The sequence below is a fragment of the Diuraphis noxia genome, unplaced genomic scaffold, assembly GCF_037042655.1.
Source record: "Diuraphis noxia isolate RWA-SAM2 unplaced genomic scaffold, SU_Dnox_SAM2 contig0004, whole genome shotgun sequence".
NCBI lineage: Eukaryota > Metazoa > Arthropoda > Insecta > Hemiptera > Aphididae > Diuraphis > Diuraphis noxia.
The window spans coordinates 66,207,311-66,457,293 of NW_028301714.1; the positions used below are offsets into that span (position 1 = coordinate 66,207,311).

Consider the following 249,983-nt stretch of genomic DNA (forward strand, 5'->3'; position numbering starts at 1 on the left):
ACAGCTAAATTACAAAAAATATGTTTTCGTCACTTTAGCTTATACTCGTATAATACAGAGTGATTCGCCAAACATAATCATCTCCTTTCTTCTTAAATTTTGCAGTTGTTCAAAATCAGATTTTTGGAATTTTTAAATTTACTTAATTGAGAATATTTTTGAAGTGTTCAAGATTTTTGTACTACATAAGGAGTATTTTGTGATCATAGTGATTTTTGTTTTGTTACTTTTAATGTTAAAAATAACTGCTAAAAACTCATTTTTTAGTAGATAATTTTTCTGTAAATGTTGGCGTATTAAATTTAAAATCCTAAGGAGTAGAGTAGCTTTTTAGCTATTATAAATTATTTATATTAAGGAAAACAGTCTTTAAAATGGTATTACAAGAATATAATATAAGTGTATAATATTGTATCAAAAAAGTATTATTATTATACTTACAAATTAATAATATTTCTATTGATGATATAGAAATATTAATTAGTGAAATGTTCAAATAACCATATCCCTTCCAAATCCATCATCATAGGCTTATTTTCCTTTGTAAACAAAAATAAGAATCCTAACTGAAAACTACTCTTTCAGATTTTGATTCTGATGAATCAAAATATTTTTTTTAAAACATCCGACAAATAATTTAACCTATAAAAGGGAATTTTAAATTTAATAACAGAAGTTTGCATCTCCTAAGGACATTCTTTATTTAGTTAGTACCTAAAATGTAATTTACTCTTGAGGTGTACTTAAATATTCCAAAAATCATATTTTGAATGACTGGATTATTAAAAAATAAAAAGGGGGTGAGCAAAGAGTATATTACTCTATGAAACACCTTGTAGACATTGGATGGTGACTGATAAGTTTTAAAATCGTGATCTGTGATTTGCAGTGAATGGTTACAAATTATATTTATATAAAATAAAAACTCGTCATCGACCGTCTGATATATTTTATACTATAAAAATTAATTAATTAACAACAAAATAAACGATTAAAATTTAAAGACCAGTTGAACGACACACGCCTTCGTTCGAATTAAATATAATTATTGTGAGTTTTTCTTGATCTTAAACTATATCACAAAAATACATTCTATTTTCATTTAAAATGCTGTGTTTGTTTTTTTATTCATTATTACAAATTAAGGCGTTACCAACAGAAATTATAAAAATGTATAATCCGGAACACGATCCTGTAATTTATTTTTTTACAAAATATCTAAAAAGGCCAATAAAATGCAATTTATTATTATTAATCAATGAAATTTTTAAATTATACCGATTTCGTTAACGATCATTGAAATGCTAAGTATTCTGTGGTATTGGAGTATTATCACTAATAATTGCATATACAACGTTAATTTGATTATTATATATTGAACCGCATACTCATCATACTATAACATCCAAAGTCTTAAAAATTCCTTTCTTTTTTTTTTTAGAAATTTTCATTTTATGAACGTATCGTAACCTATTGACTAAACTTAACTCAAGCAAATTTTTTTCGAACTTCAATGACGATTTGTTGAATTGTTTAATATGTTTATGTAATTGCACCAGGGGCGTTGACAGCAATTCACCAAACAATTATCTTACATTAATGTACAATAAATATAATAGGTGAATATTAAAAATAATGTTTGTTCAGCTGTAAATTACATTTATTTATTCATTCCATTTTGTTAGACATAAAAAAAAAAAATAAAGATTACGGTTTAATAATTGTATACGTTTTAAAAACCGACGGAAAGTCTATTTGTCACACGGTTCGTCGGCGGCTACCGATGCGGACGAATAGTATTTTGGCGCAGCCGAATAGTATTGAGGCTCGAAGGATGCGGCAGACGAGTAGTACTGAGGCGCGAAGGATGCGGCAGACGAGTAGTACTGAGGCGCAAAGGATGCGGCAGACGAGTAGTACTGAGGCGCGAAAGATGCGGCAGACGGGTAGTATTGAGGAGCGGCTAAAAATTTGGACACGGTTGAATAGTATTGAGGTGCGGTGTAAGACTTGAGGTACGAAGAGGCATATGTCTGCGGGACGTACGAGTACGAAGTGGACACGGTTGGCAGTGGCAAGACACCGGTGGACAACGTCGTGGCGATCGGAGCCGACTGAACGATCTTGGACTCGACTTGCGGGGCGGCGGTGACTGAGGTGTATTGGGTGTGGACCGCGGGCATAGCGTCCAATCCGGAGCTGATGATCGTAGATCCCGTCACTTTCGCGGTTTTGGTTATCGTCCTCAACGCCATCGGAGCCGGAGAAGCGTTTTCCTGTACACTGGCCTGCCACGCGTTGGAGTCAAAAGTCGCGAGCGCTGGACGGAAAGCGCTCAACAGCGGGCTAGTCGCGATCCTGGTCTCCAACTTCATTGGAGCGGCGTTGATGATGCGGGCGGGTTCGATATCAATCGCGGTGCGCAGGATCGGTGCCGGAGAGGACACGGAGACCGTGGAAAGGATCGGCGATGGGGTTATGGACATGATGCTAGCGGGTTCGATCTCGACCGCGGAGCGCATGACCGCCGGCGCTGCAGTCGAACCGGTTACCATGTAACTGGACGTCAGAGGGTCACAGTCTTTGATTAACCCCAGTGCAGGTGCGTCCAGCTCGACGGTTCCTAGATCGTTGGCGCTGTACCCGAACTTGTACGACGTCGGGACGGCCGAAGCCAAAGTCGTGCAACACGCAGCCAACAGCAGACATACCTGAAACACAGTCACACAGACAATGCGTCAGAGCTGAATTTGAAAAAATCATTTGAGTCACAGTAAAAGAACGTAAAAATGGAATATCTACTAAAAAATTATGTCCCGAACAGCGGCGTGTCCAGCACAAAATAATTTGTTGACAGTTTTGGCTGTTGTCTTTTTTGTAACATGGTTTATTCAGAGTAGTATACTGGGAAATATGACTTCAGTCTTAATTCTTTATTGACTTTTAAAAGATAACAACTTAAAAATTAAAATTAAAAAAAAAAAATCATATTAATTTATACAGTAAAGGACATTTACTGTCTAGCTTATTTAATATTTATAATAACATTTTTACTTATGATAAAAAGAAAAGTCAAAAATAATCAGGCCCGGCCCTAATCGGCCTTCCCCGTAAATACACCATAGCTCGAGCTATTCAGGATCCTGAAGATTTAATGACTAGAAATATAATAAAATTGTATAATTTGATAAAAACTCAATGATGATTACGCTGAATATAAAATAATTAAACCTCGTGCAAGTGTATTGGTATTTATGGGTGGACTGGGAGAGCCTAAGTCCAACACCAGTTAACATAATTGATTGCTTCCCTTCAATATATTATTATAATATAATTTTATGAATACTTCGTGGTTTAAATATATGAACCACAAAATCAGCTCGACGATTTAAAGTTTTTAAACATCAGAAAAAATGCATTCATTTAAACTAGATAATAGTTTATAAATGTTTTTTATAGTTATATTGATATTGATTGAAAATTATTAATTGAAGCTTATCTTATATATTTTTTTCCATTCTATAAATGTATATCTATGTTTACCCGTCACGTATATACGATTACAGTTACAAAATTAATTCAAAGTCGTTTTAAATCTAATTAGGTACTGAAATATACTCAAGAACAATAATGGTCATCACTTACTTGGATACAATTCATTGCTGATATCTTTGCTTGTCGTCGTGTCGTTTACTGTTGAATAACTAATTATATTATTGAATAGATATAATCATATAATATTATGTATTGCGCTGTTTGAGTATTATTATTATTTGATTTGTGCGTTGGCGGGCTGCGAGACACTAAACTCAGACTATGCTCAGGGAGACAATTGCAGCCATTTATATACCTACCACCGAAGAACCCCCAGATGAAGATGTTTTACTGGAGACTTCGAAAACATGAATACGACCTTGTTCCCTTCTTGACGACATCTGACAAGTGAAACTGCAACAACACCGGTTGACATTGGTTGCATAATGACCAAGAGCGGTTGGTGTTAAGCGTTGTCTTAATATTGATGTCCGGCAGGCCTCAGGGATGCACAAAAACAACGATATAATTATTATTCTTAAACTCCATTAAAAGCGACATCAAATGTACACTGTTACATTATTTTCATGTTGACGTGATATTATAATATTATATTTTGGAAAACATTTCGGCAGAAATCCATAAAAACTTATTTTGTGATAGTATATACAAAGTGTTCAATAAGTGTTCGGTTGAGAAATAAAATAAGTATTTCATTTCAATAATATATTTTGTTGAAATCTCTGACGTAAAAAAGTATCTCGAATTATACAAAAATAAATTAATTTATGACTTTTTTAATCACAATATTTTATTTTTATTTTAGAATTTTCAGCATAAAACTATTATAATTCGACAGTTTCAAATTACAATGTGCAAAATATATAATTAGTCTTTAAGTGAACATTATAAAATCACAAAAATTATTATAATTAATTATTGATATCATGATTAATCTAAAAATTGATATGCATGCATCATACTTTTAATAAGCCAATATGAAAAACACATTTTTACAGCGTTCTAAATTTTTGGATTTCTACAAAATATTACCCATATGCATGTCTCATAAAATCAAATACAATTACTAGGGCTAGGATTTTTATGGATTTTTATGTTTTCTCTTTAGTCTTAAGTGATTGGTTGTCAGATATGTCTATGATTTGGATTATACAATAATTTATATTCAACAACCTTATTTTTGCATGTTTTAAAAATAGTGCATATAATTGCATAGTTAATTTTTTGAAAATCTTATGAATTTTAAATAATACTTATTTATTTATTTTTAAATATTAAATTATTGTATCTTATTTTGTTAGACGGCCGATAAGATTATCCATACATTATTTTTATTTTTCATCAGTACGATAAGTTTTAGCCAATATAAATTTTTTCTTCTTTCCAATCATCAGTAATTTGTGTCTTAAATTGAAAATAACATACCATCATCACAACATTATTGAATGTAATAATAACTGCTTACAACAAATAATAATTACTATAATTAATTGTATTAATTATTAATTAGTAGTTTATGTTTCAACTAATTATTGATTTTTATGCAAAAATATCAAATTTTATGTATAAACAAAAAAAAATGTTTAAGAATATTTCGGTAAATAAAATACATATCATACATTTTATATTGCGTAAAATTCTAGGCCTAAAAAATATTAATCAGTTTAATACTATAATAATATACTGAACAAATTCAGTAGGTAGTCTATAGAATAAACATTCATCAGATTAATAACAAATATTTGAATAAAAAGTGATTACCATTGTTGAACTTTATTTAAAACGAAACATAGTAGCAAAAACGTAACGATACCTATTAAAGATAAAAAAAATTAAACGTTAAATATTCTACAATATACGTACAGTAAATAAATATTATTAAGTAATTTTTCAGTAAAATTATTTTTTTAAAGTCTTGATTGAATGGATTGATACAAAAATAATAAAATTGTCAAATGTTAGCGACTTAAGCAAAAATGTATGTACCTATACAATACCTTATCCGTTCGTATTTAGGTTCATGGTTTAATCTTTTTATTGTCATTCAATCTGTTTTACGAAAAGAAGAGTATAAGAACTTCATTCCACACATTTAAATTTTTTTCGTTAAATGGACACTTCTTAACTAGCCATCTATTAATGAGTTATTAAACGTATAATATTAGAACGTCCAAATTATGGCTTACAATAATAAATTGTATAAGTCGATTACTTACGAAATTATGAGAATTTCTAAAAATATAAAACAGAAAACAGTTGTTTACCACATCTGTGCTTCACATTTGTTCATTTAAATGTAAAAACATAACAGCATATATCAAAAGTAGTAAGATATTTTAGAATTGGAAATGCTTTTTTTTAATTTAAAAAAAAAACGAATATCTATTATAATCTGTTTAAACAAATACAATAAGTAATATATACATGAAAAATTTATAAAGTTTGATGGGTTTATTGAAGTTGGGAAAAAGTTAGGACAAAATATTTATTGTATAGTGTGCATAATTATTATTGTAGCCTGTAGGTAATGATCTTATTGAGTGGCCACTTGAAAAGTCGAAATTTGAATAGTTACCATAACAATGCAAGTGTGTATGCAAATGAAATAACATTGACCATCAACATTTTTAGCACGATTTATTATACCACTAACCAATAACCATAATGCTAGATGTGTGAAAATAACGTTATCAGGTGTACCTATTTGTTACCTAGTATATAAATTAATGAATTCACTCGATTAATTTTTGTGGATAAATTTAATACCGAAAACAGAAAAACTTCATAATATTATTATGCATTTAAACCATTTTAAGACAACCGGAAATAGTATATGCTCTTTGTGATCACTTTAATTTCATTTGATATATTTATAGTATATAGAACAAAGCGCGTCTTGGCGTGATATGGAAATAGTTCCAACCGTACAACGTTTTGTAATAATATTTAGTGCGTTTTGCTGCATTTTTTTTTTTCAATACCAAGAATAGATTTAACACAGAAAATACAAGGTTTTGTTGTAATTTGCAAATAATTCGGTTGCCCTAACGTCACGTATGAAAATAGTACGTTGTAAAACAATATTTATTACTCATCTAAAAACACCATTTAACGTACGTTTTGACACTATAAAGGTATTGTATTTCAACCGCAAACCATTCGATTTCCCGTAATTTTTTCAATAATCATTATCAATTTATAATGTTTTGAAATGTCACCCTTAAATATTGCATCCCGTTAGTTCGTTACATATTGTAAAACAAAATGCGATGAATTAATAACTTTTTGCAGATGATAATTGTTATTAAGTTTCTAAAATATATACCTAATATTATATTTCGGTTACCTATGCAAAATGTATTAGACTGTATTACACTGATTTTTTATCACATATTTTGTGTATATAATATTATTAACATTAGTATTGAGTGAATCTGACATCCTGTTGTTGATGTTTTTTGTTTCTAACGTGAAGTTATCAGTTGACTCGGTGTTGTTTGACTTGAAACCTTTTAAGTGGCTCAATAAGTACCTGTTTGTTGTACTTATGTTTTGACCATTAAATTACCATTAAGCATAATTATTATGCCTACCTACAAATGATAATTATGAATTAGGTAAAAAGGAAGACGGTAATATTTAAATTTCATTTTGAGCAGTTCATTGCTAAACAGATTCGAGAATTATTTTTATTGTAAAATGTGAAACATATATACAATATCGCGAGTAGCTAAAAGGATATTTTTCAAATTTATTTTATATTAAACGTCGTCTGTAGTCATAATATTAGATGTACACGTTTAGACCCATTTCAGTCCTATACGATACTGTTGTTTGATACATTATTACAATATTGTTAATTTAAAAAAATTAAGTAAACTCTTAGCGATATAGTAAAACACAATCCTCTTTTTAGCTAAAATCTAAAAATAAATTTTCCCAAGTCTATCACATCGCAATAATAACATTTAAAAAAAGTATATACCACATGAAATCGTTTACCGTATCTACCTACAATGTTTTCAACGGATTATGCGAAGGTTTAAATGAATACGTCATCATCAATATAGTTTAACTACGACGTGTTTATGAGAACACTTATTATCTTAATACAATTATAATATTATACACCATTGAGAATAGATATTAAAAGTGCAACAGCTATAGTGTTAAATGTTATAATTTAAAAATGTGCATATAGATTGCGAAATTTAACCTCTTCATAAATAAAGATACTGCAGCCAGTGCCTGATATATAATATTACTAGCTAAACCTATGCGCTTTAAAGCCCGTTAAAAATACTACCTCTTATTATATATGTCACACAAAACAGTTTATGTTTATACTACATATAGATAGATAACGGTACTAAGTAATGATCTTACAGCGATATTCAATTTAGTTTATCATTAAGTAAATTTATTTGTTCTATCAAGAAAGGTCTGACAATATTCAAGTATTCAATAATTGAATGATATATTTTATTGAAAGGCATTTGGATACGCAATATTTTTTGTTCTTCCTTCTAGTGCGTACACAATTAAGTCAACTTTATCGACACGTGAACCTGCAGCTATTCATGTGAGAAGCACGGATTTTTCAAAATCAGTCCATACACTTGTAGCGACAATCCTTGTGCTTTGTTGAAGGTCATTGCAAAGGCGAATCGCGCCGGAAACTACAAAAGTTTGAATTCAAAAGGCATGTTGGAATCATTGCATCGGATGCGTGGTAACTGCGGTAACGTACATCTTCGCTTTAAACTTTCTGCATAGGCGGAAATCGGGGGGGGGGGGCTAGAGGGGACTAAGCCCGCTCAGAATTTTAAAGTACAGGTCTTAGCCCCCCGGCCCTCACAATTTTTTCTACAACGAACCGAATAAAAACTTGGATGCGATCTACAATGGTTGAAAATAGATTCAATGGCCTTTCTATTATCAATATTGAAAAAGATTTGGCAAAACAGATCAATAATACTGATATAATTAATGCTTTTTCTAATAAAAACCGATATATTGTGCTGAAATAAATATATAAGTACACTTATTATGTTATATAATTGGCCTCTTTGTTTTTTAACATCTTATATTAAATTGGTTATAATTCAATTAATTTAATACCTTTTTTTTTTTTTTTTTGCTTTATTTGTAATACACAATCTGTACACAATCGGCACAATAAGAGTATGAGCTAAGACAATAAAAAACATGAAATTATGAGCTAAGAAGCCACCCACCGATGACACTTATGTTTTTAAATTATTTGTTTTAACTTAATTATTATTAAATTTAATAACTTAATAATAAAATTAATTCAATGCTATTTTTGTTTAGAATAAAATGTTCAAGGTACCAATGGCACATTATTGTTTTTGTACTTTATTAAGGTTAAATTGTTTAGTATGTCAAACTTTGTAAATTATCTTGTTTAAATAAATAATTGCAAGCGACTCTAGTACAGTAGTGCCTATATAGGTACAATGAGAAATATAATGATCAGCCCCCCCAGTAATTTCACCAAATTTCCGCCTATGACTTTCTGTTTAAAATTGTAGCGTTGATAATGCTGTTCAATTTTTCACTGAAAGCCTACTACTATTGCAGAGTCGTGGTGGATTGATGTTTCGTAGAATAATGATGGGCACGCCAATTTTAATGTTAGAACGTGCGGTGGCACGCCTGGAAAATCAAGTGAATTTAAGAATTCAGTTGGATATTTGACAACTTCGTCTTGATTCATTACGGTGTCGATGGACTGGTACTTAGTCGTATCGCCTGAAATTTCGTTTAAAATGGTGATATTGATTGTATTTACATCATAGTTTTTGGCTGCAAATAAAGCCCGTGCACTGAGCCACTGAAGATTCCTGCAAATTTGTGGTAGATTTGGGAAAACTACATTGTCAGTTAACTCATTGGTCGTTGCTATTATTTTACAAAAATTTGTTCGCAATGTGGTGAATTGTGTTGTTTAATCGATATCGAATATTTTGTTATTTGGAGGTCAGTCCAATAATTGAATTACTCACGTATATTATTATAATTATTTTATATACGTTTATCATAATAATAATATTAATAATACACAATTACTTTTTACAATATTGTATTATTATGTGAAATTTCAAGTGTAGGTACTGCATAATAGTGATTGTAGGCGTAGAATGTTTTCGTAAAACAGTAGGTATATAGGTAGGCACTGCAATTTATTATTACGTTGCCTGTGTTAATTTTTTTTTTTTGGGGGGGGGGGAAGAATTAACCCGCTCGTCCATCTCCCATTCAAGGGATTTACCATCGTCGATACAGATGTTAATTTATTTACTTCTCGCCGTGGCTCATCTTGACAGAGAAATGTACCCCAATAAAAATAAAACAAAAAGTTGCAGAGCTGCCCATACAAATAAGGGATTTTGTACGATTAATTTTTTTTTTTTTTTTGCAGTCCGACAAGACTAGCTCAACGATACGTCACCGGTGTAGCGCATAAATCGCAAAATTTTTCATCGTGGTATATATAATATGGTAAAAACTACGTGACGTAGATTTTAATTTTGGTCGCACAGCAGCAGCAATTAGGCGTTTTGAGTTTTTTTCATCATATATTGACACTAAAGTAGAACTTTAATTTCCGAATAAACTACGGTTAGGCTCGGACTCATCGTGAATATTTAATTTAAAATCTACACACATAATAATATAATAATACCTTATGCACAGATTTCGATTACACCATTTAACCAAAAATTAATTTTAATATAATATTTAATTGACCATGATAAGTGGTTTAAATTTAAAATACTTCAAAATTACTAAATTCACTCTTCTTTTCTTCGCTAAAATTCAATAAAATTATGGTAAAAATAATTTTTTTTTATTCATTTTAATAAATAAATTATATTAGTTTATTGATCAGTGATAACACGTCGAAAGAATTGATAATGAATATTGAATACGATCAGGTATCTAAAAAACGCATTATTAAAACGATATGGTAGTGATGAATGATTTATCCTAAAGTTAATTAGCGTACTGGGAATTTATGTGCCTCGAAACAACTAAAAAATGATTTTATGTACTAAAAATACAAAGTAATGTGCTTGATAAATACATTTAAACTATAACAAAGATGGATTGATTCAGATTTAATCAACCTTAGTTTTAATTTTATCATTTATCACTTATCAATTTTAGGTCTAAATTAATCATTATGCTTTTTATAGCTATACTTTGGAATCAACATTTGTAATTTGTATCAAACATTACTCTATAGCAGTATCGAGTGTTAGCTTTTGTGTATTACGTATGTGGTTTGTTGATGGAAGAAATTAGTTTAACCTACCGTGATAAACTTTTTTTTTATTTTGTTACAATATTTATTTATACAATTTGATAAAAAAAAATTCAAGTGATGCGGGAGTTGTTGGATAGGAAACTTGATGGAAAAATCCATCCTGTGATTTTTTTTTTTTTTTAATTTTTAATTCTTGACAGTTAAACCGTATTATACTAATAGCAAAATAAATAACTCATAGCAACATAAACATAATATAATAAAATATTATTAGAAACGTAGGCTATGATTCTGTCTGTCTCCGTTCAGAATCGTTTTTCGTGTGCAATATAATTTATCGTTGAACTTAAATTTAACATACTCGTAATGGGCATTATAGCCATGTATTATCACAGTGATAGTGCCAATATGTAGTAGACTACTCATTGCGAGGTACTCGAAACCTAATAAACTACAGCTTCTACAATTCTTTACTTCTGACACGCCAAAGAACAATTTTTTACCAAAAACTATCTTAAAAATTGTAACATTTTTACTGCTCCAAAAAAAAAAAAACACTAACTTAAAAAAAAACTACACAGTATAATTATAAGATAAACACATTCATCGCTCCACTTAAAATTTAAAATTTTCGTTAAATCAATTTTTTTTTATTCAATATTTATTTTTCTTTAGTGAAATATAAAAAAAAAAAAATGTATTTCATACGTATATGAAATTAACCCTCCTCTACATTGTGCATTTTTTTGAACAAACTGTAAATAAATGAATAATTATAAATTTAACTCCCAAATCTGTAAATCATCAGAGAACTCAAGATGTACAAAAAAGTTTAGATTGTGTGGGGGGGGGGGAGGTGGCAGCTTTTGGCCGATCGACTCCAGATCAATTTTAAAGTATAAAATTTATATTTTCATCATTTTGAATACTTAAAAAGCAAAATCGGGAGTGAGAGCAATTTTAAGTTTCACCCTATTTTGGCCGATCGGATTTGACACAATTCGGCCAACTACATATTGGCTAACTTTGAGTTATTGAATACTTTAAAATAATTGAATAAACTATTTTAAAGAAAAAATCGTCCAACTACTTTTTATGCTGATAATTTAAATAATTTATCTTTTAGTAATTCATTTTAAAACTATTTAACTGAGCCACACTCTTCCATCGTCTATACGCGGTAAAATATTTTTTACCATTACGTATTTGTATTTGATATTTATTGAGACATTGAATGGTCTTTAAGCTGTTTAATGATGGTACTACTCAGACATTATAGATATTCAGACCTGTAAATACTACAAGTAGTACCATAAAAAATGTGTAGACCATTAAAAGTCCAACTTTATGCACGTGTATTATATGACATATTTTTAAAACTCAGTTGTCTGATGAATTCAGTCCAAATAGTATATCTATAGTTATGTTATCCTGAAAATTCCATCCATTTCTGTTCATATTTTAACTAATGCCCTATAAAGGGTTAAAAATCATCTTGGTGAACTGATCGTGGTGTCGCTAACCGTTTTAACCTTTCAGAAGCAACATATTTCAGCGCTGATTTTTTGACCTGAAACATAAGTATTTTTACAATTCAATTATTCTAGTCTTAAAAATACTGTTAATACTATTGTAACGATTTTTAAATCATAACATATATTATATTAACATAATATGTACAATTAATAAACACCTATATATTATTATATATACATTTATTTATATCTATACAATATCTTTACTATAAGCATATAACATGTATGTTATCCTGAATATTATTATTAATATATATATATATATTAAGTGTTGATTACTAATAATATTGAATATTCTGTATTCATGTATATCTGCTTTTAGTTATTTTCCCAGTTATTTTAGTTATATTCAATAAAATGCTAAAAACTGTTATGGAAAGCATCTTCAGGTATGCAATTGAAAAAAGTGACCATGTTTGTGGTCATTGAGATGAAAAAATTCATATAATATTATAAAAGATGAACACATACATGTATTTGCGCTTTAGTCGATAATCGATGTTTAGTAAAATTTGGTCATAATACTGTAAAATTAATACTTACCGAAAATGTGTCCGTCTTAATGTGTTCGGCTATGTCAGTCCGTTTCTGAGCTACGGACAATTTTTTTAACCTCGGCAACAACATCCATAAAGGTACTGTGCAACAATTGCACTGAAGACAAGTTTAATAATTTTATCATAAAAATACTAATGTAACTTATTTATTTTAGAAACATGTATTGGGTGATCCACGTAGGTAGGATCTTAAATTGTTAAAATCCATAATTGTTTCCCCATTTTGTACATCGTTATAATTTGTATAATAATTATAAAATTTGAATTCCTAGCTTATACCAAAGAAGATTATTTTTTAGATTACTTTGATAAATGTAAAAATTGAATTTTAGACAAGTAGTCTATAAGTATTTATAAGTATTTCAAGATTAGATTGCCGTAATGGAGTAATACAGCCGATAAAGGGTAATCCGTAAAATATTGGTCCAACTCTTTGATCATCTAAACTTTAAATAATATTTATCTAATAAATAACAAGTCCGAAATTGTATATTGAAGTACTTATTAAAATAATCAAGCAATATCTTGCTTCGAAAAACGTTGTCTATTAAAAGAGTAAAAACTTAGTATAAGATGACGATAAAAAATATAGTAAAAAAAAATTTTTTTTTGAAAATGTTTTATTGCAATGACTTAAAACTATATAAAAGATATATTTCTGAAAACGCAAGTGTTTTCTAAAGTTATGAGTGTCTTGCGTTAAGTGGATCACCTCGATATACAGCGGATGATTGCTCATGAACGTAATTTCTGAAAGTATTATAACCAGGACTAGGATTTGTATGCAATACAAAATTATAAAATATGCATTTCAATTTTTATAAAATAAACTCAAAAATATAGTTACAAAAAAAAATTAATTATTGAAATACATCAGTAATTGGCTGTTGTCTTAATATAATGTAATTGAGAAATAAAAAAAATTAGAAACGAAATTTATAATTCGCATTCATTATGTGTGTTAAATGTTACGACCATCTTGTATTAGATTCGGAACGGAGTGATGAATGTATTGATTTTACAATGATGTGTGTTTTTTTTTTTTGTCTGTGTACAGCATAACTAGTCAAAATAATGCTTCAATTTCAAACTTTGATGGTGGTTTCTGATGTAAAAGTGAATATCCTTGGAGCATTATAGAGGTCAAAAGTAAACATTTTCCAACAGTTTTCAAAAAAATCGAGAAAAACAAAAAAAATGACAGAAAAACGGGAAATGTTTTATGCAAAACCATTTTTTGACCAAATCGATTTTTTTATATGGTTGTAATTCAAAAACTAATCACTGTAAATACTTAAAATTTTCACCAAATGTTTATGTTAGTGTTATCTATATACAGTTTAATTTTAAAAAATTTTGACTCTTTTTGAGTTATATATAGATAACTGAAATTTTCAATTTTTATGAGAATTATCTTTACTAATAAAGTGTAGGTAAAAAAAATTTTGGATGACCAAAAAAACATGAACATTTTATACAAGGTTCCTTATGAGTTGTTCTAATTGTAAATAATAAGCGTTTAAATTTTTACGAAATCTGTCGAAAACGCGAAAATTTGCAAGTAATTTTGAAGTTGAAAAATCATAAAAATGTTTGTGTTTATAACTATGGATTAAAAATACAACACTAAGTTTTCCGTAAGTTTTCCTTCAAGTAGCTATAGAGAAAAAGCGAAGCATCGTTACAGAAAAAATTTTAAGTGCGTTTGAATTTTAAATTTTTACGAAATAGCGTAACGATAACGATTTATTCTCAAACGATTTTAAATATTTGTTATTATTCAAAAAGTATAAGTCGTAGATACTTGGAAATTTTATCAGTTATTTAGATTGGCATTTTCTTTACATGATTTAATTTTCAAAACATTTTGACTTTTTTTGAGATATTTATAGACGTCTGAAATTTTCAATTTGTCTGAAAATTTTTTTTTGAAGTTTCGATAAAATTTTTTTGGCCCCATCAAAATACTTCAAAATTTAATACAGAGTTCCTCATAAGTTATTCTTATAGTGAATAGAAAATTATAAGAATATATAGGCACAATTTTTTTTTATTAGCATTTGAAGTTCCAATATTGACAAAAATTCGTCAAAACCATGAATATTTATTTTTTTTGTGTTTGTCATTCCATTTTGGGGCAGTAAAAATACTTTGACTTTTAACTGAAAGTACCTTGTTAAATCAAAAAGTGAATCTAGTTGATACTTTGGGGGATCAAAAGTAAAAAATTCTTAATATTTTTCTAATTAATCGGGATAAACAAACTAAAAGTTAAAGGAAAAACAGGAAATTTTACGTACAATCAGTTTTCGATAAAATCAATTTTGATTTTTTATGTAGGTCTAAAACGATGGACCATTGATACATGAAATTTTCACCGAATGTTTATATAAGTACCTATGTTCTATCCACCATGAAATTTAAAAAAAAATTTGACTTAAATTGAACTATTCATAGGTATATGCAAAATAAATTCATAGTTACAATTTTTTTTTATAAGCATTCAAAGTTTGAATTTTGACAAAATACGTAAAAATCACAAAAATTCACAAATTATTTTAAGCTAGAAATTAATAAAAAAATTTCTTTTCTAAACTAAGATTTAAAAATTTAATATAAGATTCCTTACAAGTTTTTCAATCATTATCACAAAAAAAATGTCCACCGGAAATGCAAATTAAATTTTTATAAGCATTTGAATTTCAAATATTGACAAAAATTCGTCAAAACCATGAATATTTGCGAATTATTTTATAGTTCAAAATTCATAATATTGTTTGTATTTTTATCAAAGGTTATAAAATTCAACACTAAGTTTTCCATAAGTTTTGCTTCAAATATCTATAGAGAAAACTTGAAGCGTCATTATAGGAAAAATGTTTTGAGCGTTTGAGTTTTAAATTTTTATGAAATCGCGTAATGATAATGATTTATCCTCAAACCAGGTATATGTATATCTATAATAATATAAGGTATTATGAATTATGATAACTACATGATAACTACACTAATTGATTAACCATGCCTTATGCAAAATGCGTCTTAATTGAAAAATAAAATATTTGTTTCAAAATAGAATATATGACAATATTTAAATATAATATAATATCCTAGACTGACAAATCATCTCCGTTCAGAATCGTTTTTCGTATACAATGATACCTATCATTGCATTAAAATTTAATCCCATTCATTACAGTAACCTACTGTACAGCAGAATGACATCCACGACTTACCCGCTTTTTTTATATTGACTTACATAATTTTATTTGTGTTTATCTTTCTCCGTCAAACTATTCAATATTTTATCGCATACCTATCGTATCATAGGATTGTATTTATAAAAATAAAATGTATGTTTGACAAAAAAAAAAAAGTTTCACTGAATATTCTATTAGACATTCAATTTTCGCATTCTTTTAATCGAAAAATGCAATAATATTCATTTTTTTTTATTATTATTATTAGAATTAAGCCTCGGCAATTATGGCCATTGGCAACAATGGGTTTAAATCTAAATTATTTACAAGTTATATAATTTACATCTTAAATACTATTGATAAGGTTGGACTTAGTAATAAAGGTTATTCATTTTATTCAATATATGCAATAATATGCATTTTATCCAATATATTCAAAAACATGCAAAATAAAAATACCACCATTTATCTCATCATGAAATAATTCGTGGACATTACTTATAAAAATAAACAATCAGAAGTCGCAAAAAAAAACATGCTTTTGCATATAAATCCTAGCACTGATTATAACTAATACAACATTATCGAAATGTTATTTTTAGGTGCAATTTAAAAATGTTCTTTAATTTTTTAGCCCATAAAATCATTCTTTTGTTCCACTGTCCAAGTATCAATTTATCATTTTTAAATTCCCATCGCCAATATTTTTGTTTCATAATTTGAAGCAGCTAGGTTTATGAAAATGCTGACGTATAAATAACGTTTGAAGAGTAATATTACGTCTCATTCATCCTTATTGTTTGTCTTTTATAATTTTAACTAACCGATTGAAAATATAAAGCAGTTACCGATATTATTTTAAGAAGTAGCTGTTTCTATACTTTCTTTGTAACAATATGGGCGATATTTTTGGTAGAATTTTAGAAACTTATGAAAATCGTGTTTTCTCCATAAACCCTTAACTTAGCAATTACCGTGTAAATACATATATCTATTATTATAATATTATATTCAAACACACCTTATGCGGAGCCTGTTCAACACCCGATGCCGTCCTCCGCGGGGTGGCCAAATCGTTAATCCTCGCAATGTTTACACGCCGAAATCGACGTCTAGTTGTTACAATTTCCTCTCTGAAATCGATTCCAATTCATAATAATGTTTTCAAATCAACTCAAAAGTACAAACAAACAGTATTTTACACTTAACACATTATTGGACTATTATTATCATATTTTATGTTTTTACTTAGACTAAGGTTAATTCTTCTGCATGAATAAAGATGTATTTTGGAATTACAATACACTTAATAAGGGATTTCATCATCTTTAATTTTACATTCCATATTCCATGTTAAAAAAAAGCGCATCACAATTAAATTATGATATTGCAACTTACTATTATTTCATAACAATAATAATTAAAAAATATATTCTAAAAAATAATTTAATTAGAAATGCCTCAATTATGATGAATAGAAGTAACTTGAAATATTTATCTATTTTCAAATAATTTATTATTTTAATTGTATATGTTACCGAAAATTTTGACATTTAGGAAATGATAACAGTTTCTAGGACATTTTGACGATTCCTAATAGAGGAAGGAAATGAAATAATTGCCTAGTACATGTTATCATTTCCGAACGATATCAGACAAAGATGCCATATATTTTTTTATTATAATCTGCCCAATTTAAATATTATAATTTTGAAAGTTTAGGAAATTACGAAAATTCCAAATAGCGGAAGGAAATGATATCATTGCCTTGAAATTATCATCATTTTTGCATTTTATTAGGCAATATATCCTTATCACGCATCGCTTTATTCTTACACGAAAGCATTGGTGATTATAATGCTGCAGGTCATGTGGACCGGCTTTACATATAACTATTAGAACGATCAGTACCTTGAAACCATGTAAAAAATATTTTGAAAAAAGTAAATACTTTTCAAGATAATTAGTGTACCCACTTAAAAGAATCACGCTGTATATAAGTACTAGGCAGCTATATAATTATAACTAATAGTCATCAGTTGATATTTCTTATATCATAAATTTAACAAAGTCAAATAATAATATGAACAATATATAGGTAATATTAAAATTTTTTTTAAATATTGATAATAAAATAAATTTTATTTGTTGAATATTATTATTTTCTTATACTACGAATACGAAAATATACCAGCCATAATTCTAAATTCAATTTTCTAAAAATTACATTTGGTCTTAAATTCCCCTCTTATACTATTATACTATAGCTTCATACAAGTCGCAATAATTATATCATTTTATGGTTTTCAACACTTATTCAAAAAAAAAAATTTTTTTAAAAGTCAATTCATGTCACTTTTGAGTTTCTCTAAAACTAGGAACCAATTATCGATTTTACCCGTAATATGGAATAATATATTATGCCCATATTACCTACATAATATTATATCAATATAATTTGGGTCATTATGTACTCACGTGTATTCGTAATAATCGATTCTGGGCTTGGATAATTCGTTTAATCGATTGATATCCCATGACTTTTTTGATACGTTATTATTGTTCAGTCTAAAATATAATTTATTTTCAGTATTTATTAATTAATTAATATTTTATTTATATATTAGCAGTTGTTGATAAAAACACATTTATGCAAACTATCAATATTTTTTAAACATACAACAGTGGTACACCAATTAATTATTACTTATTTTAGTTATTACATGCTTGGTATAAATATGCATTTTCATCATTTCACCAACTATATAAAACCAGAAAATGATGCGACAGGTATAAAATATAAATAAAGTTATTCATTAATTTAATTGAATTTACGCTGTGATCAGGGTATAGATTCATAAAGAAATTAAAACAATATCATGAATGTAAAAAATTAAGGCTGAATAGTAAAAACAAAATTATGGTGTAATATTATGTAATTTAGAGTAAGCGAAGTTGAATCCCAGAGAGATGGCGAACACGCTATGCAAACGATTGTGAAAATCAATTGAATCTATAAGAGAGGAATTAATAGTCAGATCATTGAAATAATTAATGATTGCTATTATTGTGGAAGGGTACACGGAAAGATATAGATTACAGAGAAATAGGGACGTGTATCAGGAACACTCAAAGAGCCGAAAAGCGATGTGACGAAAGAGAAGTCGGCATCAGATCGGTGGGTGACAGATATATGTAGGTGGACTAAGGATGGATCGGATAATATTCTAATTATGCCGAGAGTTGATTTTCAGTACAAGGCAGCAAAATACAACAGTATTTTTGTACTCTCTAATCCAGTGGCATATCCAGCATTTTTTTCGGTGGGGGGCGGGGGGTTAAAAAAATATAACATTAAATTGTGTTGAATTTAATTTATTTTTTATAATTTTCGATTGATCATTAAATTAATTATACATTGAATAATTTTCGAGGTGGGTTTCAACCCCATTACCCCCCCCCCCCCCCCACTGGATACGCCACTGCACTAATCTATATACAGAGTTGATAATCAGAAATCGGTAATTATCGGATATTGGGTATATGCTGCTTATAGAGTTATAATATTTATGAAAAATTGGCCTCATAATATTATGCTTTAGGACTGTGAAATAAAAACTCTAAAGTCGGGACTATACAGTGATCCGTACGTATACGTGTTTTACACTTGATTTGTAATTAAAAATCGTAACAAACAAATTCCGTGTTCAAACAATAAGTCTTTTGCAATCACAATTTATTAGGTACTCAGCAAAACGTGGTTTTGTTTTACAAGAATAATATATTATTTCGGGCTTTATAAGGTACCTGTAACAATAAATCCAACGCAGAAAACCGCACATTCACAGTCCGCGTTTACAATAAATAACTCCGATAATTTACCAATAATGGCGAAAATCCCTCGGAGTAGTGACATGGCCCCACTCAATCATCGCTCGAGATACTCCTAAAGTCCCTTGAGACCTATGCTACAATAATGACACAATTTCATAATGATATCTATACTATATAACAACGGCACATCGATATTATCGCAGAAATGTTACGAAATTGTCTATAAAATATATCAAGGGCGACAACATGATTATGTTCACGAGTTAAGTACATATATAAGTGCATATATATATATATATATATATATACATGCAATGATACCAAGAGCAAAATATTTGTAAATATGTTTTATAATTTTGAATAATTTGATCATTTTGATCTAATCTGTACTTTTATAACAGAAAAGTAATAAAGATTGCTAACAGCAAAAAAACATATCAAATTACAAATTATACTTATATGCTAAAAACAATTTTTTTTTTTTTATAAATGTATAAGAAAAAAATTAAAGTTTTAGTTTTTGTAAATAAGACACAAGCCGCGTACGACCTTATGTGAGCCGAAAATTAGCCCATGAAATATATTATTAATATATATACGAATACGATTCAGCGTTGTGGAGAGCAATGGTAGAAAAATATAAAACTAACGAAACATAATCTTCTTTTATTGCCTTCTCGCCTTCAATAGAAATCCGGACCTCCCGTATCACTAAATAATAACCTAATCCCTAAATAAAATCTGAAGACGGATCCTTTGGTGTAATCTTTCGTAAGCGTTTAATTTGACAGCCAGATTGGGCAGATTGTCCTCGTATCGCTCTACCAGCGATAAACCACTGCGTAAAAGAATCAAACGATACCAGTCAAAGACAATAAACATGACTGCATAAATAATATTCACTACGGTTAGACTGCAGTGGCGTAATCAACTACTTTTTGAGCAGTGGCCAAATACAAAACTCCAATCCATCCGTTTTCAAAATTAATATTCAACTACATTACTTACTTATTGTATATGTATTACTCCTTATTAAATTATTATATTTTCACTATCTTCCCAAGAAAAACATATTTCAAACAAACACATAATTGCTGTATTGCACAGTTGTTTTAATTAGCGAAACATTAAGGTGAGTTTTGGGTGGGGCAACATTTCAAACAATTTTAATTTTTAATATGCCAAAATGCACTAATGATTAAATATTAAATAAATATGTATAACAGGTTTTATACTTTGATAATTTAGATACTATTAAATTATCTATATTAATTACCTGCCAAACGAAAGTTCAATAAGGAAGTTACGATCATTCTTCCAAATAATAATAAATACTAGGAAGAATTAACTTTTAAAAATAAATACATACCTACCAAGGTAATGAAATATTTATTATGTATTGACTATTGTTTTTTTATGAAAATAACTATATAGTTTTCAAAGAATTTAATCATTTATTGCTGCATATTAAGATTAATGTACTTTCTGTATTTTAAGAAAAAAATTATCATTATAAAAATAAATAACCGAAGATAATTTATTACATTAAATTTAAACAATACTGTAGCCTGCAGTAGGTGTATAATTAATAATAAATGTAATATTACCACTGATTGACTAGTCGCTAAATTTCTGTACAGTCAAGTCTCGATAACCTGAATGTCAAGAGAATAAATATAAATTTAGGACATGTATTTATCAAAATGCAGCCCTCAAACACAACTTAAAAACACTTCAAGAGACAAGAATTCGAGTTATTCGATAATTAAATGTATAATTTAGTATTTCAATTGTATTGTAATATTATTACTAATATTTGTGACGATTACGTGTTTAAAATTTTAAAAACAGCATTTATTTATATCTTTTTATTTTTTTATTTTTATGTATCAAAACTTTTAGTAAAATATCTCGGTTCAGAATAAGAAATTTAATGTCTCGTCATTCGAAAAATAAAATCTTAAAAATTATATCAATAAAATAGCAAAATTTAATTTAAAAAAATCATTAATACTTTCCTAATAGTGCTAGTTTTTAAAATAATCCCAGTATTAGTAGGTACCGAATATAATATAGTAATATAATTATAAATCGAATTTTCCAATAATATTTTATAACGTAATTATCGTAACATAGAGTGATAGGCGAATAATTTATGTGATATAGTCACACGGACATGGTTAATTCATAATTTATTATTGTTATAAAATTCGTGCATAAAAATGTATTGCATAGAGGTGTAATTGAAAAAAAGTGCAGATAAAGATGATCATTGCTTCAGCATAGCAGAAGGTTGATATATACATGATGAACATTAATATTAATGTTATTCAATTGAATGTTATTATTCAACGGCATTTTGATACACAACGCTATGAATAAATGTTCGTATAATAAAGGCACACTCTCGACAAAACTTGAAAGTAAGCGCATTTGAAAAAAAAAAAAAAAAAGACATCTGTACCTAATCCAAAAAGGAAGTTGAACCATATTAACGGCTATTAAAATGTATTATTAAATATATCTATATAAGTACTCTATAGCTGATTGGTTTTCTAAAATATTGGTGTTGGACGGCAGGTAATCAATTTTGTATATATTTTACAACCAGACGTATACGATTTAAATTTCAAACTTAACCTAAAGTTTGGCGTCACTATACAAATGTTTCATATTACACCTATACAATTATAATACGTAAACTTCACTTGTAGACTATTGGTTTTGTAGTTGTAGACGTTTGTATACATTTCTTCGTTGCCAAACTGGACAAATACTCTTTTTTTTTTTTTAAATACAATCGTAGCAATTTTTTGGTTTTGTCTTCTACTTGTGAAACGATTGCCTATAATATGTATAAGTTTATAACTGTGTTGTATAATTTAATTTTATATCGTCTACAGCTAGGTGATAATCAAACGACTATAATAATATAATATTGACATTGATAAGTTTCTTACGTCATTTATTACTTCATCCCTAGGATCGTCATCTATTTTTGAAATAATACAATTTTCAATTAAACACCTTGAACACGGGTTTATGCGCCCTGACATACTTATATATAAAAACAAAAATATACCATTATATATGTAACGAATAATCTTTATAATAATATTCTATTTATATTTTGAACAAACGTATCTTAGTTACCTCATTTGTAAAGTAACTACCATTGATTGCAGTAATGCAGCGCAATATAGCATATTAATATTATTACCTATATTATTTTGCTGTTTTCATATACGTATACATATATACTTATACAAAAGTAAAATATGAATGCATGTTCACCCATAAAATATTCAATTTTAATGAGCACCTAATTAAAAATTATACAAATTAGAATGCTGAACCCATAGGCCATAGTTATTTGCTATACAACCAATGAATTTTCTATGATTTGGTAGGTTGTGATTCATGTAGTATTTACGTTATACTCGCAGTGGTGCATTTAATGTATACATGCCTCGGGGCAAAATAACTTACGTTAAAACTAGTGATGGGTCGAACTGTTTGAACCTCGAACCGAACCCTTAATGTTCGGTTCGGTTCGAAATTCGAACTCGGTATGAAAAAAATTCGAACCGAACTATCAAGCATATTTTACTGTTCGAAAATCAAACTTAAAAATATTTGTTGAACTAGATTTTGGACTTAATAGCTACGATAGTTCAAAGACTAAATGTTTATACAATTCAAAAGTTGTTTTTGAAAACTAAAAATGTATAGTGGTTGTTTAGAAATAGTTACTATATAATTATTAATTAATGATAATATTTTATATATGTTTTGAAAACGAATGATAAATATGTTAAGTTCAACTTAAACTAATTCTAGGTTCGGTTCGGTTCGGGTTAAAAAAAAATGTTTAATAACTCTGAAACTAATCGGTCGGATCACATCAAATAAAAAAAAAAAATCATCTACTTAATAATTTTAACGATACAAAAATTAGAGCAAGTAGATACTCAAAAATATAATCTACATTTAAATATAGTATACCTCCTTTTAAAAATTCCCAAAATCAGATTTTGAATAATAACTACGGTAGTAAAGAAAAATGGATGTGGGCATAGTGAATCATCCTGCAGTATAATATATAATATTCTTAGCCTGTATACTCTTTTAGTCTGGTCTGATGACGTTTCAAACCATAATATCATAACGATTCAACAACCATCTTTGTGGAGGTGTGTTCTCTATTATAAGACCGCTGGCATAAGTGAAATGAGCACTTCCGGTGATTTGTCCTGTGTATTATACATTTATAATCCCACTACCGGAACCGGATGATGTTATTCATAGTCCATCGACTGTGTGATATATTATTATGTGACGTGTATGATGTATGTCATATTTCCAACGATGTACCTTTGAATGAACACCACTTTATTCTTATTTGATCCTAATTTAGCTTATATCTTTATACTACAATGCAGGTTTTTGTTCTTATTGAGTAATATCTAACCTACTATATGTTTATGTACTGTATAATAATTATTTAACTTTTTCTTTAACCATCGTTCGCGAGCTCTAAATTCAAAACCTGCAAATAAAAACCACAATATAAAATTAAATTGAAAAATTGGAAGACATTTTAAAACAGACGAATAAAAAACAAACAAAACTAAATGATTATCAAATCAATTAAATTTCAACAAACTTTATAAGCTTCATTTCTAAAATTTAATTAATATGCAATTCTTTCTCGAAATATTATACCTCAGTAAAACATAATATGTTTATTATAAAAATGTGATTATTAATAACGCAATAAACAACAATATCTAAAGATAATGATATTTTTTACTTCAACGAATTTGATTTCATTGCATAATTATTGTTTGATATTTAATAAAAGTAAATCAGTTTATAAAGGTAATTATTTTGAAACATTAAATTAGTACATTATAACAATCAGGTAAACAAATCAAACATGTCAAACAATATCTATTATACAAATGTAAGAATCTGGTGTCCCGATACCTATAAAAAACGGAAACAATACAGAAACATGTATTAATATTACAATGATTTGAATTCAATTTTGATTAAGGTAACCTGCGATGACCTTACTGATTACAGCTGTTACTCTTGTTATATAAATTCTGTACTGACTAGATGAGTCGAATATATTTTTATATAAATATATAACAGCCAATAGGTAGGTCATAAGTTTATATTATAGAAGGGGACTATTGTGAAGATTTTTCTTTCAAAAAATTAAATGCCTACGTAAAAAACGGAATTAAATAAAAGACTCGTCATGATTATGATACGATGAACAATAACATATTACAATTATTATGAATTATGATGATAATATTTAATATTAGGTACCTACATTATAATATAGTGCAGAGGCCTATAGATTTATGGTTCTATACAGTCTACACGATCATTATTACAGTACATTTAACGTAAGACACTCATTGTTTCAAAAACCATTAAACGTTTCTAAAAATTATTATTTTAAATAATTTTAAGTCGTTAAAAAACAACTTTTTTAATAAAACTGTACCTATGTCTTACTATTTTATGTTATCATTTTTTATTTTTTTGCATTTTTTAATGGCAATAACATGCATTTTTAATTACTTAATTCAAATCAAAATACTTTTTAGAGTATGCCCACCGAAGACGTATAAAAATCGAATTTTAGATGAGTAATTTGTGAGTAATAAGTTTATTTAAGGTTTTGATAGCCGAATTGGAATAGTACAAGGTTATGAACTCCACATTACTTAACTTAAAATAATTCTTAACTATAATAAGCTACCTATATCCTTGTCCGAAATCTGATTTCTATGGAACAAAATAACCAGGATAAAATTGTGCTTAGGAATTAGAAATAGTTAGAGATTTAAAAAGTATGTTGTCTTTTAGAACAGAAAAAACTTAGATAATTATAATTTATAACGATATAATACTAAAAATATATATTTTTTTTTTTGAAAAATGTTATTTTGTAACGACTTAAAATGGTTTAAAATGAATATTTTTAAAACTGTTAAAATGGATCGCCCATTTACCCCAGATATATGGTATATAATTTATGTAATATACTATAATGTGTATGCATATTGTAGCGCCATGCAACCTTTTTATCACAATGTCTCTCGCAGGTCTCTGCGGTTGTATACAAAACTAGAACATTGAATTGTCCCGTGTGAAATCCAATATTTTAGAATAACAATAACAAAACGAAAACTAAGAATCACCTTCCTGCAGTTGCAATTGTGTAAAACCTATGTATACATTTGCCTAAATTATTTATGGAAAGATTAACGTCTTCGCGGTGCCCGAGATCGTACAATAATAATAATAAAATGTACACGCAACAACGATACCATAAACGACGATCGTCTTCGAGTAAACAAAATATGTTAAATTTAATAAACATTTATATGCGCATAAACCCAAAACATATGTTATATAGTCGCATGCGATGGTGCGCAAAATCCGCGTCGGAGCAGTATCGTTTTCCTGTGCCCGCGGCGCAGCCATTGGTCCGCTGCCGGCAGTGAAGGTGAGCCGTATGACTCGTGCGATTTGGGTGACAATTTAGTACAGCGTACTATGCGTATAAAAATTGTAGAAAAAAGAACAAACGATTGTATATTATATAATAATGTAATATCGCTGCGTGGTATATGCACTGTACTGTACATAACATATCATATTATATTATCGTACGTATATGCGGCAAAATAAAAAATATCTTTATTATTGAGTAAGGTGTTCAGCGTGACAGAAATGCTTTCTCGGCGGTGAGTTTCGGGGCAATCGCACGCACACAATTTTAAAAGACCCTGTATAACGTTATAATGTATTATTATCGTGTGTTCGTGGGCGGTCTGTGACCCAATTATTAAAAAAAAATATAAAAAAACAGTGGCAGTACACACGTATTTTAACACAAACTAATGTATACTATAATGGGTACTCGTATGTACGTATATTAATAGGGGGCGACCACGATAACGGCGCCGGCGATAATAATAATTATTTTACAACGTTTTATTATTTATACACACTCGGTGGGTGCACGTCGCAAGGCCGACTGAATGATGGACGGCGACCGCGGTGCACCCGCATCAAGTCCAGACCAGTTGCAGCGAGGTTGTAGAACACGGAGTGTTGATGCGATGATGGTATGTGGCGAAGAGTCGTAGCACGACCACGACGACTACCGCGACTGTGGTATAATATCAAGCGCGAATAATAAATTATAACCGTTCGGTGCATAATACCTAGGTATAACCGGGGTAACCGGGCCGCGCACGCACGTAAGTCGGACGGACAGCAATCGGTGACCCGCAGGTAGAAAACAACATATAATATATAATCGAAATAATAATACCTATGTATAGGAGGACTACGGTATGTGCCACGCGCTGCTGTTGTTCATGGGCAACGCGATTTCTAGTGGTGGAGGCAGCAGAAAAACAAACGAGTCGACCCGCAGTGGCGTACCCGACCTGAAGATGACCACCACCTCCACCACCGAGGCCGTGAGCCAACTGACCAGAGATGTGGAGCTCCTCAAAGCTGCCATGGACGAAAAGGATCGGACCATCGAACAACTGGGCAGGGCCGTCGAAGACATACGAGTGAGTCTGATACCGTATAACAATATTAATATGATCGAGCACCTGGTTTCGACGCACGCGAACCCATCACCCACCACGCATGCATTGATGGTGTGCCCGACTCGATGACGATAATCGCGGTGACGTACAAATTTTAAATCTCTGTGGTACGGTCGCTTATACAGCAGATTATATTTTAGCGCACACAGACATTATCTAATTCATTGTATATAGCTATGGCATTTGCAGATATATACTTACTCATTCGTACCGGATTCGCGAGTTTGAAAACAACACGGAATAAAAAATATTTTGATAAATAGGCCAAAAAAACTTAGTTTGATTTATTCTTAGCCCCATTCTACAATCCTGGTTATACGCCACCGTACACTACTTTAGCCTAAAGTGACCAGCAAACGCTCTTTAATCTATCAAGACTAAAATGGCTGTATTACTATTAAACAGCTAACAGAATTTTGTTCAAAATTTAAAGCGAGATGAGAAGATCCTATCATACCGAATCACTCTTTTAAATGAAACAAACAGAGACTGCGTGAGGACTGTGAAAAGCCTTTTTTGCCACGTTACTATTAAACACTAATATAGATGCAACGGATATCTAAAAAGTAAATACGCATAACAGTGAGGGAGCAAGTATACATATAAATATTATATTTATTATTTATACAGTATCGGAACTCGTAGAGTCTATAATAACCACGATTATGGCCAATCTCAGTTTTTCCAACTTTTCGGGTGGAACAAAAAACTGTTTCGTTGCTAATAGAATGTTTTTATGTCTCTTACCAAGTACCTATATGAATGATGTTCTATTTGAAAAGTTTTATTTATGATGTCGGCTTTGATAGTGTAGTGCAATAATATTAGCACTTAAGATGGGCCATGATACCTATTTAGAATTTAGATTGGCCATCATATACTAACAAAGTACCTACTTTGGATAGGCCATGAATTAATTTTAATTTTTCACACGTTCACGTGTTTCGTTCTAACCACTCATTTAAGAACATGGTCACGCTCGTCTTATAGAAACGCTAATCCGCCGAAAAATAAAAAACACAATTTTTTTTACAACGGTCATGATGGTGTTAAAAGCTGCGAGGTACGTGGGTTCACACGTTGTATACGCCGCCACACTTAACATCAATGGCGAACTTTTCGAGTAGGAACTAAAATCGATTAGCCTGGCACCGCAATTTTCTTTTATTTCGGTTGACATTGTTAAGTTGTCGAAACACGAACGAATATAATATATTATATATTTCATACGCACGCGTCTAGTCTAAATAATAACGTTTATTATATACACGTGCTGACCTCGTACAAACTAAAATACCGCGAGCCACTATAATGTATAAGAAACGCGTTTATATGCTAATCATATAATAGTTCTAACTCGAGGGGTACAATAATGCAGCTAACACTATACGCACTCTTTACCAGGCTTTCATTATTATTTATGTTCGAAGAAAAAGTGTGGGCCTTGTGGTGTTTTAGTTTATTAAAGCAATGTGTTTGTTCCGTACAATATTCAGATATAATTTGTTTGTACAGTATACCAACTTACTACTAAATCTTTCCTATAACGAGTAACATTGTAGGTAATATAAAATTATTCGATGTAATGCGAATCAAATATTGTATATAATATAATAACATAGGCTATGCGCGCATATACAAACTTTCGGCTTTTATTATATTACCAGTATTGTGTTTTATCCATTTGTATGACGTATCCTTTGTACACATTGGTACACCCGGCCACCACTATCGTGTTTATAGTGATAAGTGGTATATGGCACAAAATAGTTTCCTGCACTAGCGCGTATATTATTATCTAATAAATACTGAAGTTATTGACCCACTTGATAATCACCGAGTTGGGTGTCGAGCGATAATGCGATCCCACAACGCATAAAAACATACGTGACGACTACGTCAGAAACAGTGAGTGAGCTATATGGGACAGCTTGTCGTTTCCCTTCTGTGGTATAATTATGCAAGTATTGTATGTAAGAGGGGGCAAAATTATCATTTCGCTCTCCCCCAACTGAAATTACGAAAAAAAACTACAATGATATATGCAAACAAACCTAATTAAATTAAAATCAGTGATATATGCTATATCAGCTACACGAGCGTTGATCGAGTTTTATATAAGTGTTACTTAAATTCTACCACGCGACTCGGGTGATGTCTGCAAGTCGAACGCGGAGAGTGACGTTGCAGGTTTTTGATAATTACGTCTAGGGGGATTTATTTATAGTAGTAAATACTAGAAAATTTCCTCAAATATAAAATGAGGGTGGGCATGGGATAAATGTAAAAAATATAAAAAATATGTATATAATGAAATACATAAATTCGATTTTGTGCTTTAAAAATAATTTATAGTATACTATCCATAAAAATTTATAAATATTGTCGTTTTAGGTTTATTTTTAGGCTTTTAGCACTTTAAATCCCACTGAAAAAAAGTTAAATGGACTATTGTCTTATCTCAGTTTTACCTTAATGCAGCCGTAGAACCATCACCTATATTGTAATAATTAGATAATAATTTATTTTAGAAAATAAATTAAATTTACAAGTTATACAATGTGATACAATGGAAACACTATTTTTTTACTAGTACTACATATTCGGATACATTATTATTTTTTAAAAACATTTTTTGTATTAAAAGTTTTTTTCTATTTACAAAACTGACCTGCGGGTTAGAGTAAGCCAAAGTTTGGATTTATGCATAATTCGTGTTTAATGAAATTTTCATTCATAACCACTGAAAATAAGAAGATAAGAGTGAAATAATTAGACATTATTTTTAGAGTATGATATTTCTTCAATTGTATTAATTAAATGTATAACAAAATATTTATACTGATAATAGTAATGTTAATATTATTAATTTTTATATTTTAAAATCTGAACCCTATTCTTTAATCTTTTATCTTTTATCCAACCCAATAGATAGGACTATAAAATATGAGTGGATCGAATATTCGTATTGTTATGCTTCGAGTTTCAGTTTCAATATAGATCATGATTTACTCTGACAATTTCCTCTTTCAGTCATTCTATATTATTATAACGAGGGTGTACTTATCATATATTTATGTTTATTTGGATTTTGTTTGAGTAGAATATTCTGGAGAACGCGGTATCAAATCAATTACTTGTGCCATCGCCGCAATCGTCACCACATCGACTGGACAAAAAGAAAGGGGTGTCGGGAGAATGTTCGACTTCGTCAGAAACGCCGATGCTACTTCCTAAACAGTCCAAATCCATCAAGTACGAAAAAAGTTGTTATTTTTAATATCTTACTTTAATAATTAAAAATATTAAATTGTTTACCTATGCACGTGGTCACATAATGTATCGGATGCTTATTTCAGAACCAAGCATCTGATCAAACAGGCCCTGTGCAAAAATCAGTTTCTGAAGAATCTAAACACCAACCAGATTTCCGAGATTGTGGACGTTATGTACACGAAAGACTTTGAAGCTGGGGCATATGTCATCAGGAAAGGCGATCCGGGTACGGATATTAGTGTTCATGCAATTTAAAAATTTGCAGTCTAACGAGGAAACTTTGAACTGTTTTTAGCCGTATAACGTTTTTGAAACGGTTATAAATAATATTTAAACGCCATTATTATACTGCTGCAGGGTGTTGTTTGTATGTTTCCGAGGAAGGAATGCTCGACGTGATCCAGAGCGGACGGGTGGTCGATTCCATCGGACCTGGCGAAGTGTTCGGCGAGATGGCCATTCTTTATAACTGTCCGCGTACCGCATCGGTGAGAGGTAAGTGATTGTATATTTATTATACTATATATAATGTAAAGTGTCTTTAAATTTTATGGTTCTCCAAATTTTGTATGTGCTTCTAGCCGTCCAAGATGTCAAAGTGTGGACTTTGGAAAGAGTGGCATATCAGCAAATCATGAAGACTTCTGCTATGAAGCGATTTGACGAACGAGTGGGATTTTTGAAAAGCGTACCGTTGATGAAAGATCTCAATGAAGAGTTTTTATCGAAAATCGCTGACGTCTTGAAAGAGGTACGTCACTCAATGATACAAATTATATAACAAATTACAATTAATTCATATTTTTTTTAATCAATCCCAATACGTAATAATATCATGATATCCTACTCATAAATTATTTACTATTTGGTATAAATGTTTTAATTTTAAATTGTAAATAGGTAAGCAGCTTCATATGCTTGTATATTACATCAAAAATATAAAATAAACAACTAGTATATCAACTAATCAATAGTTAGGTATTTAGATACGTTCAAAATACATACATTATAAGGATCAAGAAAACGAAATCATAAACAAGATACTATTCAGCTAAAATTGCCTAATTGTCATTATAATTTATGATGTGGGTATAAATTCCTTATTCAGTTTAGTGAAATTAATAAACTTTTTAACATTATAATTAATTCATACCTATACATACGTATCTTTAGTAACTGCAATGACTAATAATTATATTCTGTGCTATTTACACGAATTAAAATATTAATTTTCAAAACTTTAAAAGCCATCAAACAATTTTAAGTAATTTTTCATATCATATTATTATAGGGTTTGCATTCGACTATAAAGTATTTATAAATAATAACGTAACTATCCAAGTGGTGGTAGTGTTTATCACCAACTCAGTAATATCTACTGACTACCAGACATAATCATAGGTACTAATAGTTTGATACTATATGATAAATTCGCTAGTCCATCATACTTATGTCGTGTCATAAACTCATAAAATCATCATTAGAACCTTTAGAATATTATTGAAATGGGGCTACAATGATCTTAAACGAAGTTTTCTTAGTTTAAAAATAATATGAAGTAGCACCTGTAATATTACAACTTAGTATTGATTTAAACCACTGAAATTACGCAAACACAAATTATATAATAATTTAACTTTATACCAGTACACCAGATACCAAATACAAAGATCAACAGATGAAAAATGTTAAATAAAAGAGTTTGAATAGGAAAATTGTTATAAGATATAAAATTATGAATTTTCATTTGTAGGTGGATGTAAATAAACTTAAATAGGTATTAAAAAAATAATATAGTATGATGTTCACATCATTAACTCAAAACTTCACGAATTGTCAATTATGCTGGATTGCTGGTTCCAAATCCCAAGTAATTCAACTCAGCGCAAATGTTATTAACTACATTAAAAAACAGAGTTTCTGGTTCCGAGAATATTTAAAATCAAATAAAACGGTTGTGAATAGATCGGATGTGTTTTTGATCGACTCTGCAATATTAGCGTTCAGCTTCACGTCGTATTATGTCTCGCTCTTTAGATATTTCAGCAGCTCTCCTGGCTTACAGCTGCAGCGCATATTTTGGTTTAAACTACCAATATTTAGTTGTTAGGTGCGTATGCGATACATCCATTAATTATAATACTGATAATATTAATGTTATGTGTAAATGACAACCTCATAAACCTATTTATAAGGCATAAATAGGCTCACTTCATTTTTTGTGAGCCTTACACTAAATGTATGTGTGAGCTACCATTAAGCTACCTATAGAAGTTGAAGAGATAAACCAAAAACACCATCCAGACTTCAAGAAATTTAATAATACAACTTTCATCGAAAACAGTTAGTATGGTTTTTGAGTCTCTAGCTATCAAATAGACAAACATCGATTTATATATATATAATACATATTATTATTATTATGTCTAGCTTTTTATTAATAGATAATTTAATTTTTAAATATTACTGGGGCAATAAACAATTATACATAAAATATTTAAGATGATCAAGATTGTTTTTTTTTTTTTTAATTTACCCTGTATGATGTATGCTCTCTATCATAATTCATATATAACTAATAATAATAAAATATTTAATGATAACGGAGAAAAAAACTAACTAAATTAATTTATAAACAATGCAACTTTTTAGAGATAATATCACGATCTACGTCAGGCTTATTTACGATATTTATTATTTGCGTAATAATAATAGATACAATATATGTATATTCTGTGTGAACAATTAATATAACCTACATAGGTACTACCTATTATGTATTTTAAAATGAAAATTCTTTGAATTGTATGATTCATTTCTAAAAAAATATTATATAATACATAGATATATAGTAGGTATTAAATCGGTTTATATTATACTATATATATATATAAATATATAAATATATACAAATAAAAACAAACTTTGAGATTTACTCATGCCTTAACAAAAGGTCGGAAATCTAACGACCTTTTGGCTTATAACTTTCCCAATGCACACAGAAATTTGTCAGACTCAACGCATTTGACATTTTTGAAAGTTTTCAAAACGTGTATAATACACATGTACTATGGGTGTACCCAGGAATCCATGCAATAACACATGCTGGATATTAAATACACAATTAATTAACCACCGTAATTTTCTCATAAATCTGAAACCGTTTTTTTTTTTTCAGGAATTTTATCCGGAAGGGCATTATATCATAAAACAGGACACTCTGGGCGACAAGTTCTACATACTGAGCGAAGGGCGAGTGAAAGTCACAAAGACCAATAAAGGTTAGTCCGTTACATCACTTAAAATGGTATAATATAAACATTTTGTAAATTAATATTGATCAAATACATGAAAACTAATATAAGCAGTAACTAAACACTCAGTCAATATGAGTACTCGACATGCCGGTACAGTTTCTTAAATGGTCAAAATTCCTAGGTAATTAAGGATTTGTTTTATGGGAATTATGGGTAGTAGTCCTCCTTAACGACAAATCGCAATAACTGAATTACTCGTTTGCATTCCGCGCAATACATAATATATCTAAGTATTATTATATAAATCGATATTATATTTGCATCATAAATGAAAAAACAAAAAATTATTTATCATGGGAGTTCGTGGTTATATTCAAAAAAATCCTATTCTATTGTTAGTCCTCATATCTGCAGTTCGGGTTCATTACAACAAATATGCAGCAATGCAGGTATGAGTATCGATATAAAAATAAATAGGTACGTTATATTGTGTACGAGTTCACTTAGAAAAAATTTCAAGATAAAATTATAATATTAATATTTTAAGGCGAAGACGAAGAAGAAGAGTTTGGCGTATTGGAACAAGGGGAGTTTTTCGGGGAAGTGGCGCTGTTAAAAAAAGACAAGAGGACTGCCAACGTAGTAGCCATGCATCCGGGAGCAGAATGTCTCACGCTGGACAGAGAGTTAATAGATTTTTTTTTTACTAAAAATATGATTGAATATTTTTATTATTATAATTACACTTTGGATTTTTGCGTTATTATAAGTAACCGCAATAATAATAAATGGACAGAAAATAACAAAATTAGTTTTTATATGTGAATAGGCCATTTGTACATTTCATCGGTAATCTAGAGGAACTAAAAAACAAAAAGTATACGGAAGTTCCGCGAAAGCCATCGGCCCAGTCACCGGTAGAAATCAAAACTAGTAAGTACAAATTATTGTTCGGTCAAAACATCAGATATAAATTTTAACAATTTGTGTAAACATGTACCACGTATACAAATCGTTATTGCGTAAAAATTTAAAATACATTTTAGAAGTATTTTTCTAAATATCGATCAAGAAATTATAAGTGCAATATTTGAAATATTTCTACTTCTGAGTGTACCTATAAGTTCCATTTTTCAGAAACATTTTACCCGGAACTGTTCCGCGTGGAGCTGACAGATTTTGAGACAGTCGCCACGATCGGCGTGGGCGGCTTCGGTCGGGTTGATTTGGTGTGTCTGAAATTGGACAGAAGCCGATCGTACGCGATGAAGAAACTAAAAAAACAAAATATCGTGGACATGCAGCAACAGGAGCATGTGTACAACGAGAAGACCATTTTAGAATCGTGTACGAGCCCGTTTATCGGCAAGTGAGTAATAATGTACAAATTTACAATACATTAAAATATTAATTAATTATAATTATTACATTAACACGTCTCACTCCCAAATGTTGTAAATGTAGAACACTTTACGGACCTATTAATTTTAAATAGTAAGATATAAGATATGATCACATTTTTGACATTGCAAGAAATTAATTTTCTTTATTAAAATATTGTAAAGCAGGTACTTTTTATAATAAGTACTTTGCATAATACTTTTTAGTTTTTAGTGTAATATACTAATCTATCAACCATATTATAGTTATAATTATATAAATAATCGAAAATTAAATTACGCTGACGTCTACATGATTTTTTTTAACAGATTCAACCACCCACCACAATGCCCTATATACATCACACTACATGATTATATAATCATTATTATTAATTAGAGTTTGAAAATTTCATGAAATTTAAAATTGTGAAAATGGAATATTTCAATTATACATTTTTTTTTTTTACATATAATTATCATAATATTTAGAAACAGAATTTAATTATATTATTTTTAGAAAGCAATTAGTAACTAGTAATTACTCATTAATTATGGTTTTCTTTGGTTAGGTTATTGATAAATATAATCATAATTTATATTTGTATTGGAAAAATTTCAATATTTCACGTTTTTGTGAGATATTTCATACTTCAATCACTATAATAATAATATTATCATCAGTCATCATATAATATAACTTACACGATACTATTTATTACTGTACAAAATAAAAAAATAAAAACAATAGCAAGTGTTACAAACGAAATACCTGTAACTGCTAATGAAATTTATTTAATGACATTAATCTGTGGATCGTTTTCCATAGACTTTACCAGACGTACAAAGACAGCAGATACGTGTACATGCTGATGGAGGCTTGTCTGGGCGGCGAGGTGTGGACGCTCCTCAGGGACCGGAGGTGTTTCGACGACAACGCCGCGTGTTTCGTGATCACGTGCGTCGTGGAGGCACTGGACTACTTACACGGAGTCGACGTCGTCTACAGGGACTTGAAGCCGGAAAACCTGTTGCTCGATCGACAGGGTTTCGTGAAACTGGTTGGTTTGTAATTCAAATATATAATGTTACCACGACTTATCACTAACCCTGCAGTAGAAGGGAGGCTCAATGGTTCGAGACAGGTTCACAACCACCGCGCTGCGTATAAATTCCAAAATAACATTTCAATTTAATAAATATACTAGTATAATATTATTAGAATCATAAATATTATCTAATCAATAATCAAACTAACCAAAGTGTAACTACACTGCCAAAAGTTGAAACTTCGAGGTATCATGGTATTATTGGTATCTCGTGTTGACACGCTTACATTTTTACAGCCACATTTTGGTAAGCCAATAAAAAAAATAATATTTTACACGACATGAACCGATATATATTACCAGTGGTGAGTGAACCTCTCCTCTCTTCTACTTAATGGTAAGACCAAAATAAATTAATAACTATTTTTTTCAAATGGGACAAATGGGTGTTTTTATACCATCCTCGAGTAAGTTATGAGCATAACATAAAATACCCATGAGAAAACACAGATACTATTTTCTTCATTTCTTGCATTTAAGTTTGCAAATAGATCAATTCACTCTATCATAAAATTGTTGTTATACACAGAATTAGAATTGATGAACACAAATGTTGCTATGTCGTTACACGGAAATTCCATGCGGTTATAGAATCTATTCATTGTTATTTATTACGGTGCATAATACTGATATTTTGTTGAATTATTTTTTTTATCAGTCCAAACAGGACCTTCTCGTATAATTATTATTATTCATTGTGCATAATATATAATTAAGAATTTTCTCTTTCGGCGACAGGTGGATTTCGGATTTGCGAAAAGGCTGCAACCGCGAGGCAAGAAGACATGGACGTTCTGCGGCACGCCCGAGTACGTGGCCCCGGAAGTTGTGCTGAACAAAGGCCACGACCGGGCTGTAGACTTTTGGGCTCTGGGAATACTCGTGTACGAGCTTCTGGCTGGAATGTAAGTACAACTTATCCACGCGTTACATCCTATAGATAGATAATTGTTAAGTTTGGAGACTATAAAAACGAACCGACAAGAACCGCAGTAATGGTACCGGTACCGGAACTGAACCCTATACTAAATGTCTAAATGGTTGTAAAAGCCGATATTTAGAATTTAGATGAACCGTCATCAGCAGAAAAAGGATAAGTCCGTTTTTATTAATTTTTATTTTATTATCATTTTTCACTAGCCACATGTAAATCCGTCGTTTAGTGCAAAAATAGTAATAATTTACAAAAAAAAACGGTCACGTCGATATTTTGTTTTTTGTCTCTCTTGAAAAGTTATAAAAAATGATCTTATCCACTTTCTACAGTTAGAGCGATTCAGATGTGATGGTTGGTTTTTATGTTTGTTTTCAAAATGAATAACAAAGTTTACATTAAATAAAAACAACAATAATAGTCATACAGCATTTGGATATATAATTTGAAATCTTACGTATAAATATTCACCGTAATAATATGACTTAAGTTTAGATTACATGAATATCTGAGTATTATGATTAATGGATTTATGGTTACCGAGTGTGCGTTGAAAATAAAAAATATCAAAAAGTCTTGTTGACCTACACGCTGCTAATTAACTACAAAAACTCTGATAAGAAAAAAAATGTAATCGAAAAAGTAACTTTAGTATAACGTAAAACAAATATATGACAAGTGACGAAAAAATACCGATAAAAAAGGTAAAAACTAAAAGTCAACAAAAAAATACGATAGGTATGGAATATATTTAAAAAAAAATTAGAAAATTACATCAATGACTAGATGAGACATGCGAATTAGATTAAAATTGATTGTTTCTTTTTCTACACAGTTAATTCATGTATATAGACACGTAGAGTGTACGCTGCAAATACGGTAAGAGTAGGCATGATATGAGCGATATTATTTAATTGTACATTGAACAACTACTTCCGGAATGAAACGACCCACATAGGTGACTTTTTTATCATAATAAATTTATATTAAACATGTACACAATTTACGCTCTGGGCGTCTTGGAAGATTACCAAAAATTGCATTAGTTGAAAAGCTTTAGAAAGGAGTAAAAGTAAGAGCGGAAGATTGAAATTGAAATATATTTTTATATGATGGTAAAATTAAACTATATTAAATTTGTAAATTCATAAAATTTTACGATGACAAAAAAAATTATAAATAAATGCCAGTATAATATTTTAATTTAAGCTATCTAATGTTATGTTTAAATGTTTGCAAATCTTTCCTCTACAGTACCTATTATTTCCTATTTTTCCCAAAACATAATCAATTTAAAATATCATAATAAATATTTTGGTGACGAAATAATTTCAGATAAGGAGAACCTATTATTATGCATTCGAAAAGTATAAAATTCGTTATAGAAAACTGTTTATATTTGAATAGTTTTTATTATTTTTTGTGTAAGTGCTAGAAAAATACAAAGACTCTACTTCCATACACGTTACTGATTATATATAGGCCGCTAAAAAATAATATACATCATTAAATGATTTTTATTGGTTTACACTGTTTACAGACCTCCGTTCAGCGGGAAAGATCCAATGGACATCTACAACGCGATATTGAAAGGTATCGGTGCTGTAAACTTCCCGAGACAAATGAACAAAATGACTCAAGGTCTCGTGAAACAGCTGTGTCGAAGCGATCCGACGGAAAGGATAGGCTATCAAAAGGGAGGCATACAAGACATCAGACGGCATGAGTGAGTAGGCCGTTTAGAAAGATGCTAACTTTGTTTGCTTTCACTTTAAATCCACTTTTAAAAAAAGTATGGGTGGCAGATAGGTTCTAGAAACACGGACTAGAATTTGCCTACCACTCGGCAACGAATATATTTTTATTTTTATCGTTTTCGCGCAGATGGTTCAAAGGTTTCGACTGGACCGGTTTGAGGAACAAGAGCATAATTCCACCCATCATCCCCCACGTAAGTCTACAGCTGCAGCGACGGTCAAACACCGTGTAGCTCACGTATCCGACATATATTTTATATAGTTTATGATCGGTTTTTTATCGTATTTTTAACCTTATACAGATCAACAATCCGCTAGATTCGTCAAATTTCGATAGTTATCCCGAAGACGGAGACGTGCCACCAGACGAATTGTCCGGCTGGGACTCGGAGTTTTGACGCAGTCAGCTGCAACGTAAAGCAATAAATACCTCCACAAAATCTTCGGCAACTGTTGCAGGACTGTTTGTATTACTACTATTATAAATTAATGTTGAAATCGAAATGTGACAATAAGAGTTCATTGCCTAGACTTAAGACTTCGTTGTGAAAACCACCATCTTTCACAATTTCCTAGGAGGAAAACAATCAATATAGGTTGAGTATAATTTCATATGTATAACGTTCATACACTGTGTGTTTAACATGTTATAATATCTTCTCTAACTTCACTGTTTATCGTGTATTTTTGTTAAGACTTTATTTTTAATTATAAAAAGACAGTCAAGCACCCAATTGTCTTCCAAACAATAAATAATTTATCAACGAAATAAATATGTGTGTTGTACTAGCAGGGTACTACACAATAATTACAATATATATTTTTTTTAATCTTTATATATAAATAAATTATATTATATAATATATAATATAAATAAATAATTTAGAATTTCATTATGCACAAATAAATAAATTAAATAGAATTTAGTACTTAATCTTTGTATACAAATTAAAAATAGACAAGAAAAAAAAGAAAAATTGATTTAATCAAATAAATCCTAAGATATAAATAATAACAACAAATTAAATGTAAAAAAAGGTCACGAACCAGTTGTAAAATGTTAACAACGCAAATACAATATTTAGGTAAATAGTAAATACATATAAGTCTAATATCAAAAAAGAAAAGAAAAATGACTTGACCATTTTATAAATCAAGTAGGTACTTTTGATACAAACATAATTAAGCAGTTAAGTTTGGTTAGAATATAGTTAAATAGTTTTCTACAAAAATAAAGAAAAGTAAAAACAATCAGCATTAATTTTTTTTTTAAATCTTGTGCATTAGATTAGCAAAAAAGTTTAATTTAAGAGTAATAATAGCTCATAATATTAGCTTACATTTTTGTTATGCGATCCTAATAAATGGACATAAATTACCTAATTACTTGATAGTCCATTTGTTACAGAATATTCTCGTCAACTACTTCAGACACATCACTGTCATAACTATTTGAAGCAGCTTTGCCTATTAAAATATTTGAAATAATTTTCAATAACTTTAAGAATTACCTATATTAAGTTTACTTTTCTCAGTTATATTAGATTGCTCAGCAGGGCTTGGTGGGGGTGTCTTTACTTTGAATGATACCCCATTGGATATCTTTGAATCATACTCTTTAACCTCCGCAGCATATTTATCATCTGTTAAGTATTAATAGATGTAACATGTAAAGAAAAATAACATCAATAAATCTTACAACAACTTACCTAGAATTTTAGGTTTAACCTCAACCTTATCAACTACCATCTGTTTGTTTAGAGCATTTATTAACTCCTCGTCAACATTTATGGGTTGATTAATATTATTTACTTCTCCTTGTATGACTTTCTAAAAACAAAATATTATTATAAGTTTATCCAAAAACAAATATAAGCAATTAATACCTTATGGTTAGAAGCAGATTTTCGACCAAGAGATCCATCTCTGGATGGCCCTAATTCCTCTTTTAGAGAATCAAATCCAGACTGATCTAATTGTACTTTAGCTACCGCTTTTTCCATGTCATCAGTTACAATCTCAATATTGTGAATACACAGATTCACTATATCCTCACGATTTATTGTTCGTAATGCCTTTTCTAAAGAATTCCCAGTTGCTTGCTGTCCAAACGTTTGTAACCATAATCTAAGCATGACCATAGCCTGTCTTTGGGTATTACCAGGATATTCTGATTGGATAATACTGATGTCTGATTGAAGAATCCCTAATTCAGCTGCTAAAGACGGCCAATCATCACCCAGCATATTTGAAATATCTGATAAACGGATATCTGCTCTACGTATCGTATCAATTTGTTCTGTAAAATAATAATAATTATTATTATACATATTTGTGATGAAAATTTAGATCAGTAACATACCAAAACCATTATCATAAAAATTGTAACTTCGATCAAGGCTTAATAAATCTGATTCAGATTTGGTAGTTACATTAACAATATCTTCAGGAATGGTTACGTTCAACACACATAAAGGTGTTTGAACAGGATCACCTCGATTTACTTTGGGCTCACGCATGAACAAAATCCGCGCGACATTAGTATCTTCCAGGTCTCGAATGCGAACAGTAAATGGTAGACGATTTTCACGGAAAGCAGTAAAATTTAATTCTAGTTGTTCACCAGTTTTAAATATAGGTACTAGATTTCCAGCAAACTCAACAAATATATTTTTGTTTTGCAGCACTTCGACATCTCTACTTTTTGCTACTTCAACAAAGTGCTCTTGGTTTTCTAATGTCTTTTCTTCTTTATCATCTGTCATACAAAATACTCTAAGACGTGCCTCCATAGTATCTGTTCTTTTAGCAAACACTACAAACCTAACAAGCAATAATAAAATAGATAAAATAAACACTTAGATGAGTTTGTTGTTATATTATTTACTTTGCCATGAATGGAACGTAGTTGGCTTCAATAAAGAGCTGTGTAGCAATATTTTTAACTTGACTGACATTTCTGCAGTCTATCAACCAAAACCTTGCAGATAAAGTTGTAGTAAAAGTTACACAATCCTTGACAAAAGTTAATGGTGTTCCTCCAGTAACATCATCCCACTGGGCTTTTGACTGACCACCTGCATGTATGTAATATTTAGTGTAAGTCCAATCAACTAAAGAATACAACTTGAAGGTAGATGTTCACTGACCTGACATACTGCAAAGCAATCTCAATGTAGGAGCATCACCTGAATACTGATTTATCATTCCTTTAGCAGTGGCTTGTGGTAGAGGAATAGTCAGAGTAATAGCTTTATGAAACTTTCTTCTGCGAGGTTCGATGGTAACGACAGGAGACACCGCGACACGATTGCCAAACAATTTTGTTACCAATTCAACAGGAATAGGTTGAGCCTAGATAATTTTAATAAAACTTTACATTATGACCATGAGAACCATTATCAATTTATCATACCTGCAATCCAACTTTTATGCGTTTTGTTAATGCATTGGTTGGAAATAATGCTTGCACCTGTGGTACAACAGTAGAAGACATAACTCCACCTTCTGGACCAACAGGATGTATTTCTTGACGTAATCTTGAAACAATAGCAAAGTATTGAGGAAAATCTAATGTCAGGATTCGTTCAATGCGACTAGTTCTGAGGTCTTCAATCTGCCTGAGTTCTTCTCCTTCAAAACTATCATTAAGTACCTCTTGTACTGCTTCTTCGTTAGCTTCCAAACTATGTTCCTTCCAAGTCGTTCCATTTTCAGACCTTAGTACAATCAGTTCTCTTTCTCTTCCTCGCAATGACGCAAAATGAGGTACTTCAATAATGACAGGTCTGTACAAAATTAATTATTAAAATTTAAAACAATATTAGGTACGGCAGTATGAAATCTGAAATATAGAATTATAACTCAAGAAATACCCCAAAAATTTGGCTCCAGCTGGGCCAAGTTCAAGGATTCTACTGGCTAATGCTTCTCCTTCCATCAAAGGTGGTGGATTTACCATTTTATCTCTCCGCAAATATCGACATGTAACTCGCATAGGACTTGGTGCCTTTCGTGGTGGAATAATCACTCTTACACCTGATTGTCGGCATCCTCGCATTGCTCCTCCACGGGCGTCCACCAAAAAACTAACTAGGAAACTAAAATTAAGATTAAACAATTAATATTATTTTTTAAAAATGAATATACAAAAATAAATAAAACAGTGCACTAGAAAATTAAGAGATAATGTGCTAATTAAAGTCAGTACGATTATTAGGTATACCCTACAATCAACTCATGCCCTAAATGGTTCAAACATGCTAAAAAATCAAAAATTAAAAAATTAATATTATTATTTTAAAAGAACTATTTGTATTTTACAACACATTATATGCAATGATAAAATACACAACTCAATCTATAGAGTACATGGTAATTGTGTACTTTAATTTAACTTACTTTTTCCAGCGGCTTTTTCTGTACAAATGCCAATGCCGTTCAAATTATAAGTTAAAAACATACAATTTTAAATTAGTGCTGTTATTTACATTGTCTTATAAACAGATAAATTTTAAAATTTTATTTTTTTATAAAGTAGTTTATAAATATATTCTTTTAGCTTACACAATGTAACTTAACGTTAATTATTAGTTAATATTATAGTACATATTATCTATTTATAATTGATTTTTTAGAATAATATTTATAATTAATGGCAAAAGGTTAATATTTTAGAACTGTATAACACAATTATAATAAATATAACCAAATTAAACATGAGAGAAATAATAAAAATTATAATCAATACTTATAGTAAATTTAAATTAAATTATAATAAAATCTACTCATGCAGTGATGTTAGAGTAGTATTATTGAAACTAAAAAATAAATCAGTACACTACTGTGTTACCTTACCAATCAAAGTTCCTAAACTTAATGTGAAAATATGATCAATAAAAATGCTAAATAGGTGTTTTTAAATATAAGTTGGTTAATTTAAAATAATAGGTACATAACAGCATAAAACATAATGTATTAAATTGTTCATAGCACGCACACCTATAGTATGGCATTAAGAGCACAGCAAAATAGTGTTAGAAATTTAAAATAAATGTAATATAAAAACAACATATAAATAGAGCATTAATAAAAAATGAGTAAGAAAGAAATAAAAGATTTAAATGATTTATCGAGTTAGTGTTTGTTGTGTTTCATTCAAAAACATTCACTCAGTCTACCTTTCGCGCCACATTCCAGTAGTATTTCCACGAGGGCCGAGCATTGCCAACGATCTCTCAAGTCTATCCAACCTGTCGGTATAAAATGCAAATGGGTTTTCTCCAATGCACAAGATGCACATAAATAACAATGCATTCTCATACACAAATTAACAAATAATAGTTATTGTACATAAATAATTACATAGGTAGTTATTATTATTAAGCTACTTATAAACAACACAGCATGCTTTAAAAATAAATAATGTATTTTAGAAAATTTGTCATAATATTCTATTCAATTACACTTATTTTAATATCATATAATAATAAAATATTTGTAGTCTTATGATTATTACGTGTTATCAATATTATAAAACTAATTAAATTATTCTGATATAATTTTAGAAGCAGTAAAAATGCCTTGAATTTCAAATAAGTAAATTGTGACAATGTTACTGGTAAATGGAATTGGTACTAGATTTAAAATAAAAAACTAGCAGTACTCATAAAAATAACTGAGAGAACAAAAAAAAAAATTATGAAAAAATTTTGAATTTCTATACCAAACCAGTTATGGATTTCTAGTTTTATTTTTATGAAAATCTAAACATTGAATTAAAAATGTTATATAAGTTTTTATAGTTGGAAATTAAAAACAAAACTCATTAAAAAACCACAAACATTTTTTTGAGTGTTAGAAATTTAAATTTTAAATTGAATATTTAAACATGTAATAATGAGTTATCCAACAACAATGTTTGGTAATTCTAAAAATTGTAATTTCAAAATCTTGAAATATTCCATTATTATTTAAATTATAATTTTCTATACACATTTTCGAAATATTTATAATAAATCACTAAATTCCTAATAGTAATATAAATGATAAAATATGCTCAGTAATAATGGCTGATAAATCATCTCAGTTCAGAATCATTTTCTGTATAGAGTGATTAATTAATCCAATCACAAGGCATACTCGACACCAACTGAATAGCACAGCAAGTTCCTAGGAATTTAGTTTTGGTTTATGCCAGCATTTTATCATAACAGTGTTTTAATTAGTTATTTTAATAACATTAACTTCTATATAATACTATAAATGATAAATGTGTATAATGAAATTAATAACACTTAAAATGAACATATTTAAAAATAAATATTTTTTATAATTACCACCAAAGCTACATAATATATTATATTACTTATAAATAATTTATAATTTCATCTTAAATTTATTAACTAAACTGTTGTGCTCAGTGCTCAGATAATGCCATAAATTTAACCATAGGTGCAAAATCCAGTGAAATAACAAATAAGCTTTATACAAAAGATAATTTTGAATTAAAATTATTGAAAAAGAATTTCCATTGTTATAAATAAATATGTTTAAGGACAAAATTTAATACATTAATATTAATTGATTATAATTTATCCTTAACATCTTATTAAGCCTTATTCTATAATAAGAATTATTTTTTTTAAGATATAAAACTTACCCAATATTTACAGGCGAACGGCAGATGTCAATATTATCAGACAGTAAGCTACCTCCAGAGGGGTTGGGTGAATACTGCGGTGAAACATAATGTGTGTTACTTACATACTCGTTGGCAACTATTGTTAAAAAAAAAATGAACAAATATATTAATTATAATAAAATGCATAAAGTATTTAATCAGATAAATAACAAGGTAGGTATATAAAAGCGATTTTATTGTTAATTACTAAAAATGTTAATCAGAATAAGTGATTGTAGTTAATAACCTAATAAAATATAGGAAAAATTAAAAATAATATATAATGGCTTGATATAAAGAATGCTATATTATTATAAGATTATGTCAATACGTAATGATTATGTAATTTTTTTTTGGCAATTATTATTGAGGTTCCACAATTTGAAAAAATTTTATAAATTAAACCATTAAAATAGTGTAGAACATAAATGATAAGTTTAAAAATGTTAATAATTGTGAATTTACAAAAAAATACTTTAAATTTATTAAATAAAACTTTTAAACACTTACAGTAAAGTAAACTCGCAAGAGTAAAAGCGAAAACAAATTTAAATTAAGACAAAACTTACGGGCTGAATCATTAACTACATCTGTTTTCTCGTCCCTTGTAACATCTATTTTCAATGAATCATCTCCTAATGATTTCATATCATCCACTGTCATATAACGATATTGGTGTTGATCATTCAACATTGGATCTTCATCTATCAAAAATTAATTAATATATGAACATAAGCACAATATCATACATTGGATATAAAACATAAATCCATATTATAAGAAATTAAATAAAAAACATACATTTATAAAAAAAAAAAAATGTTTTTAAAATGTTCTACATTGCGGAAAATATTTAACATTCACTGATCGTTCACTCAAATCATTAATAAATTAATATAAACATATCAAATATGAAACATTCCAAGAATAAAAACAAACAATAAATTAATATAAATCCAAAACAACATATTATTATAATGCATGTTGCAATTATTAATAAAACTATTGTCGATGTTTATTTGTTCAGTATTATATCTTATCTTGAAAAGTAATATGAACATTAGTTAATTTAATCCTAAATTAGAAAAAAATAATTATTCTCATTGGGACAATTTCATCCACTATACAAAATAATACATTAGACAATTCTTTAAAGAATATTGCCGATTATGGCGATAATATTACCATATATTTTTTGGAAACAAAGCTGTTTTCGAAATGTAATTTAAGATTATTCATACCAATTTGGAACTTTACACAAATATTACTCTTATTGGCTATTGTCTATATGTTATAAATGTATGCATAGATTTGTAACATAGTAGTCAAATTTGACATTTGAATAGGTTTTGACTTAGGAAAATAATTTTGATAAAAATGCACATTTTGCATAGACAATTAGTTAAAATATATTATCGTTTATAAAATCTATAAATTCAAACAAAAAATTAAATAAGTCATCTATTTATTTTACAAGTTGTCGATTACTTGAAAGTTACTAGCATTAGATAAGGTGTCAAAAAAAAAATTATAATTTTAATGTAATATATTAATTAATATATTACACACTTATTGTAAATAAGTAAATATGTTAAATTGTAATTAATATAATTATTATAATTTAGTCATTATTTTAAATATAGGTAATTTGTAATACACAGTAAACCATAAAATATTGTATATTATTAACTTAAAAACTTGAATCAATGCATAAAACAAAATTACTATGGTATAAGTTAATAGACATAAGAATAAAACAGTACTAACAACTTGTATATAAAATACAACATTCATAATACAATAAACTCATACAAAAAATGTACAAGATATTTTTAATTAAAACATAATGCCTCTTTAACTTAATATAGCAAAATTTTAGCATGCGAGCATATTATAAGTAAAATGGTTTAGTCATGGGCCATGATAAATGTATTGTTCACTATACAAACACCTAATGCTAACAATAATTTTAAACAACATTTGTCATTAAACATTTTTGTATTATATGCACACACCCTGAATCCTTTATAGAATATACACAAATCACAATAAACATTTAATGACTGTACCTATATTTGTGTGTCAGTGCATCAAAAAATTGTCTTAAGGCCTTTGTTTCATAACTTAAATAACTGTTAATAATACAATACAATCTGTTTAGTTATATAAATTGGACAATTATTTTATTTTTATAAACTACAAATGCAGTATTAAATGAAACACTTGTTTTATAATTTTAAATAATATATAAAAAGAAATGTTAACATTAATTGATTTTAAAAAATATTGTTAAATAGGAAGTATTTAATATTTAAAAATAATAATAATATAAATAATTAAATTCTGAATTGATTATAATAAGTAAGTCTAATTAATAGAGCATTGATTGTCGATTGATATTATTTATCAAGTCTCTTATATTAAACTTACATGAAATGAAAGCTATTATAAGCAAACACGTAAGCAATGCATTGGTACTGATTGCATCAAGCAAAACATAAAATAGCATGAAAAAGTTTTCCTATCCCTCATTTCTTTTTTTTTATTACAACTTACGTAATACGTTTTGACCTTGATAGTATGGAAGATAAATATGTTGCGCATGTGTCGGCTTGCCGTAATCGTTCATGATCACCGACAAGACATCATCACCACCTGTCTCAAATATGTGTCCCAAAAAAATAATAATGATAATAATTAACCCAATAAGCAAACCACCTAAGAGAAGCTCCACTTTAAGTTGATGTGTTCTTAATACACCCCACCATTTAATTTTACAAATGCAGTTAGTAACAACAAAATATATGATATTAAGTTAGTTCAAAGCTTAAATTGTTTCTACTGAACAAGAATTTTACATTACCTCCTTCATCTTCAGAATCGGACATAAATGTTTCTTGCATTGACTCAGGAGCTATAACTTTGTATTTTTCTTCAATAGTGCTAGTGGTTGTAGTGGTTATAGTTGTTTCAGAAACTACTTTTAATGTTTCTACAACACTTATGTATCCTAATCTGTTAGCTATGTTTAATGGTGTTTGTCCTTGCTATAACACAATATTCAAATTTGTAATTACCTTTTTATGGAAATTATTTAGCATACAAATCATTTTACCATATTTTGAATATTTGGAGATGCTTTGCTCTGAAGTAATAATGTAATGACAACTGTATGACCTTGTTGAGCAGCCTGGTGGAGAGCTGTATAACCAGATGATGTTTGAACATCTACTGCAGCACCTTTATCTAAGAGGAATCTCACCATATTGAGTTGACCGTAATGACTTGCTACATGTAAAGGTGTAAATCCGGTCTGAAAAAATTATAAAATAAATATGAATTAAATACAATAAATTTAGTTTTCTTACCTTAGTTGTTGCATTAATATTTGCATTATTGTCAACTAATACACTTGCAACATTTACTTTATCTTCTTGAGCACAAAGATGTAAAGGTGTCAAACCATTCTGCAATGACAAACATAATAATGATTAATAAATCAAACATAAAAAAAAAAATTGACTATCTAATGATAAACTCATCAGTCATACGATACCTTTGACTGCAGGTTGATTTCTGACTTGTGTTCCAATAACAGTTTAGACATTTGCTCATGACCTTCCTGTGCACTCAGGTGTAACGGACTAAACCCAGCTTTAGACTCAGCATTCGCATCTGACTTGTTCATCAACAGTGTAGTAGCAACATCCAACTGGAATACAAGTATTACACAGATATGCTCCACCACACAAAAAACATACTACAGTGCAATATAGTTACCTGATTCTTCTTAGCAGCTATATGCAACGGTGTGTAACCATTTTTAGCTGCCATGTGTGGTGATGCTCCATTATCAAGAAGTAAGAATACCGTATCCTGGTGGTTATAGTGACTAGCCACATGTAACGGTGTAACGCCATTCTAATTTACAAATAAAATATAATCTAATTATTTAGAGAGAACTCTTTGATTATGCATTATTTGAACATCCAATATTAAATTGATTATTTATATAATATAATATTAAAGGCATTTAAACTAATAACAGATCCTAATTAGTATAGTTAATTTGTTTATTGGTTTTATTTTCACTCTTGACCAATTAAAAATGTTAATTAACTTATTTCATAATGTATAACTCATATAACTCATTTTTAAGAGGTCTAAAATTAAATTATAAAACAACACAAAAGCTAATTATTTTTGTTTTTTTATTTTTTGTTGAAAAGTGTTATATTATCATTACTCTAATTTTCAAATTACAAAATTGTTAATAGTAAAAATAAGACAGCAATTTTCAAAAGTCCAATGCTTTGCCAAAATAACTCTAGACTTTTATTATTCAATATGATTGTTTAATAATAAATTTTATATATTGCATTATTGTTTTACCATAAAGCTACTTGATGGATGTACTTTGTCATTTATCTTAGAACCATTACAGTAGTCGCTAGTAATCAATTGGCCAATGATAAAAAAATATGATTTTTAAATTAAAAATCCAAACATAACTCAAAACTATAATTTATATGTTTAAGAATTAAGGTAGATGCTCTGCTCTATTGTAGGTTTAAAGTGAAACTGATTGAATAGGTCCACTATTATTGATTTATTAAATTTGAGTTCAATAATAAATCTTTGCATACAAGTGCATCAATTAGTAGAGCTAGAACTTTTCTTAGAAAGTATTGATTTTAATCAATACTTTTAGAATAATAATAAAATGATTACACATTTTTAAGAGGAAGCCACACCCACATTGTTGTCTCCGTCTTACAAATGTAGAACATAACAAAAAGCGTACTTGCACGGGGCAATTGTTCTCCTTCAGTATTTATAGTAGAATTATAAAAATTCCACAAAATATAGGTAAAATCTTTATTTGTGTCATACATCATTATTTTTTTGATGGCACAAACTAATAATTTTTAATAATTAGATTAAAAATTAAATAATAATTTTTTTATCTTTAGCTAATACTTTTTATTACATTTATGTTATCAAAAAATAATGATGCTATGACACAGATAAAGTTCTGACCTATTCGATATGGAATTCTGATAGTGTTACTATAAATATTAAACACTGAGGCAGAAGAGTTGTCCCACACAAGTACAGTTTTTGCTATGTTCTATGTTTGTAAAATGGAGACCACATATGCTGTGTGATCTCCTTCTTAAAGATAAATTGTTATTATATTTTAAATATCCAATGTTGTCCAATGAAATATAATGTAATCCTTAAGCATTAAAATTTAGACAGAGGAAAATTTTCAAAATAATATTGCCATAAACTAATTTACTTCATTAAAAATTAAATTTTAAATGCCAAAAAAAAATTCTTGTTAGACATTTTAATACATAAAAATATGGGCAAGGGAATACTTTACAGTATCGTAAGTTTTGAATGGGTCACTGTAATAAATATGTTAAATTTTAAATTAATAATAAATTGTTGCATGCAAACAAACGGCCAGTCAACTTCTATATTACTAGGTATACTTTATGATTGCATACAATTCAGATTGACCTTTGTTAATGTAAAATTTAATTGTTAAAGCAAAACTTTGAAATGTTTGAACGAGGTAAGTTGGGGAGCTGTCCCGTCTGCCTCCCACGTATGTATTAATATTTGATACTGTCAATAAACGATGGTGGCGCCGCGGAAACAATGCGAAAGCAGATCTCACGGCGTCGTCGGTTAGAACGGAAAAAAAAAAGGTATACTTTATGATATTTCTATTAAAGTAATTTATTTTACAATTATTAATACACCTTGGCTTGATTAATCTTTGGCTAAATTATCAAATTTTAAAATGTCAATGGGTGTATCAAATATTATATTATATTAAATACTTTAAAAGTATTAAATATCCCAGATAATATACCAAAAATAAAATTGATTTTGAAACTTGAAATAATTCCAGGTTTTTTTTCTTGCCATTTTTGAAAAGTATTGATATTTCAATTTAGATCTTTTAAGTTTCAACTAGATTTAAATTGGTATCAGAATTCAACCTCAAAGATAAATATCAATTAAAGCATTATTTCGACTACCTACCGTGTATACATAATATAAAATCCACATCATCATTGTAAAATCAATACATTCAATGCTCCGCTTAGAATTTTAAATGTATTATCAGAAATTAATTTATATACCTATTTGATGATAATATATATTATATACATTGGTTCATAAATTAAACATGAAATTTTGTTTCTGAATATTTTGCCAAATAATCAAATTTATGCAGTATTATAATTTGCTTATTTTTTATAGAATAATAAATTATATTATCAATTTTAAGTTAAAAATATTAATATATTTTACTTACTCTGCCTTGGGAATTAACTGGTGCACCTTTTTCCAAAAGCATACTAGCCACTGCAATATTCCCGTATTTTGCAGCTAAATGAAGAGGTGTAAACCCTTTTTTAGTAGTTGATATTAAAGAACTTCCACTTTCTAATAAAGCAGTTGCCACTTCATCATGTCCTTCTTTAGCTACAATATGTAAAGGTGTATATAAATCGGTGGTTGTAGTGTCAACTGAAGCACCGTGTTGAAGAAGTAATGTAACAATCTGAGTATGACCAAGTCTACATGCAACATGAAGTGGTGTTTGACCGTGTCTAGCTTTTGAATCCACAGTCGCTCCAGAACGCACCAAGACTCTCACAAGATCAGACTGGTTAGCTCTAGCGGCTAAATGCAAAGGGCTTTCTCCACGAACTGTACTGGCATCTGGGTAAGCACCATGACTGACTAAAACAAGGGCAATATTCATACATCCCATGAAACTAGCAACATGTAATGGAGTTAGACCAGACTATAAACAAAAATAAAAATTGTATAAATATATGAATATTTCTCTATATAAAAATATTTATTGTAAATTAAATCATAAATATTTAATATCATTGTTACAAAATGCATACTTCTGTTGTTGCTTCAATAGATGCTCCATGTTTTAATAAAAGTTCAACAACTTTAATTCTATTCTTTTTGCAAGCTATATGAAGCGGTGTAAAACCATTTAATGCTCTAGCATCTGGATCAGCATGGTGATCTAACAGTGTCTTAGCCACTTTTACATGCCCACAATGAGCTGCTACATGTAAGCTGGTAAGATAATCAACAGTAACATCATCCACAGGGACTTTATAAGTTAAAAGTACTTTAGCTGCATCCACATGATCTCCTTGAGCTGCCATATGCAAAGGGGCTAACCCATTCTAAAAACATTATGTGTCCAAGTTATTAGTTACTGCATATTATCATTTAAATAAATGAACAAATAAATACCTTTGTTTTTAATGTTCTAGGAGTGTTGGTTTGTAATAAACGTTCAATAACATGATCATGCCCAGACCTTGCTGCACAATGTAATGGGGTAAGTCCATCTCTAGTCTTAGCTTCAATATTAGCACCCAATTGTATTAACAAATCAACCATATTTAATTTTCCCCATTTAGCAGCTACGTGTAATGGTGTTATATTATGCTATTTATAAAAATATTACTTTTAATTTAAAAAGAAAAAGACAGTAAAATGTATTACATACTTTAGCAGTAAAATTTACATCTGCACCTTTTTGAACCAACATAGAAGCAACATTGTTATTACCATAGTGTGCTGCTATGTGTAATGGAGTAAATCCACTTTTAGAAGTGACATCAGGATTATGATCATTCTAAAATACATATTTGATTTATATTCATTAAAATAGAATATGAAATTACAAAAATGGATTTGAACCATAAATGATAAAGTATTATTATTTATAAGTATAAGCCGAAGTGTTTAAAATATATTATGACATTGTACATCAAGGGGCCGCCAACATCCCCCCCCCCTATTTTTAACCATCAGATGCAAATCAAAGCATCTACAAATAAGTAATGTAACGTTTAATCATATATTTTTAAGTTTAAATGTATATTCTGGATGCACTGCACGGTAGTATCTTATGGTGCCCCTCTCGTCTAAAAAATCTACTATGACATATGTCATATATAAATTAGGTGATCAGCACTACTGAGTATAACAGAGTAAAAAAAACAAATATTTTACAAATATTAAAACATAACTAAAAAAAAAAAACTAAGATAAAAATACTTAGGTAAGAAGTTTATCAAAACCTGTAGTAATAAGCTAGTGGCCTTGGTATCATCCTTCTTAGCAGCTATATGAAGAGCGGGTAATCTTACTTTGCCTTTAGTATCATTTTCCAATAATATAGCAACAACTTTATCATGGCCTTGTTGCATGGCTACTGCTAAGGGCGAAAATCCATCCTAAAAATTAATTATAATAATTAGTTCACATGTTATTAAACTTGAATATACTTAAGAGTAAATAGTAATTTATAATTTTGTAAACATACTAAAGTCTAGAATTTAACTTAAAAGATAATCAAATGTTTTGGTTTTTTATAAGTTGATTAATTATTTGAATTATTGAGTAGATAGTAAAATTACATCATATTTAAACAATCTTGAATTACTCAATAATGTTTATATTTTTGAAATTTATTTTCACCTAGGGTTTAGATACTAAATATCAAATATAAACGTATGTAACATTAACTGAATAAAATATTAGTCTATTTCAAGTATTTAGTAAACACAGCTGTTATTGAATATACTCAGCTGTATTAGGTACTTAGAAACAACAAGTACTCGACACTGCTATTCAAATTGTTAAAAAAAAAGATCTTATACAATTATCTCTCGTTATTTTATTTAAAAAATACAATGTTTTAGTAACCTTGGATAAGAAAACTAAATATAATATTTGTATTAACACATTACACCATAATTATTAAACAAAACTTTCATGGTCCAATCACTAATAAGTTCAATTAAGATCATTTAGCCTATATTTTGCATATAACTATACATAATGTATTATTCAACACTAACAAGAGTAAATTGTTAAATGGGTCCAATTGTTAATAGGAACCTTGAACACAATCAACCTGAATCTACCTACTGTTTATTTATGAATATCATTTAATTTTGTCTAAAGTAAATCTAAAATTATTACAAACATAGTATTAGTTTATATAAACTTTAATATATTTCACCTCAGTAACTAAAAGCTGATTAGCACCATTTTTCAAAAGTAATTCGACAATGCTACAATGATTTTCTTGTGCAGCCATATAGAGTGGCGTGAAACCACTATGCGATTGTATATTTATTGACGCATTATTTTCCACTAAAACTTTGACAATTTCTTCTTGGCCAGCTAAAATTGATTTTTAAATTAGTTATTAAGTTGCCTAGCTATAGGTTAACTATGGTAGATATATCAATACATCAAAGTGCTCACTAGCATGTACTTACCTAATGATGCAATATGAAGCGCCGAATTTCCTTTTTTGGTTACTGAATTTACAGAACATCCTCTTTTTAATAAACATTTTACTATATCTACATGACCATCTTTTGCAGCTAAGTGGAGTGCATTGAGTCCATTCTATATTACATAAAATATAACATACAAATAATAATCGACAATCGTGAAAAATTAAAAAGAAAGAGAGATACTCACAGTATTTGCTGTATTTACGTCAACACCTGTACTTTCGAGTAATTGTAAAACTTTTTCTAAATTTCCTGATCTTGCCGCTCTTAGGTATGAAGTTGCAGGGTCCACCTAGAATACAATTAAAAATAATGTTTTTTTAAGTATATTTTTTCATTGATAAATTTCATTCTTAGCTCTAAATAGTTTAACAATTATTGTTTGTTTAATTCAAGTGAACTCAATTTAACCTAAATGAATTGGAAAAATTCAGTAACCAATCATTGGCAGTAATAAAAAAGGAAGAAGCTTAAGCACTAAAAACACTGCCAGGTTCTCACCAAATAAATTTATCATCATCAATTAAATACAAAATAAAAATAATTTATTTCTGTATTTTCTGTAGTTAATTTAGTAAGAAAATAATAATGACTTAACCATGAAATTTTTGCCACATGTATATGTTTATCAGTGGTAGGTTTTACTCTGATAATATAAAAAAATATTAAATGTTTGTAAGGCAATAATTATAGTTTGGTGGTTTTAGGAGGTTATGCCTACATTTTTTTTAAAAATAAATTTAGTAGAGTACTTCCAAAGTATATTTGGCCTATTTGTTAGATGCAAATAAATATAAATAAATACTATATTATAATTAAATAATATTAGTTACATAAGAATTAAATTTAAAAAAAAATTATTTAAAAAGCCTAAAATGTAAAACTTAAAAAATATCTAATATAAGTCAATAGCAGTTTAAGTTAGGTTAAACTACATAAGACATAACCAATAAACAATCTACATAGCCTAATAAATTGGATTAAATATGTATTAATATTAGAGAATCCACACAAAAACGTATTTTGAAAGGAATAAATGTACAGTAAATGCTACAATTAATGGTAAAAAACTTTTAATATTTACAAAATATTTTTTAATCTTTTAGGGTTGGACATATTATTTTCAAATTCTCAAATTCTCTTAGTTTTATTTCGATTTTCGTTTCTCAGTCAAAACGCTGACAATTCAAATACAAGGTTCTTCAAAAGTAATATATATTTAAATGAAAAATAACGATCTTTTCTACAACTATTTTACTTATTTAGTTATATACTACGTTTATGTGAAGGCGTTAAAACGGTTTGAAATTAAATCGGTTTTAAATTCTTAAACTACATAGTACGACAGTACGAGCGTTTTAATGCCATCATATAAACGTAGTAATAGGTACCTAATTCATTGAATTGAAAATTTTCACAACACGTATATTTTTATTGTGCATGTAGGTATACAAAATGATATTTTTATAATATTTAGGATACTTTATTAACTATTACCACGAAATCTATTCACACTATATTACGGTAAGTCATTATAAATATAAATCCATATACGATGTATAAACTAGTTGAATCATTAGTTATAGATGATTATAAATAATTTATTCACAAACTTATAAAAATATATGACTATATTACAATTAGAATATAAATATGATTTACATAAACAAATTTTATATAGATGCTGATACATCTTTGAAATATCACAAAGCGAGATTCCAGTTATCTAATCATAACAAAACTAAAAATATTTTTGAAATTACTTAATTTATTCAAGAAGTGGAAACATCTATGGAAATTTATTTTCTAGTGTAATTTGCTAAATTCAAATTTTCTATGTCTAAGACGGAGATAACTATAGATAATATGTGACATGACATCAGTGGCGTATATAATGAGGAGGCCTAGTGAACTGCAGGTCCTCCCGAAATGACAGTCATAACCTCGTAATTGTTAAATATATGTATGATATAGCCTCTTGGTGCTAGATCATTTGTAAGTTGCTATATATTATAGCCCACCCCGAAAATTATTTCGACATACTCCATTGTATGACACATGCTGATGTGACGTCCTCCTCTTAAATAAATTCTACTATTTCTACTTATTTTAATTTCATGGTGAAATATGAAAACAATATTATCTCTAATTTATTTTTTCTATAAATATCAAATTGATTTAAGATAGCTAACGCACGTAGTTTATGTCTATAGAAAAAATAATGAATTACTACCAAGCTCACTTAAAAAAAATCTCGAAACAGCACATTTTTGTATCCCTGCCAATATATTTTAACTGTAAAGTCTATATCTCAGCCTATACTCTATAGGCTCATCTTATACTTCAGTTTAGTCATTTTATCCTTCCTGATTAATCATATTGAAAGAAAAACACTTGTAATATCCGGGGAATTGGCGTTTACGAACATATACAGACACAAATTTTAAAATTAGATTTTGATATCGCTTGTTTATATTATATTAGGGCATTAGGCATTACATCCGAATTTACTGAAATCGCTGGCAAATGGAAATTGAATTTCATTAAACGTTGATTTTAAAGCTATTTACATTAGGTGAGTATCTACAATCCTACATATTATTCGATCAAATTTAATGAATTCGTAATAAAATTTAGTTAGGTAAACAATAAAAAGTAATTAAAATGTTAACTTTAATCTAAAAAAATATTACGTTAATTAAAACGATGTATTTTTTCAATGTCATATATATTTTAAAACGTATGTTGGTAAATAATTCTTTTGGACTAAATTATTAACATGATAATTAAAATTTAACTAATTACTTTCATCCGATAAAAGAAAAGGTTGATTTTAATCGCTTTGCACACTTTATAAGTACATAGGGGTTTATCAGGAAACTACAAGGGTGGAAAACTATTGAGCTGGTCGCGGACGCATCCATTGACCTAAATAAACTGGACTTATATTCATTACTAACGGGTATAAAAAATAAAAAATAATAAAAATCTACGTTAAAGCATAACGTTACATACATTTAAAATAAATTATACAACATAATATAACACACACAGTTTGACGAACAGAAATTTATTTCTAAAAAAAAAACATGAAATATTAATTTTAATAATACTTTTAGCTAGAATTCCTACATTGAACACCTTTAGTTAATAGTTTTTAAACTGTGTAGGTGTCCCATTATCCTTGATCACAATATACAGCAACTATAATAATTGTTAAAAATATTTTATCGCATATGCCATAGTAAAATGTTTATACACGAACAAACGCCATCGCGTATTCAACATTTCAGCTAACCATGAATGCTAAGCTACAATTTAAGATAACAAGAGAATAAGGTATATATGCCGCCAAAACAATCTTTAAGAATTGTAACAGACTTAAAGATAATAATTTTAAATTATAATCTATACGACTACAATAAAACGTTAAAATATTATTTAACACACAAATAAAATATGTGTTACATTCTACACATCAGAGGTTCTCAAACTTTTTTTCGCATAATTCATATTAAGAGTATAAATTGCGGTTCAGTCATGTTCCACTAACGACGTAAAACAAATATACAAAATTAGTAATAAATTACCTACGTAAAGAGTACAAACTAAGACAGTGGAGTAAATTGGGCTAAATTGTTAGGGTTGCAATCAGTTTCCCGGTTAGACAGACTTTTGGAGGGCTAAGCCCCTCATACCCCCCTACAAAGTTTTATATTGTTCTAAATATAATATTAAAAGTAAAAAGTACACAATATCGACAAAATTATTTTAACCTTAAACATATATAGTATTTATTGGTGACTGGTATGTATTATGAATAAACAATATAATATGTAAATAGGGTATAATTAATTACCGCCAATAGAATATGTATAATTTTCTTAAACAATATATGAATACATAAAATACTACAGTTCTTTAAATCTAGACTCTAATAAATAATTGTATCAAACTTGTTCAATAATCATATTATATTACCTGCTATAAATTAATTTACAGATCAAATATAAATTGTGTTTTATTTGTCAAAATTGTAGTTTTTATATAATGTAAATCAGTAATATAGTTTAACCGCTACTTTAAACTTAATGCATACAAATCAAAAGTTATAATTGAATTTATAGTAAAAATAGATGCTTACTTTCGACTTCGATATTTTTACAAGAAATTTGTCTATTTTAGTAAGCTGTTGAAATACTTTTAATTTTGCATCGTTCGCGGAATAAGAAATAAATACAAGTGTCAAAAAATAAATGAATATGTAAAACAAATAATAATTTTAATCTATAAACATAAAATAGTGAAACACGTTTTCACTATTAATATTCAGCTACCATTGAGATTCGACTCTGCCGATCACAATAAATACATATTGGTAGGTATATTAATAGAAAATGGTCAAAAACAAAACTATAAGAAAATGTGGAAAGTATATAATATAATAATAATTCCAGTGATTCAAAACAAAATAAAAAATTTGTTCTCAAAATATAAATTAGTCAATTAATTACATAATTATTGATATTTTAATTGTTTGAAAACTAAAATTGTGATTTTCGGGGTCGTATTAAGACACTCTTGCAACTCTATAATATTTTCAGAGGTCGCAAATGCAACCCCGTGCGACCCCAAGTTTACGCCACTGAACTAAGATCATCTCACACTAGATTCAACATTATAAAAAATGAAGAAAAAAAGAATTAAATTCACATATAATATAAAACGTTCAAAAAGAATTAATTATAAATTCTTTGATTCATATTAAGTTTTTACATGAAATTGTGCTGTCATATAAATATTTAAGCATATTCCATAGAGAATAATCTCTATATAATACGAAAATAAATTATGTCCTAGTTAATAGAATGTTAATAATACTAGTATTTATTTTGTACCCAAACAAAAGTAACGAGGACATTAGTTTCGCATCACAATTTAAACTAAATTACATCATGTTTTTTATACAGAAGATAAATCATCATGTTTATACTCTCAAATTAATATAATCATTTTATTCACATAAAGCAGATGTCGATGAAAAACTATTATACACATATATACATGTTCTGTATATTACACACATATCAATTATATATTTATAATTTATGTACATATGATTTCGTCATTACTATTTTATATAATCAGGTTCTACAAATTAATATTAAAATAAATACCGAAAATAATGATATTTACTAAACAAAATAATAGATATAATATGTATTTATTGTCTTAAAAAATATTAATTATTTAATTTTAAATGTATACTAAACTAATTAAGATTCAAAATATTAGTATATACTTCAACAAATAAAAATAAATTAATATTAATCAAGAGTAAGCACCTATATAGGCATTCATTCTTGCATTAAAAAAAATATAATAAATACAATATATTATGTATTACCAATGTAAATAAATGGCTACATAATATTATCTATACACTTACACATTAAATTAAATAATATTACGATAAAATTTAGGTCAAAAATTCAAAACTGTACTATATTATTGAGCATAATATCATCTATCTACTTAAAATAATGTAATTACCATCACAATAACGAAACCCAATAAAGTTTGCTGTTTAAACTTTTAACTATAGAGCATGTACAAGCGACTATATTGATCGAATCGGAGCCTAAAATACCTATATATTTATAACTAGTATAACTTCAAACACATGAACTGTCCAGGTGTATGTTTAAAAGTCAAAGGGAGCAATCAATTGTTTTCATGATAGGTACCTACTATATTAGATATAAGTGTATAATTAATTTATAACTATGTATTATACCTATGTAGTAAAAACTGAACAGAATTCAATAAACAAAAATATAGTGTTTTTGTTCACCATAATATAGCACATGATTCTTTATTCGAAGCGTATTTAAAATTCAAAGAATGTGATAATGACTACATCCTTAAAAAGTGTGACATTTAAACGTTTAACGTAAATTTAGACCATAGTATAAAAATAAATTATATTAGCTAAATATTAATAGATTGTTGTTGTTCGTGCTACCGAAAAAAAAACACTATAATTTACAACACTGTTGAAATAATTGATAACGATTGAAGTTCTACGTTAACACTTTAACAGTATAAATGTAACTATATACTATATACTTTTGCGTTCCACCACATATAAAAATTAAAAACTCTTTTTAAGTCACACACTATAAAATAATTATTCATCTCAGTAACAAAAAACTCATTAAAAATTACACTCAACTCATCAAGATATGATATTTACACAGTAAAATAAATTTTAATTAATACTAATTACGAAAATTCATAATTTACAATTTTAAAGCAATGCATGACTTGCTCATATCCTAGCGACGGACCTGACTATATTATATTGTTTTTATCAACACATTATTGATAGCTTTTATTAAGGATAATAATGCAGAGGAACATAATAATAATTAATATTTTAATATGAAGTAAGTAATGATATGACATGATATTTTTATTAGCTTGACTATCTGAATGTTTACAATTATTTCAATAAAAATTAACTACATATTGGTTTAAACAGTGCAACCCAAACGGATACCACCCATTGTTTGTTAGTGCTCAAATGGCTCCCGGCGAAAAAGGTTTCAGGAATACGTATAAATTCCTAAACGGCTCCGGTATTCTACAACAGAAATGCACTGTAAATTTCTTGCATACACAATTTTAATTTATATACATTTAAATAGATAACAAGTATACAAGTTTAAAATCTATGATATATTCAACTTTAATTAATTACTTTTTCTTCAAATTGATTAAATTTATAAAACAAAATATTAATATTTAAATAATAACAATAAGTTTTAAAATTTAAAATTTAAATGTTAAATTAATGGCATTAATTATAAGTTAATATTGCATTTTTATATCGTTAATTTTAGTACAAGCGGCATAAACAATGCGTTTTATATGCGTATAAAAATTGAAAGACTCTTCAGTTTAATTTACGAAATAATACATATTAGAACGTTTAGATTAATTAACCAAGTGACGATTTGCATTACGATATTTCGTTAATATCTGAATTATTCTTGGAAATATTACAAGTTAGCCATGAACCTGTGAGATCCATTGGCTGCATATTCCTCGTTTTTCTGGTAAGAGCGCTAAACAAATTGGATAAGCCCTTTAAGCTCGTTTCACATGGGCGCGTATAATATAATACGCGACGTATCGTACACGAGCGTTTTTAGTTAACATTTATTAAGTTCATACGGGTCATACTGGCGAGGGAAAGTGTTATCGTCGGAGTGGCGCGTATGAATTTAACTAAGAGAGTTTAAAATTTGTAAATTAATATTAGAAACCTAAAGTATATGGATTTTCATATTATTCATACTACGGAGTGTATGCACGTTGTGAGCGTTTAAAATCAAACTGATTTCATAGATAAAGTTGTATTTCAGGGGCGTATTTAGATATTTTTTTGGGGGGACTATGATATTTTCTCCTACTGAAATTCCCAATTCAGCCTATATGAGTTAGAAAATTTACATCTGATAGGACATATTATATATATATATATTGTTATTAATTATATATAATAATTTGAAATTATCATGGAAAAATTAAAAATTGTTGTTATTCGAAAATAATTCTCTTATTTTAAAGTTTAAACATTTTAGATTCTGAGCGGAGCGATGAATGTATTGATTTTACCATGATGTGTGTTTTTTTTTTTTTTTTTTGTGTCTGTCATCACGTTTTGGGGCAGTAAAAATGCTTCGATTTTTGACTTCAGTACCTCGTTCGATCAGAAAGTGAATCTAGTTGGTACTTTGGGGGGAAGGGGGTCAAAAGTGAAAAATTCTTAATACTTTTCTAAATAATCGAGAAAAACAAACTAAAAATTAAAGGAAAAACGGGTATTTTTACGCACAATATCAGTTTTCGACAAAATCAATTTTGGTTTTTGATGTAACTTTAAGAAAAATGACCATAGATATATAACATTTTCTCCGGATGTTTTATATAAGTATATTCTATCTACCATGCAATTTTCAAAAAATTTCGACTTAAGTTGAACTATTCATAGACATTTCAAATTTTCGATCATTTTAGATTTGAGCTGTTTACTGACATTTTAATTTTTCAACTTTTTTAGTTTTTTTTTCTATAAATATCGATAAAAATTTATTTGTTCGGCAGAAAAGCTTGAAAATTTAATACAAGGCTTCTAACACATTGTAACAATAGAAGTTAAAAAATATTAAAAATTCGTAGGCACGATTTTTTTTTATAAGCATTTAAAGTTCAAATTTTGACTAAATACGTAAAAATCACAAAAATTCGCAAATTATTTTGAGCTAGAAATTCATAAAAAATTTTCTTTTTATATCTAAGATTTTAAAATTTAATACAAGGCTCATAATATATTTTTACAATAAAAATTGAAAAATAAAATAAATGCGTAGTCACAATTTTTTTTTTACAAGCATTCAAAGTTTGAATTTTGACAACATATGTAAAAATCACGAAAATTCGCAAATTATTTCAAACTAGAAATTCATAAAAATTTTTCTTTTTAAATCTAAGATTTGAAAATTTTTAATAATCTATAATATATCCTAGACAGATAAACCGTCTTCGCTCAGAATCGTTTTTTGTATACAATGATATAATATCATTGGATTCAAATTTAATTCCATCCATTACAGTAACCCACTTGTAACCTACTGTACAGCAGAGCGACATACACGACTTACCCGCTTTTTTTTTTTTGCTTTTATTGATATCAATGGAAACAAATCATTACATGACTACTACTGGTTTATGGCAGACCTTTGTACCTGATTTGGTTGTTTTTATATCGATATTCATACATTTTTTTAACGCATAAACATACTGCTTTAAATGAAAGTTTTGTTGGATATTTTAAGTAACGCTTAATTGTAGGATAATTAATAATAGTATACCATATAATCTATACAAGTATTATGAAATACGTCGACTATATTATACTACAATTAATAACTTACCTATTTATAAATATAAAATTAACTTGATTAACCAATAATATATTATGTTTATAATATAGTTATTAATTAAAAAAGGTTAAATCTATAACTTTCTTTTGAATTGTACCCATTCAACATATTATTTACATGTGTTTACGTTTTAATTGTAAGACTTGTGCAGTTTTTAATCTCTAATCATTAATTTTACTTAGGCACGTTTCTATAGATTTCGTATAATTCAGTTTAAAAATAGTGATGAAATTGAAAACTTTTTTGCACATAAGAAATAAACAATGTGTAATACATTTTTATGATTTATATTGGCCATATGCAGGTGTATACGGAATAGGTAGTTTGTATTCCTTTCCTCTAATTATTGGATTAATTATAAACATAATAATGAATGTTACTTCACTAATAAGTTGAACATATATGAGCTACGGGTGTGCTTAATGCTCCTGGACGGGCACACCCTTTCGCATATAGGTAACGTATCATTTTAATGTTTAATATCACACTAATTACTAATAGATGACAATTATTAATTGAAAAACAGGTGGTCGAGTAATATAAGAATGAGGGATACACACCGTAACTCAAATATTATTATCTAAGTTCAATAATTATTGTAATTATTAGAATAATAAAGTTTAGAAAATTATAAATGTATTTATATTATAATTTACAAGTAGGCTATATTTAGTCTAATAATGACTATTAATACATATAATATACCTACATACAAATACATCTAAAACATTTAAAAATTATTAAGTTTAACTCTATAATATTATATCATTTATATACTACTTGCATAAGGTTAATTAATTAATAATTATAAATTGTTATTAGGCAAACTTAAAGCAGCATACAACTATAAATAAATTGAAGGCAGCAATATTAAATAAATATCAGTGAAGAAGAGTAGCATTCAAATTTTTGCTTTAAGGTGGAAAATATCTAACGAAGGGCCTGTATGTAGGTTACCCAATTTAACCAAGGTACCGAACTACCGAATAGAAATTTAATAATATATAGAATATTAGGTACAAAGGTAATCTTTTTATATTTTAATAGCAAGTAAATCTTAATAATGCACTCTAAAGTATTAATATTTGAAATAAATTATATATTCATAAAAATTTAATTAAACATAGTTAAATCAAAATTAAATTTTATATCAACATCTCGATTAGGTATTTACTATTTAGATATGATTTACACTTGCTTTTTTTAACCTACTCAATAGTTGTTTAAAAAAAATTGTATCTGATGATTGTCTAAATAATCATTTCATGTATTATTTAGTTATTTAAATTTTTACAAAAAACGTAGATAAAAAAATATATTATTTTACAAGCATCATATTTAGTATATTTTTACTCTTTTATCAAATTACAATAAATGTCAACCACGCTACAACTTTGATCGGCTAATTTTATAATTTTAAACAATTTAAGAACACCTACTAAAATATTATATTAGATAAAAACTTATAATACACAAGGATACTATTAAAATACTTGTGGGCAGATAATACTATACGCATTATAGGAACGACTAACGTTAGTTTAGTTGTGATGGTCTACGTTATTTTATAACCGGTTTCTCGATATCCGTAGTTTTTTTTCTCTATCTTACAGTTAAGTTTATCCAGAATACAAAACGTTAGTTCATATTCATCTTATTGGTATTTTTCTTGTTCTTTAACTAAACTAGGTTTTCGCACATTTTTTTCTATCAACGCCAAATTTAAAGACAACATTCACTAGTTTTAAGACCAAACCAGTATTCGACAACTAAATATTTTTAAACATTTTAATTTTGCATTATTAGAGTACAATTTAATATTCTTAGAATTATTAATATTAGTATGCGATGTACTCAAACGTTTTATTTATTACACACTTATCGTTATCTATTTTTATTTTTTATCATCTTAAATTCATTAAATAGTAGTCAGGTAATCACAAATAATCATTTAATTTTTCAATCGAGTAATAAACAACATTAGAGATTATTATGCCATTTGTACAACAGTTGCTACAAATATAGAAAATATAACATACCTTTTAAACCTTACATACCTACCTATAGTTCAAAAACTAAATAAAATAAAAAAGTCAAAACTTTAATAGACAATATAAAATAATACTCGAGGTCAATGTTCTAGCGTCAACTTGATGGCGGTGACGACTGGCAGAGCTCATTATTATTTCATAAGGTACATTGTAGAGGTGTAGTATCTAAGAATGAAGTACAACTATATAATATATACAGAGTGATTCTTTTAAGTGGGTACACTAATTATCTCGAAAAGTATTTACTTTTTTCAAAATATTTTCTTACATGGTTTCAAGTTGTTAAAAAATCAACATTTTTATTAAACAATAATATTTTAAAATATTTTTTATCCTTATCATTTTTTAAGTTTTTTACTTTTTTGATTGACAACATAGAGTTTTAATTTCATATTCCAAAGCAGAATATTTTTCTAAGTATTTTGATTCGTAAAAATCGAATTTAGGACGAGTAGTTTATGAGTTGTATGTATTTAAAGTTTAGTTTGGCAGAGTGGAGTGGTACGGGGTTATCCCGCAAAATTTTTGTCCACTACTCCGCTTGTCTAAACTTTAAATACATATAACTCATAAACTACTCGTCTTAAATTCGATTTTTATGAATCAAAATACTTAGAAAAATATTCTGCTTTGGAATATGAAATTAAAACTCTATGTTGCCAATCAAAAAAGTAAAAAACTTAAAAAATGATAAGGATAAAAAATATTTTAAAATATTATTGTTTAATAAAAACGTTGGTTTTTTAACAACTTGGAACTATGTAAAAAAATAATTTGAAAAAAGTAAATACTTTTCGAGATAATTAGTGTACCCACTTAAAAGTATCACCCTGTAAACATAATTTATACAACTCAATATGTTATCAGACTTGTGGCCTGAAACTTAAGAGAAAATCATTCTTCACAAAGAAGTAGTACTAAGTAGTAACTACAGTAATTTATCAACCGGTATAAATTATAACATATTCACATTTATGAAAAACTATTGTACCTCGTTTATAGTTATTCGAAATACCTTTTATATAAAAATAGAAAAACAACCCAAAATAACGATGAAATATATATTCACGTTGATTATTATGTCATGGTCCAGTGAAAATGATAGAATAACTCTAAAAACATTCGTCCTTGTGATAAAAAAAAGTATTCCATTGTTTCCCATATTGACCTGAACACAATTTATATTAGTGAAACTAACTTCCGACGTGGAAGTAATTTTAAAAACTAATGGACCTATACAAGTATAATAGATAAAAATAATCTAATTTATTATTTTGTAAGTGTGGTAATTTATTCATAGGTACTTAAAAATTATTAATTGTTAACAATAATTAATAATACATTTAAAAAATACTATAAAATATAAACAAAACATACAATAGAAGCCCCAACTAACAATTTTACCATTCGCCTCACTTCATTCAGTTCCATCAAACCCGGGATAATAATGTATTATTATTTTAAACTAGACCGCAACATAGATCGGTTAAAAAAAACGATTCTTTTTAAGTTCGGTGAACAATAATTTCATAATATTTTAGATTTTTCAATGAATAATTTAGAACTATTTTGATAATTACAAATATTGTCGTCTGATAAACTATTGAGAATTTTCGAATTTTACACTTCAGATGAATATGTCCAAGTCTTAATCTACATCCGATCGCCAAGCCGAATCATCCTATTCGAAACGTTTCCATCACATTATATGGTTCAAAAATGTTTACGCAAAAAAAACCTACAGATTACTGAGAGTTGAGACTTCTTTAAGACACTTAGAAATTAAAATAGATATTAGGTATATTTGATGCACAAACATTTAAAATACTCAACGCGTCGCTCTCCCTGGCGTAGAATACTGAAGTCGTTGTTACATACAGTATTTTACAAATTCAAATTTAATTATATAAATTGCATATTATGCATTATGACCTCGTTATTTTTGTTTTAATCGAAGAAAACATTTTTTAATATTCTTTAAAACTTTTAATCCAAAATTGAATAATATTTGGTTAATTGGTTTACCATTTACCATATTTTAAATTGTTTTTCGAAAAGCTCCGTTAACTGGGTTTCAACTCGTAGCGTCGTAGCTTATAGGTGTTTAATGTTGTAAAACGATAAAATATAAAGTAGACAGAAGCATACAAAAGGGAAACATTTTAAAATTATTATTAGTTAGAATAGTTATTATAGCCCCAGACTTATTAATTATTATAGATTTTGCCTGTACATTTATTGCATTATTATCACGTGGGATTAACAACTATTTTACTTATTTTTAGATTTTGTTTATAGTATTAACTGTATAATATACATATATATTCATTAACAAGTTATAAAAATAAATAAATAAAATATTAGCCTTTAAATGATAATGCTGGCTTCAATAAATAATATAAATAAATCTCGAAATAAATATTCAAAAATTTTAACTGAGAAAGATGTAATATGTATGTCTCCAAATTTAATCGTAATTATTTAACTTTATTTTGAATATTTAAATATGTATCATAATTTAAAACGAATTATTTTAATGAGGTTTTTAATAATTTCAAATTAGGTAGTATTCAACTTGGTAACCACAGTCCACAATCAGCGAAGTATAGTGGTTTTTACCAATATAACATATACCTATACTAGTATACTCAATATATACATATACATTACATGTATTTGTATTATATGGCCGCAGTGGCGCCGAACCCTATATTAAGTTCGGGCCATGGCCCGATATATTTTGAAAATTTAAGATAGGGCCGCTTCATATTGACCATTTTCCTCTCCACGGTATGCCATTTTTTCCGATATTAAGATGTTGGGCCTCTTGAAATATTTTTCGCCCTACTAGATTTTTAGGACTTCGGCGCCACTGTATATGGGCAAACTGTATTAATGTATATAATATTATACATGCTACTGAATTATCAATCTTATCATTTTTGTAATAACTTGTGATAGTTGAACAAATTATTCTGTAAATAAGTTATTGTACATATACGAAAAAATTAAATAATTGGTAAATATTAAAAACATGTATTTGTTTCAAATGCAAAAAATAAAAAAACAGTAATATTCATACTAGGATTCATATTTAGGTACTATGATATGGTGTATTATATCGAAATTTCTGAAAAACAAATTATATTATATTATATAGGTATTTAATGTCATTACTTCTAAAATATAGTAAACTAGACAGTGATCATTCATATTTTTTATAATAGCACTTAACACAGTTTTCCAATCAATATTGGCATATGCTGGGATATGCCTATAGCATTAATTATTAATATAAGTAGTATGAGTATCTTTATTGTTTATCAATCAATGAAAGAAATAATATTTAACTCAGCTGAAAAGGTACCTTGTATTGTATATTAACATATCTACATATCTATGTATTTTTATTCAGATTTTATTTTTATTTTCTTGGCCCTGAGCTCCAGACAATTTGATACAGTCGATATAGGTAAAATTAATATCATGGTATTAGACGGATTGAATAGGTGATAGGTATATTTTATATGCTAACTTGTTAGTTATTACATAGCGAACTTACACAATTTACTATCATCAACATAAACCAAAAACTCACTAACTGCAAAACCTGTTATGCAGGGCAGTTTAATTCTTGTAATACATTTTTTTTTTTTTATGAGGTAGTTATTTATATTTTATCCAAATATTAAAAGTGAATTTTGGACATTAGGCAGGCAATGAGTTTTAATCAAAATATAAGTAGTACTAGCATATGCTTTAAGCATTAAATCACTAATATGGTATTGAGCTCTTAGGTCTTTGAACGGTTTGAACACTGTAGAAAATTTTTTTGTGTTGTTTGAGATTGATAATGAGTTTTTGATTCAAACCAACATTTTGTTTAACAAGAAGTCAGTATGTGAAAAAATATGTATTTCACCAAAAATATGCAAATGGTTTAACATTACTCAAAACCAGTAGGTAACATTACCATCTAAATGTTGCTCAGGCAACACCTTAAATATGAGTAGGTAAGTATTGATAGAAGGAAAATATAAAATTAATTAAATATTAAATAGGAATATATAACAATATTTTGAGGGATAGGTCCAATTTATTATTTTAATATATGCCAATGCTCAAAACTAGAATATAAATGTTTGTATACATTGTTTTGAAATAATACAACACCAATAGGTGTACCAACTACCTACACAAATAATTACATATCCTAACAAGATTAAAAACTATAATATTATACCTACAACTTTTAAAAGATTAAACACTCGGATGATAATGTATCCTATCAAAAATTACCTTATTTTAAACAAAATACATTGAATATGGTTCATACAAAGTCAACAAATATTCAAACCTAGGGAAATATAGATTAATACACCTTCTAAGTATCAAATTTAAAAAAAATATATTAACTACCACTTACCATTTTAGGTAGTCTACCTAGTACCTACCAAAATGTAAACATATGTATCTATCTACAATTCAATCAATATTTTTTGTCATAAAATAGGTATGTATTAAAAAGTTACCTCCTTAAACACATTTTAAATTCATACAAATTCTAAATCACTAATTCAATAACTATAGTAATTATAGGTAATGGCAATAACAAACTACAAATTACCTGTTTGGTTTTTGGTAAAGTCTCCATGCCATTGATAATCGGCGCCAAATCCATATCTTTTTCTGGGTGCAACGAACCGTTTTCAGCAGCCAGCATTTCTTATTTTTAATATCTCAAAAATCTGTCGAAAAATTTTTTTTAAGCAGTTGTCGACAGTTAAATCACCAAGCTGTCGATCCATTTATGGTCGTAAACCGCCAAAAAACCAATCATATTTTGGTATCATGCGCACCCGCTTAAATTCACGACAAATTTTATTTAGGGAATTGGTTTCATTAGAGATTTCAAATAAAATAACAACAAAAATGTATCACCAAAACATTTTTGACAGGCAAAGAGAAGAAAATTTTAGCTAAAAAGGACGCTACGAATCTACGGAACTAACGACACTACGGCACCGACTGCGAGTGCTGAGTACTGAATAGTGACACTGACCGCGGAAATTTTTTTGCCATAAGTGATTGTAAAATATTTTAGTAAACAAATTGCAGCAGTGTCGCCAGTTGTTAGGTTTTTTTAGAACGACCAATTTATTTATTGCAGTTGGTACTAACCATCAGTCTGAAGTGCGTAACGATAGCTTATATTTCAGTCGTATTTCACACGTTAACCTACACGACTCTATCAAATTTCTTTAGTCTCTAGTCTCTCTACTCGTCTACTCTCTTCGTTTGAGTTCGCTGTTCGCTTTTTCCATTTATTCTATTAGCTAAATTTGTTTAGTGTTTACGTCGGATGCGTTTTATTTTTCATTAAAGATGGGAATTACGGGTCAAATGAACGATTTGGTTCGTTTGGATAGGGTCATTGAAAAGACCCGTTCATTTCGTCCGTTGAACGATGCCCCGGAGTGGGGGATGGTGGCACTTGTTCTCCGGACACCGTGACTTGCCCGGAGAAAAATGCCGCCCGATGGCCGATGGTCAAGGATCGAACCCGGTCCGGCTGAGCCACAGCCGACGCGGTAGACCACTCGGCCACCTCGTCCCCCGACGAACGTATTATAAACTTAGTGACTATTGCATTAAACAAAGATCCAATCTTATACGATTTTCGTTCATGAATGATGAACGTATTATAAACATAACGACTATTGTGTAAAATAAAGATCTAGTCATATCAGTCATAATATCATAGGTATCATCGCGTTCATTTAGTAAACTTGAACGAATTGGAATATTTTATTGATTTTAAATGTTTCGTGATAATAGTCATAACTCATAATCAAATTTTGAAATGGTTATTGAATTAATTGAATATTATCTAGTTATGAGAATAAAGAGGTTCAAATGTTTTTTAACTGCACACTAGAAGTCTTTATTAAATAATAAATTATGCTTTCTCGTGTTGTTTTTTTGTGGGATTACATTGTTTAGCTGAATAAAGAATTTTGTAAAAAGTTATGTCAATAAATCTATAATTATTTTTATATTGTTGTGTTACCCGGAAAATAAGTACTGTAGTACACTCATACTAATATAAGTAAATAATATACAAATCCATACTTGAATATTAATTTAAGTATGTTTGCATATAAAAATGGTGGATGTTGGTATATTGATCATTAAAATGATGCTGAGTTTACCAACTAAATATTTAAAATACTAAGATTGACATAGATCAAATTAAATATACTTCATTTGATATATAATCAATTATCATTATTATTTTTGTGATCACGCCGATCACGGACAACACGTCAAGACTATAGATCGCGGTATTAATGAAAATATCATAGAGTGAAATGTGATTACCGATTACCTAATGAGTAAATAATGAGTTCGGATGGATCACTACCTTTTGTTCCACAATTTTTTGTTCCTAGTCAACTTATTCCAATCGTATTAATTTCCAAATTTTACTTTTGTTCCAATACCTATTTATCGAAAGACATTTGTTCCATATAAATTTCATCCAATTATATATTTTCACATTTACATTTTGTTCCGATGAACTTTTGAGTTGAGGGCAGTAAGTTGTCCGAAAAATGATAAGGAAGTATATACCACTAGACGTCCAGACCAATTACTATTACAATTATATGTTCGTGGTCCAGACCAACTATTTACATATACCAGAGATCCAGCAGTGACACCAATACGAAATAATTTAGAGTGATGCATGTCAGTGATGCCATGCTAGCGGCACTCGTCGCTACGCTCCTCGGCGCCATTGCTGCTACGCTCCGCAAATCGAAAGTATCCCTCGACTTGCTGTGCAACGCCACCTCAAGTTGGTCACACTGTAACCAAAAGGTAACCATCGTACCTAACCACTCTTATTAACTTTCGGACAACTGCTTATCACTCTGAATTATTTTGCAAACCATATCAGCAGCAGCCTGCTGTTCTTATATATTTAGTTGAATTAATCCTATAACCAATTATTCCAATGATATTTGTTCCATAGGATATTATATGCTACAAAAACATTTGTTCCAATATTCTCTTTATCAAATTAAATTTGTTCCAATAAGTTTTTGGGACAAAAGTTTTTGGAACAAATGTCTATTGGAACGAAATATTGTTGAACATGTAATACGGTCATTATTAAGAATTTTGAGTTGGTAGCAATGCAATCCGAACGAGAACGAAATTGAACGAATGAACGAAAGAACGACTTTTTATTATTTCACGATCCGGATTGTTTCGTTCATAGGTTTGACCCGTTAATTTTGATCCGTTCGTTCGCGTACGACACATCTCTATTTTTCATCTGGAAGTTTTATAATAAATTGTTCTGTACTATAAATCCACGGTAAAGTATAAAATCTTTTGTTGCATTAATTTTTAAGTATTAAATCTCACTATATAGTATTTGTTTATTACTATGTTCGGTATAAAATGAATATTGTGTGTTAACGCTTACCTAACCTCAATAACACATTTTGATCACCGTTGGTGATTTCATGAAAATCTTTATTTATTGTAATTTGTCTGATGGTTTAGTTATTTCTCTACTATTTTGTTACAGATCATGTCGTCAATTACATTGAAGGATGTTGACCAACATAAATTCGTTGCTTCGTTCTCCGCATTCTTAAAAAAGTAATACTTTTTATACCTTTTATATTGTAATCTGTTCTTAGACACTAAAATTTTCATAATTTCTTAGGAGTGGTAAATTGAAAGCCCCAGAGTGGGTTGACTTGGTAAAAAATGGTAAATTCAATGAGTTGGCTCCTTACGATGAAGACTGGTTTTACACCCGATGTGCTGCCACATTGAGACACATTTACTTCAGGTCACCAGTAGGTGTTGGATCCCTCACCAAAATCTTTGGAGGTAAAGTTGTTAGATTTTATTAATCTTATTATACCTATATTAAATTAATTAAAATAATGAACCCAAAACTGGTATTATGAGTGGGCCACAAAAATTAAGTTCAGAATGGTTTTACCCCCTCCTCATACTAAAATTTCATTGAGCATCAGACTTACACTAGTCTAGTACTTATATAAAAATGGAATTGCGGAAAAAAATCCCCAGACCGCAATATTACTCACAACCTCTTGAAAATGGTTGAACATATATTTTTAACGTTAATTATTATCTATAATTAGCACATTATTAATATTAAAAATAGTCTTAAGTACACTCGGACATCTTAGAGAACTAAATTTAGAACACCGCCACCGTATAAAATTTGAAAATCATAAATAAATCCGATGTGCGCAGCTTTATGTTTTTAACCATCAATTTTAAAAATTTCCACCGTTTCCATATAGCGTTGTCGTTCTGTAGGTACTTGTGTAGTGTGTGTTGTGTCCTAAATGTGTACTGATAATATGTGGTGCACTGAAAAACGTTGCTAATTTTTATTGTACAATGCAATGTTTGCCCATTACAGATAAGATAGGTAATTGTAACCTTTTACCTTATAATATATATTATCAAACGTAACCTGTAGGTACAAACTATACTGCACACAACAATCATTTTAAATAACATTTGAAAATCTTATATTGTATTAATTATCGTCAAAATGTTACAATAAATTCGAGAAAAAACTTAATATTTTACTTCGGGGATTTAATTTTTACAGACTTATACCAACATAAAATTAGTTTATAAAATATTCTGCTTTGAAATATGAAATTAAAACTCAATGTTGTTGTTCATTAAGGTAAAAACTTAAAAATTATAAGGATAAAAGATATTTAAAAATATAATTTTTTAATAAAAACTTTGTTTTTCTAACTATATTAATTTATTGAATGATATAATATAATATAATATACGTATTTGTAATTCAATATTAATAATGTGGTAATTATAGATATAATATATTAATGTTTAAAAAATATTTGTGAATGAGGTTGAGAGTAATATTGTAGTCTGGGGATTTTTTTTCCTAGGGTCAGGGTTTTTTTTTCCGGGGTCGTTCGTCGGGGGATTTTTTTCCGATTACCATTAAAATGTGGGTGAGTGGGCACATACCCACCAGGCCCGCCCCCTAAACATGCCACTGCTTCAGTAAAGACAGAATACTAAGTTATTTGTGTGAGGGTTATTTATAAAACTCGTTTCTATTATTGATAACTGTTTTCATTTTCAAAATCTAGACTGAATCAAATTATTTTTAAATATAATTGATAACCTTATTTTTTATATCATTAAGCTACCAAATATACTTATGGTTAAAACATCCTTTTATTCTAATCGCAAAATGCGTTTTCAATATCAATCCTAATAATAATTAAAGTTCCTACTTAAATTCAGGATATTATTTATTGAGACTTTTAATTTTGCACTCAGTACATATATTTGGTCGCTATAAAAATACATATATAAGTGGAGTAGTTTTGTTTTCATACATATGGTTTTTGTACAATTAAAAAAATAATTTGAAAAAGCTTATAATAATTCATTGGGTTGAAACTTTTTAAGCAACTAATTTAAAAAACTAAACTTAAAATAAATATACTAAGTACCTCATATATTTCTCATTCAAATTCAAAATACAATTGATTGCATTTTATTTATTTATTTATGTATAAACGCCAACCAGCTTTTACAGAAAGAGTTAAATAAATATAATATGATAACAATAATATTTTATAACTAAGAATATGTGTTAAAGTAGCTAGTAGTATAGCTAGATAAAGTAATATCAAAATGAGGCAAAAATCAAATTTAATTGGCAGACCAAAGCATTTTGTGCATTTTTGGGTGGTTGTGGCTGAAGGTAGTAGAATGAGTGGGAATATGTTTTACAGATATTTTGAGCGGGAACTTTAAATAAAACTTGTGATAAAAGGTCAAGTGCATCTATATAATTATTGAGAAGTGTATAAATAAACTAAGAATCAATATAATTATGGCGTGAATACTAAGAAGATATATTTAGAACACAGCTGATATCGGAATAGTTATGTTCCGGTGAAGGTAATTTAAGAATAAAAGCAGCTTATGATAGAAAATGTATGTTGAACTCTCTCAAGACGTAACTGATCCTTAGCAAGGTGCGGGTACCAGACTATAACCCTATAATACTTGAGTATGTGTCAAACAAGAGCTAAATACAAATAACGAATACAGTTTACTAGAAAAGAGCATTGTATTACATTTAGCGTACAACAGCATGAACTTAAAAATTAATGATTTCATATCTCAAATTAATTTTAATATTTAAATTTAGTTATCTTATTTACCAATGTTATTTTCTTTCCCATAAAGCTGTTTATTTTAATTGAATGTCCATCTTATATTATACATCTTAAGTTCATGGTTTTTTATCATAAATTAAGTATTAACATCTATTATGGTAGTATGTATATAATTGTTTTTGTTTTACAGCCCGCAAACGTAATGGAGTAAGACCATCCCATTTTTGTCGCAGTTCTTCTGGTATTGCACGCAAAGTGCTACAATCTTTAGAACAAATGAAGCTCATTGAGAAGGTTGAAAACAACAATGGCCGTCGATTAACCTCCCAGGGTAGGCGAGATTTAGATCGTATTGCTGCCCAAGTGAAACAAGCAAAGAAGAAGAAGCAAGCACTTTTGGCCGCTGAGTCTGCGGGATTCTCTGTGCTTATTCCAAAAACTGATTAAGAATTGAGTTTACTACTGTTTAAGACCAATATATCCTTGAAAGTAAAAAAATACTTTAAAAAAAAAATAAAAAATGATTTTTATTATCCTACATGATTTCATTTTAAAGAATTTGTTTAAATATTCAACATTTATTTTAATCTGTGTTAGCCTTTAGATTTCAAAATTTGAAAATCTGTACTTAAATAGTAGCTTGTGATAAAAAGCCACTCTTGGGATAAATAATTGCTACAGTGTGTTTAAATCCCACTCCTGAACTGTAAAACTGAATAATTAACAAATAATAATAGACTTAGTCTAGATCAGTGATTTAGTTTGTGAGAAGTGCTTAAAACAAAAAAAGTAAAATTAACCTTAATACAGGTGTTACTATTTATTAGTAACAAAAAACGGACTTGTTGGATCTTTCATTATGTTGGACAATTCAAATGTTCAGTCCTACATTTCACATTAATACTACTCTGTAGAGCCCGGATTTATAAGCAATAAAAAGTATTAAAATGGTTTGGGACTTATAGCATTTGCTTATTTTTATGGATTGACTTAAAATGTAGCATATATTCCTATGGAATTGTATGTCATGTTATCATACGTTTAATTATGAAGTTTGAAAGTGCTTTTTTTCGCTTGTTTCAGAGATTTTTCAAAAAAATGCTTATTTCCAGTTTTTCTAATTATTTTTGCTTATTAAACCAGTATTTCTGTTTGGATAATGTTTTCAACTATTATAAATATCATTTACATTTCATTTTTCAGATAATCCATAAAATCCTTAGTCTCAAAAGTAAAGTTTAAATTTAATTTATTATATAAAGATAATAAGATTTATTTTTATTTTGTTGGAATTTTTTTGTTTTTGCAAAAATTTAAGTTTTTTAAATACCTATTTGAGTGCTTATAATGATGTTTTTAAGAGCTTATTTTAATGATTTTAAGTGCTATAAGTCCCAAGCCCTGATAATATAAAATAATAAAAAATTATTAACAAACAAATACGTAGTTATTTCACTGGATGGCTTCTTCCCTCATGTTTTCATGTAAAAAAATAAAACATTATATCACATATTCTTATTATGCCCATGCAAGGGTACAGATTGTATATTTCTCGTTAAAATTTAAAAAAAAATTATTGAATAAAAAAGCTAAAAAAAATTTAATTACACTCAATAAATTTTCATAAACATTTAAAGTTATTGTGTTCTGTGCTCATATCAATAACAACTAATATTGTTCAATTGGTGTTATAATCATATCTTATTCAAATAATTTATTTTGTAAAGTTCGTACTTTTGTTTTATCAAATGTTTTTAAAACAAATTTTGTGTCTTTTTAGATTCTGAACCGAGTGATGAATGTATTGATTTTACAATGATGTGTGTTTTTTTAGTGTCTGTATACACTATACAGCATAACTAGTCGAAATAAAGTTACAATTTCAAACTTTGGGGGTGGTTTCCGATGTAAAAGTGAATATCCTTGGTGCATTTTAGAGGTCAAAAGTAAACATTTTCAAACATTTTTCAAAAAATCGAGAAAAACAAAAAAAGTGACAGAAAAACGGGAATTTTTACGCAAAACCAGTTTTTGACCAAATCGATTTTTTTATATGGTTGTAATTCAAAAACTAATCACTGTAAATACTTGAAATTTTCAACAAATGTTTATGTTAGTGTTATCTATATATAGTTTAATTTTTTGACTTTTTGAGTTACTTATAGACCACTGAAATTTTCGATTTTTATGAGAATTTTTGAAGTGTCGCTAAAAAAATGTTGGATGACCAAAAAACCTTGAAAATTTAATACAAGGTTCCTCATAAGTTATTCTTATAGTGATTAAAAATTATAAGAATACATAGGCACAATTTTTTTTTATTAGCATTTGAATTTCAAATATTGACAAAAAATCGTCAAACCATGAATATTTGCAAATTATTTTGTAGTTCGAAATTCATAAAATTGTTTGTATTTATATCTAAGGTTAAAAAATTCAACACTAAGTTTTGGTTCAAATTGCTATACAGAAAATTTGAAGCGTCATAATAGGAAAAATGTTTTGAGCGTTTGAGTTTTAAATTTTTATGAAATCGCGTTACGATAACGATTTATCCTCAAATCAGGTATATATATATCTATGATAATAAAAGGTATTATGAATTATGATAACTACATGCAATGTTTTTGGAAAAATTGATTAACCATGCCTTATGCTAAATGTGTCCTAATTGAAAAATAAAATATTTGTTTCAAAATAGAATATAATATGACAATATTTAAATATGATATATCCTAGACTGACAAATCATCTCCGTTCAGAATCGTTTTTCGTATACAATGATACCTATTACTGCATTCAAATTTAACCTACCCTAGTCAGAGATCCACCCCACCCCCTAATGTACAGCAGAGCGACACCCACTTACCCGCTTTTTAGTTATGAATTAACGATGATAATGATAATTTAATAAAATCACTCGTACTCCGGTATCGAGTCGATTGTCCCTGTAGTACTGTTGTACTAATATACTAATGTATAAATGTAACTTTTTATAACCATCAATTTGCTTTAATATATTCAGGTGCTTAAATTTAAATACATCTTTACAACCTGATCTTTGATCAAATCATACAATTTTTAAACAATTAATAAATTACAATTTGAAATACCTTTATTTTAAAAATACAATTAAAATTTAAAAAACAGGTACAGTACCGACAGATTTTTTTTTTTAGTTTGTAATAACAAAAAATGACTTGTTAAAAATAGTTACATAAAATAAAAAAGGTTTTGACCATATTCTTCATTATCATCATTGCTTTGATTATCTTTAATTGGGTACAAGCAGGGACAGCGCAAGGGGGGGCAATTGGGGCAGTTGCCCCGGGCCCCGCGATTTTAAAATTACAATCAAAGCTACGTAGTTCTTAAATGATATTTTATTCTGTTCAGAGATTAGTTAGTTTGGATAATATGTAATGTGACTGTTATTTATTTTGCCCGGCGCCCCGCAAATCCTAGCGCCGTTCCTGGGTACAAGTTTGAAGTAGTCATTAAATTAATCATTTCTTTGGGAGGTGTAAATGTAACACAGTGACACTCATTTTGTTTATAACTGGAATTTGTGTTTTTGATACATTTGCAGGCCATTAATGCAGCTGAAACCGTTTCAGTTTTCATTCGATTTCTGGATTTGGTTTTTGTTCTGTTTATTTTGCTGAACAGTCTTTCACATTCTGCATTGGAGTGTGAAAGTGAAAGTACAGTCAGTGCAAACTTGGCTAATTCTTTGAAACCTGAATTTTCAAATTCATTTGAAACATATATATTGTTCCAGAATGTACCAGTGTCCATATCTTCTTTTAAATTAAGTGGAATATTGAGTGGTAAAGTACGCCATTGATCATCTGCTATAGTCTACATCAAATTAATATTATTTTTATCAATAATGCGAAATACTTTATTCATAAGCACTAAAAGTGATGGCCAAGTTTGTCGTTGAATAGAAGATAGATCGATCTTTGGACTTAAACAACTTAATAATGACAAAATGGGATCATCAAAATTATAACGTTTTTTTAATTGTAATCAACTTGTTCTTAAAAAATTTGACATTTATCATAAAAATATCGAAGCAAGTCTTGCCTTTGGGTAATTAACTCAAACGACAAAAAGTTTTTTAATTCTATACCCAAATATATTTCATTTGGTTTTAAATATTTTGTCTGATCATTAGTGTCAATGATATAGTTTTCTTCATAAAAGTTAATAAAATGTCTTTGTAGGTCAAAACCAGAAAAATCAAAGGAACTGCTAACAAAATCTTATAAATCTAACATTTTATTCACAGTTTTCAAAATTGGCAAAGATAATCCCACATTTCTAGAAGCTTCAAAAATATTTAATGAATACAATTATGCTGAATTTATTGCTTGTCAGATGTTTTACAACCGTATTGTTACTAAAGGCACGTCACAAGTTGACTGGATATCCATTTATAACACAGACTTTCTTCTCTCAGTAGCTCATATTGCAAGTTTAGAAGAAATAGAAGAAGAAACTATGAAAAGCTATATTGAATTTTCTACTGTTTCACTTTTATTTTTTGCCATGGTAGAAAATAACTTGTGTGAACACTCTGCTCGTATGATAGCCATGGATGCTGCTTCCAAAAATATTAAGACTGAATGAAAAATTATCCTTAGACTATAATCGAAAAAGACAATTTAAAATCACTTCTGATCTTATTGATATTGTTTCTGGAAGTCAAGTTATCACTGAAAAAAAATAAATTTTATCAAAAACTCCATTTTTAATTTTTTGATGTACACTCATTATTTCAGAAAACACTAACATTTTTGAAAATAATTCAATTAAATCAATAATACATGTGGTAAATAACAATATTTTATAAGAGACTGTTAAGATTTATTAATAATGTGTATAGCTAATTTAATTTAGATATATTTTTATACTAGTAAAAGCAACTAATGTATTCTCATTCATTTATATATATTAAGATTTCTTAAGAGGTAGCACACCCGCATGTGTTGCCTCCGTCGTACAAGTGCGTAGCATAGTAAATTTTACGCTCAGCAGATCACGATTATCTTCGTTAATTTAAAATTAAGAGTGAATTGACTTATAAAAATTAAAGGCAAGACAATTACCGAGGGCATCTCATAGGCTTTTTATTATATTTTAATTTTAAACTGAGTTATGACTATTTTAAAATTGTAAATTATTTTTATATCTAAAAATACTCATAACTCGGTTTAAAATTAAAATATAATAAAAAGCCTATGAGATGCTTTCGGTAATAATCTTGCCTTTAATTTTTATCATAGGTCAATTCACTCTAAATTTTAAATTAACGGAGATAAACTTGATCTGCTGAGCGTAAAATTTGCTATGCTACGCACTTGTATGACGGAGACTGGATATCCATTTATAACACAGACTTTCTTCTCTCAGTAGCTCATATTGCAAGTTTAGAAGAAATAGAAGAAAAAACTATGAAAAGCTATATTAAATTTTCTACTGTTTCACTTTATTTTTTGCCATGGTAGAAAATAGCTTGTGTGAACACTCTGCTCGTATGATAGCCATGGATGCTGCTTCCAAAAATATTAAGACTTAATGAAAAATTATCCTTAGACTATAATCGAAAAAGACAATTTAAAATCACTTTTTATTGATATTGTTTCTGGAAGCCAAGTTATCACATTTTCTTATTATATATAAATTAATGAGTAGGTGAACATTAGTTGCACGATAAATTAAACAGCTTTTACTAGTATAAAAGTATATCTAAATTATATTAGCTAAACACTTTAATAAATCTTCACAGTCTGCTCTTATAAAATATTGTTATTTCCCTCATGTATCCAATTTATTAAGATATATTGTTTTTCGTTATATTGAGTACTTTTGAATATTAATTGATTTGTATAAAAATATCACTGCTAGGTGCTTTATTTTATGTGCCTACTATGCTGTAGTGGATTCCCGGACGAAAAGTCCGGTATGGAAATAGTTGGACAAAAAGTCCGGATTCATTTTTTGATTGCCGGACAAAAAGTCCGAAAATGCAAAATTGTCTATTCAATTTTCATTTATATAATTATAATGTATACCTTATATTATATAATATTATTATGTAGGTATATATATATAGTATACACATGTAATATTATATATACAGGGTGTAACAGAAAGAACTGACTAAAAATAAAATAAAAATATACTAATTAGTAATTAAACCTATGACAAAAATTGTTAATATTATATAATGATTAAATAATTTAAGAAATATTATCATTTCAACAAATTCCCAAAAATCATGTTTTTTAAAAAATAATTAGGTACCAAATTAATTTTATCAAAATAATATTGATATTTTAAAAAATTCTAAAAAAAATAAACTACTTGACTTAGATAAATCTTTTTACCATGAAAATTATTTTTATAATCAGATTCACAAATTAGCTATTTTGAATTTATCTAAAAAAATTTAAATTTTTTTTATTTTCAATACAAAAAATTAACATAAAAATAAATAAAATTTACATATATATCCCTAGTCTTTTAATGATAAATAAAAAAAAATAAATATAATAATACAGAATTATTATGGACCCCGAACGGAATACGGTTATCTACATGGAAAATAATCATACAATGATTTTTTGAGAATTTTAAATTTCAAAAAAATCATCTGCTAAATAATTTCTAGTGAAAAAAGCGGGTAAGTCGTGGATGTCGCTTTGCTGTACTGTAGGTTACTGTAATGGATGGGATTAAATTTGAATGCAATGATAGGCATCATTTTATACGAAAAACGATTCTGAACGGAGATGATTTGTCAGTCTAGGATATATTATATTTAAATATTGTCATATATTCTATTTTGAAACAAATATTTTATTTTTCAATTAAGACGAATTTTGCATATGGCATGGTTAATCAATTAGTGTAGTTATCATGTAGTTATCATAATTCATAATACCTTTTATTATCACAGATATACATATATCTTTATATTTGATAGGGCCAAAAAATTTTTATCGACACTTCAAAAAGAAATTTTCAGACAAATTGAAAATTTCGGTCGTCTATACCCACATAACAATTATTAGTGTTTAAACTTATTTAAATATTGGTTTTGAATTAAATTATTAATACTCAAAAGTAAACGTTTAATTTAACTTGGTTTTACATTATTTTATCTATATTTAAAACAGTTACATATTTTAATATTAAATTAATCTTAATTTATGATTGAAACATTAACGTTTATTGTACAACATTTATTTAAGACTATTGTATAGCTAAAATTTTAATATTTAAATTCAGTTAGTATATTAATATAAATAAAATATCGTTTTGTAAGTATTCCATCAATATTATGCTCTTAATATTTATAATACATTAGTTAATAGTTAAAAAAATAGTATTAAAACCTAAATATTTACTAAACATATATTAATGTTTAAAAATTATATTATAATATAATAATTATAGGTATGTAAGAATACACATACAAAATGTATGTATTATTATATAACAGTTGGATGGTGGCCCGTGGTTAAATATGCTGAGCAGACTAAAAATTTAAACATATTATAAAAATAAAATTTTACTAATAATAAAGGACGCAGAGTAACACTGAAAAGTGCGGCGTACAATGCGATCGATTTCATTTCACATTTATAGAGCATTCAGTAAAGACTTATATGCTTCTAATTTCATCTAAAATCAACATTAAATAATGTTCAATATTAAAAAAGGTATCTTTATTAAACTTTTATTCAATGTTGACATGTTATGTGGGTAAATATCTCAAAAAAAGTCAAAATATATTGAAAATTAAATCATGTAAAGAAAATGCCAATCTAAATTTTTCGCGTTTTCGACAGATTTCGTAAAATTTTGAACTGTAAACGCTTATTAAAAAAAATTGTGACTTACGATATTTAATTTTTTTTAGCTACAATAAGAAAAACTCATAAGGAACCATGTATTAAATTTTCAAGTTTTTTTGGTCGTCCAACATTTTTTTACCGACACTTCAAAAAAAAATTGAAAATTTCAGTGGTCTATAATAAATAACTCAAAAAGTCGAACATTTATGAAAATTAAACTGTATATAGATATCACTAACATTAACATTTGGTGAAAATTTCAAGTATTTACAGTGATTAGTTTTTGAATTACAACCATATAAAAATATCGATTTGGTCGAAAACTGGTTTTGCGTAAAAATTCCCGTTTTTCCGTCATTTTTTTTTTGTTTTTCTCGATTTTTTTGAAAACTGTTAGCTTTTGACCTGTATTATGCACCAAGGATCTTCAATTTTACATCGGAAACCACCCCCAAAGTTTGAAATCGAAGCATTATTTCGACTATAGTTATCCTGTACACAGACACAAAAAAAAAACATAAAAAAAAAAAAAACACATCATTGTAAAATCAATACATTCATCACTTCGTTCAGAATCTAAAAAGTTACAAATATTAATGAGAACAAAAGTTATTCCAAAAATCAGTTCTTTCTGTTACACCTTGTATAGAAATTCATAAAAGTTTTTCTTTTTAATTCTAAGATTTGAAAATTTAGTTCAAGGCTCCTAACATATTTTTACAATAGGGAGCAGTTGCAAAATAAAATTAATACATAGTCACAATTTTTTTTTACAAGCATTCAAAGTTTGAATTTTGACAACATATTATGTAAAAATCACGAAAATTCGTTAATTATTTTATGCTAGAAATGCATAAAAAATTTTACTTTTATATATAAGATTTGAAAAATTAATACAAGGTTCATAATATATTTTTACAATAGCAGTTGAAAATTAAAAGAAATATATAGTCAGTGGCGTATTTACGGGGGGGGGGGGGTCCAGGGGTACTGGACCCCCCCCAGAATCTCTCAAAAAAAAAAAAAATTCTTACATATTTGCAGACCCCGATTTATGTAAGCACGTGTGGACATGGTTTTTTCCCGTGAACAAAATATTTAAATGAAATATAGTTTAAAATTAGTCAACAGTCGAACGATCAAAAACCCGCCGCCACGCGTAATTAAACTTTTCCTTGTATTGTATGTATTACCACTTTATAATATACCCGTATTATAGATAAACATCAATAATTCTCGTAACAGTCAAAACATTCTTATCGCCAGGAATTGACGACTCACATCATTCTCCAATAAACTATTTCTATAGGACAATATAGATATTTATTATTAATCTATATGAGTTTTTGCTTTGTAAACGAGGAAATTGTTATAGAACCATTTACTTCATGTTTGACGTTTGTATTTCGTTACTGAACGACGGCGTCGGCTACGAGTGCGAACTGCATTACATTTTTTCAATAAAATACATTAGATTATCTAATGACAACCTAATCTAACATATCTAATTTAGATATTTAGATCTATTACGTAAGTACCAATTAAATATATAATAAATTTGTAAATAATAATAATAGCTCATTGATCTGATGTGAGCCGTAAGGAATTTATTATTTTTAATAATAACATAAAACATTAATGTAATTTTTGGAGTCAACTGGTCGACAATTAGTATTCATTTAGAACCATGTTTACCTACGTAATATTTATTCTCTGTCCAGAGATAAGCAGAGTAAGTAACATGAGCGACAAGCCAAATAATGCAATTGATGCATTGAATATATGCAATAAAGACATGTATCCTGGTATATTCAATTTGCTTCAAATTCTAGCAACACTCCCTGTATCGACTGCGTCAAATGAAAGAACATTTTCGAAATTAAAGTTAATAAAAACGTACTTACGTAATACAATTTCTGAAGTAAGTGTTAATATTTTATTCAGTAAAATATTATTTTTTTATTTGTGTAAGATTTATGTTTTTTTTTTCTAGAATAGACTTAATGGATTGGCTATGATGTCCATTTATAGAAAAGATTCTCTCTTACCAAAAGACATTTTAGATGAACTTAGTAAAAAAAAAAAGACGCTTAGATTTTGTACTTTAAAATTATAAAATATAATAAAAAAACTTTTTTTTTATTCTTATAATCTATTAAAAACTATTTCTTTATATCAGTACCTACCTATCTATATTATGTTGGAATTATTGGACCCCCCCCATAAAAAAATTGAAAATACGCCACTGTATATAGTCACAGTTTTTTTTTATGAGCATTTAAAGTTCAAATTTTGACAACATACGTAAAAATCACGAAAATTCGCAAATTATTTTAAACTAGAAATTATTAAAAAAATTTCTTTTTAAATCCAAGATTTGAAAATATTTAATAATCTATAATACATCCTAGACAGATAAACCGTCTTCGCTCAGAATCGTTTTTCGTATACAATGATATAATATCATTGGATTCAAATTTAATTCCATCCATTACAATAACCCACTTTTACCTATTGTACAGCAGAGCGACATCCACGACTTACCCGCTTTTTTCAATATATTGTGGACAATTTAAATATTCAATTCAATGATATTTAGGTATAACATTTTCTAACTTACCATATTTTCTGCCCATATGTGATATGTCTAATAAAATTCTATACCAAACTTTGTCGCAAAAATGAATAAAGAATGTATATAGGACTAACAGATAAATATATTTATAACCATCACTAATAATATAGAACAATAATAACCGCTAATAATAACCGTCACTAAAGCAACCATTTATAAATAAACAAAAATGTCCATCCTAAAAATAAGTCCAGCTGCTCTCGAGAGCACTTGTTTGTTTAAATGGTTGCCTTTGACTACCAAAACATATTAATATTATTTATTTTATTTTTTACTGGGCAGATGGCGCCACTTTAATTTAGTCACACCCTCATCATATTTCTCTAACCCGATAACTTTCTCAAATTTTTCATCTGTAAGAACCTTCTCCTAGCAATTACGACCCAAACAAAAAAAGAGTGAGCGAAATCGTTTCAGCCGTTCTTTGATGACTTGTTATACATTTTTGTCTCCTTTTTTATATATTATATAGATTATATTTTTATACACAGAAATAAAATATAAAAAATGATATTATATATATTATATTATAATATATAATATTTTATATCTGTGCTATGCATATTAATATATTATCTATATCAGCTGTGGAGCTGGCTATGAGGCTTAGATCATTTACTATAATGATATATGGCAACCAGCAGTGCTGTGTAAATGTGTAATCTATCCCGAACGAATGGTGTCAAAAAAGCAGTGATGCGTAGTAAATAAACAATATTTTATTTTATTTTATATGTATTTTGTTTTTATTTATTAACATTATTTTCCCTATTCGTGGTGACACTGATTTGAGAAGGTTTTAGTTTTTCGCATTTTTGAGAATTACATGGGCCGAATGGGGAGTGCACTATCTGGTTGTATATAATCTATTTTGTTTACATTCCATTCCGTTGCCCCGCACTATAGGATGTTTGTATTGCTAGGATACTGTCAATTCTGTGTACGTGATCGCTTATTACCATTTTCAATTCCGTCTGTTCATTAAACTCGCGGTCAATTGTTATTCGCAATCGGTTTTTTTCGTTGTACGTGATCATCGTTTGAACATTCACATACATTCCTATCCCGAGTATCCCGAATCGAAATCACGTCTGCAGGTTTTAATTATATAACGGCAAACACCATAGTTGGTCGTAGCAGCATCCAGCCAGCCAGCCGTCCGTGAGAGGTAAGCGATAAAAATGATCATTATTATTAATAATTAATAGCAACAGTGCGTGTCGTATCGCGACGTGCCCTCAGGGTTCGCGGACCGGGTCGATCGGTAGTATCTCCGACCTATTCCGCGTACGACTTGACTACCCCTAGGTACTACCCCTAGGACTACCCACTACATGGGTTTAGTGACGTATGTTGTCACCAAACTCTTTTTGATAATTGCATGATTTCTCTGTTTTTTCTTTCCTGTCTCTAGATCCTAAACGCTCCAATTCATTGTCTTGTGGCTCGCCCAACGGCCCAACACTACTCTCCAAATGTCTTTGAGATCCATCCAAAAAGCCATACAGTCATATGGAAATATCAATAAAATCACCTCGTCCCTGAAACTTGTGTCAGCTGCAAAAATGGCCAAGACAGAGCGCCTGCTAAAGGACGTAAGACCATTTGGTCATGGCACATTATCATTTTACAAAAAATATACACACATCAATATGCTCGACCACATTCAAAACCATCTGATATTTGCGATCACTTCTGATCGAGGTTTATGTGGCGGATTACATACGGCTGTCGTGAAAAAAGTTAAACAAGAACTGAACCGGCCTGATCAACAATTTGCAAAAGTTGTGTGTGTTGGCCAAAAATCAGAGGAACTGCTAGCAAAATCTTATAAATCTAACATTTTATTCACAGTTTTCAAAATTGGCAAAGATAATCCCACATTTCTAGAAGCTTCAAAAATATTTAATGAATACAATTATGCTGAATTTATTGCTTGTCAGATGTTTTACAACCGTATTGTTACTAAAGGCACGTCACAAGTTGACTGGATATCCATTTATAACACAGACTTTCTTCTCTCAGTAGCTCATATTGCAAGTTTAGAAGAAATAGAAGAAGAAACTATGAAAAGCTATATTGAATTTTCTACTGTTTCACTTTTATTTTTTGCCATGGTAGAAAATAGCTTGTGTGAACACTCTGCTCGTATGATAGCCATGGATGCTGCTTCCAAAAATATTAAGACTTTGAATGAAAAATTATCATTAGACTATAATCGAAAAAGACAATTTAAAATCACTTCTGATCTTATTGATATTGTTTCTGGAAGTCAAGTTATCACTGAAAAAAAATAAATTTTATCAAAAACTCCATTTTTAATTTTTTGATGTACACTCATTATTTCAGAAAACACTAACATTTTTGAAAATAATTCAATTAAATCAATAATACATGTGGTAAATAACAATATTTTATAAGAGACTGTTAAGATTTATTAATAATGTGTATAGCTAATTTAATTTAGATATATTTTTATACTAGTAAAAGCAACTAATGTATTCTCATTCATTTATATATATTAAGATTTCTTAAGAGGTAGCACACCCGCATGTGTTGCCTCCGTCGTACAAGTGCGTAGCATAGTAAATTTTACGCTCAGCAGATCACGATTATCTTCGTTAATTTAAAATTAAGAGTGAATTGACTTATAAAAATTAAAGGCAAGACAATTACCGAGGGCATCTCATAGGCTTTTTATTATATTTTAATTTTAAACTGAGTTATGACTATTTTAAAATTGTAAATTATTTTTATATCTAAAAATACTCATAACTCGGTTTAAAATTAAAATATAATAAAAAGCCTATGAGATGCTTTCGGTAATAATCTTGCCTTTAATTTTTATCATAGGTCAATTCACTCTAAATTTTAAATTAACGGAGATAAACTTGATCTGCTGAGCGTAAAATTTGCTATGCTACGCACTTGTATGACGGAGACTGGATATCCATTTATAACACAGACTTTCTTCTCTCAGTAGCTCATATTGCAAGTTTAGAAGAAATAGAAGAAAAAACTATGAAAAGCTATATTAAATTTTCTACTGTTTCACTTTATTTTTTGCCATGGTAGAAAATAGCTTGTGTGAACACTCTGCTCGTATGATAGCCATGGATGCTGCTTCCAAAAATATTAAGACTTAATGAAAAATTATCCTTAGACTATAATCGAAAAAGACAATTTAAAATCACTTTTTATTGATATTGTTTCTGGAAGCCAAGTTATCACATTTTCTTATTATATATAAATTAATGAGTAGGTGAACATTAGTTGCACGATAAATTAAACAGCTTTTACTAGTATAAAAGTATATCTAAATTATATTAGCTAAACACTTTAATAAATCTTCACAGTCTGCTCTTATAAAATATTGTTATTTCCCTCATGTATCCAATTTATTAAGATATATTGTTTTTCGTTATATTGAGTACTTTTGAATATTAATTGATTTGTATAAAAATATCACTGCTAGGTGCTTTATTTTATGTGCCTACTATGCTGTAGTGGATTCCCGGACGAAAAGTCCGGTATGGAAATAGTTGGACAAAAAGTCCGGATTCATTTTTTGATTGCCGGACAAAAAGTCCGAAAATGCAAAATTGTCTATTCAATTTTCATTTATATAATTATAATGTATACCTTATATTATATAATATTATTATGTAGGTATATATATATAGTATACACATGTAATATTATATATACAGGGTGTAACAGAAAGAACTGACTAAAAATAAAATAAAAATATACTAATTAGTAATTAAACCTATGACAAAAATTGTTAATATTATATAATGATTAAATAATTTAAGAAATATTATCATTTCAACAAATTCCCAAAAATCATGTTTTTTAAAAAATAATTAGGTACCAAATTAATTTTATCAAAATAATATTGATATTTTAAAAAATTCTAAAAAAAATAAACTACTTGACTTAGATAAATCTTTTTACCATGAAAATTATTTTTATAATCAGATTCACAAATTAGCTATTTTGAATTTATCTAAAAAAATTTAAATTTTTTTTATTTTCAATACAAAAAATTAACATAAAAATAAATAAAATTTACATATATATCCCTAGTCTTTTAATGATAAATAAAAAAAAATAAATATAATAATACAGAATTATTATGGACCCCGAACGGAATACGGTTATCTACATGGAAAATAATCATACAATGATTTTTTGAGAATTTTAAATTTCAAAAAAATCATCTGCTAAATAATTTCTAGTGAAAAAAGCGGGTAAGTCGTGGATGTCGCTTTGCTGTACTGTAGGTTACTGTAATGGATGGGATTAAATTTGAATGCAATGATAGGCATCATTTTATACGAAAAACGATTCTGAACGGAGATGATTTGTCAGTCTAGGATATATTATATTTAAATATTGTCATATATTCTATTTTGAAACAAATATTTTATTTTTCAATTAAGACGAATTTTGCATATGGCATGGTTAATCAATTAGTGTAGTTATCATGTAGTTATCATAATTCATAATACCTTTTATTATCACAGATATACATATATCTTTATATTTGATAGGGCCAAAAAATTTTTATCGACACTTCAAAAAGAAATTTTCAGACAAATTGAAAATTTCGGTCGTCTATACCCACATAACAATTATTAGTGTTTAAACTTATTTAAATATTGGTTTTGAATTAAATTATTAATACTCAAAAGTAAACGTTTAATTTAACTTGGTTTTACATTATTTTATCTATATTTAAAACAGTTACATATTTTAATATTAAATTAATCTTAATTTATGATTGAAACATTAACGTTTATTGTACAACATTTATTTAAGACTATTGTATAGCTAAAATTTTAATATTTAAATTCAGTTAGTATATTAATATAAATAAAATATCGTTTTGTAAGTATTCCATCAATATTATGCTCTTAATATTTATAATACATTAGTTAATAGTTAAAAAAATAGTATTAAAACCTAAATATTTACTAAACATATATTAATGTTTAAAAATTATATTATAATATAATAATTATAGGTATGTAAGAATACACATACAAAATGTATGTATTATTATATAACAGTTGGATGGTGGCCCGTGGTTAAATATGCTGAGCAGACTAAAAATTTAAACATATTATAAAAATAAAATTTTACTAATAATAAAGGACGCAGAGTAACACTGAAAAGTGCGGCGTACAATGCGATCGATTTCATTTCACATTTATAGAGCATTCAGTAAAGACTTATATGCTTCTAATTTCATCTAAAATCAACATTAAATAATGTTCAATATTAAAAAAGGTATCTTTATTAAACTTTTATTCAATGTTGACATGTTATGTGGGTAAATATCTCAAAAAAAGTCAAAATATATTGAAAATTAAATCATGTAAAGAAAATGCCAATCTAAATTTTTCGCGTTTTCGACAGATTTCGTAAAATTTTGAACTGTAAACGCTTATTAAAAAAAATTGTGACTTACGATATTTAATTTTTTTTAGCTACAATAAGAAAAACTCATAAGGAACCATGTATTAAATTTTCAAGTTTTTTTGGTCGTCCAACATTTTTTTACCGACACTTCAAAAAAAAATTGAAAATTTCAGTGGTCTATAATAAATAACTCAAAAAGTCGAACATTTATGAAAATTAAACTGTATATAGATATCACTAACATTAACATTTGGTGAAAATTTCAAGTATTTACAGTGATTAGTTTTTGAATTACAACCATATAAAAATATCGATTTGGTCGAAAACTGGTTTTGCGTAAAAATTCCCGTTTTTCCGTCATTTTTTTTTTGTTTTTCTCGATTTTTTTGAAAACTGTTAGCTTTTGACCTGTATTATGCACCAAGGATCTTCAATTTTACATCGGAAACCACCCCCAAAGTTTGAAATCGAAGCATTATTTCGACTATAGTTATCCTGTACACAGACACAAAAAAAAAACATAAAAAAAAAAAAAACACATCATTGTAAAATCAATACATTCATCACTTCGTTCAGAATCTAAAAAGTTACAAATATTAATGAGAACAAAAGTTATTCCAAAAATCAGTTCTTTCTGTTACACCTTGTATAGAAATTCATAAAAGTTTTTCTTTTTAATTCTAAGATTTGAAAATTTAGTTCAAGGCTCCTAACATATTTTTACAATAGGGAGCAGTTGCAAAATAAAATTAATACATAGTCACAATTTTTTTTTACAAGCATTCAAAGTTTGAATTTTGACAACATATTATGTAAAAATCACGAAAATTCGTTAATTATTTTATGCTAGAAATGCATAAAAAATTTTACTTTTATATATAAGATTTGAAAAATTAATACAAGGTTCATAATATATTTTTACAATAGCAGTTGAAAATTAAAAGAAATATATAGTCAGTGGCGTATTTACGGGGGGGGGGGGGGGTCCAGGGGTACTGGACCCCCCCCAGAATCTCTCAAAAAAAAAAAAAATTCTTACATATTTGCAGACCCCGATTTATGTAAGCACGTGTGGACATGGTTTTTTCCCGTGAACAAAATATTTAAATGAAATATAGTTTAAAATTAGTCAACAGTCGAACGATCAAAAACCCGCCGCCACGCGTAATTAAACTTTTCCTTGTATTGTATGTATTACCACTTTATAATATACCCGTATTATAGATAAACATCAATAATTCTCGTAACAGTCAAAACATTCTTATCGCCAGGAATTGACGACTCACATCATTCTCCAATAAACTATTTCTATAGGACAATATAGATATTTATTATTAATCTATATGAGTTTTTGCTTTGTAAACGAGGAAATTGTTATAGAACCATTTACTTCATGTTTGACGTTTGTATTTCGTTACTGAACGACGGCGTCGGCTACGAGTGCGAACTGCATTACATTTTTTCAATAAAATACATTAGATTATCTAATGACAACCTAATCTAACATATCTAATTTAGATATTTAGATCTATTACGTAAGTACCAATTAAATATATAATAAATTTGTAAATAATAATAATAGCTCATTGATCTGATGTGAGCCGTAAGGAATTTATTATTTTTAATAATAACATAAAACATTAATGTAATTTTTGGAGTCAACTGGTCGACAATTAGTATTCATTTAGAACCATGTTTACCTACGTAATATTTATTCTCTGTCCAGAGATAAGCAGAGTAAGTAACATGAGCGACAAGCCAAATAATGCAATTGATGCATTGAATATATGCAATAAAGACATGTATCCTGGTATATTCAATTTGCTTCAAATTCTAGCAACACTCCCTGTATCGACTGCGTCAAATGAAAGAACATTTTCGAAATTAAAGTTAATAAAAACGTACTTACGTAATACAATTTCTGAAGTAAGTGTTAATATTTTATTCAGTAAAATATTATTTTTTTATTTGTGTAAGATTTATGTTTTTTTTTTCTAGAATAGACTTAATGGATTGGCTATGATGTCCATTTATAGAAAAGATTCTCTCTTACCAAAAGACATTTTAGATGAACTTAGTAAAAAAAAAAAGACGCTTAGATTTTGTACTTTAAAATTATAAAATATAATAAAAAAACTTTTTTTTTATTCTTATAATCTATTAAAAACTATTTCTTTATATCAGTACCTACCTATCTATATTATGTTGGAATTATTGGACCCCCCCCATAAAAAAATTGAAAATACGCCACTGTATATAGTCACAGTTTTTTTTTATGAGCATTTAAAGTTCAAATTTTGACAACATACGTAAAAATCACGAAAATTCGCAAATTATTTTAAACTAGAAATTATTAAAAAAATTTCTTTTTAAATCCAAGATTTGAAAATATTTAATAATCTATAATACATCCTAGACAGATAAACCGTCTTCGCTCAGAATCGTTTTTCGTATACAATGATATAATATCATTGGATTCAAATTTAATTCCATCCATTACAATAACCCACTTTTACCTATTGTACAGCAGAGCGACATCCACGACTTACCCGCTTTTTTCAATATATTGTGGACAATTTAAATATTCAATTCAATGATATTTAGGTATAACATTTTCTAACTTACCATATTTTCTGCCCATATGTGATATGTCTAATAAAATTCTATACCAAACTTTGTCGCAAAAATGAATAAAGAATGTATATAGGACTAACAGATAAATATATTTATAACCATCACTAATAATATAGAACAATAATAACCGCTAATAATAACCGTCACTAAAGCAACCATTTATAAATAAACAAAAATGTCCATCCTAAAAATAAGTCCAGCTGCTCTCGAGAGCACTTGTTTGTTTAAATGGTTGCCTTTGACTACCAAAACATATTAATATTATTTATTTTATTTTTTACTGGGCAGATGGCGCCACTTTAATTTAGTCACACCCTCATCATATTTCTCTAACCCGATAACTTTCTCAAATTTTTCATCTGTAAGAACCTTCTCCTAGCAATTACGACCCAAACAAAAAAAGAGTGAGCGAAATCGTTTCAGCCGTTCTTTGATGACTTGTTATACATTTTTGTCTCCTTTTTTATATATTATATAGATTATATTTTTATACACAGAAATAAAATATAAAAAATGATATTATATATATTATATTATAATATATAATATTTTATATCTGTGCTATGCATATTAATATATTATCTATATCAGCTGTGGAGCTGGCTATGAGGCTTAGATCATTTACTATAATGATATATGGCAACCAGCAGTGCTGTGTAAATGTGTAATCTATCCCGAACGAATGGTGTCAAAAAAGCAGTGATGCGTAGTAAATAAACAATATTTTATTTTATTTTATATGTATTTTGTTTTTATTTATTAACATTATTTTCCCTATTCGTGGTGACACTGATTTGAGAAGGTTTTAGTTTTTCGCATTTTTGAGAATTACATGGGCCGAATGGGGAGTGCACTATCTGGTTGTATATAATCTATTTTGTTTACATTCCATTCCGTTGCCCCGCACTATAGGATGTTTGTATTGCTAGGATACTGTCAATTCTGTGTACGTGATCGCTTATTACCATTTTCAATTCCGTCTGTTCATTAAACTCGCGGTCAATTGTTATTCGCAATCGGTTTTTTTCGTTGTACGTGATCATCGTTTGAACATTCACATACATTCCTATCCCGAGTATCCCGAATCGAAATCACGTCTGCAGGTTTTAATTATATAACGGCAAACACCATAGTTGGTCGTAGCAGCATCCAGCCAGCCAGCCGTCCGTGAGAGGTAAGCGATAAAAATGATCATTATTATTAATAATTAATAGCAACAGTGCGTGTCGTATCGCGACGTGCCCTCAGGGTTCGCGGACCGGGTCGATCGGTAGTATCTCCGACCTATTCCGCGTACGACTTGACTACCCCTAGGTACTACCCCTAGGACTACCCACTACATGGGTTTAGTGACGTATGTTGTCACCAAACTCTTTTTGATAATTGCATGATTTCTCTGTTTTTTCTTTCCTGTCTCTAGATCCTAAACGCTCCAATTCATTGTCTTGTGGCTCGCCCAACGGCCCAACACTACTCTCCAAATGTCTTTGAGATCCATCCAAAAAGCCATACAGTCATATGGAAATATCAATAAAATCACCTCGTCCCTGAAACTTGTGTCAGCTGCAAAAATGGCCAAGACAGAGCGCCTGCTAAAGGACGTAAGACCATTTGGTCATGGCACATTATCATTTTACAAAAAATATACACACATCAATATGCTCGACCACATTCAAAACCATCTGATATTTGCGATCACTTCTGATCGAGGTTTATGTGGCGGATTACATACGGCTGTCGTGAAAAAAGTTAAACAAGAACTGAACCGGCCTGATCAACAATTTGCAAAAGTTGTGTGTGTTGGCCAAAAATCAGAGGAACTGCTAGCAAAATCTTATAAATCTAACATTTTATTCACAGTTTTCAAAATTGGCAAAGATAATCCCACATTTCTAGAAGCTTCAAAAATATTTAATGAATACAATTATGCTGAATTTATTGCTTGTCAGATGTTTTACAACCGTATTGTTACTAAAGGCACGTCACAAGTTGACTGGATATCCATTTATAACACAGACTTTCTTCTCTCAGTAGCTCATATTGCAAGTTTAGAAGAAATAGAAGAAGAAACTATGAAAAGCTATATTGAATTTTCTACTGTTTCACTTTTATTTTTTGCCATGGTAGAAAATAGCTTGTGTGAACACTCTGCTCGTATGATAGCCATGGATGCTGCTTCCAAAAATATTAAGACTTTGAATGAAAAATTATCATTAGACTATAATCGAAAAAGACAATTTAAAATCACTTCTGATCTTATTGATATTGTTTCTGGAAGTCAAGTTATCACTGAAAAAAAATAAATTTTATCAAAAACTCCATTTTTAATTTTTTGATGTACACTCATTATTTCAGAAAACACTAACATTTTTGAAAATAATTCAATTAAATCAATAATACATGTGGTAAATAACAATATTTTATAAGAGACTGTTAAGATTTATTAATAATGTGTATAGCTAATTTAATTTAGATATATTTTTATACTAGTAAAAGCAACTAATGTATTCTCATTCATTTATATATATTAAGATTTCTTAAGAGGTAGCACACCCGCATGTGTTGCCTCCGTCGTACAAGTGCGTAGCATAGTAAATTTTACGCTCAGCAGATCACGATTATCTTCGTTAATTTAAAATTAAGAGTGAATTGACTTATAAAAATTAAAGGCAAGACAATTACCGAGGGCATCTCATAGGCTTTTTATTATATTTTAATTTTAAACTGAGTTATGACTATTTTAAAATTGTAAATTATTTTTATATCTAAAAATACTCATAACTCGGTTTAAAATTAAAATATAATAAAAAGCCTATGAGATGCTTTCGGTAATAATCTTGCCTTTAATTTTTATAATAGGTCAATTCACTCTAAATTTTAAATTAACGGAGATAAACTTGATCTGCTGAGCGTAAAATTTGCTATGCTACGCACTTGTATGACGGAGACAACACATGCGGGTGTGGCATCCTCTTAATATATATAAATAAGAATTTTCTTATTATATATGAATGAGTATCCATTAGTTGCACGATTAATTAAACAGCTTTTACTAGTATAAAAGTATATCTAAATTATATTAGCTAAGCACATTATTAATAAATCTTCACAGTCTCTTATAAAATATTGTTATTTACCACATGCATTATTGATTTAAAAATATTAAATAGTATATTTTTATTAGGTGATTTTAAATTAGTTAATTTTCATTTTTTTATTTATTAAAAAAAATTCTTAATATAATTTGGAGCCACTATGTACCTATATAATATTATGAAATATGTTTCATAACAGTAAAATATGTTGTATGATAATTGATAAATAGAAATATTTTACAACGTCCTTCAATAAAGATAACTGCTTAGTCACTTATTATCTCCAAAACATCCAATTGCACTTCAAAGTTTTCAGGAACCAGTTACATCATTATTTCAATATATGTCCCATTATAATATGGGATATTCCATTTGATGTGCACTCATTATTTCAGATAACACTGACATTTTTGAAAATAATTCAATCAAATCAATAATACATGTGGTAAATAACAATATTTTATAAGAGACTGTTAAGATTTATTAATAATGTGTATAGCTAATATAATTTAGATATATTTTTATACTAGTAAAAGCAACTAATGTATTCTCATTCATTTATATATATTAAGATTTCTTAAGAGGTAGCACACCCGCATGTGTTGCCTCCGTCGTACAAGTGCGTAGCATAGTAAATTTTACGCTCAGCAGATCACGATTATCTTCGTTAATTTAAAATTAAGAGTGGATTGACTTATTATAAAAATTAAAGGCAAGATAATTACCGAGGGCATCTCATAGGCTTTTTATTATATTTTAATTTTAAACTGAGTTATGACTATTTTAAAATTGTAAATTATTTTTATATCTAAAAATACTCATAACTCGGTTTAAAATTAAAATATAATAAAAAGCCTATGAGATGCTTTCGGTAATAATATTGCCTTTAATTTTTATAATAGGTCAATTCACTCTAAATTTTAAATTAACGGAGATAAACTTGATCTGCTGAGCGTAAAATTTGCTATGCTACGCACTTGTATGACGGAGACAACACATGCGGGTGTGGCATCCTCTTAATATATATAAATAAGAATTTTCTTATTATATATGAATGAGTATCCATTAGTTGCACGATTAATTAAACAGCTTTTACTAGTATAAAAGTATATCTAAATTATATTAGCTAAGCACATTATTAATAAATCTTCACAGTCTCTTATAAAATATTGTTATTTACCACATGCATTATTGATTTAAAAATATTAAATAGTATATTTTTATTAGGTGATTTTAAATTAGTTAATTTTCATTTTTTTATTTATTAAAAAAAATTCTTAATATAATTTGGAGCCACTATGTACCTATATAATATTATGAAATATGTTTCATAACAGTAAAATATGTTGTATGATAATTGATAAATAGAAATATTTTACAACGTCCTTCAATAAAGATAACTGCTTAGTCACTTATTATCTCCAAAACATCCAATTGCACTTCAAAGTTTTCAGGAACCAGTTACATCATTATTTTAATATATGTCCCATTATAATATGGGATATTCCATTTGATGTGCTCTCATTATTTCAGATAACACTGACATTTTTGAAAATAATTAAATCAAATCAATAATACATGTTGTAAATAACAATATTTTATAAGAGACTGTGAAAATTTATTAATAATGTGTTTAGCTAATATAATTTAGATATACTTTTATACTAGTAAAAGCTGTTTAATTAATCGTGCAACTAATGGATACTCATTCATATATAATAAGAAAATTCTTATTTATATATATTAATAAATCTTAATATATATAAATGAATGAGTATACATTAGTTGCTTTTACTAGTATAAAAGTATATCTAAATTATATTAGTTAAACACAATATTAATAAATCTTCACAGTCTCTTATAAAATATTGTCATTTACCACATGTATTATTGATTTAATTGAATTGTTTTCTAAAATGTTAGTGTTATCTGAAATAAGTTTCAGGGACGAGGTGATTTTATTGATATTTCCATATGACTGTATGGCTTTTTAGATGGATCAAAAAAGACATTTTGATAACTGCTTAGTCTCTTACTATCTCCAAAACATCCAATTGCACTTCAAAGTTTTCAGGAACCAGTTACATCATTATTTCAATATAAGTCCCATAATAATATGGGATATTCCATTTGATGTACACTCATTACTTCAGATAACATTAACATTTTTGAAAATAATTCTTTTACCACAATCAAAGTTATAAGTTTTACCTAATATTTTTTACTATCACTTTTTTAATTTTATATTCCCGAGCAAAATATTATTCTGAGTATTTTTATGAAAATCGGAGTACTCCAAATCTATTATACTTTGAAAAGAAATTAAAGCTGCATACCTATCTTTAAAACGTAAATTGTGTTTTAAATTTTCAACTTCTCAAAATTGTGTAAAACATATTTTCAAAAACGTTTATAATTTTAGCAATATCTGATGAGTGATTTACTGTAAATAGGATTGTTTGGTTTATTTTAATTTTTAAATATTAACAAATAAAAATGTCTGATGAAATATTGATTAAATCAAAATATATTATAATGTTTAGTAATGTTCTCAAAGAAAAAGAAAAAACCTCAAATATCTTCACCTACAAATTTTGAACACAGAGTACATACTGGCTTCGATAAACGTGAAGGTAAATTTATAGGTTTGCCTTTACAATGGGCAAGCATAGTTGGTAATAATCAAATACTGAAGAGTACCAATAGACCATTACCTCTTGTTGATCCATCAGAAATCACCCCTACTGAAATATTGGATTTAAAGGTAAATATATACAATTTTACATTTACCACTTTCTTATTGATTTTTCACTGATGTTTCTTTTTATGTGTTCAAAAAAAAAAAAAATGCACCAATCTTAAATATTAAGTGCTGTTTATGGTAGAAAATAGAAACTATTTTGGGTTTAGTTGAGAATCGCTCAATAATATCTTCTTATTCGATGCATATATTATAGTAACCTACTCTATGACAAGGCGTTTTTGAAACCTACTATATACCAAAGCGATTTTTTATTTTTTATTATCTAAGTATAAATATTAGTAAAGTAGTAATGCACAAAAATATTTTAAAAATTAACGTTTCTCTCAAAATTCTAAGCTTTTGATATGTTTTGTATTGTATGTTATACAAAATATTAAGTATAACATTTTGTTATATTTCTTTTAGACTATTGTGCGTGGTGAAAATAATCCAAAAATCAATTATAATCCTGTTAACATTCGAAATAATGAAACAGCTGGACTTCCAAAAACATCTAATGTTGCACGTTCAAACTCGTTGCGTTCCTCCAGTCCACCACGTATTCGAAGGCAACATCCAAATGTACCACCACCATTGCCAGAAAATGAAGTGTTAGTAATGAACCAGAGTTTGGTAACACAAAATTTACCACAATATCCAACACCTAACAATACTCAAACAAAACTTGATTACAGCAATAAATTTGTAAGTTATAAAACAAGTTCTGTGATTATTTAATTTTATTATGACTATAGCTTTTATAATTTTTCCATACAGATAAAACCAGGAGGTTCAGAATGGTCTGGTCAAGAAACACCAGTATCACGAATAAATCAGAACAATACTCCTACTAGCCAAACAATAATATCTGATCAAAGTGGATCACATTCATATCATCCTGTGCAAAATGGAAATATTCCAACAATATTTTCTAATGGCTCAGTAGTTGACTCACCATCTGGAAGTCAAACATCACAAGCCAATACTCCCGTGCCACCAAATCGTACCCATCCTGTTATTAACAATGCCCAAATTGTTAGTACAAACAAGGTAAATCTTAGAATTTCTTTTGTAAGTTAGATTCTTTACCAATGCAATTTTAATTCTAGGGCATAACTCAAAGTCATACTCGAAATCAGGATCAGAACCAAATTATTAAACCAACCACAAATGGTATATCAACAGCTAGTACAATGTCAATTCCTAGTATAGCCACAAAACAACATCATGAGCAACAACGCATTACACATGAACAAGTATTTAATTTTTTTTTCAAAATTTAATTTTTGTAAAACAATAATACTCAAAATTGACTGTGTATTTTAGTTTAGGGCTGCTCTTCAACTTGTTGTTAGTCCAGGAGATCCTCGCGAAAATTTGGATAGTTTTAAAAAAATTGGTGAAGGGTCAACAGGTACTGTTTGCATAGCTACAGATCGAATAACCGGTCGTAAAGTGGCTGTAAAAAAAATGGACTTAAGGAAGCAACAGCGTAGAGAATTGTTGTTCAATGAAGTTGTCATAATGCGAGATTATCACCATGCTAACATTGTTGATATGTATGACAGTTTTTTGGTTGGTGATGAATTATGGGTTGTAATGGAATATTTAGAAGGCGGAGCACTAACTGATATGGTAACACACACTAGAATGGATGAAGAACAGATTGCTACTGTTTGCAAGCAGTGCTTGAAAGCATTGGCATATTTGCATTCACAGGGGGTAATACACAGAGATATAAAAAGTGATTCAATTCTTTTGACTACTGATGGAAGAGTAATTATTTTTAACTACTATCAAATTTAATATATTGTAAAATGTAAATATATATTTTACTATCTGAATTCCCTATCAGGTGAAAATTTCTGATTTTGGATTTTGCGCTCAAGTATCTCAAGAATTGCCTAAAAGAAAATCATTAGTTGGAACACCTTATTGGATGTCTCCTGAAGTGATTTCACGTTTACCATATGGGCCAGAAGTTGATATATGGTCGTTAGGTAATAATTAATTTTTATTATATTATTTTACCAACTATTTTTAATATCAACTTTCCTCTAGGTATTATGGTCATTGAAATGGTTGATGGCGAACCACCTTTCTTTAATGAACCACCTCTGCAAGCTATGCGAAGAATACGTGACATGCCTCCACCAAAACTTAAAAATTCAAATAAAGTAAGTTATTTTAAGTTAAATAATATTATGTATGTATATATGTGTATAATTTAATTTTGCTTCTCCAGATATCACCCAGACTTCAGGGATTCTTAGAAAGATTATTAGTCAGGGATCCAGCGCAAAGAGCAACTGCTGCTGAACTACTACAACATCCATTTTTAAGATTAGCTGGTCCTCCTTCACTACTAGTGCCATTAATACGAGGATCCAGACACAGTAACTGTTAAAAGGTAAACGACTCATTGTTCGTTTGTGCAATTTTTGTTATTTATTATTACTTTACTTTTTTAATTATATAACAATTTTTTTTCTTTACCTACCAAATTGTGTATTATTGAAGTTAATTATAAAATGTAACTTACATTTAAAATTAAATGCAATTCATTTTTGTATTTTTTATAATTGCATTTGTATGTGGTATTATGTAATAGTTATTAGACATCGAAAATCTTTTCACTTTTTTGTCACAAGCTCAATATGACTTACTTAATGTTGAATAATTAGTGCCTTAAATGTATTTTTTTAATATAAGGATTCATCAAATCAATTCTCCATTATTGTATATGAATAGATAACCAAATATGGAGTATAAGTAGGGTTCACATTAATTTTTTAAAGTGTACCTTCACTTTTAACCAAGTGCCTTCTACTTCGGGTAATAAATATTTTTATTTTTTTTTTGTACATATAACTTATCTAGTTATTATGTAGTTATAAATATTTAATCTCTATTGAACTGTTACCATGCTTATGTTTTTACAGTGTGGGTTTCAAATTAATAATGTTGACATTTATATGGATCATTAAACTTCTGATTTCACGGTTATTAACATACATATTATAAAAGTAACCACGCCTCTGTGTGTTATGCTCTTTTATTGTTAACATAACTATTAGGTTATTCATTGGCCATAATCACCGAGGATAACATTTAGTATTTTAAGGTTATTGTAAGGCTGTTTAATATTTAAGATTAGACATTTATAGAACTTAGTAAACATACACACGGTTCAATGTAATTCTTTAACATTCCAATTATTGTTTTTAATTAATTGTTTATTATTGACATCAGTATTTAAAATGATTGAATTAAATTTTTTTACCTTCTAGTCAGTAATTGATTTAGACAATCTTTTGAAATTTTTGTTGGTATTATCTATTTGACATTTTTATATTATTTTTTCCATATGAATTTTTGGTGTAAACAAAATATTCACTACCAAACACAACCTATTAGATCTCAGTGTGTACTGATCCTTTTTTTTTTTGCTGCTCCAATACAAACTTCATTACTACATACCTGTAATGTTAGATTTTTTTTTACTTATTATTAATGACAAAATTATGTATTTTATTTTGTTGTTATTTTCACTTGTTCAATATACAATTAACACAGATTAGTTACTAATGTACACTTTTTTAACTCTACTATGTGATATTCATTTTTATTGAAATACAATTCATATTGCGTTACCCGCCTTAAATCATCATATTTTCGATCAAAAACTTAGTGCTTGATATATTATTTTTTTATATTTGTTTTTTCAATAATATCTTATGTTGTAATCCATCAGTATTTTTTATTTACATTTATTATTTGTTTACGATTATTATTTATTGACTACTTATAAAATATGATTATTTTTATGAATTATTAATTATAACTATTATTTTTCAATATAAAATATATGTATTATATTGTAATAAATAATAACTGTCTGTTTAGTTAAATTTAAAACGAATAATGTATAGTTAAAATATGTTGTTATATAGTATTAAAACAAAACTCAATAATAATATTAACTTTTTTTTTTTTATTGGTACAAATGTATTCAACTCATCAGAATTAAATGAAAATGTTGTTTCAAATCTCAAATTTCTACATTATCAGAGTAGAAATTGATTAGAATGTCATCGATTTAGAAGACGCCATACTCGCACGACCGCATGTATTTTATCGATGTTACGACAAACGTATAACATAGCACATCAATTTGTGTTCAGTAATTTTGTCTCTTTTGGTTTAATAGTTAATTAACCTATTATAAAAGTTAAAACTTTAAGATAAGGATATCAAGTGTTTTATTGTAGGTTTTTGTGACATTTTAATTTTCAATCGAGTTATGAGAATTTTTTTAATATATTCATAAGGCACTACACCAATTCTCTAAATTGTATGTCTGTAAGACTGATTTGTAACCACATCATATCGCTATCGTCAAGAATATGCACCAAATCCTATATTCTGTCCGAATTGTTTTTTTTTGCGTGTGTCTTATATAAACTATCAGTTAATGCAGAGGTTCTCAAAGTGTGGGGCGCGACCCTCCAGGGGGGCGCAAGACAAAAAACAAGCCCGCCCATCACATTAAAATTGGCCTATTAATTAAAATATTTTATAAAAAATACATTTTATTTTAAAATAAATTTGTAATATAAATATTAATATTAATATCAATATTTGTTGTTTGTTTTTAACATTTTTTTACTCTAAACATGACTATTAAAATTATTTTTATGAGAGAGGGGGGGCTCAAGTCTGGGGTTAACTAAAAGGGGGCGCCTGGCCTGAAAAGTTTGAGAACCTCTGGGTTAATGCATTAAACTTTAATGTCACAATAATTACCACTGTGCTAACATTTGTGTCACGTAGAAACTTTGCCTCGCCCCTAACAATCAATCCAGATGCAGATGCAGAACAAATACGAAACAAAAAAAGGGCTCTAATAAATGATAATAAGTAGTACCTACCTACATATTTTATGTTGATACTGGTACACAACAATGCGACATATTATTATAATATTGATTGATTCTTCTGTTAGACGTTTTTAAAATATGCCACGCCCACAACATTTACTATTATATTAGTTATATCAGTTTCAGTTATTATTTAGGTACGGCCGAGACAAAACACGCGGGTGTGGTTTCTTGACGCATCCTCTTAAAGATTACAACAATTATTTTTGACATTATTGCGAAACATCCATATTTTTATTTTTCCATATCAATATACCTACTTAAAGTGCATATTAACCTTCAGTGGTGCCAAACCATATGTTAAGATCGGGCCTCGGCCCGACATATTTTGAAAATTTAATATAGGGCCGCTTCATATTGACCATTTTCCTCTCCTCGGTATACCATTTTTTCCGATATTAATAGATGTTGGGCCTCTTGAAATATTTTTCGCCCTAATAATTTTTAGGACTTCGGCGCCACTGTTAACCTTTGCATGTCAGAAAATTATCGGTCTCGTATTATAATATCAAGATTTATAGCAAATAATTAGTAGTACCATTGAGTAAAAATATAGAATATATACAGGGTGAGCCCGTGAGCAGCGAGGATGGTACCCATTGCGATCTCTCACGAAATAATGGAGATATCAAAATTCTGGTTTTCTAGTAATAGAAGAGATGAGAACTACAATTATTTCATTTTTAAATTTATTTTAATGTTTTGGTAAAAAATTAAAAAAAATTATTTCTTATTTAATTAGTTCCAAAAAAATAAAGATAGCCATTTTGTAGAGTATATTTTTCTGAAAGTACAGACTTTCAAAATTGTATTTTCATTCATTTCCTGATTTTTAATATTTTTTCTAGTTTTGAAGAAATAAAATATAATTATAACTACGCACACTGAAAGCGTTCGGTAGGCCGTACGAGCACGCACGCGGCACAGCGTTTCACATGTATGATGATGATAAACACTACGGTGTTAAATAATTCACACAATTTTTCTCGAAACTAAAATTAAAAATCGGGGAATTAACGAGAAAAAAATGTCGAGCCGTCAATATTTTCAGAAAAACAAAACCCTACAAAAAGGCTATAGTGAATTTAAAAAATAATAATAAACTTAGTTACCAAAACCCAGAATTTTGATATCTAAATTATTTCGAGAGATATCGCAATGGATAAATTAACGCCACGCGGGACACCCTATATATATATATATATATATATAAATAATAAATATATACTATCTATACTCTATTGCAGGTAATGCGTACCTATATGATTATAGTCAGGTCAGATTTGTTTATCAGATTTAATTAATCAAATATTACAAAATATGTATATACTTAAAAATCAGCGACAATACGTATCTATACAGGGTGATTTTTTAAGCATGCTCGCCCCATTTTTATGCTTAAATTATGCATATATTCAAATTCTGATTTTTGGAATATTTAAGTGTAGTTAAAGGCGATATTTTTGAGTACTTAGATTTTTCACAACTTTTAAGGAGTATCCTGTAGCGATACCAACTTTGGTTTTTCAAATGACAACCTATATGTTTTAAAGCAAAATGTGATTCAGATAATTTTTCTGAAAATTTTGACATATTGCAATCAAAATTCGAACGAAAACTTCCAGAGTTATTCTACTTGAAATACTAAGGAATAAGGATAAAAGTCTAATACTTAAATGCCTACGAGATTTCTAGAGGGGCACAGCTTGAAAGAAATGGACCTCATGTGGCTCAAGGCTGGGCATTCAGGAAGATGGACTGGTCGAAGTGGCGTTCACGGATCGCCGATATTCCACACAGGAGCTTACTCTCCTAACCGGGGCAGATGCTGACACATTGGCTGGTAGACCTGTGTGACCACGTCATGCCCCGCCGCACTCTGGTAAAGGGTCGTAAATCGGTACATTGGTGGTCTGATGAAATAGCTGTACTGCGTCAGACTAGCTGCAGAACGCGTAGGAGGTATCAGCACGCTGGCCGGAGAGAAGATATTGAGGCTAGGGACAGAGAGCGAGCAGCCTATTCTTCTGCAAGGAAGGATCTGAGAAGGGCTATTCGAGTTTCCCAGAGTGAATCGTGGAGAAGGCTCTGTCTATTGGTCGACGAGGATCCTTGGGGACTACCCTACAGGATAGTGATGAAAAAGCTAGGCACCAGGACCCTTCTACCCGAGGGTCAACAGTTGGCTATTGCTTCCGCGCTATTTCCATCCCGGCCGGCTGTAACATGGACCAGCGTGGTCGCCACAGTAGGATTAGCTCAGCAAGTTGAGTTGTGCAATCTGGCTGAGTTGGCCTTGATGGCTTCCAGGTTACCGAGGGGTAAGGTTCCAGGTCCAGACTACGTTCCTAACGAAATGGTCGCTGAGCTGGCTAGAGCGAGATCAGCTATGTTTTTAAGTGTATTTAACATGTGCCTTGAGACTGGCGTTTTTCCGGATAGGTGGAAGGTTGCGAGGATGGTGCTTTTGTATAAAGGTAATGCGAAACCCCTGACCCAGTCTTCTAGTTATCGGCCCCTCTCGCTGCTAGATAGAGTGAGCAAGCTCTTCGAGCGTCTCTTACTTTGCAGGATGAATGCTCAACATAGATGCCACCAGCGGCCTCAGTGACTGTCAGTTTGGCTTTCGCCGAGGAAGATCGACCAGTGACGCTCTGAAGTGTGTTATTGCTATAGCGGAGAAGGCAGCCAGCTAGTGGCCCGTCTCAAAAAAGACTGTTGTGCGCATAAGTCGCCTTGGACGTGAAGAATGTATTAAACTCGGCTCCACGGTTACTTGTTGATGCAGCACTTCGTCGACGAGGGTTTCCAGCATACCTAATTAGAATTTTGCGATCTTATATGAGTGGCCGAACTCTATTAGTAAACAGCGAAGGTGAAGTTCCCAACAGGATTGTTGTATTATGTGGTGTCCCTTAGGGTTCGGTTATTGGACCTTGCTTGTGGAACATTTTCTACAACGACCTCCTGCGACAGGAGCTCCAAGGCGAAGTGAGGCTGGTTGGTTTTGCTGATGACATTGCGCTGGTCATCTCGGCACCTAATGCGGACCTGCCAGAGAGCATTGGCAATCTAGCACTGGCACTGGTCAACCATTGGATGCAGGAGAACGGATTGCAGGTGGCGCCGCAAAAGTCTGAAGTGGTTGTCCTGACCAAAAAACCAGCGTATCGGAACCCTATTTTATGAATTATTATGAAATTGTATTTATTATTTTTGTATCCGTAAGTTTTCAAATTATATTATTAAATCATTTAAATTTAATATTGAGGAATTAATTAAAATGATTTAATAATATCTGCAAACCTATTACGGATACAAAAATAATAAATAAAATTTCATAATAATTCATAAAATTCTAGTATGATTGGTGAAAAATTCAATAATATTAATCGAAACTTTGACTGGTTGCCATTTAGTCAATTTTGATTTTAGAGGTATGGTAAAAAGGACCAAATCAACTTAAAAAATTCGGTCTATCCGAATTTGGTATTCAAAACGCCTGTTGCCATTTAAAAAAATGCAAGTTGTATTGCGCATGCACACACGTATAGATCTAAAAATGTAAAAATCATCAATAAATGTGTATTTATGTATTCCCTATCCCCTCCCGAAATCCGCATATTAATCCGATGTCACTGGACAGAATTATTTAGTGTTACCTTTAAAAGGAAACACACTGTATAAGACGAATATAACACATGAGGATGTAGCGTCCTTTTAAGAGATTCAAATCAGTTTTTAATAACATAATTCATAAAATGTTTGATTTTAAAACCAAAAGCTTAAAAATTGATAGCACAACTGTTTATAGAAGTTGATCTTACTGGAAAAAAAAAAGCTTAACATAAAGCCATATGACCATCATAATAAGTTATGTATAGATTATGTCCACATACAGGCGGCAATTCTGCGCTGTTATAAAAAAGTGAAATTGAACTAGATTCGATGATTTAAGGTACTTAGGTAAATATCATATCATCTTGATGAAATTTCTACTTAAATATAATTATTAAAATATTAATTATCATGTACACTTATTAAAATAAATTTATTATAATAGTTATTCATAAATGGTTTGTTCAAATATATATATTAACAACAAATATTTGCATCACAAAATGATCATTTAAACGAGGAACATTTTTTATCTAACGTTTAAAATTTACATCATTTTCATCTAATATTTACAAAACAAAATACGTATATATATATATATGTATATATAAAAAAAAAAACAATAAAAATAAAAAAATTACATGAAAAAGATTTTTAACCAGTGTATATAAAATGTACTACCATTTTTTCCAGAGAAAATTATTTGAAGGACACAATATACACTTGAACTTTAACAAGGAGACAGAATACTTTTTTTGTAGTATCGAGGAAGACTAATGCTATATTATCAAGCAAGTATGCTTGTAACATTTGAGTTATAAAATTACCTTCAAAACAAATCAGTCAAATAATGTAAACCATACACCAACAATTTTTAAGCAACTTCAGCTCCTAAATCTAATATACCGGCTTCAGCTATAGGCACGTAACGTTCGTCAATCTTGAGCAGTACTATAGTTTTATCAACGTGAGATCTCTTTGACAAGTCACGGTGATTTGGAACCCATTGATGCACCACCTTAAAATGTAAGAGTCAAAAGTTTTATACTTAATCTATATCTAAAAAAATTATTAACATATATATCTGTGATATAGAAGAAAGTAATAAATTCAAGTTAATATATTTTTTTCAAATGAGAGTTGTACTTTTTTTTCTCCTGTCAATTGTTGAGCAAATAACTTTTAAACATTTTGATAAAGACATGTAGCCAGAATTTGATATAGTTGAGTGTTTTAATTTAATTTTTAAATATATATGGGAGGATTTACATACTCATTATTGCAATTGTCAATCTTCATATTAATATCCAATATGAAACAACTATACACAACAACATATTTTGTAGACATTTTAATTATATGGTACATACATTAGGGCCGATGGAGTGTTTCAAAACCTTAAGCTACCTACTAGTTATGCTACTTTTTTGTTGTATTTAAATCAAAATTCTAACAAGTAATTTTGAATAATTCAATTTTGTGTACCAAAAATGATAGTAGGTTTGAATATTGAGGTAATGAAGATTTGAAAATAATAGTGAAATATTAACCTAAAAATAATTGTTAACACTTTTTTTTCATTTGGAATATTTGAAAATATTAAGGTCATTCGTATACAAATATACAATTTAATTCCAAAAATAATAGAAGAAAAAATGTGTGAGCATGCTACACAATCAACCTATAACATTAAGTAATAAGTAATATGTTTTCATATAAACGAGATACCACATAAAGTTGAGTTTTATATAGATACCTATTATAAATTAATTATATAACATTTAGCTCAGATATTATGTTAAACCAACATAAAATAAAGTACAACCCACCACCTCCCCCCCCCCCCCAAAGAAAAAAAATTGCATAAATGAAATTCATTACCAATCCTTCCATTCCTTTTTCTGGTAACCAATCTTTCCAGTGACTCCGACCACCCCTTATTCGCATTTTTTCATCTGGCCAAACTACATCTATTCTACGGCCCAAGTTAATAGCATCATACACTTGTAATGGATCCAGAATCTGATAAACATTAAGGTTTCAACATTAATAAGTCATAAAATATTTTCAAGATCATTATGATTCTATATTTCTATTTGATAAACCTACCAAAACTTTATGATGCATCGGAGAATTATCATTTGGATTACTATCAACAGATGCTTGTGGTGAACTGGTGATTGGTGACTGTGATGATGATAACAGCCCTGCCAAGTTGGCCAAACCAGCTGAACTTGGTTTGCCAGCAACATTAGCTGTACTACCTCTAGTACCACCACTTCTGCTGCTGATACTACCACCCACTCCACTACCACTTCCACTCATTTCAATTGACTGACTTCCTGGTGTTCTGGTGCCATATCCAGAATGCCTATTAAACTGTGTCATAGCATATACACCCTCATGTCCGAATCCACCTTCATCGTGTGACTGTAATGAACTTCCACTAGAACAACCCTCAACACATCTACTTTTTAATCTAAATGGAAAACAAAAATATAAATTAGAATATTTAGTATTTAATTTAAATAGTAATATTAAACTTACCTTGACCATACTCTAATGATAGATTGTTTTATCTTTCCTAAGCTTATTGAACCACCTACAAGAGATGATAATTGTTTGTTGGTTTCAGCATAAGAAGTAGTTAATGGTGAAACAAATATTGGATAGCCAATAGGTTGGTCACACGATGAATTTATTATGTTTCTTAAAGCTTGTTTGGCATTTTGTATACTACCACGTTCAGGATTACGATTTCTTAGGTAAACTAATTCTTGTTGTTGTCCTGCCCAAAGACCACGAACACATTCGCGGTTTATTTTTATAACACGGAAACTTAAGAACCGTTTGTTCAACATAATTACTTTATATTCATCTGAACCTTCATCCATTATATGTCTATTAAATAAAACAGTTTAGTTAAATATATATTTTTTAAATACATTTAAATTATTGTTATAAAAATATATGGTAAGGGGTTGTTTTGTTATGGTACTCGCCTAGAGTATGAATATTTTATGGCTGTACCAGGATGGTTGATTAAATCTTTATAGAGTAATTGATAAATATAGGCCAAGCCAAAAATGTGGATGTGATGAGACTGCATAATTATAATTTGACAATTGTAATAAAACAAACTAAGAGATTCCAGTTCTATCATAGAATTTGACAAGAGAATGTAACAAGGACTATAGTACATTATTTATGTTTGTTTTTAAGTATTGATAAAAGTTTTTAATTCTATTGGGAAAATCAAGCTGCCTGACCAGAAATCAAACCTACCCTTTTGCTTGCAGGAAATTGCGCTTCCATTGGGTTACTCAACTGCACAAATTTAAGATACTATTTCTCACTCTTTCCCTTAACATAATTTACAAAAATATTTTGAACTTTTCTAGCAATCATCTAATTCTATCTTCCTATTTTCTATATTAAATCAATATTCGATAAACATTTATACTTAGTATTAAATTAACAGTGCTGGTATCTGGCTAAAAAAATAGTGATTGTCATTAACTTAAAAAGAATGAAGGTAAGACATATCTGAATTAAATTCCTGTTTTAATTTAGATTTTGTTTATAATTTGCAAAATAATAAATGATAATTATAACTGTTATGTTCAAAACACTATTTTATTTAAATATATTATTATTATTATTACTTACATTATAGTATTTTTTTTATTATTTTAATTATAGATGGTAGAACATTGACATATAAAAATATGACTAACACCAAAATGAAAAGTATGAATATTAAAAACTAATCAATTGATTTACCTTAAAGCAAGTAATGATGGCATTCCAGACAAAACAGCATTTCTCCAAACAGGATCTCCTTCATGTGATATCACTAAGTTCCGTTGGTGGTAGTTTATAGCACTATACAAAGCAGCTGGATCTTCATATTCGTCAGGAACCATAAAATGATTCTATATTCAAACATAAGTTTGTGGATTTATATGAATATAAATATATATATATAAATATTTTAAATGAAGATTACACACCTGATGAAGTTTTAACGACATCCTAATTGCTGGAGCTAATACTTTACGCATCAAGTCCATATCTGCAAATATCCACTCATCTCTTGTTGATGTTATACGGAAATCTCCTTTAAAGAGGGCATGGAGGCCATAGAGGAAAAACTCGACACTAAAAAATGAATTGATTGATCAATTTAAACTAATTATTATATGATTAATGTTTACATACCTTGACATAGTAGTATGCGATGCTAAACCCAGTGACCGTCTTCCTAGTAAACTGAGTGCAAAGCATAATGATACCAATAAAGAATCTTTACCTTTATCAATAACAATTTTTCGAATCTGAAAATATAGAGTAATATGGATTATTTTTTAACTCAATGTATTTGTGATGTTGATTCTGAAAAAATTCTTATTTACGGTTATTTAAATTGACTATTGTCTTATTTAAGAGCTATTTGAAATATATATGGTTAATATAATTAATGATACTATTAAAAATATCTGATAGCAGTTCCCAACCTTGGAACTCTCTACCCAAATTAGAGTTGCAGAGGTTTTCATGGTGGGTCGCAAAAGCTTTTCTTACATTTACATATTATATTTTATTATATTATAATTTCAATTTCGGAAAAAAAAAATTATGTTCTTTGTTTTTGGGTCGCCAAAAGTTAAATTTAAAATTTTAGGGTTACACTCATAAAAGGTTGGGAACCACTGATATAAGAACTAAGAGCATTTTAAGAAAAAATAGCAACTTTGACCCCGTTGTCAATTGTCAATTGTCCAAGTCAAGAATTGACAACAGGGTCATGTATTGTCACCGACCCTAGACTTCCATACAAAATTTGAGCCTCCTAGGTCATGTAGAAGTGATTTAAATTGAACTCGCAAGATTTGACGACAACAGAAATGAATGAATGAATGAAACATTGTGAGTTAAAGAAAAGCATGTAAAAATAGCAACTTTGATGTATTTCTAAGTTAGTGTTGATGACAAAACATTTCATTATTACTAAAAGAATAATTTTCTATACATAATGAAAATTGATTTTACTAATTTTAAGCTATTTACAAGCATTTAGAATTTTGCATATTATATCTTTTAGTTGTAGGTGTGCACAGAATTATGCAACAGATGTGGCTGATATTTTTTTGACCACTTATCCCTTCACAATGCCAACTAAAAAAAGAATACGGAAAAAAAACCATAGATAAAACATAATATACTCAAACAGATAATTAAAATTCAATATATAAATTCAATAACAAAATTCTAATGAAATATAATATCCTCTTTATGATGAAAATTCCAAATTCTAGGAATAAGGTCGAAAAAACATTAAGTCCAGTTTATCCCATATTTTTATGCCCATTTAAAATACAAAACTTCAGGTGTGGTTGGCACTAAAAGTTTTTTTTTCAATCGAATAAAAAACAGCATAAATATTTAATATGAATTTCCCCACTGATTGTACTTATAGACTACAGTGATTTAAAAGTATCAAGAATACATGTGGCTAACTTTTTTAACGACATTTAAGTTTTTAAGTTGTAAAAGTCACAAATTGGATATTCAAAAATAACTATTTTTCCTTTTACAATTAAAGTAATTCATTTAAAATTTAAAAAATGCTAATTGAATTGACACTTTTTGTTGTTTCTTATACAATTATTATTTATTTTATATAGGTTGATACAGAAACAAATTTTCATAATACTTTAACTTATTTTAAATTGTTTACTCCATTAACCTATTTATATTGTTTTATCCTTTATGGGACTGAATATAAGTTAATAAAAATATAAATATCATATTATGATTATTATTTTATATTATAGGTCAAACATAAGGTATTACATTAATATTAATCTATATAATGAAATGCTGTCTGTTGGTTCTCCCATTACTTGGGAAAGGCTGGACCACTTTAGCTCATTATTTTTTTATAAATATTGCGATAGTCCGGTTTTTGTAGAAAAAAAGTTGGAAAATTTAGGAAAACTGAATGACCTTTTTTTTCCATGGGATTTTTCTATAAATTTTTTATTTATAAAAGGTTACCTCTCTGGTAACTTGTACTCTCAATACAAAAATTTTTATTATAATCGGATAAAATAATTTTCAGTTATAATTTGATACTTGGCCACCATATTTTTTATCACTATTAGTTTACTTGCAATTAATAGATTCAAAAACTAATAATCATTTTCAATATAAGTTATATATGAATAGATTCCTCGAGACTTTGGATGGTGTTTATAACTTATTTTTTAACTTCTATAGATAACTAAAGGGTAGCTCATACATGAATTTATTTTCAGTTCATGAAAAAAGAATAAATGGGATGCGATTTGGTTATATTATAAATAACTATTAGAATTAGTAAAAAAAAAAAATAATTAATAGAAATTTGGCATATACTTTTTTTTACTTATATTATAATAATAAAAAAAAATCTTTGGCACAAGCAATGCCAGCTGGACAACTAGTGTAATATAATACTATCTATATACATATTATAGGATATGTACTCATCAACGCCCAGACCAAACCGTTGGGTCTAGGGACTTGAAATTTTGTACAGAGGTTCTTTAAGCAATGTAGGGACCTACTAGGAAAGGATTTTTCAAATTCCTGAATTAAAAATAATTAAAAACGAAAAAAATGATTTAGCCGGAACCACTGAAAATATGAGTATGGAATTGTGCCAGTAAGTTTGTTTTATAATGAGAAAACCCCCCAACACAAGAGTTTTCAAAATTCAATCCCTATTAGGGTTAAAAGGGCTGTATAATATAAAGAATAAAAATTGTTTGTTTTATCGGCTAAATATCTGGAACTAACCTAACCGATTTAAAAATTTTTTACAATCAGAAAGCTACACAATCACATGAATCTATAAGCTATATTATATCTTGATAAGTTGTCCTTAACTTTTTTATTGGAAATTTGAGATTTTTTATAGAAATAATAATAATATTCAATGTTTTATATATTATATGGTTGCTATTGGTTATACAATTTAGTATAGAAGAATAAGAAATTAGCAATTTGTTATTAGATACCAATTTTAGAAATTATTTCACCTTTACACAGCTAGACATGAGATAAAATATTATGATTTGAATATACTTTTAGTCCTGTATTTTAAATGACTATATTAAAAATATTTTATGGATATTAAGATAAGGTAAATCCATGGAAATTTGTCACGGGGAGTTTTGATCATGACTAGCTAGATATAAACGACAAATTAACCAAACATATTGAATCATATAGTTGGTATTTTTAACGGGCAAAATATACGTTTATAGTAAACTATAAAATATCCATAGAAATATTAACTGATACACTGTCTATTTTATATACAATGATTTATTATTGGATTCAAATTTAAAACTCCTGTCATCTACTCAATGAAAAGGAATACTCAGATACTACTTTATAGAGGTACACTGTCATAACATAATACAGCAGAGAGACATCCTTTTTTTTTAACTTACATTTTCTGTTTGGAAAGCACAAAATCGAATCCATTCCAAATAAAATGAACAAAAACTGTTGCGGGTAACACCACATGAAAGTAAGTCAAAGTCTTCATCAATATTTATATTAAAAACTGGGTCAAGATCCACAAAACTCTTGCACAATGTTGGTTTCAAACCTTCTTTTATTTCATCTGATGCTAACCACTGTTGAAGTTTTGGTGATCGTATAGCATAATATATAATGCTCTAAAATAAAACAAAGAAACAACATAAATATTATAATCCTAAGTCACATACATAAAAATGCATTAAGGTACAATATGCTATAAACATACATATTAAATTTTAATATAAATATTAAAAAATCACCTTTATATAATAGCTAACCAGCACTTTCCGAAAGTCAAATACTTGTAACATCGATGAGGCATTAATATCTGATATACTGTATCCTTGAACAACATACTTGGCTGCGACTACTTGCCAAGCAAGCCAACGTTGACTAAGAGCAGCATTTAAAGATAAAATGTGAGGAAAATGTCCAGGTTCACAGCAACAACATCCTGCAATAAAATAATTGTATAGATACAGCTAGTTATGTAGATAGACATTAGCCACCATTTGTACATAAAAATATGCATAAAATTAACATACCATCATTATCTTCAACACCTTCAGATATCGCTTCTACTTCTCTTTGCTGGCAATAAGTACCACGAAACTCAAGTCCACGTATTTGAAAAGTAACTAAATTGTTTCCCATTTCAACAATGTGAACCAGACAATTCAAATAATCTGATGCTAAGACAAAACAATCTCCTTGTGACACGTTACCCCAACGGCCTAACATAATATCTCCACAGAGAGTATGTTGTAGTAATCTTGTGAGATGTTCATAAAATATTGAATTAAGGTTATTGTCGTCTGCACCAAGATTTCGTTCTAAATGTGATGACAATTTGGTGTTCGTATGGTCAACTCGTCTGGTATTATAATCTCGCTCCCAAAACTTTACGGGTCGTACATAGGATGTTAAAAATATAGCACTTCCTAAAAAAATAATAAGAACAATAAATACTTAACATAATTTGTAACTTTTTACAATGATCCAGAGACTTTATATGATTTTGATTCAATATTTACCTAAAAATGGATAAAGTGGTGCTGAAATCGCTGCAGACAAAAATGCTTGAAGAAACATCATTGCAGAATGAGGAACAGAAAATGGTTGAGCAAAAGCATGAAAAGCTGAGCCCCAAGTAATTTGCCATGGCGCTATGTATGTTATGACAAATTGCAACTAAAGTAAAAAACAAAAGTTAAATTAATAAAATAAGAAGCAGATATAAGGTTAATTAAAATTACCTTAAGTAAAAACTCATAGATTTTATCATAAGCAATAGCAGTAAGGTAGTAATCAATAATGAAAGTTTCAGAACATTTTACATAGTCCAATTGAAAAAACAGTACTGCAAATGCTAGTATATTATACTGGTTGGTTTGTTGTGAAAATGAGCATCGTAAACATTTAAGTGCACATACTGATAACACCAGAGAACCTAATAGAACTCCCAGTTTTGTTACAACAATCACGCTGTCAGATGTCAAACAGCCAATAAACATCAGTGGGTAGAGAACATTTCTTTCAAAAAAGCATAAGTATACATAAACCTAGAATAGATTTTAAAACTATTTAGTAGGTGTTCATTTTTCAATATTTGCTAAGCATAAATTATGTAAAAATAATTTTCTTAAAAGCATACATAATGGATAATGATACTTACTTTTTCAAACCACATGATTTTAGCTAGATTTTTAACCTCATATTGATTATATTCAGATGGCTTTAAAATAGGATGAGCAACGCACAACCAAGGCAATTGTTTTCGCAATTGAGGTATTATATAGTGTAGAATAAATCCAATACTGAAAGTAGTACACCACATTACCTATAAATTGTAAGCTAATTAATATAAAGTAAATAAAATAATTTGTCTTTGTTCAGATTTGTATCTTATTATCATTGTTTCTTTAACTTCATATTAGCAGTTGACAAGCGTGGTATTGTTTTTATCAGTTTAAAATTTGATAATTCATATTGGCCCATTTGTAATTAACAAATAGTTTATTTTACATTTAAAGTTTGAAAACATATATTATACATGGTGGCATACAAGCACTAAGCATGTTATGTTATGTTATTTTTATTTATTTAGTGTTATTTAAACTTAAAATATTAAGTGCATAAAAAGTATTTTTTCTTACTGGATTTAATTCTGGTTGTAAAGCTGAAAAAATATTGCTAGAATGAATAGCAAAAACAATAAGACCAATAATTGGACAAAAAATTAAATCAGTCTTCAATCTAGCATTTATTGTATCTTGTAACTGTTTTGGCCAGTTGTCTTGAATTTCAATTTCATCATCTAATTCTAAATATATATTAAAAACATTATTATATTGTTATATATATAATTTATGATTTTTTAAACACTGTTTGGATAAAGTAATATTTACCACACTTTAATTGTTCTTCAGATTCACCTTCTTTTTGTTCAGAGTTTGTTTTCTTTGATGTTTTAGTTTCTTTTATTGGTCTAGGACATTCCATATCAGGTCTAGAAAATATATCTTCATTGGGCCATAAATATGTTTTAAGAACATTTAATATAGGAGCTGGATCGCTAGAGCTGCGACTTAAATGGTAAGATATGGCAGTGAGCAATGCGCAGAACAAGGAAAAAAACACATTTCTTGATGATCCAGACCAATCGTTTAATGCTACATATGCAAATCCATATAAAATAGACACAGCTAAACAACTTCTTAATACACAATAGGCTGATGCTTTAAGTGAACTGGTCGCATTACCTCCAAATAAATGTATATCAATTTGTTCCAGGATATACATAAAAAAAGTATTAACTTGAGGCAATAATCCCAAACTAAAAGCAATTGGTAAGAACAGTAAAAAGTTTGATAAAAAATCACGAATAGTTTCTAATATATATAAAATATGCAAAGTGAATCCATAGAATTTGAGTTGATAAAATGTTCGGCCAGAGTTTAGTTGAATGTGTGTTAGTAAAAGTATGGATGAGAACAGTATGAAGTAAACTGGACGACTATACACAACAATTTTGTTAAAACCATGTGTAGGAGATGCCACATCAGGTTGTACAGATTTAACTAAGGAATACTGACAGCCAGCCATAACAAAACAAAAAACAAATGCATGAATATCTCTGTAGAATTTAAAGTACAGTACAAAAGCGCCCAATACAGCAACTGAAGTAGCCAGAATAATGGTAATAAATAGTTCCAATAATGTTGGATTGCGATCAATGGCAGTAAGTAATGCCAAACGATCAAAGTGAACTTTAAAACACATTTTCTTGACTGGTGTGTACAGATAGTATCGTTTAGGTTTAGGAAATCCAACACTAGGATCCAGAAGGTCAAATCGCAACTGCCGTGGTATTACTGGGAACTCATCTTGATATTCTGGTCTGATATTTTCATGTTCTTGTTCCAAGGTTTCTTCAACTGGTGAAATTATTGGGGAAATATTGAAGTGACGGTATCGCTGAGGTTGACTTTGCATCCAGTAAGGTTCTTCATGTTCTAATTGCTGTTCATAATTACGAATAGGACGAGGAAATAATCTTACAGGAGAGTGATTAAATACAAGATCATCTGTAGAATCATCCCTCCGTGATGTTGAAGGTAAATTTGGAAATGGTTTAACTATTGAAGAATTATTATTTAACATAATATCTTTAGTAAAAGTATAAGTCATCCAACGTCCATTTTCATCACGAAAAAAATGTACAGATCTGTAGACATAGATAAGTTGAAATATTATTTATATTTATTAATCAGTATCTGAAACCAAAGTATTTTTTTACAAACCCTTCTGATGTATCTTCAGGACAAGCAGCAAAATTGACACCATCCGTAGCTTGTAGGAACGGGGAACTATATGCTTCACGAGTTCTCATTCTATGCCTAGTACTGGAAAAATATTTTTATAATTAGTAGTAATTAATAAGAATGTAAGATTAGCATGTATTTTCTGACACAAGGACAACATATTTATATTCAGCAGAACTGCAGAACAAACCTTATGTTATTAGCTTTAGTATAAGAATGAATTGACCTACTATCAAAGTTTTATTATAGGTCAATTCATTCTAAAGTTTAATACACGCTAACAACACGAGGTTGATTTTATTGATTACAAATTTGCTATGCATGGGTCGAGAAGAGAACTAAATAGAAAAAAATAAATAATTCCAAGAAAATAAAAAAAATATTTAAAAAATATTATAAAACATTATAAACAAATATTCTCTACTGATGATAATAATTTTTCCAGATGATATGTTAACAGTACTAAAATATTTTTACCTAAATTGTCGTTGTCTTAATCTACTTCTGTTTTCTACTCGACCAGGAAAAACATCATTCATATGATCTAAAACACCTTCATTTTTCACAGTTATCAAACTTTGATTTTGCTGCTGTGTTTCAGATGTTGGGGTGATAGCTGGTTCGGAACTTGTGGGGAGAAGGGAACTTAGTTCATTATGAGAACCAGCAGATGAAGAAGCCCCTTCATTCACGTTTAATGTAGTCATTCTGAAATGTAAATTATAACTAAACGTAAAAAATTTAGATTAGCAACTACATTTATAAGTTTAAATATTTTATTAATTTGTTTCAAAACTTCATCCAAAGAATCATTTGCATAACTATTAACAAGTAAACAAACATTATTATGTACAACCGCAGATCTAACAGTCACAGGAATTCAACTTTAAAATAATGTATTAAATAAAACTTGGAAATTACATCAATCCTCTTCAATTTACTTTTCATATAATAATATGCATTGGTTCTAAAGTTTTTTCTTTGATGCCACTATCTAGTTTAGATAGACTTTCTGTCTAGTCTAAAATTCTTATATAAACATTACATTTATACTTCAATCATTCAATAAAACTAGGAATATTCCCAAATACTTGAAAAATCTAATACATTACACATTCATATACATATAAGCAGATCAAAATTAAACACTAATAATTAACCAATCTATTATTATTTTAAATGATTTCACATGACTTCTTGAAAAATGTATTATAAACAAATTAAAATCAGATCTAAAATAAATCCAACGAGATTAGGTATGGCAAATTAACAGTCATAAAACTTTTCTAATATTCATCTATTTCTATTTCATAAAATAAGCATTCATTTCCATTAAAATGTGATAGTGTACAATTCGATAAAAAAATGTTGTTGTCATACTAGATACCTATATTTTAAGAAACACATAGATTATATTGTCATCAACAAAACAAGACAAATGGCTGTAAAAGACATACTAGAGAATTAAAAATAAGTGCAAAAAATGTTTTATAAACATTGTTATACTGGAACCCTGTATTAAATGTAGAAATTCAAAAAAAAGTATTAAGTGCAAAATCTGAAATGTTATACAGACAAAAATATTCAGAATACCTACCAATTGAATATCATTAATAATCAGAAAAATCATATGCGAGATTATATTTTTCTACAAGTTTTTTTACAAATTGATGAATTCCTAGGCATTATTGAAGAGTTTTGTATACTAAAAATAACTTTAAATATCAAATGAATTGAAAAAAATACCTACAAAATTTGATGAAAAATATTAAGAATATATCATTATAATTACTTATTATCATTGGTCTAACCATGACCTTCATTAGTCTAACTTAAATAAATTGTGATTATTTATATTTATTACTTCTTATTTAATTATTATTATTTTTCACTTCCTTGTTTTCTTATATCAAATATTTTTGGTTTATTTTATAACTCATATTACGTATTGTATTTCATTATATTTAAGGAAATGGCAATTTCTCATTGATCTATTTATATACATGTATATAATAAATATTAAATTAAGAAATTATTTATTGTACCATAAATTAAGTAAATCAAATATTATACCTGCATAAAATAACTTTTATCATACAAATTGGCAAAGTTATAATACAAAGTTTTTTCAAGAAAAATCTACAATACACTAATGACACTTAATACACTAATAATAAAAATATATTCTAAATATTACTATTTGTACAAAATAAATGAGTCTATTCCAAGACTCAAATGTCAACAATTCTTTGGAATAAAATTCCAGTTACACCACATACACCACAGTATGCAATTATAAGATTTATGTCAACTTTAATTTTTTATAAAATTAAACAAACCAACTCAAAATTATGATACTTAAGAATTATAGTTATTTTACCACCAGTAAATAAATTCAAATTAAATACAAATTTGAAAATGTATGCATAGTTAATATACTCACGCATCAGGTCTACTTAGAGTGTTATTGTCGATCCATTCATCAGTAACAGTAGGATAACTTTTAGATTCTGTACCACAATCCATATCACTTTTAATCTTGTCGCATAAACATCTTCTAGATTCTGTTAAAAATATAAATCAAATATGTAGAAAATTACTGTATGATGTATAATGGCTATAACAATTTAAATTGTAAGTAACATTTCTAAAATAAATTCAGTGCGGGTTTAAAATAGTTTTTGCTGAATGTTATTTATATACGTCAATTCAATTTAAAACAATATATAAAATTGTATAAAAGTTTAAAAATGTATAAAATGAATTGATAAGAGTAATGTCAATTGGTCGTGCATAGAATTAATTCTAATCTTGCACAACCCTCTTCCCCCTTAATCTTGATTGCTAACCAGCATATTGTTTTACTAATACATAATGAACGTCATCAAATTTACACACAATAAGGAAATCAAGATTTGAAACAGTAGAGGCTAATTAAAATATATTTATAAGCAAGATACATTCTCTAGTGCCCTAGTGGCTTGTAGTATAATTTGTATGATAGAAAAATAAATTGTATTACCATTGGATTTATTTTTATTAATTCTACGATGTCGTTTTCTATCTGAATCATTTTTTACACTTAAATGAGGAGTTGATGTGGCTTTTCTTTTTTTATTTGATTTTTTTACTAAAATAATAAAATAAAAAATAATTGATTAAAATAATTAGAATTAATAATACAAATTTTTAATTAAAAAAAAAAGATTATTTAATAATATAAAATATGAAACACATCTTACCATCTTTAACAGATTTTATTTTTGGTATAGCCCCTGTTTTTTCAAATCCGACAGATGATGGAGTTTGAATTTCTTCTTTACTCCCGTCTTTTGATTCAGATTTATTTCCTAAAATATTAAATAAACTTTAAATATAAATTTCAAAAAATAATTTATCAATTAGTATAAATAATGATGAACGATTAAATCATAAGAACTCCTTTGTGTGTGTCAATACACTCACTAGAATTGTTATCTTCAGAAGTAGTGGTATAGTCATCATCAGACAATGTAAAATGCCATGGTATTGATCTATTTTTTTCCATTTTTCTTACTTAGTGCAGCATGTTTAAAATTATGATTTATACTTAAAAAGCTATTAAAATCATACAATTAAAATTAAATGTAAAATTTACCTTTCATATCACTAGATTCAGATTCACTTTCTGTGTGTTCAAATAGCCAATCAATACCTAATGTTTCTGGTGATTCCGCTGGAGATTTTAACTCAATTTCTAAATTAAAAAAGTAAACATAATATATTAAGTACAATAAATAATTATCAAAAAACTTGACATATAATAATTAGTTTAAAAATGACAATAAAAAATTAATTAAATATGAAACATAAATGAAAAATAAAAAATTTTAGAGTATTTTAATATTGAATACTACATTTAATTAAGTGTTTTAAATGTTTTAATTAAATACAATTAATTTTTATCCAAAATGCAATTTGATTATACATTATAATTATATTTCCAAATAATTAATAAATCTGTCAAAACTTCATGAAAATTTAACTAACATAGAACATAACAATTTAAATTAATTGTATTAAATTATAAGATATTCCATACCTTTAGGTTTATTTTTCTCTATAAATGCAATCTCAACATCGCTTTCAGTATGAAAAATTCCTTTAACTTCGGCGCATATTTTTTTCCAATTTTCTTCGTGGCTATTTAACAAAGGTGATCTACTACCAGCTTCTTCATCATCATCACTATCAATTGTTGTATGTATTATTCCATGACTAGAACAATGCTCTTCGCAGTGTTCAACAATTGGGTAGTCAATATCACTTGATGTAAAAACAAGTTGGTAACTAGATGTTCTTCCTGCATCTAATAATATAAATTTGTGAGAAATTTGTTGTTCAAAGAGTAGAATTCATAGTTAATGCGTTCATTATATACCTTTATCTTTAGTAAACACATCACTAGATGTAGAATAGTCTGAACTAGCACACTTTGGATCTCTCTTTAATGCTAATGCATTATTTTCATTTGGAAAGCAATCCTATGCAACATTTATATTTAAATTATTATTACTGTTATTTAACATTGATACAATATTAATATTTTTTTTTAACTAACAGAAGATACTGTAATGAAGTCTTGACCTCGATCTTCTTGAGGTTTCCATATTTCTGAAAAGCTTTGTAAACCTGCATGGTCATAACGTCTATTACTATTCTCTTCTTCTGGTTTATCATCAATAAAATATGGATTATCTAAATAAATGTTATTAAATATTAATATATTATTAAAATAAATAAAAATAAAGCTTTATTATAGTAGACATACTTGCACTTTTAATAGGCCAATCACATATGATTTTTTCATGGATATGTAATCCAGAATCAGTGCTAGTAGAACTACTCTGCCTTCCTCCATCTATAAATATTTTAAAAAAATATATAGAATTTTAAAAGTAAATTATTTAAAGAACAGTTTGTACTTGGTTCATTTCGGTGGTATCCAGATGTTGAAGGGTCATTTCTACGAACCCCCAAATTAAGGATTTGCATTTCAATGCCCTCATCTTCTCTAAAAATTTTAAAGCAAATTTGTTAAATTGGTATACTAAGCTTTTAGATTTTATACATCTACATTAAGAGTTAATAATATTTAAAATTATAACTATTAACTTACATACATTATTATCAAATCATATAATACCTGATGATAATTTTGTCATGTTCCATATATACTATATAAGGTATTTCATAAAGAACGCAGTTTTTATGTTGTTATAAATCAATTTTATTTTATAAAGAATACATTATTGATGAATGATGATACATAGTGTTTCACTATTAGTTTAGGTGTAACTGTGTAAGTGGAAATGTGGTATTGTGCATATGACCCTTTCGTTAACAACAGCGAAACATCGAAAAATCAAACTTTAGGCTTGTTGGTAATCAGGAATTTTAAAGTTAGAAATTGATCCTCTCTATGAATTTACTGACCAGCCTCACTATTGTTGATGTGGTCATTGCTTCACGATGTTTGAGGATCGTACAAAGTTTCCTAACAGTTACAACAACACACTCGCCATGTATATAATGGGTTTTAGTAAATAAAACATGTTGCTTATTGCTTGATTGCATACCGCTCCATGACGACAATTAAACAAAATACACAATAAATTGATTATTCATTTAAATCCTAAGCATCCACAAATAACGTAAATTATAAGAACAGTGCCAACTTCCTAACAATAACAAATTAGTCGGGATTTCAAAAACTGCGTTCTTTATGAAACACCTTATATATATATTTATTTATTAAGTATTAAACGGGCAAGGCCCTGTTACAATAGACAATAGCATTACAATCATTATAATAATGTATAACAAAATAAGGATATAGAATTAATAATGATAATAATAATAATAACAATAAAAGTAATAACAATAATAGTAGCATTAATAGTAATAATCATAGACATACAACTAAATATGTCTAAGGAAATTGGTTGAAAATAATAATAATAAACAAATGTACAATAGCTATTGAAATAGACATATTAAGGTATTAAGAATTAAATAACTACAATATTATTTGAATGAGTCTAGATTTGGTGAGCTGAAAATATCAATTTTAAATTTATTAACAGTTTGCATTATTCTATTGCAGGGAGTGTTATTTGCATAGTTTGTAACTTGTATGCTTAAACGAAAGGTGTTTGTCGAGCGAGTGTTAAAAGTGGGAGTATAGAAGGTTAAGCGGCTTAAAAAATCTGAACAGTCTACATTGTCATTCAAAAGCTTATGTAGTCAAGACTTATACGTCTGTGTTCCAACGTTTGGAGGTTTAATAAAGATAGGAGTGGATCGTAAGATGTGTGAGGTTCTCTAGGTATGGAACATTTAAATGAGAGGTAGCGTAAGAATTTGTGCTGTACTTTTTCCAATCTTGTTTTTTTCCCTGCCTGATAGGGAGACCATACTATAGAACCGTATTCGCAGATCAGTCGTATTAACAAACAATAAATCGATTTAATAGTAAGTTTATCAGTGAAGTCCCTACAATTACGACTAATAAAACCTAAAAGTCGATGCGATTTATTAATAATCATGTGTATATGACAATCAAATTTTAGCTTTGGGTCAAATAATATACCAAGGTCTTTAATAGGACCAGTAGAACGGAGAAGAGTTAAACCATTTATAGAGTAATTATAGTGAGTAGTCGATCTAGATCTAGTGAAAGTCATTATCTGACATTTATTAATATTAAGTGATAGATAATTTTTAGTGCACCAATCATATAGCATATTCAATTCAGATTGAAGTAAATCAGCATCAAATTGCGAATTAACTATACGAAACAATTTAATATCATCTGTAAACATTAGCTTAGAGCAATTTTTAAATTGTATATCATTAATAAATATATTGAATTTTATTGGAGCTAAGTGGGATCCTTGCGGAACTCCAGATGTAATTCGCATTGGGGTAGAACTATAACCTTGGTAAGAAACAATATGATAACAATCTTGGGTAAAAGAAATTAACCAGTTTAACAGTATATATTATTTCAAAAATAATTGATGTTTTTGAAAAATGTTACATAGTTTCTAGTTAGTAAAAACCAACAATTAAAATTTTTTTTTAGTTTTTATATTTTTAACCGCATAATTTGTTTACTTTATAACTTTTTTGTATGGCAATATACTATTTTAATTTCATATTCCAATATAGAATTTTGTATATGATATTATAATTTATGATACATACAAATTGAATTTAAGAGTTATAATTATTTAAAGTTTTGATGAGTGGAGTAATGCAAAAATATTTTGAGAGATAACTGCGTATCACTCCACTTCGCTCATCTAAACCTTAAATACTTTTAACCTTTAAACACAGAATTTGAAATTTTATGTATCCAAATACTTAGAAAAATATTCTGATTTTGTAAATGAAAATAAAACTGTATATTTTAACAAATATAAAAACATTCGACATTTTCAAGATGTTAAAATTTATAAATGTAATTTTATACGATTTGAAACCATGTAAAAAAAATATTTTCAAAAACAATAACACTTTTCTGAAATAATGAGTAACTTACATTAAATGAATCACCTAGTAAATAATAAAAAAAAAAAATGTATACTTCAATTTATACACATAAAAGTAATACAATTTGTACAAATTTTGATTATGAGTGTTTGGTATTGACAAAGTTCAATCTTGACAAATATGATAGGACTAAAAATTTATACTAAATCAAAACAAAGCAGTCAAATATAATATGTAGAAAATTGAGCTCAAATCAAGTTTAATCATAAAATGCATAATGAAAAATAATTAAAATTAGCTAATATTTAAAAAAAAATTACTTGTTTGGTGCTCTAAGAGCAGGCCGTCGACCTTCAAGTTCTGAACTTCTATTCTTTTTAGCGTCTTCTACAATGTATTCGGTGGTGTCGAACATGTGATGCAAAGACCAGTTTACAAGTTTTATGATTGTGATTATCAAACTTACAATACTCGAATATAGTATCCAAATAAACATCTCTGATATATACTTCAAAAAATTATTTATAAAAATGATATTAATAAATATAGTTTTATAGAGAAAAATAAAATAGGTAATTACCAAATGTATAAAAAATGGTAAACAGAGTAAAATCAACCATAAATAAAGATGGAATGTATTGGTAAAAATGCTGTGTTTCGGTTCGTAGTACCATCCTCCTGTAAACGAAGCCCAAATACCCTGACGCAATATGTCCCAAAACTGAGAACCCATCTTCTCCACCAGTCATTTGTACTTTGTGTAACTTATCAACTTTGAATCCAATTACACATTTTCTAAAACATAAATATAATACTTAAACACAGTCACAAATCATTAATCATTTAATTTCCATATAAACTATTTAATAGAAGTTAAAAACCTATCTAAAAAATTAATTAATAATAACATAGGTACATAAGTAAAAATGTATTATTATAGAATTATAACATTTATAAATTAAAATTATAAATATTGTTTGGTTTATCACTTTTAATTAGTTATTGATTATATAAAAACTTAATATCCATCTAATAGTGAAAATAAAATTTGGAAGAATATTTTGTAGAGCATAATGCATAAATCTAAAATGTTATTAAAAAGCACATTAACTTGGAAACTTTTATTGGAATATCATTTTTTATGTTGTTATTCTATACAACAAATTATACTTAAGAGTATAATAATTAAGATTATAGATCTGTGCTTAACAACAAAACATAATGAAACAACTTAAATAATTAAACTAGAAGCATAAAATATTGATAAAAAATAAATACATTTAATATTTTATAATATTTTATAACATTCCTGTGATTAGGTACATAAAAAATTAATAAGAATTAATTGTTAATCAAAGAATCTAATCATAATCTACATAATTCTATAAAATAAACAATACCTAATTATTAATTGATATCATAATATAATCTATTGACGAAGCATTAATAATAGTTTATTCTTAAACTTTATTGCAAGAATTAAAACAATTACAAATTATGAATTATTTATATTTATGAACCAATACAAGGTACCTATGTATTTTTTTATATAATATTGCAGTACCCCCGTACCTAACCATATTATATTATATTTTTATTATATTCAATGTTATCACTATTTATTTAAATTATTTTAAACGTTTCATAAACCAATGGAGTCGTTATGATTTAATTACAATTAAATTCCACTAAACTGATGAATACAACTGACCAGATCTTTGGACAATTGATCGGTTAAAACTTAAGCGCCTGTGTTAGTGTATTGGTTTTCCACTAGCACCCATACGTAAGACAGTAGGTCGATAACAACACAACATTGTATGAGCATGGATCGTCACTTACAGAAAACCAATCTTTTAGACTACTTACTTCGACCTTACATTAGCAATAGAAACAGCACGTCCAGTAGTCGAATTCAGATCGTTGTTTTAAAAAAAAAAATTGCTATTCAATACAATTTGAACAACAATAGCGTTAGATTTTCATAACAATTTAATAATATTAAGTTGATAGTTGTAACTTGTAACACTTTGTTACGATGTTGGTGGTGTCGACTGTCGGAGAGTCACGTTTGATAACTATGAAATAATTTATAATATTATAACAAAACACCATACGAATATCACTATTTAGCCATTATCAAGAAGTACGTTATCAGCAAGAATTTAAAATCTGTGGGATTTGTGGTGATTGGTAAATATTTATTTTTCGGTTTAGCGCCAGTGGTGGCTGAAGTGTCTTGTGTCTACCATATTGGCATTGTACATAAAAAAATTATTTCCTTATGAAGTGTTAACTCTTTGTTTCTTTATCTATTTACTCTTTGTCCAGTAGTCTTTGATTGATAGTAATCTGCCGTATATATTAAACTGTTATGTGTTATAGCAATGTTGCCGAATATCGGCCATTGTCGAACAATTTACTTTTCTGTTAAATACAAAATTACAAAAGTAAAAACTCACTACCTTAGTACTTTCTAATTGGCTTCTATTAACTGATGATGATTGTTGTTTATAAAGTCTGTATTACAATAAACCTCATCCCATAAAATACTATATCATATATAGTCTATATAGCCATAATTTCACCTATTTGATTGTTTATTTAAATATAAGAACTAGGAAAAAAAAATAAACAAAATCTAGGTACCTATAAATAATATATTAGTTATTAGCATTTAGGTTGTAGATACAATATTACTTTAAGATAGGCATTAAATCCTTGGAAATGAGTATAATACCTTTTTTTTTTTTTTTTCCCCCGTTTGAACCGACAGCAGGGGAGGATCTGTGTAAACATTACTACTCCCCTGCTGCCATCGTTTATTAATGTTTAATTAAACGCTAATACATATACATACATACATAATTATGATGCTTCGCCTTAAAAATAAAATATTAATACAATAAATACAATACAATAGGTACAATACAATCAAATACAAAATATAGATAAAGTCCGTCAGTAATCGCGGTCCGCTGTAGAGTGCATCTTCGTGTGCTCAGTCTGTCGGAGCCGCTGCCAATGCATTCGTTCTTCGTTCGGTCTCAGCTATCCTTTCATCATGCTCCTTACAGCTTAAGATGTTGTCAACCATATCGTAAAAGGACTGAGTGGCGCGTTGGGAGGCAGCCTGTAGCCGGTCGTTCTCGCTGGGCGGGACATCTAAAGGGCCGCACAACAAATCCTGAACGTCCACTGGAGTTATATTTCGGTTACCAACAAACATCTTCACTGGCAGCCGAAGCGGATCCCAGTAAGCACAATCAAAGATCGTGTGTTCCACAGTGTCCTCTGGGTGTTGGTAGTACAGGCAAGCCGCATCAGGGGCGCGCTTCATCCGGTGTAGGTAGTGCCTGAAACACCCGTGTCCCGTAAGAGCCTGCGTTACATGAAACGTGAGGTCTTTGGGACACCTTCTCGTCCATCTTAGCAGGTCTGGAAGAATCCTGCGCGTCCAGGCTCCTCTAATGCCCCGACTCCATCTGTTCGACCAGGCAGCAAGCAGGATATCATGCTCTGCTCTCCGGATCTCATCCTTTGAGTCAGCTCTCTCCGGGTCGTCAAGTTTACTTCGGACTCTTTTGCGTTCCAACGCAAGAAGATCACCCGGAGGAGTTCCTGCCAGTAATAAGGCTGCCTCGGCCGAGACTGTGCGGTACGCACTCGTGACTGAGAGCCGCAATCCTCTGTGCCCGAATCATGAGGTTTCGACAGATAGCATACTTGCATGCTCTTTCAGCCCACGTTGGACAGGCGTACATCAGCCTGCTGTTTACCACAGACATTAGCAGAGCTCTCTTGGACTGAGAGGGTCCTCCAAGGTTGGGCATGAGCCGTCCTATAGCCAGTGCTGCCTGGGACGCCTTCCCCGATACAGTAGTGAGGTGTCCACTAAATGTAAGGTGTGAGTCCAGATAAAGTCCCAGGTATCGCAGCTTCCTTAGCAAAGGAACTGTGTGACCCCCTATAACGAACACCGGATCCCGATAAGCCCACTTCTTAGTCAGCATGATGGCCTCGGTCTTCTGCCGTGCTAGTTGAAGTCCATGAGCGCCCATCCAGCCATCAATAGCGTCTAATGCATAGGCGCACATAGGGTGTGAATTTAGGGGGTGCTGAAATAATTTATAGTACACAGACCCGTGGGGAGCGAAGCCATTGCATTGCAATAATTATAAATTTTATTAAAAATAAAAATAAATATTTTGTAATTATATTAAAAGTTATAATAACATGTAATCATTAATTATTAATGTTAGACAAAATTTAATTTTCTGTTTGATATTGCAAATGTTTGCATTATAATTTCCCCCTCTATTTTATTGGTAAGATCTCTCTCAATGCTAAGCGTAGATAGCTTGGTAAATCTTTTTATCTTTCTTGGCCCATATTGGTGCGTAACCAGTTTTTCAATCTACGCATAGCCAAGGCCGGATTAAGCACCTATTGGGCCCCGGGGCTGAAATTTTATATGGGCCCTTTTGACAAAACATGCTTTACAAAACCGCTCGCTACGCTCGCAGAACACTACATTTTTTTAAAACTATTTCACAAATTCTCAATAGCATTATCATATTATAAAATTAATAGGTTTGTACAATTTATGTCTATAAAATTACTTATTTTAGTATGATAAAAGTAAATACAAATTTTCATAATAACTATTTAATTTATTAATAGTATACAACAAATATCAAACTTAAGTTAATAATATATAAAACAAAAACTATTTAATTAATCACATTTTTTTTTCTTGCTTTACTTGAAGCCAACTCTTTTAGTACATCATTTAAGTCTAATGATTTTAACAAATCATTCTCAGAATATAAAATCATTTGTATATCTAAGTTTTCTTGGGTTTGACTAGTTCTATACTTATTTTTAATTCTAGTTAATTTAGAAAAAGCTCTCTCTGCAGAACAATTAGCTACAGGAATTGTCAAATATATTTTTAAAGTAGTAAATATACAAGGAAATACCTCTTCGAGTGATTGATTACCAAACCAGGAAAATAATTTGGAAATGTCAGCTGGATCAAAAGAAGGTTGACAAAGCCTCCAGTATTCTCTAAATTGTACAAGTTCGTTCGGTAAAGTAATATCTACATCATTTTTATATTTTGAAATAAATGTTGAGACACTTAAATCAATTTTTTCATTAGATTCTTGAGTTAAGTGTGTTATAAATAAAAAATGATCACCAATATATTCATAAGCGGAAATTCTTTTGTTTAATTCTGATACAAATTTATCAATAATAAATATATGTGTCTGTACACGAAATTTGTTTTTTCCTTTTAATACTTCTTCATTTGTGCTACCATCAGGGAATTTTTTAATTTTTTTTCTTTGCTTTTCATCTGAGTAGTAAATGGTAATTTCAGGACTAAGATTAGGTATTTTCTCTTCGTAAATTGAATTTGAGTCCCGTAAACTTAACACATAACACTTCAGTGATTTTAATAAGTTGATCGCCTTCATTGTGTCACAGTTTGAATGTTGTAATTCAGTTGACGTTTTGTTACTTCTTTCCATGATGTCATTCCAAAGTAATGACATATATGCACTTTCTCTTTTTACCATTTTCTTCCATAACGATTTAGCATCTAAAGTTGTAACATTATTTTCTTCGCCATCATACATACTTTTTAACGCAGTCAAAATTTGTTCATAATTTACAACTATTGCTTTACAAGCTTCTGCATGACAAGACCACCTAGTGTCACTTAAGGATTTAAGTGTAAGAAGTCTACTAGAATTTCCTTTGACACTATTTTTTTCTTCTTTTTTCAATATGTTAATAAGTACATTCCACCTGTGAGTTGACCCACTAAAGAAATTATACAATTTTTGTACAAAATCAAAAAAATTGACAGCTTCATTACAACAATTTACACTAGTTACTCCAACTAGATTTAACGAATGAGCTGTACAAGGTATAAACACAGCTAATGGATTTTTATTTTTGTACCCTTTTATTTTTGTAACCTTCCCGTATTCCACCAATACTGGCAATATTACCCAGACTTGTAATTATTTTCTAATTTTATGTCTATGTTATTACAGAAATAAAAATAACATAAATTATAACCACGGACTAAGATATACATAATATATATGTCTTAGTGCGTGGTAAAATGCATCTTTTCTACCATTGTGCTTTTGTAAGTATTTACTATTTAGTTATTTTTGTCGATAAAAAAAATGGTTTTTAAAATATAGAAAAACTATTTTTTTTAAATCACTGAAAATTATGTATCGGCTTAAAATTGTTTGGGCCCCTTTCACTTGGGTATTTGAGAGGGCCCCGGGGCTGCCGCCCCGGCTAGACCCCCCCTTAATCCGGCCTTGCGCATAGCTGAGAAGGTGCGTTCACACGTTGACGAAGAAATTGGAATTGTTATTCCCAATAGCTTACAGACATTTGGAAACGAACTTTTATAACATTGATTTTTCATGCCTTCATATATAAAGCTGGCTGGTAGACTATTCATTAAAACCATCATTTCTGCTGATAAACTAACTGTTGATATTTTCAAAATATCCTGATTTATATAATAATATTTCAAAAGATATGACTATGTAATAAATATTTTAAATAGTTTATGCGGTGCTAATTTTAAACCTGGGAGTGCTAAGCACCCCCAAGCACCCCCCTATGTGCGCCTATGGTCTAATGTGGGGTTGATCACCTCCTCCAGGTTGTCTGAAGTCTCTCCGACTGCGAGTAAAGCTAGATCATCTGCAAAACCGAATTATAATACCTAATATGCGTTCATATACAAATCGCCGTTCGTGTATATCCGGTGGCTTTTTCGACTCGGCAATTGCTCGATGAATGATGATGTTGAGGTTGCGTACTTAACATATTAAACACGAGGTTATTTTTGATGTTTTTGACGTAGTTGTTTGTTTCATCAACAAGGTTTTATGATTTCGAAAAATTAGCAACAATTTTCCACCTATAATACCTACCGATATACCGTAGACGTTTTGAAAATTTCGTGATCATGTTTTTAGCCCTCCCACCATAGAAAGATATTGAGGAACTGTACTGTTCAAAACCGTATAATATTATTTAAGTACCTATAGGTACAACTGCAGTCTATAATATAATAATTTACGTGAAGTAAAAAAATATAACCAAATTGTATAGATTATGATGCAACTTTTAGTGATGTTTAAACTTAAACCATATGGGTACATATTAATATATTATAAGTATTAAAACTGTATAAATATTAAATATTAAAAAAATCCAATATAAAAATCTTCCCTTTAAAACTACCCATTTTCCTAACAATCAAATACATTTAAATAAAAATAGATAAAATAATAATTTATGAATCTGGATATTTTATTGAGAAAATACATGCAATAAAAATTCGAGCTCTATTAATAAATAAATATATAAATATTATATAATAATTATTATTATTTATCATATTGTCATCGGAACCACCACACCTATATCGTCCGTAACTACTCAATCAGTACATAATATAATCATGTATATAATAATTATGCTTGAGTTTGATGTACCACAAATTTTTAACTTTTTTATTGTGCGTATATGCAATTCAACTTGCATTTTTTTAAATAGTAACACCTACTTGGAATGGAATATTGGAATTGTAAAAATCAAAGAAAATCGATACGACACCTATTGATCATTCGGTTATGCATGATTAAGCACCATATATTATGTGTTTTTCCATACGATTGAGCATAAAATATTTTATACACAACGTTACACCTCATTCAAACCAATATTTTTTAATTATTATTTTCACGTTATATGTATTACACTGCAGATTACTATAACATCGAACTTACACTGAGTGATGTACAGCTGACAGAATGAGCAAAGCACAGCTTTATCGACATAATTTTCGTTTTATAATACACTCGCAATAAAAGAATAAATATTAGTTATAACAACCACGGTATATAATAACAATGACTTTTATTTAAACGCGAGATTTTATATACGACGTATTATATACTTTTGTACATTATTACATGAAGTATTCAGATTCATCGTAAATTACGGACGAGTATAGGCAGTATAGCTGTAACGTAAAAATAGGTTAGAGTATATATGAGAGGCTATTTACCTAAATATATGTGTCACAATAACACTACCGCGTACCAGAGGCTCCAACTTAATTAAAATCAAGAAAAAAATTAATCTTCTTTTCCTTCGCCTTCTCTCCAAACTATTTGAGGTCGACCACACTGGTCCTCAATTTCCACTTACTACGATCCTTAGCATCCTCTTCTCAAATACCAGTCATTCTCATATCGAGCATATCATCAAACCATCTATTTTTCGGTTTTCCTCTTCCTCTTTTCCATCCACACTCCTGTTCTTTGTCACTGAAAAATTAATATAATCTATTTAAAATATTTTATTTTAATACATTTTAATTAAATTTTTTCTCCATATTATTTTCGTTAAATAATTAAATAATTATAATTATTTATTATTATACTTATTTTACAATTTTTTTAATATGCCACATGTTAATATTTATGTTATTAACTAATTTAATTTTTTATTTACATTATAATTTATAATTAAATGTTTATTTTTCAACATAAAAAGTAAAGTATAGGTACCTATATTTTTTTTATTACTTCAAACGTTCAAACATTTAGGTCCAAACAGATGTTATGTAATTGGCTACTAAAGATTTAGTTATGCCACAGTCGAGTGGGTGGTTAATTAGTTACAAGTATTTTAACTTTTAATGAGTGGAGTAGTAGACCAACATTTTTATAGGGTTAATCACGTGCCATTTCACTCCATTTAACTAAACTAAACACTACTAAATACTAAAATACTACACTACAAAATACTTATAACTCTTATTAAAGTTATAACTAACAAGTAACAGTCAAATAATTGATTTTTAGACATCGAAATACATCAAATATTATTTTGATCCCGAATATGAAATTAAAATTTAAAAAAAATATTGTTTATAGTTAATTTGTTACGCCTAACTAAAATTATATAAAAAATATTTTCAAAAAGACAAAAGTTAATAATTTTTGAAACAATTAAGTGTCACATTATAGATGAAAAACTTTTAAATTTATAATCAACTCGTTTGTCCATTGCACAAGAAGCATTAACAAAATCGTAAAGATATATCCAGAGCCAGAGTAAACGTTATTATAGACAGTGGCGTGCCCAGGAATTTGGTATGGGGGGGGGGGGTGTCATAAATAAAAATGTATTATTTTCAATCTTTATTATTAGACAAAACAAAATTAGAGATCCAAAATTCAGTCATATTTGAAGACTAAAAAAAAAGCCAATGGGGGATATATTATCTCCCCCCTGCGCCCGCCACTGATTATAGGGTCATAACTCATAGGTATAAACACTTAGGTAAGCCAGTAAGCTTCTGTTTAAGAGGATGTACACTATTTCAGTGGCGTATCCAAGGGGGGTGGTATGAGGTTGTAACCCCTCCGAAAATTATTCAATGTTTAATTCATTTAATGATCGATCAACATTATAAAATAAAATTCAACACAATTTAATGTTATATTTTTAACCTCCCTCCCCCCCAATCAAAAAAAAAAATGCTGGATACGCCACTGCACTATTTGTTTTCTCTCTCTAACCCACGCGTTACATAGACAAAACGCATTCACGCAGGATTATTTTTATACGTCTTTATCATCTTTATCAGTAATTTTAGAGTATAAATTCTCCATAATTACAAAAAAAGATAGAGATTGATATTTTTGAGGGAATGACATATCAATTTGTCTAAATATAATATTTTCTCTAAATAATTTAAATGTAAAGTATTTTTTTGTTTATTTTGAAAGTCGAATACAAAGTCAAATATCTAATATATATTAATAAGTCTATACGGAGCTTAAGCGTGTGTTGATAATCTATTTGTAAACACTTATATTAGGCTGAAAAAAAATTTATTTTATTTCGTATTATATAATAATTTATAGTTGAGTTATTTCCCAGTCAATATATTAGTGAAATCTAGGAGACACCACTTGTAGGTTGGCTGGAAAGTCTCTCAAAAAGTTCTTCTTTTTTTTTTTTAACTACAGGGGAATAGAATGATTATTACATATTTTTTTCATAATATTTACTTTATATAGCTCAAAATTCAAATTTGTAATTTCATGAATTAATTAGTATTATATTAGTTACAAATTTAAATTTATAGTTGTTTTTGTTTACAACACAATTTATAAAGTATTATGATTTATGAAACAATACCCTTATTGTTGATGTGAGACAAATATTAGTTACTATCAAACTACTACGCGTGGAACCATTTTGAGTTATCGAAGAACATTGCATATATAATTTATAAAGAAACGTATAAACGTATCATATATTTCTTTTTAATGTATTTATATCAATATATAGTAATCTATGTTGACATAAATACATAAACATTTGTAAATTTATTTTAAAAAAGCGGAAAAGTGGGTATCGCTCTGCTGTACATTATGTGGAGGGGTGGACCTCTGACTAGGTTAGGTTAAATTTGAATGCAATGATGGGTATCATTGTATACGAAAAACGATTCTGAACGGAAATGATTTGTCAGTCTAGGATACCTATATTATATTTAAATATTGTCATATACGATATACCTAGCTATTCTACTTTGAAACGAATATATTATTTTTCAATTAGGACTCATTTTGCATAAGGCATGGTTAATCAATTTTTCAAAAAACATTGCATGTAGTTATCATAATTCATAATACCTTTTATTATCATAGATATACATATACCTGGTTTGAGGATAAATCGTTATCATTAAGCGATTTCATAAAAATTTAAAACTCAAACGCACAAAACATTTTTCCTATAATGACACTTCAAATTTTCTCTATAGATATTTGAAGAAAAACTTATGGAAAACTTAGTGTTGAATTTTATAACCTTAGATATAAATACAAACAATATTATGAATTTTGAACAACAAAATAATTTGCAAATATTCATGGTTTTGACGAATTTTTGTCAATATTTGAAATTCAAATGCTAATAAAAATTTAATTTGAATTTCCGGTGGACATTCTGTTTGTGATAAAGATTGACAAATTTGTAAGGAATCTTGTATTAAATTTTCAAATCTTAGATTTAAAAAGAAAAACTTTTATGAATTTCTATCTAAGATAATTTGAAAATTGCCGTAATTTTTACGTATTAAGTCAATATTTGAATTTCAAATGCTAATAAAAAAAAATTGTGCATATGTATTTTTATAATTTTTTAATCGCTATAAGAATAACTTATGAGGAACTTTGTATTAAATTTTCAAGTATTTTGATAGGGCCAAAAAAAATTTATCTACACTTCAAAAAAAAAATTTCAGACAAATTGAAAATTTCAGTTGTCTATAAATATCTCAAAAAAAGTCAAAATATTTTGAATATTAAATCATGTAAAGAAACCGCCAATCTAAATAACTGGTAAAATTTTCAAGTATCTACGACTAATACTTTTTGAATAATAACAAATATTTAAAATCTTTTGAGGATAAATCGTTATCGTTACGCTATTTCGTAAAAATTTAAAATTCAAACGCACTTAAAATTTTTCCTATACTGATGCTTCGAGTTTTCTCTATAGCTATTTATAGACAACTGAAATTTTCAATTTTACTGAAAATTTTTTTTTTAAGTGTCGATAAAAATTTTTTTGGCCCAATCAAAATACTTGAAACTTTAATAAAAAGTTTCTCATAAGTTATTCTTATAGTGATTAAAAAATTATAAGAATACATAGGCACAATTTTTTTGTTATTAGCATTTGAAGTTCAAATATTGACTTAATACGTAAAAATTACAGCATTTTCAAATTATCTTAGATAGAAATTCATAAATGTTTTTCTTTTTAGATCTAAGATTTGAAAATTTAATACAAGGCTCCTAACATATTTTTACAATAGCAGTTGAAAAATAAAAGAAATATATATAGCCACAATTTTTTTTTACATGCATTCAAATTTTAATTTTGACAACATACGTAAAAATCACGAAAATCACGAAAATTCGTAAATTATTTTATCCTAGAAATTCATAAAAATGTCTTTTTAAATCTAAGATTTGAAAATGTTTAATAATCTATAATATATCCTAGACAGATACATCGTCTCCGCTCAGAATCATTTTTCGTATACAAATATACAATGATATTATATCATTGGATTCAAATTTAATTCCATCCATTACAGTAACCCACTTGTAACCTATTGTACAGCAAAGTGTTTTTTATTTGTTAAAATAATATGAGTAAATAGATTAATTATAAAATAAACATCATAACACTGGTTTAAGGACGTATAAAACGATAAAAAAAATAAACGTGCGTTACCCCAGTACTCCCTCATGTGATAAATTATTCCATAAATCAAGATTAAAATAATAAATGCTATCGTGCACTTAGCTGTACAATAAAGATTCTAAATTGTAATTATTATTATCTGAAATAAAACTGTTTATGCATTAAACATGCATATATTGACTTTAAAATTACGGAAGTGTTTTTGTTTTAGTGTATAATAAATATATTATACATTATACCTGATAACGTTATCAGTATAGTTAATATATTTATTATACACTAAAACAAAAACACTTCAATAATTTTAAATTCAATATATGCATGTTTAATGCATAAAACAGTTTTATTTCAGATAATAATAATTACATCAGTGATAAGTCATAATAGTGGTTAAAATGATGATTTGATTTCAAACTTTGAAAGTGATTTCGGATAAAAAATTGGATCTAGTTGGTATTTTTGGAATTTCAAAATAGAAATTCCCAGTACTATTTAAATAACTACATTGAGAAAAAAAAACAAAACTAAGGAGAACATGAAGTTTTTTTCAAAATTGATTTTGTTTGTTTCGTGTAACTCATAAACGAATTACCATATATACCTGATATTTTCATTAAACATTTGTATAAACATTATCCGCCGTATATAATGACAATATGACATTCACATTTTACAATATTTTTACTAATTTTGAGATATTATTAATATTTTTAGTGGCTTGGTGAGGCGTGTTCGTAAGCTCAATCTGCGAAAACGCACTGAGTATACGGTACCGGCCACAGTTGCTAGCTTCCGGATGGGTGACCACCCGGGGTTTTTAGCAACATATCCTTGCCACTCATACACAAACACGTGTTACAACCCTACCCACTTAAAAACCTACAAACCAACACACAAAAATAACCCCTACCGTACCACCCCAAACCCAATGGCCTATGTATAGCTAATGGCCTTAGTCGGCAGGCTTTAGGTCAATAAAAAAAAAAAATTAATAATATTTTTAATTCCATAAAGCTTGGAAACAAGTAACCCAAATCCACTATATATTCTTTAGGAAACTGAGTATGAAGAGTCAACACATAATTATCAATCATCCATCGTCTAATTTTTAGGATGATTTCGCTTTCAACATAATCTACACTCTACTGCATAAAAGACTGATTAGAATGTATGAAAAATTTCCTGAATATGAAAAAAATATGGTTTTAAAGTACGTATCTTTCACCTTTTTAATCCTTAGTTATAAACACAAACAATTTTATGATTATTCAGCTTCAAAATTACTTGCAAATGTTCGCGTTGTCAACAGATTTTGTAAAAATTTGAACTATAAACGCTTATAAAAAAAAATTGTGACAAACGATTTTTAATTTTTTTTAGCTAGAATAAGAACAACTCATAAGGAACCTTGTATTAAATTTTCAAGTTTTTTTGGTCGTCCGACATTTTTTTACCGGCACTTCAAAAATAAATTATCATAAAAATTGAAAATTTCAGTTGTCTATAAATAACTCAAAAAAATTTCAAAAATTTTTGAAAATTTAACTGTACACAGATAACACTAACATAAACATTTGGTGAAATTTTCAAGTATTTACAGTGATTAGTTTTTGAATTACAACCATATAAATAAATCGATTTGGTCGAAAACGGGTTTTGCGTAAAAATTCTTGTTTTGTTGTCACTTTTTTTTTGTTTTTCTCGATTTTTTTTAAAACTGTTGGAAAATGTTAACTTTTGACCTTTATAATGCTATTCACTTTTACATCGGAAACCACCCCCAAAGTTTGAAATCGAAGCATTATTTCGACTAGTTATGCTGTACACAGACACAAAAACAACAAAAAAAAAAAACATACACATTATATTGTAAAATTAATACATTCCTCACTTCGTTCAGAATCTAAAATGTATAATTATAAATTAATGTAATAGTAAAATTTAAATATGATACATTATACTATTTTATGAAACTTATATCGTTAAATTGTATTATTGTATAATTAAACTGTATATAGATAGCACTAACATTAACAATTGGTGAAAATTTCAAGTATTTACAGTGATTAGTTTTTGAATTACAACCATATAAAAATATTGATTTGGTCGAAAACTGGTTTTGCGTAAAAATTCCCGTTTTTCTGTCATTTTAAAAAAAATCGAGAAAAACAAAAAAAAAGTGACAAACAAACAAGAATTTTTACGCAAAATCAGTTTTCGACAAAATCGATTTTTTTATATGGTTGTAATTCAAAAACTAATCACTGTAAATACTTGAAATTTTCACCAAATGTTTATGTTTGTGTTATCTATATACAGTTTAATTTTCAAAAATTTTTAACTTTTTTTGAGTTATTTATAGACCACTAAAATTTTCAATTTTTTTGAAGTGACGGTAAAAAAATGTTGGACGACCAAAAAAACTTGAAAATTTAATACAAGGTTCCTTATGAGTTGTTCTTATTGTAGCTAAAAAAAATTAAAAATCGTAAGTTACAATTTTTTTTTAATAAGTGTTTATAGTTCAAAATTTTTACGAAATCTGTCGAAAACGCGAAAATTTGCAAGTAATTTTGAAGTTGAAAAATCATAAAATTTTTTGCGTTTATAACTAAGGATTAAAAATACAACACTAAGTTTTTCATAACTTTTCCTTCAAGTAGCTATAGAGAAAACTCGAAGCATCATTATAAGAAAAATTTTAAGTGCGTTTGAATTTTAAATTTTTACGAAATAGCGTACCAATAATGATTTATCCTGAAACAATTTTAAATATTTGTTATTATTCAAAAAGTATAAGTCCTAGATACTTGGAAATTTTACCAGTTATTAGGATTGGCATTTTCTTTACATGATTTAATTTTCAAAATATTTTGACTTTTTTTGAGATATTTATAGACGACTGAATTTTCAATTTGTCTGAAAATTTTTTTTTAACTGTCGATTAAAATGTTTTGGCCCTATTAAAATACTTGAAAATTTAATACAAAGTTCCTCATAAGTTATTCTTATAGTTATTAAAAAATTATAAGAATACATATGCACAATTTTTTTTATTAGCGTTTATAGTTCAAATTTTTACGAAATCTGTCGAAAATGCGAAAATTTGCATGTAATTTTGAAGTTGAAAAATCATAACATTTTTCGCGTTTATAAATAAGGATTAAAAATACAATACTAAGTTTTGCTTCAAATAGCTATAGAGAAAATTTGAAGCATCATTATAGCAAAAATGTTTTGAGGGTTTGAGTTTTAAATTTTTATGAAATCGCGTAATGATAACGATTTATCCTCAAACCAGGTATATGTATATCTATGATAATATAATATAATAATATATTATGAATTATGATAACTTCATGTAATGTTTTTGGAAAAATTGATTAACCATGCCTTATGCAAAATGCGTCTTAATTTAAAAATAAAATATTTGTATCAAAATAGAATATAATATGACAATATTTAAATATAATATATCCTAGACTGACAAATCATCTTCGTTCAGAATCGTTTTTCGTATACAACGACGTTTACGATTCGTATACCTTACCTATCATTGCATTCAAATCTAACCTACCCTAGTCAGATATCCACCTCACTACCTAATGTACAATAGAGCGACATCCACTTACCTACTCGCTTTTTTTTTATTATTTTGTTTTCTGTCTGTAAATATATTCAAAATATATTGCTGGTTAGGCACGCTCAATTGGTTTATATAATATACTATTGATAAATATAAAGTTTGAACTATATTAGGTAGGTACTATACGTCTATACCCTTAGTACCTATAGGACAATAAAAAGGGCTTAATTAACATTAAAGATGTTATCAAGAGTGCACAACAGTAGAAAATTGGAATTACACTATTTCCCGCGCACTAACCAATCAAGTATTCTGTATTATAAACAATATAAGCTAATATTACTGAAATAAATACCTACAAAGAAAAAAAGAATTTATATTTGTCAATTTTCATGTGTTCTAAATCAGTTCTCATTACCACACATTACACAATTTTGTTTATTCCTTTTTTACTATCATGTTTTTGTTTGTTATTAGGTTTTGGTCGACCAGACCAATGCTCAGCATCATTTCGACTTAGAAGTCTGGTTTTCTCACCTATGGATAGGTACTTTAGTCAGTAGTCACCTTTTCATATAGACGCCAGAACAGTTATTAAAATATATAAATAAATGCAGGGCTAGATCTCTTATCAGGCCTAACTCCTAAGCCTTTAGAGCTATCTATTTCTAGTGGTAATTATATACCTATACTAGTATACTACATATTCTAACTATTTTGCTTTGTATTATAGGCACCTATCCTTTTTTTTTGTTAAATACTGTAATTAAGGTAATTTTTCCTTGATAACAAAATGTAATAACATAATATATAGTTTTCACACAGAAACCACACAGGTCATTGCAACTGTTAGTACTTCCACTATTATTAATTGCGAGATTTTTAAAAATTTTGTTTAAGTGTTTAACATTATATGTAATTTTACACAATGTAATAAATTAATACATTAAAAAAAACAAAATTAATATGATAACTAACTACAATAATCAGTAATCGGTATATATTCGGCTAAAATACCTTCAGGGGCTTCAGCTGTAATATTTGTCAGCTAATCTATTTTCGGTTAAACTATGGTTCTGTTAATATATACCTATTTCGTCGTCTCAGAATGAAAAGGTTCTAACGTAATATTTGTAATTGTTCAGGAGAACGTTTTTAAGTTAGAATTGGAATAATTTTTTTCGCCGTAAATACTAAGTTACCTAAATTTGATGCAGTATCAAGAAAGGTCCAAGGAACACAACTTAACTTGAATTTTGTTCTTACCGCAATTTTTGATCAAGTTAATAATAAAACACTAAAATATTGTCATTCTAAAAATAACAATTATTTGTTTAGTAACAACCTTTTTATTCTAAATAAATATATTATTTAATGAGTTAGAACTTTTTGATACTGATTTAAATATTATATTTTATTCATGTGATACCATCTTTCAAGACGTGTAAATTAGGTTAGCTTTTACACTACGTATATCATACACTTTTTAGTATTTAATATAATATTACATTTTTAATTTGAGTACCTATTAGGTATTATATGACTTAATTATATCAGTATATCACATACCTACTACAAGAGATAAGGAAAAATATTAGTTTAGCAACTTCTTTATTTTTTTTTCAAAATTAACCACATTATGTCAATAATATATTTATACCGCATATTATCTTATCACACCAAAAAACAAAAATAGGCGGTAATTACTCGTACGCGCCAAAATTTTATTATGGTACAATAATAATTGTATTGTACCAGTGGTATAATTTTATTTTAATAGTACCTTTTCATTCTAAGTTATTACATCTAAGATGGTTAGGTCTTAAAAAAGGTTGTAACTGATATTTCTCAGTTTCGCCCTCATATTTGTATGAGTTATAACCTTTTCATTTTCTATATCTCATTGAATAATCAACAGATCGATACAATTTTAATATTGATTTATACAAGAATAAAATATTAAATAATATATGCAAAACAACCATTTTTCAAAAAAATTGATTTAGATTATTTAGAACTTTTTCATTCTGAGACGACGATTTATCCAACAAATTATTTTTCGGCTAGAATACGGATCGGCTGATATATTATCGGCTATTTTACGCACTTCCTTGTGTAAGAACACTATAGGAACCTATATCTAAATAATAAAATAAAATACATCTTCCATAAAATATAAAAAAAACTTTAGATTATTTGCTTGGTAGTTGGTTTGTTTTTAATAAAGATATAATTAAATACCTAACAAATATACAGCAATAATAATTATCAAATATTATTGAAGGACGCGGGCGTCAATTATTTAAGGGGGTAAAATATAAATATATATATATGTATTTATTTATTTATATTGAGAAAAGTTCTCTTATGACTAACTGGCCTGTAAAATTTGTATAATCTTTCCCACTATCGTCTAGCATTGGTAACTTGCTACCCAGCTCAGATATAGATAAGGCGTGTATTTTGCTTCCAATGATTTTCATCATTGCGTTAAATATACGTAATAGCCAATAGGTTTTCAGTAATTACACACCGTTGCAGTTACCCAAAACGGATTTTATAATATATTAGTAATTTTACATGATTACAATAATTATTATTAATGATGATAGTTGTCATTGTGGTATCATTGTTTTTGCTGGCCCAAATGATCAAGATTAAAATTCTAGTACTTGCTCTTACCTACCTAGCTCCTTGCTTATTGCTACTAGAATGTTATTTTTTAAAACGATACAATTGACCTTCCCTATTGACAACGTTTATCAACAGAGAAAATAAACTATGATAAGCAAATTTTGTGTATATTATATTATAAAAATGATAATAATATTATTAATAAAATAATATATCTATAATGCATTTGATAAAATCAATATGAATTACTGTATCTAAAAGGCTAATAGCAAAGAAGTAAGTAATAATATAACTAGCCTAAGTTGTACGCAATTTTATAGTTCGCAGTATATTTGTATATACTGCAAAAAGAGTAATATTAATATAAACAGAAGAACCTAGAAATATAAATTTGATTAATTGGGTAATGTTAAAAAATTGTAAATTTGTTTCCAATCAATTTGTATCATTGTGTTCAATATAACGCATTATTATATTATAATTAAACGCCTGGAAAATGTTACTTACGGTTGATGAAAATTAGATTAATAGCAAGTCTCTATTAAATGTTCATAGTTAATTAAAATATATTTTTTTTCAAACAAGCATAACAATATTCATAAAAATTTCATAAGTACTAAGTAATTGCAAAATAAGAATTATAAAATTAATATGTAGGGGTGCTTTGGTAAAGTATAAAACGTAGTTTTTTAAGAATTTTGACACAGTGGAGCACTAAGCCACTAACTGAGCATACACGAATGAAATATTTTAAACTAGAAATGTGCACAGTGCCTCCTAGGGTTCGAAACTTGAATACATTTTTAAGGGGCCTTATAACGAAGTGTTAAAATGCACTACCTTACACTAACGAGTTACAATAGTTAGTCTAGGTACCCAAAATATAAAATGGACTTAATTCCACCAATAAATTTACTTATGGTCTAATTGTAACCTCATCGGTCTTATTATCACCTATGGTCTTATTGACACGTAGATGACTTACACAATAATATTAATTAAAAATACTAAATAGGTTAGTGGGTGCAAAACAATCTTTATAACTTACCAAGACGTATATGATAATTAGAGTATACTTCTACCATTGTTTATACCTTAAATTTAAAATATGTAAATAAAATAACAATTAACTTCAACATTTTTGTCGTTGAATACTACCTACATTACCTACAAACCAAAATGTTGCAGTTGATGTTGCAGAATGAAATAAATCTAATACTGATAATTTTCATCCATAGAATGCATGACAAACAGTACAGCTTTCTAAAGGAGCTTCGTATGTAGGCCCTTTTCCCTTATTTAAAGGGCCTTAAACAGTTACACCTTACTATATAGTTACTAGTTAGAGCGTTTCCAATACAAAACAATATATTTTGTTAAAATAAGTTTTATTGCCTTCCCCCTAATCTTGCCAAACTTATCCCCAGTGTGCACCAATACCTACGAAATTTTTTTCAAATAAATTAATCTTATTTTATAGTGTACAACAGTCAAACACTTGAAAATAATAATTATAATATAATAAAGTAATAAAATATTTAATACCTATTCACTAAGCCGTTCTTATTGTCCAATAGATATATTTAGGTAGGATAGTTATTTTATTACATTTTATGAAAGGATCAAATTATTCACAAATCGGTGTGCCGCGCCGAGGGGAACAAAATATCCCCGCGGAACAAAATGTCGCACTAGGACATTTTGTTCCGTTTTAGGATTTTTTGTTCCATTATTAATTTTTTTGAACCTATCAAGTTATCTTCAAAATGGAACAAAATGTCCACCGAGGGGAACAAAATATCCCTGCGGAACAAAATGTCACACTAGGAAATTTTGTTCCGTTTTAGGATTTTTTTTTCCGCAATTGATTATTTTGAAAAAGGACTAATATTTTTCGTTATCGGTGTAAAATCCAAATGATTCGTCGATAAACTAATAGTCAACACACATTATAAGTGGTCTACATAATGATGAACGTGATCTAAATGAGTACTTAATAATTGGAATCGTTCATAATTTAGAACTACAACATTAAAATATTTTATAGTAATTTTTTGTATTTTTATTACTTATATTTTATATTTATGAGTATACTTATAATTTACGGGGATATGTCGTACGGGGAAACGTGCGACGGGGAAATGGCAGACGGGGATGTGTCCATGAATCAACCAATTCATTAGGTATAAAGTATTAACATAATTCATTAACAGCATTAACTATTAATATTAGAATATAAAGTATACTGCAGAAATTATAAATACCCAAGAATAATATTTTTAAATTACAATAATGTAACTAAAATTGTTATTCTTGGTTATTTAATATGTAATTTCATGCGAATTTGAACTTAAAATAACTATAAAAAGACTGGGTTTGTAGCTTTTAGATTTTTTTCCGCAGAATTAACTACTTATGCCGAACCTTGTTTTAAATGTTCAATCCTTATAGCTATAAAAACTAAAAGTTTTATAAATTTTACACCACTAAAGAATTTGTAAATTTTCAATTAAGCAAATTTTGTCAAAATTTGATCTTTAAATTGTCATAAAAAAAAAAGTACCAAAACCTTGTATTCAATTTTCAAGTTTTTTGACCCACAGAATAAAATTTTAACAACATTTATAGAATAAAAAACTAAAAAACGAAATATTTCAAATGTCTATAAATTACTTAAAAATTGTTGAAATATTTTGAAAATGTTATCAAGTATAGGAATAGATCAAATAAACATATTATAATGGTGTAAATTTCAAGTTTCTAAAGTTATTATTTTTTGGAAACAACAAAATAAGAATATTGATACAACAAAAATTGAGTGAATGTTGTCATAAATGTTGTAATTCAAATGTTCATAAAAATTTAATTTGACTTTCTGATACACATTTTTTATTTTATAAAAGTAGAAAACTCATTAACAATCTAACATTAAATTTTCAAATCTTAGATTTAAAAAGATAGAAATTAATGAATTTCTAACTTAAAATAAATTGCAAATATTCGTGATTTTTAGGTATTTTGTCAAAATTCGAATCTTAAATGCTTATTAAAAAAAATTGTAACTATATATTTTTAATATTTTTTAACTGTTGTTGTAACAATATATAAGGGGCCTGGTATTACATTTTGAAGCTTTTTTACCAAACGAATAAAACTTTACTGGCATTTATAGAAAAAAAAAACTAAAAAGATCGAAAATTTCAAATATCTATAAATAACTTAAAAAGATTTGAAATATTTTGAAAATTTTATCAAGTATAGAAAATTCCAGTATAAACATTCAATGAAAATTTCATGTCAATATGGTATTTTGTTTTAGAGTTACACCAATATCAAAACTCAATTTTCTCAAAAATTGATTTTGCGTAAAAATTACCGTTTTCCTTAATTTTTTTTTGTTTTTTCGGTGCTTTTGAAAACTACTGGGAAAATTAAAATTTTATCTCCACAATGTACCAACTAGATTTACTTTCAACCAGAAAAGCTACTGGAGTTGAAAATCGAAGCATTATTTCGACATCTTATCGTGTACACTGCACTACTGCAGTCACGAAATAAAATACACAGAGATCATTTTAAAATCAATACATTCATCGCTCATCTGCTCAGAATCTAAAATATATAGTAGTATGGTTTTTTTTGTTGCTGTAAACAATTATTTTTAAGTCATACGCATATTTATATTTAAGGTAGTTAAACGGTGGGAACATAATATTTTGTTTTTGCAAATTATTTTGTATAGTTTACAATTTATAAAATACCTATTACATTTTTGTAGCTAAAGATTCAACATTTAAAATAAGGTTTCTCATAATAAGTAGTTCACTGTAACCAAATAATTTAAAAAAAATATTTAAACACAGATTCTTTTTATAAATAGCTATATTAAGTTCAAATTTGGATATTTTAAATTTTAAACAAATAATAACGATTCTAGTTGTTTATTGTTTTGTATATTAATTTAAAATATTATTTGTACTTGAAATTTTCTATTGCATATATATTATTATATTTTATACACACAAAGCCATTTCAAATGCAACGTACTCAGAAAAAAATGATTGCAGTGTAAATTACTAATGTATTACTAATAGTAATATAAACTACTATAATAGCAATTTAAATATATCACATAATATTAAAATGTATAGGTATTTTGTAATACAAATTACAATATGACACAGGTCTTCGCTCAGAACCGTTTCTCGTGTAGGCATACAAATACAATGATATAATATCATTGAATTTAAGTTTAACATATTATTATTCATTATAGTGACTCACACGGACACAGGAAACCTGTTAATATACAGCAGAGTAGTGCCCATTTATCTGCATTTTTAGATTACCAATAGTAATCACTAATAATTGTATAAAACCATCAATATTTACAAAATGTAAACAATCGTGCTGATGTAGTTTATTGGAAAACAATAAGTTTATATGTATTAATACATAGACTTGTTATCTAGAATAGGTTTTCGAATTCCAGGTACAACCCGTTCTCGTGACCCCTACTATACCTTGCTTCAGTGTCAAAAAATTATTTGGATGATGATCCTTTAAGGAGAGCTATGTCTTTAGTTCATAGTCAAACTAGTTAAACATTTTTTCTAATTTAGGTTTTTGTTCCGTTAAATTTAATTTTCAGGAGCCTACTATGTACTACTGTATAATTTCAATTTATTGATATTCAATGTGTTATGTTTGGATATGTATATAAAAATATGATATAATGTATATTCATTAATAAGTAATATATTGTAAAAGCTGTATGGCGTTTAAAATAAAAATAAAATTAAAAAAATTATATATACAGGCTGATTCTTTTATCACACAAAACTCATTATTTCAAAAACTATTGACTTTTTCAAATTTTTTTTTCTCTAAATTTTAAATCCATCTTGTTCTAGAACAATATATTTTTTAAATATTTTCACCCTTATATTTATCAGGTAAATCATTATCAATTTTTAATTTTCCTATACTTAAAATTTCATAAACTAATAAGGCTATTTTTTCAATGAATTTTCCCGTTTAAATTTTCATTTTTCATTAATCCGTTTACAAGATATAGCCTCCCAAAGTTGGATGGTTTTTGTGTGTTATAGGTATATTATATTAGGTGGTATTTACGCACAAATACCATATGAGTATTGTTAAATAAAAGAATCACCCTGTATATATATACGACACAGTGGGTATCTAGATTTTTTTTTGGGGGGGGAGGGATAAGAAAAAATATAACAATTAATTGTTTTGAATTTTGTATGTTTTTATTTTATTTTTTATTAAAGATGAAAAAATATACAATCTGTATAACATAAATACAATAAGTAATTTGGATAACAATTTTTACCAGACTGGACAGCTTGAGGGAAGGGAGAGTCCATTGACACTACTTCCAATATGAACTTAATTTAAATTTAATTTAATTGTATAAAATAAGTATGTTTTTATTATCATACATTAAATAATGAAAAATTTTCATAGGGGGTTACAACCTCCTAACCACCCCCCCCCCTGGATACACCACTGCATGCGTGCAAATCTTAACGATCAATTATTATATTTTTGACACATTTCTTCTCGAGTCAAGTTCGGAGTTGTTCAAATCCAATTCTCAACAATGTCGTAATATTCATCTTAAGAGGACGTGATACCCGCATGTGTTGTCTCTGTCTTACAAGTGCATTATATAGTAAATTTTACGTTCAGCAGAACACGTGTAGCTCCGTTTGCTTAAAAATTAGAGTGAATTGACCTCTTATAAAATTTAAAGGTATGATTGTTATCTAGTCAACCTCGTATGCTTTTTAATATATTTAAATTTTAAAGGAAGTTATGAGTATTTTAAGATACACAAAAAATTCACAATTTTAAAATACTCATAACTCGCTTTAAATTTGATATAAAATAAAAAGCATATGAGGTTGTCTAGATAATAATCTTACCTTTAAATTTTATAAGAGGTCAGTTCGCTCTAATTTTTAAGTTAACGGAGCTACACGTGTTTTGCTGAGCGAAAAATGTACCATGTTACGCATTTGTAAGACGGAGACAACACATGCGGGTATCACGTCCTCTTAAAGCTTATATAATATATACACTACGGACTTTTAGTTTTGAAAGTAAACTATTATTGCTAATAAATTTTGATTTTATATACTAGTCATGCATCTGGAAAAGTAGCGATACCTATGGTGGATTTTACACATTCGCATCAATCCTTGTCCGCCGTTTAGATATTGTAAATGTTCATAATAATTAATAATGATCTTCATTACGTACTAACGAATTACAATAATCCAGGCGCTGTGTTTATACGTTTTTGATTAAAAATATTCCGATAACTTTTTATTAAATAATGCAACATGCACATATTACAATTTACCAGTTAAGCAAAAATGTTTAATATTTAAACGTGTCACAGCACGCAAATTATTCACAAGTTATATTTTATAAGGGATATAAAATATTCGGTACCTACAAATAGTTGAAAAGTGCTTCAAATGATTTAATAACTATCATCACAAAACATCCGTTTGGATCGTGACGGTCAACCGTAACTTTTGTGTGGCGGACCATAATATATAATAGACTCCATAAAATAATAGACAGTAAGAAAACGTTTGAAGCAGGTTGTGAAACAAATATTTCTGATTATCAGCTGAGTGAAAATAAACAATTGGAGGACCGAACTTTACAGCAATCATTATATTGGTGAGAAACTTGATTTAATTATTTTTCAAAAAAAAAAATCAGTCAACCGGCAACTCCTAAAAATATTTAAATATTCTGTAGCAATATTAATTACATTAGAAAAAGAGATTATCGTAGGTACTATTAATACTAAAAAATATATGGTAACTAATAAGTAATTCTCAAAATTACTCGAATGATCATGAAGAAAAAATTGAATAACCAATGTTTTAAAAATAAGGATATTTCAATATCAAGAAAATAAAATTCACTGATACTTTCTCCACATAATATATTTAAATTTTTATAATAGGTATGTATCATTATTTGATTGATTATTTATATTATATATTATTGATTACATAGCATTACCCGATTATAATGTATTATTTTATTTATTAAATATCTTATATTATTATTTGAATAGTTATTTTTGCTATTATCTATATTAACATTAATTATTTTTTTTTACATTATTATAATTTATAAGCAATTTAATTAATATAATTTTATATATTTTTTAACAAAAAACACCTTTAGTATACTAATTTTATTTTGCCCTTGAAAAAGTGTGATATTATTTTAGGGTTATTGAATATGTCTTAACCAGGGTCGTCATTTCAACTTTTTTATTGTTGGTGCCAAAATTTTTGCAGGCTATTCAAATCATTACCAGGCCACATGGAATTTTTTTTCGGTGCATAAAGGGTGGGGGCGGTTTAAATGGTGACAAAAGCTTTATCTAATATGTCACCTATATTAGTATGAAAACATCACTATATTATTACTATTTTTGAAAAACTATGTGTAGGTACTTTTAATGAGTTTATATTATATTGTGGATGCCAGTTGTATTTGGTAAGTAAATTTATGGGTATAAAGCATCTTAACAGTACTTAATCGAACCTAACCTATACATTTTTTCTCCCTGCACACTCAAAATAAATAATATAGCTAAACCTGAAATTTTTTATATGGGTTACCTTGTTCAAAATGGCACAAAAAAAAAATATATATATATATATTAATATGTAACACTTAGGTAAATTGGCGCTTAAATTTATTGTTGGCAGGTCAAAGAAGGCGTTTATAAAAAATGTACAGCCTGCAGCCCCCCCCCCCACCCGTAAAAAATGTCGCCCCTGGTCTTAATAATAATAATATATCGCAACTATAGATTTGGTTATTTTTACACTAATTGAACCTATGGAGAATGCTGACTGAAATTAAAATTACCGGAAACTAAGTAACGCTCTGTTGAACATTAACAATACATTATATATTTAATTTAAATTCAATGATATGAAATCATTGTATAGGTCAGAGATTCCCAACCAGGGTGCCGCGGCACCCTATAGGGTGCCACGAAATTTTTTTAGGGTGCCGCGAAATTTTTTTAGGGTGCCGCGAAATTATTTGAAATATTTTTTTAGAAAAACAATTTCATTAAATATATAGCATTGTGAGTAATAAAACGGACTATAATAATATAAAACCTATCGTGTTTCTGGTTTCATATATTTTGTAGAAATATTACGATGTTCGATCTATTTTAATGTTCATATACCAGTTTCATTGCTATCGCTTCGATGTCTTGTGCTTTTATCTTATCTTAATTTTTGTAAAACATGTATCGACAATAGTAATTTAATAATATAGGCATACTAACAATTTCAGTACAATCAGTCTGGTTTTAGTCATCATTGCGAAACATATAAACTTCAGTCGTGTCTAGATATTTTATAATTTTATATAATTAAATTTTAGTTAAAATAATGGATAAATGTATTGTTAAAAAACGAAAATTAAATGAAGACGAAATTTCAACTAACCATAATATTGAATCAACATCTGGTGAATCAAATCAAGGTAGTTCTAGTTTTACTGGTTTAAATAAAATACGTTTATATAATATTAGTTATTTAGCTATGGTATATTTACTTGGTATGGAAATGAAAATTATCCTCAACCAGACTAAACGATAACAAATAAAAAGATTAAACCCATATATTATAAGTGTATAATATCAAGCATAATAATACATGAGATATTGAGATGTAGAATTTATTGTAATTGTAAAAATCGAAGAAAATCTGTACGATACCTATTGATTGTTCGGTATTTCGGTAATGCCTGATTAAATCGTCATACCATATCTGTTTTACCATACGATTGAGCATAGAATATTTTATATAGGTACAACATTAAGTCTCTTTCAAACCAATATTTTTTAATTATTATTTTCACGTTATATGTAGGTACTACACAGATTAGTATAACACAGAAATTATATTGAGTGATGTACAGCCGGAGCAGTGAGCAAAGCACAGCTTTATCGATAACATTTTCGTTTTATAATATACTCGTAATAAAATATTTAATGTTAGTTATAAGAACCACGATATAATAACAATGACTAGGTATTATATAAATGTGCAGAGGTTTTAAACCATTAACAAACATTTTAAAAAGAATACTTAAGCTTAGTTTGCATATTAATAATATAGTATACCTAGCCTAGGTACCTAAAATTCAGCTTATATATTTATTATTAGAGTGATCAGTGGCGTGATGAACTAAAAATATTCCAGAGACAGTCCCCCATGTAGATGACCCACCCCACATGATTTTGCATGTAAATAAGTACAATCCTTGATACCCACCCCCGCCCAATATTTGAAAAATCCCAGAGGCAATTGCCTCTGAACTTAGTCTTCGCCATTACGCTACGCCACTGAGAATGATGACTAAAATTATGTTTAATCATCTACCTTTTAATAAATCAGTAGGTACCTTAAAAATGCATGATGCCTTCATTATGGAATGTATAATGAATACAATTAATTTTATTATAAAATCTCAAAAAATTATTTTTCTAATTATAATTATAATATATTTCGACATGTATATAATGTTTGTTCATAACAATTGAATAAATATAATTTTATAGTATTATAGAAGTATTTGGTAGTAACAGATATTATAATATAATGATAATTGTATGTCAGCAAATACAAGCATTAACAATAGCATGCTAGCAATATTAATGATACCTATATTAAAATAACAAATTTAATGATATAACGTATTGCAGTGAAATAGATATTACATAAACATAAAATCAATATTATATTGCATAGAGTGTACTCTCAAAATTCGTTTTGCGCTTCACTCAAAAATATTTACTATATATAAAAAAAATTATTTCGTGTAAACTTCTGACAGTTTTCCAAATACTTTCTATAAAAATTGTAATAATTATTTTAAGTAAAAGAACAAAAAATTGTTTAAATATACTTTCATTTCAATGCCTATAAACTAGTCTGTACGCGATTCGGCGATCCGACGTCATAAGTTTTTAACGAAATAAAAGTTGTTATACCTACCCACCATACCATAGATAGGTACGCCGTACTCAGCCGCCAAATCACACTGTCGTTTCTTATAAGCTGACACTAAAATCTAAAACCAGAATAAACGATATTTTTCACAGAACAATCGACTGATATCCCATCCAAAAATAATGATAATTGGTTTTGGATGAAACTGCGCGTCTAGAATTAATTACAACAGTTAATGCTTGAGTATTTAATTAGGTTTTTGCGAATACTTTATAATAATGGAGAATCTTATTATGGATCATTGATATTTTATGAGTCAAGGTTGCGTAAGACACGACGAACACTTATTCAGAAGTGGACACTAGCTCTCGCTGTAAGACGAGTTATTGCGTGGCGGTGGAGCTTACAACATAAATAATTGCTGAGGTTTAATATAATTTAATACATCTGGGGATTCCTTTATTAAAGAACAATTATTACAAGTTTAAAAACTATAAACCTTAGAAAATATTTTTTTACAGCATTTTACATTATTATATATGTGTTAGCGGCATAATATTGGTATTTTATAAAATGTTCAGGAATGCCTGGAGATTTTTAAAGAACTGTATAATATTTTTTTTTTACATACATTTCCTATGTATTTTGTATAATAACAAGGCATTTCATAAAATGACAAACAACAATAATTGACAATATGCAGAATAGGGGAATTGGTACCCAAAGACAATTAATTTTATTATTACACAAGAAAATAATATTTATTACAAAATACCAATTTAATATTACATAATATATAATGCATTCATAAAAATAAAACAAAAGAAATTAATTAATATTTTAGTACACAGTTATTAATTATTAGTGTTATATTATTCTGGTAAATACAAAAATTTTAAATTTTTAGAATACCTATTCAAAAAATACAAAAAATACAAATAAATAATTTAAAACATTGTGACTATTATTTAATTATTACCTACTGAAAATAATCAATCAACTATAAGTTGTTTTATTTCCTAAAACCCATCTTCTGTAACTTCCAAAACACATGCCAAAACATTAAAGCTTCTCCTCGGCATCGATCAACATCTGATTTTGGCAATCTTACCGAGTTTCCAACAAGTGGTGGAGGGAATTTTTTATTTGACTTAGTCTTCATTTTGATCGCCTGCAGTTCCAAATTACAGTATGCTTCTTTTCGCTGGGTTTTGTTTATTTATAGTTCTGTTACAAAGTTTACATACAAATTCTACTTTATTTTCTTCCTCTACATATAATCTGCAACTCAAATGCATTTTTCCATCACATGTTGAACATTGAACCATTTTTTCGTAGTTTTCTTCTGAGCATGCCAAACAATGTCCTTTATTTATAGTTTAGATGATGGAGAAAGTCTACTTAAGTTTGTAGATCAAAATTCCATTGGCCCAATTAATCAAGAAATATCTACAAGAAATGACGAAGATATTATTACTACGATCAACGAAAAAAAGGACATTGCAATGTTCAACATGTGATGGAAAAATGCATTTGAGTTGCAGATTATATGAAGTGGAAGAAAATAAAATAGAATTTTTATGTAAACTTTGTAACAGAACTAAAAAAACCAAAACCCAGAGAAAAGAATATTTTGTCTTAGAAAAATTTAAAAATTTAGTATTTACCAGAATAATATAACACTAATAATTTATAACTGTGTACTACAATATTAATTAATTTCTTTTGTTTTATTGATAAACAAAAGTAAACATTTTCCAATAGTTTTCAAAAAAATCGAGAAAAACAAAAAAAAAGTGACAGAAAAACGGGAATTTTTACGCAAAACTAGTTTTCGACCAAATCGATTTTTTAATATGGTTGTAATTCAAAAACTAATCACTGTAAATACTTGAAATTTTCACCAAATTTTTATGTTAATTTTATCTATATACAGTTTAATTTTTGAATTTTTTGAGTTATTTATAGACCACTGAAATTTTCGATTTTTATGAGAATTTTTTTTTGAAGTGTCGGTAAAAAAATTTGGATGACCAAAAAAACTTGAAAATTTAATGCAAGGTTCCTTATGAGTTGTTCTTATTGTAGCTAAAAATTAAAAATCGTAAGTCACAATTTTTTTTTAATAAGCGTTTATAGTTCAAAATTTTTACGAAATCTGTCGAAAACGCGAAAATTTGCAAGTAATTTTGAAGTTGAAAAATCATAAAATTGTTTGTGTTTATAACTAAGGATTAAAAATACAACACTATGTTTTCCATAAGTTTTCCTTCAAGTAGCTATAGAGACAACTCTAAGCATCATTATAGGACAAATTTTAAGTGCGTTTGAATTTTAAATTTTTACGAAATAGCGTAACGATAACGATTTATCCTGAAACGATTTTAAATATTTGTTATTATTCAAAAAGTATAAGTCGTAGATACTTGAAAATTTTACCAGTTATTTAGATTTGCATTTTCTTTACAAGATTTATTTTTCAAAATATTTTGACTTTTTTTGAGATATTTATAGACGACTGAAATTTTCAATTTTTCTAAAAAATTTTTTTTTAAGTGTCGATAAATTTTTTCTGGCCCAATAAAATACTTGAAAAATTAATACAAAGTTCCTCATAAGTTATTCTTATAGTGATTAAAAAATTATAAGAATACATAGGCACAATTTTTTTTTATTAGCATTTGAAGTTCAAATATTGACTTAATACGTAAAAATTACGACAATTATCTTAGATAGAAATTCATAAAAGTTTTTCTTTTTAAATCCAAGATTTGAAAATTTTTAATAATCTATATTATATCCTAGACAGATAAACCGTCTCCGCTCAGAATAGTTTTTCGTATACAATGATGATATTATATCATTGGATTCAAATTTAATTTCATCCATTACAGTAGGTAACCCACTATTGTAACCTACTGTACAGCAGAGTGACATCCACGACTTACCCGCTTTTTATGAATGCATTATATTATGAAATATTAAATTGGTACCTACTTTGTAATAAATATTATTTTCTTGTGTAATAATAAAATTAATTGTCTTTGGGTAGGTACCAATTTTTCTATTTTGCATATTGTCAATTTGTTGTTTGTCATTTTTTGAAATGCCTTGTTATTATACAAAATACTTGAAAAATGTATGTAAAAAAAAATATTATACAGTTCTTTAAAAATCCTCAGGGATTATATAAAATTACTGGGCATTATATTATAAATATTGCCGCTAACATATATATGTTTTTAAGCTTTATTACTTTTTTAAATGACGTATTTTTGTACATTATTACATGAAGTATTCAGATTCATCATAAAATTCGAACGACTATAGCTGTAACGTAATGATAGGTTGGAGTATATATGAGGGCCGAGGGGCTATATACCTAAATAGATGTGTGTCACAGTACCAAGTATCAGAGGTCTCCAACTTAAATTTAAACTAACGACATAAAAACCTTAAGTCTTAATGTACTTTAGTAGTCAAAAAATAAATGTCGATGAATTAGTTGCACTATTAAAATCAAGAAAAAAATTAATATAATCTATTTAAAATATTTTATTTTAGTACCTACATTTTAATTAATTTTTTTCCCCGTATTATTATTGTCAAATTGTTTACTAATAATTTCTAGGTGTTTATTATTATTTCTTTTTTAAAATTTTTTTAATATGCTTTGTCACATGTTATAATGTTTATGTTTAAAGCTAATTTAATTACTTATTTACTATATAATTAAATATTTATTTTTCAACATAAATTTGTAAAGTATATCTTTTATTTATTTTAAAAATTTAGGACCCAAGCAGATTTTATGTCATTGGCTCCTAAAAACTAAGTCGTGCCACCAACGATTAAGTAGTTAATTAGTTACAAGTATTTTAAGTTTTGGTGATTGACTACTTACAGTGGCGGACTGGGAGAATAACACAGCCCGGGAAAATCATAATTGTAGAGGCCCTCAATATACTAACGGCCTTTTAAATATATAATATATTTTTATACGTCATGTGGATGCTCTGCCTATAGGTATTCCTAATAACTATTTTAGATTCTGAGCGGAGCGATGAATGTATTGTTTTTACAATGATGCGTGTTTTTTCAAATTTTTTTTTGTGTCTGTCATCACCTTTTAGGACAGTAAAAAATACTTAGATTTTTTCAACATTATCTTTTCTAATAGGAAAGTAGTGAATCTAGTTGGTAGTTTTTCCAGTAGTTTTCAAAAGTGCCGTGAAAAACAAAAGTAAAATTATTTTTATTTTTTGATGTAGCTCTAAAACAAATGACCATAGATACATGCAATTTTGACTGAATGTTTATATTAGCATTTTTTATACACAAAAATATTTTCAAAATATTTTGACTTGTTTTGAACTGTTTACGGCAATTTAAAATTTCACGTTTTTTAATTTTTTTTCTATAAATATCAACAAAATTGTATTTGTTGTCCCAAAGTGCATGAAAAGGTACTGAATAAAGGCTCCTCATATATTGTTACTATAGCGGTTGAAAAATATAAAAAATGCATAGGTACAAATTTTTTTATAATCATTTAAAGTTTGAACATTGACAAAATGTATCAAAATCTTGAAAATTATCAATCATTGTAATTAAAAAATTATGAAATGTTCAGTTTTTATAACTAAGGATTAAAAATTAAAAATATAGATTCTCATAATGTTCTTATTATGGCCAACAAATCTAAAAAATATATAAACACAGTAATTTCTTATGGACATTTTAAATTCAAATTGTGAATTTTTATTTCTTTATTTTAAATTAAATTACATTTTTTAATTACATCTAGATTAGTATTCTTGCTCTACGATAAGAGGTATATTACCTCAGTATACCTATAGAGCAAAGCTAGTAAATTCATATGTTAACCATACACTTTGTTCACATTTATCAACTACTAGCAATAAATAAATTTATTATTATTAAAAAAAAAATTTGGACGAAATTACATATTAAATCCAATAATATCGATTTTGGTTATTTTGTTGTAATTTAAAAATAAATATTATTCGTGGATATAAGAAACTTTTAAGAATATATTGACTTATTGTTGTATTTTATACACACAATGACATTTTCAATTGTATTTTTTGGGGAAAAATGAATTTACCCTACTGTAGAAGATACTTATGCCTAATACTAAAATTAATTACTTTAATCACAATAATATTATAAAATATGCCTATTGCCTACCTATAGTAATATTATAGACATACCGTCCTAAAATCTCGTTTTTCGTACACAATAATATTATTACAGGGACCTACTATTGTAACTTACTGTAAGCCTACTGTAAAGCCTGGTATGGCCGAACACAAGCTAGTCCCGCATTTTATAATACCTAATCAGAAATCTAGGTTTTTATGTTTAATAATATTTTATATTACATAGTACATACTTATTGCTTATTAGATAATATTTTAATTTATTATTTCACCATTTTAATATTAATAAATATATATTTTATACCAGCAGCGGCCCACCGAGAAATTTCCCGGTATCCCGGTCGTCCAGTCCGCCACTGAGTAGTAGACCAACATTTTGAGTGGTAATAACGGTAGATTATAATCTACCATGGTGGTAACCATGTACTATTCCACTCCACTCAACTAAACTTTCAACACTTATAATAACTAATCTACATATAATAGGTAATTGAATTGTATATACATCGAAATACATCGATTAATATTCTGACCCTGAATATGTAATTGAAATGAATGACTTACTATTGTAATCACCTTGACTGTCCATTGCATAAGAAGCATTAACAAAATCGAAAAGTTGAGCCTAGATCTAAAGCAAAAATGTATAGGGTCATAAACTCATAAGTGTAAACACTTAGGTAAGCCGGTAAGCGCCTATTTAAGACATAAATATTAAGTCTATACGGAGCTGTACTGTGTGTCAATAATCTATTTTTAGACGTTTATTATGCTGAAAATAAATTAATTCAATTTTTAGACCTTTATTAGATAACAGCGAGTTAGGTTCAAAATTTATACAAAATGGTATGAGTGATACGTATTATAGCACAGAATAGATTAAATGATAATTATAGTTTGTTATTTCAGCCTATACATTAGTGTAATCTAGGAGAAATCATCACTTGGAGGTTTGCTGAAAATTCTCCAAAAAAAATTTTTTTCTACTACAGGGGAGTGAAACAATTATTACAAAATATTTTCATAATATATTTAATAATATACATTAACCTAGCTTAAATTTTCAAAATTTTGTTTGTCCCTAGTTAATATTTACATAATTATATAGTTCGAAATTCAAATGAGTAATTTCATCAAAAAAGTAGTACTTGTTATATTAAAAAAAAATTTACATTTACATTTGGGTCGTTATCAACAACATAATAATCTATTATGAAACAAATACGCTTGCTGACGTGAGACAAATCGGTTATTATCAAATTAGTATGCGTGGAACCAGTTTGAGTTTTCCCAGATCATTGCATATATAATTTAAAAAGAAGCGTATTAATGAATTTTAATTATTTATTTATATATAGTAATCTATAATGTTTATATAAATAAATAATTATTTGTAAATTTATTTTTTTTTAAAGCGGGTAAGTCGTGGTATGTCGCTCTGCTGTACAGTAGGTTACTGTAATGGATGGGATTAAATTTGAATGTAATGATAGGTATCATTGTATACGAAAAACGATTCTGAACGAAGATGATTTGTCAGTCTAGGACAGGGGTCGGGAACCTTTTCGTAGGAAAGAGCCATTTTTTCAAAAAAATACAAAACTATGATATCCAGGAGCCACACTGGAGGTTTGGACAACCTTTTTTTAGTAGGCAATAAAAACATAATAATACGTCTTAAATTTAGAAAATATGGAAAACTTATATTTATATTATTATTATTGTTTATACAAATATAATATTATTTAGTATAATATAATTTATATTTTACGGATATTGATATATTGATAATTATCCAAAGAGCCGCAGGTTCCCGACCCCTGGACTAGGATATATTATATTTAAATATTGTCATATATTCTATTTCGAAACAAATATTTTATTTTTCAATTAAGATGCATTTTGCACAAGGCATGGTTAATCAATTTTTCCAAAAACATTGCATGTAGTTATTATAATTCATAATACCTTATATAATCATAGATATACATTATACATAATATACTTGATTTGAGGATAAATCGTTATCATTACGCGATTTCATAAACATTTAAATCTCAAACGCTCAAAACATTTTTCCCATAATGACGCTTCAAATTGTCTCTATAGCTATTTGAAGCAAAACTTATGTAAAACTTAGTGTTGAATTTTATAACCTTAGATATAAATACAAACAATATTATGAATTTTGAACTATAAAATAATTTGCAAATATTCATGGTTTTCACGAATTTTTGTCAATATTTGATATTCAAATGCTAATAAAATTTAATTTGAATTTCCGGTAGACATTTTTTTTGTGATAAAAATTGACAAATTTGTAAGGAATCTTGTATTAAATTTTCAAATCTTAGATTTAAAAAGAAAATTTTTTATAAATATCTAACTTAAAACAATTTGCGAATTTTTGTGATTTTACGTATTTTGTCAAAATTCAAAATTTGAATGCTTATAAAAAAAAATTGTGACTATAAATTTATTTTATTTTTCAACTGCTATTGTAACAATATGTTAAGAGCCTTATTGTATTAAATCTCCAATATTTTCTATCCAAAAACTAAATTTTTATCGATATTAATTTTTAAAAAAACTAATAATGGTCGAAAATTGCATATATCTATGAATAGTACAACATAAGTAAAAAATTTTTGAAAATTTCATGGCGGATAGAATATACTTATAAAAACATTCGGTGAAAATGTCATGTATCAATGCTCATTAGTTTTAAAGTTACATCAAAAATCAAAACGATTTTGTCGAAAACTGATTGTGCGTAAAATTTACCGTTTTCCCCTTAATTTTTAGTTTGTTTATCCCTATTATTTAGAAAAATATTAAGAATTTTTCACTTTAATCTACGACTTATACTTTTTGAATAATAACAAATATTTAAAATCGTTGGAGGATAAATCGTTATCGTTACGCTATTTCGAAAAATTTAAAATTCAAACGCACTTAAAATTTTTCCTATAATGATGCTTCGAGTTTTATCTATAGCTACTTGAAGGAAAACTTAGTGTTGTATTTTTAATTCTTAGTTATAATTTTATAAACACAAAAAATTTTATGATTTTTCAACTTCAAAATTACTTGCATATTTTCGCGTTTTCGACAGATTTCGTAAAAATTTGAACTATAAACGCTTATAAAAAAAAAATTGTGACTTACGATTTTTAATTTTTTTTAGCTAAAATAAGAAAAACTCATAAGGAACCTTGTATTAAATTTTCAAGTTTTTTTGGTCGTCCAACATTTTTTTACCGGCACTTCAAAAAAAAATTATCATAAAAATTGAAAATTTCGGTTGTCTATAAATAACTCAAAAAAATTTCAAAAATTTTTGAAAATTAAACTGTACACAGATAACACTAACATAAACATTTAGTGAAATTTTCAAGTATTTACAGTGATTAGTTTTTGAATTACAACCATATAAATAAATCGATTTGGTCGAAAACGGGTTTTGCGTAAAAATTCTTGTTTTTTTGTCACTTTTTTTTTGTTTTTCTCGATTTTTTTTAAAACTGTTGGAAAATGTTAACTTTTGACCTTTATAATGCTATTCACTTTTACATCGGAAACCACCCCCAAAGTTTGAAATCGAAGCATTATTTCGACTAGTTATGCTGTACACAGACACAAAAAAAAAACACATTATATTGTAAAATTAATACATTCATCACTTCGTTCAGAATCTAAAATGTATACTTATAAATTAATGTAATAGTAAAATTTAAATATGATACATTATACTATTTTATGAAACTTATATCGTTAAAGTAGGTATAGCGAAAGAAATAAATTTCCCGTATATGACACACATGAATCATGTTATATTGTATTATATATCAATAAATAATATATGATTACATATTTTTTTGAACATTGATTACACATTACACAACCTTAAATTCATAATATATACATAAGTTATATTAATTGTCTAATTTAATACATTTGATCAATGTTTCTAGCTGGTCGCGTAATCAATAACTCAAAATTTACCTTGGATCTTAATAATCTATATTTAACCATGCAAAACGGTGCAATTGACTCACCCTAAAACGAAGGTGTTTTCCAATAAAGATAAACATAACAAACACAAAATTCAATATAGACCCTTGGACCCCATATATCGCAGACCTTCAACGTAAAATTAAAAATGTTAGCAACATTTAAACTCGTTACACGCCGTACACTCATTAAGGTAATTTGATTTAATTTTTTAGTTATGCAAAAATGATGAAAAAAACAGAATTTACAATTCTACTCGGATTAATTCTGACAATATTATTTAAAAGGTAAAATGATATTCATAAAGTTTAAATAAAAAATTATATTTTAAGTATTAAAATATTGTTTAAATAAATATAACAGTTGTGTTTAGTGGCATACCTGTGAAATATTTTTGGGAGGGTGATGCTTCTAAAATCAGTAAAATCTAAAACCATCCTCAAGAAACGTCACTAGTTTTCTGCGTATTTTATCTATAAGAATGTATGAATTAATTTTGAATTAAAAAGTGATTCTATTATAGAGTGAAAAGTGATAAACTTGTGATTGACACGGATGCCGGTGCTGATGATGCAATGGCACTTTTGCTTACACTATCGATATCTGCCAACCTCGACACGAATTTCGAAATTGTGGCAATAACTTGCACCTATGGTAACACTAATTTGACCAACGTAAATAAAAACGTGCTCAAGACATTGACAATCGCAGATGAATCAAAAGTAACTATAATTCAATATTGGGATAACTAATAATTTATCAGTTATCTAAATAAAGATGATTGATAAATGTATTACATTTTGTCTAAACGAAGATAAAAATAAATACATTTTCATGTAGATGTATATCAGATAAACTCATGTTTGATTCAAATTTTAAAAATTTTCAGTGATGGTTTTAGGCAAAAAAAAAATTTCGTATTCAAATACTTCAAAACAATGTAACAATAAATAAATAAATTACAGATAAACCATACTTGAACAACAACATAAAATCCATCAAACGTTTTATCGTTTAAATTCTTCTGCCCGACTGTCTCGGTGTTAACTTGTATTATTATACCTTACTAAATAATCTCTCGCTGGTGATGACTGATGAGGATGGAATTGAACTGTTAAATTTTTAGACTTCATAATATGACAAATTTCATTTTTAATATACTTTCGAATCTTTCGGTTACTAGTTGCAATAACCATAGGCGTGCAGGTGGTGCATTCCTATTTCCTATTTTACAATTTATCACTATTCAGCATTCACTACTGTTTTTACCACCATGCCAATAAGGCAATAACATACTTGAATAAAAAAATAGTTTTCAAGTTTCCGCAGGTGGGGGGGGGGGGCATAGGCTGCACCACCCGTGCGCACGGCTATAGCAATACCTATTGTGCCCAAAGGTGTTTTCATTATATGCGCCCAAACGGGTTCTCCCTGTTATACGCGGTAGCAGGAGTAACTGTTTTAGTGATTTGCTATTGTTAGTTAGTCGTTAAGTTACTACACAACTAATAATTTGTTAATTAATATTGAAATACTTGGTACAAATTATAAATTGTATCAAGGTGTTTTTATTTCGAGTAATAGGTTTTTTAATCCATTAAAATAAAATTTCTAGATAGGTACGTATAGATGATAACTAGAATTTTATCTTATTTTTATTTTAAAGATAAATAATATGACTGAGCTGAATATTATAAAATTATTATATATAGATAAGATAAACGTAAAAAGATGATCAATTGTTATCAAGATATTTCCCAACACATATTATAGTGTCTATGTGTATATAATAAGAAAAATGTTTTTTTATTGATACAGTGAAACCTCTAAATGCCGGACACTCTCGGTCGCTTAAATGTCGTCCGCTATTTGGAGGTGTCCGCTATTAAGAGGGGAAATACAGTGAGTACACATTACACCGTTCCCAAAATTCCGTCCGTTATTTGGAGGTGTCCGCTATTGAGAGGTGTCCGTTAAAAGAGGTTTCACTGTACATGAGTTTTATATTCAAACCTTTATTTTTATTTCATAGATTCCAGTTTACTCTGGTGCATCCAAACCTCTGACCGAAAATCACACATCTGATAATTTTTTTGGTAATGATGGATTTGGTGATTTTAAATTCAATCGAGAAATTATTAGTAATATTGATAGATCCAAGCATGCATCAGTCGCATTAATTGATTTAGCTAATCAATATCCTGGTGAATTAAGTATACTTATGCTTGGGCCAGCAACAAATGTCGCTCTTGCAATATCATTGGATCCAACATTTGTCTATAAAGTCAAGCGATTTTATGTCATTGGTGGTAGTGTTAATGGTATCGGGAATAGAAGTCCAGGTGTTGAATTTAATTTTGGAGCGGATCCAGAAAGTAATTTTATACTTTTTAATTCAACTATAAGAGAAGTTAGTTTATTACTACCCTGGGAGACAATTTTATCAACTAATATATCATCGGTAAGATATGCAAAGTAAAAATTACTTTAAATAATTGATCGGTAATTTTTTGTATTGTTCTATAGTCATGGAGAAAAAATGTACTCGGTCGTGTTAATTCAAAATTTATAAGATTTTTAAATTCAGCAGAATCAAAAATTAAAGAATTTCCAAATTGGGAACCTAGTGATTCTTTAATTGCAGCTGCAATGTTGTATCCAAAACTGATTAAAAAGTCTATAGTTACAAATATGACACCAGTTATGGATGGTGAGGCACGCGGTGGAACACTTATTGATTATTCGGGACAAACTCATAAACCAAATAATGTTGAAATTATTCAAGAAATTGATGTTGAAGAGTTTAAAAAAATACTTCTGCAATATTTATCATAAATACAAAATTAAAAAATTACTTTATTAGTAGTTTATGATAAACTTGCAGAATTATCAAATATGGATAATGAATCATCTGAAATACCATATTATTAATTATTATTTATTATAATATTATTATTAATATCAATAATTTTGAATATTTATAATTAAAATTAAAAATTAAAATGTTTACGTCTTATAATAAGATCATTATATATCATTATATCATTATATAAGTCTTATAGAGCTCTAACTCTTCCGATATTTTTTAGATTTTAAAATTTGGTAAAATGTTATTTTATCGTTAAGTTTTATCTATATGGAATAATATCATTAATATACCTATGATAAACTGTGATGATGAAAAAATATTGCCACACTAAACCGAGAAAGTCTTTTTTATTCTAGATTAGTGTTCCTAAAACTTTAAAAATATAGATGTTTTTAGATTCTGAATAAATGCATTGATTTTACAATGATGATGTGCGTTTTTAATTTTTGTGAGTACACGAAGAGTAGATTTTCAACTTCAATTTATTTTCTGGTTGGGAATGGAATCTGGTTGGCACGTTGTAGAAATTAAAATTAAAAATTCTTAGTAATTTTCAAAAACGTAGTGAATACAATGGAAGTTTTACGCAAAATCAGTTTTTGACAAAATTGAATTTGTTTTTTGGCGTGATTATAAAATTGTTAGTCTATATTCTCTATAAAAAATGTTTTCTTCTATCACAATACTTAACCATTTAAAACAAGGATCTTCATAAGTTGTTATTAATTTACTTATTAAAAAAAAAAAAAAAATTAAGCCTAAATTTATATTTAATATTTATTTATGTATGTCTTTGAAGTTAACATTTTTTCGACATTGGATATTCAACCGTAAACTAACGATTTTCTTATTTATTTGTTAATTTGTTATTATTAATAATATAATTATATATATTTGTTGATTTAAAAACGGAAAACCTAAGGTACTTAAATTTTTTACCAGTAATTTAAATTATCATTTTCTATATACTTACAACAGAATTTTCCGAATTTTTCAAAATAATATGATAAATTTGGAGCTATTTATAGGTATAAGAACATTTCACAAAAAAAATTTATTTAGTATATCAATATACTATATAGGTAATCGTTATATAAGCGTGGTAAAATGGGCGAATGTAAGTTCCCACACGAGATATAGCAGGTAAAAATTACCCCTGGATTACGTATGGATAATACGTAAGTTCCCACACGAAAAAAAAATTATACCAAACACCAAGGCTGGGCAAAGAAAAGTAACTTAACTTAATTTAAAGTTAAAATTTTCTTATAATCAAAATAAAAAATTTCAGACACATAATAATGTTGATAAAAATTGCTTATAATTTTAACTTTTAATTCGTTAATGTTCAGCCTTGCCAAACACAAACTTCCTTCCCACTTTATTCAGACTTAGGACTAACAAATAACTTATATAACTTTTATAACTTAAAAATTATACACAGTATGACACTATGACTATATATATGGATATCACATATGTGAAGTGTTTGAGCTTTCGTAATAAACCAAATAAAATTTGATTTTTTTTTCTATTATTATTATTATTGTTTACCTAAAAAAATTGAATTGGATTTTTTTTATCCAATATAAAAACAACACAAATTTTAAGTTGTCATTCCTAAGTCTTAATAACTTAACTTTTTCCGTGTGGGAACTTACGTACAAGTGTATTTTTTTGCGTGTGGGAACTTACTATGCACTCGCTTACCTGCTATGTTTCGTGTGGGAACTTACCAAACCCCGGTAAAATGGTATTCTACCTAAAAGTCCGGTTTATTTATTATACATATGTCGTACAAAAAACATTAATGTTATTAAAAATAATAGCAATAATTTATAATACAATTACCTATTACAATCAATGTTATAGCCGTTATAGGTAGGTAGAATAAAAATAAAAATATGACATTATAATTTTTTTGGTTAGGAATTCATAACTTCGAGCTAATTAGTGTTGAAGAGTTTTTAACTCAAGTGGTACATAATATTAGGACACCGCCAAGGTGATTAATGTTTTCTTGTATGACATGAAATTTTATTGTTGTATATTTTATTTTTGTTTAAAAGTAACTATCAATCTGACCAAAAAGTTATAATGTTACATTGTATGTAATATTTTAATTTTTTTAGTACCTACCTATAATATTGATTGTAATAATTGTATTATAAATTATTATTGCTATTATTTTTAATAACATTAATGTTTTCTTATACGACACATTATGTATAATAAATAAACAGGACTTTTATTACATCGGACTTTTTTTCGCGGGTCTTTTTACCGGACTTTTGTTCGCCAGACTTTAGTTCGTAGATTCCGATAAAATAGTGTTATGCGCATGCGTAAGCGCCGAAAGTTGTGAACTTCGTAAGACTATAAAATAAAAACTTTCCGCCAATTAGTTTTTGCACCATCGTTCTGAACTCGTCGAAATACTTAGGTTTCCAAAAGAAAAAAAATGAAAAATTCGCGTATGCGTTAAACTAGATTTGTTACACGACCCTGCCACCACTATAAATAATATAATAACGATATCCTGCATGACTGAAGATGATTCTTCATGACAGTTATATTTGTCGTAGAAACCCCGAAATATATTATTTTTTTGGTTTGTTAGATTAGCAAGTATTAAAGAAATTACCATTACGTACTAACCATTGTTCTGTGTACCATTGATTAAATATACATAGATAGCCCATGTCTATGAACGATTTGGAAACTTGATTAAGGCATTGATTAAATATCGATAGATGGCGCGGTTGCATTGTTCATTGAAAATTATAATTAGATAGACAGAGAATAACGGGGGGGTCATATCGTCGTACACTTATAAATACCGGTTTTAAGAGGACGTTTCACCCGCATGTGTTGTCTCCGTCTTACAAGTGCGTAACATTGCAAAAACTGTTTCGCGCGGGAAAGAACCGAGAATGATACAGTTATAACTAAGAAATGAAATTTTCATCACATAAAAAGGAGAATTTTGTCTGTGCAATATCGTTTTTATTTTTTCGATATCAGAACTACAAAAAAAGTTATTCGTGCTTAAAAAACGCAAAATTAATGTATTATAAAACAATAAGAATTTTTTTTGTATAAGTGATATCGAAAAAATAAAAACGATATTGCACAGAAAAAAATCTCCTTTTTATGTGGTGAAAATTTCGTTTCTTAGTTATAACTGTATCTTTCTCGGTTCTTTCCCGCGCAAAACAGTTTTTGCAATGTTACGCACTTGTAAGACGGAGACAACACATGCGGGTGAAACGTCCTCTTAATATAAATAATTTGCGATAACGAGTAACAATTTGATCCTACATGACGAATACAACAAGACAAGTAGGAACTATCGTAGACCGTAGTATCGTGGGTCCATTTCTATTCCAGAAATAGTATCCAATGTGTTCGACAGCTCGACGCGTTGAATTAATACAAGCTGTTTTTTTCGTATTCGTCGTATTTAAATGGGAAAATGTATAAAATAATATAAATAACAAATATGACATAAAAAAAATAAATAAATACGTTTTAACAATTTAAAATAAAAACTTACTTTATTTGTATTTTTAATAAATATAAATTATGTTGATTCAATTATTTTTTAAAATACTTAACTTATTTTTATTTTTGTCTTTAGCATTACTTTTAATATTTTTTGATTTCCAATTAAAATCTCTTAACAATTTACAATTAATTAAATGCGTTACTAGAAAATCGATGTGTGGTTCACAAGAAGAATTGAAATTTATAACTGAAGATAAATCATTTTTAATTTTGGAAAAAATAAATTTTGAAATATTTTTCTTATGAGGCATTTTTTCGACAGTTTTTTTTATGATTTTCTGTGCTAAGGACACAAACTCTGTGAAATCTACTGTTGGCCTTTTTAAATGTAATAAAGAATTTTCGGAAGAATAATTTTTACAAAATATTAAAAATTCTTGATTGTTAAAAGTAGCATCTTCAATATCTTTCAACATGTTGCCTTCACAAATGCTGCATTTAAATTTATCAACGCACTTTTTACCTAAATACCCGGCAAAATAGGCATTAGAGCAGTCTTCCAATGTGACATTGGGTGGATCATTTTCTTCCGAGAAAACTTCAATTGATGACAATGAAGAAAGTGAAAGATTTGACGAGCAACTTGAACTGCAGCTGTCATTACCATCTTCTAAATTAATATTTGTTTTGTACATTAAATTCAAATCACCATCAGGTTCGCAGTTAGACTGATCAGGTGGTTTCATTAAATTCATTTTTATATTCATTCTAAATGTGGTTCTGAATACCCTGGCCGTTGGATTCCTTAAACATATTTTAATAATAATCTTAAATGTATATAAAAATAAATAATTGTTTATCCTATATAGATTCAAAAATTTCTGGACCAATTTTAATAAAAGTTAGTATGTTTATTGTTTATAGAAACTATATAGATTCTCTGAGTTATTTTATACTAATAGTTTCAACCCTAAAAAGGTACCATAATTAGAGTGTAGTTCACAATTTAATTTATTTTTTAAATGTCACCAGTTACCAATACTTTTTTTGCCTAAATTAAAAAAAAAAAACGGAATTTCTTTTATCACTAGTTATAAATTATAGAATTTTAACCCCTCATTATTTTGCTTATATTTTATTACTAAGCATTAATATAACCAAATAGGTATTTTGTATTTACTGAATATCATTATAATATTGTTTTATTTATTGTATCTATATTTTTATATTTTACTACTAAACACTAATAAAATTAATTATTTTGTAATTACATATTGAGTATATCATGTATAACTAAATATAATATTGTTTTCTACACAAACATTAATTAATTAATTAAACATAAATAATTTTAAATAAGAATGTTTTTGGTAGTTATACTTATAATATAATATGTGTTTATAGTTCATACAATAAACATATAATAATATATTTCATATCTCTGATAATGGAGACTGTCGGAAAATGTATTGACGAATGTATTGAAAATGGAAAGATCGTTATTTTTGGTGGAAACAGGGGACACTATTTTTTTTTTAAAAAATTATATATTTTTTTCATTATTTAAATGATTTTTGCATTGATCAAAAAAAATGAATAGAAATTTTTTGTTGGTTTTTTAAATGGTTGCCATTGGTTATAAAAAATAAGTTAATTTTTTTTTTAAAAAAAACTACCGTAGATGGCAACCAAATTTAACACCAATATAACGAACAACGAAGTAAACGGGGGACATGCTATAGTAAATAGTATAGCATGTCCCCCGTTTACTTATATTGTATAGCATACAATATACACATGCACACATATATATATATATATTAGGTTTTATTAATTTGCTTAAATTTCACTTACCTATTATAGCCACCTCTTTGGCGGAAAACAGAAAAAGTATTTTCTATCACATCTGAATTAAATCTACTAGTGAGTAAATAGGTATATCCTAACTCACATTGCTGAGCATATATCATCATAATTGAGTTGATTGTCCAAATTAAACCGTCAAAGCATGGTGGTCTGGTATCCTGTCGTTTTTTTGTTATTTTTTTCTCAAGTTTTTCAATCCAATTTCTCGCTTCGAGTAAATATTGCAATTGCTGAGGACGTTCTTGAGAAATGGCACACTTAAACGGATTTGGATTGAATAAACTATTACTGTTTAAAACATCTAATAGATTATTTAAATCTTTTATCATTTCCATGGTATGAGGTGCAGTTTTAGATTTTAGCTGTTTAGTGAGGATACACGATTCCATTGTAGCCGACATGGAATTACTAAACAGTTGCATGGCAAGTTTGCAGGACATTAATTGGAATGGACCAGGATTCATATGATTGTTGGTAATTTTTAAAAGTGAACGGCTTGTACCACTATTCTTGTCCAATTCATACGTGTCTTTTAAATCTTGAAAAGATGTTTCATTTTCTTTGTAAATAAAATTATTTTTTATAAAATTGTTTCTTAAATTTTTATATAAATGAGGAACATCAAATATTGAAAATACTTTTCTCCCTCTAATTTCAATATATGGTTTATCTTTAGTCATGTTTAAATCTTTTTGTAGTGCTGAAACATTATTTGTTCCTTGATCGCATACCATTGATAAAACTGTAAAGCCACACTCGAATATTTTATTAATTGCTTCTATCAAAAGTTCACTTAATATTTTATGACTCACTGATGTTGATGGTAAAAAATACGCAAAAGGCAATTTCCAGTTTGAATATACTCCTCGTATCATAAACAATAATGCTTGACCAGCCAATTTATTTGATCTACCTTTAGTACCTAGATCTTCGTACCCTTCTATAAGATCAAGAAACTTGGAATATTCAAGGTAATTTTTAATTTTCATTTCGTCAAACACTAATGTACAAAAACGTTCCTCTTCAGTCATAGTATCAGCTTTGATTTTTAATTGTTTTAAAATTCCCAAATTGAAACCAGTTTTAAACTTGGAACTCCCAATCCAACGACGTATAGTAGATAATCCAGGTAAAATAATTTGTTTAGAGTTTCTTAAAAATTTATAAGCTGAAGGTGATTTATAAAATAGGCTTAATGCAAATTGTTTTTCATCAAAATCCCACGGTTTTCTCTGTGTTTTAGATCTTAAAACTTGCATTTTTACTAGTGCCTTAGAATCACGTGATGAAAATTGTATTGTATTAAAAATATTTTTGTTTCTTAAATTGGACCTTGAAATTAGCAAATTTTTACGGAGTTTTGAGATTGAAGCACGTTTGTTTTTTAATAATTTACTCTGGTTTTTAACTACTTGTTTTAATTGTTGTATCTTTTTATTCATTTTGTTCTTTTGACTATTTAAATTTGGAAAAAGTACTTTTGGAGTGATTGAAGGACTTGGAAAATTCATTGTTGTTTGTATTATCGATTTAGTGTTTGGAGATTTTGGAGATGATGATGATAAGTACGATTTTGATGAAAGATTTTTTGAAGATTTCGTTGGTGTTGGTAAATACAAAATATCTGTATTTTTCAAATGATAATCTTTGCCACTGGTGGGAGTTGTATCTGGAGAATTTATTCTTGATCTTTTGGATTGAAATAACGTCGATGATTGTTCGGGGCTTTTTGGAAAATGCTTCGGAATATAAGTTTTTTTTGGAGTTGATACTTTTAAAGTTACATTATCAGTTTCAAATACTTTTGGAACGGCCGATTTTATTAAATTACGTTTATTGAAAGTAAAATCAGTATCGGAGAAATGTAACATACATAAATGTTTTTTGTTTAACTCTTCGAGATCAAAATCTATGAGCTTAATATTACCTGTATTTTGTAAACATATTAAAAATAAGTAATAATTAAAATAAGTAACGGGATAAATATATTATAAGGATATCGAGGAAAACAATTACCTATTTTAATTTCTTATATTTTATGTCTCATAAATCTTTTTAGTATACTATTGTACCTTTATTGTACCAATAAATGTAAATAACTTTTTTATGTGTATACATAATGTTTAGTTTATTAAATTTGCAGCAATAATATACATTTATAAAATTAAATATAAAAAATAAATTATTTAGTTTTATTTTAATAAACAATAATATTACAAGTACCTATAAACAATAAAATTAAAATTTATTTTAAATTATTTTTTTCTGATTAACTTAATAATATTGTTGAAATCTGTTTAAATAAACGTACGCTAGACGGTTCTACAAATAAAAATTATAATGATCTGAGTGTACCTACTTATTGCCAATTAAATCCTTTTAAAAAATGTTGCTATATTTTTTGTAGTTAATCGTTTTATTAAAAAGGAAATTACAGTAAAGCACAGTAAACCCCTTATCTAGGCCAACTTCATTTTAACTTAATGAATATTCAGTATAAATAAAACATCCACGTTAGGCAAAGTAATGTTAAAAATATTTTATATTAATGGTAATTTTTAGATTTTAGCTAAAGCTTTTAGTTCTGTTTCCGTAATCACATGTTTAAATTCTTTTTTTAATAAGTACCCTATATGATCATTTAAATTATTTTTAATATACTTATTCAATTAAGTTTTAAGCAATTATTTTTTCTTATATTTTATTTGAATATACTTATCTGTAGTTTTTTTTATTCATTTGTTTAAAATAATCAATTTTGTATTATTCTCTATCTCTATCACAACTCACAAGCTTGCTTAAAATAGATAGATAAAATGTTGTATAAATAATGTATAATGTTAATTTTTATTTATGAATAGAAAAAGAATATATATACCTATTGTTTATATTTTCGTACAAATATCATTTATAATTAGCGTAATGACAAACATGAAAAATTTGTCACAATTTATTACAAATCGTTACAAATTAGAAACTTTAATAATTATTTTAATTATAGGTACTTATAAAATGTATATTATTTCTACATTAAATATTACAAAGTCAATATAATTCTAGTAATACAATTTGTATTTCCAATCATGAACTTCAGTTCAAATTAATAAGAACAATTCACCAATATCAGTGTATCTAATCCGACTACTGTATTTAACAATTATTTTATGTATAAAATTAGTTAAGCTTATACCTGAATTCTGAATCCATTTTTTACATAATTCTTGGTTTTTTGGGAAACGAAATAACCTTAATCCATCATAATTCCTAGGACTTTTTCCGCATCCGTAATATGCACATACGTTCCCACTTTTCCGTGACATTTTTTTAGATTTAAAATTTCTCAATTTACAATTAAGATGATAATTAATACAATAAATAATTATTACAGTAATTATGGGAGATCTGTTCACTTTAAAGTTCGAACACAAACAAACTGTTAAATTAATATATAATATTATAATAATCAAAAATAATAAACCTAGTTTCTTACTGAATTTACCCAGTTATAAATAATCGCTGAATCAAGCTCATTAAATCTATACCATTGATTAAATATGTATATTTAATCAATGTCTATACTTTATTAATAGTGTAAAATTTATATTTAGAAAATTATAGTATAAACTTAATCAATGGTAAAACCAAAATAGTAAATACATAACAGTGCACTCAATAGTCGACCTCTCACACTGCTATAATTTCACCATTAATTATAGAACAGATTCTATCTTGACTGAGAATCGATAAAAAAATAAAAAAATATATCAAAAAAGTTGCAAAAATTTTTTATAGGCATGGCAAATTCGATCCTGGCTTCTGCGTTTTGTAATACCTGTCACTGACCATTGGACTACTAGGTAGACACCGCGCCAGGTGTCTGGCTCCCACACTACCAAATTTCTGGCTCCCATAGTCGTGATTTCAGCGCTGCCATATTTTATCATTATATGAACTATCTATGTATATTTAATCAATGTGTGTACCACGGATTAATATACTGGATACGCAACGATGCATTTTATCACTGCTTTTTTTGAGTAATTGTCCTTCTTCGACTGCGGCATGACACCTAGCGCTAATGAATGAAAATATGAACTAAGACAGTTTCACCACATGATAATTACTTATTATTGTATACCATAATATTGTATCAATATTACATTATTACATTATTCCATATTTATATTAATTATATTTTAATTTAAAAGTTAAAATTACATTTTAAAATTGTGATTTGTAAATAGTTTATAATATTTAAAATGTTTATAATGTTTATATTCTTCATATAAATATAAAAAAAAACTAAATATTAATTAAATACTACAAACAATTTTTAGAGTTTGAAAATGATTAATGAGGAACTAGTTTTGACAATTTTTTCTTCACTTTGTTCGTAGATTTTATTTTTTTATTACTCATCCAAGTTATTTTCATCCAACCAGGATTTCTGTTCTACAATTGGCACGGTACTGAACTTTTGATTTTGATTATCTTCACAACTTTTTATCAAATTTAACATTACCATTGGTACTGCACCTTTCTTTAAGCGAGGCTTTTTTAAACATATCTTGAGATATGTTAAAAGTAAAATTAATGAAATATAAAGTAATATAAAAATATACAGACTTTAATTCAATTATATAGTTAGGCAATACTTAATAGATTTATTCAAATTAGTAGTCATAGATGCATAAATCTTATAAATTGTAATGTTTAATCAATACTTACCGAGTACTTATTAGTCCCTTGTCCTGACATCCAGGTGTCAATTATATCTTCTTTAAGAAAGTGATCACCACAAATCCTTGACCTTTTATTTAAAGTCTTACCAATTACTCTTTCCCATTTTTCATGGGAGGCTATTGGAACACTAAACCTAGATTTAGAATTTCCTAAACAATTTTCAATGCAACATTTATCTAACCGAGGCGGCATGTTGATAGAAAATATATATTAGAATAAAAAATATTGGTCAGTTGCCTATTGCATAATATTATCTTTGATTTATTAGGTTATATTGTTAACACAGATTCAATTAAAATATAATCTCAAACCTTTGTGATTATTAATATATTAATCCATGATGATTATTATTATATTATGCTAATAGAGCTTACACAATACAGACTTTTTTTATAATATAATATATTACTATATATTTTCATGTGATAAAATCACGAATTAAAAATACGCGGGAATTAGTTTGTAAATACTACACACGATCGCGCTAGGAATCTTACCGCAACGTGAGAAGGTCAGTGCTTCACTTATCACAGGTTCGTTGCGTATCCAGTATATTAATCCGTGGTGTGTACTAACTGATGTACTGTAACTGTTGAATGATGCAATGTCTATGATTATTTTCACACAATATAATATGGTTTTCATTGGACATTTTATTCGCTAGGAGCGCTAGAACACCGTTGCAGCGTTCGGTTTAGAAGTCCCTTATCTCGTTGTTCGTTAACTTCCCAGTGCATAGAGTAATATTACTCTATGTCCCAGTATCACGGTCTTACATAAAACCGTGCCCAGTATAATATATATATATATATATATATATTATCACTGTCACACCGCTTATTAAATACTTATAAGCTCACTTACTATTTACCCTAAGTTATAATTTCCCATACCCATTTATTATTATTACTTATTACTTTATCATCACGTCTGTAAAAGTAGATACGATTTTTCTCACTCAACTTCGGATTCCGAGCACATGTAATATAATAACATGTTGCTTTCGGATTATTTTCTATGAACCGTCTAGAGTTTTGTTTATTTGCTTAGTACAAACGATTAAGTACAGCTGTTGTATTTTCGTTTAATAGATTGTAATATATTATACTATATTATATTTTCTTCCCTTAGCCTCTAGAAGTTTCGAATAGATAAACAATAAAACAAACAAAAAACGTATCTACTTAAAATGGATTTTTGTCACACAGATGAAGAGAAAATTGAAGAAGAGAAAAAGAGCTTTCAACGAATCATAACAGCATTCATGTTTTACAGGTAATACTGTAATATTATAATTGTAATTGTATTAACATTGATCAACAATAATTATTAAAGTATTTGGTTTACATTTGGTAACCTATTGTTTATAAGAAAAAATCATTCTTAATAGTGCTTAAAGTATATTATTTTAATACTCTACCAAGTTAACCTATTCAACTAATAATAATCTACTTTTACAGACACATTGTTTGTCTTCATGTGTACAATTTCCTGTTGCACTTAATTGGACAAAATATTTAACAGTTTGAAGTTCGACAGTATATTACTCATAATGTATGTGTCGAGGCTGCAGAAAAAAATTCAATAACTAAAACAATTTAAATTATACATTTATTACACATTTATTGTACTTGTTATCAATTTTATCTTTCCCTAGTCAAAAGTAAATTGTATCAAAATTCTAACCACAAATACTCAATAGATCTCAATTTTTTAAATTCAGTTCATTTAATTATACCTAACTAGATAAAATGAAATAATGTATTGAGTCATTTTCTTTAACACAAATTAAATATAATAATAATGAATTGTTTGGTCATATTCTCAATATTTTAAACAATTACCTTTACATTTTGTTAAATATATTAATTTCTATATTTTTTTTAAATTTTTATTATAAAATAGTATTTACATCAATTAAATTTATTAATTTTTTTTTCTTCTCAGAATTCATTCTTTGAGCAGACTCACCAAGACTATAAACTACTTGAAATCATTACCAGAACAACATCAAAGACTATTGATTAACTACAATAACAGTTTGGAAACTATACGGCATTGTATAGATTATAATTATAATGTTATATTAGAAATGATTAAAGATACTGCATATTTGTTTGAAAATCAAAATACTCCTAGTCTAGATGGTTGGGTAATGATAATCACATCAAAAAAACAAATAATTAGTTTTATGTTTCTCGTTTGTGATTTTTCATATATTTAATGTTTTTAGCATTCGACTGATGAGTACAAACCAATTGAATCTGATTTAGAAAAAGTGCAATCAACTCTTAAACAGTTTGTACGAGATTGGAGCACTGAAGGAATTGAAGAACGTAACACTTGTTACAAACCTATAATTGATGAGATTTTAAAAGAATTTCCATTAGAATCGTACGTTCTGAATAGATTTATTGATTTTTTTTTAAACATTAATTAAAACAAATAACCTTAGTGTTGTAGCATCCGAGATTAAAATTTTGGTACCTGGGGCTGGTCTTGGAAGATTGGTATTTGAAATTGCCAAATTGGGTTATACAAGTCAAGGAAATGAGTTTTCTGTGTTCATGTTAATAGCGTCAAATTTTGTGTTAAACAGGTAAACAGTCATTATTTTTTTGTAATATTTATTTTTTTTATATAACTAAATAATTTGTAGATGTCGAGGTGTTAATATTTATGTTCTTTATCCGTGGATTCATCAGTGTGACAACAATTTAGAAACTGAACATCAAATGCAATGTATTTCATTTCCTGATATTAATCCAGCTAAAGAGTTACCTCAAAATGCACATATATCAATGGCTGCTGGTGACTTTTTACAAGTATGTGGATTTTAAATTAAAAATTTTTAAAACCACATTTAATTTATTCAAATGATTTTAGGTGTACACAGATAAAGACGAATGGAATTGTATTGCTACATGTTTTTTTATTGATTGTGCCAACAATATTGTCGCATTTATTGAAACTATTTTTAAAATACTTAAACCTGGTGGCATATGGGTCAATTTAGGGCCATTACTGTATCATTATAGTAACGTGTTTGATCAAAATTCTATTGAACCAAGTTACCAAGTTATTAAAGAAGTGATTGAGGGGATTGGTTTTCGGTTTGAAGTAAGTTTGAATCTTACTCAAATCATAAAAGTTACTAAAATAATTTCCTATTTTTATAGAAAGAAATTTTAAATGTACCGACCAAGTATGCACAAAATCCTCAGTCTATGCTACAGTACGAGTACAAAAGTGTATATTTTGTGTGCCGTAAACCCAAATTTACACACGCATTAGAACCATCTGAAAATGGAATTGTCGAAACCATAGATTTTCTACTTGATGAAGAAGTCAGCTCAAAAAATTTCGGTGATGAAAATGATGATCATGATGCAGAAGATACCAATTAAAAACTAAATCAATAAAGTCTTAATTTTTTAATACTGAAATATTGTGATGATAAATAATAATATTAATATTTTAAGACAAATTACATCTATCTTTTCTTTTTTAAACACATTTTTAAATTTATGTGTATTTTGATAAACTATGACAACAATTATTAGAATCTCAATCGAAAAAACATTTGATTAATATATTTAAAATAATGTATAACATATTATATTGAAGATGAAGTACAAAATACAAATTGTGTCATTGATAAGCATTTCAGTTATTCTGAAGGTTAAGTATTTAATTTTCAACTACGCTGAGAGATTATTTATCAATTATTTATATTACATTAAAAAAATATGTTATATTTATACTTAAATTATCAATTAGTTTATAAAATAAAACTCATTACATTATAATTGTTACCTAAATACTATATAGTTATTAAAAACATTTTTTTATATATTATATACACAGAAATTGTTATAGGATAAGAACTATGTTTACAGATATTATTTCTTAAAAACAGTCTGACATTTTTTAAACTATTAATTATAATATAGGAAAATAATATTACATTATTTTAAATTATTATTTTCTGAACATACATAATTTGATTTTTAGAAAAAAAATATTTATTTTTATGCATGTAAAAAGATAAATAAAAATAAAGAGTTTTATGGAAAAGCTTTTATTTTATTTTACATGGTGATACATATATAAGTAAACAATTGAAAAATATGTAGCCTATAATATTACTGAAAATAAAACAATAAAAATATTACCAATATATTTAAAAAATATAGTTTTTATATATTATACTACTTAAAGTTTTCATCTTGATTCTGCTTTATGTTTAGGTGGCTTAAAAATTTTGATTTTTTTGCTTGATTTTTTGGTAGATTCCTGAAATGCTTTCCAACTATTTACTCTGCTTTCTCTTGACTCCTATATTTATAAATATATTTTTTAACCAAAATATTTTTTATTATATATCATATAAAAACAAATATCCCAACAATTAAATACTGAAATTTGTAATACATTATCCATTATCAGTGGTAAAACAAACCTAAAATAGCACATAAGCAAACTTACAATTTACACACCCACCCATCCATTAATGCTATTACCCATAGTACCTATACCTGAATATATCTATAAATTGTTATAAATACTAATACTAATAGGTACTTAGTTATGGTTATTCACTTTCATATTTTCACCCACGGCACCCACCCAGCCACAAACCTTAAAAAAAATCGAGAAGCATTCGCTTCTCAAAGAACCCAGTCGTTTCGTCACTGTCCATTATCATATGAATAAATACAGATGTAAAATGTTTAGAATTTTTTATATGTAACACTGTTGATATATGTATATATATTTTTTTTTTTTACTTTTGTCAGTATTATTACTTGAGTAAATTAAAGTAAATTATCAAGAATTCAAATTTGTATAAATATTTTTTAAGTTATGCACCACTTAAAGTAAAAAATAAAATAGTAAAAATATTGTTAAATTTATATCATCAATTAATTTAATATCTGCAGCTTTCATGCAGTTTAAATTTCATCAAAGAAAAATATATACCAAATATTTGATTTCTCTTTTGAGATCACTAATTCACAAAAACAAAAAATCTTTTAACACAAAAAATGCAAATTGTTAAAATATGAGTTATATCTTCTATCCATAACTTATTAGTTATTTATACAATCTATATAATAAATAATCATTAAATAAACTCACATCAAAGTTTTTTTGCCATTCTTTTGACATAGTTGCTTTTTGCTCTTCATCTATTTCTTGTTCCCGTTTCCGTTTTCTTTCTTGTAATTCTCTCGCTTCGTGATCTTTCCTTTTGCGTTCTAGATCAGCAAACAATTTACATGTTTGAACATAAATACTACGTTTCATAACAGCTGGGTCGTCTTCTTCAACTTTAGTATCTTTGCCTTCTTTTTTCAATTTTTTACGTTTCTCTACAACCATGAATTCAGTCATGTCCTTGGCTTCCTGTATGATCTCTAGACATTTTTTTCGTGATTCATCATTATCGATTGTCCGCCATGCACGGTTAACAGTCTCAAAAGCATTGTTTGCTCTTTCTAGATCATCTTGGTTTTTGTCTGGATGCACCAAAATAGACAACTAAAATAATTGTTGGTAATCAAATTTTTGCAATAAAACAAAAATTATTTATTAAAAAGTAAATAAAACTTGCTCTTTTATATTTTCTTTTTGCCTCGTCCAAAGGTGTGTCATGGTCTAGCTGGAGTACTTCATAAGGATTAAGATTGAAATATGAGGCTCCGGGGCGCAGGAGCCTATCAATCTGTTGTTTAGACGTCAACACAGAGTCACGTTTTTCTATTTCTTTTACCTGTTAATGAAACGGTGAAAAAAATATATATTTAAACAAGCCATGTATAAAAACTCACTTCTGTATAAAATTTATCGAAATTTTCGTTTTTCTTTGGCGATTCAGGTTCCGTCGACTTGCCAGCCATACCTATTACTGACGGGCCGTTAACAGTCTAAGATCTACAAAATGGAATGCCACAAATGCATAAGCTAATTTGATTTGAAAAGTAAAATTACAGATAGTACTTGAACTGTTGAACGATTGATATCTAAAAACTTTCTTCGGAGAAACACTTCCACCAGACTATTAAAAACATAATATTCTTGCAATACTTAAAATCGAGTGATCACTTACATTTAAATAACCTCTAGTTATAATAGTACCTACTATAACTAGTACAACTTTAAAGTTTGTACTTTTGTAGGCACTTGCAGGTAGTCACTACTCACTAGTCATTAATTCATTATAAAAAAAATAATAACAAATAACAATAATAAGAATTCTGAATTGTATCAATATGATTATTATTATCGTTATCAATTTATCATGATTTCAGATCCAAGAATTCAACACATCATATTTAGGTAAACGGACGCCTAGATCCACTGCACTGTAGATCCTCTGTCGTCCATTAGATCCCCAAAGTCTATTGGATCCCCGTGCCAAATAGATCACATGTCATTTAGACCCCCCAATGTCAAATAGATTCCTCGTGTCCAATAGATCCCCAGATATTATAATATACCTAATAAAAATTATAAATTTATTTATTTTTTTTAATTAAAGTGTTTCTGACATACAAGGTCATCGAACTTATTGATATAATAAAAAATGTTTTAACATCATTAAGGGCCGGTTTCACCACTACTTTAAACTACGATTAAGGTAAACCGGGGTTTAATCGGCCGAATTTGGCCGGTTAAATAACTGTTATCAGTCGATTAAGCGTAATCGACGTTAAAAGTATTAATTGGTGAAAGCGGCCCTAAGTTGTTAAGCGTAAATTAATACAATATATACAGTAAATTACAGTAAACTACAAATATGAATAAATAAATAATAAAATATGACATCATAATAATTAGTTAATCTAAGTGTTTTTTTTTTTTTTTTTTTTGTAAATCTTATTGGTGTTGAGGAAGGGCATCATGAGGACGTCCGCGCTTGAGACGCCGGAGGGTAGGCTTATCGCTGAGTTTGAAATATTTTGCACCTTTGGCGTTGTTTAGTTGGCTAAAAAAATTTATCGAGAGATACTGTGTGTAGGATTTAACCATCGGGAGTCTGAGGTCTGTATGAAGTGCTTCGTTTCTGACGAACCACGGCGCGTTGGATATTATGCGTAGAATCTTGGACTGGAAGGCTTGAATTTTATTTATGTGAGTTTTGGCACAGTTGCCCCAGATGGGAGCAGCATAGAGTATTAATGGTCGTAGAATTTGCTTATAAAGAAGCATGGAGCACTTCCAGCTTAATGCGGTTTGACGGTTGATTAAGGGATAAAGAATTTTGAGTCGTTGCAGGTAGCCTTGTTGGAGTTTCGAAGAAATGTGAGGGTTCCAAATTAATTTTTTATCTAAGATAACACCTAGATATTTTATAGTTGGAGACCAGGATGTGTATTCGCCATTAAATACTAGAGAGGGAGGGGTATTGGGGCGACGAAGTGTAAATAATAATGCAGTACTTTTTGAGGGGTTTGAGATTTCCATTAATAAAAATTATAAATTATAATATTATTAGACGATTAAATAATTTGACTAGGTATATATAACTTATATATATAATTTAAAATTTAACTAAAAATATAAAACTAAATGCATATTGCATCAATATAAAACATAAATAATGTATCATAATATAATTTATAATATAAGCCTTATGGTATGAGATATAGCTAATAAAAAATTTGGTAGATCACGCTGCTCATCTCTATATTCTTCACATATTTTTTCATATTTAGTAATTTGTTTATCCGTACTCAAAACTGCTGGACACTTTAATGAAGACATTTTTGAACATCGCCATTTAATTAATTCACTAGTTTCATAGTGTAACGTATACATATGACCATCAAGACAAATTTTTTTATTTTTTTTGTTAGATTTAATTATTTCCATTGTTTCTGGTAAAATAAGAGAACAGTCGAGAACACAGCATAACAAGGCGTACTAACATATTATAGCAAAATTCCAATATAATATTATTGTTGATATTTTATCAATTATTGAAAACCCGAAAATCTAAATGACCTATTTATCAATCATTATAAGATAAGTTTGAAATATGATTTTGACATTTTTATTATAGTCCCACATATATAGGAGGTATTTAATCGCAAATAATCACTTGATTAGTGTCTCGTGGTTTCGAGTCGGTCGTCGGGGAAAGCCGCACGAGTTTCGACGAGCATCCACAGTTTATAAAGGAAGACAGGCTTTAACACAATAATAATAAATCACAATTACATATTATCCAAGGTTTTAATTAAATTGTTTTTAAATAGGCAACTATAGGAACCTTTTTTAAATAGTTTGCTAGTACCAAATGATTTAAAAAAATAATCATTAGGCTTCTCACTGATTAAATAAAGTTAGTTGAGTTTTAAATATTTTTGAAAAAACAAAAATGGGTTTTGCTTTTGCTTTTTTTTTCATTTGCTTTTTTTTGCTTTTGTTTTTTTTTCACTGCTTTTTTTCCGTTGCTTTTTTTTCAATTGCCTTTTTTTCCCATTACCCATTAAGACACATATTCTAATCTATCCCAAGCGCGTAGCCAGGGGGGTGTTACAGGTGTAATAACACCCCCCCCCCTCAGCCGTGGTATACTTAATATTTTTTTATCAAGATAAAGATGCATCATAAGCACGAATTATCTTCAATCGTGATTTACACTTATTTATCAAAATTAAGTATATTAGTTTATATTACGATAGCAATAATGTAAAGCACTAAAGCCGGGATCCGGCATTAATTACTATTTTTGACCGTTCTGTTTCGTTTTATCGATTGCTCGTTTCGCACGATTTAATATATATTTTTATGCAGCGTGTAAGAAAACGTTAACAATATAATAATTATTGATTATCATGATGAACTATCGTCTATCGTATACCTACGTAAAGTTATCAATTTTGTGTTTATAATATTTTCAATTAATTTTGAATAACATCCCCCCCCCCCTTAGAAATTTCTAGCTACGCGCCTGATCTACCCCATGCACGTTCAATAAAAATATAGGTAGTTAACTTTATAATTAGTAATTAAACTAGTTATTTAATATATAAAATTGTTACGAGTCGAATTGTATTCACAATCATCTAGACTACAGATTGTAATTATCAAATACAAAATTTGTCAAAAAATTTAAAATTTAAAAAATTAAATGTAAGTTTTATTCAAATCTGCCCCACTCTCCCTACCTACACAGTATTTTTAATATAGATAATATTACGTGGTATGTTTCTACAGAACAATACTATAGTCGTTAACAACCTATTTAGGTATATATTGTTATATAGGTACCTACTATTTACTAACATGGACGTATTTATTATCATATAGTATATTATAGCCTATAGGAGTGGTTGGGTTTGGAAGTTCAACACCTCCCACTCTGAAAATAAAAGTATAATCATAGTATAAGGTCTATGGTTTGCTCAGAATAGGTGAAATTTCATATAATATTCTGTGCTAAATGTTGTGATTTCATTTATGACATTTATGTACCAACAGATTAATATGTAACGAGGCTAAATGGATTTGATTGAACTTCTGTTTTTCATTAAAAATAAAAATAATGTAAAATGTGTCGCTTGTTTGGAGGTTTGCAAAACTTAAATCCACCCGTGATTTTAGCCTTCAGGGCCTCAGCTCGCCCCCACTAATAATTAAAATTTACAATCAATGGTTTTGTATTATATTTGTTGGAGTTAGAAGAATGCGCCACAACCGCCTGTATGGCTGTATTGTCTCCATATTACTAACCCATACGTGACATATTTTACGTTCTGAATATTCGATTCAACTCTGTCATGGTTAATATTGGAGCAAATAACCTTTCATCAAATTTAGAAGTAATAATTTCATCTGGTGAACCTCATAGGACTTTTTTATATTTTAATTTTAAAACAGGTAATGAGTTTATACAATTCACTTTAATAACTTTAATATTAATCAGAGCTAAATCGATTATTATATACAATTTCTCATGATACGCATTTCAGTCTTGACGGTTTTTATTTTTCGTTCTGTTTTACCGCACTTTTGACAACCGTCCACCACCCAAAGTACCAATTATATTCACTTTCATACCAAAGAAAATACTGTTAAAGACAACTGAAGCATTTTTACTGTCCCAAAAGGTGATGGCATACACAAAATAAAAATGAAAACCCACATCATTGTTTAATAAATATATTCATTTAGGTTTCTAAACAAAAGTATATCACATAAGATTACTTAATTATTTTTAATTCTTGAAATCGAAAGTTAGCACACTTGAAGAGTGAACTCTTTTAACTTGTTTAGAAATAAATACTTAAGTGTACTCTATTTAAATCAAGAACGGTAGTCGGCATCCAAATTGTGAGCAGGGGTGTCGCTATCTTCCATAATACTGGCTTAACGTGTCTGAAAATGTGTCAGACCGCCGTGGATGAAAATTCATCTCTGCAGATTACTGTTTTTTATTTTGATTAGAGTATAGATAACCAGACAGGGAGCAGTGATGTTAAATATTAATTCTAGAGAACTAGAGTAGAGTAGAAACTAGTAAATACTTCATTGTGTTCTTGGTAAATACAAATGTTTATAATGTTCATATACTTATCAAAATTAGCATTTAGAAATATTAACATTTCTAATTAATTTAAAATAAATACATAAATGAAAAACACATTATTTTAAAATATTAAAACAGGCTAAGATCTACGTATGAGAAAAATAAGTTATTTTATTATAGGTTCTTAACAAAATTAAAGAAATTATTTACAAATAATAAAATAATAAATATAATTTATATAAATAGGAATTCTAGAATTGTTTGTCAATAATCATAAATATTTTGGTAAAAAAAAATTAAATAATTAATAAAATTTTTAAAAACTTTTCATTAATAATGCATTATCATATTTTTCAATTATTCAAAAAAATAAAAAATTACACAATTTCACCAAAATAAACCTAAAATATAATTATTTTAAAATTGAGTTAGTTGAGAAAATCAAATGTATGAACTTCATCATATTGTTGTTGCTGTTGTTGAGGTTGCAAGGGTCTGCCCTGAGCAATGGGAACCTGCTGCATTCCCATCATTTGTGGTCTATATTGTGTTTGCTAAAAAATATTAAAATTAGTAATTAAGTTTAAAAAAAAATTACTCAAACAAATTCAATATAATGTTCTTAAAAACATAAACATACTTGTTGTAATAAATGTCTGAGACCAGGATTACTGGACATTACAGGTCTCATTTGCATTCTCTGCTGTGGTGCACTATTACCCATAATCTGTGGTGATTGATTTCCAGGAACCATTTGTCTTGATTGCTGTTGCTGTTGTTGTTGTTGCTGCTGTTGCTGTTGATGGATATGGAATTGTTGAGTTCTTAATTTGTGTTGTTCTTCTTGTTGATGCTAGACATAAAATTACCAACAATTTATAAATAAATTCCACCAAAATATATATTAAAAATATTTCATTAAAAGGTTCTTTAAACAATAACATAGACCAACACATTGAAAAAGTTTACTCACTTCCAATTGTGCTTTTAATATGGTCTCTTGCATTTGAGCATGTTCCAGATTTTGTTGCATTTGGGGCACATTCATTTGATTACGTATCTATACCATATAATGCTATTTAAATATTTCTAACATATAAAAAATATTATACTTATCGTACTTCTAGCTGAGACTTCAATATGTTTTCTTGCATTTGGGCTTGTTCCAAACGTTGCTGCATTTGTGGTATGTTCATTTGATGACTTTGTATCTGCAATTATTGTGTTAGTGGTAATAAAACATTAAAATAAAAAAGGTTTAAAACAATCTAAGTACCTCCATTTGAGACTTATACTGTAGTTCTTGTTGTTGTGCTGCTTCTAGTGTCTGACGAAGTTGATGTATCTTAGCCAAATTTTGTTTTCTAGCCATCTCGATTTGTTCACTGTATTGACCTTGTGATGGACGAACACCAACATTTCCAACGCCCCCAGGACTCTATTAATTAGATTTATCATCAAACATAAAGCAACATAAGTATTAAGTAATGTATAATTTTAAAACAATTTTACCTGTAAGGGCATATTTGGATTATTGACATTAACTGGTTGTCCAGTTGGTTGAGGACTAGACATCATTTGAACAGATGGACTATTAGAGACTACCTGATTACCTTGTGGAGCAAAATTGTTGGATCCCATTAAGTCGGCTATTTTGGTAAATAAAAAATATTATTCAAACAATTTTTATTGTAATTGGTGTAATTACTAACCCAAATTTGATTGAGGTTGACTTTGTAAAGAGGCTGTTAATGCACTGTTAGGCATAAGCCCTGGCATCTGGTTAGGTCCTGGACCACCAGGCATATTCGGACCCGGTGGTAATTGCAATTGTCCAGGCATATTGCCTTGAGGCATTCCCATTCCACCCTAGAAAAAAATTAGTCATTTTGAAAAAAAAGTATGTTTTTTAAATATAAAGACTAAGTGATAATTTTTCATAAAAATTTATCTAGTTTATAAAATTATTATTATTATAGTATCATTTTTACTTAACAATTAATTTTATAAATTAAATTTCTGATTTCGTGATATTCAAAATTGAGTTAACTTGTTAATTTATATAAATAATGTTAAGAACCACTGCTTTAACTAGTATATGTATATGTTAATATTATTATATGTATATGTGTGAGCCGTCATCGGGCTCAAGGAATGTGCTGATGAAGCCATCGAGACCCGACGACCGGCCTGGACGCCTTGCGCATAGAAGGCGAGTGCGGCAGTCCAGGATTGGTGACAGAGCATTACGTTTGTACAGAACATTCAGAGCCTTATTTTTCATTGATATAGTTGTACGTTTATTCTTAATTACAAATACAGAAAGTTAATCAGTCCTAAAGTGTTTGTGAATTTATTTGTGAGGACATCTCAGGATCGTCCATAACAATAAATAACATAAATTAATTAAACAATAATGTTTATAGAACATTATAAAAATAATAAACCATTATATTATTTATATTATATAAATCATGGTAACACCATTGGTCTGAGGAGCCGTTGTAGACATGAGGAAAAATAATTACAATGATAATGATTGAATAAAATGCATTGTTTTATTCCAAAAGTAAAACATTTAATTTTTTTTTCCGTGTTTTTATAGTTTGAGAGCCACCAAAATTTTGTGGAGATGAAGAAGCCAGAGAATGAAAATGTTTAAATACATTTACCCTCATCTATTTGTTAAATCAAGTATCAACTTAGAATTCTCTTTTTCTACCTTATCTGAGGTGCAAATTAATGGAAGTAAGACCAAATTCAAATTCAAACCTAACATAATAATTAATTCCTAGTTTTCTGTTATACTAATTGTTATCATATCTAGTAATTAGTAACTTAATAGATTATACCCAACACAGTTTCAAACAATGTATTGGCTTATAATTTTCATTTGAATACTTATTAAATACACATAATCCATAGAAATATAATAAAAATATATTTTTTTCCTTAAAAAATGTATTCTTCAATCAAAGTAAAATTTGCATTTAAGTATTTACTAAGAGATATATTTAGATTATAACATATGATAACAAAATAAATGAACAATAGATTATTTTTAAGGATTCCCTGCAAGTCATAATCCAACCATTAAGAGATTTGGTTTGAGATTAGTAAAACTAGACTTATTTAATCAAATTATGTAATTTTGCAAATAATTTGTATTTTTAAGTAAAATATGGTGCTCCTTTTTAAGCACATGGATTTTACTTTCAATTTGATTCTATGAACCTAACCTGATTCTTGGTATACACAATTTATTTTATTTTATCAATAAAATCAATTTGGATGTACAATTTTAAAAAACCATTAGGTAGTTAATTCTTTAAATTCATGTTGGATGGTAAGTTATTGTGGTAAGGAAATAAATACATAAATAATGTATACACAATTTAGTGGTTAAAATTCATTATTGTATTTTACGCATTGAAAAAATGATAGTATTTTCATTTAAGTCAAATCAAAGACAAAAAAAAAAATCTAACTGTATGGAAGAAGTGCTAATAAGTAAAAACATTAAACATTTAAAAAATGGATATGTGATACTTTCCGATATTTCAGTATGGATTCACAATTCGAAATATATAACACATAGTGAAGATTTTAGTGGACACATTTTTTTTTTTATTACCTTAAATTAACACACGGATTTAATTTAAAAAAAATTGACATTAATATTGAATAGTCATAAATTATAATAATATAAAAAAAAACTTTAATGAAAACAAAATCAACTTTTAAGAATTTCAACTCATTCAATCAAATTAAACTAGTAAAACATAATTCAATACATTTGATACTTATAGAAATCAATTTGGCATTCATAAAAAAAACTAAATTATGATAATTTATTAGTAATACTTTAAGTGGTCATTGATGAACACATAATATTGAAAAAAAATTTGTTTCCATATATTTTTGTCTAGGTTTATTGGAAAATTTAAAAAACTACATATCAATACAGTTTGCAAATTAGTTTAATAATTTAGTCAGTTGCATTATTATGTACAATCTTAACTTCTAATCATATTATGAAGATAATATCTAATGTCCCTAAATATTAAACCATACACGATACACAAATGCAAAAAAAAAAAAATTGACAAAATGTTTCCATAGTTAATATTTAAAATGATTACTCACAAGTGAATTAAATCACTTTAAGTGAGTAATACAATTTAGAATGTAAGAATATGTCTTGCAAAACTTTAAAATCATAAGGCAAGCTATCATATTATTATCATTGTTTTGTAAAATTTCATAAAATATTAGATATTATAAAATCATTTTCTCTCAACGTAAGAACTGAGCTCAATTTCATTGGGCATTTGACCAATGGTGACATCAAACCTATCTTGAACACTATTCAAAACGTTTGCATCAGTTTCTTCACAAATGAATGTTATTGCTAATCCTTTGGTACCAAAACGCCCAGCTCTTGCCACTCTATGAAGATAGGTGTCGGTGTCTTCAGGCATGTCGTAGTTTATAACAATGTTCACTCGTTCAATATCCATTCCTCGACCAAACAAATTGGTAGCCACTAATATCCGCTTTTGAAAATCTTTGAATTCTTGGTAGAACTTTAATCGATCTTGTTGGGACATACCACCATGCATAGCAACAGATGGGAAATTTTGTTCATTAAGTAGCTCTGTGAGAACTACGCAACGTTGAACAGATTTAACAAAAATTATGACCTGGACAAAAAAAAATTTCAATTTTAACAACATAAACTACATTAGCTTTATAATAATATAGTATTTAATTGAAATTGAAATTTACCTGATTGAATTCTAATTCGTCTAAAAGATCAAATAACTTCTTATTTTTTTCCTTTTCAGTGAGTTTAACATAGTATTGCTGGAGGCCGTGTAATGATAGTTTAGCATCATCGTCAACATATACTTCCAATGGTTGTTGCATAAACTTTTTACAGACAGGTCTTATATCTTTGCTAAGTGTAGCACTGAACATCATGACTTGTTTGTTAAATGGCGTGTTCTTAAATATTTCTTGGACATCACTTCGCATGTGTAAGATCTCTAACATTTTATCACACTCATCCAAAATAAAATGCTTCAGATTATTGAGAACCAATTTTTTTTTTCTGATCAGTTCTAATATGCGACCTGGTGTGCCTACCACTACATGGGGCTTGTTGTTCTTTAATGTATCTTCATCTTTCGTGATGGGTACACCACCAAAGAAAACACTGACCTTGACTGCCGGCAAGTATTTAGTGAAGCGCTCAAATTCTTTACTTATCTGGAAAGCCAATTCTCTGGTGTGGCACAAGACCAGAGCATATACTTCACTTTCGTACACTTCCAACTGCTGTAAAGTGGATAAGACAAACACGGCCGTTTTACCCATACCAGACTTGGCTTGGCAAAGAATATCCATGCCCAGCATAGCCTGTGGTATACACTCATGCTGCACTTCGGACGGATGTTCAAAACCACAGTCAACAATTGCTCTCAGTATTTCCGGTTTTAAGAGAAAATCACGGAAACCCGAACTGTGTATGGACACATAGTTACCCTTAACTTCTTTTTTGGCTTGTTTCTTGTCATCGTTTTCAACGGTTTCGTTCTGTTCGTCTTCTTCGTAGTCTAAAAGATCATCGGCATCTGCCATCGCACGAATATGAAGTTTATGAGTGGAGCGTTAAACTCAACTGGAGGATGTTGGATATTGAGTGATTGTTGTGTAAAAATTAAGTTAACAGAGAAAACAATTTAAGAAAACAGAAGATTAATCGGTAAACGACGCGTGTTTATACGGCATTACGGCAAACACAACAGACATTTTAGATCGGCGTTTGTGATCAGTGTGTACACGTTTGGGGAATGTAAATAACAGTTTACAGTTTGGCAATACCAACATGATTGAGCGACTTTAAGATTATAACAATCTCTCTGAAGTATGAGCCATCGATCATAGATGGCGGTAAATACAAAAAGATTTTTTTCATAAGAAACCCATAATCTGTTATTAATAAGCCAATAGTTAATGTGCTGCAAAGTGCCAAAGTAATTAACCTGAATATTTTTTGGGAAGAAGCCACACATTAGTGACGAATGATGATACCTTTTTTTTTTTGATTAATTAAGACAAAAATATATAACCAAATAAGAAATAAACAATTTATATTTTCTATCTTATACTTATAATGATAGATCTTTGTTTAGAATAAAATCATATCTAAAATATTAGTAAAAAAAATAAATAATAGTAATAATTTAACACCAACGTGAGATGAATATGGTAAAAATAACAGATAAAGTTGGACATCTAAAAATTGAGAATGTATATTTTGAATTTTTGATAAATAGTGTATACAAATTACACACTCTGAAATCTTAATTCTGAGTCTACCACTTATTTTTATCTTTATCTACTTTTTTTTAAATTTAAATGTTTGATGTTGATTTGATGAATTATTTTGGTACTTGGTATACCATTTCATTAATATAAAATTGTATTACACTTTTACTGTGGAGACAAATATATACTAAATAAGACCATAGTCGGAAATTCATAAACATTTCTGGAGGGGGAAGGGCTAAATTAACTAAAAAAAACTATATTCAAATAAAATCACATTTCACATGAAACCTGTCAAAAAGGCTATGCCTCCTAAGCCCCCCCCCCCCCCATTCACGCCTATGAATAAGACCAACAATATATGATATAGAAATGTAATTAAAAATCTTACCTGGCCTTGACGTAATATGGCTGAAGAAGCTTTTTGATGTTGTATAAGCTTACGTAGTCTATCTACAAATGCTGCTTGATCGTTTGGGATAAAACCAATAAATGCTTTTCTATCGTGTGTATAAAGCAAAATTAATACTTTGACATCACAATTATGAGAAGTTGGAGCACTGTTAAAATGTACACAGCCAGCCTTTAAATAGTTAAATTGTATGATTAAACAAATAGGATATTCTTCAGGTACTAAAAAACTTACATATCCACTAGTCATGTACTTTGTTAAAGATTCTAATGCTTCACACGGTGTTGGTTGGAAAACTACAGATTTTGAGTCTTTCAAATGAGCACCTCCAATACTTCCTATTAAATTTTTGGGCATCAATTGCATGATTAATTTTTCAGGCCATGTTTCTGCTTTTCTAAATATTAAAAAATAAATGTAAGAACATTTTTTTCCAAGTATTCAATTAGCAGTAGGAATTTTACAGTTCCGGTTCTCCATTTTTTATACTGGCTGAAACAATACAAGGGACGTTTCTTGTTATTTTTGGTATTTCGTTTAAAGGCTTGGATTTTTCTATCCATTCTAATGTTCCCGTCCAAATAGTTTGTCTGCCAGGTCCATTCTACAACAATGAAATATTTTATTAAAACATGGTTTATTTATTTAATTAACAATCAACAAAAATACTTGTTGCTGCTGTTGTTGTTGAACTTGTTGCTGCTGTTGGTTCATGATTCGTAGAGCAGCTTGTTGTTGCTGTTGATGTTGCTGTTGTGCTTGGTGCTGCTGTTGGGCTTGTTGCTGTTGTTGAACTTGCTGCTGCTGTTGTGCTTGCTGCTGTTGTACTTGCTGCTGCTGTTGTGCTTGCTGCTGCTGTTGCTGCTGCTGCTGCTGTTGGGCTTGTTGCTGTTGTTGTTGTTGTTGAACTTGCTGTTGTTGTTGAACTTGTTGCTGTTGTTGAACTTGTTGTTGCTGCTGCTGTTGAACTTGTTGTTGTTGCTGCTGTTGTACTTGTTGTTGTGATGCCACTTAAAATTTTTTTAAGTTTTGATTAAGCTTATGGAATTTGTTTTCAAATAAACAATAAATATTTAAGTGCATGTTAAATCATAAATGATTAATGATAATCTATAAAATCAAGTCATTTTTAATTTGTTTAAAGGAATTAGATTTTATTACCATTCATCAAGTAATTACTGTAACTAATATCACGTCCAATTGACCTACTGTTTCCCTAACTCATAAATAAATAAATACATTTATAATCTAAAATTTTACTTACTATCTAATCTTTGTTGGAATGAAGGAGTTGTTAACTGCGCAATTAACGCACTCGCTTGATTTGGTTGACGCTGTTGCGTTTGCATCATTTGCCAACTACGAGGTGCTTGAGGAGGCCTCAAGAAACCACCAGAATTTGAAACATTTGAGTATTGCTGGTTTTGACCTTGATTTACATTACGAATCATTTGCTGCTGCTGCTGCTGCTGTTGTTGTTGTTGTTGTTGTACTTGTTGTTGTTGTTGTTGTTGTTGAGCTACAGCTACCGCTTGTTGGGCTGCCTGAACGGCTTGTTGTTGTTGATGTTGCTGCTGCTGCTGTTGTTGTTGTTGCTGCTGCTGTTGCTGCTGCTGCTGCTGCTGCTGCTGCTGTTGTTGTTGTTGTTGTTGTTGTTGTTGTTGTTGTTGAACCTGATTCTGCATAACCAAAACCTAACCAAAAAACAATTTTTTACAATTTTATCACTTTATTTTTTTTTTTTTGATTTAAAAAAAGCTATATTTACAATCTATACATAAAGCACAATAAGTAAATTGGAAAATAATAGTAATAAAAATATAAAATGATTGGCTTGAAGGAAGAAACTATCCATCAACAGTACTTCCAATTTAATTGGAGAAAAATTTATTTTCATTTATCTTAATTTTCCATTTCATTGTCCAGTTGTAAATTTGATTTAAATGGTAATGTATAGAGGTCGGATTTATATTCTCTTAATATTCTTTTAAAATACCAGATATATGATGTTTTATGTCCTTAAATATGCAAAATATTCTTTTAATATTAAAAAAAAATTTATTTTAAATTTATTTTAGCTAATGAAATAACCTACATGCTATCGCAATCAATAAGGAATACCTGGAGATTAATTTTTATTAAAACCCAAAAATTAATTATTTATAAACAGAATTATTTAGTGAACATTATACTTATCAAAGTGCTGACATACGTGAAATATATTCATTATATGCCGATATTACAAAAATATTTTCAAATATTCTCTAACCCAAGAAATATGCTTTTTTATGCAAAATAAATTTTTTCCTATGAATTCTGTGTTTCATGAATCGTAAAGATTTCTCACTACTATTTAACTGCATAGACTAGAAACAAATATGTAAAATCATAAAAATCCAACCTCTAGTAATGTATATCATAGGTTGCTATGTTTGGGCCTTTGTTTAAATTAACGTCAGTATAGTTGTACTGTCTGCATATGCTACTAGACTTCTGTGATTTGTTTTGACCTTTTGGGGTTATCTGATGTGTAAATATTATAGAGTATAGGTGATAGTTCACTTCTTTGGGGAACTCTCTCAATGATTTTATGGTAATGAGGTTAAGGAGAGCAAGAATTGTTATGAGGATGCTACATCTGCATGTGTTGTCTCTGTATTACAAGTGCCTAACATACCAAATTTTAAGCTCAGCAGATCTTGTTTAGCTCCGTTAGTTATAAAATTAAAATTTACATTATTATTGAGGATTTCTCGCAAGTTTTTTATTCAATTTTAATTTTAAAGCGAGTTATGTGAGTTTTAAAATTTTAAATTGTTTGTAAATTTTAAAATACTCAAAATTAATACTCTTATGTTTGACAATGAAATATCGATTTTTGAGATAAGACTTTAGAATGAGGAAATATGGAACCGGTAGAAACAATTTTAATTTGAAAAATAGTCCGTCGTGCCAGATACAATGCGTGTGCTATATCAAGGAATACAACAGGACAATGCTCTTTTTTTTTGAATGATGAAGATATTTTGTCGGTGATTCTATATATTTGGTGGATAATCGAGTGATATGAACGGAATTCAAATTGCTCATTTAGAATGATGTTTTTTTCTCTGATAATAGGGATTATTCTTCTAAGTAAGTTTTCAAAAAGTTTCCCTAAAGTCAGTAGTTAACTTGTCAGGCGGTATAAAGTTACTAAATGCTTTAGTTTTTCTGGATTTGGAATTAATATTAATGTCAAGAATTCCCATATTGGAGGAATGTATTTTCTTTTGAGATTTAGATCAAACTATCAAAGCAATAAATATGTATATTGATTGACTGTGATTCAACACTTTTTGGGTTAAAGCTATAAATATTTCAAGTTTCATATTCCATTTACAATTAAAACTTCAATAAGTACCATTGAACAAGAGATGTTACGAACCATAATATTTAAGGTCGAATAGATCCGAACCTACACACTTTTAATCGAACCCGAACTGTAACGAACTCTTCAAATATTTTATCGAACTCGAACCGAACATTAAAAGTTAAATTGGATATTATTTTATTTAATATTTGTTTATTTATTTATTTATCATTTAGCCACCATACCTCAGAATTATTGAATAACAATTTTACTACTATTTACTTAAATACTTTAATAGTTAATAATTATTATGCATGAAATTTTTAATTTTTAATTATTAAAATGATGTTAACTGATAAGAAAAAGCGAAAAACATCAATATTTAAAACAAGCAAACATTAAAGAACTAATATTAATCTATTATTTATTATTTATTTATAATTTATAATTTTAGCCGTTACTCCATCGAATTTTATTTTTATTTCTCTGGTTCAATTTTTGAATGGAACTATTAGATATTTGGTTTGGTTCGAAAATCGAACAGTTCGTAACATCTCTACATTGAACCATATATAAAACATAATAAATAATATTAAGTATACATAGCCAGGTTCATTTAATTAAATTGATTGAATAATGATTATTTATTTAAATAAGTTAATGATGCAATTATTATAAGTTTGTTTCAACTTGAAGTTACAAAAATATGTAGTTAATGTATAGGCAAATTTTAACGAACAACTGTGAAATTACTTACCGGATTAGTAGTTCTGAATGGAGCACATGGAGCAACTGGTGATCCAATGTTAACATTTGTAGACAATGGACTAGTCATAGATAGACCGGAATGAGTTGTAGCAGGAGTTGGGCTCATTGGACGCTCTTTTAGACTGTAACAATTTGAAAGGAAATCTGTATATTATATTATAATAACTAAAATTATGTTCACTATTAAATATTTATTTAAAAAATCTGGTTTGTTTTAGAAGAATTATTATTCAAAGAAATGTGGAGGATTGAAAATATGTGATATTCACTAATTAATACTTATTAAGTAGTATTTATGTATTTTATAGTGTATGTTAAAGTTGTATAAGATAATAATACTATTGGAATTTTAATATGGAAATAAGATAGTAATTTTATGAATAGTTATTTGCAAAAAAATATATGATTTTGTTGTATTATTTGCTCTGCTAATATTTAAAAATAATTTTTTTTAAGAGTCCTTTTTTAATCTATGATTTACTCTTGTATTAGGCACAAAAAATAAACATTAAATTAAAAAATATACCATTTTAAACTGTGTTAAATATAAAATACTATGTGAATAACATGTGAGAGATAAAATCAGTGGCAATCTAATGATAACACATGGTATTTTCAATTTTAAAGGTTACACTAAATAATTTGAACGTATCTCTTATTGGAGTTGGATTCTAAGTTTTTTTACTGCCTATAGGCATAAAAATATAAATAAATCTAAATACATATATATAAATACATCTGTTTTTGATAAATTCTAATTTTTAACTATTTATATCTTAAATAGGATCCACTATTTAAGAAACTGGATATGGATTGCTTTATTTTTTTCTGAAATTAAAATTTTTAGGACAGTTGAAAGTTTTAAACTGTTTTTAAATGTTCCCATAAAAAAATAGTTCAATAGTGTTATATCAGATGATCTAGAGGGGCATTGTACTGGACTCCATTTATGGCCAAAAGTTTGGTTAAGGTATTCTCCCATATTATATTATAGCTCCCATCATCTTGGAAAAAAAAAAAATCATATAATTCAAAACTTTTGACTGTCCTAAAAATTTCAATTTTGAAGATATCAAAAAACTGCAGATATTAAAGTTGCTCAGAAAAAAATAAAGCAATCCAAATCCAGTCTCAAAAATAGTGGTTCCTACTTAAGAAATTTTTATTTAAATGCACATGCTCCGATAAAAATAGTTAAAAATTAGAATTTGTCAAAAACAGATGTATTTATATGTCTTGTAGGCAGTACAAAAACCACAAATCAAACTCAAAGTGATGTGTTCAAAATACTTCCTGTTACCTTTAAAATTGAATACAGAACATATCATTGGAAAATGAAAATAAAACTGTAACTTATATTGACTAATTTTATTAATTTTAATACACTTCAATCAAGATTTACTTATGTTTTAGATAATTTGCTTGGGTAACATTAATGAATTAATTAATGCAATAAACTCACCTATATCCATTGAGTAAAACTAGATGCCTTGGATCTTTTGCATAGTTTTTGTTTTGAGAAATTTGTAAATCACCACCAGCTTTTTCAAATAATTTTAATAATGCAGGAGTTTTTCTAGCTGATAAAATTGAGAGTAAAATTCCTTTCTAAGACACACAAATAAATATTTAAAGAATTAATAATTACATACTTCTAAAGGTAATTAACTAAAAAAAATATAATACTTCTTGAAAGAGATTAGCCATCTGATCAACACTACGACCAGCATATGTTTCACATTCCATGATTGGAAAATTATAAGGTGGTGAATTGCATATGAGAATACAATGTCTTTGTTTAGCTTCACGGATTTCTTGCAAGTCTTCAAAGAAAACCAGGGCCGTTGCTAAACCTTCACCCATATAAGCATGGGATTCTGCCATACCACCAATCATACTGAAAAAATAATTAAAAAATAAATATATAATACCATTATGATATGAATAAAGTCTTACTCTATTTTTTCAATCATTTTTATGACTTTTTGTGGGCTAGTGAATGTTCCATAAGTACGACAACATGGATATGGCTTACAATCATTTGCTTCATAAACTACAATACCATAAATTGCACTACTACTCTGTAATATTCATAAATATTGGTTAATGATTGACAATCAAATATAATGCTATTAAACATTTGAATAATACTTACTTCAGACAAATACTCTCGTTCTTCAATAGGTCCTTGGTTAAAGTATCTTTATAAAATAAGAATAATTACACTCAATTAAAATAAGTTTCAAATTGTGTAGTGCACTAGTGCATATATACATATAATAAACTTCAATAGTAACAATTAATAATTAAGATTGAGTAAAAATTCAATAATAACTTACTCTAATGTCGGAGTCACATAATTTGTTTTAAGTTCACTGATATAAGTGTTCATGGCTGTTTTCTCTATAACAAATATAATATCTGTTTGAACGGAATGGTCCAATGGGCCTAAAACCATTTTTGGACTTGTTGAATAGTAATTATTGTCAAAGAAAAGACGCGAGGCCTTAGAATCAAAACTTCAATGTTTTCAGTAGGACAGTAAGTTGCTAAATAATTGATATAATTTTGTAATTGTACATAATTATTTATAATATGTAGAATTAAATATAACAATATAACTAACAATCACCAAATATTTCGATACAAGCACCTACTGCTATTATTTATAATAATACAATGAGATAGTAGATACTACACTAATCTCTTTTCTATGATAGGTACAACTACATAACACAAATATCACTTATCATGAAAACAAGTCTTATCAAAATCCAACTTAATTTGCCACTTGGAACTTGGCTTCCCGGTTGCTTGTTAGTTTGCCAGTGTTCAGTTGGTCTGTTACTTGTAAGTCAGTGAATGAGTACATAATTTATAGTGGCTTTTCAATGTTCTATCCTTTAAAGTTCAAATGACAATCAGTACCTATAATTAATTCGAAATAAAATCCATTCAGACTACCAGCATTAGTGTTATGACATACATACCTATAGTTATTATTTATTACCTTGCAGAGATAAACTAGATGTAAATAAAATGGACACAAAATTTCCAACGAAAAACGCCTTCGAGTTTGCTAATGATTTGTTTGAGACATGTAACTTGGCTGAAATCGAATCTTTACAAAGTTCTTTAAAAAAAGATGTAGAGAAAAAGGCAGACCAGCTAAAATCATTAGTAAGGTTTGTACAGATATATTTTTAAGAAGAGTGAAAGATACCTACTTTATAAGTTTTTTAATTTAATGTTTTATGTACAGTGAAAAATACCGAGACCTCATTGATGCAGCAGACACAATCAGTTCTATGGCAAATATAGTTTGTGACATAACAAATGTAACCGAACATATTTTAAAGACAAACCAAACTAATCCTAATACAGCTTTAGATAGGTAATTATCAGCTTAAACCTTTAAAACAATTAATTTTATATGTTTTTATTCTTTAGCAAAAACAATTTACTTGATAAATTTGCTGCTCAATCAAAACTTTTAATTGATTTAACTGAACAAATATGGGATTGTTTGAACTCGAGAAATTATTTAACTGCTACTCAATTGTTTAAGTTTGCTTCATGCATTAAAACAAGTAAAAAGATTATCACTAAGTGTAATATAAATAAAATAGCATGTTAAATATTATAAATTAAAGTTGATAAATAATTATTAAATTTATTTAACTATTTTAGACAAGTCAATTTCATTAAGATATATTTTTATTTTTAGGTTTGAATGAAGATTTAACTAAAGGGCTTAAGAAAGGTAAACCATTTTTGGATAGGGTTTGGTCTACAATATCTCATTTTCAAATTACAATATCTGATAAAACAAAACTAGAATTGTCTGGTCACATTTCACCTGAAGTAATATAACAAATTATTATTTTCATTGTATTTACTGAACTTATATTTTATTACACAGAAAGCCGCATGTTGTTTTATAAGCTTATCAATATTAGATAAATTAGATGCTCATTCTTTAGTTAAAGAATTTATTATATTACGTTCAAACATGTTACAACACTCATTAACAGAAGGAAGTTCAGTTGAAAAAAATATTGAAAACAGTTGTAATTTAATTATAAATACTATTTACAATTTATATTTATGTTTTACAAGTAAGATTATCGATATATTAAGAAATATTATTAATTTTGTTATTTGTTTTTTAATAATATTACTGCAATTTATGATTAAAAAATGTTGTATGCTACAATATTTTGCCAAAATGTTTGTTAATACATTATACTAATACATTTTCTTTAGACTATGATCTTTATAATAGTGGAATGATATACCTACAAATTAAGAACATTTTGAATAATGGACCATATGTGTTATCATTAGTTGATTTGGATTATTCATTGAAATTTGGACTTATATATTTACCAAATTCTATTAAGGAATTCAAGTATGTAATCTGACAGTTTGTCTGATATTTTCTATTGATTGTAATTTATTTAATTTAGAATTGATTGTACGCTAACTCCCAATGAATTATCACAAGAATATATAACTAACATTGTAACTAATTGGTTAGTATGGGCAAAACCATTTGTTAGTTCCAAAGTCACAGAAATTCTACAAAGTGTTCAGTCTTTTGCAACTCTTCGTCACTTAAATCAGTTGTCAACCGTAAGGAAGTAAAAAATAATAATCTTTTATTTATTAATTATCATTTTTCTTATCAGGAATACCCTCAACACTGGACAGCTATATCTGAACAAATTTCATTTGAGTCTGACTTGTGGTCTGAATTATACTGTCCTCTATTTGCTCAAAGAACTAAAGAGCTGTTAACCACTCATTGGGAAGAGGTTTTTCCAGTAATCATTTCAGATATTAACAATGCATTGATAAAGTAAGACATGAAAATAAAAAAATGCATTTGTATAACTACTGTACTATTTCAGGCCAGAAGAACCTTACTTGCAAGATAGTTTATTTTCTGATACAGATGAATGTTTCGAAACTCGTTCAAAAGGTTGTTCAGATAGAACAGCTGCATTGTGTGCATGTGTTGAAAGAAGGGTTTCATTATTGATAGATATGTTAAGTGAATTGTACTCTGAAGATGATGATCCATGGGCCTTGAGGCAACATCAAGGAAGTTGTTGTAACAACTTTATTATTAGGTAAAAAATAATAAATATTGAACTTAATTCTTAGATTTCTCATGTAAAATAATAGAATAGAAACGTGTGATTATTATATTTTTAGATTGGGAAAAAGTATGGTACAATTAGTTGAACAAGACACATTAACTGAACCTGGAATATTGTTAATAGCTAGATTTTTATGGTTCTTGCCAATATTATGTACAACGTTAAAACAATGTTTAGTATCCTTATACCAACAGGTAAGACATATTGAGACAATGTTATTTAACATGTGTGTTTAGTATTATTGGGGAAATGTCACTTCACTTTTTAGTCATCTTTTTTCCATTCTAGCTTGAAAGTATCATATTCCCAATTGATACATATAAAGCAATAATAATTCAAATATTTTATTTATTTAACTAATAAATACTAACATTAAGTTCTTTACTTTACTCAAAATATTTTTTCTTATTTATGTATTATAATTTTTAATTCTTATAAAATTAAACTTATTTGTTTATTAATGCCTAAACAGGCCATTTGTACATAATAGCAATGAGAATATTATTTATTTAAATTAATTATTCATAATACATAATGAAAAAATATTCAAGCTCATTGTCAATGAATTAAATATCAAATCAAACCTATCAAGTTAATCCAACTTACAATTAAAGGCCACAAGTGAAAACTTAAAATTTGTAAAATTAACCAAGAATGTGCACAAGAGTAGAGTGAGAAGACAATAAACAGGGAATGCTCTTTATAAAGTATGCAGTAAAATAGGTTATTAATATTGGATAGAAAGTCACGAGCATTTAATGGGCCCATTAGAGAATAATAATGAAGAAACACGAGTTGGAATTTTCTGTGGGAAATGGGAAGCCTTTATAACTTGGGTGCTAATGTTTAGTTATATGAACAATGTAGAAAATAATTTACTCAATAGATATTATAAATAAGAACATATAAATTCCTAATTTTTCTAAAATGTAGTTGTAACTTAATAATATTTAATTATTTATACAATCATATTATGTCAAATTTTCAAACAAGTTATAAAAAGTTCTAAATACCTTAGAATATTTAATATTGTTGATTTGTAATCATCTTAAATACTTTGGTATATAATTTATATTATTTGTTTAGTTTAATTTTTGGACAATATCAAAAGAAGAAATACAAAATTCCTCGATAGTTGTTTGGAATAAATGGATAGAAATAGTTACTAAAAGAATGTTCGATGGTTTAAAAGGAAATATTTTTCCAATTACACTTGGAGAACAACTATCTACAATTCCAGTAAAATAAATAAAAATAATTCAAAATATGAGCTAAGCACAATGATTTTACTTGTTTTTTTTTTAGAAGTGGGATGTTTTAGACATAGAGGTAGAGAAAGAAAGTGGGGAACTAGTTGTGTCCAAACTACAAGTTCCAAACCAACCCACATTTCCATTGCAAAACTTCATTCACGATATAATCAGTTGTCTAGCTTTGACATTACCACCGAAGTAATTATTGAAACTATTTTATTTAATATTTTGTTTAACACTAACATTATTTCTATTGTTGCATATTATTACATTTAGATTTGTTCAGGAGAAAACCATTGCTTTGTGTACTGAATGGATATTGAACGAATATCAGAATAATAGTGAACTTGAAACATCATTGAAATCTAGACATCAGATACAAAAATTATTTGATCTTAAGTACATCAATCAGCTTTTAATTGGCGTTGAGAATCAAGTAATTATAATGATATGTCATAAGAACTTAAAATATGTTGACAAAAAACTTTTTATGTGTTTAGGGTTTATTGGAAATCTGTTCAAAGCAAATATCAGTAGTTGAAAACCAAATTGATCCAATCAATTTAGATGTTTTGGACGAATACATTGTTAAAAATGTTAAACGAGCTGTGGTTGCAACTAAAGTATAACAATAATATCAAGCCTATGTTTTCAAATGATATAATGGTTATATAATAATTTTTTTACAGTGTATTTTTGGCACCATGTATCCTAGCCAATTTTTACAGTCAGAATGTTCAGATGAAGCAAATAACTTGATGTTCAGCACATACAGATTTAAATTATTTTTAGTCACAGATTCTTAAGTTATTACTTTAATATATCCTTTAAATCAATAAAAAGTATATTAAGTTATGTTTGTTTATAAATAAATTTATTTAATAAAATACCAACTTAACTGGTGTTATTTTTTTTTTAAAGTTTAAACAATACCAGTCAGTAGTGGTGAATTAAGTACCTTCCTAGCAACTAGTGACTTATGGTTTATTTTGTTAGCATAAAAGGGTTGGTGGAAAGGTAACGCTAATAAAGGGTATCTAGTCTTTTTAATAGTGTTTCAGCATGAATATTTAACAAAAATGAAGTTTAGTGATCACATAATTTTTATGAGCATTTGAAATTCATGTTTTTTTTTTGATATTAAAAAAATTAATATTGGCCAATTATTTGGCAAATTAACTACTTTTTAATTGATTTTAGATATTTTGTTAAAATTTGAAAACAAATAACTGTAGATACTTAAAATACATTACATCATTACTTCATTTCCATGAAAATATAAAAATTGTCGTTTCATAAACAACTGAGCTGAAATTCAAACATGTGGAAAATTCACAACTTTCCTCATTTTAATTTCATCACTGTAATTAGAGTTCATGTCATGATGACCAGTTGAAAATTTTTTTTAAATAAATTAATTCTTGATAAAAAATTGAAAGAAAGTCAATTGTAAAAATTAAAATAAGAACACATTTTTTTTTAAATTTGATTTTTGTTTTTTGGAAAAATATATATTAATAATAATATGTATTTTTTATAATAATAATTATTAATAAGTAAACATGTAGCATACTAACTTGACAAAAAAAAAAATAATAATAATAAAGTATACATGAATACGAATACGTTTTTCATCATAAATAATACTGGTCTATAAAAGACCATAAAATAGAATCATTTTTTATTATAAAATAATTATAATTAATTGTTTCAAAGCTTTTGTAATGTTAATTATAATAATAAAAGAAACGTATAGTAATAAATAAATCAAGATAATAATCGTATAACAATAATAATAATAATGATAATAAAATAATGTTAGGCTTTAAATATTGTTCGTGTTTTTATTTAAGACAAAGATATTGAGCAGAAAGAATAAAGTGCCCACTCCCTTTGTTTTTGGAATGTGAAAGGAGTGATAAATAATTAGTAATATGATGTCCTGCTTGAGTGCATGATTACATTTTACTGGGCACATAAATATAATTTTATTATAAGCAACTATTATGCTAAACAATAAAATCATACTTCAATAAATAAAGGTACTTAAAATTTAAGGAAATAATAAATTTGATAAAAACTAACTAAATTAAAAAAAAAATTTTACATAACTTGTTCAACCATTTTTGTTATTACAACCTTAATAAATAGTAATTTAATAATATTCATAATTACAGACCAAGATTTAAAATGATCTTGTAACTCTAGACACATAAATGATCTTGGACTTGCAGGCTTTTTATGCTTATACAAATTAAATAACTACCCTGTACAGTATGAGCATGGTTTACATGTTTTCAAACTGATCAACTCGGCGTTTTGTGTTTCCTTTTCTAATTTCACGCAAAGTCTTATATTTATCTCGTCCTTGGCGCACATTTTCACGATGAATTTTATCCATGGCAGTCTCCTTGGTATCATCTCGTGATTGAGCTAAGTCTTGTTTTAACATCTATAAATTCAAAAAATAAGAAAAATTACATCATATTTCAATTAAAAGTAATAATAATATTATTACTTTTAATTGATCTTGAAGTCTTTCATTGCGCTCAGCAAGGGTACGGCGTTCCTCAACTGGATCAACAATATCCATATCAGTGTCTAAATCTTGTGTTTCATGACCATTGACCATTTCATCATTATCCTCATTCTCATTTTCCGTAACATGATGATGCTTGGGGGTTGCAGCAGCAGCAAGTGCAGCAGCTGCAGCCTCTTCCTGTTTACGTCTTGCCTCTTCAACTTCCTCCTATTAAATAAAAAATTATTATCAATTAAATTAATGTATTGATTGTATTAGTTAATAAAAAGTTTAACTTAAAACATTTTAAATGAAGACTGTAATAGTGAAGTCTAGGATATTAAATTAAATTTTATACTGTATAACTAAAATTGAGCATCAAATTTGAACATAGTAATGTATTCAATATAAAATGAAATATTTATTTTAATTTTAATAAATTTACTATTTAGTTAGGTTGAATTTATACCACTTTAAATAATCAATTAAAAACAAATATATATATATATAATATATATTAATTTACTTACTTGTAAACGTCTTGTTTCTTCATCTTTAGTTTCAACTTCAGATTGAATACGCATTACTTCTTCTTGTTTAGCTTTGATCTCTTCTTCTAATTTAGCTCTTTCAGCTGCTTCCATGTTCTTTGATTCTTCTAAACGTTCCATCATTTTTTGAAGTTCGTTTTGTCTTTGCTCAAGTTCTTCTTTAGCCAGTTGAAGTTTATTCAATTGATCCTCCAGACGACGAATCATATCCTAATATTTAAAAAAAAATAATTAGGCTCATATACATTTAGAGTAATAAAATAATATAATATACAGTACTTGAGCACTCAGCAAATCTTGTTCACGTTTAGAAATTTCTGCTTGCATGACTTTTAAGCGTTCTTCATATTCTTGATGTTTTTTTTCAGCTTTTTCTCTGGCAGCTATTTCTAGTTGAAGTTTCTCTCTAAAATAGTTTTATCTTAAATGTAGGTTGTTACGTTATACAAAAATAATTTTAAATACCTTTGTTGTTGTTTGGCAAGTTTTTCTTCTCTAGCTTGGGCTTTCATTTGCTGTACATCAATAGTATCAGGTTTACGTCTCCTCATGTACAATTCATGATTCCCCATACAAAGAGCCAAAATACGCTTGTTAATACGAACACGTGGTGCAAAGAATACAAAGTCAGGAGCTTTCTTGTCAATAGGTTTTATGATAAACTTTCTATCATTAAATGAAATATTACGGATTTCAGACCAAGGAAAGCCAATCTTTGGAGTTAATCTAGAATAATAAATGTTTAAAAATAAAATAAAATTAAATCTTGATTAAGTTTCTTACTTATCATCCTTTTCATATATATTGAGACCTAGGGCATCAACACCCAAAAATAATTCAGTTCCTTTTTTGTTTAGAATGTCAAAGTAATTAACTCCATACATTTCAAGATCTTGGGCAATTTTCAAATATTCCATCATGGCATCTTCTCGCATCATGCCTCTATGTTCATGCCACCATGTAGTGATACTAGACTCCCACTCTTCACGTGTCATTTTGTGTTGATCCATAACACTAAAATTATGTTCATATTCAATTAAATGTATAACTATAAATTTACTATTAACAATTTACCGTTGTGGTAACAAACGATCGTTAGTAAGAAAACCAGGAGTGTGAGTGAGTTTGTTGAAATCACCATGCCTTGCTTGAACAGCATATGAAGCAAGTAATACAGATGTTTCTGATGGACAGTAAATTTCATCAGATAAAATGGCATTTTTCACCTGAGAAATAAGATAGATTTTTAAGATTAAAAATTACAAAAATAAATAAAAAACAAATTAATAGCATCTATCTTCAATAACACAAAAAAACTAATGACAGATAAATTTTCATTTTAAATATTGTTGAAGATTTTTATGAAAATGAACAATTAAAATTTTGTTTGAAGCAGATTCCCCAAGATGTGATTGGAGACATTCTTAAGTAAGCCGCGCATATGCAAAGCTGGTATAATACCATATCCAAACTTATTAAAAGAAAATGTATGTTGAGTAGTTAAATAAGTTTTATTTTGTTGAATTTAATATAAGAGAAAATATATAAGCCAATTTAAGATCAATAACGTAAGTATTCGGAGGCTTTCCTAATTTTTGACTTTTCAATTTCATAAGAGTTATGTCCAATTTTAATTTTAACTGTTTACGTAAAACTTGGTTTAAAATAAAAAAAAACTTTAAACAAAAACAACCGAACACAGACAAAGTTGTCTTATTTATGATAATATATTAATTTACTTGTAGGTAATATTATTTTAAGAAATTTAAGTGAATTGTTGAACTTTTAAATCTGCTAGCTGATTGACAATTTCTGTTACGTAGTTAATACAAATGTTAAGTCAAAGAATATATTTTTGAATTTTAAAAATTACACTTAAAGATTGACATTAAGGCAATAATTTTTAACAATATAAGAAAAAGAGTATGATAATCATTAATTATAAATAGTATTTACAATCAATTTTATTATTATAGCAGATATACGGTAATATTGTCATTATTGGTGAAAACGAAGTGTTATGCACCCTACATTTTCTGATTATTTACCTAATAATTCCAAATAATAACTTAAATTTGAGCAGTGCGTGCATTTTCACTCAATGCACGCTTTATGATTGTACTTTCTTCTATTGTACATGACATGTATCAAATTATCATAGAACCAAAATATTAATTACTCTAAATTAATTAGTGTGCCAATTAATAATTATACATACCCAAATCTTTCAGGATTTTATTAATATTCCTAACCTAGCTGTTTTCTTATTTTTTAATTTATATTTAATTATCTTAATAATTAAATCATTAATAATATAATGTATTATTAAATGTATTCAAATTTAAAATTTAAAAATTATACGTGAGCATTTTGTTTTATATCTATACTGCATGAATTATTAGAAATAATATCTAAAAAACAAATATTTGTAGTATTTTCTAGAATTACCAATAACTACAAAAATATGTTCTTTGCAACTATACCTCATGAATCATAACTAAGGAGGTTATTTTTGCCAATTAAATAGTTTAACAAAAAAATGTATAATCTTATCTATACATTTCACAAATAGTCATAAATTACATTTCAATTTTTTTAATATTTGATCATAATTGTTCAAAGCAAATAATATCGTTATTATAGTTTAAATAAATACAATAATTAATAGAGCTTTTAACAGAACAATTATTATTATTATTATTTTCGGAAAAAGTGAGTTAGTTGAATTACATATGGAATATAATTATTACTCATTACTTCATTAGTATGATAAGCACTAATAAACTTTAAGAATTATCTAGTATTTTACTTGGTTAATTTGATATTTCTATAATTATTTATTTTATGCTAGTGTTATTCATAAGGGGTACTATCTATCTAAAATATTACCTGTAGATAAAATAATCTCAAAGTAATATCTTGTATAAGTTCTTCTGCGACATCTTCAGGATAGAATTTGGCTCGGAACTTGAATTGAAGTGGGTTTTCCTTCTTAACATCTTGGCTCATGACCTTAAGATATAAAATAATTAATTAATAAAGTATAATGTATTTGATTAACAGTAATATAATGTGCAAATTCAAATTATAAATCACGATTAAATGGCTCGATAACTTATCAGTTAAAAATAATACATGCTACGAAAATCAATGGCAATAATTATTAAAAGATAGTTATACTTTATACCACATAATATTATATAACTAATTTCTATTATTGTTAGAGGTACACAAAATAAAAATTTCAAGAAAATTGAACGGCAATTCAATTTTATCTATATAAATATGGTTAATTACTTAAATTGTAATATATCAACATAAAAAATTAAATTACTGCAAAATATTACAAATCTTTTGAGGAATTAGGAAAGATCTTTCGCGGCATAATTAATACTATTATAAAAAGAAGCCTTAAATAAATACGCCATAGAATGTGAATACGCAAAACGCAATATAGAATAATTTACTATCTTGTTACTCCGATGATCCCTAAATATAATATATCACAAATGGCCAATAAAGTAAATTCCAATAAAGAAAAATGTATTAGTGAAGATTAATATTACAGTACGAATACTAATGTATAAATGTTCAGTAAATTACAAAAGTTCTAAAGAGCAAAAATATTTTTCGATATTATGTCATATCCATTTTGTTAAATGTTGAATAATGAAGAAATCTGTAGGTAATCCTCACAAAGTGTAATAACTAATAAGTAATTTAATAATACAAGAAAACGTAAAACATTGTACTTGTAGGTAAAAATAAAAATGTGTAATAAAAGAATGTAAAATTTCAAAAATATTTCCTGACTAATTTGTGATATATTTATATTTGTAATAATAAACAGAGTTCCTATACATCGTATTTTTGATTTTGATTTTGCAATATTCATTTTTTTTTTAGATAGTCATAAGCATAACACTACACGAATTTAATATACGGGTGTAACTAATAATAGTCAACAAATGTACTATATATACATCACCTGCTGATATTATTTAATTCTTAAGTGGACGCCACACCCACATTTGTTGTGCCACGATCTGTCTTAGATAGATAGTGTACAAGTCACAAATGCATATCATAGTAAATTTACGTTCAGTATTTCACGTTTAACTTCGTTAGCTATGAATTTAAAAATTATAAGTAATAAGTACTTACTATCAAACACATAATCTATGTTTGTACGTCGGTTTTTAAGATGTTTAAATTTTTAATTTTCAACATTATACATGCTTGAAACTTAATAAAAAAATTCAAGTATCGAGTTATCCGACCTACAAACCAAACACAACCGTAAAATTTGTAGTCTTGTGCCTAAATGTTATCTTAACGTATCTGTAAGACGAAGTCAACAAATGCTGGTGTGGCTTTTAATTTAAGTTGATTTTTTTTTTTTGAATATATATACTTTTTTACATTTTGATCAATTGTCTCATTTTATAGCCTTTTACTACAATGTATAAGACTAGTAAGTGAGTGATGAAATCTAGCCAAAATAAAAAAAACTATAATATTCACAGGATATAAAGAATGAAAAATCTACTATATAATAAAGAGAAAAACTTTAAAAATATGTATACTTAAAATTTCAAGATTTTTATAAGTTTTGAAAAACAGTATATCGCTTATTTGAAATTTAATAGGTACATCTTATCAATTTATATGCAACTATAATTGCTAAATATAAAAATGTCATGAATAATTATCTAATAGGCAATCATATGTCAGGAAAAATTTGTAAAACCTTCATCAAAAACCTAGCATTATTCAACTTTTGACCTTGAAAAAAATTTGTGCCATGAAATAGTGACGAGAATAAAAAAGTACGTTTTAAACATATACAAAACTCGAACGTGAATTTCTTAGGAAACATAACTGCTTTTCCAACACTTTGCTATGACTACAATTAAAATTAAGAAAATATAACGAAGGTCGAGATCGTGACCTCTACGGGTTCTACGTGAGGACAAAATATAATTTTATAATGCGTAACCAAGTAGAAAAACTATTAAGTAATTTCTTAGATTCATATATTTCACGGGTATTAATATTGTACATAATTATAATTACAATAGCTTATATTTGTATTACGATTAAAAGAAAATAGAACAGTCGACAAAATACACGCACGCAGCTATCATCATTAAAGTGAAATATATATTATCTCACCTGAATATGGTTCACAACCAGTTTTTCTAACCTCCGTTCATATGTATTATATTTTTAAACTAATTTATTAATACACACTTATAACATTTTAACTTTCACATAAATGTTGGTTAAACAAAGTAAATAATATAATTCTTAAACTTGAGACATTTTTTTTTTTAAATAAACCAATTATATTATTTATTTGTTGATTAAATAAGATAATTTATACAAAGCTTAAAACCTCGTGTTATAGTTTTTTGGATGGGAAAAATAAAAAAATATATTTTTACATATATTAGTTTATAACCGAAATAGTGAAATATATATTCATAAAACGGAAAGGCATGTGCTGATTTTATTCAATTGTTTATGTTAAGGTTTACTAATAATACAAATTACATAGGCACATAAGGAAACTAGGTACATAAATATAATATTCACAGTATAACACAAATAAATGTGTGATGGAAAACTATAAAAACAAATTAAATAATGTGGGTAAACTCATTATTATAATGTCAGCAATTGTATAGTGAAGGACACTAACAATACAAACGGTCAGTTAGAAAATTAGAATGACTGTAGGGATACAAAAAAAAAAATAACAGAATAATATTATAAATATGATTATAATACGTGAATGTGCGTGTATGGAAGCTAAAATCATGTACTGAATATATCTGATAGATCAAAAGAATACTTTTTATGCTTATCTAATATTACGTCGTGTTCAAGAATGAACGATACCTGTAACCAATATTTATGTCTTGGATCAAAATAATCAATGGATTCTTCAACAAGTGATTTCCTGTTCCATAAATTCCATATTTTTTTGCAAATATTTTCAGGCTGCGCATGTAAAGTAAGATGGTATATAAAAAATTTCTAACATTTGCATAAATACAAGAACGAATAAAAGTAACGCATGATTAAAACTAACAACACAACTAATAGCAATGTACTTGTTTGATATTTTTCTCAAATAACTTATAACATTGTCATCAATTTTAAGATACTCGCACCATCATGCTTTTCTTAGTTGGTAGTCCTTATTATAATTATCTATTACCAATAATAACGTATTTAAAAATAGAATAATTATGTACAAAAAATCATACATACAACAATTAGGAACTCGACATAAAATATTTCAAACGTATTCATTACTGAAACTTATATTTTGTTCAAAATGATATACAATCGGTATCAGCTGTTAACACAATAAAAATATAGGCTAAAAGTAGAAAATCATGTATAATAAAATGTTGATGTAAGAAGCCACCCAGTGATGACAATTTAAATTTGATGAGTTTGAATGCACATGTCAACCAAATAAGATATCTGGACACCACTTACGTTATAGTCGCCTTGAAGGATGGATGCTTATAAAATTTATAGTAAAATCGAAAAAAAACTAATTTAATTAATTAATTTTTGGACAAATTATTATATTCATACCATTTCATATTATTAAATTGTGTAAGTTAAAAAGGCTAAGATGTTAAAAGGAAGTCACTCATATTTTCTCAGTTTAAACTTTAAACCCTGATGCATAATAAATTGACCTATTCCCTTACTTGAAAATAATAATGGTTAAGCAAATTATGAACATTTTTAAATTTTAATATCGTAAAAACATAAAACATCAAAACGTTATTCACTGAATATTTATTCTACTGAAATAGCAAATTTGCTATGTCCTAAGTTAGTAAAACGGACTATTTGAACACATGCTGGTGTAAGAAAACACAATACCTAAATAATTTTGTAGTTTACACGTTTAATAGCGTGTGTAGTGGGGCTGATGCGGGATATATCCCCCCAATGGGTTTTTTTTAAGCTTCAAATATGACTGAATTTTAGATCTCTTTTATTTTTTGTATAATAATAAATATTGAAAAAATTTAAAAATACATTTTTATTTATGACATCCCCTCATACCAAATTCCTAGGCACGCCAATGTATATACTATATACTACTATATAGAGTATTAAATTATTAAGGTATTATTAATTATTATTATTATTAATAATACCATTAAGGTATTATTTAGTATTAAGGTTATTAATTATTACAAATAATTAAAATTTAAAAAGTAAAAACTTTCTTAAAAATCATATTATTAAAATAATAAAAGTCAGATGATGTTAGTCTTTTTCAGTTTTAAGAGGACGCCACACCGGCGTGTGTTGTCTTCGTCTTTCAAGAATTAAAGGTAACATTATTATCTAGGTTTTCGCAGAGGCTTTTTATTATATTTCAATTTTGAAGCAACTTATGAGTATTTTTAAAACTGTGAATCGCTTGTATATCTTAAAATACTCATAACTCGCTTCAAAATTGAAATATAATAAAAAGCCTCTGTGAAAACCTAGGTAATAATGTTACCTTTAATTCTTATAAGAGGTCAATTTACTCTAAGTTGTAAACTAACGGAGCTAAATTGGAACTGCTGAACATAAAATTTGCCTGTTACGCACTTGAAAGACGAAGACAACACATGCGGGTGTGGCGTCCTCTTAAAATACCAGAGACTATGAAATCACTAATTAAAATGAGTGAAACACGGAGTTTTTTAATTTATTTTTCGGTTGTATGGAAGTGGAAAAATGTTTCCTATGTTATCTTATGAGTTACGCAAAATGTTTACGACACATAAAACTTTTAGACTTTAGTACGATTTTAATAATTATTATGAATGCCAAATGAAATTGACGATAGGCTAAATTGCAAAATAGCAAAAATTCTATTATTTTAGAAACATTTTGAAACATGGACAAATTAAAAAATAATAATTTTATTAAGATTTTAACTTAAGTTTCAAATTTAATTTGTCATCATTTTTTATTCAAAAATCATATTAGCACAACACAGTTAAAAAAATGCTCTGGAGAACCCAGATAAAAACTTTCAAATAAATTTTGTCAAGATAATTACTTCCTACTATTTAAAATTAAAAATTACATTTTTATCATTTAGGATAAATAAGTAAATATAGATAATTATCAATTTGAAAAGCATAAATCGTTGCAATTGAACCACTATTTTGTTTTCGTTATTAATACTTTAAGTACCCATAAAAAAATATGAGTAAAGATTTAAAAAAATCTATTGAATAGTTATGAGTAATGACTAATGAATATAATATGAGTAACCTTGCGAGTATTAACAAATTTCATGTCTTATTTTAAATACTACATATAGGTTCTACTAAAAGGAATTTAAAAATAACCAGTCTCAAAGTTGAAAATATTTACTAACGATCGTAAGAAATTAATGTTAGTTAATAATAGTAAAATAATCAAAAAAGATAAATCATAAGTAAAAATATCATGATTAAGATACACGACTAAAAAATCCTAACAAGTTTTTTTTAATAAAATATATAAATACGATATATTCAAAACAACGAAATTTTTTTTTATTTTTTCTCTATTTCAATTGAATAGTGAATTTATAAAAATTTTGATTTCTTTACTCGATAAACTATTCAAATCTATTTTACTTAAGTTAAATTCTGGAACCATATTTTGTGATTGGTCAAATCCAATAATAACACAGACTGGAAGAAATTCTCCGGGATACCGGGACACGAATTCCTTAACAGGCAATGCCCTGGAAATTCTTGGACGAACGTACGAATGTCCTCCTTACCCTAAACAGTAGTAGTTATAGAATCTTTCAAAAAACTTTCAAATAAAACTAATTTATTATTTTAAAATGATTAATAATATGATATGATTATTATGAAGTACATTTTTGAACATAAATCAAATGATTATTTTAGTAACTTAATATACACGATATAGCCATTTAGGTAAAGAATTATAGTAGATAACATTAATTAATCACAAAATTGTTGTTAAAGGGCATATTCTGCGTTTATCCTGTTATACTTATATACAGACTAAATCATACGTTTCCATGCTTTTATCCCTGTTTACGATTGTATATCGTTATTTTTATGAACGTGTAGTTCATACTGATGGGCAGTGACGGCATAATACCACACGCGATTTTGCTGGCACTTAGTGACCTTGACACAATGATGTATCTTCGTTTTAGAAAGTAGTATATGGTATGTCCGCCAGACAAGGACAAATATTGAAACGCTCAGACACTTGGTAATTCTATAAATGCCTGAGAAATGCTATTGGAATAATTTATCAAACATATATTCCAATAAGTCTTCCCCACTTTATGTTGATTAAAAGATTTGAAAAATGTGCAATTAAAATTTATCTTATGCATAAGAGTATCTACCTAAAAAGTTATAATTATATCTACACTTATGAATTTGCATCGAAAAAAAGTATCTAAAAGAAAAAATGCACATAAGGTAGGTTAGTTTTAGTAGTGTATATAGAAACCATGTTGACAATAATTCAAAGAGAAATCGGTATTTAGTCATCATTTATAATGGATACATCCGGTTTAACCGGGCTTTTTAATTAATATCGAAAGTCATGGAGATTGAATATAGGGGAAAAATAAAAATCAAACATCCATTAAAGGTAATATTTCTATTAAATACCCGTAACGAGGCTAAAAGCATATAAAATTATTATTTGGCAACAATTAAAAAATCATGCATTTCCAAGTTTCCAATTATTTATGCAAAAATATTTAGATAATAATTAAACGGTTGGTAGTGAAATTTGATTGTCCACCTCTTATAATCTCCAATACAACCATAGTAATTAATACACATTTTCTTGAAGTATAAATGAGTACAATTTAAAAAAGAAAACCATTTTTTTAGATTGTTGTAACTTACTAACAATGAATATACATCTGTCTTAAAATATAAATTACGAAAATGTATACAGGTATGCTAGTATTGTCTTATAATGTATTGAAAATAAATATCATAGAAAAACATAAAAAAGCTTGAATTCAAATTCGTGGTACTGAAAAGGAAAAACTTTCAAAAAGTCTCATTATCAAACTTCTTTTATAACATTAACAATAAAAAGAAAAACCATTTTTTAGTTTGTATTTATAAATTTATAATCATTATCAGAACACCTGTTGAATCTTTCGCCAGTACAAGATAAATGTGAGTAGGTAGTGTAATAAGAATCAACAAGTCGCTATACTTCACAAACGATATATTATGATGAGTTACCGCTTGACAATATTAGTACTTCATAAAATGTGTTCCAAAAACAATTTCAAAAGTACATTATCTAAATTATTAAGTGTTGTTTGTACAGTGATTAACGGAGATGTTTGTTTTTACAAGTCTACAAACTATTCATAGATTTGCATAACCTAATTGTTCGAAGACATTAAACTGTGACTTTGGCACTAACGCATTAGTCACATGTACTGTAAGAGTTTTCGAGAATGCTATAGACAGTTTTTATGAAGCGATTCGATCACAAATACACAAGAAAATACTCGACAAAAAACCCATAATATATTACCTACGGTTTGCCCCAAGGTCGTACGGTTTCAAATATACCCCTTCGTTTCGATGTGAAATTCATCATCTTAGGTTTTACAATAATAATATATAAATTGATGCTGAATCTATATTGTATTCTAAGAAAGAAAAAAAACAAAATACCAACTGATACCTTTTTATACAGTTTGATCCAGGTCATATCGCCTTTGTTGTCAGTGTACTGCAGGCCGAAAAACCATACCTCCCTCAAGCCTATGGTTTTTACTACCTGATCGAATAGCTGTTTGCCGGTGGTAGTTTGCTGGATAGCAAACTCCAACTCAGCGTCCATTGTGGTCACCCTCACGTTCATCTGAAACACGCAATGGTAGAAAAATGTATAATCTAGATCACAAAGATATCCACCCTGCCGTTTCCACGGTTCAAGCCGTAACAAATAACGTTACAAAAATGTTATACATGTGTATGTTTGTTTTATTGTTTTGTTTTGGAATCTCATAAATTGGCGGGAAACAAGTAGAACAAAACCAGTTGGCCTATACACATGCAGGCTTTTAAAATGTTCCCGTTGATCGGTAATTTAATAATAATGTTGCCTGTTACGAATTACCAACGCGGGGGGTTGGAATTTTCACTAATTTGTATTTAATTGTTAAATTTAAAAAAAAAAATTGTAAGTTACTGCAACGGTTAGGTATGAATTTAAAAAATAAATAGGTACTATCGTAAATATTCAGACACAAATAGTTTCGGATGATACACATAATATGTTCGTTTTACGTCTCAAGGACTTACAGTTTTTCCGGACACCATCTTGTCGCGGTAGTTCTGAAAACACGATGCAGTAAGGACGGCAGCAACAACAAGCGTTGACGACTAGTGGATCGCACAATCACGTGAAAACGATGTAATTGGGATGCACACGCACCAACTTGAAAAACACTTGAGTACCGCGCACACGTCTAGCTGGCCGAAAGAAATTTGTTTTAATAATATCCGTTGCACATATTTTGTTACGCGCCGGCGATGAGAACGGATAAGCAGGTGCTAGTACACTACTACTGAGCACTGAACATTGGCTAGCGAATTGGTGAGTAACGAGAGTGACTGTAAACAGTGTAAACTGTAGTGCGTCTGAGGCCTGAACACTGAACAGTGAGCGCCGGCAGGGAGACGAACCGATTTACCCGCCGCTGCGACGGGCTAGGTTTTGACGAGTAAATAAACGGCGGAGAACAGGGCGTGGCCAAGTGATGGAAGCGAAAGAGGTAGGGGGAACATACGACCAGCAACCGGTTATAGGAAGCGACAACGCCGTTGCCGGCTGGCACTGAACCGCCACCTGGTTTCGGGCCAAGGTGCGTGTCGGCTGTCGCATTATATTAGCAACTAGTGACGGCGCGCGGCGATGCTTAGACCATTGATATCCATACCGTAAAAACTACTTTACGAAACCCTCAATGACGGTTTAAACGATATACGTTTTTTCTTCCTTCGTATTAACGATCGAGATACTTGGAATTTTTTACCAAGCCATTCATAATCAAAAGTTTACGTCATAGATAAGGTGATACGTGACGATCCACTTACTTGTTTGGATAATCCCCCTTCCACCATCCAACTATCCAACACTAACTAGTACAACACACACATTCTATAGGGTTGTACTACTTAATGTTTCATAATATGTAAATGTAATCGACGGAATTGTAGAAAAAAAATTATTCTAAAGGTGATTTAACTGCTAAGTCCTGCATAGTGGTTAATATAAGTTATAAGTTATAACGAACGAAATGCTATACAATATACATTCAAAGTCATTAGTTGTAACACAAGAAAAACCCTCAAAAATTAAAATTAAACGCAAGAGAAATTAAATTTTTTTTTTTTTTTTTATTATTAAACAACTAACCGCGGCGTGTATGGCCATTGGATGTAACAGTACATTATCTATTAGTATTAAATATTTACAAGGCGCATTCGTAAAAGATGTGCAAAGATAGGTCAAAGATAATTGAAACACATTTATTTTAATTTATAATGCAGCTTAAATATTTTTTCTTAGCATATTTAATAATGTTTCGATTAGTTAAATAAATATGTTTTTATATTGCTTGTTTATTAGTAGGACTTGGATTTAAAACCACTAAAAAATACTTAAACTTACACAATTACACTTTATTTTGAATTGAAAAATCTTAAAACATTATACGGTCTTGAAAAAAAAGTTGTTTAATAATAAATTATGTTTAATTGTATTATTATATATTATTTATACCTAATAATTGTAAAATAATCTTTCTGATAAATTAAAAATATCAGCCGTTATTTAGCAGTTTATGAAAACAAAAATCAATAATTTAAGATTTGTTTTTTACTATGACATAAAATTATATCTTAAAAAATGCATTGTATGATTAAATGTTCAGAGAAGTTTTCAAGTTTTAAATTTCTAAGATTATAAACAAATAACACCAACATCCTAGTCAGTATCTGTAGATATTATCGTACTTGTCTTTTATATTTTATTTACGAAAGTCACGATTCTCTTAACACTTATACAAAATACAAGACAATGTTAGCTGTAATAGTTTGATAACAATAACTAAAAAAACTTGAATATTATGTACTTATAAACCTTAAAAAGTAAAATATGTATATAAAATAAAAAATATTTCGATTCTTAAATCACGAGAAAATTTTTTTCCTATTAGGCTATTAAGTTAGTTTGCATTAATTATACAAAAATATATAAATTCTATAACATTTGAGTTAATTTCCTAAATTTAAAATTCAAAACAAATATGGAATAACACAATTAATATGATATTTGTAGTCATTTATGAAGTGTATAAACAAAAATAAATGTTAGTCACTAAAGAAATATTACCAGTCTGTTCATACACATTTTAAAATAGGCTTATATTATGTGCACTTAACATTATGCAACGCGTTGTAATCTGGTTTTAAGCCCAGTTGAATTTATCTATGAATATGTTAGACTACATTTTCTATAAAAACTAAGTTGAAGACTATATAAAAAAAAAACGTAATAGCTAAATAATTAACATTGCAATGAAATGAAAAATGCAAAATAAAAATCAAGGCTATTAAACAACAAACTGCTATATTTAAAAAAAAAAAAAAACATTGTTTTAGAAAAATAAAAACTATAAAATAGGAACGATAAACTTAAAAATTACTATTTACTGTTCAAAGAATCTGTAAAATAGTAAATGTTTCAAAAATAATATAAAAATAACATAAATTTTATACACAAACGAACTCGCAATTATACTTGTTCGTTCAATAAAATATATTTAACCTATTACATAATATTAACATGTACCCATACATTTTAAACTTTTGAATGTCATATTATAATATGTTAATTTAACTATACGCCATACAAACTTTTAAAAGTTGTAAAACGTACAATAATTTTGTTCATAAATTACAATATAAATAATTAACACAACATAATATGGTAAATTTTTTATCGATTTTTAAATAGTTACGGTAAAGGTGAAAGCCCACTCTTGTGAAAATTAAAAAATAGATAATCATTCAAGTAAAAACTTTATACCACTAAGTGTCTATTAAAAGACGACAATTTATTTTTTCTATTTCAATTATGATGATACCAATGGTATATCTAAATAGTACTAAAAATGTAGTATGCATGCTTATATTAGTTAAGAAATATTATGTATATGAAATACTCAAGAGAAAAACAATGCATGTCACAGAGATAACAATGAATTCCTAGTTTTTAAGACTGCACACAAAATGCTGATTATCTCAAAGAAACTTGTTTTTAGAGCCAAGATACCTACAGCAAACAACAATAAAATGTGTCCATGAATAAGTGACCTAACCTAACTAGCCTTTAAAGGGCGGGTATAACTTTTAATTCTTTTTTTATGGGCAACTCAACTTTTTTTTTAAATCCTACCACACATTTGCTGATTTATCATTAAAACTATTTAACTTTTTATCATATATTTTTTCAATTTAAAGCATTAATTTATAGTATCATCCTCCAATATTCACTATCAAATCAGAAATGAACGGTTAAATTTAAATAAGTAATAAAACAATTTGGCAAAAATTAGCATATTCAATAGGAAATTGTGTATCTATTTTAATAACGACGACGTATTAGGTGCTACAGTTTTAATTTTCATTATATTACTAAAAATGATTTGATTATTTAATTATTTTGCAAACTTCGATTTCTTTACTTCTTGAACATTTTTAATATATAGGATCACATAGATATCAGTATACTACTTGTATTATTTCGCTAACCAGTGCGCAACATAACAAATTTTCTTTAATAAGAACCAACTTTTTGCTTTTATACAATTATTACTTTAAACATTAGAATAAATTCACCTGTTATAAAACTGTATTTCTTTGTTAGTTATTTAATGATATTTTAATTTGTATGTGAGTTATGAGCGTGTAAATAATTACAATTTAAAAATGCTTATAATTTGTATACAAATTAAAATATCGTAAAAATACATACGTAGGGACACAGGTTGTTTTTAACAAAATTTAGAAATAGGTGAATTTATTCTAATATTACTAAATATAACACAGGGTTGGTTCTGCCAAAAATAAATTTGCTGTTGCGCGTGGGCCAGAGAAAGAAAATAAATGGTGTATTGACATCCTCTCAATTCTAAATATATGATAAATTTATAAGTGATAACTTAAAATTAAAAATTAAATAATTATATAACGACGGGGATAGTAATTTTAATTCGTTAACAATACGTAAAATATCAAACAAATATTATTTATATCTTAAAGCCTAATCGTATAGCCTAAAATTTAAAATATGAAATAAAAAAATTGATTAGTCTGGTAATAGATAATCTGGAGCAATTTCTAATAAAATATGTGATAATAATAATCATAAAAGGAAGGGGCAGTTTTATTACCTTAATTTGAGCTTTAAAGTATTAGGTGTAAAAATATATTTTTTAATGAGATTGATTATATATTTTACATCCAATTATCATCGATCATATTATGAGCACTGAGCAATAGTAAAACTGGGCATGTAAACTGTAAAGATTACTCGTCATATGACCATCTATTCTAGAATATCAATTGCATATTAGAAGATAACAGAAAAACATTTTGCTATGCATTATCTGTAATAATATTAATACCTTGAATAAGCAATATCACACAACGTAAACGAGATAGGAATTCACAGATAATAATTAATAGAAAATTTATTTAAAAACATTTTCAATATAATAAAACTGAAATGTTAAAGTTAATAGTATTTTAACATTATTTATAAATTGTTATTGTTTAGAAATCATATAACATAATATTTTTGAAGATTAATTTTTAACTGGTATTTAATTAAATAAAATTTGGCCGAGTTCAAAAGAATTCATACACAGTTATTTTTATTATCTTAAATGCCATCATGGATAAAATATTTTTAATTTTAAAATTAAAAAGAATTGATAAAAATCAATTTAGATATTCTATAATAATAATTTCTTAGAAATAAGCTATTTATAACATTATAACCAAACAATTTATAAAATTAAACATATTATTTATTTCCATACATTAAATTTTACAATCTCTAAATTTAGTTTTAGATTTTAAATAAAAGGTAAGATTTATTTTTATAACTATTAATTTAGCACGAACATTTTAAAATGATGGAAAACTATTAAATTATGAAGTATTATATTTTACGAGACTTATATTATCCATTTCCATACACATTTTATAACTATGAAACGCCAACATTTCTAAGAAACATAAATAGTTAAACATCAATTCAGCTCAATATATTAGAATTGAGTTTGTAAAATACAACCGACTACTTATTGTAATAATTAACAACTAATGAGTAATACAGTCGGTTGCTAAAACTCGAACCACCGATAACTCGAAAAACTTGACAGCTAGAATTTTTTTAACTCCCCTAGAAAATTATTCACCTATTAATTACTTAAATACCATGTCGAATAATACACATCCAAGCGAATTTTTATCACCATTCAACTTCAAGATATCGTGACTTAACTGTAATACTAACAAAGTAATAACGCTTCATTCGAATTTGTTAATTTGCTAGCCTTCGGATAACCGGAAAAAATGACCTAATAATATATTTTAATTTCACTTTCAATTACATTATTTTTTTATAATGTAAATTAGCATTAACATCAAATTACACTATTTAAAAATACATTGAATTTTATCTTTCATGTTCAACTAATATATATATATATATATATATAAATATATTTTCCATTTATAAACCGACAAAAAAGTTTATAAATAGCTTTAACTATGAAACGAACGTTTGAATACCGTTTTAGTCGAACCATTGTACACAATTATTACAATAATACTGTGTTACATATTACTAGTATAGGTTTACACAATTCGTTAATGTATTCTTCAAAATCACCTAGGTCCCAAGTCTTACTATAACAGTATAACATTGGATGTATTAGGTATGACAAGGGGGAATGCAGGAAGCAAGAGGATAGGAGCTGATTGTTGTATATGAGTAAGTAAAATATAGAATAACGTTGTGGTTACTATAAAAACATTTAAAACTATTGTTTAAATAATTGTAAATTGAGTAGGCCTTTACAATTCTTTTGTATTATAATAACACCTAATATAATATAATACTATGTGGGTTCTATTTTCTATTATTATTACACTATGAATATTAAAACCAAGATTTATTTGTATAAAAAATAACAAGAATATCAACAAAATATATGTGAATATTTAATAAAAGTATTAGATATCGTTAATAGATGTTTAATTATTACATGTTTCAGAAAATTAATTTGCAGATAATTTTATCTATTACTGCAATTATCAATTTATTTCCTGTAGTTAATAAAATTGAATAATAAATATTGTTTTGGGCTTGTGATACAAAGCAGTATATGAGGTGATTTTATTGGTATTCAAATGTTAAATCTTAATGACATACTTAATATTATTGTATAACCTAATAATAAATACTCCACCAGCTTAAAAACAATACAACAATAATCACTTAGTTTTACCACATTTTTGAAGTTATAATGATTTTAATAAATAATAACATTACTATCAGCATTGCATGTTGATTAAAAAATATTGTACAAATACATATTTTATACAAATTTTAAATTAGAAAGTTTAAACTAAATTTAAATGTACAAGTACATTACTATACTGAGCTCGAAATGAAAAAAAAAAATAGTTTTTTTCTCATCAAAAATAAGATATAATTTATTTTTGATATAGTTTAAGACAAGCAATTGATACATTTAAAGTAATTTAACTATAAGAAATATATAATTGCTATGATACCCATAAACAAAATAAATCTTTAAAGTAACATAAGATGATAAAACGGTATAATTTGTACACAATTCAATTTTTAATAATAATATGTCTATAGTTCATAAACTGTAAGACTGGTTAAATAACAAAAATGCATATTAAATAGAACCACAGCTCACCAGATGGTTACATATTATCTGTTGCCAACATAGAAGAGGTCTTGAAAATGTTTTTTTTAGAATATTTTTTATACACATCCTAAAAAATAGCCATGCATCTTACATAAGAGCTATCACAAATATATTATTTATTATTCATGTAAAATACAACCATTCTCAGTTATTAATTTAGGACAAACATATAATGAAACTTTACAAATATAATTTAATATTAAATCTAATTAGGTACTAAATATAAAATGTATTGGGTACCTAACATAATGCTTAAAATGAGTTATTTATTTCTATTTATACTATGTTCTATGACAACTTTATGTTATTGATAAAATTAAAAGTAATATGAAGTACATTTTTTTAAACCTCTTTATAATATTAATAGAAGCTAGTTATAATTATTAAAAAACAAAAAAAAAACATTGACTTACAGATTTTGGCATCTTGAATTGTTTGAAGTATTATGAGTATATGTTCAACATAAAATCTGCAAAAGTTCAAATATTTAGCATATGTGTTAAAGTATATTACTTAGTTATAAAAATGGCAATAGCGTAATACTCGTACAATATCTATGGGGTCAAAACAATTATTAAAATTAACTGACAAAAAAATATTTCCAGAAATTAATGTATCATAATGTAGATATTCCAAAACAATGTCTAGATTACAGTCTTAAAATCCCAACAATAATATGGATTACATAAAAGACCAATTTACTAATGGTTTAAAATCGATAAAAATATTTGAAACATTACACAAATATACTATGTACCTATCTAAAAAGTGGCAATTAAATGTATTTTTAAAAATGTAAAATGTGTGTTAAAAAACATACTTATTGAGTATACAATACACATAAATATAACATTCCGTAACAGATAATATTAATTAATTAATTATCAAACTTAAATTCCGTAGTACATTCAAAAATGCAACATGTAGGTACTGGCAGACAATTATGTAATCACTAATCAAGTGCCTTGCCTATAATCTATAATCTATAATATACTATGCCCATGTCCTACCTAGATTGTATAATAGTACATTGTACACTACACACTTCTATGTGATAATATTATAGTTCTTAGATTATAACCTCCTCTAACATTAATCACTTATCATCGTCGGGAAAATAAACAGATTTGGCGTATCGGTGGCGATGGGAGCGACGGGGACGGGCAATTTTCGGCGAATCGCCGGGGCAAGGAGCATTCTCCGAATCGGAAATTGAGAATCATCGTCGGCGTGACGAAGTGACTGCCGACTGGACGGGAAAGTGCCGAGAAACCGGAAGCGGATAAAATGTGCAATACAATATTAAAAAACAGTAAGCTCCAAATCTGTTATACATACGAAAATCTCTACTCACCCCGGTGGACGTCGTAGTCGTCTGACGATGATCGCAAAGCAATTCAAACGCCTCAATCCGGTGTCCCGTATGGTAAGCCGCGCGACGATATATGTGTCGTATGTGTCTCGACGCGGTATGATTCGTTTGAGTTTTATTTTTAATTTTTTTTTTCAGTTTTTTACGTTGAATTATTTTCAAAAATACATCACGCACGGAAATGGAAAAACGTAATCACGTCACGTTGACTGATGGTGTTGCGCGAATCAGCGAATGAACCCGGTTTGGATAATCACTACAGCTTGTGGCTACACTGGCGTACAACCCATGCCAGTGCTACCGTGGCCAGGGGACTAAACAAAACTCCACGGCAGGTCCTCGTGTTTTTCAGTTAGTATTTAATATTTTTTTTGTATATTTTATATAGTACGACGATATGAATATGGGAAATCAGAATATACAATTTTACGATTTAAGCAGGACTGTATTCCCGTTCTATCTGCATTCTGCAACGAGTGCAGCGCCAGGCGTTATAGGTTTGTTAATTCTTTCACAATGATATAATATGTTGCATATTCATTTCGCCGCATTCAACGATTATATCTTCTTAATAATAAATAAAACAAATTATTGCAATATATTTTATTATTACATAAATCAAGTACTAAATAATTAAGTACACTCAAAAAAAAAAAAAAACGAGCGATTGTCATTAATGGGTGGCTGCTCTCATCAAACGTAACATGTACTATATTACAGAAGAAACATAAAAACCCCGAATCTGTGATTCCAACTACAAACAGTATCGACTTAGTTAACGTATGGAAAATATATTTTAATACATTAATACATAATGTACATTATACCACTTTGATAAAAGGAGGAATGCTTTGCTCCCCAGTGAATTATTTAATTCCGTGACAGAGTCGCAATACCTAAATAGGCTAAATAGCTAAACATAGGTGTTGTTTATGACAAATTAGATTTAATTAAATCTGTTATGGGTATTGTATATATTTTTACAATAGGAATTAAAACAATAAATAGCAACAATTGTTGTTGTAGTATAAATATAGGTAGTTTATTTTATGTACAGAAATATGATGATTTAAGCTAAGTAATTATGCATGAGCGATTTTAAACATTTATTTCATATCGTTCGTATTATTCGCATCAATAATTATTTAAATCTCAATAAAACGCGGACATATCATATATATGACAATGCAATATTATCATTTATCAATTTTAATTATTTCTAATAAATATTTTTGATTGAAAAACTCGTGTAATCATGCATTGGGCAACCATGGAGGGTTTTTAAACAATCTAAAATGAGTAATTTACGTGTGATACGTTGAAAGTTGGAACTTAACACTAGGAATGGATCTAAAGACAAGTGAACCACAGTAGTTGTATACACTTGTAAGATTTCTCGATAAATGTCAACGAATTCTATCGTAACCCTCCTCCTCCTCCCCTAACATCTACTATAGCGGCGGTCAGAGAACACTTAAAAATGTCCAATGTGTGCAGGTCGTGTACATCGTATATTAAGTATGGATAAAAAATTTAATTTTCCTTATTACTTATTAGCTATAGTATTATTATGACCTCACTATAAAGAGTATAAAATAGGAATAAAAAAAATAGTGAGTACACTTATACAGAATGTTCAATAAATTTGGAAACGGTGTTATAGTTAGACTTATTTAGATAAAATTTATTTAAACTAATTAAGAGTGATAAATTATAATATGATAACTTTGCATGCACATTTATTAAAATATTTAATCATATCATCAATAAAATCATATCGTTTAACAGACAAAAATCCTAAAAAATTTTGAACACTGTATAATGTAAACTAGACATTACTAAACCATATAAAATATAATAATTATGAATTATGATGGTTTTCGGAAACAAAGCAACGGAAAAAAATTACCTTTAATTACCTAGTTAATTATTCTTTATGAGATATTTTTAATGCCATAATATACTAAATGTAATTTTGTTTTATTTATAACTAATTAATAAAATACCTAAATGTAGCATTTGGAAAATAAATGAATTGTAATTTTACCTCCCGGCATTTTTATAGAATAGCTATGAGGAGTGATTAATATATTGATTTTTAAATATCCCTAGATTTAGATATCCTTAGGCTAGGAATGTCTTACGTTTAAAATAAAAAAAAAATATATATATTGATTTTACAATGATTTGTGCATGTTTTATTTTATTTATTTTTTTTGTATCTGTCATCAGTCATCACATTTTAGTAAAAATGCTTTTCTTCAACAGTATCTTTTCTGGTTGGAAAATTAATCTTGTTGATCACTTGGTATACTTTATTGAAAGTCAACAATTATTAATAGTTTAAAAGCGCCGAGAAAACAAAAAAAAAAAATTAAGGACCAACGGGAATTTTTACATGGCATCATTTTTGTTTTTAGTGTAACTCTAAATAATATATATAAATATATAATGACGACATAAAACTATCACTGAGTGATTACATTAGCATTTTATATGAAACAAAAAACTTTCAAAATATGTTGACTCGTGTAAGGTTAGGTTTGGTATAATGCCGCCCTGAGGGCTATCTCCGACCTGAGGGCTATCAGAGCCTACAGGACGGTCTCGGACGAAGCCGCCTTCTTATTGGCGAACATGCCGCCAGCTGACCTTATCGCTCGGGAGAGGACGAGGATCAGGAGAAGGTTCAACGACGCACCGATCCCAGGAGAGCCACCTGTCTCCAGAAATAGGATCAAGAATGAAGAAAGGAAGGCTACCATCGTAGAATGGCAGACGAGGTGGTCTAGTTCAAGCAAGGCCGCCTGGACTCGCCGCCTCATCCCCGGTCTGGTTAGGTGGTATAACAGGACGACTCCAGTAGCCCCCTGGTCCTACCACATGACACAGGCGCTCACTGGACACGGTTGTTTCCAGTTCTACCTCCATCGCTTCGCCAGGGCCGCAAGCCCAAGGTGTGTCCACTGCCAGTGTCCCTCGGATACAGCAGAACACACCTTGTTCCGCTGCGAGAACTGGAACAGTCTACGAACCGGCCTCTCTGAGCGCCTCGAGCATCCACCAACAACAGCTGATGTGCCCGACATACTCTGTGGTCCTCTACTCGAAGACCTGCCAGCAAACGGCCATCAAAGGGCGTTTGTACTCTGCGATGCTGAAGAGACTCTCAGACTCTTCTACAAGATGGTGGAAAACATTCTCACCGTCAAGGAAGAGGAGGAGAGGGCTCGACAAGCCACAGGAGCTGAAAGATGAAGTCAGTACGGGATTCGAAAGCGGCGGGCTAAGCCGGCTTGAGAAGATGTCAACAGTACGAGATGTCTAGGATGGCTGGCTAGTCCGGTCCGAGAAGAGGCGTCAGAACGCGATGTCTAGGGTGGCGGACACGGTCGGCCCGAGAAGATATATGAAGGGATAAAAATATATAAAAAAAATATACTGCTGTATAAAACTGCTGTGAGGGGATATTGCGGGTTAATCTTGCTTGTCCCTACTTACGATGTATTGTTTTGTAAAGTCATAACAGGATTGGGGCATTCGCATATATACCAGGTTACTGAGGAATGGGTATCTCAAAACTGTTATGACTACTTCTACTTGTATAAATTTATTACTTTTATAAATAAACGATGCTGCATGGGGGCTAAGCAATGTGAAAACAGTTCGGCCTCCATGCAGTGATTTAAACAGGAAAAAAAAAAGGTTTGGTATAATAGGCACATGGATTTTCGATTATTATTAGTTTTTTTTTAAATTAATGTTGATGAAATAATGCTCGCTCAAAACTTATAAAAACTTATAACTCATAAGTTGTTAGCTAAAATTTAAAAAATATTTTGACTTGTTTTATGCTGTGGTGTATGGACATTTTCAGTTTCAAATTTTATTTATAGAGTAAAAAAATTAGAAATTTTAATTTTTTAATTTTATTCTAATATGTTTTGTTACAATGTATGTTAGTTGAAAAATACAAAGTCGAAATTCTTTTTAAAAAACTTTGAATTTTGACAAATTACGAAAATTTGTAAACAATTTTAAATATGAAATTCATAAATTTTTTTCTTTTATTTAACATTTGAAACTAGAAAAAGAATCTTCGTATGTTTGTAACTTTATTAAAAAAAAAAAAAAAAAAAAATGTCTACCATAAAGTCAAATTAAATTTGCATAAATATTGACAAAATACAACACGATATTCACTCAATATTTCATATACAATGATGTTTATAAAATCATAGGTAATATGAAAAAAAAAAAGATTTTTACGCAAATCCGGTTTTCGATAAAAACATTTTTTTTCTTGTCTTTCAAAATTAAATAATTGTAGAGACATTAAAATTTAAATCGTCTTCAAATATTTATATCCCTATATATTCCATATATGATAAAATGTTAACCCTTTTTGTGCTATATAAGAAATTATTATTTTTATTATTGTCAATGAAAAACTTGAAAATGTCGTACAATGTTCTTCAGAATTTATTACAGCAGCAGTTCAAAAATATTAAGAATACAAAGGGTCAATTTTTTTTTCATGCATTTTTACAAAATTCTTCAAAATCATGAAAAATAAATTATTTTAAGATGTTAAACAATAAACATTTATGAAATGTAAAATTTGTAAAGGTATAAGGATTGAAATTTTAAAGAAGGTATAGGTAGGTGGCAAAGCTTTTTTTCCAGTTATTTTGAAAAGTACTGAAGAAGAATTCAGTACCCTGGGGTCAAAAGTACTATAGTCAGCTCAAATGTGCTAGCAGAAACCAATCCTCCTAAAGTTGAAAATAATAGCACTTAACTGCTTTAAAAAATGATGGCAGACAAATATAAATGTCAATATAGTATACAGGATGATTTTTTTATCATGAACAACTCATTAAGTAATAATATAAATAAAGTATCGATGTTTTTGAAAATATTTTTTTACAAAGTTTCATGTTGTTAAAAAACAACGTTTTTATTAAAAAATTATGTTTTTAATATTTTTTATCCTTATAATTTTTTAATTTTTTAACTTTTTTGAATGACAACCTAAAGTTTTAATTTCATATTCCAAATTAGAATATTTTTCTAAGTATTTTGATACGTAAAAATCGAATTTTGGACAAATAGTTTATGAGTTATAAGTATTTAAAGTTTAGATTGGTGGAGTGGAGTGGTGCGGGGTTACCCCGCAAAATGTTTGTCCACTACTCCGCTTGTCATAAATCCCCATACAAAAACAGTATACCTAATAGAGTACTGGGTGTACTATAGGTATATGTTGTTTTAATAAAATATATAATATTAAGTTCACAAGTATACAGACTTGTACTCAGGACATATACTTTTACTGACAGTAAATACAGTAATATACAATTACTGTATATTATATAAGCAACAATGTGCACTGTTCCATTTAATTTAAATTTTTTATTATATCTATGTATTTAATATTTCAAACCAACCTCATTAGATGAATAAAAATAATAATTTATAATAATTATACACAGAAATCTAAGATTAGATAAGAATAATATATTATTGTATTTTAAACTGTTCATACTTTAAATTATTTATGATCCCATAATATTTTTCACAAACGTTTTACATTTAAATAACAAAAGAAAAACTCAACAAATGAAGTATAAATTCCAGGGATTAGTTAAACTCTGTAATTGAAACTAAATTAAATTAAATAGTTATTAGTTATATTATACTTCTATAGTCTGTTCGACTATACATCTATTCTGTTCTAAAGACAAACGTAATAAAATTGTTCTAGTATTGACATAATAATATATAGACTCTTCATTGCTATTTATTGATAAATTATAATATATGTATATTGTGCCAAATTAGGATGTATAGGCATTAATGTTGAAAGAAGATTGATTCGTACTAAAACATATGTAGTTTATCATCAGTGATTGAATTCGAATATGCAGAACGCTTTCTTTTTTTATTATTATTACTGGGTAAAATTATCTGAAATCAAAATTTGTAAACAAAACATTTAAATATCCAATTAAAGCAATTAACTGGAGTAAATTTAAAAATTCTATATAATTTATTCAAAAACTTAGTGTTAAATTTAAACAGGTGGTTTTTGAAACTAACCGGTTGCAACGCAAAGTTAATTATTTTCGCTTCGTTATGGTGTTTATTTTTGACAGTAACCAATTTAGTCGAAGATAAGTATCCATCCATGGAAGCTGTGACGTGATAATCCCCATCTGTGAGCAATCTGTAATAATCTCCGTCTTGAACTAGAATTTTCCAAAAAACAGTAAACCAAATTTGTTACACAAAAATTTCGTACGATATGGCTATCACACTATTATGCACAATATTATTATATAGGTAAATAAAATGTATGTATAATTTACCGGAAGTTACATCGTGCAAGATTGGTGACAGTTGGCCGTCAGTAACATTTACCACTTTTATGAATGCATTTGCTAATGGTTTTGACGTAACTGCGTCTTCAATTATTCCTTTAATTCCTATGTGTGACTGAAACATTTCAAATAACATAAATTTAAAATACTAATATATAATAAATTGATGAACAAAAACAATTTAAACTAAGAAAATATTATAATATAATAAATCTGTCGTTAAGAATTTAATTGGAAATACGATACTTTACGGAAATTCATAAATTTGAATTTGAAATAACACAAACGTACATTTATACGCATCGATTCACCAAGCATACTTATTGCCATTTTTCCTTTAATAATACATTCGAATTTAGATTTTTTGAAATTTGTTTACATACATAAAGACGATATTTATTTTATATTTTTTATTTTTAGAACCGTTAGTTAGTAACTATTACAGTTCAACAATTACAGATAGTGATTACATAAGCTAATTAAAAATTAAAATATCATAGAGACAATAGAAATTGGTGGTGATTAAACGATAAGTAGGTATACAAAAGGTATTAATGTGAAAATATTGATTATGATTTTGTCATCACAGATCACACAATTAGATACTTATATGTATGTTTTTATAGTTTTGTAAAACCATTTTTAGAAACTATTATTTGTAGTTTGCTCAATGTAATAACCATAGGCGGGAATGGGGAGGGGGCTTGGGGAATTATCCCCCCCCCAAATATTATAATAGTCCCTCCAAAATTTTGTCAGGTTTCATGTGAAATGTGATTTTATTTGAACATAGTATTTTTAGTTAATTTAGCCCCCCCCCAAAAAAAAAAAAAAAAATTTCTATGGATTTCCGCCTATGGTAATAATTTAGAATTTAGATAATACTTTACCACTCAAATATTGATTTAGTAACATCATTATTTTCAAAAAAAATCATCTGCTTGAGTTAGTTCTCATTTTTTAAAAAGAAGTGTGTAGCGCCACAAACCCACAAGGGTACTGCAGGACCTTAAATTATGTAAATTCGTAGTATTTAAAAGTATAGTTCTTTTTTAAAAATTAGAAAAAAAAAGAATTTAGATAAATTTTTAATAAAAATTAAAAAGTAGTGCATGCTTGTATATCATTCGCTGTATATTACATGGATATATACGTAAAGGAAACACATCGATTATGGAGGCAGAATCCTTCACATCCTTCATTTTTCCCTTAGATATGGAAAGACGAATATTGTATATATTATTAATTTATTGACATACCTGCCAAATCAGATTGATAAGTGCATTTTTGTTTCTGTTCCATTCATTTTCTAGTTCGCTTTCTTTTGTATATTTGTCACAACCCAGCTCCAAGGTAATTTCAAAATCATTGGAAGATAAGTAGTTAAAGTCTTGCATTCCTGAAATAAAATTTTAAATACTATAAGTTTTCGATTTGAGAGATCCTGGTTAGCATACATTCATTAAAATTAAAACTCGTTTGTCCACTGGATATAAAACGATTTCATTAATTTTCAAATGACTATGAAAAGTTTCAGCTCCGTTTGTTGTTATTAGTTGTTTATAATTTGGTTTACTAGCGTCTAGCACACAGGGATGGGATGAAGATTGAATTAACTAAAATATATGATATAAAAACGTAATTAAAGAAGTATAATTCACCAGCGTATGGACTAGGTATCCTACTTTGTATTCAACGGACTGGGCAAAATGCAATGTACAAAATTATTGGTTCAAAATAAAATTATTTTGGTAATTTGTACAACTATACGTCAATATCTACTCTATATATACCAATATGAAAATGTACATGTTTATTTACCATTATCGTATGTACATCTGATGTAACAAATATTTCTGAAAAAATAATTTACAGTTGAATTTCTAAAAATAAAATAATTTATTTATATAAGTTTTAACAATACAAGAAAAATCAAGTTAAAATTATAAAAACTATTTAAAATAATTGTGTTTATAAACTTATTCGTTTATTGAAATTGTAACTTATGTCGATGCTTAAGTGATTCAAGTATAACCTACGCATACCAGGAATTTTTTAGCGAGAGAGAGGGGTAAAATTAAATTAAAAAATAAATGAAGTTTATTTTCAACATTTTTAAAGTAATCTATGTTAAATTGTTAACTAAATTGGTGCGTTACAGAAAATACTTAGAGAAACAAATTTAAAATTCTAGGAGGGGATGTGCCCCGTTTTGCCACCTCCTGAAGACATCCGGGGCCGGATTGGTCCATCGGAAAACAGGAAAACTTTCCAGTGGGTTGATATCTTTAAGGGCTGCTATGGCCACCTATTTTATGATAATGGCTGTAGAGAAAAAATTTTAAATTATATTGACACAGATATAATCATTGAGAAGTTAAAAAAAATTCGGGTAAGTATATATGTCGCTCTGCTGTAAAGTAGATTACAAATGTGAAATGGATTACTGTAATGCAGCGGTTCTCAAACTTTTTTGTTCGCGGAGCCCTTATATATTCCTAAAAAAAATTACGGAGTCCCAAAAATCAGAAATGTCTATATGAGACACCAAAAATTCATAAAAAATGATTTTAATTGTAAATGATTTGCTTTTTATTTTTATTTTCTGTAAAATACGAATATATATAAATTATTTAATTAATATTAATAATTTAAATTTAATTAATACAGATATTCTTGGGGAGCCACGGAGCCCCTAGACTACTCTCGGGGAACCCTAGGGCTCCGCGGAGCACAGTTTGAAAACCACTGCTGTAATAGATGGTCTTAAATTTGAATACAATTATATAATAGCATTGTATTTGAAAAATAATTCTGAGCGGAGACGGTTTGACACAATAGGATATTTTATTGTTTAAACTATATAAATTATTATATTGCTATTATTTCAACAACAACAACAAAAAAAAAAAAAAAAATGTAGGTATCTATAAAATAAATTCCAAATTCATTATGCACATTACGACTCACTCGGTCATTTATAATTGGTATATACAATTTAAAGTACTCACGATTTATATTTTTAAATTACAATTTTACAGCTCAAATTGTTATTTTTGGTTATTTAATAAGTAATTTCATCCTAATTTGAACTTAAAATAAACTATAGTTTTTAGGCTTATTTTTGCCACATAATTAACTACTTACATGGAAATTTGTTTTTAATCCTTAGCTATAAAAATTAAACGTTTTATACATTTTTAACAACCAAAGAATTTGTAAATTTTCAATTAATAAATTTTATCAAAATTTTATCTTTAATGGTTATAAAAAAATACGTGCCTATGTATTTTTAATATTTTCCAACTGCTGTTATATCAACTTATGGAGAACTTGTACTGAATTTTGAAGCTTTTTTATCAAAAGAATAAAATGCTACTTTCATTTTTTATGAAAAAAAAACTAAAAAGATCGAAAATTTCAAATGTCTATATAAATAACTTAAACAGATTTGAAATATTTTGAAAATTTTATCAAATGTAGAAAATACGTCATAATGTATATAGATATTAATAATTTAAATAACAAATCCCTTTATACTAATTTTAAAATTATTCAAAATTATTTTTTAGGGGGACCCGCTGCAACATTGCCCATAGACCATTGAGTGCGGGGTGGTACGACAGGGGTTATTTTTGTATATTTTTGTTTGTAGGTTTTTAAGTTGGTAGGGTTGTAACACGTGTTTGTGTATGTGTATACTAAAAATCCTGGGCGGTCACCCATCCAGGAGCTAGCAACTGAGGCTGGTATGTACGTTCAGTGCGTTTCCACAAATTGAGCTTATGACCACGCCTCACCAAGCCACATTTAAATGTTTTAATCTCTTGATATTCGTAGATAAATATTTATTATCAATGTTTATTAACGCTCTGTAAATACGCCCGACCATGGTTGGGAAAATAAGGAGCGCCCTACACTAACATGATCGGTAATAAAATATGTAGCCGACCTAATAATTCCGGAAAACAAAATTTTATGAGCTGCACATTTTAATCTAGAATTGCACATTTTGTGCACAACTGCACATTAGCGCAAGCTCTGCATTATAGATTGTTACTTTTACAATATACTGTCCCAATTTACCACAATTTATCTAACCTATATACAGACGGTGGTCCCCAGGTTGGTTTGTCCAATTTTCGTTTATCACATAGTAAACAATTAATTACTGAACACTCGTCCAAAGTTTGATATTTAATATTAGTGAATAAAATGAATATACTATTCGGGAAAGATTTATTCTAACTTTGATAGATGTAATATTATAATTAAATCATATACATCATTATTCTTATATTATTTTTTTCTACCAAAACAATCTATTATATACATTATAAGTATGTATAGTAAATTGATAGTATGAGTAGTATGGCATAATAAATAATAATGTACAGCCGCGCGTTAAGGTTGCTTCTTATCGTGAATCAAACAGTCAGTTGTAATTATTATTTTCAATACCTTCTTCAATAGTTTTAAATAAAATAGTGAAAATTGATATCACGTTTTTCAGTAATATTATTTTAATTAAAGAAATATTGAAATAGTATTCCGTTTACCTAGGACTTTAAATGCTTATAAAATTATAATTTCAAAATCTACAATGATTTTTAATATCTTTAATTAATGTTAATTAATTATTTTTCAAAAATGTACCTACTCGTATATGTATAATGTTTCAAAGTAACGAGTGTCACGCTAAAATTATAAATTGATAACTTTAGGGTTGTATAGTACAGACTAGTGAGTAGTGACTACAAATATCTTTGCGTAAATACTAAATAATATATTCGTCCTCATTAAAATTGTTTTGAATTATAATTATTCATTTATTGTATTTATTTCAATTTAATAAAATATGCAATGTTACGCTTGTCTAATGTAAACAATTATTCATTTCAAATCTTACCTCCTCTTACACTATACCATTTAGCACCATTAGTGATACCACCTTCTTTGCCAAAATTTTTGTCACCACCTCTACATGGCATTCTATTTGGATTGGCCATATCTGCGTGATAATTAGCATAGGATAATGCTAACCATCTAAATATAATATGTAAAAATGTTATAAACCCCGAATTGTACAATAACTAAATAGTTAGTATTAGTTTTAAATTTATAAATAATATTTTTGATAAAACATTACTTAAAAGTGTCGTCGTCGGGACTTGTGGCATATTCGCCTTGCACATTTCCATATCTACTGGCGTCGTATGGATAATTGGCAACTAAATCGCCTCCGTGAAGATTAGCTGAAGCCACAAACGGTATAGACATAATCATTTGCATTACAGCCTTGGTTTCTGGTTGCACCTATATGCGGGCACAGTTATAAAAATAATACCTATACTATGATATTAATTATGCCATTACACCTGACACCATTAAAATGTTTTAATGTTCTACTTATTTCATTTTAATAATTATTACAATTTGCTTTAATTAAAAAAAACTAGAACATTAGTTTTTGAACAAACAACTAATTAACTTATTGTTATACACTAAAACGAAAATAAATAATCTAATTACTGTCAATAAAAAAAAAAAATTGTGCATGTTATTTGTACAGATAAATTCATAAAACTATATGAAGTTAAAATTTTTTGTTTTTTTTAATTTTTTTTTTTAATAAATAAAATGTGGTATGCTAAAGGTAATAAAATTAATTTAATATAAACACATTTTCAATTTCATTTATACTATTACTATACAATAATGATGATAAATGGATAATAATTTTTTTAAAGAAAGTGAAAAAACCCAAAATTAAAATAATTAAAAAATAGCAATTACCGGTTGTGCCAAATGATCCACCATTTGCATCAAATGATTGTTGATGTCTTTGTAATATGCTTCATTATCAAAAACGATTCGGTCTAAATCAGGGAAATTTCTATTTAAATCCACACCCTCGGCGTTGTCTCTCCCTATCAAATAGTTACTGCCTCCCTAAATTTACGAGGTATCAAATTTATTTAAATCATCGTTATGCAATTTAAACGAATAATACTTTACATCATCTGTTGATCTTTGCCATCCGTCAGGATTCATTGACGGCATTAGATGAATCCTGGTTTTGGTTATTAATTTTATTATTTCCTCGTTTCCGGCTTTATATTCTTCACACATGTAATCCGCCAATTTTAACAGTAGCTCCCTTCCGAGTACTTCGTTACCATGCATGTTGGCTATATATTTGAACTCTGGATCCACTATAGAAATTCGATGAATGTTAACGCGTGATTTTTAAAACTATTCATAGCTAGGTAGCCGGTAGGTATAGTGATACAATTAATAAAAAAATTAAATACACACATGGTTTATGGTAAGTTGGATGAATTGAAAACACGATGACTAAAAGTGGACGGCCTTCTACGGAGTCCTCCGATAGTCTGTACAGACTAGTGATGCTTGGGCATTTTTCCCGTATTTTCAAAATGACATCGTACATTTCTTCATTGTTATGGTGTTTGAATTGGAACTCTTTTAGTTCGAACGAATTGGCATTGATCGCAAAAACGGCTAACCACCACGCTAAAGCCCACACCGGCGCTGCGGGTGATCTGCATAATATAATATTATAGGTAAATATATATATATTAGTGTACAATAGTCAATTGGTGATATATGATATATTGTTATTACTTATTAGTTATTGTTAATTATAATAACTATGAAGTATGTACACTTTGAATATATGAATGAATAAAATAATAATTATAACTACTCTTACCCGAACATCTGGATTAGCTTATTACAGATCATTGTGGTTCACTAATAAGACATTACTGCAGCATCTAATATTGCTCCGGTGTGGTTATTATTGGATTATAATATGATGATCTAATTGAACAGTTTTCTGGAATGATGTATAAATAATACGGATAACGTCTATACAGCAGCAGTAACGTTCAGCTGGCTATAACAGACTGACTATGAAAGCTCACGGTCTGAGCATGCTCAAAACGTGGCAAGTCCGTCCCACCTACCGGGGATTCTACAATAATATATATTGATTTTGCGCTGAGTATACGTTATTACGTCAAGACCTGTGGCCACAATTTTTTTCTGTTGTTTAAAGTGAAACAATTTATAATTAACATAGTTTAAAATGTTTGCCTCGTTTACATGTATAATTATTGAATGCATTTAACAAAATATCACAAATGCTTCACCTGCAGCTTTCCTAGCTAAGACTTTCGTAATATATAAAAACCATTAAATGCCCATATATTTTCTCTATACTTTTCTACTGATGAATTATTTAAACGTATGCCTAAGATTTATTTTCTGTGTTACGTTACAGCAGGCAACTCATCAGAACGTTAATGGCTAAATATAGGTTATATGCAATTTAAATTTTCTTAATATTTCCCTACTCTCTGACCGTTCTTCACTCTTAATCTCTAAATGTTTACATGACGATCTGATATTAGGTCCAATTTATTTTCCTGACATTTTTTCTTTAATCCGTTTTGAAATGCATTTGTTATTCGTTAATAGCTTTTTATTCACTTTTTGAACTAATAATTATGTCTTAAACTCCATTAATATAACCTTCTAATATAATTTTTATGTCTTTGATTATTTTTAAATTTGTTTTTTTTTTTAATTATATTATTTTACTTGTATTCTTTATTTATTTCTACGTCTTCCTTTTTTACACAGTTTTTATTTAAGTAAAAACTTTAATTTGCCTATTGTATTATATACTATATATAACATTATGTTTTAGGATTCCCGTTAATTTATATTAAATAAATAATAAAATAAATATATCGAAAATAGATTAGAGAATTTAAGTGGATAATACAATATAGTTATTATATTAATTAGATTTATATTGTACATATACATTTCCAAATGGCAAATATCCTATATTACATATAAAATATATTTAGATTGTATATATTATCGTTAGACAAGAATTACAATTGCAGTATTTACTCGCAATAAAAAAATAAAAATACTAACCGTCTACTGCAGTGTCAGCAGTTCAGCACTATTTTACTACTGATTTTGGATTCAGCATTATAATTGGAACATAAACAAATCAATAAACATTATGTACATGAATATATGAGTATATTTAAAATGAACATCGACAGTGTTATTATTTGATATTATGAAATATTTGTTTCGACTTACTGACATATACTAACGTCTAACGCCGTTACTCTTATAAGTAAAGCATCGTTTAGTTGTATCTTTGAATAATATTATAGCTATACCTAATATGTATTTACAAACCATTACAATTCAATTAATACCATACCGAGGTTATACAAATAAGTAGAAATAGTAACATTATCTGCAATCTGCTTCCTTTTTTATAATCGTTATAGTAACAAAGTTATATAAAACTACTTTTAAATAAAAAAGTATATATAAGCAGCTACAGCTAGCTAGTTGATAGTATATCAAAGGGTATTATAGCTCACGCTTTGATCGATTTTAAAGACCAATCGTTAATAATATTAAATGCTGTAACAATGCGTATAACTATACCTTATTGAAATGCCTAGCTATCATAATATATCTATAATATACAATCCAATTATGTTTTTTGCGTATAAGCCATATGATAAAATTTTAGGGAGTTACCAGACACCAGTGGTGGAGATACTTTGTAAATGTTATTTATTTTGGTGTTATCCTTATATTTTGATTTGTTAATTAATAAATTGTGATAAACATTGTATATTTTATACATTTTTTAAAGTATTGTTATATTTTATAGTAGGAAGGTACCTCCTAACTCCGTGAATTGACAATAGCCTTGAAACTGCAATGATTATCGAAAGATCTATGGTCTCGAGGCGATTTTAGTAGTGTTATTAATATATAGTCTTGATCCGTTGCTTATATGTCTATTGTCTATGCTCAACATGCAAACATTAAACATAATATACGAGGTGATCGTGATTCACCAAGCAAATTCTGACTTTTGGAACTTTTAAGTTTTAAATATAGAACTACATGTTACCTAGACCTAGCTACTACTTAAGCAGTGTTCCGTGGTGATACAAACTTCTTCTTTCAAATAAAAACCAGACCTACCAGCAATTTTAAATAAATTGTTAATGAAATAATATTTTATAAAACGCATATGCATCTATATTAAAAACCAAACGAGTATTATCTACTATAATCGTGGACTATACTATTATTAATTATTCTTAAAGGTACATTGGTACGTATAAACTATAGCTACAATTCAGAAAATACTCTTTTAAATTTAGTTTGTACATCATTATGTTCTAAATAATTACATACTTCACAATTTACGGTTATAATAGGTTATGGGTCCAAAAATATAAGCTTATATTGCCACACAGAACATACCGTAAATTAAATTAAAATAAAATTATGGTATAATATTTACTTAAAAATTCGAAAAATTGAATTCGAATGAATATACATATACAACTAAAAGAAATGCTGGTACGAGCATATTAATTGGTAAATATATTGCCTGGGTTACCTTAGTAAATTCATCCTGTATTTTATTTTTACACGCACGCCACTTAGATATGTGTAACAAACATAACATAATACAAATAATAATATTCTGAATAAACAAGTATTTGTAAGATAACTATATTATTAAAAAATTTAAAGTAGGTATTCATAAATATCATATTATTCATTATCTATAAACCTTAGAAAGTACCTACACCGCCTATGATAACTAATTATTTATTTCAATTTTTTTGAAATGTTATTAGTAATACATTAATACATTTGTAGGTCAGATAATTTATTTTTTGTATCTACTATTTCGGAGGGTGTTTAAACCCCTAACCCCCCCCCCCCCCTGCGTTCGCCACTGATTATTACAATATCTAGTTATTAATACAATCTTATTGTAGAGCGGTGTGGATAGATTAAAATGTTTTAAATATTTTTGATGGAGAACTATCCTATGCCATTCCATTCCACTCATCTTAACCTTAAGTACTTATTAAAAGTTATAATATTATACCTAATAGTTATAATGATTACATATTTATACCTAATGTTATTCGTTTGGCGTTCGATTTGTATTCATCAAGATTCTCAGAAAAACAATCTGCTTTCAAATAAGAAATTTAAGATTTATTTCGTCATTAATAATAGTAAAAAACAAAATTTAAATTTAAAACTAATAAAAAAAAGGAATAGTAACAAATATAATGTACCTATAGTTTTTTTTTTTTTTTTTTTTAAACAGTTGATTAGGTAATAATTGAAAAAATATTATTAAAAACTTAAATACTTATTGAGATTAATGAGTTTTAATAGTAAGACTCTAATAGTTAGAAGGAATCACCCTGTACAATAAACAAATCAATTTCACTCGAAATTCACACGTCACAAGATGTGATACAACGTGATTGCAGCATTATTACATATTTACACCACACCAATAGATATAATTACGTCACGATGTAGGCGAAGCACAGTTTTTAGTGAGTATTTATATCGATGGTTTTAGGCTATCGACCTTGGTAGTATGTCTGCAGAATAAAATATTTTGTTATTATGTAAATGTTAATAGGTACATAAACAAAGCAACAGTTTCCGGGAACTACATTGCGAACAACACGTATATCGCGGGGTTGCAGGTACGATATTTAACTGGTAATATTGGTATAAATGTTAAAATAATCGTGAAATTGAAATTGTTAACTGCATAACACCGTGGAGGGTCTAGCATAAATTAATACATATAATTTCTATAAAAAATTGCAATGTAATAAAGATATCATAGTAGTGACATGGCCAGAAAAATGTTTAATTTTTGTGGAATTATTGATGTTACTTTATGCGATACCATAATTGTTCATATAAAAATGGCACTGAATTATACTTAATAAATATTAAATGATAATAGTAAGCGACTCGTAAGTCTTATTATTCTGTTGTCGAAGAGAAAAACAATAGGTACTTATATTATACCTTAGGTTAGGTATAATACATAATTCCATTCCCTAAATGTTGACAGCTGACAGCGTGGACTGCTGTTATACCTACAATGGCCGATGATCAATTTTTAATTTTTTTTGTGAAAGGGAACAATTTTCCAGCATTTGTTTACATAATATTTTACCACTTTACCAGTATGTACTATGTAGTACCTACTTAAATAGCTTTAAAGCTGAGCTGTATGGCATTACTCTTCCTTTTTCAACCATATCTTTTCTTACACCACTATATTATAGGTACGGTTGGTTTTTTTTACCAAGAAGACAGTAAATGAAATTTTCCACCCCTAAATAAATTAATACCTATAATACCTGGGCGGTTGCCTATTTTACTACCGCATATTGTGCCGGCCCTGGATTTATCACATACTCTACTAATCTACTTCCGTATAGTATAAAATATTACACGAGATAAGGAACTCACGTCAGTACGTCACCAAAGAATCATGTACCTTTGATCTTTGTTTATAATAAATAATATACATAACTCTTATCTTTGGTATTTCGGTATGATGCCTAAATAACAGTGTAAAAATGTCGAACGAGTTTCAAATTGTCTGTATTCATTTTATTCAGATTTCAGAGTACCTATTCTAGTGAATATTCACTGAATATTATTCAGAGATCCTATTCTGGTGACCATATATACTATACTACTATAGTATAATGTCATAGAACAATATAGAAATATTAGATATGTGTGCGGCGTGTGCCTAGTGCAGATTAGCAGTTAGCACAGACGTGTTATTTGAAGATGTGAAGAATTTTTTTCCGGAAATGAGCAGAATAATTTTTATAGGTGAAACACTTCATTGACTTACTATAGTTACTATTATATACAACAATTACAACCATATATGATTATTGATTATACTGTTACAGTTTAAGTTGAGTTATTTTTAGTGTTTACAATGCATGTTTTATATTTCCACGTAGGGATGACTTAATACATTTTACCCATCACTAACAATTAAAACAATTTTTATTCAAACATGTAAACTTTTAAGTATAAACTTGAGCACAGAATACATCTTTCTGTGATATGATAGTCATAGACAAATCTCGCCTGGTTGCATTACATACACTTTCAAACAAATTCTAATATTGAAAATTACTCTATTACATGTTCATTTGTAGCACTTAGTCCTTACATGTTTCATACGTCTGTTAAATCTATCATTCTATAGTAATCAATAATAGTAAACAAATAACTATTAAGCCGCCAAACCAGGCACCAGCCTGAAAACTGTATCAGAACGTTGAGTGTTATTTTATATAACAAGGGCGAAATTATTAATTATATATTATATATCATTTATTTTTTTAAAGTGTTGTTAATTTTTAATAAATACTTAAATAATTTTTTTTGAGTAATTTCAAAACATTGAATTATTATATATTATTATTATATATATATTATTATTATTATATTATATATTATTATTATATTAGTCAAATACGAAGATGACAATATATGATACTATATAATTCATCGGTTGATAATATCAAGCAGAGCAAAATACAATGAAAAATACATACAAACAAGAGACATCCCAAACGTTGACGTCCTTGAAAATACATTTATCGGTGAAAAAAATTTGAAATATTTATGTAATTCATTACCTACCTCAAATAATATTTTTTTATGACTCCTCGCCTAAATAATAATGAGTTATAACAGATACCCACTACTGCAATACAACCTTTAAATTTTGTATTTTATAGATACCTAAATGAATTATAGCTACCTAAATCAAAATTTTAAAATTTCTGAAAAGCTAATTTGTAAATATTTATATATAGTATATAAATTATAATATGACGTATGAATGTATAATTCTAGTAAAGAGCAGTATAATGATGTTTCGAGTTTTCCCTATAACTACTTGAAGGAAAACTAATAGAAATCTTAGTGTTGTATTTTTCAGATTTCGTAAAAATTTGAACTACCTATAAACGCTTATTAAAAAAAATTGTGACTAACGATTTTTAATTTTTTTTAGCTACAATAAGAAAAACTCATAAGGAACCTTGTATTACATTTTCAAGTTTTTTGGTCGTCCAACATTTTTTTACCGGCACTTCGAAAAAAATTCTAAAAAAGTTGAAAATTTCAGTGGCCTATAAATAACTCAAAAAAATTCAAAAAATTAAACTGTATATAGATAACACTAACATAAACATTTAGTGAAAATTTCAAGTATTTACAGTGATTAGTTTTTGAATTACAACCATATAAAAAAATCGATTTGGTCGAAAACTGGTTTTGCGTAAAAATTCCCGTTTTTCTGTCATTTTTTTTTTTGTTTTTCTCGATTTTTTTGAAAACTGTTAGCTTTTGACCTCTATAATGCACCAAGGATCTTCACTTTTACATCGGAAACCACCCTCAAAGTTTGAAATTGAAGCATTATTTCGACTAGTTATGCTGTACACAGACACAAAAAAAAAAAAACATATCATTGTAAAATCAATACATTCATCACTTCGTTCAGAATCTAAAATCACGGTTCACAATCATCTGAAATCACTAATTAGATACCAATCTGAGACATTGAAAATTACTAAAGTGATGGTAATGTACTCGTTCCTCTTTAAATTTTGTATGACCATCAGGTATAGTTATCCCCACGATAAAGATCAATCAAAAAATATCTATCATCAATAAAATTCCAATAGTAAGTTGCATAAAGCTTAAGTCGATCCCTAATTATTTGGAGAAAGTGGTTTCATAGTATGAAATGATATGTTTCTATGTACCTACTTCCGATTGTATAACATAGGAATTATTATTAAGTATTCATCAAATTATTATTCGTGTGTAATTTTATACTGTTAATTTTCATTTTTATCAAT

At 28.0% G+C, this 249,983-nt stretch overlaps 20 protein-coding genes and 3 pseudogenes across 43 annotated transcripts; 11 read left to right on the forward strand and 12 right to left on the reverse strand.

Moving 5' to 3' along the window:
- Positions 1-1,638: 1,638 nt before the first annotated feature.
- On the reverse strand, positions 1,639-4,219 carry LOC107169043 (uncharacterized). Its single transcript, XM_015518648.2, has 2 exons — positions 3,646-4,219; positions 1,639-2,711 (listed from the first exon to the last, which is right to left on the reverse strand). The coding sequence occupies exons 1-2, from the start codon at positions 3,658-3,660 to the stop codon at positions 1,752-1,754; spliced, it is 975 nt and encodes a 324-aa protein (XP_015374134.2). The 5' UTR covers positions 3,661-4,219; the 3' UTR covers positions 1,639-1,751.
- A 7,244-nt stretch (positions 4,220-11,463) lies between these two features.
- Positions 11,464-23,031, reverse strand: LOC107169042 (uncharacterized). Its single transcript, XM_089227071.1, has 6 exons — positions 22,936-23,031; positions 22,684-22,820; positions 18,620-18,709; positions 17,163-17,274; positions 12,928-13,038; positions 11,464-12,419 (listed from the first exon to the last, which is right to left on the reverse strand). The coding sequence occupies exons 1-6, from the start codon at positions 23,029-23,031 to the stop codon at positions 12,333-12,335; spliced, it is 633 nt and encodes a 210-aa protein (XP_089083197.1). The 3' UTR covers positions 11,464-12,332.
- Positions 23,032-26,990: 3,959 nt separating this feature from the next.
- On the forward strand, positions 26,991-40,158 carry LOC107169044 (cGMP-dependent protein kinase, isozyme 1-like). 4 transcript variants are annotated; one of them, XM_015518649.2, is made up of 15 exons: positions 26,991-27,301; positions 27,352-27,591; positions 30,734-30,885; positions 30,990-31,132; positions 31,264-31,401; positions 31,488-31,657; positions 34,085-34,187; positions 34,711-34,849; positions 34,993-35,096; positions 35,301-35,532; positions 36,372-36,603; positions 37,390-37,556; positions 39,126-39,311; positions 39,470-39,536; positions 39,645-40,158. In XM_015518649.2, the coding sequence occupies exons 2-15, from the start codon at positions 27,364-27,366 to the stop codon at positions 39,738-39,740; spliced, it is 2,157 nt and encodes a 718-aa protein (XP_015374135.2). In that variant the 5' UTR covers positions 26,991-27,301; positions 27,352-27,363; the 3' UTR covers positions 39,741-40,158. The 4 variants fall into 4 exon arrangements, with proteins under 4 accessions (XP_015374135.2, XP_089081634.1, XP_015374136.2 ...); XM_089225508.1 differs by having other exon boundaries at positions 26,991-27,297; XM_015518650.2 differs by having other exon boundaries at positions 26,991-27,267.
- A 150-nt stretch (positions 40,159-40,308) lies between these two features.
- Positions 40,309-71,516, reverse strand: LOC107169047 (uncharacterized). Of its 4 annotated transcripts, none has more exons than XM_015518658.2 (27): positions 71,088-71,516; positions 55,586-55,690; positions 55,378-55,510; positions 55,116-55,279; positions 54,169-54,324; positions 53,592-53,720; positions 53,333-53,530; positions 52,966-53,262; positions 52,362-52,856; positions 49,805-49,945; positions 49,581-49,736; positions 49,393-49,491; positions 49,140-49,337; positions 48,888-49,071; positions 48,581-48,679; positions 46,594-46,728; positions 46,004-46,121; positions 43,744-43,761; positions 43,218-43,442; positions 42,758-43,130; positions 42,492-42,696; positions 42,230-42,419; positions 41,705-42,165; positions 41,229-41,641; positions 41,052-41,172; positions 40,869-40,985; positions 40,309-40,809 (listed from the first exon to the last, which is right to left on the reverse strand). In XM_015518658.2, exons 1-27 carry the CDS (start codon positions 71,181-71,183, stop codon positions 40,745-40,747), a joined length of 5,091 nt encoding a protein of 1,696 aa, XP_015374144.2. In that variant the 5' UTR covers positions 71,184-71,516; the 3' UTR covers positions 40,309-40,744. The 4 variants fall into 4 exon arrangements, with proteins under 4 accessions (XP_015374144.2, XP_015374143.2, XP_089081633.1 ...); XM_015518657.2 differs by lacking the exon at positions 43,744-43,761 and adding an exon at positions 44,523-44,594; XM_089225507.1 differs by lacking the exons at positions 43,744-43,761; positions 48,581-48,679 and adding an exon at positions 44,523-44,594 and having other exon boundaries at positions 71,088-71,515.
- A 2,144-nt stretch (positions 71,517-73,660) lies between these two features.
- RpS19a (Ribosomal protein S19a) lies at positions 73,661-77,233 on the forward strand. The gene is made up of 4 exons (XM_015518651.2): positions 73,661-73,844; positions 74,061-74,134; positions 74,202-74,371; positions 76,886-77,233. The coding sequence occupies exons 2-4, from the start codon at positions 74,064-74,066 to the stop codon at positions 77,140-77,142; spliced, it is 498 nt and encodes a 165-aa protein (XP_015374137.2). The 5' UTR covers positions 73,661-73,844; positions 74,061-74,063; the 3' UTR covers positions 77,143-77,233.
- A 2,426-nt stretch (positions 77,234-79,659) lies between these two features.
- LOC149056374 (uncharacterized) lies at positions 79,660-80,920 on the reverse strand. Its single transcript, XM_089225511.1, has one exon. The coding sequence runs from the start codon at positions 80,491-80,493 to the stop codon at positions 80,131-80,133; it is 363 nt and encodes a 120-aa protein (XP_089081637.1). The 5' UTR covers positions 80,494-80,920; the 3' UTR covers positions 79,660-80,130.
- LOC149056375 (ATP synthase subunit gamma, mitochondrial-like) lies at positions 80,588-86,714 on the forward strand (annotated as a pseudogene).
- On the forward strand, positions 86,244-89,513 carry LOC107169041 (ATP synthase subunit gamma, mitochondrial pseudogene; annotated as a pseudogene). Its single transcript, XR_016191368.1, has 2 exons — positions 86,244-88,366; positions 88,613-89,513. The product of XR_016191368.1 is annotated as an ATP synthase subunit gamma, mitochondrial pseudogene (transcript).
- Positions 86,251-86,714, forward strand: LOC149056376 (52 kDa repressor of the inhibitor of the protein kinase-like). Its single transcript, XM_089225512.1, has 2 exons — positions 86,251-86,484; positions 86,557-86,714. Exons 1-2 carry the CDS (start codon positions 86,251-86,253, stop codon positions 86,677-86,679), a joined length of 357 nt encoding a protein of 118 aa, XP_089081638.1. The 3' UTR covers positions 86,680-86,714.
- Positions 89,514-94,317: 4,804 nt separating the features above from the next.
- LOC149056377 (52 kDa repressor of the inhibitor of the protein kinase-like) lies at positions 94,318-94,781 on the forward strand. Its single transcript, XM_089225513.1, has 2 exons — positions 94,318-94,551; positions 94,624-94,781. The coding sequence occupies exons 1-2, from the start codon at positions 94,318-94,320 to the stop codon at positions 94,744-94,746; spliced, it is 357 nt and encodes a 118-aa protein (XP_089081639.1). The 3' UTR covers positions 94,747-94,781.
- A 1,510-nt stretch (positions 94,782-96,291) lies between these two features.
- Positions 96,292-97,580, forward strand: LOC149056378 (ATP synthase subunit gamma, mitochondrial pseudogene; annotated as a pseudogene). Its single transcript, XR_016191367.1, has 2 exons — positions 96,292-96,433; positions 96,680-97,580. The product of XR_016191367.1 is annotated as an ATP synthase subunit gamma, mitochondrial pseudogene (transcript).
- Positions 96,292-105,074, forward strand: mbt (serine/threonine-protein kinase PAK mbt). 3 transcript variants are annotated; one of them, XM_089225510.1, is made up of 10 exons: positions 96,292-96,433; positions 100,898-101,118; positions 101,524-101,802; positions 101,875-102,147; positions 102,207-102,353; positions 102,424-102,873; positions 102,953-103,097; positions 103,159-103,274; positions 103,343-103,507; positions 104,040-105,074. In XM_089225510.1, the coding sequence occupies exons 2-9, from the start codon at positions 100,900-100,902 to the stop codon at positions 103,502-103,504; spliced, it is 1,791 nt and encodes a 596-aa protein (XP_089081636.1). In that variant the 5' UTR covers positions 96,292-96,433; positions 100,898-100,899; the 3' UTR covers positions 103,505-103,507; positions 104,040-105,074. The 3 variants fall into 3 exon arrangements, with proteins under 3 accessions (XP_089081636.1, XP_015374147.1, XP_015374148.1); XM_015518661.2 differs by having other exon boundaries at positions 103,343-105,074; XM_015518662.2 differs by lacking the exon at positions 96,292-96,433 and adding an exon at positions 100,217-100,489 and having other exon boundaries at positions 103,343-105,074.
- A 4,995-nt stretch (positions 105,075-110,069) lies between these two features.
- On the reverse strand, positions 110,070-130,724 carry pcx (pecanex). 2 transcript variants are annotated; one of them, XM_089225887.1, is made up of 30 exons: positions 130,481-130,724; positions 129,192-129,406; positions 128,932-129,119; positions 126,040-126,128; positions 125,886-125,975; positions 125,676-125,812; positions 125,496-125,598; positions 125,157-125,423; positions 124,713-124,811; positions 124,541-124,630; positions 124,318-124,425; positions 124,098-124,205; positions 123,519-123,639; positions 121,553-121,783; positions 121,055-121,156; positions 119,660-120,978; positions 119,408-119,574; positions 118,927-119,091; positions 118,508-118,813; positions 118,286-118,442; positions 117,797-118,192; positions 117,512-117,705; positions 117,158-117,388; positions 113,877-113,992; positions 113,669-113,816; positions 113,439-113,590; positions 112,203-112,556; positions 111,765-112,134; positions 111,537-111,677; positions 110,070-110,673 (listed from the first exon to the last, which is right to left on the reverse strand). In XM_089225887.1, the coding sequence occupies exons 2-30, from the start codon at positions 129,342-129,344 to the stop codon at positions 110,530-110,532; spliced, it is 6,246 nt and encodes a 2,081-aa protein (XP_089082013.1). In that variant the 5' UTR covers positions 129,345-129,406; positions 130,481-130,724; the 3' UTR covers positions 110,070-110,529. The 2 variants fall into 2 exon arrangements, with proteins under 2 accessions (XP_089082013.1, XP_089082014.1); XM_089225888.1 differs by lacking the exon at positions 124,541-124,630 and having other exon boundaries at positions 130,481-130,722.
- Positions 130,725-133,049: 2,325 nt separating this feature from the next.
- LOC149056379 (zinc finger MYM-type protein 1-like) lies at positions 133,050-158,387 on the reverse strand. The gene is made up of 5 exons (XM_089227072.1): positions 158,281-158,387; positions 136,904-136,992; positions 133,815-134,621; positions 133,377-133,715; positions 133,050-133,141 (listed from the first exon to the last, which is right to left on the reverse strand). The coding sequence occupies exons 1-5, from the start codon at positions 158,385-158,387 to the stop codon at positions 133,050-133,052; spliced, it is 1,434 nt and encodes a 477-aa protein (XP_089083198.1).
- LOC107169039 (uncharacterized) lies at positions 153,773-170,000 on the forward strand. 6 transcript variants are annotated; one of them, XM_089225344.1, is made up of 6 exons: positions 153,773-153,905; positions 166,383-166,572; positions 166,638-166,709; positions 166,946-167,144; positions 168,455-168,883; positions 168,949-170,000. In XM_089225344.1, exons 3-6 carry the CDS (start codon positions 166,648-166,650, stop codon positions 169,255-169,257), a joined length of 999 nt encoding a protein of 332 aa, XP_089081470.1. In that variant the 5' UTR covers positions 153,773-153,905; positions 166,383-166,572; positions 166,638-166,647; the 3' UTR covers positions 169,258-170,000. The 6 variants fall into 6 exon arrangements, with proteins under 6 accessions (XP_089081470.1, XP_089081474.1, XP_089081469.1 ...); XM_089225343.1 differs by lacking the exon at positions 153,773-153,905 and adding an exon at positions 155,566-155,753; XM_089225345.1 differs by lacking the exon at positions 153,773-153,905 and adding an exon at positions 162,753-162,894.
- Positions 170,001-178,713: 8,713 nt separating this feature from the next.
- Positions 178,714-179,599, reverse strand: LOC149056380 (uncharacterized). Its single transcript, XM_089225350.1, has 2 exons — positions 179,393-179,599; positions 178,714-179,231 (listed from the first exon to the last, which is right to left on the reverse strand). The coding sequence occupies exons 1-2, from the start codon at positions 179,597-179,599 to the stop codon at positions 179,076-179,078; spliced, it is 363 nt and encodes a 120-aa protein (XP_089081476.1). The 3' UTR covers positions 178,714-179,075.
- Positions 179,600-180,291: 692 nt separating this feature from the next.
- LOC107169046 (carnosine N-methyltransferase unmet) lies at positions 180,292-182,919 on the forward strand. Of its 3 annotated transcripts, none has more exons than XM_015518653.2 (8): positions 180,292-180,470; positions 180,539-180,682; positions 181,355-181,559; positions 181,641-181,801; positions 181,863-182,006; positions 182,067-182,232; positions 182,294-182,527; positions 182,587-182,919. In XM_015518653.2, the coding sequence occupies exons 2-8, from the start codon at positions 180,597-180,599 to the stop codon at positions 182,812-182,814; spliced, it is 1,224 nt and encodes a 407-aa protein (XP_015374139.2). In that variant the 5' UTR covers positions 180,292-180,470; positions 180,539-180,596; the 3' UTR covers positions 182,815-182,919. The 3 variants fall into 3 exon arrangements, with proteins under 3 accessions (XP_015374139.2, XP_015374138.2, XP_015374141.2); XM_015518655.2 differs by adding an exon at positions 180,868-180,961 and having other exon boundaries at positions 180,295-180,682; XM_015518652.2 differs by having other exon boundaries at positions 180,292-180,682.
- A 553-nt stretch (positions 182,920-183,472) lies between these two features.
- Positions 183,473-185,666, reverse strand: LOC107171619 (dnaJ homolog subfamily C member 8). The gene is made up of 5 exons (XM_089225349.1): positions 185,411-185,666; positions 185,242-185,344; positions 185,025-185,183; positions 184,550-184,951; positions 183,473-183,745 (listed from the first exon to the last, which is right to left on the reverse strand). Exons 2-5 carry the CDS (start codon positions 185,308-185,310, stop codon positions 183,632-183,634), a joined length of 744 nt encoding a protein of 247 aa, XP_089081475.1. The 5' UTR covers positions 185,311-185,344; positions 185,411-185,666; the 3' UTR covers positions 183,473-183,631.
- A 4,432-nt stretch (positions 185,667-190,098) lies between these two features.
- MED25 (Mediator complex subunit 25) lies at positions 190,099-203,480 on the reverse strand. Of its 2 annotated transcripts, XM_089226198.1 has the most exons (18): positions 203,152-203,478; positions 202,968-203,013; positions 202,769-202,893; positions 202,499-202,709; positions 202,275-202,420; positions 200,802-200,934; positions 197,957-198,386; positions 197,362-197,702; positions 197,157-197,296; positions 196,927-197,089; positions 196,672-196,863; positions 191,660-191,816; positions 191,460-191,596; positions 191,224-191,385; positions 191,069-191,158; positions 190,921-191,007; positions 190,588-190,800; positions 190,099-190,501 (listed from the first exon to the last, which is right to left on the reverse strand). In XM_089226198.1, the coding sequence occupies exons 1-18, from the start codon at positions 203,268-203,270 to the stop codon at positions 190,376-190,378; spliced, it is 3,018 nt and encodes a 1,005-aa protein (XP_089082324.1). In that variant the 5' UTR covers positions 203,271-203,478; the 3' UTR covers positions 190,099-190,375. The 2 variants fall into 2 exon arrangements, with proteins under 2 accessions (XP_089082324.1, XP_089082325.1); XM_089226199.1 differs by lacking the exon at positions 190,921-191,007 and having other exon boundaries at positions 203,152-203,480.
- On the reverse strand, positions 193,342-195,769 carry Hel25E (ATP-dependent RNA helicase 25E). Its single transcript, XM_015522347.2, has 2 exons — positions 194,736-195,769; positions 193,342-194,650 (listed from the first exon to the last, which is right to left on the reverse strand). The coding sequence occupies exons 1-2, from the start codon at positions 195,588-195,590 to the stop codon at positions 194,234-194,236; spliced, it is 1,272 nt and encodes a 423-aa protein (XP_015377833.1). The 5' UTR covers positions 195,591-195,769; the 3' UTR covers positions 193,342-194,233.
- Positions 203,481-203,533: 53 nt separating the features above from the next.
- On the forward strand, positions 203,534-208,128 carry Cog1 (conserved oligomeric Golgi complex subunit 1). Of its 3 annotated transcripts, XM_015522060.2 has the most exons (16): positions 203,534-203,662; positions 203,830-203,997; positions 204,075-204,206; positions 204,263-204,402; positions 204,540-204,676; positions 204,735-204,930; positions 205,079-205,223; positions 205,282-205,447; positions 205,504-205,673; positions 205,726-205,947; positions 206,033-206,171; positions 207,064-207,216; positions 207,283-207,428; positions 207,507-207,666; positions 207,731-207,853; positions 207,920-208,128. In XM_015522060.2, the coding sequence occupies exons 2-16, from the start codon at positions 203,852-203,854 to the stop codon at positions 208,034-208,036; spliced, it is 2,292 nt and encodes a 763-aa protein (XP_015377546.2). In that variant the 5' UTR covers positions 203,534-203,662; positions 203,830-203,851; the 3' UTR covers positions 208,037-208,128. The 3 variants fall into 3 exon arrangements, 2 of the variants coding, with proteins under 2 accessions (XP_015377546.2, XP_089082326.1); XM_089226200.1 differs by lacking the exon at positions 203,534-203,662 and having other exon boundaries at positions 203,852-203,992; XR_016191469.1 differs by lacking the exon at positions 207,920-208,128 and having other exon boundaries at positions 203,589-203,997; positions 207,517-207,666.
- Positions 208,129-209,048: 920 nt separating this feature from the next.
- Moe (moesin) lies at positions 209,049-229,898 on the reverse strand. 3 transcript variants are annotated; one of them, XM_015522324.2, is made up of 11 exons: positions 229,757-229,898; positions 228,816-228,871; positions 221,043-221,222; positions 213,192-213,314; positions 211,377-211,528; positions 211,086-211,316; positions 210,768-211,028; positions 210,582-210,708; positions 210,282-210,512; positions 209,749-209,979; positions 209,049-209,682 (listed from the first exon to the last, which is right to left on the reverse strand). In XM_015522324.2, exons 2-11 carry the CDS (start codon positions 228,825-228,827, stop codon positions 209,518-209,520), a joined length of 1,713 nt encoding a protein of 570 aa, XP_015377810.1. In that variant the 5' UTR covers positions 228,828-228,871; positions 229,757-229,898; the 3' UTR covers positions 209,049-209,517. The 3 variants fall into 3 exon arrangements, with proteins under 3 accessions (XP_015377810.1, XP_089082327.1, XP_015377803.1); XM_089226201.1 differs by lacking the exon at positions 229,757-229,898 and adding an exon at positions 229,223-229,243; XM_015522317.2 differs by lacking the exons at positions 228,816-228,871; positions 229,757-229,898 and adding an exon at positions 221,666-222,030.
- A 5,376-nt stretch (positions 229,899-235,274) lies between these two features.
- On the reverse strand, positions 235,275-243,098 carry LOC107171599 (carboxypeptidase E-like). Its single transcript, XM_089226842.1, has 10 exons — positions 242,894-243,098; positions 242,476-242,723; positions 242,176-242,372; positions 241,954-242,109; positions 241,307-241,473; positions 241,067-241,203; positions 237,417-237,556; positions 236,146-236,272; positions 235,877-236,025; positions 235,275-235,744 (listed from the first exon to the last, which is right to left on the reverse strand). The coding sequence occupies exons 1-10, from the start codon at positions 242,923-242,925 to the stop codon at positions 235,658-235,660; spliced, it is 1,440 nt and encodes a 479-aa protein (XP_089082968.1). The 5' UTR covers positions 242,926-243,098; the 3' UTR covers positions 235,275-235,657.
- Between the last annotated feature and the right edge of the window lie 6,885 nt (positions 243,099-249,983).

Bases quoted from the DNA above. Each gene is read 5' to 3' on its own strand.
- LOC107169042 (XM_089227071.1), bottom strand. From the start codon at position 23,031: ATGTCAGGGCGCATAAACCCGTGTTCAAGGTGTTTAATTGAAAATTGT. The intron at 18,710-22,683 runs GTGAAGTTTACG...ATTATATTTTAG, and splicing joins ACAAAACCAATAGTCTACAA to ACTGAACAATAATAACGTAT. The intron at 13,039-17,162 runs GTGTGTTTGAAT...ACTTGTCTTCAG, and splicing joins TTGAACAGGCTCCGCATAAG to TGCAATTGTTGCACAGTACC.
- LOC107169044 (XM_015518649.2), top strand. From the start codon at position 27,364: ATGTGCCACGCGCTGCTGTTGTTCATGGGCAACGCGATTTCTAGTGGT. The intron at 31,658-34,084 runs GTACGTCACTCA...TTTTTTTTTCAG, and splicing joins TCGCTGACGTCTTGAAAGAG to GAATTTTATCCGGAAGGGCA. The intron at 34,850-34,992 runs GTTAATAGATTT...ATATGTGAATAG, and splicing joins TGTCTCACGCTGGACAGAGA to GCCATTTGTACATTTCATCG.
- LOC107169047 (XM_015518657.2), bottom strand. From the start codon at position 71,183: ATGCTGGCTGCTGAAAACGGTTCGTTGCACCCAGAAAAAGATATGGAT. The intron at 43,131-43,217 runs GTATTTCTTGAG...AATTTTGTACAG, and splicing joins GCTGGAGCCAAATTTTTGGG to ACCTGTCATTATTGAAGTAC. The intron at 42,697-42,757 runs GTATGATAAATT...AAAATTATCTAG, and splicing joins GCATAAAAGTTGGATTGCAG to GCTCAACCTATTCCTGTTGA.
- RpS19a (XM_015518651.2), top strand. From the start codon at position 74,064: ATGTCGTCAATTACATTGAAGGATGTTGACCAACATAAATTCGTTGCT. The intron at 74,135-74,201 runs GTAATACTTTTT...ATAATTTCTTAG, and splicing joins TTCTCCGCATTCTTAAAAAA to GAGTGGTAAATTGAAAGCCC. The intron at 74,372-76,885 runs GTAAAGTTGTTA...TTTGTTTTACAG, and splicing joins CCTCACCAAAATCTTTGGAG to CCCGCAAACGTAATGGAGTA.
- LOC149056374 (XM_089225511.1), bottom strand. From the start codon at position 80,493: ATGGACACTGGTACATTCTGGAACAATATATATGTTTCAAATGAATTT.
- LOC149056376 (XM_089225512.1), top strand. From the start codon at position 86,251: ATGTTTACCTACGTAATATTTATTCTCTGTCCAGAGATAAGCAGAGTA. The intron at 86,485-86,556 runs GTAAGTGTTAAT...TTTTTTTTCTAG, and splicing joins TACGTAATACAATTTCTGAA to AATAGACTTAATGGATTGGC.
- LOC149056377 (XM_089225513.1), top strand. From the start codon at position 94,318: ATGTTTACCTACGTAATATTTATTCTCTGTCCAGAGATAAGCAGAGTA. The intron at 94,552-94,623 runs GTAAGTGTTAAT...TTTTTTTTCTAG, and splicing joins TACGTAATACAATTTCTGAA to AATAGACTTAATGGATTGGC.
- mbt (XM_015518661.2), top strand. From the start codon at position 100,900: ATGTTCTCAAAGAAAAAGAAAAAACCTCAAATATCTTCACCTACAAAT. The intron at 101,119-101,523 runs GTAAATATATAC...TATTTCTTTTAG, and splicing joins CTGAAATATTGGATTTAAAG to ACTATTGTGCGTGGTGAAAA. The intron at 102,148-102,206 runs GTAAATCTTAGA...TTTTAATTCTAG, and splicing joins AAATTGTTAGTACAAACAAG to GGCATAACTCAAAGTCATAC.
- pcx (XM_089225887.1), bottom strand. From the start codon at position 129,344: ATGGGTTCTCAGTTTTGGGACATATTGCGTCAGGGTATTTGGGCTTCG. The intron at 124,812-125,156 runs GTATGGAATATC...TTTTTAATTTAG, and splicing joins AGAGAAAAATAAACCTAAAG to AAATTGAGTTAAAATCTCCA. The intron at 112,135-112,202 runs GTAAGTTTAATA...TTTTCCATTTAG, and splicing joins ATCATTAGAGTATGGTCAAG to ATTAAAAAGTAGATGTGTTG.
- LOC149056379 (XM_089227072.1), bottom strand. From the start codon at position 158,387: ATGAAGACTAAGTCAAATAAAAAATTCCCTCCACCACTTGTTGGAAAC. The intron at 134,622-136,903 runs GTATTTGAGAAG...TAATATTGCCAG, and splicing joins GCTCGATATGAGAATGACTG to TATTGGTGGAATACGGGAAG. The intron at 133,716-133,814 runs GTGATCATTTTT...AAAATGATGTAG, and splicing joins TTCCGCTTATGAATATATTG to ATATTACTTTACCGAACGAA.
- LOC107169039 (XM_089225344.1), top strand. From the start codon at position 166,648: ATGATGAAAAAAACAGAATTTACAATTCTACTCGGATTAATTCTGACA. The intron at 166,710-166,945 runs GTAAAATGATAT...ATTCTATTATAG, and splicing joins CTGACAATATTATTTAAAAG to AGTGAAAAGTGATAAACTTG. The intron at 168,884-168,948 runs GTAAGATATGCA...ATTGTTCTATAG, and splicing joins TATCAACTAATATATCATCG to TCATGGAGAAAAAATGTACT.
- LOC149056380 (XM_089225350.1), bottom strand. From the start codon at position 179,599: ATGCCGCCTCGGTTAGATAAATGTTGCATTGAAAATTGTTTAGGAAAT. The intron at 179,232-179,392 runs GTAAGTATTGAT...ACATATCTCAAG, and splicing joins AAGGGACTAATAAGTACTCG to ATATGTTTAAAAAAGCCTCG.
- LOC107169046 (XM_015518652.2), top strand. From the start codon at position 180,597: ATGGATTTTTGTCACACAGATGAAGAGAAAATTGAAGAAGAGAAAAAG. The intron at 181,560-181,640 runs GTAATGATAATC...TAATGTTTTTAG, and splicing joins CTCCTAGTCTAGATGGTTGG to CATTCGACTGATGAGTACAA. The intron at 182,007-182,066 runs GTAAACAGTCAT...AATAATTTGTAG, and splicing joins TCAAATTTTGTGTTAAACAG to ATGTCGAGGTGTTAATATTT.
- LOC107171619 (XM_089225349.1), bottom strand. From the start codon at position 185,310: ATGGCTGGCAAGTCGACGGAACCTGAATCGCCAAAGAAAAACGAAAAT. The intron at 184,952-185,024 runs GCAAGTTTTATT...CAATTATTTTAG, and splicing joins CAAAAAGAAAATATAAAAGA to TTGTCTATTTTGGTGCATCC. The intron at 183,746-184,549 runs GTGAGTTTATTT...TTATAAATATAG, and splicing joins AATGGCAAAAAAACTTTGAT to GAGTCAAGAGAAAGCAGAGT.
- Hel25E (XM_015522347.2), bottom strand. From the start codon at position 195,590: ATGGCAGATGCCGATGATCTTTTAGACTACGAAGAAGACGAACAGAAC. The intron at 194,651-194,735 runs GTAAATTTCAAT...TTTTTTGTCCAG, and splicing joins ACGAATTAGAATTCAATCAG to GTCATAATTTTTGTTAAATC.
- MED25 (XM_089226198.1), bottom strand. From the start codon at position 203,270: ATGGTTTTAGGCCCATTGGACCATTCCGTTCAAACAGATATTATATTT. The intron at 203,014-203,151 runs GTAAGTTATTAT...TATTTTATAAAG, and splicing joins TATGTGACTCCGACATTAGA to ATACTTTAACCAAGGACCTA. The intron at 191,817-196,671 runs GTAAGATTTTTA...ATTTTTTTCTAG, and splicing joins CCATATTACGTCAAGGCCAG to GGTGGAATGGGAATGCCTCA.
- Cog1 (XM_015522060.2), top strand. From the start codon at position 203,852: ATGGACACAAAATTTCCAACGAAAAACGCCTTCGAGTTTGCTAATGAT. The intron at 205,674-205,725 runs GTAAGACATGAA...GTACTATTTCAG, and splicing joins ATTAACAATGCATTGATAAA to GCCAGAAGAACCTTACTTGC. The intron at 205,948-206,032 runs GTAAAAAATAAT...TTATATTTTTAG, and splicing joins TGTAACAACTTTATTATTAG to ATTGGGAAAAAGTATGGTAC.
- Moe (XM_015522317.2), bottom strand. The intron at 211,529-213,191 runs GTAATATTTTAG...CTTATTTCTCAG, and splicing joins TGAGATTATTTTATCTACAG to GTGAAAAATGCCATTTTATC. The intron at 209,980-210,281 runs GTAAGTAAATTA...TTTATTTAATAG, and splicing joins AAGAAACAAGACGTTTACAA to GAGGAAGTTGAAGAGGCAAG.
- LOC107171599 (XM_089226842.1), bottom strand. From the start codon at position 242,925: ATGATCTGTAATAAGCTAATCCAGATGTTCGG. The intron at 242,724-242,893 runs GTAAGAGTAGTT...TATATTATGCAG, and splicing joins AAGCTAATCCAGATGTTCGG to ATCACCCGCAGCGCCGGTGT. The intron at 236,026-236,145 runs GTAAATTATACA...GGAAAATTCTAG, and splicing joins CTTGCACGATGTAACTTCCG to TTCAAGACGGAGATTATTAC.